The following is a 288,358-nucleotide window of genomic DNA, read 5'->3' as shown; positions in this document are numbered from 1 at the left end:
GAGAAGAAGGGATGTGCTAGGAAGGCATAACACTGTGTTAAATGTATATTTATCTGTCTTCTCTTCTTGGGGGCATCATAGGAGGGGAGAGTGGTGGCTCAGCGAACTGGAGTAAGAGGGGAGCAGCATAGGGAGCAGCCTGGAAAAACTAGGCAATTTGGCTTATTGGGACGGCAGGAGGGAATTAGTCATTCTTTATATTACAGTAGCTCCTGCAGGTCTCAACTAGAACAAAGTTGCATTGTGCCAGTCGTTGCACAGATGCATGATGACGAAGGCCGTCCCTGCCTCGAAGGGTTTATAGTCTAAATAGGCAGTATGCAGCAGGGGGAGGTAACAAGTTTGTGTGTGTGTGATGTTCCTTAAATCATCTTCCCTTATGTGTGTGGCAGTAGTGCCTCCAAGCTGCAGTCATAAACCAGAACCCCATTGTGCTAGGTGCTGTACAAAAACAGAACAAAAGCACAGTCCCTTCCTTAAAGAATTTACCTCACCACCTGAATGTGTATGTGTCTCGCTCTTCCTCTCCTTCCCCTCCTTGCTTTTAAAAAACAGAGAAATGAAGGAGCTGGTCACAGAGGCTTCTCTGAACCAGGCTGATGAAGGAGCTGGAGTTCTGTGCCCCTCCTAGACAGGCTGTAAAACGCTTGGATTTATGGTGTGTGTTGGCTTTGCAGCCACCTGTCTGAAGTGGTTGGGTCTTAGTCCAGTGGGGGGTAGACAGGTGTCCGCTTCGGACACTGCCGCTGGCGCTGCCTGGCTCCTGTGTTGACAGTCCCAGAACTAAATTGACCGTGGGGACTGAATGCCACAAAACCAGAGTAGTACAAGCAGCTCGTTGGTAATGGGGCGGGACAATGGGAAGAGATGGCAGAACTTATAGCTGCCCTGCAAATAGTTGATTTACCTCACCTTAGTAAAAGGTGCAGATTGGGGTCCCCATCTGCCTTTAGATGGTCACCTACCATCTGTAGACCTGGCTCATGGGGTTATAGTGCCACCCCCTCAAAATCTGGCCTATCTGGAATCCCGTCGTAATGATAGCTGGGCTAAACGTGAGTGATGCTGGGAACCTAGCCCCGTGGGAGCAGGGAGGTGAGCCCAGCCAGCCCTGTGGGACAGGAGCTGCTGTGCGACCCTCTGACAATTCTGGCAACTCAATTTTCGGTCCTGACCCATGGGTTGAGAAACCCTGCTTTAGAGAGATCCGTGCTCCCCTTGTCCTGTCCCAGAGTCAGAGTTGGGGCAGGTGCCACAGGTTCCCAGTGATGAGCTCCTCTCTTACTGGGACAGTGGAACCCAAGCCTGCTGGCCATCTGGGGATACTGCCAGAGTTGTCTGCTTGCATTGGGTTGTGCCAGAGAGCCTGGGCGCTAGAACTCATTAGCGCTAGTTTGAGTCCCATGATATAAACTGGTGAAGCTAGTGAGGTGTCCCGTTATGTAGTGCTTTATTTGTGCACATGCAGTTGACTGTTGTGAATGCACCTGTGCTCATTTTGGTTTCTTCAAATAAGGAACAGAAATGAAACGGATGGGACCAAACTCCAAAGTGGTGTACTGTGCCTCTCTCAGCATGTGAACCTGTGCTGTCTCTACTTTACTTCCCTTGAATTACAGTGCATTGATCGCTACTCTAAAGCTTTGAGCCTGGGCTCACCTTCTGAACATTGTGACGAACGAAGTCTTATGGAAGGAACCTGGAATGTGGTGGTGGGACAGCTGTGGCTATTGGGTAATGGCTGCGTTCTAATGGGAAAGATGTTTTCCATTCAAAATAGCAGTAAGCAAATGTAAACCCTTCTGTGACTAGGGTTGTACTTTTGTCATGGGAGTCAGAGATGAATTTGTCTTTGTGCTCCATGAGTTCTGATGTTGGGCTTCTTGGGTGTTGCTAGGTACATGTGACGGTAATAGCTGAACTAATTTTGCTGAGAACATTGGGAGCTGTCAGAAAAAGTCACACCCTCCAGAGGGATGCTCATAAAGTTAATGCTCGTGATTTCACGCTTTCACCGAGGAATGAGGATCGTGGGTACTGTGACATTTGGGGTGGGAGTGGAGTTCTGGAGCTGACGAGCTGGTTTAGCAGGCATCTGTGCTGCACTGCTCTGTTTGCACTATTTGAAGAGGAGGCAGCAATGGCTCTTTCCTGCACATCTTCCTGTTGTGCTGCAGGATCAGACCAGAAGACATTGGAAATTGGTTTAAAATGGCTTAATGGTATTAAATATTAAATGGCTTTAAGCAGTTTTATTGCAGAAAGAGAGGCTAGTTTGATTAAAATAATGTCCACTCTGACTTCTGGCGTTTTGTTTTGTACAATAAATTGGTAAATATTCTCTTGTCTCTAGGATCAGACTGTGGACTCATATAATTTATCATGACAAGCTCCTAGCCCTAACCACAGTGATGGTGCTTGTTCTGTAAAGGGCTGTGTGTCACAATTATGGGCAGCTGCACCTGTAGTCCTCCATGGTCCTTCAAGAGCACCCGCCTTTGGCTCCTCAGCCATCACCTCGCTTAGGTAGAGACTCTCATCTCTCTCACTTCTGACCGGGGGGTTTCCAGGCTGTAATAGTTATTTCTTCTGGCAGTCACCTACAGTTTTCCATGACTAGTTGGTGGTTTTGTAGCTCTGTAACTGCAGTTTTCTGAGTCTGAAAAACAATTAAATGTATTTAAAAATAACCTTATTGCTTTGCTGCTCCAGAGGCAAACAGCTATCCAACTCCTGTTACTTTTCTAGGTGTGTATCTTACATGCTGAATTTTCAGTGCTTTAAGTTGAGCCAGTCTAAGAAAAATAACCACCAATTAGATAAATCCTTATTAGATAGAACCAGGCATGATTTTAAGGTAGGTGATGAGCGCCTCCCTGTATGATCCACAGCAAATAGCCTTGCTATTTCATTCCTGAACAGAGGCTGCCATAGAAACGTTCATTAATAATTGTCAAACTGTGATTTCTGTGATAAGAACAAATGTCTACTAGAGACTGGCCTGAGAGTCAAATTCATTCACTTGGGATTTCACCTAAGTTGGGTCTCCTGTAGGAAGAGTCTAAATGCATCCAACTAGTTCTTCTGTGGTATTTCAGGGTGAACACTGCTGTCTTTTAATTCAGCTCATCATGTCTGTATACAACTCACTTTGAGAAATACGTCATCTATCTTTCCTCTAAAACATTTTGGTTACACTTTGAATTGACTTAGATGACCACAATATCCTTGTTTCTGGAACCTCTCTACTTTGGGTGACTTCCAAATGGCTGTTTTATCATGTGCATAATTTTGAACTGGCTCAGAAGGGAAGAGACACAGCTACTTGGATGTCATGGTAGTGGGCATTAAATACAAGCTGGAATAGAATAGAAAATGCAGTTTCTGACTCCTCAACCTTTTTTTCCCTTACAAGCACTTGGCGAAGGGATATTTTATCCCCATTGTTAGTAGCATGAACTCACTTTAGGTTTTACCAGCAAGGTCAGGTCTCCCATTGATCAAACCTGTGTTTGTGTGGGTGTGAACCGCCTCCTTTTCTCATTTGTTATTGGTCAGATTTAACACCTGTTAAAACCTAGACAGTTTAACAAGGGCAGCTCATTTAATTGCTCTTTCAGCTTTTAGCAGTTTTCCTCTCTTAAGAAGTTTTGCAGATACTGCAGAGGCTCTGTTGTAGTCTGGAAAATGTATCTTTGCAAATCAGATTTTAATGGGCTGAGATTAAGCTAAACATTTGATTGCATTCTTTCGGTAGGTCCTGTCTCTCTCAACCCCTGGTGTAGAACTCAATGCACTTTTGCTGTAGCTGCTTCTACTCTGGCTCTGTGCTGCTAAGAGTACGTGGAAATGCAGGACTCATAATAGTCCTTGCAGTGCTGTGAATTCATAACTTTCCAGGAGTCCTTGCACATGGCCTTGGCAGAGTCTGTCATCCTGTAATGCTAGCGGGTTTAATGAATTGTATTTACTCCATCTAGATATAGGAGGTTACCAGGGGAATTCTGCTCGCTTTGCTGCATCTAGTTTCACAGAGGGCTGTTGGCATTTGGTTGAGTCTTGAGGATTCTCCAGCTCTTGGTGACTTCACACCCTGTAACTCTCAAGGCTTCTATATTGCCAGCAGCATCCTCCAACCCTACAAACTGTCAGTATGGCTTCTTACTCTTCTGTAAGTGATTGTTGGATACCCAGGGTGCTCCCTTTCCCCGGACAGGGTCGGCTGCCTCTGAAAACCCTGGGTATGCAGAGACTGTGTAATCAGGGTTTTTATTTATCTGCCAGATTGTATGCTTCTCTCTGAGGCTTGTGGTTTGGAACTTCCCAACAGCATCCACTGTCTGCCATAGCAGAGGATAAAACACTGTGGATCCTGCTTTAGATGGCCATTACTGGCTTCTTTGAGGTGGCTGAGGGCGAGTTCAGTGTGTGACATTTTATGGCCTGTCTTATGCAGGAGGTCAGACTAGATCAGGGGTCGGCAACCTTTCAGAGGTGGTGTGCCGAGTCTTGCGTTATCACTCTAATGTAAGGTTTCATATGCCAGTAATACATTTTAACGTTTTTACAAGGTCTCTTTCTATAAGTCTATAATATATAACTAAACCCTTGTTGTATGTAAAGTAAATAAGGTTTTTTAAATGTTTATGAAGCTTCATTTAAAATTAAAATGCAGAGCCCCCCGGACCAGTGGGCAGGACCTGGCAGGTGGGCAGGACCTGGGCAGTGTGAGTGCCACGGAAAATCAGCTCACACGTGCCATAGGTTGCCTCCCCCTGGACTAGATGGTCATAACTTTCCTTCAACCCTTAAAAATGTCTGAATCTAGAGTAATATGATGTATTTAAAACAAAATAGACACAATCTGGGTGCCATCCCTCACTACAGCAATTTTAAGATAGGACAAGTTTTGGGTTTATACTTCTATATTAGTGTCACTCTCATTGTATTGGCCTTTGCTTTAGATGGCCGTCTTTATAGCTGTATGGAAAAGGTATTATAATAAGTCTTACGTGTGAAAAAATGAGGATTGAAACCATTATTTCTTTTAGATGCTTTTCAAATAACGAAGATCTTACTTGTCTGATTAGGCGTCTGAACGTCGTTCAGAAACAAAGCTAGTACTGATTTGCTGAGCTGTTCTGGAAAAAGATGCAATGGTTGAAAGCTTCCATCTGTTGAAAAGCAGTCTCCTTACGACGCCTTGACTTTGTATGCACTTTGCCAAAACAAAACAAAACTGGCAAATTACAGTTAGGGTGACCAGACAGCAAGTGTGAAAAATCGGGATTGGGGAGTGGGGTAATAGGAGCCTATATAAGAGAGAGATCCAAAGATCAGGACTGTCCCTATAAAATCGGGACATCTGGTCACCCTAATTACAGTAGAAGCAATAATTGCTGATCCCCTACCATCCTGGGAAAGGGAGTCCAGGGGCTCCGAATGGTGATGGTCAAAGGGACAAAGTATTAAAAGTGAACTGAAATGCTTTTAAAATATACAGAACTGTCAAAGACCTTAAATTGCTCACAGCAAAAGGACCTGATTGTGTGAACTCAGAGTACTGCTGTAGTGCTTACTACTGATAACAATGATCCCCTACCTGTCATAAGAAGGGTTTGCTAGGTCAGGCTTTAAATGTGTGGCCTTAATTACACAGAGACCTATTTTTTAAAAAAAAAACCTGAAAGGTTACGAACTGTAAATGTTGGAATTGGGACCGGATGCCTCCTCCTATATCAGGTATTTGTAGAGTCAGCAGCTATGGCAGGAGAAACCCAGAATCTTGAATTCAGATCCTGGGAGTGAGAGAGGACATGATCCTTACATCATTAGGAATTCTGTTTGATGCATGTTTCCCATGTTGCTTGTTACTGATTTAGACTCGCAAAGATATTTTACTATTTTATTTGAAAAGCATTTCCTCAAAACGGGAAGAGCATATGAAACCCTGGACTCCTGACTGAGATGCCCAGTACAGGTGCATAAGTAATTTGCCCTAGGGAGAATGGAGATCACATGGCATCATCCTGCTCTCTCTACCCCTGGCTTTGCAAAGTTGCTTGGTTCCCCTGTTTTTCTGCAGCATTCTAGCTGTGCTGGGTCCTGTGCTTCCTGAGATTAAATCCGGAGCATGGTACAGCTTGCTAACAGTGAGGTGTGTAATATGTTGTGTCCTGGGACAGGCCTTTCAAACACAGGAGCTTAATGGATGTTTCAACACCTACCTGATACTCAAAATTGTCATGACAGTTCCCTTTGAGGTCTGAAAATAGGATTCACAACCAGAACTCAGCTAAATGAAGGGCAGTTGTTGGGCTGCTACTTTGACTCCCATAAGTCTGCAACTAACTCTGAGCATTGATTCATTATGAGAGTTTGTGTGGCTGTCTTGATTATATGTTAGAGGTGATGGGTCAGCCCTGTGGCTAGTGCTTTTATGAGAGTGAGAGTCGGGCGTGGGGGGTGGGGAGGGGAAAAGTTGCCTTTTATTGCTGCTTTTTAAAAAATTATTATTTTAAAGTAGAGTCTGTTCCAAACTGAACTGGAAAAGTCTAGTTAATGTACTGAAAGGTTGGACTGGGGAGGGATCATGCTCCAGAGTTTAGAGTGTGGGATTAGCACTAAGGAGTAATTGGCTTTTTCCCAGTTTTACCTCTGACTCACAGTGCAACCTTGGGGAAGTTATTTAACTCTGTTTTTTCCCGTATATAAAGGCAGGATTACACTTATCTCAGGGGGTTGAGGCTTAATATTTGTAAAGTGCTCTGAGATTGTCTGATGCATATTGATGGGAATTATCAGAGTCAGGGACGTTCCCAGTTCACCTGACTCTCTAAAATGGGTTGCCTCCCCTCTTAGTAAAATCCTCGGTCAACCTTTTGTTGTGCATACCACAGATTTCATTCTGAAGCAGTGCTACTTCAAAACACACCACCCTCTCCACAAAAGAGTGTATTTGTGGTGGTGTGACAGCATGGTTACATGCATTATTTTGGATGATATGCAGAATCTGCAGAACCTGTACATATATAAAGCAACATTCAATCAACCACATTTGTGCTTGGAATAAAATATCAGAGCTGAGCTGTACATTTCTTGCCCTCGCGTGAAGGCTAGTTAATGTTTCAAGTTACATTCAAAATATAAGTGATTTCACAGGCGGTGGATGTTGGGTCCCTCCTGCCCCTCCCTGCACCATTCAACCTGGAAAAGACATTCTCCTGCTGTATGGCTATAGAGCACTGGGTAATGCTGTCTCCTTACCAGCAGATGGAGAAGTAGTTTCCCAGCTGCTCTCATCAGTGTGTAAGCTCTGTTGTTCTGTGGGACGTTTTGTTTCAATTTATTGTTCATCAGTGTTAAAAAATATTATTCTATTCTAGACTGTTGGGCTACAGAGACAGCCCTGGGAAGGCTAGGAGGAATGCTAATTTCTTCCACAGATGGACTGTTTGTGTCACCTGCCTGCTCTGCTAGTCAAGTTTTTCTTGAATCTCTGACCCCGTCCTTGTGGTTTTACATTCCTATCCTTCCCTAGAGTTAGAAACTCCCCCACTACTACTCTCAGAAATTAACCAGGCTTTGTGGATTAATATAGCTGTGCAGTGAGTGCTGGCAGGAGAGATGTGCAGCTCTTTCTATGGAGACAATAAATGATGCACCTTTTCCCTCCCCGTAAAGCTCCCCAGATTTCTATTTCCCCCACTTGCCTTGGGTTCTGATGGAGAGATTCCAAGAAGAGGAAACCCAGCCAGTGTTTAAACTTAGTTCTCAACACACAGCTACCTGGAATTGTTGCATTTGCATTAAGCCATATGTTAATGGCATGGTCTTTGTCGTTTTGTAGGCTAATAGGACATGATATGGCTAGAATTACAGCAGACAACCCCCATCTCCTAATTTGCAGCCTTTAGAAAACGTAAAACAGTAACATCTGAGTGCCTGTAAAAAGCATTATTTCGAATTCACTGGTAGTCTTGGGTGTATGGGAATGTGAAAGCCTCTGGTATCTTGCAGATCCTCTGCTTTCAGGGACTATAACTTACCTGAGAACTTCTCTGTCTGGATCCAGGTATCTTAGTATATCCCAAATGGATATTTTTTTTTGCTTTCAAGAAAATAATGCCCCATATTCAACATCATACTCTGATGATAAATGTTAAATATTTTTGTTTACTGTTTAAAGGGGCAATGCCAGATTTAAAAAAGCCTAATTCCTTACCTCGGTTAAAAGAAATAACATGGAGCAATGGAACAGCATATTAAAAATCAAATCCACTTACCCGTTCATGCTGTTCCTTTCCTTTTTTGTATTTTCCTCAGTGAAGTGAAACTGGTCAGTTTCACTTTCTGGTTCTTATACACTAATGCCACTGCTGCCCTGTTTGGGTTGCAAATGCTTCAGGGGAAAGCTCCTAACTAAAAACTGTTCATTGAATTCTTTTTTAAAAGGAAATGATTAAAAAACTGTAAAAATGTTTACATTGCTTTTTCATTTCCTTTAGTGTATTTTCTCAATGCAAATCCATGGAGATATAACTTTAAAGAAAAATAGTGTTCAGTTAGGTGTTGAACGTCTTGCTGCCCATTTTTAGATATGCAGTTTAAAGGGCAGGGCTTAACAGATGCCATTGTGGGAAGGCCCAATCCTGACTTGCCATAGTGCTGTACAGATGAGAAGGAAGGTCTCTAGAAAAGCTAGAGTACAGTGAAAGCTGGCATCCTTTCAGAGCACAAGGCAACCTGCAGTGTCCATCTCAGGGGGAGACAAGAAACAATAGCAAATGTTGTTCCTGGAGTGTGTTCTTGTTTTCTTAATCTCTGCAGATGCATTGCTGCTCACTAACACACGAGTTTCTATTTTAGTAATTATTCTTATTTTAGTGTCGATGGAAGGGGCTAGACTGACAGCATTGGCGAATGACATCTTACCACACAATGAGGCACAGCTTAGCCCGTAAAGCATGCGTGTCCCTGTGCAGGTGCACCCTGGGTAGACCACTTCTAGGGGCTGGGGAGTTGTTCAATGTCCATGTCCCATTCAGTTTTTGCCCCCTCTGCTTAGCTTGCCAATTGTGGGGATGGTTTTGTGACCTGGGCATTGGCTTATATAGGCTGCTGAACAGATGGCACCAACTTTAAGTTGACCGAAGTTTCTGATGGAGAGGAAAACGCTCCATATCCTGTTGCCAGCCACTAACACACAAAAGCATGCCCTCAACCACAAAAAAAGCTTTTTATTTAAAAAAAAAAAAAAAAAAGTAGTGGTTTCAGGTGTTGCACCTGCCCTCTGAGTCATCCTGCTACTGTTTTGTGGCTTTACAATCACATTTTCCTATTTTTTTTAAAAAGGGTTCTCTGTCCTGTGTTGCTGTAGGTGAGCCCTGTGTTACCAGGGCAAATGGTTCAACCGATTAGACACTAAGTGGTGTTAAGTGTCCAGAGTAAACTGATTTTAATCCAATCTTTAATAATAATCTCAGATTGTATGTGTAACAATAGTAGGTAAAAAAAAAATTGCGATTTTCCTTGTGAATTGATGGTGTCCTTTTAATTTGTTGCTGAGAAACTTTTTTAACAATACTGTTAGTGCACTTTGCATGTGTAACATCACACTGCTCCTCTGATATGGTGAAATGTATAACAGCTTGCTAGTGTACACCTGTGTTCCCGGAGTTGGGCATAATCTTGATAACCTCCATAAAGGCATGAATGGAAAAAAAGCAAAATTATTTTGCATCTATGGGCAAGGATGACACAATAGGGATAAGCTCCTCTACTTGTGTGCAATTTAGAGAGAGTCAAAGCTGAGAAGGAGCTGTCACCAGCAACTTGAGATGTTACGGAGGCTCAGTGGCAGTTTGACAGTGGTCAAAAGTCCAAAAACAAGAGGGCATAATTAGAAATGCATGAGGAAAATAATTAGATTGGACATAATTTTTCTTGAGTGCAAGGCCAATTCAACAATAGAAAGATCTGCTAAAGAAGATATGGAGTCTGTGATTAGCAAAAATGAACTGGTAATACAAACTATGGACGTCTGTGTATTTTTAAAAAATAGTATATAGCAAGATTTTTTTTTCTCAGCTGCTTTTATACTCTGTAAAAATAGCTTTTTGGGGTTCATTGTCTTCTCCCAAGAAGTTCCTTCTAAAATTGGCTCAATTTCCAACTATAACAATGTTCTCTCTGCCTTGCAACCTCAGCCTGTGGTCTAAAAGCCAAGAATCACCATCAGTAATAGATCCTGCAAAAGGAACTTGGTTAACAGTTTGGCTCCTTTTCCCATAGCTCTGCTGGGCTAATGGGGTAGAGAGGTAATGGCTCAGTTTTGATCACTGCAGGTGTGCGTCAGCACACTCAGGTTAGATCTGTTGAGGCAAGAAGATGTTGGTCTTCCTTTATCAATTTAATATATTTTAAAAATATTGTCAAGGGCATTCAGAGAACTGGGAGGGCAGAGACCCTCTTTTACTGGAGCTTGTAAACATCTGACCATAACCACATTTTAACATGATTTCTTAATCACAAGTGCTGAAGACACCCCTGACAAATGTTTAGTGGCTAATGTAGTTTGACTGACCTTTCTTCAGCTGTGTTCTGAAGTGCTGGCCAGCTGTAGCTTTTCACTTTCACAGAGGACATCATGGCTGCTCTTCATATGAAAATATGCAAGTAAATTAAATCAAAAACTTTTTCTTGGGTTAGCTCATGTGTATGTAACACGATCAATAGTCTACTGACAACACAACTTAATCGGGGTCGTGGGGGATGGGGACGACACTTCCACTGAAGCATCCGGGCAGAGACACTATGCTGGACTAGATCGGCTCCTGGCCTGGCCCAGCCTCGGAATTCTGATATTCCTATAATACAATCTTAATGTTCCAGCTATTGTCGCAGACTAGGAGCACAGTGGTACTGGAAGATGCTGTATTTTTAGAAACAGTGGTATGTTAACTAACACCCCTTTTTTCTTTTTTTCTGGAATGGTTTATTAGAATCAACTTTGTGTCTGCCTATTAGAAGAGGTGTGTTAATTACACTACAGGTGCACTTCTAATTGGAAAACTTGTTCTCCCCTGTGACTTAATGCTGTGTCTTTTGAGGGCCATCAGCAAGTTGGGAAGGTGCTCCGCAGTGTAGTGAGTTAGAACCACTCAAAGCAGTTCATTGACAGCCTTGCTGATTACTGTCAATATCAGAGCAATTATCTTGGGTAACAACATGCATTTGCCAACAGGCAACATTCTGCTCTTCCGTTCTCATGAGACCGTCAGGTACCAGCTGCAGCACTATGGAAATACAGGAGGTTTTCCTCTTCTGCCGCAGGCCTGAGATGGTAGCTTAAGCAGTGTGTAGTGTTCAGTTTCAGATACTTCAGCTATAGTGTTATCTGACAAAGCGCTGAGCTCTAAATGTGCTGGGAAACAGTCTCAAAAATAAGACAAGGCTGGAGATTGGTAGTGGCAAGAAATGAAGTAAAGAAGAGGGCTGGATTTGGGAGGGGTAGGGAAAGGGATGGAAAATAAAGGCTAGGGAATGCAGTAACACATGGGAGAAGAATGGAAGATAATTTTGAAAGAGGAGAATACAGTGCCCCACTCTTCCATTGTTGCAGTTATTTGTGCATTTACACTCATTTAGCTGACTGACCCTTCTAGTGGATAGTTTACAGTTGGAAGGATCCTAGCATGTTGCTTCCTTGGGCAGCTGCCTCTGGGAAGTGTTTTGACAAATGAAATGCACTGGGCTTATCAGCGTGTCTTCATTGACTGGCCCCTAGGTTTTAGAGGATGGTTCTAATTGCAGTGGAATATCAATCTCAGACGTGTTAGAAGCAGACTTATCCCGGCTGGATGGCCATAAAGAGCTCTCTCTGGAAATGTTGCAGTGATGTGAGTGATGTTATTTCAAACAGCAGCCTGTCAGATTCAGGCTATGCAAATACCTATTCCAGGATTGGCACATGTCCTTGACTATAGATGTATTTGTGGGAAGAGTCCCTCAGTACTCCTTACGATTTAAAAAGGGGTCCAGAAAGCATGGCTTCATAGTTTCTGGTTTTTGTTTGTTTTTAGGGGTCTCTTGGAAGAACACTGGCCAGGCCTTTGAAAGGTGATCATGATTTTGGGTGCCTAAAAAGGGATTCTGTCTTTGAGGAAGTGCTGAAAATCGCCTCTTTGAGGTCTTGGGCACCCAAAATTGCTAGTCTCTTCTGAAAATCCTGCCTGCCTTTTTGCAGCAATTCTTGGTATACCCAGTTCTGGAATAGCATAGCCTCGGTTAATCTGCTCTTCAGTCTGGTGTAAGGCACTGCTAAGAGGTGAAGATCACAAAGCAAATTCCATTCAATGCCATTTGTCTTTAGCAATAATTTAGTAATCACGCAGAGGGGTAATATCTTTATGCTCCAGTGCAGTAGGGAGAGACTGACTTTGACACTAAATTACTCCAGGCTCTTCCTAAATGACAGAGTTGTACAGATGCATCCAGACAACTTGAACAAGGCAGCAGAAGGAAGGGAAAAGCAATAATAAGGGTCTGATTCTGAAAGTTAATGCATAATCAGCGTGTTTCAACTTGCATTCAAGCTGTCTAGGCATATATTTCATCCTAGCAAATGGAATTGCAACACTCTCCTCTAACCGTTACACGCTAGATAGAACTCCATCCAGGGTGCCTTACTATCCAATTCGAGACTGAGACGCATGCCTCTGTAGCACTGATTCCAGGACCTGCTGATGCAAAGATTCAGTTTTTCCACTGAGCTGGGGTTTAAGTTCTTGACAGAGTATCCGAGAGATATTCTACAATAGTGGTTCTCAACCAGGGGTACTTGTACCCCTGGAGGTACTCGGAGGTCTTCCAGGGGGTACATCAACTCATCTAGATATTTGCCTAGTTTACAACAGGCTACGTAAAAAGCACAAGTGAAGTCAGTACAAACTACGATTTCATACAGACAGTGACTTGATTATACTGCTCTATATACTATACTATACACTGACATGTAAGTAAAATATTTATATTCCAATCGATTTATTTTATAATTATGTGCTAAAATGAGAAAGTCAGCAATTTGTCAGTAATAGTGTGCTGTGGACTTTTGTATTTTTGTCTGATTTTTGTAAGCAAGTAGTTTTTAAGTGAAGTGAAACTTGGGGTATGCAAGACAAATCAAACTCCTGAAAGGAGTGCAGTCATCTGGAAAGGTTGAGAGCCACTAATCTACAACGCAGGAAAAGGTTAAAGTACATCTTGAAGCTGTTAGAGGGTAGCAAAAATGAATTGTATTTAATGGTTAAAATTGCAGGTGGTTTATCTAGTTTTCCCATTTGATCAGATCTCTCTGTCTAGATTCCTACACTGTGGGGTCTGAGTCTGGATGGCATTTTCTCAGAATCCACTCCTTGCCTTCGGCATGACGATGTATTTGATGGGTTGTGCAATGAGCCGCAAAACCAAAATTCTCCCTGGATTGTCTGCTACAGCTAATGGAAGTGTGGCAGCAAAGGGTTTAGACTGAGATTTCCCAAACTGCTTTAGGAATTTGAGCACAAACGAATGGGAACTGGGCATCTAGGTTCCCTAAGTAGCTTTGAAAATCACAGCTTTAGTTACTAATTTTCTCAGTGTTTAGAAAAGCTCCTGAAATACTTCAGAGAGGGAAAAAGCCAAGGGCTCACCCAGGCTCTGCTGTGACCCAGCCAACAGGCAGGGTGAGGAGGTGGTGTCCCACACACGTGGGATCTCAAGTTGCTTATAGTCCTGCTGGCTGGTTATGCCATTGCTCATGAGTCCTTTATTTTTAAGCAGCTTACTGTAGTGGTGGCAGCCTCATCAGAGAGCCCAAAGAAACCAGCGCTGAACACAGTGACTGCAATGGCCGCAGGGCTGGATCAAGGCAGAGGTCCTTGCTGAGGGCTCAGCTCCTGGAGTCATGGGGTGATTTCCAATTGAGCGTTCATCATTACACTGCATTTCTCTCCCTCTTGGGCGCAGAAGTGTTGTGCGAGCCTAACCAATGCTGTGCCTGAGCCTGCAGGCAGCCTCCTGCAGAGTAAGAAGCAGCTGTTAGAGCTGGGGAGAACCCCAAACCCATCACCAGACTGAATGGCTCACCTTCTGTTGAGGGTGGTGGAGACCCCCTCACAGAATCCTCCCTGTTCCTGCATAGACCCAGCCTGCCTGGAGTGTGGGGATGGCAGTCCCTCTTCCCCTGATGAAGTGCAACTCTGGGGTGAAGGGCAGTAATAGTAATGCTCTTGTCCGTGCTGTGATGCTAAACACATTTATTTATACAAATCAGAATTAAATATATTAAAAAGCACCTATCCCAGGTTATCTGTAGCTATGCTAACAGTTGTTAAGAATTGCAGTCTGTGCTAAGAACACGCTCTGTGTTTTGTGGGGAATCCCTTGTGACGAGGCTGTAAATGAGATTTTAGTCAAAAGGTTTTTCTCTCGCTTAACTGAATTAATGATATGTAGGGGATTAATAGCACTGCGTGGTTGTAAACTAGAGCAGGCTAAATAACATCACGTTCATGTAGCACTTTACATCCTCGAACGCACTTTGCACACGTTCAGCTCACCCCTGTTAGCATCGTTTCTTTCTTTCAAATGGGGAAACGGCCATAGAGGCTTTGTCTAGACTAGAGAAGTTCACCATGCTACCTACCTAGCCTGAGAGCAAGACATACAGGAGTTACAGGCAGGGCTGGCTCCAGGCACCAGCTCAGCAAGCAGATGCTTGGGGTGGCCAATGGGAAGGGGCGGCATGTCGGGCAATTCGGCGGCAGGTCCTTCCCTCCGAGAGGGACCTAGGGACCTGTTGCCGAAGAAGAAAGCGGCGCGGTGGAGCTACCGCCGATTGCGATCGCTTCCCCCACCGCCGCTTGGGGTGGCAAAAACCTGGAGCCAGCCCTGGTTACAGGTGTGCTCAGAGGCCTTTAGGCAGTAGCAACTTCAGAATAAATTTATCGGGGGTGGGGGAGGACTTAATCTCCCTCCCCCTAGGTCCTCATCCTGGATTTTACTATCCCTAATGCCTGTTATTCCTCAAATTAAGCTAATCCACCCCACTCCCCAAGCGAGTTCAGCAGCACACCCAACAGTACATTCTGTCATATTGAGTCTGGTCTCGTTTTAAATGCCCCAAATATTGGGGCATCTGTCTCTGGACACTGTTCCACAACCAAAGTCCTCCCTGAGGTGTGTGCCACAATATTAGTATCCTTAATTCTTTGTGCCACCCTTGATTTTCTCCTTCTTTAATCTTCACTTCCAGTCCCTGGGCTGTGGTTATCCTGTTCCTTCAACCCCCTGAGCTATTATCGCCAAGCTCTCGATAAAATTTTCCCTCAAAGCCTCCATCCAGGTCCTTTGAAAATTGGTGTTTTTCTTCTTCAGTGAACTCCCTTCAGCTTGTCGGTCGTTTTCTGGTATTTAGGCAGACACAGACATACAGTTCTGCAACAATAACAATGCCTAGCTCATATAGGGTGCTTAGGGAGGGCACTAGTCTCTCCTTGCTATGTGATGTGATGTTTTGGACTGTGCTGTACTCACAAACGGAAGTGGTTTTTTATTTATTTTATTTATTTATTTTTACCATGTTTCACTGCAAACTCACAATATTTTGCACTCACATAGCAACTTTCATTTGAGTATCTTGAGGCTTTGTACATACAGGTGAGCAAATATTATTGCCCTTTTACATATAGGGAAATGGAGACATTGATTAACTTGTCCAAGATTACACATACAGCAGGAAATAGAACCTAGGCCTTTGCTACAACCGCCACATGCAGCTGCCATCTCCAGTTGGTCCACTCTCATCTTGGAGATCTTTTCTGGGCATTATTGTTTTCTGGGTTTCTTCCTCATTTAGGTACCTTCTCAGATTATTTCCCCGGATGTATCAGTGCATTTTCCTGTGATGAACAAACTTTTTCTTATTTCTAATGTTGCTGAGCTCCCTTTATATTTCTCTTTCCTCTGGAGTTGGCAACTTTCTAATTTCTGAAAATTCCCCCTCCCCGTCTCTCTTCCCCCTCCTCTTTCCTCATTGCATGATCCTCTCCCCCCAGTAGGGCTCTGTGGCTAGGTTCCCCCCTCCCCCCAGGTAATCAGCCTTTTGTTGTCCAGTCAGTACATATATGGAGAGATACCTATCTCATAGAGCTGGAAGGGACCCCAAGAGGTCATCGAGTCCAGCCCCCTGCCTTCACTAGCAGGACCAACTACTGATTTTGCCCCAGATTGAACTCACAACCCTGGGTTTAGCAGGCCAGTGCTCAAACCACTGAGCTATCCCTTCCCCCTTATGTAACCAGCCAATGCCAGGTCCCCTTTTCGACCAGACTTTGAAGTTGAAAACCAGACACCTGGCAACCCTACCCTCCTTGTTGTTATCTCTCAGTTTAGTAATGTCATGAATGCACTTGGTATCCCCCACACTCTTTTCCCCATCACCCAGAGCAGTGAAAATAAATTGGGAACATGTTTGTGTGTAAAACATCTTTATCCTGGTACACCTCTACCTTGATATAATGTCCTCGGGAGCCAAAAAATCTTACCACGTTATAGGTAAAACCGCGTTATATTGAACTTTCTTTGCTCCGCTAGAGTGCGCGGGACCCCCCCCTCCCCCGGAGCGCTGCTTTACTGCATTATATCGGGTGGCGTTATGACAGGGTAGAGGTATGTATAGAGTCTGCATTTAGCCCTTCTGTGCCTTTTGTAAGTTGCATTCAATTCCAGTATCTATGCGTAAGTTAAGAGTGTGAGAGTCTACCCCTGGTCTCCTTCAGGGCCACGCAGATAACAGTTGTGTGAATAGTTCCATGATTCATCCCTACATTTTAACAGGCCCCTTTGTTAACTGAAGCCTTGTTTGCCCAAAGCCAAAAACATGAGGAATTTATGGTACACATGTCACTTTTGCCAGTCTTAGAGCCAACAATACCTGCAGGACTGAGGGCATACAGTAAGAGGATCTGCAAGATTGTTTGTGTTCCATGTTCCCAACCAGAAGGCTTCACAAGGCTTAAACAAGCTTTTAATATCCTAGTGTTCTTAGCAAGATGTTCTTTGATAAAATCACTAATTAAACAGGAGGGAAGCAGCTGCCTCTACTTGCATTCAGTAGCCCTGTTGGAACAGAACACAAGTGGGTCCAGTGGCAGGTGTGTACTATGAATTAAGAATGTAGTAGGACTCTGTACAGTTTTTGCAGAATCTAGTGGCCTGCTTCAGGTTCTTTGACAAATGGCCACAGCGTTCTTAGCTCCCCTTTTAATCTTATCCCTTTGTTTAAAAAAATGCACAAAACCACTGAGGCAGGGAGACCGACATGCTAGAAAATGCATGTAAGTGAAGGCTCATTAATGTTTAAACCGCCTGAAAGGCAAAGTAACCAGTGTGGATTTGCAATATTAAAAATGCCAACTTCAAATATTGTCTGCAGGGCCAGCAGGAAGGTAATTTAGAGGCGAAACAGCTGCTTAGATTTCGGTTTCTAAGATTAAATGATGGCTTGAAAAAATAATAAACCGTGGTCTTGTAATTCAAACTTTTTCACATATGCAAATGTACATTGGTAACTGAAAGCAAGGTTTAACTTTTCTTTATTTGGGAGCAGCACAGAAGAACTGAGATCCCAAATCTGGCTTAATCAGAGTATTTACATTTTATTATTCATAGCAGAGTGTGTGCTAGCACGAGCCATAAAGAGCACTGCAATATGCCACATGTGTGCTGTTTGCTGCTTTCCTGCTGCACCTCATTGACCTCTGGTGCCCTTAGTATTAGTGGCTGGAGCAGTCAGTGCCAGGTCATAGGCAGCACTTCAGTTAAATATCCTTCCCTTCCCTTTGCTTTTCAGGGGGCCATAACTTGAAGCTACTGGATTTTGTGTACAGACATGGTTTATTTTTATGGTACGGTTGGGCAGTCTTTCCCCTCCTCTCAAGGATTGGGTGTTTTCTTTTAGGGCAATTTTATGTCTTGTTTACACCTGAAAGATTTAATCTACATTTATTTTAAATGCAGTAGATCAGGTGGAACGATTAAAGTGAGACCTAGAGCATGGAGGACAACTGGTAAAGTTAATTAAACAGTTTTATTTTGATGCTGAAGAACTTGACGAGTGTGTTTTAGGGGTTAATGTAATAGGAAGCGTGCATGGCATGTTGAACTAAATACATTTCAGGAATTTGGTGAATAAAACACAATTGCATTATGCCTCAGGGTCGTAATAGACGTAAGTTCAGTGGAGTGCCCAAAACAAAGGGGGCCTGATCCCAAGCCTATTAGAATTAGTGGGAATCTATTGACTTCAGTGGCGTTTGGAGCAGGCCCATATCTCTTAAATAAAGAAAACCACCTCTGATTTGTCTGGCGTTTTCTCTTCTACTTCCTGCTCACTCCCCACCCCTCTTCTCGGGATTTGGCCTGAGTTTGGTTAACACCTGCCCATCCGTAGAGCTGCTGCATCCAGGTGAGTACAGCCACCTTTCTGTGTTAGGTCTGGGTGTGAGGCTGTTGCAGAAACTGTTCAGCAGTTTTGCAGCCTTGTTAATGGAAGGGCAGTTGCATTCCATTCTGTGCTAAATATATGGCTGGTGGTAGTTGTAAATATCTTGGATCAGCTGCGTTTTTATTGCATCAGAATCGCCACACCCAGCTCACACCACTGGTCTTTCTAGTCTCTGTCAGGGTCATTACTCGATGCTTTGGAGGAAGGGGCCAGAGAATCCTGCAGTGGATCTTCATGAAATAACCTGACCATTGGGGAACTTCCCCCAACCACTGACCGTTACAAGTTGGCTTAGGCCCCTAAAGCCTGAGGAATTGTATCCCGTATACAAATAAATAAATCAGTCCTGTCTAATGGAAGTGTGGATGGTCTCAATAGCCATAGAAAAGTGTAATCTTACTGAGTACTTGGCCTCAACGATTGTTTGTGACAATGAGTTCCACATGTTAATTGTTACCCGAGGAGCCTGTAATCTAAGAGCTGAATTTTGATAGTCACTTTGTCTGTGGGCTAATTTTTTTAGGCATTGGGGTGGTGGGGATGGTGTTAAAGTAGGTTTGATGTTAGCACCTGGCATGCCCTCCCTTTGTAAGGGTTTAATCTCTCTCACACATACTCTCCTCCATTAGACATTGACCAGTTTTTGATTGTTGAGCAGACTTAAAAGCTATATGTAGTTTGTTTGATTCTTTCAGAGATGTCCATATTCTGATTTAGCTTGGAGCATATTGGTACCTTTTGATTTAGTTGCAAATACAGTTGTATGCCTAATGTACAATAATAAAGAAAAAATTGTCTTTGAAATTTTGCATGTGACTGAAAAAGCCACATCCCTAGTAATCCAAAAAGAATTTTGGAATTAAATTGAAAAATTCGGGTTTTTGGCAACATATTTCTGCTGTATTTTCATGTTGCAGCCTTATAAAATTTTGCCCAATAGGTTGATAAGTGTGAAAACTATAAATAAAAGCAGGTCTTGCTCCTGTAGCATCATCACATGTATTACAGCTCTATTTCCAAAGCCATTTAGGTACAATATAATGCTTCTAGTGAATAATCTTCTGCAGTAAATGATGTAGTCTAACAAGCCTGTGGATCTCAGAACAGTTCATTTTGGATGTTAGTGGTTTCATAATTAATACCTCACTTCCTGGGGCCACAGATAGATGTGTGTTCTGAAATTACTCCAGGTTTTCTTAGTACACGTTGTATAGAAGAGCAGGATGTTGGAAGCTAGAAGTTGCTTTTAAATTCTTGGTGAATATATTCATAGTTTGATAATGAGTTTTCTACTTAAACCGTAAGTGAATAATATCCTTTGTTACTAATTATTTATGTAGTGCCCAATGTGTGCATTAGAGACCATAATAAGACAAGCCCCTGCCCAAAAGTGTTTTACGTCACTTACACTGTTCTGCTTTCTGTTGTGTTTAGTTAGCCCTATAGAGAGTTCTCTTTCATGGGCCTGTAAAGACTTGAAGGAGGCAGCCTTGCACACTGAGCTCCTTGTATTTATCCACTTGTCACTTAAGAGTCAGTAGCAAGTTTTTAATTCCTTCACCCTGCTTGGTCTGTCTTCAGTCTCAACCCCAGGCATCCTCCCTTAAACCTGAACGGATTTTCATGGCGGTTTCACAGCGAGTCTCAGTGTTAGTTGTCACTGATGTGTTGGGTTGTATGTAGTGCGGGTGCTGAGATACCATGGTGATGAGTCTAAGAATCTAGCTAAGCTGGTATTTGGAATGCCTTTAAGACTGAGCTGGGACCATTCCATTTCTTGTTCTGAAGACCAGAGGCAGTAGTCTGTTAAACTTTCTGTTTTCAGGGGCAGGAGGAAGCTAAGATTTTGATAAAGCTGGTAATGTAAACTGGTTAATTTCATTCATTAATCACATACTCTGAGTAATTTATTGTAACCTTAGTCCTGAGTCCTCTTGAATTGCAGTGTTTGTGGTAGGTGTAAGGTTTGCCATAACAAGCATCACAGTGCTATGGTAATTACGTTTCTGCTAGTATTTATAATAAACTTAAGTTTCTTCAGATTTGATCTCCAACCAGATGCAATTTGCAACAGCTAAAGTCCAGGCTGTAAGAGTTGATGGTTGTGTGGCCAAAACACAGCATTGGGGTTTTGAGATAGGCAAAGATTTTTCAAAACCACCCAGTGATTTTTTGGGTGTTTGTTTTTCAGGGCCCAAATTGAGTGTCCCTAAAGAGCCCTGATTTTCAGAAAGTGCTAAATTCCCACCCACTGAAAGTCAGGCTCCTTAAAGATGCGCCAAGAGGGAGCCCAAAATTGGAGGTACCCAGACTCACTAGTCGCTTTTGAAAACCATGACCATGACCATGACTTCTGTGCCTCAAATATTCCAGTTTACAAAATGAGGCACAGAAATCATGGTTATGATTTTAAAAGGTGACTAGTGAATCTGAGTACCTCCTTAAAGGAACCTAATGCTGGCGGTGTTAAGGAAGCCTAAATAGTTATTTGTAAAGTGTTTTGAGATCCATAGGCGCTACAGCTGGCTGAAAATTTCTGAATTTTGAGTTTTCTGTGAAAAATAATTAGATTTTCAATTAAAACCTCTGCCCTGAACATTTTCCAGATTTTCAACCAGCTTTAGTAAGAACATAGGCTTGGCAGAGTGGATCAGAGCTATAGTCCATCTAGTCCAGTAGCCTGTCTGACAGTGGCGAGGACTAGGTACTTCAGATGAAGTGCAAGAAACCCCCCTTAATGGGCATAGTCCACCCTTTGGGAAATCTCCTAACCCATAATAGAGATCGGGTTAAATCTCAAAGCAGGAGGATATATATCTCTTCCAAAAAAAAAAAGTTTAGTATGTACTGTTATAATTCTAGATATTCAGGTTATGCCTGCAAATAGCCAGTCTGTCATTGTTGGAAGGGGCAGTGTGAGCGGAAAACATGTTTGTGTGTATGTATATTGTTGCTCTGCTTGTTGCCACAGAGCAGCAGCCATCGCTCCTGTATTTCCACGTTGTCTTCATTTTCATCTCGCTTCCTCCTGCCCCTTCCGTATCAGAACGTTGTTACGCTTTGTTGCCCTGCAGGAGAGGCGATGAGCCTCAACCGCTTTATGCATCGGGAATGGGCAATAAAAGGCAGTGACGCCGGTGTCCAGGCTGTAGAGGGAGAATGTAATCATTGCCTCGGCAGCGTTCGCTGCTTCTCTAGGAGTCTTTTGTGCTGGCTGTGACACCTAGGTGGCTTGGTAACAGCCAACCTTTGGTCCCTTACATAACAGTGAGGAGTATTTACTGCAGCGTACACTGCCAAATGTGCACCTCTATTTCATTGTAACTTTGGAAGAGGAAAGCGTTATTTGCGAGTGTATAGGGGAATGTTGGTCTTGCCTGGAGGTTGGGTACCTTAAACCTGATTTAGCTCTTGCTTCTCCCTCTTTGGGAAAGTCCCATAGGGGAAGGGTGGTCCAGTGGCTTCGGGTGTTAGCCTGGGACTCAATTTTCTATTCTCTGCTCTGCCACGGCCTCCTTGTATGACCTTGGGCAAGTCACTTAGTCTCTCTGTCTCAGTTTCCCACCAGCACAGTGGGGATAATAGCACTGCCCGAATTCACTTCAGTGTTATTGAGGATAAATATATTAGACTGAGGCACTTGGATACTGTGGTAACAGGGGCCAGATAAGTGTCTAACATAGTCTGTAGAAAGATTACTTTCTCATACATTTGTTTTTAAAGGTCTCCTATAGAATTTGATAGACAATTTTCTTCCATAGATTTCTTTAGGATGCTTAGAAACCTATAGAAAGGATATTGCTGTTGTTAAATTCTGATGGACTTTAGAGTAATTTCTGTAGAAATCCTATTACATTTCTATAGAAATCTATTTATTTCAGCCCTGTTAAAATCTATAATGCTTTTCCTATTGGTACAATATACACTTACACATAGGGTGGATTTGGCTTTTCTGTATGTTCCTGATTATTGAGAGAACCTGTATTGTCAAATTGGGACCAGCTCATCCCTGAGTTGGGTTATAGATGCAAAGTAGCTAACCTGTGGATGATGTGCAAACCTTAACTTTGAATTTCCTCACATTTATGTTAAAATCTCAACTTTAAAGTTGTTTTAAAATAAAAAGTGATACATGAAATTTTGTGAGCATTGAGGCAGTGTTCTTAGTCTTCAGAAGTGAAAGGTGAGATCCAGAGAGTCAATTAAATGCACTGCTTTTGTGTTTGAACATATGACCATTGGTGTAAATGCGCTGATGCACTGTGCATCATTCCAAGTACTGTGTATGACCTGCACTTTCGTATGTTAAAAAGTTATTTGGAACTTGTGTACTGAGCATGTTCTGTGAAGCTTCAGAAGTCTCCAACTTCAGATTTTCTTCAAGCGGATACAAGGCACAGTCTGCACTGGGGGTTTGGAGGTCAGAAAGAAACAATTTTTTGTTTATCAGAGTCTGCTCACACAAATGGGGGTGGGGGCTGCGGGGGGGAGAGAAATGGAATTTAACCACTATTCCCCCCCCCCCCCCAAAAATCTCCTTTGGGTGGGAAGCGAGCAAGAGAAATTGCATCCTTGGAAAATAAACTTGCATTACTTTTTACTAACTTAGTTGACTCTGGGCATATTATTGGGAGCAGCAGGAGTTTTACCAGTCAGTGGTGCATCCCAGTGCTACAATTGCATTCCCTTTCAGGATGCTCATGTGTCAGAGGGCGTATCCACATTGTAATTAACAGAGGCGGCTATAGGTTTTTGCTGCCCCAAGCGTGGCAGGGAGGCTGCCTTCGGTGGCTTGCCTGCGGGAGGTCCCCGGTCCCACGGATTCGGTGGAAGCCTGCGGGAGGTCCGCCGAAGCTGCGGGACCAGCGGACCCTCCGCAGGCATGCGGCCAAAGACAACCTGCTTGCCACCCTCACGGCGACCGGCAGAGCGCCTCTCGCGGCTTGCCGCCCCAGGCACGCGCTTGGCGTGCTGGTGTCTGGAGCCGCCCCTGGTAATTAAAAACCCACAGCTGACCTGTGCCAGCTGATTCAGGATTGCAGAGGTCTGGCTAAGGGGCAGTTTAACTGTGGTGTATAGGGCTTGGGCAGCTAAGAACATAATGGCCATATTGGGTCAGACCAAAGGTCCATCTAGCTCAGTATCCTGTCTTCTGACAGTGGCTAATGCCAGGAGTTTCAGAGGGAATGCACAGAGCAGGTAATCATCAAGTGATCCATCCCCTGTTGCCCATTCCCAGCTCTGGGACCCTCCCACTTTGCAGGGTCCTCCAACCCAGACTCCAGCCCAAGCTGCAATTAAACAGCCCTTTAGCACAAGCCCGAGTCAGCTGGCATGGGCCAGCCACAGGTTTTTAATTGCAGTGCAGACATACCCAGGGTGGGAGGGATTTCTGCTTTTGCATGCTGTTGTCGAAGGAAGAAACCAGAGTTTCTGTGCCGTTCTTTTAGGAATTAGGACTTAAACATCCACAGAAGAGAAGGGTCAGAACTAGTCTGAACATTTTCCCATGCTGAAACCTCCTGAATTGTTGTTGTTCCCCTCGGCATGTTGATGCTTTTAAAACCAGGAGAAACTATTTTGCTGTTTCTCTGTCAGTTATTTTGACACTAATCAGTGCTGCGGATCTTGTTTTGATTGGTGTCTTGATGCATCATAAAAAGAGTTGCTGAAAGAGTTCAATTATAATATCAGCAATTCTGCCAAATGTATTGAGCTGTTCTGAAAAGCAACTTGTCTTTCCTGACCCAGATACACAGTTTCCCACTGTGGTAGATGCTGCCAGAAAGACTATTGGCAGAAGGCCAGAAATAAAATTATACTGCAGAATTATACTCCTTTCCTGATCCAAGCAGCATTGTGTGTGTTGTGATGAAAAATCACCTGCCTTTTGCATGCAGAGCAGAAATTAAAACTAACTAGCAATTAAAACTCCAGGACTCTTATTTTGATATTAACCATCCTCCTTAATTTCACTGAACATAACTTTTTTTCTTGTATGCTGCATAAACTGCAGCATATTTTTGCTGCTGGGTCTGATCCTACCCTGCGAACCCCAACCTACTTTGGGACCATTCCTTCCTACTCTCCTCAGCATTAGTTCTCTCTCCAGTACCCGTGCTCTCAACTCTGTTGAGGCCAACTCAGATGTCTCAGGATTATTTGTGTTGCCCTTCAACCTGCTGTTTATGCTACAGTGCCTCACGTGCTGATGCTGGAGTGAAGGAAAGATTAGAAGGGCAGAGGGTGCTTTAGTGCCTCAGAAAAGCATTGCTGGCTTGTTCAGTCTTGCTGTAGCATTGAAGTAGTTGTCATGGACCCTGGACTCTTCCGACAGCCTGGCCAGATGCCCGAGCAGCAGAGAAGTGGGGATTTAGATGACTAAAGAGTTCAATGTCCTGTGATCCTGTTTCCGTTCCCCAGTTATTCCAGCAGCATTTCTCTGTGCAAGGCGCTGCTCTGTGCTGCTGGGTTGGTAACAGGTATCCAAGGCTCCCTTTTCTAAGGGGGAAATGGAGTCTCAGCTGCCTTGTTAATTTCAGCCCATGTGGAGTTTGCAGACCCGTTGCTCCTGTCTGCCACCTTGCCAATCAGAAGTATCTAAAGACAGCTAAAGGGCTGCATGTTGGTATGTCCAAAACTATTTAAATGAGCATCTTCAAGTCCAAGAAGCACCACTGACAGCTGCAGGAATAAACCCCGTTATTAAGGCCACATATCAATCTCTTTCCTTCACTCATATCATGCCCATGCCAGAAGTTCCTTGTGAAAGATGGGGTGTTTAATGGAAACATTTCTGGACCCTCTGTGGCCATGCTGCTGGGCGTGGAGGCCCAGGCATGCTGCAGCCACTGCTAAATTGGTTATATTAGGATTAAGATGAGCCTCAAGAGCCCGTTTCCTGATGTGTGTTTCTTCTGTTGAGAGACGGTGTGTTTTTAAACGTTGGTGTTCTGGTTATTCCCAGACCTGCTGTGGAGACAGTTTAGAGAGAGCATGAGTTACCTCATTTAGTGCTGGTGTGTAATAACACTTCACATTGCTATAGTGCCTGCTGTCTGAGGATTAAAAAATCACATCAATCCTCCTCACCTGGCCCTGGTGAGGTGAGGTGGTATTATGCCCATTTTATAGGTGGGGAGTGAGGCACAGAGACGGTAAGGTCACTCATGGCTTTGTTTATCCTAGAGGCTTTTCCTGGAAAATTCATTGGAAGCTGTGGTGGTGCTAGCTGTGTTGTAGCCCAGGCACAAGCGGCTTTTACCATCGTGGCCTTTAGGCCACCCCTTAGCAACGCCAACTGTCCTCTCTCAGCTAGTGCTGCTGCCATGGGTGGCCTCTGTCACTTAGTGCTGCAGCCATGGATGGAGCTGTCCTAGCATAGATGCTCTGTAGTGAGTTAGTGGCAGAACAAAGCTGCTGGATTAGAAGGATTGCAGTCCGTTTCTCTGAATCCCTTCTGATGGGCACAGGCCTTAGCGCTCAATCCAGATGGCTGGGGCTGCTTGGCTTCTGTTTATTTTCCACTCTGTGCCTTGTTCTTAAAGTAGCGTCTGAATTTTTAGAAAGCAGGCTCCATTCTGTTTAGTGGTTTTATTAAACGTTCTCTCCCGGGCCTGAACTGCGTTAAGGTCGGGTTTTGTTGTTGTTTGTTTTGTTTGTTTTTGTTTTTTTGTGTTGACACTTCTGAGAAGTATTGTTGGGCAATTAATAATTTGAAAGAACACTTCAGAATAGCTCCAGCTAGAATTGTGTGGTGATTTTTCTTCTTCTTCCTGAATAATATTGATGAAGGTGCTGTCATCTGTAACGCTTTCCCTAATCAGGGCACGGTGCTGCCATGTCCCCAGACCTCAATCGCTCACTTTTGGGGAAAAGGGCAGGTAGAATTGGATTAATGGTGACTCTTGCCTGACTTGTTTTGCTTGTTAATGAAACCGGGAGCCTCTCTGAAAAGCTGCATTGTTCTGCCCCTCTCAAGGATAGCGTTGAAAGGTGTTGATGCTGCATAACACGTCCACTGTGCAGCAGAGAGAAATTAGCCCCGGTCGCAGCTGTAAACATTTGCTTTCAAGCTATTTCAGGTTTTCAAAGTATACAGAAAAGAGCTCAGTGCCTGCGGAATTGCACCCTGAGGTACATTTGTTCTCGGAGCTCAAGAGGTGGATTGCAGGCTTGGCTTGTAGATAGTTGCACCGTCTGCCCAGCAATTTAGTGAAGCATCAGTATTTGCTCAGTCAGCCATTTCCATCCATCTGCTTTCAGTGTGGTGTCACCTATAACCTGCAGCTTATAGCAGTCCTGGACGGGAGTCCAGGCTGGAGCATAGCTTGGTGTCTAAAGACTGTGGTGATGAGCACATTTGCTAAATCCAGATAGAGGCCTTCCACCTCTTGATCCGAGAGAGAATTTCCACCTGGTGCTTGTAGGAGGAAGGAAGGCTGGAAAATACAAAAGGCAGAAATGAGGATAAAAAGTAGCATGAAAACGGGTCGTGGTTTGAAGGGAGAGCTTGTCCTGGATGGATTGGTGGGCTGGGACCATGAATAACAGGCAGAGGAAAAGCTTGAGAGACGTATTGGAAACCAGCCAGCACTCCTGCGAGGTGGGGACATATTACCCCTGCTTTGCAGCTAGGGGCCACTCGGGCACAGAGCCGGACTTGACCAAATGAAAACCAGTGTCAGAGCTGTGACTAGAGCCAGGAGTCCAGACTCCCTGTCCTGTGTTTTTAAGCCAGTCGGCTGCTCTGGTGAAGAATGTTTGACGCACTGTAGCTGTGCTGAGCAGTGGCAGGCCGCAGACTGGGCCCTGGCTGACAGGGTTGGGTGGAGAGTGTGGCGCTCATGTGTTTCCTGTTAGCCCAAGGGTGAGGGAGCAGTGTTTGGGGGGCTGAACAAGGTGGTGTGGAAAGGGCAGAAATGGGGGTTATTTTAAAGGACAGTTTGGATTTTGCAGTTTGGCTACAATGGGCTCTGTTTCCAGACCCAGGACACTGTCCTGGGGCCTCAGCAGCTGTCCTCTGGGCGGGAGGAGGTGCACGAATGCCTGGAAGATCAAGTCCAAGGCTTGCTGCCCTGGGCCCCAATCTGCAGTCACTTAAATGTGTGTCACTCTGCTCACGCGAGGTGACCATTGATGTCAGTGAGGCTGCACCAGTGAGTAGTTCTCTGCGTATAGGAGCGTTTGCAAGGATTGGGTCTGCGCAGAGTAAGTCTGAGACTTCAAAAGCTGCCCCATTGTCTGGACCCCAATTCCCGTTGGGATTTTAATGGCAGCTTTGGCATCTCAGCCTGCAGTGGGAGGGCAGGACTGGACCTTTCTGAGGCTGGAGAGCTCAGCAGGTCGTGGGTGTGTGCTATGAGGAGGCTGCATCGGTGGAGAGGGAGTCTTAGCCTGGTGGTGCAGTGCTCCTTGTTGGCCCCGCCATGGAAATAGGGCACTCTAGTTTGGTTCTAAAGGCAAATATACCTGTGCTTATTGGCCAAGCTCTGTCCCTGTTTGGGCTTTCAGGGCCCTTTGTTGGCAGAGGCCTTGGCTTCTGTGAGCCTCTCCAGGGGGATTTGTGCACTTGGCAGCACTAATAGTTTAGGGCAGCCATCGTCACATGTTAGGGTAGCAGCCAAAGCAGCCTTTCTGGTGGGACTTGAGGAACTAGGTCCCTCAAGGTTCATCTCAATCCACCTCTCGCCCTATGAACCTGTTCCCCCCCCTCCCCCCCAAAAAACGGTTTACTGTAACCACATCTGACCCCTTCATTATTTATATGTTCATTCAACCCATCCCCATATTTAACCAGAAAGGTGGGGGCTGTACCAGACTCTTTCACTGGCTGGTTGGTTGGTTGTTACACTGTACTGTATCCCAGGCGCGTAGTCTGGAGTTTGGAGGGACGTCTTTATAGACAACAAATTGCTCTCAAAGCTATTAGTCCTGTAAATCTGCTTCACTTCTTAAATAGGGGCACAGTGAAGTGGCCTGTATTTCTCCCTCTCTAGCTGTGTTCGAATCTGTACAGGGCACAACATTTTAATAGTTTTGTCACACCTCTGTAGTTAAAGCACCTACTCTGCTTTCAAGTCACTTCTCCGGTCCCTATGCTGTTGGCAAAAGCAGGTTTAACCTTTAACAATGTCAGGATTGTTTGATAGACAATATGCAACATATTGTTTGATGTGCAGGATCGAAAGACACACGAAAAAAAGAGCACATGTCAGCCGGCAGGATTTTACCAACTGGCTTTCAACCCACTGCAACTGACTCTGAAAAGTTCCTGTGGTGGTATATGGAATGAGAGGGAAGCGGGAGTTCTTTGCAAGGACTGGGATTCCGTAGTGCGCCCTGTGCTCGGACACGCTCCTTTCTGTCACATGGTACTTACTCCATCACTGTGTCCTCCTTCTCGCCGAGCATTTATTTGCAGTTGCATCGTGGTGGCCCTCCAATAATGGTGCCTGTAGCTCCAGGATAGGGGAAGGAGCTTTGCGCTCTTATTTCAATGTTTCTTTTTAGCTTTGCCAATATGCCTAGAACAGAAAATGAGCCAGACTGCAGGTGTCGATGATGAAGGTTCCGCATAGTGCTCTGCACTCGGCGTGCACAGGCCCTAGCCTTCAAGTGTGTGGGAGTGGGAATGGCCTAGAACAGAGCCCAGCTTGGATTGTTGTGTGTTTCCCTTCCCTGAGCCTGCTGCAGTTTCCTGTCAGCTCCGAACACTGCACTTTTGGAGACTGATTTCTCCATTTACAATCCCCCCGCCAAAGAGAGAAACTCCCCTGGGCTTTTGGTCTTCCCTGACATGAGATACCACGTTCCACTACAAATAGCAGACACGAGCGAAGGCTTTTCTCATGTGCAGAGAGGGATACCCGTTCTGTTGTAACAGGGCTCAGAGGAGAAATGCCTGCTATTCCCCAGTTTTGCCAGGGCTTGCTGTCCATGGGCTCTCTTGCCTTTGAGGTGCTGTGGAAAGCAGCACAGAGATGCACAGTGTCAGCTGGGGGCTCAGAGGTCATGGGTGAGGTTTTCAGAGTGGCACCAGGTGATTTAGCCATGTGTTCTCCCGTGAATTTCCATTAGATTGGGACTAAATCCCCTGCCCTGCTTTGAAAACTTCAACCTGTAGTTATTTGTGGCAGGGACTCTTTCTTACTATATATTTGTACAGCACCTGGCACGCTTGGGGCCATCATGCTGATCGGGGTCGTTGGGCACTAATGAAGTACAAATAATAAATGGAAAAGTAATTCAGTGCCCAAAAATGTGATTTATGGATAAAAGTGGCACCAATTTTGTAGCTGGCTTCATATCAACTATACTAAACACCCTGGAATTCAGAACTGCCTGGTGTCAGAGCTTTTGAATGCCAGTTGCTTCTCGGCTGATGAACCCAGATGAGGATGGCATGGGAAAGCAGTAACATGTATGTGGGCATGTTTAACAAAAAAAAAAAGTTGCTTTCTATAGAGACATCTGCTTTTTGTTCAGCATTGATAATTTCCTCCCCCCTCCTTTTGAAGCCTGCTGCTTTAATCAGTGGCTTGGTTTAATGTGCTGCTTTGAAAAGCAATCAAAATTAGCATGTGGTTTCTTCTTCTCTTCAAGTTGTTTCTCTCTCTCTCTCTATTTGCAGGTGTTGTATTGCAGAAAGCGACTCCCCGAGCATCTCGCCTGTATGAACTCTTGAGCTGGCAAGGGATTGAGAGGCTTATGAGGAGGTTCTGTCAGGCAAAAACAGTGCCTAGCAAAGATACCGAGGAGGAGGGAAAAGGAGAAGGGGGAGGGGGAGCGGAGCTGAGACTCTAGCAAACCATGGTAGGTAACTGTCTTCATTAATATGGCTGCATTAAAATTATTCTCCACCCCTAGCCCGTTATGGAATCTGTTAAAACAAGAGTGGAAGGATTTTCTGACTCTGCTGCATTAAAGATGTCTCCACATGGTTTAAGCAAAGCAAATGGGCTTTGATTTATTGCTGGGGCTTTTTCTAACCGGAGAATGGAGCCTTGTGAGCCTGCAGCACATGAATTATTAAACACAAATGAAGGAGATGCTCATAAATAACCTTTTCTAATAAAACTGGCATTAGCAAGCTGTTGCAGAGTGTGGGTGACCTTGAACTGTGGATTGCATAACAAACTCTGACACTCCCCACCCACCCCTTCCCCACAAGATCAGATGTTGGCTCTCTATATATTTTAGTGTTAAAAATTAAAAGCCCGAGCTCTATGCACATCTATTAATAGCATAGATATGATACATATGTAAACCGTACCCATCGGGGCATATTTGATGACTAAGTGAGGAGTCACTTCCAATCTGCCTGCTTGTATCTGTTACAAATTGCAAGAGTCAGAGACGCATTGAATTTGCAAAGCTGTGCAAATGTGAAGGGCTTGGAATGGTTAGTTTTTCTAAAATGCATTCAAGGAAGGGGGAAAAACCCACCTAATTAACGAATTCCTGAGAGCCAGCTGTTGTGAGTAATTTCAGCCTATTGATTTTTTTAAGCCCTTTAAATGTTATTGCTGCAAGAGAGGGAGGAGCGAATAGGTGCAGCATTATATTTACAATAAAGTACTGTATTCAGATTTGCTAATGAAATCCATTAAACAATAACCCAGCCAAACACAAATCAAGATTTCATCCTCTGTGGTGAGAAGAATGCTCTGGGGGAAAAGGGACCTCAGGGCACAGATTGGACTTTAAATGGAAAGCTTGCTGGGTCCTATGAATTCTTGACCCAGATTCTCTTGCTTAGTACTTATTTTGCCATTGCCCGTTAGTGAGGTAACCATGTGTTTCTAATACACAAGTTACAGGCTTATCAGTTTACCACTGCTGGAGTATTTTCTATAATCCGTATTCACAAGCAGGGAGATTTGGGGAGGAGGGGACATACTTTGGGTGGAGGTGAATTAACAAATCCATGTCACTGATTGACTACCAAGCTGCAGCAGCCTTTACCTGTGTCTTTTCATGTTTTGTAACTGAGGTGAGCGACAGCAGGGACCTTTGGGAATGGCATTCTAGTGTGAGAGTCCTGGGAGGGGCGTAGGGGGAGCACTCCTTACCTGTGACCAATGCTCTTCTCCCTGAGCATGTACATTGCCTGTGGGATCGGAGAACTAAGTGCAGATTCAGCAATGAGACTGCTTGGATCCATTACAGGCCCTGCTGTCTCTGAGCTCAGGCATGATTACAAGCTGTGAAGTAGGGGGGGAAATTCCCCTTCACTGCAGGATAAATGCAGTTTATGGAAGTAAATGATTAGCAAGAGTGCACCAGTCAGCTGGGTGGCAGAGGAAGGCCCTGTGATCCATGTACTGGGAATATTTTTGATTCTCTCCTGTCCATAGGGCATGGAGTAAAAAGTTCCCTGACACTGCATCAGATTAGTCTCTGAGCACCAGGGTTACATGTGGCTGAAAGGGGAAACACCTGGTAGATAGTGGCTGCCCATGCTGGTTCACTAGCTTTTCAGATCATACATGTCTCTCCTGGATGGCATGGCAACTAGATGTCTCCAATCAGGTCACAGGTCTCTGTGCCACCTCACCCGATTGTGGAACTCCGGGAGCCCTCCCTACAAGCCCTTCTTCATTTGGGATCCTTTAACCCCTTGTTTTTTTCTATTTGATTATTTTAATCTTTCCTCACAAGCTAACCCTTCCCTTCCAGCCTCCTTCCTAGCCATTTTTCATGCTCTTTGCTGAATTCCCTCCTGTCTGTCAGGATTTTCCTAGTGATGTGTAGTTGCTCCAGACTCAGGTGCAATATCCCAGGCTTGGCAGCACCAAACTCGTAGAGCAAGAGGCTGCTGGGCTGCCATGCCGTGGTGGGCTGCCTCTGCACCCAGCCCAGCATGAGGGGAGAGCTGCTGGTCTTGGCATGTCTAGCCAGGCAGAGTTGTTCTCCCAGATTGTCAAAGCCCTGTACGCAGTGCAGCTTCTCTCAGCCTCCTCCCCAGGACACCTCTCTTCCAAATTACCTGCCCCAAAACAAGACAACTTCCTGGCACTTCCTTGATGTGCGTGGAGCCCTCGAATTTCCTCTTTGGAACCTGATCAGCTGACCCCTGGGAGCCATTCAGGGGCTGGGGGTCTGAACAAAGGGACAGAGTACCCCAGAATGCACTTCCTTCCTTCTTAATTACTATTTACTGTTTGTATCTCAGTGGTGACTAGAGGGGACCCCACCCAAGCTTAGGGCCTGTCTGTGCTAGGTGCTGCGTGGACACAGGCATGGGCACAGCCCTTGCCTAGAAAAACTTAGGGAGGAGAAACCGGGCACAGAGGGAAAGTGACTTTCCAAGGTTACACAGCAGGTCAGTGGCAGAGTCAGGAACAGAACCCAGGTTTCCTGCTGCTTCATTCATCCCCCTGCCTGCTAGACCTCCCTGGCTCTTTATGCTTCATCAGAACCATGGCTTTTTCCCCAAAGTGAAACTTTCTTGGCGAAGTTATGCAAGGCAAGCACCCAAAAATACCTTTATTAACCATTGCAGGTTGGATTAGTGAGGGCACTGCTCGACTGGTATTTATACCAGCCATTGCTGTGCATGGGCACTTCTCATGCAGATAAGAGACCGCATAGTCCCTGTCCTCAGGAGCTTACAGTTGCTGTTGGGTGAAACTGATAAACAATATGGGGAATAGCAGAAGAGAATGAAAAGGCTAGTTATGGAGATATCATTTGTAGAGTAAAGGAGATAAGAAACATTTCTCCTCCTTGCATTTTTCTAGCTCTGGACCTGAGTTTTTCTGCCTGTACTTTGGGAGCTGGTACAGAGAACATTACAACCTACATTCATGATGGCCAAGTCACAGGCATAACGTGCTGTTGCACTTTGCTACCAGTTTATGCCGGTTTGTTTTTTTTCAGTGCTTCGCATTGAATCGTCTGGGTCTGTCTACTTCAGGCAGAGAAGAGAGAGAAGTTCTGCCATGATTCTAGACCTTTGTTATCCTAAAATACTCCCACGTCTATACTGGGGAGGATTCGCTTGCAAATAACGCCTTTCTCTTGATAAGCCAATAACTCTTCTTTTTTTCCCTACTCTTTCCCGCCTCTGTAACAGAGATCTATCCGATCTTTTGCTAATGATGACCGCCATGTTATGGTGAAACATTCAACCATTTATCCATCTCCAGAGGAACTTGAAGCTGTCCAGAACATGGTGTCAACAGTCGAATGTGCCCTTAAACATGTCTCCGATTGGATGGATGAAATGAACAAGTCTGTGAAAATCGAGGAAGACGGGGAAGCAAAAGAGGAAGCTGCAGAAAGTAATGCCAAGTGAGTTAGTTAAGCCTCATAATGAGCTACTGTACTACTCTGAATGGATTTCTCTCCTGCTAAATAAGGGCCACAGTGTTCTTTGGCTTTGCTGGTTATGAATGTTCAGAGCAGGAAGTAGATGTGTCTGGACTCCTTCTGAGATGCGAGCACGCTGCGTGCGTGCTGGAAATGAGTAATGAATAGGAACCTGGTCAGGAGCTGTTCTCACTTTTAAGATGAAATGTTTTTAACTTGCAGTTAACAAATATAAGAAACAAACGCATCTGCCAAACTCTCAAATCTAAATCCACAAACGTGTGGCTGTTCGTTTAATGGGCAAAAAATGAATTTATAAATGTGTATTGTGTATTCAACAGGCTGACTGCTCCAAAGGAGCCATTACTGTACATCGTGTCATTCTGTACTGCATAAAACATCTGTCGCTGCACATCTCTCTCTATCCTTGACATGGTGCCAGATTTTGCTCTTCTAGTTTAACTCCAGCAGTTTAGAAAACAGCTGGAACAACTGGCCCCTTTTCAGGTTTTTATGGATAAAGATCTCTAACTCAGGCATTCTTGGCTCTCTAGTGCTGTATAGATAACTTAGCTTCACACTCTGAGCCAGGTAAGTATTACGGACAGTTTAGAAATGAGGGAACTGAGGCACAGAGAGGCTGATTTATCCAGAGCCACATAGCAAATCAGTGGCAGGACCCAGAGGACCTGACTTCCAGTCCTGTGCTCTCATCAGACCATACTTCCTCCAGTATAGTGACCTTCTTGGGACATGGTCTGAGAGCTGGCACCTGGATTTTACCTCTAACTTTCCTTGCTACAAGTGGTGGATTATTAATGTGGGTTGCTGCTGGGTGAGTTTTTTGCACAGCAAGTTCCGATCTGGTTTTAAGATTGGTGTGGAAAGGTCTCTGTGATCCATGCTGATCTGCTACATTATCTGAAATCTCTTATTGTAATGGAAGGTCTCTTCTGATTTTTGGAGTCACAGGTAAATATATTGGGGAGTGCCCACAGGGTCAAGTACTAGTACTTAACACTAGATAATATACTTTGATGTCCAAATTCTGCTACCTGCCCTTGTGGTGAATATCACTTTACTCTGTCAGTAATCTCATTAAAATCCAGGAGGACTAATTCTGGAGTAAGGTACTTCTCAGTATGAGGTGAAGGTGGCAGACATTCAGCTCCGTGTCAGCAAGACCATATCCTTAAGTGCTGCTGTATTCGTTTATCTGGGCTGAAGATTTCATTTACTGGTTCAGTGTGAAGGAAGCAGTGATTACCAATCTGTCATAAAAATTACCATAACGAACCCTGATGTCAGGGCCGGCACAACCCATTAGGTGACCTAGGCGGTCACTTAGGGCGCTAACATTTGGGAGGCGGTGACCGCGGTGGCTGGATCTTCGGCCGCCCCGGTCATCGTCGGTATTTCTGTGGCAGGACCTTCCACCGCCTAGGGCGCCAAAAAAGCTGGCGGCGCTCCTGCCTGATGGCATTGGCAAATCCTAAATCTGACCATTCCCTATCGTGCTGGTAACAGTAACATAGTCTTTAGTTATTGCCAGGTCTCAACTAAAGTGTCAGTATAAGAGTGAGGGAACTGGGAAACAAAGCTCTGTTTTTCCTACTAGCTGGACGTGCTCCAGTTTAGAAACAAGAAATGTTCCGTATCAGTTGAGGAAAGCTCTGTATGTGAGAGCTCCCATGATCTGCTTAAAAATCCCAACAAATATGTTGAAATGGTAGAAAGTCTCTCATGCACCAACATTGCTAGTCAAAAGTTTCTCCTTTGTCTGGATTTGCTTGATTCTGTCCTATGCATATTTCAAGGGCTTGGGGTCTCTGGGAAGAAATCTGCTTACTCAGAGTGAAGTTTCAGAGAAAAGCCCTGCTAATGGGCACCATATAAACAGACTACAGTGAGCACTCACCAGTAGCCAGGTCAGCACATAATGTTCTGGGCAAAGCAAACGCCCTACAAATGGGCCTGCAGTTTAGTTGTCTGTTTTCTCAGCACCCTCTTTTGACTAATAAATATTTCTCAGATCCCATTTCTGATCTTCTCAACATTCTTGTGCTTAGCCTGAGCAGCAAGGTGTCGCTTTTTAGTGTGAAATGTATGTGGAGAATAGAAATGGCAAAATATTTAAATTTCATGACTTTTACACAAATTAAGTGATAAATTGGTAAGGGAGTTGGTTTGTGTGGACTCCAGGGAATAATAGCAGCAGATTGACAGGCTACTTCCCTGGAGATGGGCAGTTAAGCTGTGTCATCTTCTGTGGAAGATAATTAACGTCAGTTTTCTGCTGAGCAGTGGACTTCCTTGATTTCTCTGACTCTTTAGGTGGGATGCAGTGCACGTTGTGTCAGTAATTTCCAAGTGTTGTTGGCAGCATTTTACTTTCCTTTCTGCCATGGATAAAATAAGTGCAGAGTGGTTTTTTTTGTTTGTTTGTTTTTTAATGGTTTTGGTGAAAGTCTTGGCTTGTATTAAGTGCTGTTGGCATAATCAAACAGCCTGACTTCACTTTCATGATTTTGTGTGCAGGATGTTTTATGTTCTTGCTGAGTTCTAAATTTAGAGTGCATTTTTATAAGTGCCCAGGTCTCCTCTCTAATAAATCTCCTGTCTACAGATGCTCTGACAAAAAGTCAGGAGGCTGGAGAATAGCGGGTGTCAGGTGTCAAAGCAGAGACGTGGAGGGGTTTGGGCTATTTCTCTTCCTTCCCCCTCTCTCCAGCTGGTTTTTATAAAGCAAAAAATCGAGAGCACTTTCTGTAGAATTTTGTATCAAAGCCAGCCTCTTAGACAGATCAGCAAGTGTTGCCTGCTGGCCTTAAAGGGATGGAGAATTTACATCCATCCCTGCTCCTGCAGAGGAGGGAACGTGGTGATTTAGAAGAATTCTTACAAGCAGCAAAGCAGGACAAAACTGTGGTGGAAACTAGGGCAAAGAATAATCCAGGCTGCTAGCTGCGTGAATCTCCCCTTCTAGCTGTGACTGGTGCCATTTCTTCTTCACACCGCCTGCCTCCAGCCAACTGACATGGTGACTAGCTGGCTGCCGGCACTAGCTCTGGGTGGGGGAAATGTGGGCCTGTCAGGACAGTTGGGCTTGCCTGGATGCCTTTCCTTTACAGTAAAGAAATCTCAGCTGCAGCAGGTCTCCTTTCCACCAGTCTGGGCACAAGAATCCAGGGGTAGCTCTGAAACCCACCCTTTAGCCAGGGTTTAACAAACTGTGACGTAACGCTGGCTCTGGGACTTCTTGGCCAAATTTAGCAGATTGCAGCGAGGAAAAGTTTACACTAAAACAAGCAACCTGATTATTATTCATTGTAAACATTTACAGGGCAGTTTGCTTCTTCAGCATGCTGTGCAAAACATTACCAAACGGTTCCTCCTGCTCCAGAGAGAAAGGCAGGTGTTTGCCCTGTCATCTTGGATTAAACGAGTGCTGTCCGGGCAGCTTAGGCTTTGTGAAAACAAACAGCCTAGCAGCATTAAAAATGTTTCTGTGAATTTTGAAACTCATCGGTGGAAATACTTTTTTTAGTATGTGGTGGATTATTTTAGAAATTCCCATGCAGGTTGACAAGGATAAAAGAAACAATTCAAGCTAAACCCATCACACCCTGCAAAATAGTAAGTTGGTCACTCACAAACCATTTTAAAAAGAATTATGCTTCCCTGCCAGATTAGCAGCCAAATGTTGCAGCATCTGGTTAATTTTCTAGAACCAGCAAGTGAAAGGGATTTACGACATCAGTGGCATGGTCTAATGACTGAGGCGCTGCAGTGGGAGTCAGGAGACCTGAGCTCTATCCCCAGCTCTGCCACTGACCACCTGGTGTGACCTTGAGAGTGTCACTTTCCTTTCTCTGCCTCCTTCCTTCCCACTCTTTGTGTCTCTGCTGTTTAGGTAATAGGAGACAGTCCTTGTCCATCCCTTTAAAGTATACCCAGTTGTGCCCATGTAGGTGAAGGTAGATGTATGAGAGAGGCTCAGGGTGCACTATATGATCATGGATCTCGGAGTGTGTCTGATCAGATCCTATCCCGGTGTGTGATGTTCAAGTGCCACTAACTGCACAGCTGCCTCTATAGCTGAGGCTGTTTTCACCACTCCAACGCTTACAGCCCTTCCTAGGGGGAGTAGAGCACAGTGATCTGCCGCTAGCTAGTGCTGCAGCGTCCAAGAGGCATCTCTCAGGAGTGCCTGCGTGTGAATGGTGGTAGGTGTGAGTGCTGCTCTTCTGTTTCCCATGGATTCCTGATGGTTTGTACACTCTTGGGCTGCTCAATTGCCTGTTGTCAGCACTTAAAGCTGAAGTGTCATTTACCTGCTTTGAAACCTGTGACATTTACTGTGGCTCTTGAGTCTCCAGAGAAAACCAGGAGAACATTTATGTCTGATTCCCCAGCCTCTGATTCTTCTGGCTTTCAGTGGTGAGAATTTTTGAAGGGCTCCTACAGGGAAGATTGTTTGAAATGGGGAGCCTTCCTAAAGAATCTAGCGTTTGCAGTGTTCACAAAGCTACAGAAATGGTTTGCACAATATTTTGAAGTTACAAGCTTCAAAAAATACATATAAAAGAATGTGTAGGCCCCCACTGTCGGGCGTGCCGGGGCCCCCACTGTCGGGCGTGCCGGGGCCCCCACTGTCGGGCGTGCCGGGGCCCTTAGGAGCATAAGTCTTGTTGAAAGACAATGGGGTTTAGGCTCGTAAGTGTCCAAGTCACTTTTGAAAATGGGTCTTAGGCTTCTAAGAGCTGTTCTGAAAACTTGACTCCAGGCTCGTGTGCGCTCCTTCTCCTGCAGTTAAGCAGTGAACTGCTTGGAGCTTCATTACTTATCCAAAGCTTTGATTCACAACTCTGCGACTACAGAAGCGTTCCATGCATGTTCACATTCGTTTCCATCATTTTCCTATTGGCTACTTGCAGAAAAGCAGTCAATGCTTTTCAGGAGCCTGTCACTGATGCGTTGCAGAAATGCTGGAATTGTTTCCATCTGTCTCTGTTGCCTTGCTACAATAGGGGGAGGGGTGGCGGCAGTGGGTTAAGTGTGGAAAATATCACTGTAATTATTCAGACATGTTTCATTTCCAGGGATCAAGGTGGTCGGACCTTATGTGGTGTGATGAGAATTGGTTTGGTTGCAAAGGGCTTGCTGATAAAGGATGACATGGATTTGGAGCTGGTTCTCATGTGCAAAGAAAAACCCACAAAGACCTTGTTATATACAGTCAAAGACAATCTCCCAATCCAAATTCAGGTAAGTGAATTCAGGTAGTCCTCCAGCTCTGATTGATAGCACTGCAAAACATAGTCAGCTAAAAGCTGCACTGGGTAAAAGCTGAAATTAATTTGATACCAAGAAAAATACAAGTGGTCAAGGTACAGAGAGCAAAGACTGTACTTAGAATCTAGGGCAGCGGCTAGTGCTTGTGAGACCTTAACCTGATGGGTAGAAAGGCTGTCCTCAAAGCCGCCTTCCCTAGTCCTTGTTCCTGACATCAGTCCTGCTATGCCCTCCAGCTAACCTTGCTATTGGAGAATTCACCCAGCTGGACTCTCCCTGCTCTCACTCCTAACACAGAAACTAAATGGGCTCTTAGATTTTCCTTCTCACTCTGCTCAGTGTGTGTTCAGTGTGTTGAACTTCCCCATTACAGAAGCTTTGTCCCTCAGCTCTGTGTTCAGTGTAAACTCCCCGGTGATTCTGAAGTGACAATAGGTAAGGTTAAGAGTTTGCCATGGTTATTTTTAGTAAAAGTCATCAACGGGTTGTGGGCAATAAACAAAAATTCACGGGAGCCTGTAACCTGTCTGTGACTTGACTAAAAATAACTTATGGGGCAGGGCTGATGGGGAAGGAATGACAGCGGGAGCCCCCCCACCACCACCACAGGGGGCGGGCATACAGTCCTGACTCCGACCCCAGCTGCAGCTACAGGGGCAATTGGAGAAAACGGGGGATGCACGAGGAACGCACTGCCCCAGCCACAGTCATGGGGGTGGGCAGCATGCAGCCCCAGCTTTGGTTCCAGCTGCAGGGAAGGGATGCACAGCTTTGGCTCCAGCCCCAGCTGCTGACAGCTGAAACCGAAGAAGTCACGGAGGTCTGGTAAAGTGATGGAATCCTAAATCATACCCTTAAGAAGAGACCATTCTGAGCGGTCAGTGGTCCTGGGTCATGATGAACCCTTGATATGTACTTGGTTTTAATTTGTACCTTTTTGTTTTGGTGTGTAAAAAAGCATCCTATGAACAGATGCAGATAGTACCACCTCTTATTAAGGGAGCCCAGGGTTATAGCTTCCTTTGACACACCCCTGGTCCTGAATAATTAGTCCAGCCTGAAGCTCGTGACATGCGCTATTCCCTAGAGACGGTGCCCCAACAAATACCCCTTGCAAGTAGCTCTTTCTAAACTAGGTGATGAAACTCATTCTCCCTCCTTCCTGGTTTGCCTCCTTGTCTCATGTTTATTTCCACATACAGCGTACACGTTTCGACCATTCTTGGAGCTATACTTCCCATTGTTCATTTGTTTGCCCACAAGTGTTCAGGTTATGTGGAGGACACAGCCATCTCCATTGGTGGGGACATGTAGGGTAGTGGAGAGGGTATGTTGCTTGCCTGTAACAGTTTTTTTTTCTGGAGGAAGTAAGTGCCCTAGATTTATCTCCCTATTTGTAAAGACGTGGTGATTAGAAAGGGTAACTCTTACATGCTCTCTGTGGTTACAGTTCTCTACGCTGGTCCATGTGGATCTCCTACAGAGTCCCATTGAAGCTAGTGGGGCTCCATGCAGGTGCCAAGGTCTTGTCCAGGCAGGTCGGCTGGTAGGACTGGAGCCATTTATTTGCTTGCATCTGCTGCTAATTGTCAGGATGGTGGTAGACTGCCAGGGGTTTTGCATTTAGAGGCAGCATTGCCGAGAGTTAGATCCTGTAAGAGCTACAATTGCTGGCAAGTAATTCACCCGTGGGCAGCTTTAAAAGATGACTGATCACTGTCTGCACAATGAGTTGGACATTGTAGTGCATTTATGCTGCCACCATTTAGCATTTTTCTGGTGAACAGCTGTTTATGTTGTTAAAAATTATTTACAACTTATCAACTCTTAGCTGAGGGTGGAGGGGCAGTGCCGGGCAGAACCTGTGTATTATAGCATTGCAAGTTCAGGGGTTATCTGCAAGGGGCAAATGTTTCTTTAGGAGATGCTTCCTTTACCATGGTTGATTGGGGATTTTTGAAAATGTTTTTTGATGCCTTTCAGAAACTTACAGAAGAGAAGTACCACGTGGAGCAATGTGTGAATGAGGCAGCTATTATTATTCGTAACACAAAGGAGCCCACCCTAACACTGAAGGTGATACTTACATCTCCTCTCATTCGTGAGGAAACTGAGAAGAAGGATGGAGGTATATAGAGAGAGTCGTTTTTCTGCTTCCCTCAGAATTTTCTCCGAAAGGCTTTCTGACCGTGTAGCACAGGGTTAGTTAGGGAGTGAGGTCTCATTTTTATTGTATACTGTGTGTCATTACTAGCTTGGCTCACCTCGATAGGTTACAATGATTGTTCTTTAAACAGTCAGCAACCATTTAATTTTCACATAAATATATGTAAAATTCCATTTGCCGTGCAGAGACAGCATTATTATAGCCTTGACTCAGACACCAATTAGATCTTGTCTGAAAGAAAGCAGAACTAGTTATTAGTTAATAATTAAGCGGTGCCTGCACAATCGTGTTTTTAAATTAAATCAGTCAAATTGGACTGGTTCATAAAATTATTCCTATTGTATGAAACTGCTCTCTTAAAATGCAGTTCCTACAAAGCTCTGTCTCTTCCTGGCACACACATTTTGCTCATTATTGATGTGTGTGTGTGTTTCTATCTTTAAGGTAAGAACTTCCTAACTAGGATACAGTTGACGTTAAAGCTAAAATACTGCACTGCACTTCTGAAGTTAATGTTGTACCTACTGTCCTGAATGTAAAAATATATTTGGAAAATTATGCATCCTAATTCCTCCCCATCCATTCTTCCCTCTCTACTGGGGACTTGCAACTTAGCCACAAGAAACTCTTAAGAAGCGCTGACCCTTAAGTTCTGCGAGATTGGAAAGAAACCAAGCGTAACACACCGAGCGAATGCAGCCGTGTTTTATTTTATTGTAATCTTCTTGTCAATAATTTCTGCTTCCGCTTCCCAAACCTATGCTTAGAAACTTTCCACTGGATGATGTCAGACCTTTGACCAACTGGCCACTCTCTGTCATGACAACTGAGGCAGCTGGGCCCACGTGGGCTAGGGAACTCCCTGTTGCTCTTTTCCCATTTCTAGACTTGCCACAAGTCCCTTTGCTTATTCCCCCTTCCCACATGAAATACCAATACACTGAGAAATGTTGGTCAGTTTCTCTTCGTTTTGTGGGGAGCGGGCAGGAAGGATTGATTTTTTTCAAGTGAAATACAGCACTTAGGCAGCAGTTGGAAGTGCAAGAATCTTGCAATAGAGATGCATAGCAAAGATTCATTAATAAAAATGTCCCAGAATTCCCAAATCACTAATGAGGCTCTTGTGCAAAAACACAGTTGTTTTTCTTTAAAACAAAAGCAAGATATTTGCAGGCTGCTGCACATTTTCTTCAACTTCCTGGCAAGTGCTGAGTTGAGGTTTGTTTCCACTGCAATAGATACACACTCGTGAGACTGAGCACAAAAATTTATGGGAAGGTATTTTTAACATCACAATGTGCATGCAGTTTTGCACAAATGTTTCTTCCTGTGTGATCCCTTTCAGGAGGGGATAGCACCTTCATCTGCTGGAATAGAAACTTGGACTTCATTAATTTGGGACTCGTCTGCTAAGCTGAATGAGGACATTCATTTTCATGCTTTCTTGTTTTAATATATTTGTTGTTTTGTTACTGATTTAGGATATTAAAATATTTTTCAAAACTTTGTTCCAAAACCTTGCAGTTCACCTCTTAATTACAAAGATCATCTCTGCAAATTTGTGATAGTGCTAGTAATAAGAGCTGTTGTTAGATCCACCCCACCATAAAACTGATGATTGTAAACTGGTTAACACACCTTGTTCTGAAGTCCAGATTCTTTTGTAGTTGGCTTCAGTTTCTGTGAAGTTCACTCCCTAGTTTATCTGAACAAAGAAAACTTGTAATATTCCCCTTCATAAGTTAATCAAACATTTTTTCTTACTGTATTAAGTAACCAGCTAGATGGGGAAAAGAGAAAATTTTCAACTGTCTACAACCACCTCTAGTCACTTTGAGCCATTTTAGATTTACTAAGTGACTAAAGTTTCAAATCTAATATCAAGGGGAAATATGTAGAAAAAAGATTCAGGAAAAATAATTGACTATAAAGGGAAAATATTGCAACCCTTCTTTTGATGCTCCTGGACAATGCCAGCCAAATACAGGTGTATTTCATATGTCATTTTAAAAACTATTCCTCGCTTTTCTTATTTACTTTTTTCTGATAGAAAAGCTTTTCAAGTTCTTCATTATTTGCTTTTCATCTTACTAGTAAGATGAGCCATTCTATTCCGGCTGCTGCTTTTCTCTGTTCCTTAGTTGGCAGCTGACTAGTAGTATGCTAAGAGGCTGGGGGAAAGGCTGGGTGAAACTGACCAAGATTTCCAGCTGTATGGTTTGATTACAGTCACTAATCTATCCTCTAACCAAATAAGCAAGGTTAGGTGCAATGGAATTCTTTCAGTGCTTCCATTCGTTCTGTAGGAATGTCGCGTGTACCTTCATGCCCTGATGTCAGAATGCAGAGAACAAACATTCCTGGGTTTCTTTAGTCTCCCCCCTCTTTTTTTTTTTTGAGAAGCGTTAATGCTTAAAATGTGGTGTTTGTTCTATTTGTTTTTGCTGTTCGGTAGTAAAAAACAAATACCAGACCAGTGTGTGTGCATTTCAATATTCCTTCCAAGTGATCCTCTTGGAGCCATTGTACCAGCTCTGTTTTCTCCTTGTTAAATGGAGAGGTCAAATGTTTGAATCTGGTGCATTCTGCGTCAGAATGAAATTTGTCCTCGTCAAGTTTAATATCACTCGTATCCACCAAAGAACAGGATCTCTGTGAACTAGGCTTTCTCAGTGCCACTCTGCAAATAGCTGCAGTTACTGAACATGTACATTCAAAATAAGAAGTAACTTCGGCCGCCCAAATAAGATGGTGCTGAAAATGACCGAGTTCAGTAACCGAGCAACTGCTTCGAAATCGGTCTGACACCCAGGACCTCGGTGGGCAGAGAGAATCATTGATGTTCTTGGTGTCCACAAGTGCCCTTGAAGGACCTGCAGAGCAAGCCACAGATTTGCCTCCTCTCCAGAAAGTAGCCCTGGTAGCTCTAAACTAACGATGTTGGCAGGGGAGATTATTGAAGGACTCGTTCTGTATGCGTTGCAGGCTCTGAATTAATGGCTGGGTTTTTTTTTTTTAACAAACTCATCAGTGCTGAGTGTCCTTTTTAGAACTAAAAAAGGAAAAGAAGAAAGCTCCTCATACGTATTTGAAAACTTTGATGGGGTCTCACTTTCCTGACTAGCAGAGCATGAAGAAACGTGCCATTCTAGTGAGGGTGTCCAAAGGGAGTCTGCTGCAAGTTGCTTACCCCTCTTCACTGCCTGTTCTCTCCATCTTTCTGTTTAACAGAATCTTGCACCCAAATGTTGACTGCCTGCAACATCTGCAAAAGCTGCCCTGGAAACTCAAGTGTTAATTTAATGAATGCACTATTTTTAAAGGCCTCAGTGACCCTGGCCTCTTTAACCTCTAATGAGCATCAACATGCCACTGCAAAAGAAGGCTGTTGTATTTATGCTGAGTTACAGTGAAGCCTATTTAGTCACCTGTACAATAATAGACAATACACACCAGGTTCTGGTTTAGAAGTTAGTGGTAAAATTAAGTTTGCTTCATCAACAGTTAACATACTCTAGCAAAATGTTGTACGATCTCAGTTAGAAATAGGACTTAATAGACTTGCAAATTCACCTTAATTGCTAAAATTGAACAATTTTGCAGTCAGTCAACCTTTGCCATTTCTAACATTTAAAGAAGATTCTAATCACTCATTGACAGTAGCTGTTTTAAGCTTTAAGCAGATGTTTATATTGTCCCCAGTAAAGGGTTTTGTTACAGAAACATTTAGAGATTTGTAACAAATGTTGCACTTTCGTAAGCATAAAACACAATTTTCTTCTTGTAAACAAAGAGGAAATTTGAAAGTAAAAGTCTTAAATTCCAAAGTGATGTGATGCAATGTGACCTTTTGTGCTTGTAAACAAATACCTGCTAATCCCATATAAGACTTTGCAGCTCTGATTGGGAGGACAGGAGTGGAGATGAATCTTAGCGATGCGATTATGTTGATGAGGGTAACAAGAAACAATGCAAATATCTGCTGCGAAGTTCATCAGGGTCAGAAAATAAGCATATAGCACTTCAGTCCTTCGCTGGGAGCAGAGCCAACAGATGAAAACTAAACCCGCAAGCTGTCAGACAAAATGTCTCTGTTTCTGTTGAGCTTTACACTCTGGTTTTTCATTACCTTTTATCCATCATGATGTAATGGCTACAGCTTTGCTAGAGCTGTCTCCCTAGCCAACAGCATGGGGAGTGAGGCTGTTTTAATATTAAAATAGCAATACCATGCAGCGTAACCTGTGAAAACAAATGGCAGCTGGGACATTAACTGGAAGGGTGTGGATGGGTGTGCGCATGCCCTTATACAGTGGTATAATTTTTTCTCCTGCTTCTCCTAAGTAAAATTAAATGTTTTGCTAGTTAACTGAATATTGCTTTACCTGGCAGGCATCTACAAGCTGGTTTGGATTCTGTATTTCAGTCAGCCCCACATAGCTGTCTCTGTACAAACCCATATGAATTAGCTGTTATGAATGATGAAAAACAGTATTTTTCTACGTTACTGCCAATTTCAAGAGGAGCACTAGAATAGATTCCTAAGAACAGTCAGTGTATTTATTCCAAGGGTTATTTTGAACTATGGGTTGGTTTAGTTCCCAGTATGTACTCTTGTCAGTTAAATGCTATTGACTAAGGAAGTTAGCCCTTAATCCTGCAGAGATACTTAGACATGTGTAATTCTACTCATGAGGTAGTATAATCACATGAATGAAGTTAGGCATGGGCTTTGTGGGTTTACGGAATCAGGGTTTTAATACTTTGTTCCTTTAAAAAAAGAGAAATAATTTCGTATGGAACGAGATGTGATTGCTAGAAGCACTTGGTAACATGCTGGATTAAAAAAAGCAGGGTGGGAGTGTAAAACTTAACAGAAGATTTCAGTCTTCTGCATCTCAACTCCGACTTTTGTTTGTTTAGACAACTTCTGTTGCTGTTGGGAAGAGAAGATTTTTATGAAAGAAAAAAAAATCTTGAAATTGTTAACAGGATCTAGAAGTCTTAAAACTTCTTTGCTGCTTTCATTTGTTACCTGGTTACACACCACGCTACAGTCAGAGTGAAAGAACTTGTTTCAAAATGTAAAGTGCACATTAACACAAGTTCTGTTTTTTCCAATTTGTTTATATTGGGTTAATATTGAAGAGAAATACACGTCTCCACTGTTAATTGCTGTGGCTTTGATAAGATAAATTGGAAGCATCTTCAAATTCCCAAAAGGCACCTCTAAATCATTCTTCAATGCTTCCTGCCTCTGAGGCAAACTTTCTCCTTCAAGAAAATCTTCCCCTTGTTGAGAAGGTTGCTGTCAGTTAGTAAACCTGGATAAAACCCCAAACAGGAGGGAGGAACGAAAGAAGGAAAAGTGCTACATAGCTATTTTCTGCCCTGAAATGTGTTCTACATTTTTAATAAGATCCCAGATTGTCTGTAGCAGTGGCCATCGATTTTGTATAAGGAGTGAATGCCTTTTGCTTCTGTTGCACATGTGCACATTTTCTACCTTTTTAATGGCTTGTTTGAATTAAATAACACAGTGCACTTAAAAAAAATTAATTTTTTTCTGGGAGTCTTATTAGCTCATTGAGATGCTGCCACTCTTTATGTACTGTGACAGAAACCCCTTGGTCAAATTGTATCTGTCTCTTTTTATCCCATTTTACCAGTAGATAATGTTGCGATGAAAGATCCTCCGGACTTATTGGACAGGCAGAAATGCCTGGAGGCCTTGGCCTCTCTGCGGCACGCCAAATGGTTTCAGGTTGGCTATTTGTTCTTATCTTATTGTTATTGTAGCCTTATGAGGTTTAATTTGAGACACTTTTAATTGTAATGCCTCTTTTAATTTCTGTCTAGCCCCTCTAGAGTGCAAGTCTAGAATTTCGAATTCCGAGTGCTGTTCTGTAAAAGCGAGGACGCTAGGTAGCTAGCCAACTGGTCTATAGTTGTCATGAGGCTACAAAAGCAATTTTAACATTATGCTTCTTTTTACTGTTAAGCCTGCCTTTCTATAAAACACAGTATTTTGCTTTTATGTAACTTTTTTTGTTTTGCATGAAACTATTTAAGTGCTAATTAGTAATCATATTAAAGAACCTATTCCAGGACTCTGTACATTTAAAAAGCAAAATTGAAGGCTGGATTTCAGCAGGTGTATTGGAACCATTTTGTTTGTTTTAGGCCAGGGCAAATGGACTAAAATCATGTGTAATTGTTCTACGTATTCTGCGTGATTTGTGCAACAGAGTCCCCACATGGGCACCGCTAAAAGGATGGGTAAGTGTGAAACAGGAGTCAGATGGCAACTAGGTTTGAAAAGTCAGACCTTCAGTGAATGGTCACGGTGTCTTGTGAGGGCTGTAGAATGGGCATGTGAAACTCAGCTCCCTGCTTCTCTTTCCCTCGTCACACCCTTTAAAACAATCTTTTGTTTAAAAAAATGCCTGGGGAGCTGAGGAGGGAGAGGGGCAGCTTGTGTCCATTTCAGTAACTCTGTATGGTGCCTGGAAGCCATGGCGAAGGGCACAGTGTCGGCAGGGCCTCGTGTGTTCTGCGGAATCCACCCCTTGCCATAGAGATTTGACACTTTTAAAAGCGCCTCACTGCCATGGCTGGTGCAGGTGTAACCTGGGAAACGTGAGCCCAGCGTAAGCTGACGCAGTGGAGTTGGTGGTAGCCTCCTGCTCAGAAAAGCTGCGCACTGTAGAAATCCACAGGTTAACAAACACCCCGGGGTCACTAGGAGCAGCGCCTCATCCCCATTTGAAATGACTTCTTGTGTTTAACTGCAGCCCCTCTCTGGCACCTGTACTAATTCTAATTTAATGTCTTTTAGCCACTAGAGCTTATATGTGAAAAATCTATAGGTACTTGTAATAGACCCTTGGGCGCTGGGGAGGCCTTAAGACGAGTGATGGAGTGTTTGGCGTCTGGAATTCTGCTTCCTGGTAAGGGCCCAGAATAAATTCAGACGCACCAAAGATTGATCATTCCTCTGTTTTGAAATGTTCATGTTTTCCATTCCTGCATGTTTTAAAATGCCTCTTCTCCAGAGGCTTAGCATGTGGATTGTTAGCAAGACATTGAGACGCTCCAGGGTTAACATAAAAATATATTGTCCCTATTAATAGTTGTAATGTCCCTATGTTGTGGTGCTAATGGTGTTACAGTGCCTGCTGTCTTATGTGTACAATGTTGACAACAACAATTTAAATGGCCCTGCTCGTTTAGGGGGTAAAACCTTAGGGTTAGCTTGTTCCTAAGGCTATTTCAGTCCTCACTGAGCTAGATGGGGGCTCTGCACTCATCAGAGAGTAGAATTTAGCTCTTGTGACTTCCACTTGACTCCCACAGTCTTTTGGTTGGTGTTTCTGACATGTTCTGAACTGTCTGTTTTCCCCCTTTGTAGGGGGCCCTGGCCTGCATGATCCCTGTGAGCGGGAGCCAACAGACGCGTTGTCCTATATGACAGTGCAGCAAAAAGAAGCCATTACACACAGTGCTCAGGTAGAAAACCTCTGCTTCCAGGAACCTAAGTGTCATTTCTGCTGAAGAACATCCGATTCACTGCATTCAGTTTACCCCTTTGCTCAGGCTGGCTTCGTTCTTACAGTAGAATCATGGCAGCGCTTCTCATGCCCTGCTCTGGAAGGATTAAATAAAGGTTTTGAGAATATAGGAGTTCTATTATGAATGAAATTTTCTCCTTCAGAGGGCCAGCCCAAAGCCTGTGCTTCATGTAGGTCCCGCTTTAAGCACCTGTGGCACATAGGTCCTGTGCTGGTGCTCTGAACAGGGGTGAATTTCACACAGTGTATCCCAGAAATAGCTGTTTGTTTCTGTTCATTCATTCTCTCTCTCTCTCTCTGTAATTAACCCTTTCCATAGAGATTTGAGTCCTTCCTCATAGGAGAGATGTTGATCCTGTGTCTAGAGTTTTAATCAGAAGTTCAGACACCTGGGCAGAACATTGCAGTGATGTGTGTCGTTTCTGTTCTTCCCTAGCACGCGCTCAGGCTATCAGCCTTTGGTCAGATCTATAAGGTGCTCGAAATGGATCCTCTCCCATCAAATAAATCCTTTCAAAAATATTCCTGGTCAGTTACTGACAAAGAAGGTGAGTGCAGACTGTCTCTTGGGGAAACGTCATTAAAAACACAAACAGGATGTAACCTGGGTGCTAAACTGGCTCTTTGGAATGTAGCTTGGTGAAATTCTGGGTTATGTGCTGTGTGTGTCAGAAGAATGTTTCTTTTTAAAAAATGATTATACTATGAGAGGAAAATCGATGAGCGGTCTCTAGTCACTAAATAATAGAACATACAAAAGAACGTGGAAAATATAAACACTGCAGTGTAGCATGTGGTTTTCTTCTGATGTATATCCTCCTTGGGGCATGGGGAGTAAAGTAATGCATGTCTCTTGTGCTAGGGGAGCAAGAGCCTTTAGACAAGCCAAAATGAGCAATATTAGGTCAGTGTCCCTGCTCAGATTCACTGCAAAGAATCCCTTAGAGAAGGTGGTAAAGTAAAATAAAATTGTCCTAAAAACCTCTCTCTAAGCACAGTATTGTTACAGTTTTTACCTTGGACTATATATTAAAAAAAATGAAGTAGATTTCCAGTGGTATTCCAAATACCCAAACAATACATCAGGCAATCCTGTTTTTCCTCCTAGCTCCATCTGTCTCACCCACTCTTAGACCCTGAAATGAATGTGAAGTATATTTTCTAACCAGAGTTAAAATGGCACAGGTCCTTAGTGCAGTGATATTCGGCCTCCCAGAAAACCTAATTGAATAAGGCATTGCCCAAGTCTTGGCGGGCCAGAGGGCTCTTTGTGTTTGCTCTCTAGTGAAAGCATGTCAGTTCTTTGCCTGGCTGGCAGGGATTAGCAGCCTGTGGCACATGTGCCGAAGGTGGCACGTTAGCTGATTTTTTTGAATGGGGCACAGAGTGCTAGTCCAATTAGCGGCGGTTTATTTTTCCTCTCTTTACAATCATGCCATGTACAGGTAAAGTCTGTTCATCCAAATTTCAGTTCACCAAAAATCCTGAGTCTCTGAATGAGTAGTGTTTCCCCAAGGGTGGGGAGAGGGGAGTAGCTGCTGAAGACAGGAGCCTCCTTAATACTGTTTGAGTGCAGGGAGCTGGGAAAAAGGGGGCAGCGGGGGAGCTGGGAGAAACCCGGGGAGCAGGGGGTGACCCCACCCCCTAGCCTGTCCCATCCCTTCCTCTTGCTTCCAGCTGGGGACCCTGCTGCAGGGATGACCCTACTACCTGGCTCCAGCTCTGACCAAGGATGGCCCTGATACTCTGCTCTGGCTCCTGTGCTCCCTACCTGGTCCCATGCTGACCTGCCCCTCCCCTGGGCTGGCACCTGTTGGTGTGGAGGACGCTGTGCAGCTCAAGAGGGAAAGGGACCTCCTGGCAGGGGAGCCCAGAGGCTGGAGCCCCTGGGATCCCAGGAGCCAGGTAGCGGGACTGCCCTTACAGCGGAGCCCCTAGCAGGGAGCAGGGCGGAGCAGCTGACGCCCAGCAGGCTAACCAGAAAGACCTTGTGGGCCAGATGTGGCCCACACGCCGCTAACTGAAGAACACTGCTGTGGAGGTTTAGATATCAGAGATTTTAGAACAGGCAGTTCAGATCATGGTGAGTGGAACAAGCCAAAGGACTTGCTCCAGGTCATAAAGCTGCTAAAGTCCACATTAAAGATTAATTCTAAAGCATTTTTAAAACTTATTTCCCTTTTCCACCCTCTTTGGCATTTCCCTTTCACTGGTTATGTGAGCATAGTTCCTTTAGTCAGATCTGATTAATGCATCCTTGTAGCCCATTTGCTCAATCCAGGCCATTTTATAATTCAGAGATCATGTCTTTGGAGTTGGAGCACTGTCACAGAAATAATAGTTTCTTGTCACTAGATAATAGTGAGGCCAGTCCTAGCCATTTATTTTTAAAGTGAGAACATTGATCCGGTGACACTGTCTATTACAGGGAATTTATTTCTATTATGGCAAATGATGGAAGTAGAGAGAGTTTTTCCCCATCTGATGGATGCCGAGCTCAGGAGAATTATTGACATACTGTATTCTGATAGGCCTGTTGTGTATTTCAGCTGGAGTTAGCTTATCAATAAAAACAATGAGATTGAATGAGGAAGACAGGTTTGTTTTGGTCATGCTACTGTTTATGTCTAAAATGTTAGCAGCCCTGCAGCCTGGTGGGCTGGCACACGTGAGATATAAAATAATGTAAATGAAATAGAGTACTAAAGAGACAGTCACTTCTGTGGCGCTGAGTGTTAAGAACCAAAGCTGCCTCCATTTACAGAAAACCTTGAAGTTTGCTGAAATACAAAGTCCGTGTTTGATTTTGTTTTTCGTGGATCTCCGATTTCAGCTCCCCTAAAGAATGTTAGCTTTTAAAATAAAACTTCAACTGTTGGACTTAAGAAATCTCTTGCAGAGATTTCCAGATATTGATGATGATGATGATTAGAATGCATGTAACAACATCTGTAGGCCTTACTATTGGTATTTGAGCTGGTAAGAAAGTGGAGGTTTGACTATGTGATCTGATTGGCTAATGTTGCCAAGTTCAATACTGTGGACCTCTGCAGGCAACAGTGGAAACTTAAGGACTCCCCGCATGACCCTCTGCTGCCAGTTACAAGCTAACGCTTTCTTCTATGTAGCAATATAAATTCTTATATACAAACCTTTACAGGTGATTGTTAATTATAAGGTTAACATCAAAGCAGAAAGTAATGGGACTAATCAGACAGGTGCTATGGGATTGTTGCCTTGTTTTCCACTATCTATTTAAATCCATATTACAAGGAGAACTACCTTTTAGGTGCAGGCTCCTCTGCTCTGAAAAGGCCATTTGAAGATGGATTAGGGGATGATAAAGATCCAAATAAAAAGATGAAGCGCAACTTGAGGAAAAGTAAGTGCAGCTTTTATCTGTTCTGGCTTCAAGGAGCCACTGTTGGTTATAGTAGGAGCTGACACCAAAACTTCTTGGTGGTGGTGTGGAATGGCATGTGAAAGAGCCGTGTGTGTGTGTGTTCTCAATCCCGCTGAGCTCAGAACTTCAAACTCCTCTGCTTAAAGGTGGGTTTCAATTTCTTTGCACACATTTGACTGGCTGACTGACTCACGTTACTGATCGTGTTACTCCAGCAGGTGATATTAAAACTTAGGTTGTCCAAAGAGTTCAGGTATTTTATTTGTAATGTCTGGCAGTTGTCTCTCAAACAGCCTCAGACCAAGACCTCACAATATGTAGAACTGATTGTTCAAATCCCACATTTGGGACAGGAGATAGGAGCTGATTCCATTGACAGATCACCTGTATTGTATATGCAAACCAGGAGTTTTTTCTGGATTATTGTGAACAAGTAGCTCCTGGTGCCTAGTTTCATATGGGATCTGGCTGCAGGTAGCACTCGCAGTACCGTATGACCTGTGAAATTTCATATCAAGTTGTAGCAGCCAGGAAGAACCTGACTGATTGGTACAGAGCTCTGAGCTCTAAAGGGATTGAGTAATGGTCATGAACCACTGGGGGAGTGGATGGCTGGCACTCATTCATGTTTATGTAGTGCACTTAAGTGCACAGATGGATGGTGCTTTAGAAATGCAAAATGTTTCACTTCGTTTCTTTTTTGTTAATCTTTTTTTCCCCTTCCCACCCTCTCCCATAATAGTCTTAGACAGTAAAGCAATCGATCTCATGAATGCTCTGATGAGACTGAACCAAATCAGGCCAGGGCTTCAGTATAAGCTTCTGTCGCAGTCGGGTCCAGTTCATGCCCCAGTCTTCACAATGTCTGTAGATGTTGACGGTACGACCTATGAAGCATCAGGACCTTCTAAGAAAACGGCCAAGCTCCATGTGGCTGTGAAGGTAAGGCTGAGGCGGAGATCTGAATATGAATTAAGTTGATAATTCCAGCCCTGGACCCTGGAAAAGCCAGAACGGATATGATCAGAACTATCAATGGGAAAACCCTCCAAAGAGAGGCATTGTGGATCAAACCTGCTATCTTGAGCCTTTTCAAAGTGCCTGGCACTTCCAGATCGCATGGTGAACAGGTAAGAGGGGAAAAGTGAACGGAGCTGTCCAAGCCACCAGAGGTCGATGAGTGAGTGTGGCTGGGTTCCGTGTTTTGTTGTTTGGTTCCCCTTGCTAGTTACTATATGATGGCTCATCCTTCTGTTGTTCCCATTCCCCTCACTCTGCCTGTCTGTTGCTCTCCTTGGGTTGTGAGCTCCTTGGAGCAGGGAACCATCCCATCTTGAGCGTTTGGAAATCACCTAGTACATCACGGGTGCTACAGTAAATAGAGGATGGTGAATCACAATTTGTTACCAGATGGTCCATCAGTATGAAGCAGCCTGAGCCATACCTCATTGTTCCCCTTTCCAGAGGCTCTGTGGGAGAAATCTGGAGTTGGTAGAACAGTGAGACTTGAGTTGGTGTCTAGTAAATAAAAATGGCCACCACAGTCATCCCCATGTAAATTCATAGATAGATCAGGCTCTGCTGTACCAGACCTTCCCTGTGTGTATTGCTGAGAAGGGAGAAAAAGTTGTCTGCAAAAACAAAATGAGAATCTAAGTGCGCAGAACTGCAATTGCAAGAACAAACCCATCTGTCATTATCTGTGCTTCCTTTCATGTATTTTGAGTGAACTTCCTTTTCAGAAGGTTCATCTGGCAACTTTCCATTTTCCTTTGATTTAGGAGTTTGAAAGTCCCATTGTCCCTTTTGCTTTCATGCTCAAAGCACCCAAAAGTATTTGATAGAATGTATCATTCTGCAGGCGATGTGGCTTTGTATGTGTCCTCCCATCCCGTCCTCCTCACACCTACATTTTGCCCCAATAATTATTGTCTTTTTTAATATCATTAAGAATTCTGCCCTCCTCCCGCAGGGCCCCTCTGTGGCTCCCGTTCCTGGCCGGAGCCTCCCACAGCCCCATTTTCCCCAGGGAAATGAATCAGTTGGGAGTCTTTCTGAGCTGCAGCTTGTCTGCTCTGCAAAACCCCAGGACATTGCCTGTTGTTTGAAACACCCCCGCTCTGCCCTTCCCCCCCCCCCCCCCCCCCGAACAGAGAAGAAAGAGGCTCAAAAAAGAGGTCCTTTCTGGGAAGACCCAGGCATACGGTAACCCCTGCATTTGCTGCCACCTGGGAACCTGAACCGTTGATATCTGGGCTTGATGCTACATGTGTAGCATCCCACATTGCAGATGACATAGGGGAACCCCCAAGGCACCAGGAGATGCCTTGTCCTTGCTCTGCAGACTTGTATATGCTGAGCTGAAAGGAACTTAAGATGCAAAACAGAATGTCTTGGTCACGCTGTCCAGTAGTGTTACATAGTGGGTGTGGTCTGACTGGAATTGTGAATCGTGTTTACTTTGCATATAGATTCTGTATTTTATAGGTTGAATTTTAATCCCATATTATACATGGGAGCCTCAGTTTGGAAAATGGTAATTATGAACTGCTGGTACATTTGACACTGGAAACTCTCAATTATATTTTGCAGCTTAGGAAGGCTGGGGCCCTTTTTCCCATTAGTACTTGATTTTTCACTGTATTTAACTTGTTGAAAAATGAACTTCAAAGTGAGTTACCTCCTGAAGTGTGTGTGTGTGGCCTTTTTACTGCTGTATGATCAGCCTTGCATTCGCTTCCAAACCCCAAACTGGTTTTACATCTCATTTAATGTCGTTTGGTGTAGGTATTACAAGCAATGGGCTACCCAACTGGCTTTGATGCAGATATTGAGTGCATGAGCTCTGATGAAAAATCAGATACCGAAGGCAAAAACGAGACTGTCTCTTCAAACTCAAGCAATAATACTGGAAATTCTACAATTGACACCTCCTCTACCTTAGAGGTGGGTATTCACTGGAAAACACACAGAGACAGAGAGCTTTCCATGAGAACAATGGCCTGGTGTAGTTAAGGCACTGGATTGGGAATCAAGAGATCTGGTTTCAATTCCCATCTCTGCCACAGACTGCCAGTGAGACCGTGGGCAAATCCCTTCCATCTCGCTGTGCCTCTGTTCCTGAGCTGTAAAGTGAGGATCATTCTCTCTCTCTCTCGTGTCATATTTAGACTGTAAGCTCTTCAGGGTAAGACAGTCTTCCTGTGCACCTAGCACGCTGAGACCTCAATCTCGGCACACTTGTAAGACAAATAAGTAACAAGTGTAATGTTTTTCTATTTTAGAACATAATTCATTGTTTAGAGCTGTCTTTATATTAAAAGTACCTATAGATTGATAGAAGTACAGAAAAGTAGCACAATGAATAGGGATGTATTTAAATAATGTGAAAGGTATTATCATGCCTTTAAATGTGTATTTATGAATGGACTAGAAAAATGCTATAGTCTAAAGTTACGCTAGCTTAATTTTGAGACTTGGAGTTTAACTAAGGAACACTAAAGAGCAAATTCTGCTTCTGTTTTCCCACTGAATTTGTGGAAAATGTAGTATTCCCTGAAGGACCAAATGCCTTAACTTGACCAGTCTATGCTGAATGTTTCCAAGAGTCCAGTTGCAAGGGGTCTGCAGTATGTTATTAATTAAATATTTTCTTAAACCATTTCCAATATTTACATAGTTGTCATGAGCTAACAAACCAAGCAATTCGGAGTTCTCTCTGAGGGTGTGTCTGTACTGCAATTAAACACCTGTGGGCACAGAGTCTGAGTCCGGGGTCAGTTGACTCAGGCTTGTGGGGCTGCAGCATAGATATTTGGGCTCAGGCTGGAGCCCAGGCTCTGAGACCCGATGAGCCCAGGCCCAAGTGTCTACACTGCAGTTTTATAGCCCCACAAACTGAGTCCACTGTCCCTGGCCAGCCGCAGCCATGCGACGGGTCTAGACATAGTCTCTATCCTCTTCACCCTCCCCATCTCCATTTGTACCACCATTCATCATCATCATCCCCAGGAATTCTAGACAAGTGTTTGTGTTAAGCATGGAAGCGAGAGCTTTAATTTGAATTTTCATTGCTGTGGCTGATATCTTTGTAATGCACTCAGGAGGTTGTGCAGATAAATAGATCTAGATTCTTGCCTTATTTTTAGATATAATGCTCCTTTCAGATGTAAGTACTTTTTTGGTAGAAATATAAATTTAAGTAATCTGCCTGCTCTATTGACACTTTTCAGTACATTGAAATGTGGATTTCTTCATAACTTAACCCATTTAGATAATGTGACTTCAAACTTAGAGCCAGACAATGTATAATCACTAAGGCTGAGATTTTTGTCACAGACCCGACGTGTGCAATAAACAATAAGTCGCAGAAGCCCGAGCCCTGTGGTGTGGAGCTGGAGCCGGGGCTCCTATTGGGAGGCCCCACCCTCCCGCCGGTGCTGCAGTCATGGAGGACATGTAAAATCACGGAATCCCAGACTTCTGTGACCAACTTATAACCTTAATAATCATTGTGACCCGAGGTGCCTAGTGTAGCCCTCACTGGAAATGCCACGGTCAGGGCAGGCTCTGAAAAGGAGAGCGGATACTTCCAAGTCTGTTGGGTAACACTGAAGTTATACTCTCCAACCAGTCAAACTGTGCTTCTGATCCCCACCCTGGTTACCAAGAAGCCCCCCACAGCCCCACCCAAAAAAAGCACACAGCCCTCTTATTGCATTCCATTCCACTTTCAGACTCCCAATCGGCACCTAGGTGCAGTAAGGTGAGAAGTTATTTTAAAAATTCTGCTCACTCTACAAAATGTTCTGACCCCCAAGGGGCCAGCCACATTGCCAGGTCAGTATTAGGTTGGATCTTACCCAGAATCCCACGCTGCCAGCCAGTCCTTTAGCATCTAAAACTAAACGTTTATTATAAAGAAATAAGAAAGGACAAGAAGAGTTGTTAAATGGTAAAGCAATTACATAAATACAAAGACTTCAGAGTCCATATATCAGGTTCTTAGGAGTGTTGGTGAGTTTTCTGGCTTGAAAGTCCCTCTGGAACATCCACAGCTTGGATGGGTCATTCAGTCTTTTGTTCAGAGCTTCAGTTTGTAGAAAAGTTACTCCAGCCGTAAGAAGCAGGAATGAAGACAAAATGGAGAAGATGCAGCTGCCTTCTATAGTCTTTTGCCATGCAGCCTGTATTTCTTTTGTTTCAAACACAAGCCGCCCAGCACATGGCCTGCAGTGCCTTAGGGTTCTGTCTATAGGCATGCCTTGCTGAGTCATAAGATGTAGCCCCTGACCCTTTCAATGAGTTCAGTGTACAGCTGACGCCCCTGGATGAGCCATCAAGCATGCTGGGCAGTGCTGATGCCAATCTGTCTAGGGGTGTCACCCAGATGCACAGCACAAGTTTGGAAATACAGATATACCTTACATATCTATAACTTACAATACAAAGGTGATACAAACATATAAACAAGATTACCGTATCTAGTGAATTAAAACTTTTCCAGTGATACCTTATGTGGTATACCTAATAAGATTCATTGCACTTTTATAATATTGGTACCAACAATATTATAAAGTAGCTCCCATATTCCATACAGCATCACAATCATATTAGCCTTTTTAACCCAGTTTTAAAAAGAACTAGAATTATTTAGATAATTTTTAACTAAAGGCAAATCGTAACTGTTTTTCATGTAAAAAGTCAAATGTTTACAAGGGCCAAGGTTTTCAAAAGTGACTCAAGATTTTGGGTGCCTAAATTGAGATGCCTTAAAGGGACCTTATTTTCAGAGGGCAGGTGCCCTCGAGTTATTTCTTGGCCTGGCTCTCCTAATTTTCTGTGTTCTTCTTTGGTGTCTCCAGCACAGCAGACTATAATGAAGTCTTGCTATACTGGTGTACTGGCTCTTTGTCTCTGCATTGCTAACCCAGGAGAACAGCTATATCTACTGTCATGTCTGACCTACACTCTGCGGCTTCCCCACTCAGAGATTGGAGTGCCATGGGGATGGTTAGATGAGGCAATAGAGATGTGCAGGGCTGGGAAAGCCAGTCCCCTTCTGTTTAGTAGCAGAAAGCTGCTTTCAAGAAACTTGACACCTTGATGGTCTGTCCTTCAGCCAGCTGCATGATGCTCCATGCTGTGCTGTGAAGGTCATCACCACTCGTCATGGAGACACCCACTGCCTGGCTAGCTGCCTGCTGTGCCGGAAATGAGCGGGTGGCAATATTTTATTTTATTTTTTAAATGGTTCATCCCTCAGCTTTCCTTGGGGGCAGGGGCTTCCTATCTGCTGTTCTGGTGCAGCAGGTTGTACTGAAGCTTTGACAATGCTGTGTCTCTGTTGCCGGTCCGTCCCTAGAGAGCCTGCTAAGGCGGATGTATCAGGAAGAACTGGCTGTTGCAGAGAAACACAAGGAAGATGATTAATACTGGCGTTTTTCAGGTGGGCAGCCAGACTGTCCAGGTTGGGCAGCTGTTATAGGCAGACATGCTGTAGATGTGTGTCTGCCATTCACAGCTGTTACGGTTATAATGTATCTTGTCTCTGTAGGTAAGAACTCAGGGCCCTATCCTCACAGCAAGTGGCAAAAACCCAGTGATGGAGCTAAATGAAAAAAGAAGAGGTCTTAAGTATGAGCTCATCTCTGAGACAGGTGGGAGCCATGATAAGCGCTTTGTAATGGAGGTGAGTGCAGCAGTGCTCGGAAAGCTGCAGGTGGTTTTGCTAACAGTGCTTCAGTCCTCTTGGTAGCTTTCTGTTGCCATTTAATGTTATTCCAGAGCCTTACCGTTCATTCTCTTCCACAAGAGGGACGGTAACCTTTTCAGGTTCCTGTATCTCCCAGTGCCAAGGAGATTGTGGAGATGGCAGGGGAATGTCCTCCTTGCCCTGGATAATTCAGCGAGGAGGAGGATTTGGTTATGAAAGTCCCTAAACACGTCACATCCCTGACATGACGTGGGGAGAGGGCAGCTGAGTAACCAAAACCACTATCCAGTGTGTGTCGTGGACGGGTCCTGGCAACCCTGCATGAGTGCCCTGATTTGATCCTCTTGTTGCCCGTCTAGCAGGAGTTAGGAATGATGCAGCAGAGGGAGCCGATTCAGTCTCTGGCTCATTTTACTCTGCAGCAGCAGGTTCTTGGGCTGACACAGAATCAGCATTGATGGGCTCTAAAGAGAGTAGAAGGCAGCTTTCTTTAGCCAAAGGGTAGCCATAATGCAGGTTCTTGAAGATAATGGGGGTGCAAAGCTGATTGATTAGGGCTGTAGGTGCCCCTAAAATGTTGTGGGGTTTGAGGATCATTTAAAAGTATAGTTTTTGGGTGAGATATAAAGCTAAGATCCTGCCTACCAAAGACTTCATGGCAACCTTCCCAGTTAATTCCTGCCAAATTGCATCCCAAGTATATGTATTTGACCTCTTTAAGTTCCCCCTTCAGTTTCAAGTTGATATGGGATTCCTAACTTCTGTCCTGTTAATCAACTTAAGAATCATAGAATATCAGGGTTGGAAGGGACCTCAGGAGGTCATCTAGTCCGACCCCCTGCTCAAAGCAGGACCAATCCCCAGACAGATTTTTGCCCCAGATCCCTAAATGGCCCCCTGAAGGATTGAACTCACAACCCTGGGTTTAGCAGGCTAATGCTCAAACTACCGAGCTATCCCTCCCCACCATTTCTGTAGGGTTCAAGTGATCACTGTCTATCACAGGGAGCTATTGGGTTTAATTACTTCTTGATTGTGGAGTGCTTTGAACTCACTGGAGGAAATACAAGTTAATTTCACCCATAACTGGACTTAGTTGTTGAAGTTTTTTATAAATGGCTCATGATTCCAGCTGGGATCTGTTTGTAAATATGAGTTGTCGTTCCCACCAGGAAAAGTACTGGCTCTAAATTAACCTCTTGGCTTCAGGTAGAAGTAGATGGGCAGAAGTTCAGAGGCGCAGGTCCAAATAAGAAGGTGGCAAAAGCGAGCGCTGCTTTAGCAGCACTTGAGAAACTGTTTTCTGGGCCTAATGCAGCCAACAATAAGAAAAAGAAGATTCTCCCTCAGGTAAGAATCCTTAGTTGCCTTTTGTAGTTAGTGCCATTCTCTGTCAGCACCGCCCTGGGGTAGCATTGGATGATGGCGGCTGCAGAGGGAGGGACCACATGACTTCAGTCTGTTGTTTTCCAGCAGGTCTGTCCTTTGTTTTTATTACTCTGTTGTTGTTAGTAATTTGTTAATCGCACCGAGAGGCCTGAGCTGAGGGCTGTACAAAAACACAGAACAGTCTATGCCCCAAAGTGCTTACTGTCTTACAGAGAGAGGGGAAGTGACTTTGCCCAAGGTCACACAGCCGGTCAGTGCCGGAGTCAGTTACAGAACCCAGGTCTCCTGAGTTCAACTCCAGTGCAATACCCACTAGACTGCACTGCCTCTCTGATAGTAACAGAGGTAGACTTAAAGAATACCTTGTTTATAGTCTGGTGATAGACACAACATCAAGCTTCGAGATGAAGTTGAATTTTGAGCCTAAACTGTTTGAGGGGTATCCCTTTTCAAATGCAACATTTCATTGGATGAGGAGGATTTGTTTAATAAAAACTTCACTCCAGACTTCTTTTTACATTACAGTCTAATAATCCAAATCATTAAAATGGTTCCTGAGAGCCACACTGATCTCTCCATTCTATACGATTAACACTGAACACAACTGAAGCTGATTATCCGTGTAGTTCTTCCAGAAAGTCACATGCAGGAAAAGTCCTGACACTTACAGCTTTGATCTGCGTTGTGCAGATTAACTAGAATTAGGATTTCTTTTCCAGTCTTTGCAAAAATGAATTTTGTTCCATCCTGCTACAGCATAAAATATATTCAGAGAAATTACAAGCCAGTTGTATTTGTTAAGTTCTGTACCTAACAATTATGTTTATAGCAATTCTCCCTGGCGCCCTGAGACCTCCAGTTCCTGCATCATGGAAGTTCTTCAGCTTCCATTATTATTTTAAAATCCAATTCCTGAAGAATGTTGTTCCAGACAAAAATGGCAGTTAAGATCCGAGAATGATCTGAGATCCAGGCACTCTGATTTTTAGTCATATTCTGCTCTCCTTTCTTTGCAATAAGCCATGTCAATAGGACTCTTCTAAAGCTGCATGAGGTTGCCAGTTAGCTTGCAGCTGCTGACTATGCTTGGGAAACGATGCGGTTTGATGCACACATGCAGACCTCTCCCTTTGTTTAAAAAGAAAAATCAGAGTTTCTAAAGGAGGTTTGGCCAGCGCAGTCTATGGTTAGACCAACAGAGCTGTCTACACAACAGTAGCTATTGTGCGCTTTGAGAAGAAAAAATTAAGAAATGGCATTTACTGAGTAGGATAAGCAGACGGAACCAGAAGGTAATTAAGGACTAAGATTATAACAAAATGAAAAGAGAGAAGGCAAGGGATTTATTCAAACATGTAAGAGGGAAATAGATCTTACGGTGGGCCAGAAAATAAAAATGAACTACAAAGGATTTATTCTTAACACTAGAGACACTCAGCATTTAAAACGGATAGGATCCTAATAGCCAGGCATGAAAATGGCCCATTACTTCAAGTACATAAAAGGTTGTTACAAGGTGGATGGAGAAAAATTATTCTCCTTAACCTCTGAGGATATGACAAGAAGCACTGGGCTTCAATTGCAGCACGGGCGGTTTAGGTTGGACATTAGGAACAATGTTCTGTCAGGGTAGTAAAGCAATTAATTCCAGTGTTTAGGGAGGTTGTGGAATCTCCATCACTGGAGATTTGTAAGAGCAGGTTAGACAAACACCTGGCAGGGATGAGGGCAGGGTACTGGAGCAGATGACCTCTCGAGGTCACTTCCAGGTCCTGTGATTCTATGGAAATCTGTCTCCATGTGAGGACATAGAAGATCTATCAGATTGAATGGATACTGCACATACTAGCCCAAAGGAAGGGTAACTGTGTTTCAGGTAACTGTGTTATTCCTGCCTAACAAAGCAGCCAAGATTCCTAAAAAATAGGAGTCAAAAGCAGTGGCCAAACTTTGAAATGTGCTAGTCATCTGACAGCTGCCAACCCAACCTACAGGAGCTGAGTGGCCAATACTTCTGAAAATCTGGCAACCCAGTTTAATGATGCCTAAGGGCTCATCTACACACGGTTAGTGGCAAGCTGAGGTGGGAATCTGCCCTGGCCACAGACTAACTCTCTCACATTGTTAGCCTAGTCCTTTTTGAAATGGGACCAAATCAGCCTGTATTAGCTGTTTAATGTGCATCAACAGGGTCCACGCAGACACTTAGTGCATGGCAAGCTGGTGCGGGGTAGATTCACAGCCCAGCTTGCCGTGAATTAAACGTGGTGTAGACAAGCCCTAAGTGTGACTTTAGGCGCATAAAGATAGGTTTGTATTTTTGAAAATTCTTGTTCAGGCTTTCTTGCCTCATTTGGGGTAGAATCCTGGTCCTCAAGTCTGGGATTTCACCCTTGATATGTTACAGGGAAATATTACAATAAAAATGCCAATGCTTTTGGTTTCCTGCCCCAGCTCTTAGCTCAGCACTTCATGGGGCAGGGCAAAGCTGGGCTGCACAGCAGTTTAAACAGCCAGCAAGCCAGAGAAGAGAGGTGGGGAGAAATAGGGTCAATATCCTCCCCCTTTCGCCCGGGCACTTCACTCTCTCAAAAAGTGTCAAGGATTTCTGATGATGTAACAAATCCAGCTTTGCAGCAGTGACCCCACGTCCCTGCAGCTCCCCCCAGGCAAGCGAGATGGAGATCAGTAGCAGGGTGTAGTAGCACGTTGGTGCCCTATTAGTGATCAGAGTCACATCGCACACATGACAGAAAGATTGCTCATAGCTCAGTGTGGTGTTTGAATGAAACAAAGATGCCCGTTGGCACAGCTGCCAATGCTCCATTCATTCTGTCCAGGGAAGGGGATTCTATAAATTGAGAACTTGTGAGCTCACATATAGGTCTGTGCCACAGTCCCCAATTCTGCACAGCTATGTTTCAGAATGGAATGAGCGTGTGTGTATTGCCTTTAACAAGCCTAGTGGGTTGAATATAGCATTAGATGGAATTCATAGATCATCTAGCTGGTTTAACATGGATTGCCTAGTGTATCATGTTCTGAATCATACCCTTTTTTTATTCTGCACAGACTAAAGGAGTTGTAAATACAGCTGTGTCTGCAGCAGTCCAGGCTGCTCGAGGCAGAGGACGAGGCGCTTTAGCACGAGGGGCATTTGTTGGGGCAGCCGCTGCTACTGGATACATAGCACCAGGTACGTCATGGCGTTAATAGCTATGGATCTGTCCATCCCAACTGTCCATGGATGAACTATGGCTGCTGACGTTCACCTTTCTATGGGTCAGACTCAGCCATGCTGGTGACCTGTTTAGTTTTATAGCATTTGAGAAGAGCCATGGGGAAAACGCATGGGGGTTTAAATAAAGGGGAAAAGTCAGAGAGTCCGTAGAGCTGGAAACATATCTCGCTTGTGGTTTATTGTGCATAGAAGATGAGCAAATAGCTATCCAGCTCCCACTCTTTCCCTGGGGCTTTGTAATTCTGACACCTGCCTTTCTCATAACTCTCTCACCATGGCATGATTCCCACAACTCTGTGCCCAGTTGTGAAGTCTCCTGGAAGATGCCTGTTAGTATGATGCTTGGCTTTACCAAGAGTTTCTCATTCTAGGCAATGCTACAGGATTATCCTTAATAAGGGCAGAGGGGTATTGTTTGTGCATGCAAAATTAAAATACTGTCCTGGGCATGTTGCTTCCCGCGAGAAGTGCTTTGCCACCTGATGAGTCTCCTCTAGGAGCAGTGTGATTCACAGCAAGAGAGACCCTTCTTCAGTCCTCTTGGGGACAGGCTGTTGGGGTGGAACTCGCTGCTGTGCTGGAATGCGTTCCAGAGTAGTGAACTGTGGGGATTATGCTGGCAGATTTGGAAGCCATTGTGCTCTCGGGAGCACCCCACACAGTCTGGGGCTGTGAGCAGAGGTGCCTATTAACAGCTGTCATGTTGGGAGAAATGAAGGAAGGAAATTCACATTCATAGTCTGGCTGACGTTGCTCTGTAATGTTGGCCGCGTTGCTTTGAGCAGCAAAACTGCAAGTCCAAATTAAAAGGCTTTTTGGTTCCCATTTATACTTGGGGCCCCTTCATGTAGAATTCACATTCCCGGTCAGGCTGTTTTAGTGCTGATTCCCATTGGCAGGTTAGCAGCCACAATAAACAAAACTGTAGCTCCAGAGACAGGGAAGTGCATAGCAACTTCTGGGTTTCCTCTATATTTTGCTTCATCTAAAATAGTGCATCTCACCTGGTGGGTTACAACACCCAGGGAGTGGGTGGTCGTGAGGGGTTGAAAATTGTACTATCTAAAGCAAAGAAAATCTTGCTCCTCCATTCCCTGCATACTATTATCCTTCAAGGTCAGGGATTCTCTGTGAACTCCTCCAGCTACACAAACAAATTACATAGGCTTATCATTGTCTATTCATTTTATATGGTGTGGAATCAGGAAAATTTGTTTGAATAAGGAGTTTTCAATCTGAAGATGTTGAACCACACTGGTGTAGAAGATCATGTGAAGGAGTTGAGGGTGGGAGGAGAATCTCTGTATATTTTATTTTATTCTTTGGTCTCTCTGCCTCCAAAGTTCCATGGCCAATGCTCACTTAGCTTCCAAAGAGTAAAACCCTGATCATTAGTGCTCAAGGTTTTTTAGGATATAGCATAAACTCTAATTACACCCTTCATCAGTTCCCAAATGTTAATAGCGCAGCCCTGTAGTTGGATATATTTACCTCCTGGCGCAGTCAGCAATGTGGTACCCACATTGTTCCTGTATATTGATGTAATCATAAATATTAAAAACCAGTAATTCATTTTTAATGGACTTGAACATTGTTTCTGAAACTGCTTTTCAGCCTGAGGAGTTATTTCTTAGACATTGTAACCTGCTAGAGGCACAGTCCTTGCCAGCATGGAATTCTTCCAGAAATAGGTTTAATTTCCCAGCCATCATACTTGTTAAGCATTTATTTCTCTTGGCCTACGTACCTTTTTCCTCTTCAGCCTCCCACACCCCAACCTAACCCCCCTCAAAAAAAGCTTTCCCAGGCATGAATGGTACTAAGTCTTCATGAAACAGCAAGCAGGAATAACCAAGGACAATGCTGTCACCATTCCGTTTCATTCAGCAACTGAATGTATCCTCTAACTTTGCATGCCTCCCATCCCCAGGATGCTTTGGTTTACTTTTTTTAAGCTGCCATCAGTGCTAAGTCCTATCCCGCCATTCAGGTGCCTTCTGTGGAATATGCCTGGACTCTGCGGAAACCAAAGGGCAGTGTTCTTAGTCACCAAAAATATCTGCTTTGGGCCTTTACCCCAGGCCTCCAAGTCTCCCTTTTCCTAAGTGGGGGATTGAGGACAATGACTATTTTGTGCATTAAGTCATATCAGTATTTTATGAAGAGAGTCCGTAAACTGGGCCTTGCCAACTCTTGCAGGGTGACAGTATTGGCTGGAAAGTTTCAACCAAGAGAGAATATTAAGGAAAATAGAAAGAAAGGTGGAGCTTCACTCTTCTGTGCTGAAGCTTCCAAAAAAGGCGTAAGATGGCTTGTTTATTTTTGCAGCCAGAATCTGGAATGATTACAGCCAAATGCTGCTTAAGTATTTTAACTTAAATGGGAGCGGATTTTCTGTTTTGTGTATGGCCCCTGTGTTAGTAAGTTTGTGACCTTTGATACAATTCTTCATATGCTGGGGGGAATAAAGCCAAACGCTTGTTCTGTTTGTATTGTAGGCTATGGGGCACCTTATGGGTACAGCCCAGCTGCGCCAGCCTACGGTACGTATGACCTGTTAATTAACTGAACTAGAAATGGTATTGAAACTATCATGGCAGTCCAAAAATAGAGATTGCCCTAGAGTTTGCAAGTGATCCAAGAAAATCAGAGCTCACTTTAAATATGACGAGGACATTTAAATTGATGCCATAACCTTGTGGTTCTTGTTTTGGTTGGAGTAGCTTTTTGCCTATGCTTTGCCTGATTGTGGAAGGACTGCTTGTTCTAACTGCCTGTTCCCTTTCATAGTGAAATTGAATATTTTTAAGTAGTTCTCCTACTTTTTACAGCCAATGTTGTGCTCCATTCAAAGAATACCTAAGGGCCAAATCTAACATCCTTGAATATTACTCTAATGCCCCTTGGCTAAACATTGGTAAAATGATGGTCCGTAAGTTAGACTTGTGGGCGTTTCCTTTTACTGCAGTCAGCTGTTTGAAATGCCCACTGCCACCAACATCTCATAACCACTCCAGTCACATTTGATGTAGTTGCAGGATAAATACTGCTGTTTGGGTCAAGCTAACTGAGTTTTTGTAGGTTACTTAGAGATCAGGCTGCTAAGGCACCATAACTTGCCACTGCCTCTTCCTGCTAAGAAGCCCAGTGAAATCTAGGACGGCAGTGCAATATATTTCATATGGACTAAAATAAACTTAGGGCCTCTCTCATAGCTCTAGAGTACTTTCTCCTGCTTCCCCCTCCCCCCCGCCCCGTCTGCTTTTTTTAAATACTAGACTAATAAAGCCTGTTGATCTCTAACTGGCCTTTTGGTTACTTTGAATGAGGTTTATGTGGCAATGGGGGCAAAACAGTTTGGAGTCAGTGATATGTTCCGACACACCAGAGTAAAACAAGGCGCTGTCTCTCAGAACCAGTTCTGATCTTGTGTGTGTACAGAACCTGTCTTCTGTAACTGGGTAAGATTCTGTAGCTCTCAAATGGCAAAACCACATGAGTAAGCTCCAGCAGCCTTTTTGTAATTTTTCAAAGGGGAAACCTAATCCTCACTATACCAACCATTCCTGTGCCGGGTTATTTTCCTAATGCTTCCGGATCGAATCGGAATAAAATTGGTGGCTAACAGTAACTCCACCTGATAACACTACAAGTGTAGAAACCTTATCTGACCAGGGAAATATTACGGAACTGGGTCACTTGATTTCTACACCTTGCAAAAGAACCTGTTCCATTCTAAATGATGCACACTATAACTACAGCGATAGCCTCTTGTGCCGTACCCTGATGATGAAAATGCTACGGCTCTAGTATTGGTGGTGGCTAGGAGCACCTGCCATGAAGGACCAGCTGCTACCATTCTATGCTTTCTTCTGTGGAGCAGGGCAAGGGAGTTGGCCAATGAGGTGCCTTTACTCGGATAAGGAATTTCCTCTGATTTAAAGCAGCTTTTCTTATCTCAGTAGAAAGATATGAATTGGCCATCTGTTTTCACATTGCAGCAGGTGATACTGGCATTTCCTATAAAGCATATTCTCTCTTCTTGATTATCTTTCATGCACTATTATTGATAACAAAGGGAACCTCTACCCACTCACCCAGCAGGAAATCACATATTTAGTTTGGGACCTGTTTCATTAGTGGCTTATTTTAAACAATCCCTTTTGTAGCCCTCATCCTTGTATGAAACATTAAGAAGTGGGTATTGAATATGACCCTGAGATGGTCTAAGATGGCTGGTACTTGACTATCCGTATCTCTTATTGGCAGATAGGTTATATATAAGAATATGGGGTGAAGTCCTGGCCCCACTGAAGTAAGTGGTAAAACTCTCATTGACCTCAGTGGGGCTGGGAGTTTTACCTACAATCCTTCTTTCTCTTGGTTTGTTTTTTCCTTCCCCTCCATCTTCTCATGACATCTGTGTTGGAGCCTGAATTGTAATCGCTTAGATATTTACGTGTGGCATATCGCTGACTTCAAAGTCTTGTGAAATCTGCTGCCCCCATTTTTCGCATAAAGAGTTTTTCTGTTTTAATGTCTTATTGTGATGCAAAGTACTGAAATAATGCTTTTCTGGCTGTAAGGTAAATATGTCTCTTTGCCTTTGTAAGCTGTTGCATGTTGGGAAGTTTCACTTTGATCATCTGGTGCTCTGGAATACCTGCTGTTGCTGCTTTGTGATTTCTAAATGGATACGTAGGTTAAATATTAGAATTTAAATAGGAACCATTAAAAAAAAAGTATTTAAGTATGCAGAAGTTTGTGAGGCCACAAGAACGCTATAATAATCCTGAGATTAGGCAGATATTAATCTTTCCAGATTTGCCACTTCAGTACACTATGAATAAATGCAGAAAGTCTAAATGGATATGGAACTTGACTGAGTTATCAGTGCCTGGTTTTGACAGATCCAAAGGGAGGTTTGTCAAAACTGTCCTGTGCCCTTTTTTTAAGGACTTCTGTGTATGCACAGCAGCATTTCCTGTCTAAAATCTTTGCAGCTGTAGTTGGCCTGTTAAATTACTTCAGGACACTGAACAAAATAGATTATCCCCACTATCTTCATGAGACTCTAAATTAACTTTCCAAATCCAGTCTGGTTCAGTGTAACATGGTACTGACTACTTCTGGGACATATTGCTAATGCTAAATTAATAAACATCAGAATGATAATAAAATCTAATATGTTATATTAAAACTCCTGTTTAAAGTATTACAAAATGTTCTGCTTATGGGATTCAATGCCCTCAAAGCTCATTGACTGACTCATCTGGAAAGGGTTAATGAGAACACTACTGTAAGCTTTTACTTGACTTTATTGGATCATTGAACTTATTTGGAGTCCTCTCCGTTTCTTCTCTCTGTAGGTATACCCAAGAGAATGGTTCTGTTACCAGTTATGAAATTCCCAACATATCCTGTTCCCCACTACTCATTCTTTTAGCAAATGGCAGAAGCTAATTCCTATTGATTGAACAACACAGTACAGTACAGAATGTTAGAAGAGAAAAAAGCCTTTTTATCCTGTTTTCTTTGAACACATACTTGAGCAAAGTCATTTGTAAAGAAACATCTTTTCCTACTTTTTGATTTTAACAAAATGCAAATTTAGTTCTCTAAAACTTGAAGAAAAAAAATGTTCTGTGAAATGTTACCTCATTTTCAATAACTTATACCAGCCTTCTGTTATAGGGAAGAACTAGAAGCTTAAACCTTACGTTTTAAATGAAGTATCCGATTATGTAAAATTAAATTTGTGAAGGATGTATAGAATATAAAACACTGATCACAAATAAACGGTTTTGTCGTAACACAGAGTACTGCCTGTTTCCTAATGCAGTCGCACAGAATCTCAGTTAATGGCCTGTATGTGTTGTAGGGCTACTTAATTCAGAGTGTAGTTATTTAAAAAAACCAAACCAGTAATACAATAGAAACTTTTCAGTTAAATTTTAACTTTGAAAATATGAAGGTGAACAAAGCTAGTAAGATATGGGTTTAAGTATTGTCTTAGCTTATTATTTTTGATATATCTAAGCATCAGTACCTTGAAAGGATTCCCTTAGCATCTTTAAAACCAAGGAAATTAGCATATCATAAGGCTCAGTAACGTAGACCCTGTCTTCGTTTTCCGAGAAGCCTCTTCATTTGTATGCAAAATGCTGAAAAAGAAAACAAAGGGCATTATTAACACTAGCTGGTCTCTTTGTATTCAGTTATATTTTGTGAAACCTGTGTTAAACAAGGGAAATTTCCATGCAAAGACTTCTGTTACGCAATTGGAGGAATACATAGTTAAGTCTGTATTGCCCAGAGAAAGGACAATCAATGTTATGATTAAGTTTTTTAGTGTTCCAAAGATGTTTTTACAATGCCCCTCACTTCCCCCCAAAAAGAATAAATTGCACTTGTTCTTGTGGCCTTCTTCTCTCTGTAAGATTGTCTGTCCACCCTTGATTTTCCATGGAGCATTTTTAGTTATTTTAGTTGTTAGTGTCTAATTAAAAAAAGGGTTCTCCTTTTCCCCTTACAATTCTAAGAATCTAAAGCAGCAACAAGGTCCCCATGAAAACTTGCTATTTAATGGTCCCAGTTCTTGTTGAGTGCTGCTGTGAAAAGTGACACATTTCAGCCATAGGCCAGTATTCATTTTTTGATACGAGTTGGTGCCCAGAGTAAGGCAACATCTATAATATCAGGAGTGCATGTACCCCTCTGAAAGTATAGAGCAGAGGACATGCTCCATACTGTCGCCAGAATATTTCCAGGCTTGTGCATAAAGCTGTTGTGCTTTGGACTCTAATATGAAGGAATAAAGTACTTTTTATTAAGGTATCACCCCCACAAAATAAGCAGCACTGTTGGTTGCACTTCCCCATTCAGAGCTCACCAGTTCCTTTTCAGTAGGTTTGTTATATTTTGTGCTGTCTTGAAGATGCCTTTATACACTCTGCTCTCCTTCAGACTCTGTTCTTGGGGGAGGGTGTTTTGTTTTTTAAATGATGTGGTAAGAATGGGGCTTACCTCAATGTACGTTTCTCATAGCAGGGAGAGTAATCATAGAACAGCATGATAAGGGGGTGAAGTGTATAACAAGCTGCTTTCCTTGGAATTAACTACAGCAGCGGTTCTTAAATCAAGCATTTGTGCTTAGGAATGTGCTTAAATCTTTCATAAACGTTTCTCTTCCTGCTGTAGCTCTTGCTTTCATTTGGTGGTGGTGGTACTTTAATAAAGTATGTAGCCTTTATTGACAGTAGCAATGAGTCTGACATTATCATCCCTTGAATTAGCACAGAGAGAGAAACGGCAGGGTTGGGGGTGCCTTCAAATTGCGAAGTGTTGATAAATCATTGACATGTTTTGCTGGCCTATGGATGAAAGGGAGCCATCACGGAGCAGAAAAAGCATGGCTGATGAGAGCCCATTTTGGAGTAATATAATATTCATTAAAAGATCCCTGCCTCTTTTGGAGTTCTCTTAATTGGCAACTGCTGATGATAAAGTGGTTTTTTGTTTTTGTTTTTTAAATCCATGAATTTCTGAGACTTTAAATTTTAAACTACAATTTGTTCTGAAAATATTTACATATTGAAAATTTACTTGTCCAATAGCTTACTCCTCCCCAGCTCATTAAAAAGAGGGAGCTATGCTCTTTTCCAACATGATGGCCGTCATTTCAGATGATTTATATGAAGTCATTTTTTCATTTTTTGTCATTTGTTGGGAGTTACTAACCACATTGTAAACTTGCCCCGTTGCTGCATATTTTACATTTCTCTGCTTTACTGAAAATCTGAATGAGCTGTCAGTTCTTTGTTTAAAAAGTGACAACCTTGGAAGTATAGATGTTTTGATAGTTTTAAAAGTGCCCATTTGTGTCCCTTTTACAATGAAAATTCCACTTACAGCTGAAGGAGCAGAGAAATTTAAATGGAGCTTTAGCTTCAGCCAGTCCCTTTGAAATTAACATGAAGTTTTTGCTTCTCTGCTCTTTTCTCCACTGTAGGTGGTTTTTTCATTGACAGTCCCTATTGCCAGCCTCTCAGCATCGCACCTCTTATTGTTCACTTGGGCCCTCAAGATTTCTTCTCTGACTTCTAGAACCATCAGGTTGTGTGGCTCGAAATGGCTATTTGTAGATGTCTTAAAAGCAAGAACAAACGTGACTTGTTTTGAGGGGGTCTCAGCTTCAAATATGGAACTCTGAGCTTTTCCTTTTCCAAAAGATTTTTTCCCTGAACTCAGATCCTTTTTAATAAAAGCAATACTTATTTTCCAAGCCACAGTCCTTCCTTGGGATACATAGCAATAGATGTGCATACATGTCTCTTGGTTATTTCTTCACGCAGAAAGAGACCAATGTATAAAACTTGGCCTTCATTAAAAATTGGTGGGGCTCCAAATTTAATCAGTTAACTCTGCTTTAGCTTTCACCACTTAAATCAGAATTTTAACTGAACAATTGTGCTCAGGTCTTTAGTACCAAAGTTCACCTAGAAACTGCCACCAAGGCTTACAGTGGCTATTATTGAATCCAGAGCTGCTACATGCCAGAAGACATGAAAGGCAGCAAACATTCCACCTTTTCTCCCAAGTATAACTGAACTAATGTGTCTCAACCATGCCTCACAATAATATGGCGAAACGGTGGAAGGATTAGGTCACTTCACTTCTGAAATGGATTCCCCCCCCTTAAAATCCTCATAAAATAACCAACATTCTAGAATTTGGCAAATTTCAGAAAAAATTCGCTGTTCTAAGTTGATTTTTTTGTTCGTTTTTCGTTAAACTGTTTGGGATGCTGAATCAATTATCAGGATTATTAACTGAAGTCAGAGATTCCTCTGTATGAAAGTCTTTATTTAAATGGTGTTGGAACCTCTATATATTGCAGGATAAGACTTTTTAAAGCAGTTTTCAACAGGTTAATATTTTATTCTCATTCTCTCTGGACCTTCGTAGCCATATGCACTTTATAAAATAGGCTGAAATGTAATGACTGTAAGCAGAGATCATGGTATAAAAAGGTAAGAATTTTTATTCTTAGCTTGAAGAATATGTTAATTACTGTTTTTCAACTCCCATAGACATGTGATGAATCATATATATGGCATGAGCTTTTATTATGCCTTTATTTAATTTCAAAATCTAACTGTTTAAGGACAAAAATCAAGTGGTCTAATTTCCAATCTTGCGTTTTTTAAAAGGCCACTGAAATTATTTTAGTTTAAGATAAACTGTTGCTGTTAAAAGATATTAGTTTATAAGAAAAAGGAATCCATTAGTCTGATCAGTAAATCATTCTGCTCCAAACATCTCTTCTTGTGTAGTCTGAAAAGTTAATAATAATTGATACTCTTGAGTATGAGGTACTGCGTTCCTTCCTTTCTAGTGGAAAAACTCAGCTGTGTCCAAAGCCACAGTGTGTGCTAATTAGCATGGTTTGTATGGAAAGCCATAACATGGCTTTCTATAGGGGTACAGAATAGAAATGTACTGTTGACTATATCTAATTAATAAGAAAGTAGTAATCTTTTCCCAAAACTATTAACACTAATCTCCAAAGGAAGGAGGAAAAGCTTTGGTAATATTTAGAATATTGAAGTTAAAATCTACAGAGACCAAATAATATTAGGCCAAATTAATTCATAAGGAAGGGGTGTTTGTGTGGGGGGGAGAATGGTGATTAACTCAGCATGAATACATTGCTTGGTCATGGTTTTGTAAAACTAGGAATTAAAATAGAATCATTAATAAGTAATTCTGTATTTTAAGTTCACCTTACAAAAATTTCCTTGGATTAAAATGATTCTGGATTGAGGCCTAAGTGTATGTGATATGTATAATTTTTTTTAAAATAGTCATTTTAAAATTTGTTTTACATACTATTGCATATTCTGGCAATGTACTGTCATTGTAATATCAAGTTGCTGAGAACTCTCTTCATATAAAAATTGTACTTAGAATGTGGCTTTTAAATGCAGAATAATATTAGCTCTATAGTCGCTCCTAATACACAGATGTGAAAGGTACAAAAGACCTGATTCACCACTGTTCTTCTGCTGTAAAACGGGTAAGCACATTGAATAATGGAGTGGTAAACCAGGCTCGGAGTATACTATTTTTTTGTAGTAAGCAGGTAAGTCACCACACTATGTAAATTAAATGCATTTGATTTAACAACTGAAAAAATCATATTTTCAGAAAATGTAATCGTAGGTATAGATTACCTTTAATAACTCAGTCCAGCAAAGATCTGGATAGAATTAATAGTCTCTTACTGGACAAATTCCTAACTATAAACTCCACCAACATCAATGGGAGAGCCTGATTTGACAAGTGGCATCTAAATTTGCACCTGGAAAAAACTTCAGACTCAATTTTGCAAGCAAGTTGTCCATTATAGCACTTGAACATCCAGCTACATTGTGGGTGCAATCAGTGAGCTGTTGAAATGCTCTCACAGTTATTACGTGGTGCAGATTTGGATCTACAGTTATCTTGAGGCACAAATTTGGGACTCTGCCCCAGAGGCCCTTTTAAAATCAAGGTCTGAATCTTTCACTAGCAGAGGATTGCTGAGGCTTGTATTGAGAATGGGCAGCAATCGCAGGCTGCTCCATTAAGCTTTGGAGGAGGAATGTTTTATACATTTCATATGAGAGAGAAGGTAGATTATAATTAACTGCTCTTCAGGTTTCCTCTGAATAGCTCAGGTGATGACAGTCTGATAAGCACTGTCCAGATCAGGCACTAATTAATAAAATGCCTGACTGCTTCTCATTCATTGAGAGAGTTGGATTGTTAAATGGCCTTCATTTGGCACTTTTGTTGACTGCTCTACAGCAAAACAGTTAAGCCTGAATTTCCTTATTTGTCCATGGTTACCCCAGTTAATTGCTCCAATCCCATATTCTGTTCCACTGATGCCCTTCTGGAATGTTCACCACTTAAGAGCCTACTGCTCACTGAAAGTCAGCGGAACTTAAAGTAAACTTTCAAAAGTGCCTAAGTCACCAAGGGTCCTAAGTCCCACTGATTTTCATTGAGATGTAGGCTCCTATGTTACTTTTGAAAATGGGACTTAGGAGCCAAAGTCACATAGGCACTTCTGAAAATTTTCTTTTAGGACTGTCTCATTCATAGTTCTTAAACTGGTTGGAATGTTAGGTCACTCTTGACCACTAGCGTGGGTTGCATCTACCTGACGTGCAGTTGGGACAGGCAATAGTCTGCAAGGGAAGGTAGAAAGTGCTCTCTTCTACAGCAGTAGCTGCACGGTGTTTAAATCACAGGTAAGTCAGCAGAGGAGAGGGGAATACATTGCCTTTTTCCTATAGCCTGCGATTCTAATGTTGTCGAGTTTCATGGCTTGGAATGCAATTTAACATTGGAATGCAATTATATGCAAAGCTGACTCCATAAGCTTTACTGTGTAGCTGCTATGTCTGTTCTGTTGTATCTTTAAGAACAAGGGACAAAGTCTTGTTTTGTAGCTTGGACTTCTGGCTCAGAGTTCGGAGGAAGTCCCTTTCCATTAGCGACAGACAAGCAGATGCACAGTCTGGTGTGTTCCCTTCCTGCAGTAATCCTTGGAGCTAGTTGATTTGATTCTGTGTGCTTTAGAAATTACTCCTAGCACCAAGAGGTTCAGATACCAAATCTCCCAGATAATTGACTGGCCCATTAGTTTGAAGGGCAGTTATTGTCTGTCAGTCATCTTATATTAATGCTATTGTACGTGCTGGGGGTATATAATTTTTTTAAAAGCTGCCTGTGCCTTTTGAGATGTAGGTCCCACCCCATCACTGTGCTAAACTGCTTGTGTCCAGTAGCAGTATAAATAGTTGTAAAGGGCCATTCTCTTAGCTAACAGAAAAGTTGTGCATCCTGCCATTACATTATCTGTGTTCTAACTACTGAATGCATGTTAAAAGAAGAACAGGGCAACCTTATTCCTGGGCACTGTGCCGTTCAGATGGAGAGTTTCTCCTGTGTACGTGTAGCTTCTATTGCCCAACTGATTCCTGTCGGATGAGTACACAATCCAGCCTGCACCAAAAAAAGGCAATTTAGTGCCTGTGTAGGTGGCTTCTAATTTGCTGTCATGCAGCCAGCAGGAGTTAATTACATGATTCCAGCATCATCATGGCTCTCATTTAATGTTCTGTCAGTCCTGCTGCCAAGAGTTGCACTGGAGTTAAATACCATTTGCTTTTATGAGATTCTCTGTCAAGGAGCTTGGGGGGCGCAAGCTATTCCAGCATCCCAGTACATAACTGAATGGGTTTTTTTAAGCTATGGAATCTTTACAGCAGGAGGTTTGCAGGCACTTTCTGGCACCACATTCTAATGGCCTTGAATTAACCTTTTGAAAAGCTTTAAGAAAATGGTGAATTTTGATGGAGAACTTTATCATTCAGGCAGCGGGGACTATTGCTCCCATTGCTGGCAGATACCCAGCTCAGCTGTCTGCACGCTGTGGAGAGGAAAGGGATCCTCTCTCTTGCGGCACTTGCCTTCTAGCAGAAGGGTGATCTGTAAAGTGTCTTACTCATAAAAAGGTTATTCTCTAACCACAGGAGGATCTTAATTAGGTAAAGGCCTATAACACACGAAAAACCACTCTGAGTCTGCGGTTTTCCCAACAACCACTGAGTGAAAAATTCCTTGACCACAATTCCCCTCTTGGGCAGGACAGAAGAACGGGGCACCAGCACAAAGATTTCCAAAGGGGCTGGGAGAAACCTTTCCCTATGGGCTGGCTGTTCCATAATGGTGCGTTCATTTCTTGTGCCTTCTGAAGTATGTGGCACTAGCCACTACCTGAGACTAGATGGAGTACTGATCTGGTCCAGTCTCACAATTTCCTATGGACAAGGAAAACCACATATGGGACCAAGTCCTGCAGCCGTCATTGTACTTTCTCATCCACAAGTCTCCTGATGTGGAGGGAGGGTGAGCATATGCTCCCCTCACCTACTTGTATCTCTCATGGAGCGCTGAGGTCTGGAGGAACTTCTCCAGAATGTCTGTTACTTCACTTCAGGCAGTGACATTTTGAATTAGTTTTCCAGACCTGAAGAAGAGGTATGTGTAAGCTCGAAAGCTTGTCTCTTTCACCAACAGAAATTGGTCAAATAAAAGATATTATTTCACCCACTTTGTCTCTAACTTCAGGCACTGATGGAATATGTCACAGGATTCAGACTGTCCTCAAGTGGTATCTGGAGTCCTTGGTGACCACTCTAGCAAAAGTGATCTTTCCTCTGGGGAATTGGCTTTGTCTCCATGTACCCATAACGGAAGGCTGGGATTGTTTTTGTGGCAGCTCCTGCCTTGTATACTACTTGGAATTCTGCTAGATAGCAGTCTGCACGAAATTCAGATTAATCAGGCTTCTTCTGTTGAGGAAAGAAACCCTAACATTTCAGACTGGTTCCAATGAGGTCTCAGAGGCAGCTCATGTAGAGAAATCCAATATATGTGGCTGAGCTAAACAGCTCAAGGGCAGTGTCACTTAAAAGCAAAGAACACCGACTTTCTTGGATACGTGATGATGTGCAAACACAAGGTAAGTGTTGGTGTTTCCAGGCAGGAGAGGACCTGTTTCTCTGACATCAGGAGATTGAAAACTACCCACCTTCAGGACTCAAATGAAGACTCAATATGTGCAGTCCTTTTGCCTTAAAAATCCAGTAGCTGCAGCTTTACTATTCAGAGGGCACCTATTCTTCTTTAATCTCATTGAATAAATCTCTTGGAAAAACATGTTTACCATCTCTAATGGGTGCAGACGGCTTGTCTGTTAACTGCCCAGTGATTTCATTTTTCTACTCTTTTAGCAAATCTAGTTCATTGTGAAACTGATCTCTATAATAAAGTGGAAATTTTATTATAGCCATTTCAGAGCAATTCTCAGGAGAAACTCTTGCTGTCTGCCACACGGAAGTCCACGCCCAAAGATTGTGGCATCTGTTTTCATCCTTAGTTTCTTGACAGATCACATTTTGGAGGGTAACCATGAAGTCTGGTAAGTTAATTGACACTGTGTGTTGGCATACAACAGAAATCTGATCAGGAATGTTCTCTGCCATTGTTCTGTTATTTATCCACACCTGTTAATGCTTCATACCTTGGTATATCTCAGCTCAGTGCACAGTTTCATTAATGACCATGAAACCCCTCCTTTCTCCCCCCCCTCCCTCCCCCAAGCACTGGAACAGGAGCACTTCAGCATACAGGTAAGTGGTTCTCTTTGTAACTGATTCTTAGTGGAAAGCAAAAGCAGCTGTGAAGGTCGAGAATGTCCATCCCTATGATCGGGGTTTTTTTGCTAAGAGTGGGTGCTGTCTGTGACTGTGTGACACTGTGCAGTGTTTTGCAAAAATGTAGCTGCATCAGCTCTAAGAGGCTAGCTCATCTCAGTAGATGTTTAAATTCAGTGACTGTGTGATCTAGTCAGATAAAATCTTTCTTGGAGATTCCTATTCTAGTCAGACTCCCATGCCCCAAATCTATTTTGGATTGTTTTATCCTGTTGTATTTGGTGTCCTACTCTTTACATTTTAGTACCATATATTGTGAGGCATAGGGAGGGTAATTTAATAGTTATTTAAGTATATTTAAAAAAATTAAAATGAACAGTCCAAAAGGAGTCTGCAGAAAAATTGGCAAAGTCTGAAGGCCTTTTCTCAGCCATGGAATTCTGAGCCACCTTATTATGAATGGCCCAACTATCAACAAGATTTGTAAGAAACAAAGCATCTGAAATATGTAACTGCAGAGCCACACACTAATCACATCACATCACATCACTGGCAGTTTGACTGTTAAAGGTGCAATCCTCTGTCTGTTGTGGTGAAGGTTAAGAACATTCAGGTGTTTCATGATTGGGCTAGAAGCATAAGCACTGACTCTGTGGGTGCTCTGGGGCTGGAGCACCCATGGGGAAAAATTGGTGGGTGCTCTGCACCCACTGGCAGCTCCCAGCTCACCTCTGCTGAGTCCTGCTTCTCCCCCCCCTCCCTCCCAGCACCTGCACTGTGAAACAGCTGTGGGAGTGAGGGGGGAGGAGGAATGCAGCAGGGCCAGGGGCAGCATGCGCACCCACTGGTGCCAAGGAAAGTTGGTGCCTGTGGCTAGACGTGGGGGTGAGGTAGTGAAAACAGCTGGGCTGATGTCTCTGCAGGAAGATGCAAACCCAGCCACTTCTAAAAGGAACTCAGCAGCTGCAAGCTGGCTGAAATGAGTCAGACTTTTTTTTTTTTTTTAAATACTGTGTGGACATGGGAGAAAAGGGCCCCAGTCCCTGCCTGTCTAGCATGGTTCTGTTACTTCTGAGTTCTTACCACTTCTGATGGATGCAGCTTCTAGCTGCATGTTCAGCCACTTACAGAAAGCACCAGGTTCCCTGTTCAGCATTAGAATGTGAGGGCAGGAAGAGGCCAGGTGCAGAAATGGACACTGAGCCTCCCTTCTCCACCCTTGAGGGGTGAGGCATATTAGCAGGAAGTTGGAGGGAGGCCTGCACTGCCTCTGCTATAAATGTTGTAAAAACAGGGATTCAACCTCCATGGCTGCAAATCTGGTATCTTTCACCAGAACCATTTCTCCACCCCCTGCCCGTATAATGTATCAGTATTTGTCAGCGCCTCAACTCAAGACTTTAAAGTAGCCAGGGTAGTGAGGCTAAAGACTTCTGGGTACATCATTGCAGCAGATTAGATTACAGAGCTGGAAGCATGCTTTATGGCTGAACACACAGGGCCAGAATGGAAAGATTTCAGAAGTCAGCGTGTGAGATCCAATGAGAAGATGAAATTCCCCACTGCGTTCTATGCACTGTTACCGTGAAGCTGAATTTTGATATGGAAAGTACAGTAGAACCCTGTTAATCTAGAGAGTGCTCAAGCGTGGGGCACTGGGCTGATACTCTGAACTCTTGCCTTAGAACCTGCCTGTAAAGCAGGGGGGCTACTGCTGTAACAAACTACAATTGCACGGTGTGAGGCACACGAACAAATAGTGACAAACCACAGTAGCTTCTGCTGATCAGTACTGAATGGAATGTCACAATATTCCTGGCTAATTCTCTAAGACAACAAGGAAGTTAGAGATAAAGCACAAGCTGATTTTCAGCTTCACTCCTCAGAATCGCCATGAATTAGTTGGTTAAACAATGCAGGGAAATTTCCTATGAGCACTGTGTCTGGTTAGTGCTGACTTTTCTGTTCTCAAAAGCACAAGCTTGTGTAAGCAATACAGAATTACTCAGGGCCACACAGTGTCAGCTTTGCAGTGGACAACAACTGCATCTTAAGATAACAGGCACAATTAGGAGGAACAGAGCACTGATGAAACCTGCAACACTGTATTACTGAATGAAGGGCTGCAGAGTGGACAGAGGTAGCCAGCCTAGCACTTTTAATCTAATGCTGTTTGCATGTGCAAAATTTCATCTTGAAAAAACCTATATTCTCAATAGTTAATCTTGCATCTTGATAGGGTATTCTATAAACTGACCTCAAAAAAGTAGAATTTAACCAACATATGTTGCTTATTCAATATTTCTTGCATGCAACACAAAGCAAACGAACGCAGGGGCTATTCAGAGCTGTGCTGCTTTTAAAAAGTGGGAGTTCACAGTGAGTATGAACACTTTGTTACAACTCTTTCTAGTGATTGTTTCTGTGCATCAGAGCACCATGATAAAGGTTGGTGTAGATTTCTAATGACATCTATTGTCTAGGAAAAACACTTTTACCAATTTAAAGGCAGGAGATATAGCACATACAGAGCACACTCTGGGCAATGCATGTTTAAGGTGGTAAATTTGCCCTCAAAGCAATTCAGAACAGCTGCAGAAAAAACTCGGAAGTTTTGTCCAGTTATCTGCCCTGTTGGGGACAGAGATATCCTTAAACACCTGGTTAGAAAACTAAATAGTGGAAAACATGAAAGTCCTTAAGGACAAATAGTTTAAACTATTGCCCTGTTGAAAAGGAAAGGGGAAGCTGCCTCAGTGTTATCTGCTTCCAAAAGTACAGTGTCAGATTTGTGATCCTCTACCAAAACAATATTTAACCAAACAAATTCTCCTACTGCATGAAGATGATGTATTCCAGCAAACCTAGGCAGAGACCAAACTCTGGTCCCTTAACCCTTTAGCAAGAGAGAAATATTTGATTTCCACCTAGACCAGAATTTTTAGGATGCCCAGGAACATTCACATTCTAAATGGGAATTCTGATCCTGGCAGTGGGTTGAATTTTCAAAAGCACCCAAGTAACTGACAAGTATGGGTGTACCATGGCCTTTTAACTTAGTAGACTAGTTATGGAAGAAGGAGATCAAGATTTTAAAAAGTGGCCAATGTTTCAGGTGCCCAACTTTAGACCTGCTGTCTCAAGGTGAGCAATCAAAATCGCTAGTACCTTTCAGCAATCTTGGCTACACTGTCCAAAGCATGGCATGAACTGTCAGCTACAATTCTAGCTGCACGATCTTTGACTGGTGAAGATTTAGGAGGCAGAAACCCAGCTAGAGTTGTTACACTCAGCAAATTCAGGATTTGTAAGTCAGAAAAATTCTGGAAGTGCAATTGTGATTTTAGTCCAACATATGATGACTCCACTTACAGGATGTAAGAGAGAAGGAGAAGAAGCTTTAAACCAGCATTTCATGCTCAGGCAGGCCCCACTTTCTCTCCATTTTAGTTTGGAAACCTCTTTGATTTAGCTGCATGTCAGAGGAATCTGACAACTCTGTATTGATTGCTTTTTCCTTTAAATTCATTTGCTAAACTCACTGCTCCTGTCTCCTAAGGAGTGAGTTGCACTGGAGAATCCATGGCTTAGAGAGGCACAGAAGCCAGTTCAGAATAACAAAACCTAGTCACTGACTCAGTTTGGTCATGCTCATGTTCAGAACAGAACTAAATGAAAATATGCTTTGTGGGGGGAGGAGAAGAGCTGTCTGGAGGTGGTGCCACTGTGGCCCCACCCTACTGTGGCAGTCTCCAGTAACTGGGGGTTTGTACAGGATTATTTTGCCTCAAGGTGGGAGCTAGTCTCTAGTGCTTATAGGGAGGTTCCAGTTCTCTTCCTTTAGCCTTCGTGTAAACAATCTGCACACATACCGGAGATAGAGAATGTAACCCTGTAAATCACTTGTTGTGTACTTGTCTTTCTAGACTTCAATGACTTTGTTTTTCTTTGCGGATCAGGATGGTAAACAAAAGATCTATTCTCTAACTCTCCTTTTCAGCCACAGAGAGCTGACCTTTGGCTGACAGATGCACTTATTCATGCACTGAGGCTAGAGCATTTATTTTTACACTAAGATTAGATCTAACATTGATTATAAAGATCTAAACTTGTGCTATTCAGTCCCCGAACACTTCCCGTAACATACACAATAGGTAACACTGGACAAATCCATCTTTTTCAGTAACTTGCTCTATTAAAAAATTGCTGAGAGATACCTGAGGCTTAATTATAGAATGCATTACAGAATAAAAGATTTCTCCTAGTTCATGTAAAGAACACTCTGATGTTGAAACTTTTCCTGAATATTACATTGTAAATAGTGTAATTTGAAGTAGGAAGTAACTTGGCAATAACCTTAGTTGTGTATATTGTAAAAAGTGTAATGTGAATACTCCAAATGGTGTTTTCATTTGGGGGCAGAGTTAAGTGCACACTGAATTTTAAAATAGGGTCAGTTTACTGGCAGCATCTATAAAGCACCCTGCAAAGGCAAAGTAAATAGAATGCTCTTTGTATGTTCAGTTGCCTCATTACCTGTGATGCTGTATCTATATTACTTGATTTCAGCTGGCTTCTCTGTGTTGTGGTTTGTATGCCAGCTGCTGTTAACTGCAGAGAGCAGTGATATTTGCACTGTAACCTTGGTTCACCTGCCACTGAATGTAACCTGGCACTGCTGCATTCTTGGTATGTAAAGCCCTCACATGTTTCATTTGCTCCCAACGAAGTACAATAAAAAGCTTCTCTCTGCAAACAGGATCTGTGTTGCTGTGACTGATTGGTGTGTCCAACTCCGCTAGTAAACCTTGCTGGACTGCAGTGTAGGTCTAATTTCAAATGGGAAACTATTTTTGCTTTTTAGAGCATGAAGTGTGGGAGCCTAAACCAAGGAAGAGGCCAGTGTCTGGGCAGACACGTGGGACACAGCTTTTCAGAGGCTGCTGGCAGCCTCCTTGCCTTGGGGGTGGGAGCACATGCCTGGTACAAAATGTGTGGATTGTAATGCTTTTGCACAGGAAACACTCTGCATGCGTGTGACTGAATCCAACACAAACTAGCCACAGGGGCTCTCTGAAGATCATCACAAATTATGTGTAAAAAACCTGTTCCTGGAAGGGAAGTGGGCATCTTTCATGGCCTATGAATTAGGAATGGCCACACTAAGCATAGGGCACGTCCACACTACCCGCCAGATCAGCAGGTAGCAATCGATCTATCACGTCTCATCTAGACATGATAAATCAATCCCCGAACGCGCTCCTGTCGACTCAGGAGCTCCACCAGGGTGAGAGGCGGAAGCGGAGTCAAGGGGGAGCCACAGCCGTCGATCTCATGCCTTGAGGACGGGAAGTAAGTCTATCTAAGATATGTCAACTTCAGCGACACTATTCTCGTAGCTGAAGTTGCGTATCTTAGCTCATTCTAAGGCCCCCCAGTGTACACCAGGCCTCAGTAAAGCCAAACGCAGAGGGGGTTCTTTGGAGCTGTGATGGGATCCTAAACCCCAAGCTGGAATTTCCTGCTACACTGTTGCCTATTTAGATTTATTTGAAGGTCTAAGGTGAGGTGCTCTGCTCAACACCACACTCCTCAGTAGAAGAGGAGCAAGCACTTCCAGTTCCTGTGGGTGGCAGCACTAACTGTAGTTAGTTTCACATTAAATGCCCAACCTCCTCCTCCTCTTTCTTGTAACAGATTTTTTTCTGTTTAATATCAGACCAGAGATAAATGGGTTTTATTTGAAAGGTTAAGCCAAAATTGCTGCTCTGTTTTGAATTGAGGGTGTAGCTGCACATGTACTCTGACAGGTGAACAGTATTGATCACCTTGAACATTTCAGTGTGTGCAAGAAGGAGAGGACAGAGTGGAATCTCTTCTATTTTTAGATGTGAGGGTAATAACACAAATGGCTACAGGTTGAATGTTCAAATAGGTATGCACTGAAGTTGTTTCTCACAGTAACTCCCCTCCATTTTACAGAGCCTTGTGAATGCCTAGTCACTAGATGGGCCAATACCTGTCCTCTGAGACCATGCAGCTGACTGCAGGGTCCAGAGAAATCTAAGACAAAACTATGCCTTGTGATTATGGTTGCTCTGAGAACTTTTGTATTTTTTCATGTGTTTAAGGTTGCAACTTTAAAACTTATTCTAGTGCAATATATTAATAGCATGAGCCCCAGAAAGGAACTGTCTCAAGTTATGCTAGAGAGATTCCTGTGCTAGGTGGTTATGCTGGAAAGTCGCTGCCCTCCATGCCCCCCTGCTAAGTTAACAAGAACAACCTTACCTTTTCTTCAAAGTGCTTTTCTGAGCCTGCTGTTCAGCCGTTTCATTTCAGGAGGCTTGAGTGGTGAGCTTGCTGATCAAATTCAGAGGCTACCAACCTGAAAGAGGATTCAAATGCAGCATAAGCTGATTGCATTTGAGTTAAATAAAATTATCTCCCTAATAACAGTACCGCAGGGACCGAGGGCTCAGCATGTGAGACAAACTGACAGACTCCATGTGACACTGTTGCCAAAAATCAAAAGCCACGTATGCTACACTGGGGTGAATTAACTAGAAAGAGGGGGGCCGTTTGGTCAGGTTCCAATGCCCCACTTCTAGTTAAAAAGCACAGGGCAGCTTTAGAGAAAAAGGGAGAGCAAATAAGACTAATGAAGACCCATGACCTCCCTAAACTTGGTCTTAACCCTCAGAGGGGTCACAGGACCCCAGGGTGAGAAACCCTGCTCTAAGCAAACGGGGGTACAGACAGTCAGGTGCCATGTGACTGACGAGCAGGCTCTGACAAACAGCTTTCCCTGTGGCAGATAGAATAACTTACCATGGATGTTTTAACTCAGCAACACTTTAAAAATGAAGAAGCCTGAAAATTCTCCCCACCCCACCTTACCTTTTTGCCCTTCTGTGTTCTATCTTATTAACCTTTCTGAACCCTGTAAAGCTGCTTTTAAAATAAACATGGACGAATGATTGTCAGCTGGGCCTGTGTAGGAGCAAATAGGGGATATGTGGTGATCACTAGGATCTGCAGTGAGCCCAGCTTTTTACACACTGGTCACCAACCAGTTGTCTGGCTGTGATCTTTGTATTTAATCAGTGTGCAAACACCTCCTTTGAAGTAGGAGAGCTTTCCTCTGCCACTATCAGTGCTGCTACCTCTCCCACATCCTGCAGTTAATTCTTTTTTTCAGCCTGCAACATCCTGTATTCTTTGTCCACTTCCACTGTATGAGATGCTCACTCTGCATCACTTTATTGGCTTCCCTGTAAATGAATAACTTCATTGACCCCAGCTGCTATCAATGCTGATACACAAAGGACTGTTAAAACAGGGCCCTTGGCTAAAGCTCCTGCTCACAGATGTCAGCATCAAGGTGAATAATCCTTTCAGAATGCTTCAGTTCAGCCACCACTGACCATGTGTAGCATCTTCACCCCCCTGCTCCTGTGAATTCCAGTCTTGCAATGTTTGAGAATAAAACCTATTTCCGTGCAGTGGTCAGGTGCAATGCAGGCAGGCTGCTGTGGTGCCTTGAGAACTCTTGGCCCTTACAACTGCAGTTCCCTAACTGGCTCCCAGCTGAAACTGGGTGAACAGAGAGCTGCTTGGTTACTGGACGCCTGCTCCTATACTAAGGCAGCTGCTTCCTCTCACACTCCATGAGGAACAGCATTTGGAATGGTGGGCTCATTGCCCCAACGCAGCACAGCCTACACCTGGGGGAACGGTTGCTCGCTTGGTTAGATTGTAGGGCAAGTATGGTGGTGAAAACGTGCACACCCCTTGCTCTGGCATAGATTTCTTTACCCTACGGCATTCCTATGAGAGGGGAATTCTATCCCTGCTCAGGCAGGTATTAATTAGGAAAGCTTGTATAACTAATCTAAACTTTCCCTGCAGTCTTATTTCTAAAGGGACACAGTCCTTCCTGCCGAGCCCTTGTGAGGGACAGTGATAAATGTGAGACATGCTCTAGCAATAACTAGTTACTGTTAGGCATGTGCTCCTGCTGTACATTTACACTGATAACACCTAAACTTACATATAGTTCTGTCCAGCTATTGCACTTTTCTCACTGATGAGCTAATTTATTTTTGAGTGATCAAAGCCAATCAGGCTGTCAGCCCTGGGCAGCTTCAGCCCCGGGCAGCTTCAGCCCCCTACCTTTTCAAGTCTCATGCGGGAGGGAGGTGTCACAAGCACAAACAGGTTGAGAAACACTAGCTTAGAGCACGAGAAGCAGCCATTTATAGACCCTTTGCAACATAAGACGGCATAGAAAAGAAATTAAAATGTTCTCCCTTAGTCCCTTCTCTGGCTCCTGTTCAATCCCTCTCCAGGCACTTGCATTGCCTCTCCCTGCAGTACCCGAGTGCCCTGACTCACACTTCTATGCCTGGTCAAACCTTGAAATCAAAAGATGTGTGAGGAGCTGTACAAAGAACTGACACTCCTATCATTCACCCTCCCCCGCCCCAATTGGACATGTGACTGTTATGGCCACATCACTTACTGACGCTGCTATTAAAACAACCAAAAGATTCAGGCTGACGCATCAGGGTTCCATGCTGTCTGCTCTGGAAAGCAGGGAGCCAAGCTTTCTCCCATTACAAGTGCCAACACCTTGAGAAGTGTGCACTTGATTACAGAGAAATCAATGTGTTAGCTGTGTGCACCTCAGTCAATAACACCCCCACCCCTTCATTTCCACAAGTAAGGGAGCAACACATCTACAAGTCAGGCTGAGACTCTAGAGAGCTGACCTGCAGCCAAAACTGGACACAGTATCCAGATGAGGCCTCACCAATGTCGAATAGAGGGGAACGATGCCGTCCCTCGATCTGCTGGCAATGCCCCTACTTATACAGCCCAAAATGCCGTTAGCCTTCTTGGCAACAAAGGCACCTTAGACTCATATCCAGCTTCTCTTCCACTGTAACCCCTAGGTCCTTTCCTGCGGAACTGCTGCCTAGCCACTCGGTCCCTAGTCTGTAACAGTGAATGGGATTCTTCCCTCCTAAGTGCAGGACTCTGCACTTGTCCTTGTTGAACCTCATCAGGTTTCTTTTGGCACAATCCTCTAATTTGTCTAGGTCCCTCTGTATCCTATCCCTACCCTCCAGCGTATCTACCACTCCTCCCAGTTTAGTGTCATCTGCAACTTGCTGAGGGTGCAGTCCACACCATCCTCCAGCTCGTTATTGACAAGGAAGCACAACGGCGCAATAAATGCATAGGGACCTGTACAGCTATTTTCTTTGTAATTGTCGCACCTAAGAGCAAACTCTTGTGTCAGGTGTAATCCACCTAAGTAGCCAACAGGCTGAAGGAAGCTTTTCAACATTACAGCAGGCACTGCCTATGCTCACCATTCAAGGCAACTCCAAGAGGGGGTTTCCCCATGCTGTGGGAGGGTTAGCAGAGATCCCTACAGGCAGCACTTCACCCCTCAGTCAGTTGCTGGGTATGAAATGCTGACTTTAGTCCTTCGCTGTAGGCCTAAGTGTGAGCAAGTCAGCTAGAGAGAGAGCAAGTTCATCCCCTGAGCTGTAAATCATCCCGTTCTCTTTGTCACCAAGATCCTCCCTGTGTGCAACAGCAAGAAATTCAAGCTCCTGACACCTTCAGGGCATTGGATGAGCTTTCACTCTGTCTGACACCTCTGTTTATTTATAACACTGTTTAAAGGCAGCCTCTGTTTCCCTTTCAATGACATTGAAGGCTCCTCCACACCCCAGGCAGAGGAAGCAGGTGGACGGGGCAGAGAACAGGAAGCTTTGCAAGCTGTTAGAGGGGATTCCCTTTAGAGATCTTGGGAAAAGGACACCTACCCTCCTTCCTAACCCAGAGCCAGTGCTGCTTGCTCAGCTCCCTCTGTGCATACAGGGGAGAGCGGTTACCCACTCAGAGAAAGGGAAGAATCCATCTATGTTTACGATTAATTAATTAGACAGACTTTTGCTTGGAGAGGAGGGTAGATATGGGGTGAGTAGAGGGGCAATCCTGAACTGAACTGGAACGCTGATCCAATACATACTCCTGCAGTAGTGACACTGCAGGCTGGGGGCAATTATTGAATTTTCATAGAGGGTGTAAAAGGAGCACATCGGGAGTGGGGGGGAGGATTACCCCAGGACAGTTATGTTGGTGTGAAGAGTCTGGTCCACATCATGGAGAAAGATGCACAACGTCCTGCATCTGTCTAAACCAAGGGGTGTGACGGGATCCTGCTCACCAAGATGGGGCTCAGGGTGGGCCATGAATAATTATAAACTTAGCAGGTGAGGAGAGAGACCGGATCCCTGTGACTGGGGTTGGTGTGAGAGAGGTCTTTCTCCTACAGCCTTTATAAATATAACTGCTCCAAAATCCTCCTGCCTGGCTTAGACAAAAGGCCTCAAAAACCCAGAAAATAAAGCCAGCTGCAGGAAGCTCTGATCCCAGCTGTACTTTGAGGATTCTATTTCCAGACAGTGTCTCAGCAGAAAGCTGCTTCTGCAGAGACCCCCAGGAGCTCAGCCTGCCAGCCCCTGCTACAATGCCTGATCTTATTCAAGAGCATTTCATTTCAACTTGACAAAAGCCTTGGCTTCTGAATTCAGAGGGATGCACTGCACCCCTGTTAAAAGAGAGAGATTGTTCCTACAGAGCAGTGTTTGGAGATGGAAAGCACACAGATCAGTCAGCCCTTCCCTGCTGCCCATGATTAAAATTGGATCTGTACCTTGCAGCTCTCTCTAGCTGACCTGTAGGGAGGAGGGCAGATCACAGCTCCTTTGCTATTATACCATCACTTGCTCAAAAACACGTGTTCTATATGCAGGTGAAAAAACCAGAGCTACTCAGCAAAAAAAAACCCAAAGCAATTCACAGGCATCCGGCTTGCAAAGGAAACACAGTAGAATTAATCCAGGACCCCATGTCAAAGCAGCTACTTCTAGGTATTTTATACACATTAAATAATCTCTCCCCTTGCCTGCAATGAACAAGGGGCTAGAATCGGTTCTTTCTTAGTATATTACATGGGGATGATGAGGACAATGGACTGGCTGCTTTATTAACCTGAACAAAGAGAAAATAAATCCACACCACATTTAAAACACAAACGAGGCTAGAAATCTGCTCACCCAGGTAGGAAAGTCCAGAAGCTTGTTCAGAAGGAAAGGAGCCCAGTGAGAAATACCCCAATTCTGGTGGGGGAGAAGGGAGGGAGGCTCATACTGGAAGTGATAACGGTTGGAAGCTTTTGCAGACTTACAGCTGAAACAGTTATTACTGGCCACCTCTTTCCATGCTGTCTAATCACCGATATGAGCAACATCTGCAGTCTTCAGACACATTAAGAACATGAGGCCAGGCTACAGAGCAGCCAGTGGTTTCTCAAAGAAACATTTTAGTATCATAACCATCAAAGGTGCCTAGGAGCAGCACAGTTTGTGCTGTACATGTCTGCGCTGGAAGCAGAAAGCTCATCCATAATTCAGAGGAGCTCAGCACAGGCTTCCACCGTGCCCCTCACACACACCAGGGCTTTCACCACATCACGCAGAGTGCCTCCAGGATGTGCCTGACACCATCCCTTTCAAACACCATCGAAAGCATCTGGGCAGAGTCCTTTCAGCTGGGCATGCTGTGCTCCCAACAGGACTCTCGGGGGGGCAGAATTATGGGTGGCTCTTGATCACCCCACGATTTGCCTTTTAAAGCTCAAAGGAACAGTACTTTATAAGTAGCCCCCCTTCATCTTCTTCCCTTTGGACAGGAGAGGAGAGTTATTAAATACCAATATTTCCACTTCCTCCTTTAAAGGTTATTGGGCTCCACCTCACCCTGTTTCCACACCCGCAGTCTAGGTTCCCAGGCCTGCACCAGCAGTATTCCTGACAGAAACGCTTGCAGAGGACCCTTTCCCCAGTCCTGAACGCTGCCACAGGCACAGCGCTCTCTGTCCCCACCTCTCTCCCTCCCTCTTATGGACACAAGTTGGGAGGAATCTGCATTGCTGCCTTCCTCGCTCTGTCTCATGCTTGCCAGAGAGTAGATTTGTCTCTTCGCTCTGAGACACCCTTTCCAGCTACACGTGAAGGTCACAAGTTGTTCTAATTTATAGTCCTCCGATAAAGGTCATATCAGATATTAATCTGATAAGAACAGATACTCTAGTTTCACCTTCTGAAGTCACCTGTGCAAGAGACTTGGAGCTTATTCTTCGCCTTGGATCACACACACAGCAGTAGGAGATTTAACACTCATGCCATGTGCTCATTGCAAACCTTGCACAGCAAGGGCTTCTGCTTCGTAACTAGCAGGCTGCAATTCTCACCAGCTTTCCACTTGTTACTATGCTGCCATTTCTTACCTTTACTGGGACTCAGAGGTTCTCTGTCCCTGGGCAAGCTCAGCACAGGCCCTTTCATGCCAGCATTGCTCCAGCTCCTCTCATCACAGAGTGCTCTATAAATACCTCAGGCAGATAGTTTAATGGGGCTGTGATCACACTAGTTATTTTGTCAAGGTTCCTACTGTTTCTGCCATCAGTGCAGCTCCACCTCTGGCAGGAATGGTGGGGGAAAATTCTAGCGTAGACATAGGTTGGGAGGTAAGTATTCTGCTTGAAGATCACACTCCAGCCACACACACCACAACATAGTAATAACCTCCAAAGCAAGCCTGGACCACAGCACAGGTATAGAAGAGCACCACAGGCCCAGAACTGGAGATCTAAGGTCTTTTATAACCCACAGCATCTGGTCACAATCAAGCGCCAGGGCCCCGGAGAAACCGTCAGACCTACACTCTCGCCCTTAAAAGTTAAAGCCTCTCCCTGGAAGAGCTGAGACTGTATGGTACAGGAGAGTGGGGGTCAGAATGGTGGTACATTGGCCGACTGTGTGCAGGGCACTGGAACTGCAGTGGATATAGCAGGTCAGGACTGAGACGCATTGCAAGAGCTGGGACAGAGGCTCAGGACTGGTATAACAGGAGCTGCTCATGGTCAGGAGTGAGGTGCACCAGCCAGTGTGTAGGGCAAAGTACAGCCCCTGCTCAGGACACATCATGGTGCCTATTGTTGGAAAAGTTTTGCACACGCAAGAAATGGCCCTTGCCTCTTTTGGATTAACATACTGGGAAGCCTGGCATTCAGACTGCAGGCTGGATCCCCTCCTCTCTTCGGGGTATCACTGAATGTCTGAAGGGGCAGCTGACAGCATCCCTCACTCCCGATAGCTGTATAAGTTTGGCTCTCTCTAGATGTGACATTGTATGACTCTGCCAATCCCTCTCCAGCAGCTTTTTACAGCTGACTGCGTGGACTGTCATCTTCTTTAACTGTCTCTCCTTAACTGATTTTCATGCAGAGTGAATACATTGGCAGCTGCCTACTAAGCCTTCGCCTCACCCGGAAAACCTCCCTCTGCTCCCAGCAGCTGGAGCCTGGTGCAAACACTTGGGAATAACTCTGCGCTTTAAATGGTGATTCACTCTTAGGCTTGACAAACTCTCTGGCTGTATTCATCAATTAAAGAGAAGCACAGCTACTTCTCCCTGGTGAACCAATGAAAAATGCATAATTCTAGCAGTCCTGGAGCTCAGACTGGCAGCATTTCTATGCTGGGCGGTTTAGGATCTTGCTTATTAGAAACCCCATCCCTGACACCCAGGCTGTTGACTCAGAAGGGGTTGGCAATTGTACGAATAGGACACCGCCACAGCCCCTTCCGTGAAAAGATCTCAGCTCCTTTGCAAAGACCTCTCAGCCCCCGGGAGATGGTATTTTCACCCCCATTTTGCAGACTGGGGGTGGGGGAGAGGGAGAGTGAGGCACAGATTTAAAGTTATTTGCCCAAGGCCATGTAGGGAGTCTGTGGTAAGGGCTCTTCCATCTTCTAATTTTTGCTCTATCCACTAGACAACACTCCCCCTCCCATTTGGGTTTAGAAACATGGGTATTTATAATATTTTCCTTGCCACAGCAATTTCTACCCTGTTCTCATAAAACACTTTCCCAACATTCAGTGAAGCCTGGCCGCCCTCCTCCCCACTTGTGAAACAGGCATGTGCCATAGCAATCACTTTGCAGGCGGGTACAATTCAGCACAGCCAGGTTATGTGACTAGAGAGAGGCAGTATTGTCAAGTGGCCTAAGTACTGGACCAGGAGCCCCAAGCTGTAGCTCAGGCCACTAGAGTGGATCAAAAAAAGCAACATCTTTCCTCCAGTGCTTGTGTGGACAGGACGCTAATCGGGGGTCACAGCTGAGTTCACTTTGCAGTAAACACAAGCCTTTCGGGCAGTCTAGTGGGCCACCACAGATGGGTCCAAACTATGTGTTTAAAAAATGGCTGGGCCCCAGCAACACTGTTTAGGAAACCATGTTTAACCCAAAGCAGTTTCAGGTAACCCAGCTTCAAAACAAAACAAACCCATGCAGCTGGCTCATACTCAGCACAGCTTAGGGCTGGCTCTGACCAGCTCATCGGTCTCCTTTGCCTCTTCTGGCCACTATTTTAGTAGGTGAAAGTGCAGCATAAAGGGACAGATTTTCATGAGATCTCAGCTTCTACATAAGTCATGATATTTTCAAAAGATTTCAGCATGGTGAGGGCTGAGCTGTTTTGAAAATCTGCCCACAATGCCACCATGGGAGCTGCTGGATACAGTTTGAAAATCTGGCCCTTATTTATGTGCCTAGGTAGGAGCTGAAAATCTGGTTCAGTTTGTGAGTGACGAGCACTTCAAAATCTGACTCTACTTGTCCCCCACTGATGCTAGCAGGCAAACAAAGAGGAAAACCCACAGAATTAGGAACTGCAGGATGCTTGTGTGTTCAGCTGAACCTTCTGCAGTCTTCAGACGCAGGGACCACCAATCACATTCTCTTTCGCATACTGGGAATGGGAATCAAAGCAGCTTTCACACCACAAGATGAAATATACAATATGCACACGTGTGTGTGTGTGTGTATATATATATATATGTCTGTGTGTGTGTGTGATTAGTTATACTGTACACGTACATACACGGGTTTGAGCCCAGAAATCCTCCTGCACCTATATGCGAGCATTATACAAATGAGTCTCTTTGCTACCACACTGACAAGAGTGGAAGTTTTCTCTTGTGCCAAGCCCTATTCACCCTTAGCATCAGGGCACTGGCAATGTTCAAAAAAGCCTGTGAGAGGCAGAAGAAAGCCAGCGACTGCCTTAACCTTTTAAGCAGTTTGGTTTCTTGTTGCACTGGGCCTCTGACAGGGAGAATGGGACCAGGCAGCCACTCATCTAATTACAGAATATCAAAAAGGTCAAATGAGTTGTGCATTATTACTTCTCTATTTTCCTATTACAGCTTTTAACTTCAGGAGGCCTCGCTGCCCCTCAGCAAAGGAGGAGCAGAGTAACAAGCCAGTCCTGTGACAAGAGTGGAAGATGGTACAAGCTGGGCCCCTCAGAAGGAATGGTGGGGGCATTAAGTAGAAATTCTCTAGAAACTAAATTGTCATTCAGGGCAAAATTCACCCCACGCAGAGGGCCTGCTCGAGGCCAAGGCATGATTTGAGCCCCAGTGATCTCAGGGGTGAATTTTGCCTTATCCCCTGCCAAAGTAAAGCACTGCCAGGTGCCAGCTATTGAAAAGCACAATTCCTCCTCCATTATTAACACCCACCAGACATTATTAACACAAACCATTTTTGTTTTAGATCCCAGAATTTCCTTTTCCCAGTTGGCCCTGTCCGAGCGCTTTTGCTCACCTTGGAGATTGAGAGCAGAGCAGTTCACCAGTCTGGGTCCCCGGGCGGCTCTGTAGGACAAGAACAAGAACGTTAGGTCACACGGACCTCACCAGCGGACAAGCATGAACCCAGCCAAACCCCTGTTCTCTTTAACACACGCCCCCCGGATGCTGAGCAGGGCTGGTGAACAGACCCTAATGCTGATGCTACCTTGGCTTGCCCCAAGGACACCCAGCGAAGAAACTATCACCAAGGTCCCCTGGACCCATCCCCACTGCCCTCCCATTTCCGGCTCCACTCCAGCCCCCCCAAGGTGCCCCATCCCAGTCTTTCCACCCTGCTGTCCCTAGCCCCCCCCAAAGGTTCACATCCTCATTCCCCAACCCCCCCAGCCCATCCTCCCACCCCCCTCAGTCCCTGTCCCCCTCTGTGCACCTGACCCATCCTCCTGCCGGAGCTCCCAACCCCAGATAACCCCCTCTGTCCCCACCCTCACTTCACCTCCAGGTGCCCCCGGCGCCCCAGCCCCCCAAGGTATCCCCCCTCACCTGGGCGTGGGGAGCAGTTGTTGCGGCCCTGCCTCCCTCAGCCAGGCCCCAGCAAGCTGAGCGGAGCTGCCCGCCAGCACTGGCGGGGGGACGGAGCAGCGCCTAGCGGCAGGACGCCGCAGTGCAGCTGGCTCAGCTCACCCCTGCGTGTGCATGGCCTGGGCCCATCTCCCCACTCCAGCCCAGCCCAGCCACCCTGGGCTCTCCAGCACAGACTGTGGGGCCTGGGCTCCCTGAGAGCTCAGCTTCTGAGGAGACAAACGGCAGGGCCTTGTCAGAGCTCCCCGGGCCTGTGTCAGACCCCAGGGCCATGGCCCCTGAGCCAGGCCCCGCCACACTACTCCTGGGCATCAGCAGGGGCAGCCGCCAGGTTCCCTGCAGGGATCAGGCACCTCGGGGAGCAGCCCAACTAGCTGCCTGTTACCAGGCTGAACTGAAACCAGATCTCAGCCCAGTGCCCCAAAAGTGATTTCTTTGGCTTGAACCTTAGACCGACTCTGGTCCTGTTCACCGAGTCTTCAAGCTGTGCCCGGAACTGGGGTTCACACAGCCCATGGCCATACACCGATAGACGACTTGTGCACAGCGACTCAGTCGAGTTAGCCCCAGGGCTGTCGCGCTAGGTGTAGATGTAGAACTTCCTTTTATGGAGGTGCTCACGCAAACGTCTCTGGTGGGTAGTATTCGGTTGGTTCAATGGACTAAAATGGAACCAGGATTTGCGTCGTTCAGAACCATGTCCAGAGCCAGTTCAATTTGGAAATCAGGCTGAACCAGTTTAGGATACACACGTTAATTATACAAGAGATGAAAAAAACGAATGAGCTGGATTTAGAGGTTTCTCATACACTACTCATGTGTCTTGCTATCCAAATCACAGTAGCAGAGAAAAAATGAGCTAAAAATACAGTGTACACTTGCAGGTTTATTTGGTGGCTCTGTTCTCCTTGCAGCCAGTCGGCCAGATGAACTTGCTGGTGTCTGAAATTGCAAAGTCTGAAGTTCACTTACACTAGGGAAAGAAAAGTGTTATACAAGAGTGTGTGGTGTTGCATTAGAATACCTGTGACTGTCAAAGTCAGCACTGGGCAACCAATGGAGATTCAAACTCACTCTCTCTAGTCCACAATACAGTTGTGCACAAACAGCGCATACTTCCTCACCATTGACCTAGCCACACCACCCTCTTCAAAGGGTACAGGAAATTGAGCCCTGGCATTTCACAGGCCAAAGATATGAAAACCTCTACAGTGGGCATGGAATATAGGGTACAATGATTTAGGGCTTCAAGCTGGACTTTAACGCTGATGCCAGAACCAAAAATAGTCAATCTAATAATTAACTCAATTCTTGTAGTCAAAGATCTCAGTCACTGGCATCCAAGGCTCTAGTTCCAAACTGGTCCAAAATGATGCTCCAAAGACTTGCTGGCGGGTTTGCAGAGAGGTGGCTGGTCACATGGACACTAAATTAAAGTTTGTAATGTTAGTTTTCCATGTAAGCAATAGCTGTAGTTGTCACAGGGATGTCATGCGATTGCCAAGAGGGGAGGCAGCACATGAGATTCTCTCTCAAGCCATGGAGATGACACTGCTCCCAGGTGTAAAGTGAGCACAGCTGATCAATATTGTTTAAAAATTCACTAACATCTAGGTGGAGCTGGAGCTTTACAGTCTGCACAGTTTTACTGCACCTACAATGTTTTCTGATAGCAAGTGTGAATCTAATTTAAGAATATGAGCAATGAAGGCAATTTACATTGCCTGCAGAATAAAAGCAGCAACCCCTGAATCACCTCAACACCGCAGTCTGAAGTTTGATTTTGTAGAAGATTAAGAACAGGTTAGCTGTGAAATCTACCCCCGCTGTCCTTCAAAAGCTGATGTGATGGTGTCATGGAAACTGCAACTGTACTCCAACTTCTTTCCTCATTGTGACAGGTACCTGCCAGCCCCTAGACGCTGGAGCAAAATAGGAACTTGCAGTTAAGGGAGTGAAGCCACCTTAATTAATGCAAATTGGAACTTTTACTAGGATTATAATTTTATTATGAGATCATTGAGACTTTGCACCTTCACTGAGAGGACCAAAGTACTTCACAAACATTAGGCCTTGATGCACATGTGAATTTTATTGCCTTGTTACAGACAAAAACTGAGCCAATGGAATTGTTACTTCCCTAAGGACACATTTCAGAATCCAAGTGTTCTGACCCTAGCTACTAGACCGCATTTCCTCTGGTTTTCTGCCAGGATGAAGGAGGAGATGCAAGATGTAGGGGGAAAACCCAGAGGAGAGGTGGCAGAACTGTTTGGGTTTTTTTCCCCTGATCTCTCCTCCTTTCTTCCTAGAGATATGTTCTAAATTCCATCTATTAATTTTTCAAAGGGGAAAAAAAAAATCAGACAATTCTTAACAAGCCAGGCATTTATACAGCACTGATCACAATAGTATCAGTGTATTCCCCCTACTAACCTAGGATAATGCTTTCAACAGGAGTATGACCCTATCACTAGAAAAGATTGAATTATTTCAGATTTGACTAATGTCAAAAAACCACCAGCTCAGGCAGAAGTGAATCCTCATTCCATGTACTCAGCACAAATCTGTTACAAATTCTGTGTGTCTGTAAAATCCCAGATTTCTCAGGGCACTAGACAAAGGAAGGCACTGAGCACCAAGTGACACACGGTACAATTTAGAATTAAAAGCAAGAGTGAGGGTGTGTCAAATTTTGAATGAGTTTTTATATATTTTTGAGAAGACAAGCTGAACAGATGGAGTGAAATCTTCCTCCAAATGGCAAGAACTTTACATCAGCAAACCAGATGGGAGAGCGGTCAAAAATCTTTGAGAGACGGATTAAAAAAAAAATCCGTTTTTTTCAGGAGGAGGCCTGGAAGATATACTTGAAGAGATGGGCAACTTATGGGTGAACCTCTGGAATGTTCATTTAAGATTAAGGCATCTGAAGACACTGAATAGCTAAGCAGTTAAAGTCAAAGTCATATGATTTGGCGTTATCATGCTGCAAAGAACAGAAATGAAAAATTGCAGGCCATAGAACCTGTCCGTCATATAGACAGTGGCAAGCACTAAGAGGCTCATATATGGAGTACATGAGATTCTTACATAAGAAGCAGAAGAGTTGAACTTATTTTGCATTTAATGCACAAAACTAGCTGAGAGACTGAGGGAGAGGGGATTCCCCACTCAGCTGGTAATTAACAGCTCATTAAAGCCACAAAAATTACTATGTTCACTGCTTTTGCTACTGCAGGTCTGTAAAGTTCTTTTCATTGCAGAAGCTCCGGCGAATGAAGATTAAAGTGTTTCTTCTTTGGTTCACTTGTTCCCATCACCCTGTAGGCATGTGTATCCAGCTTCCCTAAGTCCTAAAAACAATCTGCTTTCTTGTCATATTTTATATTTAACCTAGCCCCAGAAAATTTGGATCTCAGCATGGGACACAAGTTTTTGAAAGGCTGTGGATATTTTGCATGAGAGTGGATTCAGGACTGGCCTGGGAATTGGGTAATATTCCACTCCCACATTAAAATTTTAAAAGATTATAGTGTGATTAGAAAATCTGCATTTCCCACAAAACGTGTCGTGGGAAATGTGTGAGGAGCTTAGTGTACCCATTGTGCAGGTTTTCCTGTGTCCATACAAAACCAAGTAGTATCTGTTTCATGCAATCCCTGATGCAATAAATACCTGGAGCAATAAAGCAAAGTTTTTTCCTGAATAGTCAGTTATTTTTTAACCTTTTACTGAAGGGACGGGAGAAGTTACATTATTTTCCTCTCACTTTGGGAAGGTGGGTGTATGAGAGGAAATGTTTACTGGTTACCTTCAAACCTTATCCAAATTACACTGATAATTATTGATAAATTGCAGATCTGAATTCATTCAAGAAGGCATCTCTCTGAAACAGAAAGCAGCAAAGTCTGCACATGTTTAAGACCCTCACGATGCTACTCCCTGAAAGCACAGCTACTGTTAGAAAAATTGCTATGTAATACCTTTCTAGAGTAGGTGTGCGTTCAGAGTTTGCCTTTACTCACCTCGGTGACAAAAATAGGTTTACTTCTGCTATTTCCACAGAACTAACAGCTGTGGGAGCCTGAGATGTACTGTGATCTAGTTCATACAGTCATCCAGTTGCACAGTTAAATTTTGTCTTCAGTTATGAGTAGGCTTCCCCTAGTGAAAATAGCATGAGTAGAATTTTGCCCAAGAATTCTTGTTACTGGTGACGATGCACAAACCAGAGAAGTCTGTTTCTCAGATACAAGTGGAATTTGAAGGGGTGACAGAAAAAACATTTTACTTGTAAACTGAGCACATCTGATATGAAAAATATTCAGTCCCAAGCACAGAGCCCCAGGAAACCATTTTGATAGTCACTTTTCAGAGCAGAGCCATACCTTTACAATATTGATGGGCCATCTGCCATACCAGGAAGATCCAGCTTCTTTTACATGTCCTTTGTGTATTAATGATTTTGACCTTGGGGAGTTTGCAGATGCTAAAACTGTGTTTTAAGAAGAGAACTGGTTTTGTATTGCAAAATATTTAATTCACTGTTAAAATGAAATGAAACAACAAAATAGTAATACAATTTTACTAAGTTATATTTCAATTCATGAAGTATACACACTAGCAACTATCCTACCACCATGTCCACACATCTAATATTGATGGATGTTACAGCATTTTTTGGTATTAAACAATAAAGATAATGTTTGCAGTTAACGAAAAAGGCTTAAGCATAGCATGTTATACCCCATAGTCGCAGATTACATCAGCTAGCATTAGTACAGTAAACAAGAAGGTAGAAATACAAAATAAACCAAATATCTTTATATACAAACCAGTGCCTCTTATTGTAACCAGCTTATACTCACACTGCACACAAAATTTATCCACTGATGCAATAGATACTTCAGCATAACACAAACCATTATAAATTAAAAAAATTACAAGGTGCAAAACCTCCATTCTACAGCTTTCTGGTGAGAACTTCAGGACAATTCAGAGGAGGAGAAATCCAAGCACGTTTAGCACCTATTAGTGCAACTGCACTGAGCGTGGAAAAATGACCTACAGAACCTCTGAATGTGTTACCAGGAAAGACAGTTAGGACACACAGCAATAGATGCTCGCTGCTACACTCACGCAGTGATTTTTGCCTCTTAAATATCTCAGTTTATTGTTTCTTTGTCTCATTCATACCTATGTGCAAAACTAACTCCTGGAAGCTCTCACAGAACTTCACAGAAGACTACAGCCGGATAAAAAACAAACAAAGACTTAAATGTCAAACATTCACATAATTAGTACACGTTAGCAGTCCTGGTGTGGGGATTGTTGATGTGTGGGGCTCAAAAAATATGACACAGAAGTAAAACAGAATTTGCCAAGAATTCTGATTATTCTTATCCAGCTCTCCAACAAGCCTCCTAACCTCAGGTTGTGAATTCATTTGGCAGCCCATGCTAAAAAACCCAGAGTTGCATAGAATTGATTAGTAACACGGAAAGAAATGCCGAACACAGAGAGATGGATAGGGTATGTATTAAAACAAAATGGGGTTGCTCCAACCAGAACTCTGAAACCATCCCCCTTCACAAAGCAAAGCCTGCCGCCTCCTTCTCTCCAAATCCTACCTTTGGGGACTGCTTTCTGGCACTGACGTAGTTTTGCTAAGAGTCATTTTCTTCTTTGTTAGTGACACTTTCTTTTCAAATAAAATATTAAAAAATATTCTAACTGTAAAAAAAATCTATCGTATGTAAACTTAACAATTAGGATTTGGTAAGTTCTCGTACCTAGTCTGTGAAAAGCCTCCAGCCAGACCGCAGAATGGAGTGTTTCTCTGAAGAGCGTCAATCTAGCTACATCACCTGTTAAATATCAGTAGTATGAAGATCCCATGTCTAGCAATAAAGCCTCTTTTTGTGTTTCCATCCACTTTATCACTGACCTATTGAAATCCTGACATGCTGTGTTTCTATTTTATGTACATTCTGGTCCTCTCACATGTCACAGATTTAAACATCTGGCCACGGAAGGCAACAAAAGGTATTGTGTTTAAGAAAACTGTGTTCGACAGAGTTTTGCTTTTCAACAAGTCTCTTTCCCTTGGACACCAGTCACTGTTTTTATAGAACTTATTGTTCTGTTGAACCAAGTCTTCTTTGCTGCTTGTACCTCGTTCAGCGCCAGGCCCAAATGGTGCTCCAGATCCTGCAAAGAGAAGCGTCAACACCTGTGATCTGCTGTCTAGTACAAAATGGTTTCTATAAGGCTCAGGGGAACCAGGAATTCTCTAGTCTGTTGGCCACTTTTGCTTCTGAAGAGCTTTTCTATGTATAAAACCGTCAGTACAGCATGCAGATTTCCTATCTGAATACACTTTTTTAGAGAGCATAGTGATTCTAGTGTCATTGCCATGCAGACTCCTCCAGAATTCTTATTAATGCATTCACACTCTAATTCAGCACAGACAATGAATGAGCAAGGAATTCTCCCTCTAGGAACTGGATTTTTCCTTACTAACGTTTGGCAAAAAGTGCTCTGAAATCACTAGATTAAAAATAACCTAAAATCCAATAATTGCCCCAAACATACCCCTAGCCCCCTAGTTTTGATCAATTCTATGTGCACTCTGAAAAAGAAAAGTTAGTATAAACTCATATGCCTAGATTTGCTGAGCTAAGAATGAGGGACATGTATTGGAAGAGATTACACGTATTGGTAGGGCCCTACCAAATTCACAGCCATGAAAAATGCGTCACGGACTGTGAAATCTAGTCTCCCCCTGTGAAATCTGGTCTTGTGTGTGCTTTTACCCTATCCTATACAGATTTCATGGGGCAAACCAGCATTTCTCAAATTGGGGGTCCTGACCCAAAAAGGAGTTGGCAGGGGAGTCACCAAGTTAATTGGGGGGGGTGTGGTGTGTCACAGTATTGCCATCCTCACTTCTGCACTGAATTCAGAGCTGGGTGGCTGGAGAGTGACTGTTGGCCTGGTGCCCACCTCTGAGGGCCAACAGCAGCACAGAGTAAGGGCAGCAATACTGCAACCCCTGCACCACACACAATCACCTTGCGACCCCCACCCCCCTTTTTGGGGGTCAGGACCCCTGCAATTACAACATTGTGACATTTCAGATTTAAACAGCTGAAATTGTGAAATTTACATTTTAAAAATCCTATGACCATGAAATTGACCAAAATGGACCGTGAATTTGGTAGGGCCCTACGTATTGGAAATGCATAAACGCAAAGGAGGGAAAGGAATTTTGGTTGGTTCATGGGCAGAAAAATGAGCAAAATAAAATTTAGGCTAAACATCAGGAAGACTTTCCTCACCGTTAAGCCATGGAACAGATTCTCAAGGGAAGCAGTGGGAGCCTTCTTGCTTGGAACATTTGAAAACAGACTGGACAAAGAACTGGAGAATACATGGAGGGAAACAATCATCCCCACTGAGCCAGTGCCGGGTCTAAAGGAATCTTGTATTTCTAAGGGCTAAAAATCCATGATAATCAAGAATGAAGAGCAAGGCAGCTAAAAGTCTAAGCCACATTCTTTGGTAATCGCAGCTTCTATAAAACCACTTCTATTTACGGTTATATTAATAGGGTATTAATTTTTTCCTACGTGCTTTCATTTTGATCCCTTCAGATTTAAATCAAATGGCCATTGAACATCATCCCTCTGGCAACTAAAGCATCCATTGTGATAGTATCTGAAAGCCTTCCAGTAGTGTGTTAAACAATGTGACCACCATCTGTCATATGGTATCTGTTCTATCAGCATCTACGGTATTGTACAGTAAAGAAAGTGATGAATCATATATTCTTCATCAGAGTTAAAATGGGGAGCAGGGGGTTTACTTTTCCCATCCAGGCAGTCACATCAGATCAGCCTGAAAGTGCTAAGAAGCAACTGAGCAGATGTCTGGATTTTGTGACAGCAGGTAAAAAGGGGCTCACATGATTTCAATTATTTTATCTGCATCAGCTGAGTTTTCCAAACTAAATGTTTGGTTAGATCTCCCGTACAAGGAATAGCAGGTTACAGGTTCAGCTCTAGTTGCCCCATTCAAAACACATTTTTCTACAAATATTTGGCAGCTCTGCTGAGTAACAAATAACCCCCAAGTAGTACCTGGATTTTACACTCTGCTTCGACTAACTGCAGTTTGGTTTGGGCCAGCTCAAGCTCCATCTCCCTCAGCTGGTTTTTCAGACTCTCCTTTTCCTCATCTGTGTCCTCATCAGAAGCCTCCTTGGCAGAGCTGGCGACCTTCACGCGTCCTTCTTTATTGAAGAACTCTCGGCAGTGTTCACAGTCATCCACTTTTTGCTAAAATCAAAAACATCTGACTGCATTTCTGTTAAAGATGCTGGTAAACTTACCAGAGACATTTCTGCCCCTGCACTGGAGCAGTGTGAGGGGGGTGGGTGGAGAGTTAATAACCCACACACATTTAGGCAACTCCCTTTATTCACCTGTGTGGGTAGACAAAATAGCACAGGCAAAGCACTCAAATAAGAGCTTGTGTCACCCATACATCCCCATTCCTGCTGTGGTTTGTGGAGTTTGTAACACTCACATCACTTTTAAAGCAGCAGTAATGGGAGAGAGCGAGCAGGTGGCATCCAACCACACTGCAAAGGTCTCTGTGGTATAACCCTTCCCACCAACAGAACCGTCACATTCGGGATAAGAAGCAAGATGCAATGGTTTGAGGAAGCACTAGGAACCAGATCTACTCCCAGCTCTGCCACTGACGTACTGTGTGGTCCTGAACAAATCACACAGCTGGTCTGTGCCTCAACTTCAGAGGCCCAGTCTACAAACGGGGGATTGATACTTGTCTTACCCAAGGGAATTCTGCACCAAAAAATATATACAACATTCTGTGTACAATATTTTAAAATTCTGCAAATTTTGTCAATAAATAAATGTGAAGGCTCCAGCATGGCAGTGGGGTGCACAGGCCACTGGCTGCACGGGAGATGGGAGATCACCCTTCAGCCCCCCGCACCCTCACCCAGGGCCACAAACTCAGCGGAGTCTGACACTACCCCAGAAACAGCCTAGGTCCCTGCCACTCTGTGCTAGGTGCACCAGGTATGGGCAGGATCCAGTGTGGAGGGGCTTAATGTTGGGGGATCCAGGAGTGGGGTGAAAGGGTTCTGTGTGGGGCAGCTCAATGGCGGGTCCAGGTATGATCTGGATGCACAGGGGCTCCTTGGAGAGTTTCTGGATGCAGGGGCAAAGGGACTCTGCAGGGGGTCCAGGTGAAGTTGGTTGGAGCTCAGCAGGGAGGTCTGGGTGTGTGTGGGGGAGGAGATGGGGCTCGTCTGGGAGGTCTGGGTGTGGGGGGATTCACCAGGGTGTCCAGGTGCTGGGGGCTCAGCAGGGGAACTGGGTGCTGAGGGAGTGGGGCAGGGGTCCAGGTGCAGCTGCTTGGAGCTCAGTGGGGTGGGGGCCAGGTGCGGGGGCTCGTTACGGTGGTCCAGATGCATAGGGGATGGGGCTTATCGGGTGGGGGTTCGCATGTGGGGGGCTCATCGGCTGTGGTCTGGGTGCAGGGGTGTGGGGTCTGGATGTAGGGGGGGCGGGGCTTGACAGCGGGTCGGGGGGGCATTGGATGCTTCGCTGTCAAAAAATCATTTTTCTGCAGGGAAGCAAAGAAATCTGCAGGAAACATGAATTCTTTGCCCGTGCAGTGGCATAGAATTCCCCCAGTAGTATTATCTACATAACAGAAATGTTATGAAGCTTAAAATGTCCAAAGTGCTTTGAGATCCTCAGGTGACAGCATTATGGACGTCCAAATTATTGTTCACATTGCAGTAGCAGGTAATATGCAGTGTCCAGGGCTAAATAGATATTTCAAGAGATTTCACAAAGAGCCATGAATCTGGAAGAAAAATGATTGCACCTTCTGTGCTGAAATACAATCAGCTTTATCAAGGGGGAAAATTTTCTGTGGAAACTCCCTATGGATTAGATTTGACAGACACGAGGCAAACAACACTACAACTAACTGGCAAGGCAGACCAAACATGCACTGAATAGTCTGATGACCACAGGACCACAAGTCCATTGGCTGCAAAGGGTGATTGTACTAAGCACAGAGTCCAAGGGACAGTTTGTTGTTGGTAAAACTCTCTTCTTGGGATAATTATTTCTGCATTCCTTCAATGATCAGTTATTGAACAGTAACAGCATGTTACAGGATGGTATGGTAGGGGGAGCGGGAAACTAACTGCCCCTTCCTGAAACCATACGGGAGCCAAAGAATGCTGTAGATGCCATTTATTTCATCTGTACTTGTGCCAACAGCGAAACACGGAAGGTGCTGGGTGCAACACATCATTCTAGCTAATTCTTTAAAGAATTTTTTTAAAAGATCGTAAGTGCACTGATTCATTGGGCCGATAAGGTTTAAGCAGTGAAGATCCTGGTAACATGCATCTCCTTACCCTTATTTTCTCAATTTCAGCTTTATTTGCTGTTTGTTGCTTCTCCAGTCGCTCGCTCAGCTGGGAGCAAATCTAACAAAGCAAAATTCTGTTACCACACAGCAGTTCCTCAATAAATATTAAAACCAAACTCCTGTGCTACAGCAGCAGTAAAGTGGAGATTTTAAGGGCCACAGAAGAGTCAGGAAATTCAGAGTCAAGGTTTCTAAAGCAACCTGGATCCTGCTGCGGGCACACAGGCATTGCAGCAGGGTATTTCACTGCAGTCACACAACATACATGCAGTAATGCACGGAGTTACATATGTACCTCTAAGGCTGTAGCCAAAGGTGCAATTTAAGCAAATAAGTTTATAGTTCAGCCTCTCTGGGGGAGTCGAGACAAATTGAGAGGAAGCATAGTTCCTTCCATTGCCTTGGGAATCAAGTAAACAACCATGACAGTGGGTGTGGCTAGCCACACCTACCCCTTGAGGTTTGTTTGATGCAGCCTAAAGATATCTTGAGGCTAAATTCCTAGTAAATAGAGCTATGGATGGGATACCATGCACTGCAGGAGTGCGAATCCAAACTTAACATTCTGAAACAGTATCACAGGGCTGAATCAAGCTAACGGGCTTCTTTATCATCGCCATCTGGTGGGAGAAGGGACTATGGGGGAGAAAAAATTTGGAGTGAAGTGAGCAGCAAAGCCTTAAAATTGCAAGACCATAGCCTGTTCAAATAACTTTATGCTCTTCATAATGGATACGGTGGGTAATTGGCACGTGGCACCCTATAAAGATTTAAGTCAGAAATAAATAGAACATCGTGATCTCAGCCAAAAAAAGCATAAAAACCACCACAGCTGCTCCACTTAAATATCTCAGAAATCCCAGCAAATATTGTACTTTATATGGGGATGTCTGGAAAATAAATCCTAAATGCCAGAGAATTCCCTGGCATGTGAGAGCAGTATGCCCCATCCCTAGCCAAGCTGCACTTACCTGCTTATAGTCACCAATAATAGAGCTGTTCTTTTTAATCTCCGATTCTGCCTTGTCTAGTTCCCTACGACACATTTCCTTCAGCTGCAGTAAAATAAAGAGGAAGATGACATATTTACAATACCTTACAAAATAATCTGACAGTGTCTGCAGAAGACAACCCACCTTCACTCCCCTAACTCGTAACCCTTCAGAGATGACAAGCCCTTCTACCTCTGAGAAGCAATGGGCTAGTCCAGCCCCACTGCAATCTAGGGTGCAGCTATGAAGCTAGTTTGAGACACTGATGGGCAGGCATATGAGGAAAATTGGGTTGGTTTGTGGTAGGATATGTACGAGGAATTCACTGGGGTAAATGGTGACAGTTTGAATCCTATGTTGCTTCCATCTGTAGTAACACTGTCTGCGTGCATCCACGCTTCCAAGTTAGTTAAATATTCAATTACAGTAAGCAGCAGCTTTCAAAGGGACCCAGAACTCTGTTTCTCTATGCTCTACTCTGAACGACAGGCAGGAGGATAACTTGGAACAATAAGCACTTCCTATGTAGGTCTTGTTTTCTTAACTTCCCTGCTGTACAGAAACGTGAAAGCAACAGAAACGCCCATAACCTGAGCAGACTCCTCTTCAAGTCGCCTTTTTTCTTCTTCTGCATCAATTAACTTCTGTTTGGTCATTAGCAATTCCTTATTCAGCGCATCCGCCTTTTCCTCTGCCTGAAACACACACCATAGAACAGATCAGCAAGCACGGGATTTCCCATCACTCAAGAATTGTATGCGCCATTGTGCCTATGCCTCTTGGCATCCAACGGCACACCAGACCCAGGGGACTCTGCCAAGGCAACAGCCTCATTCTACACTCTTCGTTTTCATTACAAGTACCATCGAAGGAGATAAAGGGACCATTTCTGATATCAGATCATCACGAGAACAAACTTCTTATCTGTCATTTTTGGTGCTTCCTACAGCTTCAATATGAAAATAGTTCTCCTGGAGACTGCATGCCTGCTGCACAATTATCCTTATTCCCATCAGGCGGACCTGAGTAGCACTCCTCACCCTGCCCAATCTCACAGGAGACCCTGTTCCCCACTTCTCAACCATCATTTAACAGACGAAACACCACAAAACCTTATTATAAAGACTCTGTGGCTGTTCCTAGTATATTCTGAGAGTCCATGTAAACTATGCAGGTGAAAATTAAAACGACTACCTTTGCTAAAATACATGAGCAAAATACATCGGGAGACTTCTTTTTATTTGCATCTATTCGCTTGGTAACCAACAGAAGTCAGTAAACCACAGCTGGTCTCCTAATGTGAGTGAATGGCCAAGTCCTGTAGTCTTATTCTTATGAAGGTGGAAATAGCACCTGACAGATGCTTAATCACATCAATATAAAGACAGAAATTAATCATTTCTGAGGGGTGGGAGAGTGAGAAGGAGAAAGTCCTTAATGATTTGGCTTTCTGGGCCACATAACATGTCTTCTTTCATGTCCTATGTACTGCCAGGCACACTGTACATGCTTCACAAATAGCTAATGGTGGTTAGCCTAGAAGACTGGGAGTCAGTGTGGCATCTCTGTTCTGCTTAGCTAACCCTCCCTCCAAAAGCTCTTCTTTAAATTTCAGTGACTGGCCTCAGCAAAGTCAGCATCTGAATGATTGCTCCTAGGAAGAAATCCAATTAGAGAAATAATTACTCCCTTTTCACTTGGGCCTGAGACCAGAATAGTAAACTAAAGGACAATGGAAAACAGAGAACAGATAACTATTTGAAAGATGATCTATAATAAAATACTTTAACAATCCAAATCTCGTGTTCACTTTGCAAATGTCCAAGCTGTGGTGAGCATACATTCATTGAGAAAGCCCCAGGAGAGCTTCACCAAATCAAAACAGACATGACACCTGCCCATGAAGGCAGTTACTCCCCTTGTTTCTTAAGCCATCCAGAAGAGTTTGCATTAAAAACAGCATCTAACACAAGCAAATGAGAACAGTCCAATAACAATCTGCTCCATTAAGTACTCAATACCCAGGCAGAAAATGTGTGCATTGAACAGAAAATTGAAATGATCTTGGAGTACAGTACTCCTTGCTCCCATGAAGAAGGTACTGAGTTCCCTTCTATCTGAGCCCAAGGGACCAGTGCAGTACTATGCCAAACCACTTCACCACAGCTGTATATTAACTCATCTTTCTGATCAGGTAAGACAGAACACATTTCTTCACTTTCCTTCCGAGATCTACTAGGATGATGAGTCTGACCTTGATAAATACCTTTTGGGGATATAAAAATACAAAGGATAAATTAAACTGGAAAAGACCAGAACTGACAACAGCCTTGAAAAGCTCATTAGGTTGATGGGGGGGGAGGGGGGGAGAAAATCACATAAGATAAGTCACTCAAAACCATTACTGCAAAGGTATGCGTCTCTTCCAGCATTGCTGTTTAAATACAATAACTCAGCCTCACAGATAGATGTATTGATTATAGATATATATATGATCAATAACTCAAAAGGTTTAAAGACTTCAGAAAGCAACTGTCTCAACCCCTTTCAAAGGAAGAAAATCAGAATGAACTTTAGTCCACTAAAGTTCTGATGATCCTTAAAAATAGGGGCACAATCCTAAGGGGCTGACTTGTCAATATCCGTTGGCTCCAAATTGTTTTGAAGTTGAAGAAAGCTGGACACCTGACTCCAACAAAAGACGATGACTGAAGCTTAATTTCTGGGCTAGTATACAGGAAATGAAGGAAGCTGCTTAATTTCCATTCTTTGCTTTGATCTATCTAGGCTATGAGATTGCAAATGTGCCTTTAAGGTATCAAAAGGGCGTATTACACAATGTCTTTTAGTACTTTTCTTCCAGGACAGCTGACTAGTTGAAATGGAACATGATCTCAGGGCCCAATTAGAAGAATTAATCCAGAGTCCTAGAGTTTAGGATCAAATCATGTAAATCCTCTCAAGGGCAATTCTGTCAACTTCATTTAGCCATCTTTGGAGGATGGACAGACTATAACCAAATCCAATGGGCTACCTCAGAGGTTTGGCTTAATTCTGCTTTGTATAAGCAAGTCAACATTAGAGCACAACTAAGTCCCATATGGGTTCAAGTGGTCACAACTGAGTTACTAGTGAATATCAAATGCAACAAAAGATGATCCCTTCAGTGCGTTTTATGTTGGGGCCCATCCTTTGAGCACAACTGCTCAGCTGTCCTCATATTCCTCTATTGTGTCTTTGCTGAAATGGAAAAGGAGGTGTAACAAGGTGAACATGCTGGTATTTTGTGACGTTCCTACCCAGAACAAAAGGATAATGGAATTTATTACTCATATTTATAGCAGGTTTTCATAACACTACAGAGCATTCATCCACTGGTATCAATTCTCACTATGAAACAGTAAGAACTTCCAATATTTTTCCTGAAGAAACTTTCCCAGTAAAGAGTGGGAATCCCTCCTTCACTTAGGTTGGTGGTCTGAAACACTTTAAAGTCTGTCAAATCCTGGCTTATACGATTTCTAAAAGCCAGATTCCGCTGGGATTTCACAAATGCATGTATCTTCACACAGAATGAGAATGGTATGACACAAGCACTTTCTTTCTTTCCCATGTATTTCCAGGCGGATTGGTAATATCTATATAAGTTCAGAGGCAGCAGCAGAAATGCCAGCTCATTTTGCCCTACCAGGTGTGCTGTCTAAGGCAGTGTTTCAGTCCTTCTGTGTCTCTGCAAAAGTATATCCTGGCAAAACATCCCCAATGTGATTATCTAAATATGACACGAAGGGAAGAGACAGCAAAGAAAAATCCAAGTAACACAATTGGAATCCAAGCACCAGTGCAAAATGAACATGGAACAAGAAGACGACTGAGTTTTATAAGAATCTTTGAAGATGTTAATTTTTAGCATCAAGGATATTCTCTCATCTTAACACACCTGTAAATCTTGATCAGTACAAGAATGTACCCTCCAGTGCATTTGCCTTTAGAAAACTATTGATATGTGACATGACCAATGTGACTGCAAATACGTTGGAGGGTGTAGGGGGGGAAAGAGTCAATAATTTCAATCCCTACTGGCAGACTTCAGCAAGCCAAAACACACAGGATGAAATTTTGAAAAGCACCTAAGAGATTTAAGAGTCTAAGTCCCACTGAAAGTCAAAGGGACTTGGAGGTTCTTAAGTGCTTTGCTGACAGTGAAACGATATACACAGACTAAACGGCTGCCAGGAAGTCGGAATACAGAAGCCACCATAATGTCACTAAGGGTCAGAAAATGGGCTTTCTAGACTCCAGCTACATACTGTCTCTTATCCAACATAGTAGCAAAAACAATCAAGAGTGAGAAGCACCTGCATCCTGCAAGACCAAGATGGGTTTTACAGTCTATACATGTAGCAACTGCTCAGCCACCTCTGTGGCAAACACAGAAGCCATCTTGCACCGATTACACTACACAACATGAGAGGAAGAACAACATTGCCGATTTACACTCTAGGGTATATCAGGGAGGTCAGAATGCAACTTTCCAAGTAGGAATTTGGCTGCATGAAGGAGCCAATACCTCTTCTCTCCCTCAAATTACCTTGGGCTCTTTTCATGACCAGGGGGGTGAGAGCCTCAGTTTTAGGTATTCTGCAGAGGGGACCTTCAGCAGCATAGTGCAGCCTAGTGCCATGCTGGGATAATCTTTCCAAGTCAGTACTAGACGAGTTGTGCTTCCATCAAGCAACACCACCACTTGTTGAATGTCCCTTAAAGGTCAATTCAATAAATGGCCAAACCTGCCCCTGCATAACTCGTGAGACCTGAGAGGATCCTGGCCACGGTAGTAGGCTTTCCATTATAAATATACACGCAACCCATAGGCCTGAAGGCAAAAGATAAAAGGAAAAACATCCCAAGGTGAAGAAATAATGTGAGATTCATCAGTCTCATAAATGGAAAATGCAGGTTTACAAAGTAATTGTAAGAGCATGATACATCTATGGATACCCGCAATGAGAGGAGTAAATAGAAATGAAGTTTTGCGTTATCTGCACCCAAGAGCACAGGAAAATGTTTTGCCTTACATTATCTAAATCCTTTCGCAGTGCAATCTTGCTGGTGACCAGTTCATGTGCAAGATCATCATTTTCTTGTTCAAGCCTCATATTTGCTTCTTGCAGTCGCCGGTTCTCTCGCTATTGGAAACAAAAAGCCTGAGTTTAAAAAAAAAGCTCTCAAGGAGTTTGTTTACCAGAAACCGTTTTGAGTGCCTCTCGGCTCACACATTCACCATATAAGACCAGCCTGGAAACCCAATTCTGGCTGCAAGTATTTTAGTGACAACAAATAATGAACTATTTTATATTCATAATATGGTTAGCTAAGCAAAAAATGACCTTTGAGAAGCAGCTATTTATTAGTAACTCTGCTTAGCCATTACTGGGAAGCTCACTGAGCCATAGCAAAGCTTTGGGCAGTGGAGAGGTGGGGGTGAGAGTCCACTGCCAATGTTCCCACAAACGTTTCCCTCCGAGCCTTGTGATATATTTTGTGTGCTGTGAAAGGAGGGGTGTGGGGGCATGGTGGGGGCGCAAAGAACAGGGTGGGGGGAGTATGTGGAGACTGCTCAGCTGTTTTCTCGCTTAAAAAAAACTGCTCTGCCACAACCATAATCGAGGAGGGAGGCTACAGCTCCTGGCAAACACATGGATAGAAGTGCATTTCACTTGAAATGTTTATACCCTGAAAAATTGACTCAGTATTTCACAGCATACAATATGTGTCACTGGGGTGGGGAGGGGAATGGGGGAGGAGAGTGAAGACTTTATGGCGGTGAGCCGGCTTATACCCACCAGAATTTTTTTTGTTTTGTTTTGTTTGTTTAAATATCTGGCACTTGGTGCAATCAGCACATTACACAAATGGACTCTTCTGAGGCAGTTTTATGAACCCAAGTGCAAAAATATAAAACTGCACTATCCCGCCCTTCAATTTAATGGAAACATTTTACGAAGGGGCTTGCCCTGGAACGTCCCTGCTGATCACCACAAATAGGCAGTTCTTTAATTGTCATTTGGCAGAATTAACCTGACCTATCAAAATCTCTGCATGCTGGCAAATAAAGAGAAACAACTGAAAGAAACAGAATTTGAAGCAGGATTTTCCTGAGAGGCCTCAAACTGACCTAGATGTGCAGTGTGTTACCTCAAATCTTTCTATAGGATCCTCTTGTTGTGCTTGTTGCTCTCTCATGGTCTGATATTCCTTTTCATATTTCTTCAACTTCTTCTGACCAATCTAAATGAAACACAACATATTAGTTCCTGGCCAGTTCCATTCGTCTCTCGTGGAAAAGAACACACATTTTACAAAGTGTCAGTGGTGCAAACCTCAGGCAACACCTGCCTGCTACAAAATATGATTAAAATGTTTCCCATCTATTCTGAGAGTGAAGTAATTAGAACTGGCCAAAGAATTTTGACCTATTCAATGTAATCAAATAAATATTCTCTCTCTTCCTGCCTTCTTTGGAGCACAGGTGTTTACTTGATGAGGTTGAGGTTTTAAGGCTGCCTCTTCAGCTTTAATTTTTAACACCATGCGTACATGTTTTCTTTGCTTTTTATGAAACTACTAAAACAGGAAGGGCCTGAGCAAGGTTCATCACACAGCTCTGCTAGCTCATACCTGACTTAAAAAATCTCCAATCCCAGGGCTGCCTGTGCATCTCAGTCAAGCCACAACAGACTACATCAGCACCAAAGGGAGAGAAGGATAGAGAAAAATGATGGTCTGGTAACAAGCAGGTAAAGCACCATTCTGGAACTCAAGAGATCGGAGTTCTCCTCCCAGCTCTGTCAGAGATTCCCTCCCTTTGTGACCTTGAGCAAACGAGTCTCACTGCCCCAGTGTTCCCATCTGTAAAATGGAGATAAGAATCCTCCTCTTCCTCACAGAGGTGTTGATTAATTAATTAGTGCATCCATGGTGCTCAGACACTACCATTACAGAAGACAGAAAAATCTTTAAACAAAATCCACCCCACCAGAGCCTCTCCTTCTGTTGAGGCCCCAAGACATGGTATCATAGAATCTCAGGGTTGGAAGGGACCTCAGGAGATCATCTAGTCCAACCCCCTGCTCAAAGCAGGACCAATCCCCAGACAGATTTTTGATCCAGATCCCTAAATGGCCCCCTCAAGGATTGAACTCAGAACCCTGGGTTTAGCAGGCCAATGCTCAAACCACTGAGCTATCCCTCCCCCACAACCAAGTCTGCAAGATTAAGCCAGTAGACAGGTATGACAAACATGGAATGGTATGGCCTGTTTTCTTTAAAAATAAAAGTAATATTTAAAAACTTTATATATACTTTTTTTAAATTTGCAACTAACAATTAAACTGCAGTAATACCCAAAAAACCCTTCCCTATAAAATGATATGCTATTTCTAAAGATATTGATTTCCTTGAGGAAAACATGTCCAGGAGGACTGATTTTTCCTAAAGAGTTTTACCCTCAGTGAAAAACAATGTACCAATTAGTTTATTAAAAAAAAACATGTTTTTGTTCTCAAAAAAAATAACATCCATTGACTTTTCTATTAGCATATTAAAGTTCAATTTGCAGAAATATTTTTAAAATGGCAGTTACAAATATACTTACTAAAACACAGAAAACCATGCAGAGATGTATGTACATACATGTTCATAAAATACATATCCACTCATACAGCAACATACTATATTGAGCTCAATACTCAAAGCTGGTGTGGGGGCACAGGGCCTCCACCATGGTTCAACCTGAAAGTTTGGGGCAGTTCCCACTGGAGAGGCAAACTCCACCCATCAACATGATGTGTATGTGTGGGGTGGGGGATGACACTCCATTTGGGGATCGTAGCACAAATTTCTCCCAACATCCTTCCTTCCTTCCTGCAGGAAAGGATGCCCTGAGCTTAAGTAATTTTTCAACAGAAAAAACTAAAAATTCCTTATCAGCATGGGAGCTTTGCACATCTTAATGCATCAAAGCACACTGGCAGATTAGTGGTCTATTGACAGGTTAGTCATATGAGATGGCACATAGCACATGTATATTGTACTAGAAAATAGTACATAGTAAATGGGATACAACAAGTTACATAATCAGTCTGGTCCATGAACTTGTGATCTACAACATCTTAAATTATATCATTTTAAGGACCAGTACACAAATTTTAATTAGACACTGGACCAAACCCGATGCTAATTTACACTTTATGTATCTCACAGGGACTATATCAGGACAGACTACAGTTCACTATCTTTAAACCACAAGAAAGCTACGATTAAATAACATTAAGGGTTTGTCTATACTGGAAATGCTACAGCAGCACAGTGGTAGTGCTTCAGTATAGACACTACTATGCCACCAGGAGAGGCTTTTCCATTGACATAAGTAATCCACCTCTCGGAGAGGTGGTAGCTAGGTTAATGGACGAATTCTTCCATCCTTCCATTCTTCCAGCCCTGTCTACACCAGGGGTTACGTTGGCTTAATTACACCATTCAAGGGTGTTGATTTTTCACACTCCTGAGTGACAGCTGGGTCCACCTAACTTTTTAGTGATGACCAAGTCAAAGGGTTTGAATTAAATCCATATCAGCAAGAAAATTCAGAAGGTAGGCTTAAAATCCATTCCTAATCTACCATGTTGGGCATAGGTATTGAATGGGTTTCAGAAGTCAAGGGGACTGCTCATGTAAGACAGGTGGGCAGAATTTAGCCCTTCTGTGCTGCAATACCTAAGAAAAACAATGTGGAATGGTTTAGGTATAATAAGCCTGAATTTCTCTCAGTGATTCAACTCAGTCCCTTTGACACAGATCTATGTGATTTCTTGACATCATTGTTTATGGCAGTTTAAAAAAAGACAAAATGCAGAAATGAGAAGAGATGTGCCAATGATTCATTCAACTCATTATTTTTTAGTTTCACATCAACAATGGCTAACTCTTCAAATGCCCAAATGTCTTAGACCATACAACTCAACAGTATATGATATCAATACATGTCAAAATATTACATCTATATGGGACTGATCCAAAATCTACAAAAGCTAAAGGGTCTTTCAGTTGACTTCAGTGCATTTTGGATCTGGCCTTATATGCATTTGTACATTCCAAATATCAAAAGTCTAGTAAGCATTCTTCAGACATTACTGCACACACAGAGCAAATGTTTTTAAAGCCCATATTGTATTTTTGAAACTAGCCTATAAAGTTGACCAAGACTTTTCAGTAACGCCTTACAAAATGTTGTTGTAAAAAAAATTAAAAAAAAAATGGAGCAGTTTTAAAGCTAGTGCACAGGGTTAGCTTAGAGATTTTAAGGGCTTCTGTACTTCAAAAACAACCATGTTCGTATTTATTTTAGTCTGTTCAAAACTACACATGGGAAAGCACTTTTATGCTAAATCAGCTGAGGTTATAACTTGTTATGTGAATTGATCTACACATGCCAAGTGCTGTAGAGGCTTAGTAATACAGCCTATGCTGAGACCACCAGGCTCACTTCACTTGTGGACTAGCACGGATTTACACTGGGTCTCCAATGATTAAAGGCTGCTAGGCCTTACTATTAGCTCAGTAAGCTAGCTACATGATAAACGGGGATGGCTAATTTTTTTCAAGTACTTGTTTGACAAGATTTTAATGTTTAATAAACAAATATTTTGCAAAAGAATAAGACAGACATATGAAAATCAGTTTATGGTTATTTCCTACTTTATCATTAACAGTCTTGCCCAAGATGAACAAACTGCAGAAAACTGAGAGCTAGGCTCCCTCTACTGAGATTCATACAGAAATGTTTTAAACCAGATTTTGACTGAAATATTTCAATCTCCTTAGCTGGAGTCTCTGTGCAGTACAATTACCATTATAAGAGTTAATCAGGAAAAATACAGAGTAAACACTTAATAAACACTCACAAGGGATCTTTAGGAACTAGCTTAATTCTCAGGAAAGGGTTAAAATCTTAATAAGTAGTTTGTTTCACTACAGAAGGACTTACTGAAACATGTCCTGGCTTTTACATGCAATCTCACATTAGTGAGAACGTTGAACATTGAGAAGGAAGGAAATAAGCACACACCAATGTATTCAACTCAGCACACTTCTGAGTGTATCAGAACCAATCTTAGCTCTAGATATGAGTTACAGGGTGATCACAAAGATCTTTGTGTGATGATCAATATATTTCATAACAGCCCCAGTGGGAACGGCGCAAGTGGAACGGCAGCAGAAATCTTGGAATTTACATTGTAAGACACAGAGGAGGCAGGAATCCCAAATTCTAGTTTTTCTGGGGCAAGGAAGGTAGCAGTGGCTCTTTTTACATTTCACTGTAACAATGAAGTGTGACCTTAAGAATCTAGCATTACTTCACGCTCATCATTTGCTGACCTCCTTTTCAGCAGAATGCTGTTGTAATCACAATGCCTCAGCCAGGCTACTTTTCCCTTCCCATAAATGATTCAGCTTGACATCAGGGCCTTTTCTGTTCAAAGGCATTTTCAGGTAAAAAGCAAGAGATTTTTTTTTTTTTTTTTTTTTTTTACAGCAATGGGCTTGTATTTTAAGTCGAACCAATTACATGCAGCATTAATTTTTTTTAAAAGTGTGTGTGTGTGGGGGGGGTGAGCTGCAAGCATTGGGCTTTTGCTCAGATCCCAGTGTTGCAACCTGCATTCTCTCCAGCAGCCTTCCATATTCTATTAACCCTTTCAATGCAAATTACATCTGGCTTCCCTATATAGTACATTATATATGCTGTGCCGTTAGTTCATGGTGCACTTGAAGCAAAGGGAGCCTGGGCAGCAGTGGGAAGGGGAAAAGAACGAAGTTCCTGCTGTGAAAAGTGAAAGGTGAAATGTGTGAATGCACTCTTGGCAATGCAAGTGTTGCACACGATATTAGCCAGATGCATATTTAATGTCAATGCTGTCTGTAATCAGCCAAGACTGGGTCATCTTCATCCTGCTTATTTCCCTTTTCTTACACAGGTTTTGGATCAAAACTGAGTACAAACCCGTTAACTGCCATTTTGAGGTCTATGTAGAGACCCTGCAGTGGAGCGGGCAAATGCGGAGCGAAGAGCTCTGGAAAACCCAAATGCCCAGGAATGTTTACATACTATTAAAGCTATGCTTAGACTCTAGCTGCAACCGAGCTCCTTTAGCCATGCTGTAAGTATAAAGAAGTTTTGTGCCAACACCAGTGGTTTTGCCCAAGAACTTGGCATATATAGTTAAATTATAAATATAAAATATATATCTAAAACTGTCATAAGAAGTTAGAAAGTTTCCTTTAAAAACATAAGATAGCTCTATTTCAGAATAGAATGATCACAGCTATAAAGGAGACATGACAGAAGGGGTTTTTGGGAATCTAGTTTAAAGGTCTCTTTTAAAGTGGTGGTTTAAAGGTTTAGTTACAATATTCACAGTTTGATTTGATTAAAGAGAAGCTGTTGACTTTCACTGTAAATTAATGCCGTGTTCATTACCAGTAACTGCCAGGATATCCTTATTCCCAATGTCAAAGGCTACATCTATTTTACATAATTACATTTAAGTAATAGGGTCTGGTGGACAATCTCTATCTGAGAAATTTTTGTGCACCTCAAGCTATAGAACTGGATGAAATATCTCCTAGAGAAGCACTTTGTCATACAGCTATTATTAAATAGGAATTATTAATTAATACAAAGGATACATTAATAGCAAGGCAATTACATTTGTAGAACAGAGCCTCCTTTGTAATGACAGAGTTGGAAGCAATTTGCAGCACAATATTTGATCCCCTGGCAAATCCTGGTGATGCTATGGTTAACTAAATGGGAGTGTGATGGACCTCAGCTTGGTTCAGTGGCAGAGACCAATTCTAAGTTCTGGATTTCAGAGTTTAGTATCTTTGCTATTTTTAACCAGACAGTTGTTTTGATTGGAAGGACCTTCCCTAATGAATCACATAGTTCCCTTTTTGCTTTGTGGCAGTACAAATTTCATTACCCACAAATCATCCCTGATAACTGGTGTCTACCCAGGTTTGAATCAAATTTTGGCTGGTTGCTTTTTAAAACTAATTTCCTTCCAACTCTTTTCTGGAATTTAAAAGCAAAGGTGAAATTCTCAAGGTTTTAGCTGCGCCTTTTATACTAAGTTAAACTGGCTTTGTCTTAAATTACTGAGTTACCAAAAAAAAGGCAGAGTTGTTTATTAAATTGTGCCACTTAGCTGAAACTTAGCAATGTTAAATGTTAGTCTCCAGTATATTCAGAAAGTGCACGTCTAGGTCAGCATTGCGTGTTTTTAATAATGATGCAAGCTCCTTGTTACTGGAAGGGAAAGCCGGGTTTCAGTTCTCTGTCAATGTAAGCCAGCAGTTTTTAAAAAGCTATAAAATAGTGTCTACGTTAATCCTCATGGCTCTTAAACACACAAAACCTTTCACTTGGGCTCCATACTCTTCTATCAGGGAGCTCAATATTAGGTGGCTATTACATACCATTCAAGCTTCAGAGTCTAGGTCTATGTGGCTAGAATTGTGTTGCACAGAACCTCCTTGGTTGTGTTTGATCCAGTATTTGGGTGTTCCATCTTAATGAGACAAGGTGGGTGAGGGAATATCTTTTATTGGATCAACTTCTGTTGGTGAGAGACAAAAGCTTTCGAGAGAGGTAGCTTGTCTCTCTCACCAACAGAAGTTGGTCCAATAAAAGATTATTACTCACCCACCTTCTCTCTCTAATTGGGACCAACATGGCTTCAACTGCGTTCCATCCTCATGTTATTCTAACCCCTACAACCCTTTGCATAGTTCAGCTCAGCCTACTTCATGTTAAATGATTTCCCATTAGTGCTTTCACAACTAACCATAAGTGCAAGTATCAAATCTGGCCACCCTCAGTATTTCCCAAACTTTTGATAACATTGACTGTACGACAAGCGTAATCTTATTAGCTTAAGCAGCAACTCTGGGGAGAAGACAAACAACAACTACACTCGTGGTAAGAGAAACCTCAGGTTAGATGGTTACTCCACGGAGCACAGCACTCTTTTGAAACTATACGGCACTTTTGAAAGAATCAGAAATATCCGCACACGAAACACGTGCGGTACATGCCAGAGCGCTCGTTTCAAACAGCATGTCTTACGCATTCAGTTAACAGTCCCCAAATGAAGAGCCAAAAGGAAGAGTGATACTGTGAACCTCCCACTTGGGCTGCTCATGGAAAAACAAAGCTTTCTACATTATTAAAGAGTTTCAAACTAGCTGCAGTGCAGGTGCAGCAGTTTCTGCAGACAGCTCCACACACTGTTCTGCTTAGGTTAATTTCACTATAGAAGAGACCTTCTTCAGAGTACAAAAGAGCATAACTCAATGCTTAGAGCGTAAAACTGCCCTCCCATTAACCTGCTACAGCCCACTGTAGAGTCTCAGGTTTAAAACAGTCTCAAGTACTCAACTTACGGAGGATTGTTAACAGAAGCTAAAAAAATTAACATTAGGAACATATAAGCTTCAGGATCAATTGCCAACCTTGATTAATTTGGGAAATTTTAAATGCAAGGTCATCTTCCATTTGCCTCCCAAGTAGATATACAGACAGAATTTATAGTACCTATCAATGCATTTTTAATGAGCTTCTTGCTGTAGTATACAATTAAATATAGCTCTGTTCCGTTCAAAAGGACCATATTTTCTGCCTCTGCACTGTTTACTTTGTTTCAAGTGTGTTATTCTCAGTTGTCTTCAGGAGAGATGCTGCTGGCCATTTAGCAGAAATCACTGGAGAAAGACTTGCGCAAATAAATGCTTTTCTGCATATGCAATGTGTGTAGTTTTATGCAGATTTTAAATGTTGTTGGAGTGTTTTTAGTCACTTAAGCTCTATTTGTTTCATTGCAAAACATCTAGAATATTTGCATCTAGGGGTAGATAAATCGCAAAGTTATGTGAACCCCTCTGCCAATATATACGAGATAGACAAATGCTGAGAACAACTTGCTGGCCTCACATGTTTACCTTCATATTGCAAGCTAACTCCATCAGCTTTTTTGCATTTTCCTCTGACCGATATCTCTTGGGCAACTGTACACGGAAGAACTTTAAAGCCCCTTCAAAGTCTGTCAATAACAGGTCATCCTTGGTAGTCTAGAAACATACAGAAAGGAAACAATATTTGCAAAGCGGATTTTGAAAAATAGCCTCAATAACAGATGCTAATAAATGAAACACATATTTTGTTCAGCTCACAAGAAAGTATCTTTTAACCTTCTTAAAATAGCAACATGTGTTTCCACTTGCACAATAGGACATTTTCCACACATGGCACAGCCGCAGAGGCAGCGCATGCCAGACAGCAACAAGAACAATACAGGAAGATTTTTGATTATAGTATTTTTGTAACACAGCCAGTACATGGTGATGTACTAAATGAAACAATGTTAAACTTGGATACTCACTTTTAATAATCCCAATGCAACATTAAAAATAACACTTATTCCCTAAAGAGAGAAAGGAAAGAAAAATAGGAATAAGTCAATGTTTTCAATATTTACAAGCCTGGGTATTACTTTGTTCCCACACCTTAAAGCTACATATTTTTACTTGTTCCTATGAAAATGGGAATGTAGCATAAAAATATAAGCAGTAGCTTCACCAGATCAAAGCCCCGGAGAGTAAACTCACAAGCAATAAGGCAAAAATCCCCTGTGCATGGCACTTTGCAGATAGCAAAAGGAACTGCCTCAAACACACACTCCAGCCTCTCCTCATTAAGCTTCCCTTTGCCTGATGGAGAAAAGAATTCTTCCAAACTTCCTTTGTCTTTATGTCCAGTCTCATAATAAAAGATCTTTTTAGGAAAACTACATAGTCCAGTGGATTGTGGGGAGATCAGGGCAGTGCTCCAAACACAATTCATGCATTTAGCAACATAAAATAGTAACCAACAACAAAGCTACAGGTCCCACCAAAAGCTGCTGTAAATTAATAGCCAGTAAGAAGCTATCTTCATATAATGTGGAGTTGTGTCTCTTAGTACATTCAGTTCTGCAGGTGGCAGAGCCACTGGCTAAAGCGGCCCCAAACCACACAAGAAACACAATGTCTTTCACTTGTCTAAAACTCAGTCAGGAAAACATTCCTCCTGTTACACACTCCCGTTCATCTCAAAGGATATAGAGAGAGGGGAGGACGGGCAGACACTATTATGTGGTAACTGGGGTACAAGCTTGGAGTTCTGCGATCTCTGAGGGACGGAAGGACTCCCTATGACCCAGGAACTTCTTTGTGCCAACTGGCAGAGGGCACAGAGTTTTCCAGGGATCCCTTGAGTCAAGTATGTGCACAAGTTCACCAAAGGGTGGCATGTAAGGTCTCTACCGAGAGCCAGTAGCCCACTGGTCAGCCTAAGCACAGCAAAATGTAAGTACACAAGAACGGCCGTACTGGATCGGACTTATGGTCCATCTAGCCCAGTATCCTGTCTTCCGACAGTCACCAATGCCAGGTGCCCCAGAGGGAATGGACAGAACAGGGCAATCATCAAGTGATCCATCCCCCATCATCCACTCCCAGCTTCTGGCAGCTAGGGAGATCCAGAGCATGGAGCTCCATCCCTGATGATCTTGGCTAATAGCGATTGATGGACCTATCCTTCATGAAGGTATCTAATTATTTTCTGAACCCTGTTATAGTTTTGCCCTTCTCAGCATCCCCTGGCAACAAGTTCTGTAGGTTGACTGTGTGTTGTGTGAAGAAGTACTCCCTTTTGTTTGTTTTAAATCTGCTGCCTATTCATTTCATTAACTCACCCCTGCTTTTTATAGTCCTCTATCATATCCCCATTAGACGTCTTTTTGAGCTGAAAAGTCCCAGTCTTTTTAATCTCTCAGTGTGTGGATGCTGTTCCATCCCCCTAATCATTTTTGTTGCCCTTCTCTGTACCTTTTCCAATTCTAATATATCTGTTTTTGAGATTGGTTGACCAGAACTGCAAGCAGTACACAAGGAGTGGGTGTACCATGGATTTATAGTGTGGCATTATGATATTTTCTGTCTTATTATCTCTTTCTTAATGGTTCCTAAAACTGTTAGCTTTTTTGACTGCTACTTTACATTGAGAGGATCTTTTCAGAGAACTATCCACAATGACTCCAAGATCTCTTTCTTGAGTGCTAACAGCTAATTCAGACCCCATCACTTTGCAGGTATAGTTGGGATTACGTTTTACTTTGTTAAATAAACTCTTGCTTGTTTTCATTATGAACATATCTAAGTGCCGTGTGTTAAACTGAGCAGTGATCTGACGTGAAGCTGGTAAACTGGAGCCCACTGCTTCTTTGGAAACAGTGAATCTGTGAATGCTATGTATCCAGTGGGGCAGGGGCTAGACACTCCAGGGAGTCGCTTGGAGGACTCAGGGGTTGGAGTGCACCTATTCCTAACTTGCACAGGGACAGCGGAGCCTGCGTAGGCTATGGGGGGGGAAGGGTGCTTGTGTTATCTGTGGCCAGTGGAGTCAGGAAGCTGATCCCCAGCAGGCACAGACAAGGCTTCCTCTCAAGGGCAGGTGATAGCGAGGTGCCTCACAACCCCGGGTACCATTGGGAAGCATAAGACTCCCCCTGTGTATTTTGTAATGTCCTCAGTCTATGGACACATCTGTAAGGCAGTTTCTTTCCATCAGGTGGGTTTGGGAGCCAGTTCTCTTTAAAGAGTAAGCATCTCTCCACCCCGACCTGGTACACATTTATATTCTCCTATTTGCTTGTGTTTTGGAAAAGTAATTTTTCTGCTGTACAGCTTCCCCTAGCAAAATACTTGTTCTGTTGTATCTGATTGTACAGTGTCCCAACACACCACCCCTGTTCCAGCACGCGCACACTGCAGCGGCTGTTCTCTTGTTGTCAGCTCTGCTCTAAAGTCTCTGAAGGGGAGTTAGTTTAGACAGAAACATCCAACATTTTACAGTAATTTTGTGCTAATGAGAGTCGCTATATTGATAGTCCCAGCGAGCTTTTCCTACACACCACCCAGGCAACATGACTCTCTAGCCTCATTTGGAGGGATCACCTCTATGGCTACTCAATCTCTGGTCTCTTAGGTGACAGTACCATCAAGGGGGGCAATTGGTGCCACCTGCTGTCGTGAGACCTCCGACACACTTGATACTGGACATACGGATGGCAATCGTTTACGGTCAGGGCCTAGTTGTTTAGAAGTGGACTCCACAGCTTCTGAACCAAAGAACTGTGCTCTAGACTCTAAGCTTTGACATAAGAATTAAATCTCTAGCTCGTACAATGGCAAAGACAACCTTCAAACTTTGAAAAACCAAATGTAAGTCGATGTGATGTTGCCTTCCTGAGTCTGCAGATAACACTGCAAGGCTATTGTTTGAGGCTAACTCCAATATATAAAGATGACAGCTTAAATAGCAACATAGTCAAGCAGTTCACTGGTGATAATTTTAGCAGAAACAGCCAGCTAGAGTGCTTATATCCCACAGCCCCACGCCACCTCCTCAGCCCTCCTTGGGTGCCAAAAGCCATAACTGCTCTCTACTCAGGTGCCAAAAATTCCAACTTTCCCCAGGCAATTTCTAGAAGGCCCACAGTTAGCACAAAAATCTGCAGCCTCCTGGAAAATTAGAATGTGAGGATAATGTATTGAATTCAATAGTTTTTTTTTTTTTTAATTTAGATGAGGCTGGTGGTGTGACACCAGAGTGCCCAAGAAACCAGGAGAGCTTGCAGTGGAATTAAAGCTCGAAAACCCTGCCTTGAGTATAGGACTGTATTTTATTTTATTTTTAAGAATGTATTGGGCTACCTGCCACAAAAGGGTGCTCTCCAATCAGTACTAGGTACTGTAGCAAATTTTATAGTCTGCTACAACCCAAGTATCAAATGATCAAGATAAAAAAAGTGTTCAGTATGTATCATCAGCTCTTCTTATCTGCTATCAGTCGCACCAGATTTTATTATAGTTGGTTGATTGGATGCTTTCCCTTCTTGTGCCCTCTCTCAAACAGAAATCTATAATCACTCTATACAGTACACCAAAGTGCTTTTTAGCTCCAGGAGAGATGCTCAGGTTGGAAGATGCACAGTTTTTGTCTTCAATGGGAGGTGTTCTAGGAGGGTTCCTATACTAGCTGGGTCTTGCCCTTATTGTTCAAAGAAAAAAACCTTGATACATATCTCTACACTAGAAATTTCAGAATGGCAAAAATCAGCATTATTCTGATGCATTTTAATTTTTATTTCCTACCTGGGCAATTCAAGGCTGTTTAACATCTCAATATAGTAACCTCCCAAAAGCATCAGATTCAAATATAGCAACCTAATAGTCCTTTGGCCAATGTAATATGCTTGTTTTCTACCTAAACAGGAATTACCCACTCTGCTGATCTGTTTGTAAAACATCTTATTTATATGTGTAGAAAAAAAAAACCCTGCTAACATCCTTTAATAAACCCTAAAGGCAAGCTGCCTCTCTCCCCTCTGAAAAAAATCAATGAACTTTTAAGGTCAGGTACTACAGATGAGGTGGCATTCTGGATAGTTAATACGTCCTCTGTGTCAATACTCCCTTTGCCATAATGAATAGTATACAAAGAAATATAAAGTTGAATCCTTTTTCCCTTTTGTTAACACTTTATCTACTTTATCCTAAGGGGCAAGGGACTTTTTTTTCTTAGACCATTTTCTGATATTGAAAAAATTTTATAATTACTCAGGTGGTTCAGGAAGGTAAAGATGTGATGACTGAGAAAGTCAGTCCCCATACACTTCTCTTCCACCCCTGCAAAAATAGCTACAGCATAAAAAAAGATTACAGATACTGAAGACTGGAAAATGAAAATATCAGTTATGCACGGGGGCATGCAATATTCTGGCCAACAGTTTAAGCATGTGTGGATGATTTCAATTTGTCCTTCCCACCTCATTATTCAATCCCACATCTTTTATGGATCCTCTTATTCCAGATTATATAAAAGGGGGAATTTACTCTCAGCTCAATACTAGAGGATCTGGCAGCTCCCCCTCCCATATTCTAGACTTTTATTGACATTACCGGTTAAGGGCTTGGTTTTCTCTCCATCCTTTGTGTCTTTTGAGTTTGATTTTAACAGCAACAAATCAAGACTAAACTTGCTTCTATCACTTCTATTAGCAGTAGAGCAGTAGAGCTAGCGCTGTGTTACAGTGGTGCTCTGGATTCAACATCTGATTAACTCGCTCACTTTCAAAAGTCTGGGAAATTCTTGCTATGGAGAAAAAATGACTAGCTCTTGAAGGCGGCCCTATGCTAATTATTCGGCTACTCATTAATTGAACTGAAATATTAAAATAACTGATTAATTATTTAAGTGTCCCTTATATTCAGTAGTAGAATTTACTTCTGCTTTACAGGATATCTTAGCTCCACATGCAGAGACCACTTTTCTGCCATCTGTTGCTTTTTATTATACTAGCATCTAGGCAAAGGAAGCAGCAGGTTCCAGAGAAACATAGCTACACAGGGCGCAAAACACTGACCAGGAGATTTATTAATGCAGCAATCTTTAAACGAAAGAAACAGAGCAGAACTTTACTATTTCACACTAATGACTAGGAGATCCACTGAGAAATCATACATTTTAGTAGTTAGCAAGTAAGCAAACAAATGATTAAAAAACCCCAAGGGCACTGCATTGCAAAATGTGCTGTATTTATTCATGTTTCCAAGGGTAGTTTAGATTTAATTTAAATTACTTCCTAACATACTGCTAACTATACTGTTATAAAAAACAACTAAGTCTTCTCAATACATGATTTCACTACAAAGAATTTTGCTATTAAATATATGCTGAGAAATTGAATGAGACCTCAGTTTCTTTGGAGAGAGAGTTATCAGGCCTATGAGATTACCAAAGTGAAAATTAGCAGAGTCAGGCTGTAAATGAAGAGTACTTCAGTACTCTAGAGATGCCCTAATATTGTCTATCATTACATGGTATTTACACATAAAAGTAGCAACAAAAAACAAACAAACAAAAAAGTTACTTGTTAGATCTAAAAAACTAGAAACAAAAAATTATTTCCTCCATAATACTGTGTTCTTTTTATATAGGGTTTACAACTGTTAAGAGATTACATGCATAAAATTAACCTCTTTAGCCTGTAACTAATATATAGAATGACAAAAGACATAATGATTCTCTAAGAAATAGGAGACTTCAATCTAAAACTAAAAAATGCCATCAACTTTAATTCTATGATATAACATCCAAAAAATGCTGAAAAAACACATCCATTGCTGCATAACAGTTTTTATGTAACAATTTAAATTTTGATATGGGAAATTGTACTTCAAACCTCAGTTGTCCAGCACTCAAAAAACAGACATGAACAAAGAATGCAATCAAGCTAGACTTGATAGGAAGAGTCCATCAGGAGTTGCTGCAGATACAAAAGTTGTATAATTGTATGTGTAGTACATACCTCACATAATAGCAAGTCAATAATATGGAAGACCATGTAGAGGGGGAATTTTGCAGTGAACAGGGTTAGAAACCACTGGGAGGCATACATGTGGGCTTCAAGGCTGATGTCCAGAAAGTGGTTGTAGAGGTCAGGAATGCACTCCTAAATAAATAAATAAATAAATAAAAGCACACTCATTAGTTCTGGCTTAAAAGCAGCTCTTTATATCACGCTTATAATTCTCAAATCTACAAGAGAATGGTACAGTAGAAGAAATATTTAATGCTGTCCTAAGGCATTTTACAAGTATCAACTGGAATAATTATGCTAAAGGAAGTTCTTTGGAACAATATTGGGGCACAGCTGTCCTCTATCTCAATCAAGGGTATAATAAGAATGTGCAAAAACTATTCACTTGTGATAAAATGCTGCTCTCAAGCAACTAAATCTTGGGTTTTGCAAGCCCTGACCTGTTCTCTTCAAAGCAATCTGGACGCTTACCTGCATGAGGCGCTCCAACTGATAAAACTTGCAGTGCAAATCTTCAAAGTTTTGTTTGAAAAGTTCTCTGAGTCCATAGTCAAACATGATTTTGACCAGAACACTGAACGCCTGCTCTTCAGGCATCTGTCAAAGAGAACAAACCTTGCTGACATTTTTATATTTTTCTATTTCCTTCCTTCATCTTGCTCTTACCAGCAAGATACCAACCGTTTTTCATAACAGATAAGGATAATTGCACACATCATAACAACTAGATGTAGAAACGGTATTTTACACTTGCTAGGTGTGCCAAATTCCCTCTTAGTTCCCCAATTTAGAAACACACCATTCAACCTTAAAGATCCCCAAGGGTTCTATTTCATGCAGTAGCTGTCCCAAATCTGGTCAATGACTTCAGAATCAAATTATACTCCTACAGATTGCGAGCCCAACCCATCCAGTTCCTCAGTGTAGTCAGCTAACACAGTTAAGATATAACCAGTACTTTTACAGTATTACTACAAGATGCTAAACGCACAGTAGCATTTTTTATTTCTACTTTTTAAAAATGCTATTACTTCATTTGATGGTCTTTTATTCAAACTGATTAAAAGGGGAGAGAGTCGGTTATTACTACCTAAAGTTCAGATTTGGCAGTTCTCTACACTGTTTTGGGACACTTCGCTCTCCCCCTTCTGCCAGCAGTTGGAGACAGAAACATCATTACTTGTCAGTATTTATACATCCTTCCTTGGCATCATAAAGCAGTTCTGTTCTTTCCACAGCAGTAAAGACTGACTCTTCAGGTCAATTACTTGTTCCTGTAAAGGTCAAAATATCTAACTCAAGTGCTCTATTATTCATCCACAGATGCAGTCAGTGAACTCTGAAAACTTTTCAGAGATGTTCCCATACTGGCAGTGAGGGACTTGCAGAAACTACATTTCCCTTTATTGCTCAGGGACTGCAGGGTGTACGCAGCAGTTCCTTCTCCAATAAGACAAGGTAACATGAATTCCATCACAGCCCCTAATAATCACACTCCCAAGACTACCTTTCAGGAGGCTCAAAAAGTGAGAGAGAAACAAAAACAGAGATTTTTAAGTTGCAGCCTTCAGTGGGGGGAGGGATAGCTCAGTGGTTTGAGCATTAGCCTGCTAAACCCAGGGTTGTGAGTTCAATCCTTGAGGAGGCCACTTAGGGATCTGGGGCAAAAATTGGTCCTGCTAGTGAAGGCAGGGGGCTGGACTCAATGACCTTTCAAGGTCCCTTCCAGTTCTAGGAGATTGGTATATCTCCCATTATTATTATTATTATTAGTTTACCAGAGCTCATTCTAAGAAGCAACAACTAACATTAAAGAATGAGCTCTAAGAAAATGTATGAATAGTCTGTTCTTGTCTCTATGAGTCTCCTTAATCCAATGGGTGCCAAAAAGGTAGGCAGATAGCATTTTGGCAGCTAAAAGAAAGTATATCTATTGGTGAGCAGAGTTCGGTCCCCTTACTAGCAGCAAGAATAAAACCTTTATTGCTGGTTGGGTTCAGAAGAGTGCTGAAGAATGAATTTCTCCATCAGTTAAGAGTTTTATTATACAGGTTACAGAGAATCAAAGCATTACAGTTAGATACTATCAGTCCATCTGACTTCTGTTTATAAAGAATGTAGTTTATAATATATTTCTGTATCATCCTAAACTTCATAGAATTATGGAAAAATATTACTCTAAAAACCACACATCCTGTCAGTTGGAGAGACAGACACAAAAATCTTTATATTTAGTTCTGCATGGTAGCAGCAATCACTCAAAATTGGCTGTGGGGGACAGGGGGAGAATATCACAAAATCTTATGGGGCTTAGGAACTGCAGTTTCAAATATGGACTTATGACAAAAAGCAGACAGTCTTCAAAAATATTGATGTAAAATTTCTGCAGCTATATGCTATTTTTAGATTTTTTCACATAAGATAAGATGTTTCACACAAACATGAGTAAGTCTCAAAACTTTCTACTCAGATGTACTTTAAGTGTAAAACAGATAGCAGCAGCCTTTGTAAGTTCAGACCACTCAATGCCTAGATAGATAAGGGATCACTACACTAAGCACAAATTTACCCAATGCTAATAATTGAAAAATAATACATTGGAGACTCAATCTGTTTTCATCTTGGGTCACTGACTAACATCTAAACCACAAAAAACAAGGCCCAGAATAAACACATAGCAATGTTCAAACCACTAAGAGTTAATAAACTCACACACTACTAACATGCTGCAGAATATGTTCCTGTTTAATCCAAAAGCCATGGCAACCCTGGTTTGTCCTTATGATCAATACCAATAAAAGCTCTTCTATAAGCTTACACTGAATCAGAGATGCCCTTCCCCTGCCCATGGGTACCTTTACAAGGAGTTCATAGGTGGCCTAAACCCCAATGTCATTTCTATCCAGACAGCCTACTTTGCATAAACAAAGCAAGAGAGTCTGATCTGACCCTGAGACAGCTTGGAGTGGAAAGACAGCTAGAACCAGAAGCAAAATGAAGTGAACACTGACGACAAACTCATTATGGATGCTGCAGTGAACTTTAAATGGAACATGCTCCTCTTTCCCCCTAAAGTCATAATTATGGACAAACAAGCATTTGAGTAAATAAGCAGGGGACTTGCTATGGCACTAATAGGAGTGGATTTGAAATGAGTTCTTCTGGATAAACTTGAGCATTGTTTAGTCTGAGGCTTACAATAAATGAGAGTGTGGGGACTTACATGCAGAAGCAGCACAGCGGCAAGAAATGACTGGCCTTGGCAATAGCCAATCTCTTCATCATAGACGGAATAGGCCTGAAAAGAGAATCAATATTTTAAGATGTACACTCTCCCTAGAGCAGAACTGCATGAGGAAAAAGTTAAGTACGGAAGTGTATACCTTCAGTCATGACTGGACTGTGATTCCAGGATATGGTTTAGCTGCTGTGTTACTGCACAATGATTAATCCAAAGAAAAAACTGTTGGGTGCAGAGCAATTGTTGATGGCCAGCAGCGACCTGGTTGGTCGCATGGTGCGGGACCATTTTCAGCTGCTAACTCACACTGAAGGCTGCTTAAAGTACATGAAATCACTTTCCTAAGATTACTTTTACAGAGCAACAATTGCTGTAGTTGCAATCAGGATGTCAGGAGATTATGAATCACATGAACACAAATGAGAAAGAAGTAAGACTACTTCTCTATTAAAAGGCATCCTGTACTATGAAAAAGTTTGAAAACCTTTGGATTAGCCTAAAATTTCTTCAGTAGCCTCACGGAGTACACACAAAAAATGACCCATTAATTTTCATTATGGGCCCTATGCAAGAAAAAATGGCAAGCAAGCAAATGGGATTTCATATGGTACAGGAATGCCATGGAAACATTCTGTATGCAGTGTAGTTGTTGCCATACCAGTCCCAGGATATCAGAGACATGGTGGGTGAGGTAATATCTTTTACTGGACCAACTTCTGTTGGTGAGACAAGCTTTCGAGGCACACACAGCTCATCTTCAAGTCATTTTAAAATGGAAACATTTTAGTCTGTAACAAATCTTAAATGCGTGGAATTCCCTCTACCATTAGTGTGCTGGAGACAATGTAAACTCATCAGCAGACAGTAATTCTAAAATATTTTAGATCAACACAGTACATAGTGCCATCCCACCTTTGGATCCAGTAAAACGGTCACCTCAAATGGGGATGTGTGAAGGAGTGGCTTTTATGGACAAATCAAGGTCCTGTTTGGGGATTCTCTTCTTTAAATTATTCTCAGACTGCCACAGGTCCTTTCACAATGTATGCATTATAATCCTGTTTTGCCTTTGTTGCAGCATAAGATGCTTAAGTTCTAAAATGACAGCATGACAGTGGCAGGAACTCCTCTTGCACATGATACCAGGTCAACATCCTCGGCAGTCACATATACAAAGGAGTTGCCAATGGACAAGGGCACATCTGAAATCCCAATTGAAAAAGGAGAGCTGCTGAAACAGCTGCCAATATTCTGTACACAATCCAGCTGGACCTAACGTGGATAAAATTAATGTCATAAAACAGACTTGCTGCTGAGAAGAAAGATATTGAAAGGTAGAAGACTAAAGAGAGTGTTTGGGTGAGGATCATTCTGAGCACCTTAGTCTGCTTCCAAAATAAAGATCATATGGAAAACTATCACCACCAAGGAACAGGAGAACAATTTCACAATGACTCTGAAGTCATGGAAAGGGTGCAATAGGTGTCATCCAGTTCCTATGCTAGCCTAAGAGCGATCTCACCGGTATGTTACTGTTGCAAAATATACTGGATAAACCATCAAGATCAAACAGATGTAACCAAAGAATAATGTTTCCAAAGCATTTGTTACAGCAAAATTTGAGATTTTGGGGTGTTATTTCAAACTACTGGGTTTATGCAGGATATCATGATACAGAAAAATCTTAACTGCTTACCAAGTGTTTGATTTTAGTATTACTGAATTATACGCAAGAAATGCACAAGCATTTCCTTCTGCCCAGGACAGTCCCCTGTGCAAAGCTCATTATCTTTAAATTATATCCTAAATGAAAAACTATGTGCCAGGAATTTAAGCTTCAAAATGCAGAAATGTCTCCTGAGGGATAGAACACATGAAGAATTTCTAAATGCAGAATCAGAGTGCTGAAAGCTTGAGATACTCTGGTCAAACAAGGTAATTGGATCAAACAGAAAACAGTCATTTTTACCTGATAATTATCTTCTGCATTTTAATGAGCACTTAAATGTGTGCCTGCTGGTTTATAATGCTAACGAGAGATGCATAATTATTTTCAGCTTTACAGATACCTAGATCTTCTGCAAGATCTTTGCTCTCTATTAGACTCATGTAGCTCTTATGAAAGTTCCACAAGATCATTTCTTGTATTCTGAGGACATATTTTAAAGAAACACTTTAATGTAGCATTGTTTAGGGTTTTATCTCAATCTGTAGATGTGATGGACAGAAATGAGGCCATCTCCGTTTGCGCAGTGTTCTGATATCAATAGAAATAAAATATCAGAACTGTGCAGAAATATTTACATAATTTCACAGATCAAGGATTTCTAAAGGTTTTGTGAGGAATAAAAACTAGATGTCCCTCTAAAAACTGTGAGCTCTTTATTCTTCACACTTTGCCGCACCTCCCCCTGTTTAGTGTGTTGCCCAGTGATCCTATAAAAACCTAGTGTCTAATAGCACTGGCCACAGACAAGCACATGCAGGTCAAGCTTCCCACCATGCAGCTCTATCCCCACACAATATCCCCGATCAGCAGCCTCCCTGCTATTCCAGAGCTAGGTCCCGCTAGACTATTCTGCTGATGCACTTTAACCTTCACCTGCAGCTCCAACCCCTTCCTTTTTATTCCTTTCTTCAGCAGAGACTACAATTTCTAACAACTCAATTGCACTTTGGTTTAGGTTTTTTGTATCCCACCAAAACTAAAGCTCCAAACATTTTAGCACAAAACAGACAGACAAGATGAAAAAGGTTCCAACCCAGTGAGCTCATTTATGAGATTCTTGGTCGTCGTTTCTCTCTGAAGTGTGGGCACCTGGCCACATAAAGCATCATGTCTCTCAGCACGAGCAGAGCAAGAAACTACACAGAAATAAAGGGACAATCGATCTCTCAGCTTAGTTTGCTCATGTTGTGCTGCCTCCACTTCAGTTTCAAAACTAGCCATGAAAAATTTGTAGAAAAGTTGAACCAATGAAGAAGTTGCCATTTATTTCTGTTTGCATAATTCCCTATAAACATTCAGTTTTCACAGTTTACAATGACAACATGATTCACAGGGGCAGATCTAAATCAGACATGGAGACCTCTCCTTTGAAGAGGACACTACAACAAGATCTGCACTAGGTTCACTCCTGCATAATTTGAGAGTGAGAGAGAGAGAGAGTGTGTGTGTGAGTGTGTGTGTGAGAGAGAGAGAGAGAGAGACACACACACACACACACAGTCTATGTGTGTGACATATGCTTCCCACATGACCCATCCAACATGCCCTGGGTTTTAAGTTTCTATCCCCATTCAGTGCTGGCCTCACTGCTGAGATGGCCATCAAGGATGCTAATACCCGTAGTATATGAGGATGGTTGTAGTGTTGTGGACCCCAGTCCCACTAGGAACTGGATTAAACTGAAGTTATTTTGTATGAGCTAAAACAATCTTTGCACTCTGGCAACTTTTCAATTCAACTGAGCTTACAGAAAAAATAAGCAAAGGGGAAACATGACCAATTTAACTCCAAAATGACACGAGGTTATAAAATACCTTGCATATTTTGTACAAGGAGTCCTGTCCATCTCCCCCGGTATCCTTAAAGTAATCATGAGCTGGGAACGTGCGATTGATGTCCCGAGTGATTGCGCTGTCCTGGGGAGACTCCTGTTAAAACAAGAACATGAGAGAAAAATATGTACGTTAAAAGGGATGTCGTTTAAAAATCAGCATAAATTACAATGTGCTATCAGTGTATGCTGTGCACGTCACTCAATACAGACTGGGGTAGACAGCCTGCAGCCCAACCACCTCAGGTCACAATCTGGTAACCTAAGCAGGTCTGGGCATGGTCAGCACTTAGCTAGGAGACTGCCAAGGAAAATACAATGAAGTGCTACAGGATGTGGTGGTGAGTCAGTAGACAAAAAAATCTACCCTTTCAGTCTGTATGGAACCCAACTGCCACTACACAAATTCTACTTCCTCTAAGGTAAACTGAGGGTGCCAGTCAAACAATCTTTGGTCATTGTAGTCTGCCACGCTAAAATTCACCCCCAGTTTAGACTGGAGAAGTCATTTTTCACTTCCCCCCCAAATGCCAAGACACAATAAGGGTGAAAACAGACAGGAAACAGGACCCAAGCCTGAGCAGGACATGACTTCACAAAAAAGAAAAGCCCTACTCTACTGGCTGCATACAAGAAGCATCACATCATGGCTCAGGGAGGTGGCAGTGCTGTGTGTATATGGCTCTGGTACAACCACCTTTATAACACTGTGTGCAGGAGATAGAGCAAGGCTACAAACTGCAGGAGTAGCTGGAAGTGAAGAAATCCAGTCTGAGAAAGGAACTGATCCTACTTGAGACGGCCCTGAACAAAACCACCCTGGAAAAGGAGGTGCCTGAGATCGAGAAGGTGGAGGTGGCAGAGGCTCTTTCCAAGATCTGTGTTTGCACCAAGAAGAGCATTAAAGGCTCTTGGGGTAGGGAAAGAAGGGCCAGGTAGTACAATGGGGTCAGAAAGGGCTATTGAACTTGCTGATATCAGTATGACACAGGGTGACACTTGCCTTGTAAGAGGAACCGGGGCCAGTGCACCTGCATCCCATCAACTAACCCAGGTTAGGCTTCAAAAAGAGGGCACCTGAGGGGATGGGAAGCAGGAGGCCCAGTGAGTCAGAGGTCGGAAGCTGCAGGAAGCAGTCAGAGCCTAAAATGTAAAGGGTGAGCTGAGGAGCTGTTTTAAGTTTGGACCACAAAAAAAAAAAAAATCTGCCTAAGAGAGACTGACGGTGCGCCAGCAAATCAACAGGAAGTGGGGAGAAGCCGTGGAAACGCTATGCTAACACCACTCATTTTTCCATCTCATGTGTACAGATCTACTTCAAACTCACCCCCCTCAGGAGACCTAGACTCAGAAAGCTGTCCCCTCTAGCCTCTCATCTGAGGGGGCTGTAGTAGCTGGCAAACAAAACTAAGCTTCACAACTGCTTCATCAGGCAGCAGATGCTGTACCCTTTGTCCAGCAATTAAAGCACAAGGGCAGAAGGCAGGATTCCTGCATTCTGCTGCCTCTCATATTGACACTATTGTCTTATTATTTCCTTGTGCTGCTCCTGTCTGTCAGCCTGTATCCACCTTGTGTCTCTTGTTTTACACTTAATAATACGCGCTTTGGGAGCAAGGGCCATCTCTTTGTTCTGTGTTTGCACAGTGTCTAGCACAATGGAGTCCTGGTCCATGACTAGGGCTCCTAGGCCCTACAGAAATACAAACAACAATTGTGGGCATTTCAATACCAGAAAAATATCAACAACTTGGATGGAATTCAGGAAGAGCAACAAACATGACAAAAGGACTCTCCGAATTGATCTGAGGAAGTACACAGGGAATATGTATAGCCTGGCTAAACGTCAAGCAAGCGAGTATGTGACCACTGGGGGGTACACGGAATCAGTATTTGAAGAGTGTCACCAGCTAGAAAGAGAAGGAATTTGACAAAGTGTAAGACTAGGAGTAATGGGCTAAAACTAAAGGGAAAACTTGATGAACATCAGGAAGTTTTTTTCCTAGTAGCGTAATCTATTAAACTGTAACTATTCCTGTAAAAGACTGGCAGTGACTGCCTGAAACACTCCACTCTGTTACCAAGTGTTGATCTTGCTGGTAAAGAGTTAGGAGGATTTTGCTCACCCCCAGAGGCTGGTGACTTGTTACCTCACCTGAGTTTAAGGGAGGTGGAGGGGATGTCTGGGGAGAGAGGATTTAGGATGTGCACTGAACAGGCCTGAGGGAGGAATCATAGGAGCAGCCAAGCCTGGGAGAAGGTGTGATCTGACCTGTGTAAATGTATTATTTATTAATAAAGCCTAGCACCAGAAAGGGGTGACTGTATTCTACATACTGGTTCAGCATTCCTTATAGAACAGATTGGGAGTGGCACCTGCACATACTCCCTAACTGTAGCTGTCAGTGTTCCCAAGGGCAGACAGCTGAATTTCTTGAGTTGTTTTGCTCGCTTTCTCTGCCACCTCATTCTGCAAACCATTCCTACTGTAAAAGCTCAATACAGAGCAAAGAGCACTGAAAAGAAAGCTGAATATGCTTGGCAAACAGGGAAGCCATACAAAAATATACTTTGGTTTTTATGGATTGGTAAATAGGGTACTTTATTGAAGGAGTCATTAGAAATGGCTCAACTTACATATGCCTTGCTTTGTACAGAAAGTGGCAGTAAAACATTTTTTTAAAAGAAACATGCATGGAAGATAAGAGGGCAGGTGGAGAATGAGGTTGGAAGCACAGTGGGTTGAAGATAATTCTTGGCTCCCTCAGATCAGAAAAATGGGAAGCTTTTCTTGCAATAGACACCAATGCCTTTTAAGGCCAATTAGTTAGTGCTTTGTGGATGGACTAAACAGTAAAACCAACGAGGAGTCCTTGTGGCACTGTAGAGACTAACAAATTTATTTGGGCATAAGCTTTCATGGGATATAACCACTTCATCAGATGTGAAGTGGGCTATATCCCATGAAAGCTTATGATGTGAAGTGGGTTATATTCCACGAAAGCTTATGCCCAAATAAATTTGTTAGTCTCGAACATGCCACAAGGACTCCTCATTGTTTTTACTGATACAGACTAACACAGCTACCCCTCTGAAACCTGTAAACAGTAGTAGTACCCAGAAGCTGAATGCATTCTCTCAGCAGAACCATGTGAGCCTACACCGCTATTAGACAATGAGACACTCACTTGAGCTCGCCTCAAAATGCTTTACATTGCATAATAGCTAACAGCAGTTTTATTCCCTCTTTTGAATCTGTACTTGTGATTCTCTCACTGATTTGTGATGTTTCCTAAAGGGAATTCCAAAATCTTTGTTTGATCTGAACTTTGGTTTAAATGTAGGAAGGTTGCTAATTCTGCCCAGTTTGTCTCTTTCTGAGTAGATATGCTATATTTTGTGAGTTTCTCTTACTGATATTATTAGTTCAATCAGATAAAGGATCAAAATCTTTTAAATATGTACCAGTTTTTAAAAATATAACAGCTTACATCAGTAGTCACATTTGTTCACCCTCAGTCTTGTATACTACTTTATTGCTCTGTAATCCCATTGAAACAAGAAGGATGCCATGAAGTCCACTGAGCTCAGTGCAGCACACAGTAGTAAAGATCAGCAGTGCAATTGTTAAAGGAAGTTAGATACAAACCAGTGGTTCTCAGATTTTTATACTGGTGACCCCTTTCACATAGCAAGCCTCTGAGTGCCACCTCCCTTATCAATTAAACACTTTTAAAATATATTTAACCCCATTATAAATACTGGAGGCAAAGCAGGGTTTGGGGTGGAGGCTGACAGCTCGCAACCCCCCCATGTAATAACCTCATGACTCCCCGTTTGAGAACCCGATGTAGACAAACGGACCAACAGGTTCATTCAATCTCACATGATAACTAGCATGTCATAAGCCTGTAGACACCCTCTCCAAAATAGAAACAAGTGTGCTAAAAATGTCACAGTAAGAGTCTGAATTGCAATCAGAGGCAAAGGGGTTAGGCTAATGGTGCCATATGTAAGTCTTCTCCAGAGGAGAGCACATTCTCCATTCCCAGGTTTTTATATGGGCCTTCATCACATGGTATCTTAGCACCTGTTGGAGATAGTCATGTCCTAGCATTTATTTAGCTGAATATCATGATTAGTATCATCACCAAAATGCATGAGAATAAACATGTTCTTATTCTTAGCTGATTTCCATTTGACTATATAAATTGTTTCATTTCAGTAATGGAACAAGGGCTTTCCTAGGTGGCTAATGAGATCAGATTTCCTCACTGGTAGATGAATTCAAATGCCTCTTTTCAGATGATCATTAGGCAGCTTGTGCTACTGAAAGCATCACATGCTACTGTGTCAATGACGGAGGTGCAATTAAAAGGTTATGTCCCCTTTACATCCAAGTTATTGACGTTTGCTCCACGTCAAGGCTGCAGCATGAGGGCAAGTTGTAGCGTGGAACCACAAGGGAAGAGAGCTTGTTTCCAAACAGGGTATTTTTAAAATAAATCACCTTTTTTGCTAGACACAAAAACAAACAAACAAACAAACAACCCAACAACAGGAGGCTCTTCTAAACACGTGAAACCTCAAGCGCTCTACAAAAGTGACAACACTTATACATGAGGCCGTGCTGCCAGCCCTGCCTAGAATACATTAATGTATACTTTCACTTGATCTTTTGCTCTGGAAAATCCCCTTGATAACAAATGGGGACAAAAATTCTCATTCCATATTTAATCCTCGCTTGTGATTTTAATCCAAGTTTAACACACTTCTCTGTGGCTTGTCACAACCACTTCATTATAAAGGCAATTAAACTATTATTAGTATCAAGTTTTTGGATTGTCTTGCAAATGATCTGCGTACCATACATCGCTGCAATTCTGTAATAATTTAATGTGTCTAAAGAGTCTATCACATCATTAGGAAAACAGAAGCAATCATAATGCAACACTAAAGAATTTTGGCATACAAATAAGCCTTTTAAGTTAATGAAGGCAACTAAGGAGGGTATTTATTGCCTTTAATTAGTAGATGAGGTAACCAGAGAAATGTATTGCTTACATTTAAGCACATGAGTAACTTTATTCATGCAAGTAATCCCATCAACTTGACTCATGTGCTTACCTGTTTGCATCGCTGAGATATAATAGAGTAGCCTGCTTTTTAAGGGAAAAAAAGAAGCAAATTACATTAAAAAAAATTATCTATTCTGGTATCAAAGAGGTCACAGAGGTCCTAAGTATTAAGTACCTTGTCCTGTTGCAGAGACAGAGCAGTGAGGTAGTGAAAGTAAGGCTAAATTCAAAAGGAACAAATCTCCCATTTAAGCCACACATTTAATAGTAATTGCAAAGGCACCTATTTAGAAATCATAAATACATCTTTCAGGCAATCATTTCCACCCCTGTCAAAAAAGTGGGATTGGACATTGAGTAGGTCTCTTCCTGGCTTTGCATGACTCTTCATCCCTCAGCTCCTTATGTTTTGGTGCAATTCTTCAAGTATCACTAAAGCTGATTCCTGCTGCTAGAACAGATTGGGGAGAGAAAAATATACGGAAGTGATAAAGCTTTAAAAATGTTTTTCAAAACACAGCTTTGAAAACTAACCCTTAGTACAAACTGTTGCAACTCGAGCATTGTGTAACCTTTCCTTTACTACTATTTTTATACCTTGCTGTGAGAATTGGCTCACTGGGCAATTTCTCATGCTTTCAGGGGACTGGGAACTGAAGGAAGCCCTTCTGAGTACACACCCTTCACAAACCGGGATTGAAAAAATAGAAAGCTAAGAATGACAGGAAGAAAAAGAAAGTAATAGAGTGGAAAACTGCCATGAGAACTGGAGCAAGTATTGTAAAGATTAGAATTCCCATACCAGCTCATTGCACTGACTAACAAGGAGGAAAGTTTGGAAGTTGGAACAAATCAGTCTCTTTTTTAAACAGTTTTTTAGAATTTTTTCCCCCTGAACAGATAGTGAAATACCACCAGTATGGATGATTTGTCAGTTTTTTAAAAAAAGCAAAATAATAAACAATGAAAACCAGTTTTCAAGCTAGTAAATTCAAAATTATCTATTGCAGATAAATATAACATGCTGGCTCCAGCATTAACTGGACTGTACATAATGTCTTACATCCTTGTGTGACATTTTCCCCCAAATGTAACATATCTGCCAAAATGTTCATCGGGCTGGGCATGTCCTGCATTTGCACAGCCATCTTTGTGCAGTTACGGTCCTGACCAGTGTTCCAGAGACTGAGGCAGGTGCAACCTGAAACACTTTTGCTACAATGCAAGACTTCGGGCTGCCATGCAGAGAATGCAGGACACTGACAGGTTGTCTCTCTCCTCATGTTGCTGATCTTGCATAACTCAGTAGGCCCAATGTACCCGTCCCAACCTTGATACAGGGACTTAAGGAACATAAAAGGAGAGAGGCAGAGAATTAATGCAAGGAGAAGGAAGGTGATGCCAAAGGATGAAATGGACACCCCTCACAAGGGTAGAGAAAGTCAGGGAGAAGGTGGCCAGTAGGACTTGAAAGAAGCCTGTGGCCAAACCCTGAACCCAGGGAGCCACTGTGCGCCACTCCAAGGCGGCAATTACAAGAACAAAGGTGGGAGGGAAAACTGGAAAAGGCCCTTTAAGGGAAAATGGGATCTTTGGGTGTCATGGAAGCGCTATGTCCAGCACCAAAATTCTGGAGGCTTCTCTGAACTCTAAACATTTTGAGGTTCTCTCAGGGCTGCTTCAAAGGCATTTGAAAGACATGACAAATTTTGTGTGTGTTTGTTTTTTGAGGCAGGGCAGTCATTAAGAGTCACATTAAAAATAAACTTCATCAGAATGTGCACAAAGCCCTCTGGTGGCCCCCTACGCCTCCAACTTATTTGGAAAAATATCCATCCCTGGAGAACTTTCTGAGACAGATTGGGGGGGCGGAGGGGGGGGGGGAGAAGAGAAGAGATGGGTACGGACAACTTTTGACATCACAAGAAGGTTGAAGGAGAAACAAAGGTAGGTACAAAATAAACAATAAATAGCATCCAGAAGCAAACAGGCTTTAAAGACGACAATGCATCCTTTTAACAGACTGGTGAGACCCAAACAATGCAAACATTTTTCATTTGCTAGTAAAGAAACTTATATATATATGATAGTTTTCAGATTACAAGAATGCAAACTACAGAACCTCTTTTTTTTTTTTTTTGGCTTTTAACTTTATTTCAGATCCTGAAAGCTCATTCACTTGTAAATTATCTTACATACTCATTACACCAGGGATTCAATTTGCAGAATAATCTGAAAGTTTTACCAAAGCAAAAAACACTTCAGAGGCTAAAGCACAAAAAGCTCATAAATGCCAAACGAGGTAAGCATAGGGTAGAGACTGTAATCTACATTAATTTTTGCACATTTTAAAATGTACTTTTTATATCTGTAATTCCAGATACTATGTTTAAGATTATTTTTCTTAAGAGTTTAATAAAAAGCTGTCTCTATGGCTAGTATTAAAGCGCTAGAGGAGTCTGCAGCCTACTTGCACATCATTGGCTGCTCTTTCTGCTACTTGGTGAAAATGTTTATTTAAATTATTTTTGTCCTGGGAACTGCTTTTTGAAAAAGGTCTGATCCTAAGAGCACCACTTATGACTGGGCAAGACAAACAGTCAAGGAGGTAGTACAAACAGTCAACACACAGACAGTGCAGGTGGTCAGAGCTTAAGTAAAAGGGTGCAAGAGGTGTCAGCAGCACACAGAACTGTTTTATTAGCACAGAAGTATCAGTGATGTCAGCAACTGAGCAACTTGACAGCGCATAGATCCCTGCTCAAATAAACGTGGCAACAAATATACTGAATACTCCCACGATCTACAATACTACCCCCAGAAAGGCATGATGAGCAAAGTGAACGCACAGGATAAATTGGAAGTGTCAGGAGGAAGCGCCTATCATATTGTAACCATTTGCAAAGGTTAGATATTTTTGTTTACATCAGGCAAAACATGAAGTTCTTATATGCCTGCCCAGAACAGTACACTTATTCCTATCAAGAGACTCCTCCATCAGCTCTGTGAGAACTTTATGTACCTTAAGGACCAACAAGCACCTGTTCTCTCTTAAATTTGTAATGCTTTGGTCCAAAAATTGTGAACAATAGCTGTCCCATCATTTCATGATGTCTTGGAATACTTCAGGTTTAATTTATAAAGTGATAAAGGGAAGGACTTCAAATGATTTTCAATATAATAAAGCTCAGACAACTTTCTGGTTTTGTAAAATCTGGAATTTTCTGCTAATATAGATCTCCAGATATCCAACTCTGCACCGCATGGAAAGTTTTCATAGCTCGTTTTTCTTCAGAAAAACATTTAAACTAAAGGTAAAATAAAATTTGTTTCAAAGCTGTAAGTGTAACAATTCAATATGCAGCACATATCCAAAATAATTTACTTAATCTTAGAGTGAATATTAAAACGGTAATTGTAGTATATTGTTGAATATTTTGTATGTTGCACATTCTGGGTATCCCATCTTCTGTTCACCTCGTTTGTATTTACATTTAATTAAACACAATCACTCGATGGAAAAGGATGCAGCATTAGAAATAGTGTCATTTCACATATCATGGGATTTGTCCCAGAAAAGTGTTGGGAAGGGAGAGAATATTGAGACTATTTTAAAATTACATTTTTATATTGTGCAAACAGTTTATCAAAACATCTTTAAAAGAAAAAGGTGTTCTACAATATTAGCCTCAGCTATAATTTAAATGCAGCTGGCAAGTGCAAAAACATCACAGAATTTTGTGGAAACCTAATGTTCGTGATAGGTTATCTTGTTTTTCATTCATTCCCTTAAGTTCCATTCATATTTGCATACAAAAAAAAAAGGTTAGGTGCTATTTACATTAGAAATTCCTTTTTATTTCTGTGTCAAAACTATCAAGTCCATCAGAGCCTGAGTTTACCTCTGGAAGTGACTGTCCAAAGTCAGGCTAAGAACTTCTGGCTACTTACCAGTTGCTACGAATTACAAGAAGTTATTTTTCTTAAACAAGAATTCTATATGGACTATATATATGGATTCCCTTGGTTCTCATTGCCATCATAACAAAGCCATACCTTGCACTATTACTTCCCACAGAGGTGCAACTGCTTTTACAAAGATTTTGTAACACAATTCATGAAAAAGATTATGATGGAAGTATGAGGGTGTAAAGCAAAGATCCAAAGCAATCAATGGGATTTTAATATGGTAGTCAGACTCTGCACTGAACATGTGGCATGTAGTTGGAATGCACATGCAATATGTAAGAAAGAAGTCACTTTCATACCAAGTTCCAGCCTTTTAAAAATGAGTGAAATAGAGTTACTAGCAGAAACACTGGTAGACTAGTGACTTCAATACTATGATGTGCCACTGGTAAGGTAAGCTATTTTGGAGAGACCTACACATTTTAAACATGCCAGCATACTAAACATTTCTGTGTTAATATAAAATAGTTGTTCATTGTTAGCAGGATGCCCTGTTAAACTACTGCCAGATTTATCCTGTAGTGCCCAAATTCAGTGACACTCCCAGGATTCTTTTCTATACATTAAATTCTAACTTTTCATTGTCTTTGATGGTAAGCATGTGTCTTGGACCAAACCCTACATTTTTAGTAAGAAAAATTACACCTGTTGTTGACAGCTTAGTGACTAGTATAAATCTCAGCTTTCACAGCTAATATTTGCTAATGAGAAATATTATGTTCAGACACAGCATACAAGGGTTATTTGGTACTATCATTTGCTAAACACATTTGCAGAACAAATATTCTTTTTCACACATTTTACTGACTACTTACTATAAGCTGATTGAGACTAATTAAGAATGGGTGGCCAGCTGCAATTTGATACAATAATTCAGTGATATTACATATTTTCCACCCAAATATGGCAATATAGTAGTACAATTCTAAAAATAAAAGTGAATCCCTTGTGGTAGCCAGCCCTTTTGCAGTGTTCATTTCCTTTTAGGGCTCAAGTTTCCCACAGGAAAATTATAAAGAGGAGTTTGGCAAAAATGTCATACATCACGAGTGGATAAAGTATAAACACAAATTGCTTGGTCAAGGTTTTCTTGCCTTGGTCAAGTACACACAAACTAGTCTCTCTGTGAGGCATTAAAGACAGGAGGAAAAACATCCACCAGGCAAGAGAAGAGAAACACACATACCAGCACAGAGTCACACATAAAGTCACCCGAGACAAAAGTGAAACCATGTGAAGTGTAATTTATTTTTTAAATTTATTTTATGAGCTATTCAGACCTTTGAAATAAAGTGTGCAAGTGCATTTAAGAATAAAAACTACACTCTTAACAAGGCTCTGTTAAAGAGATCAAGAAATTCTGAAGCAAAAAACCTTCCTGTAAAACCATACATACAACTTCTGGCTAAAACATCTGATTGACAAACAGGCTATTGAGTTCTGAATGTCCTTTTGGAAGAGAAGGAATACCTTGTCACAATACCTCCTTTAAAACTACCTTGTACATGTGATTATATTTTGCACCAAACCTAGGATCTCTTCAAAGAACAGTATTATACAAGTTAGATTTCAGGTAAACAGTAAGGTTATTTCATATTGTTAATACATGATCTGTATATTTAGAGGGCAATCCTAGGCTGCCATGTCAGTAGTTTGAAATGTTTCAATAGCCCTTAAATTGTAATATGCATCAAGATTACATTAATCAAAAACAAACAGCAAACAAAAATGTAATCCAGTGGAACAATGATTGAAATGTCTGCAGTTTTCTCAGGAAGGAAAATGTTGGTAATGGATCCTCCAAGTGTTCTGAGAATTCTCTAAAAACAATATCAACATACTTAAAATTACATGTCCTACTACAGCTCCACACTTTATATTAGCGCTTTGGTTTCCTTCTGTGTTATGTTTCTTTCTTAAAAAAACAAACCCACAGCAAACATGCACTGATAAAAAAGGTTAACAGGCTAAGAGATGCTTTACAGTGCTGCCGCACAGAGCATCTCAAAGGGAAAGATATGTTTGTTTCTGAGTTCTCTCAGTAGCAGATAACAAAATTCACTTTTGGAAATAAATAAGGAATTAGGAGCAAGTATTTTACATGCTTCAGTTTATTCTATTCCCATTTAATATTTGAAAATATCTATACTATTTTAAAATCAGTAATATTTGTAGCTTTGCCTAAAATCTTAAGATTTCCAATTATTAGCCTTAGTTGAAAAGTCAGCTACAGAAATCCTGACTGAAATAATAGGTTAAAGTACTCTTAGTATTTTTTTTAAGTAGTTTCAACTTGGCACAAAAATCTATATCTATATTTTTAGAATCACAACAACAGATCTTCAGCTGTCTCCTTAGATACCGTTTCGGCACACAAAATTGGACAAATCCAGGGACAGATTAAGAATCATAGAATCTCAGGGTTGGAAGGGACCTCAGGAGGTCATCTAGTCCAACCCCCTGCTCAAAGCAGGACCAAACCCAACTAAATCATCCCAGCCAGGGCTTTGTCAAGCCTGACCTTAAAAACCTCTAAGGAAGGAGATTCCACCACCTCCCTAGGTAACCCATTCCAGTTCTAAAATGAATGAAAGAGACAGGGTTGAAACTAAGGCTATGTCTACACTAAAGAGCTTGCAGCTGCGCCGCTGTAAGATCGCTCATATAGGCGTTCTATGCCGATGGGGGAGAGCTCTCTCATCGACATCATAAAACCACCTCAACGAGCGGTGGTAGCTCTCCCGCCGACATTGTGCTGTGCACACCACCACTTATGCTGGCAAAATGTATGTTGCTCAGGATGGTGTTTTTTTCACACCCCTCAGTGGAATAAGCTTTACCAGCATTAAGTGGTAGTGTAGACATGGCCTAATATCTTTACACTGCATCACAATCAAAACACTGCACCTTAGAAAAGTCTCAAACACAGGGATTGGACTGATCCCAAAATCCACCTTTGTGTTTTCCCCCTCAATGTCTAAACTGCATTGGGTTTTGGTTTTTTTCACATCAGGGCTCTCTTTTCCCCCCTCCCTCGTATGTTAAATATTTTCCAGCACCTAAAAAAGTATGCAAAACGCTTTACAAACACGTTTAATCTATTCTTGGCTTCGCTCTTGACACTTCAAAAAAAAAAAAGTGGCAATTGTGACAGCTTTTGTGAGGTGAACACCCGTCCACTGGGAACCGGATTCGGACCCAAAGGAAATTCCACATGAAGCCACTAAGCAGATACCAGATGGCAATCCTCCACAGAATATATTAAAGTTGCCTTGCCTACTACTATCCTGAAGGAAGGAGATAGGTAAACCAAGAGGCCTTTAAAATAATGCTTTATCTACTGTATTTTGCTCAGCAAAGCAACCTGAATGGGCATACATGAGAAGTCATTCATGCTTGTGGTTTAACAGTATATGAAAAATCCATGTTTAAGTTACTTTTAAAATTTCTGAACTCATGCAGCAAGAAAACATCACTGATATTAAGACCTGGAGGGAAGCCCAAGATCAGAAACTGCAAACTGTTTTCCATCCTGCTGCATTCACCGAGAATAAGAAGGATGAATACTCAATGTTTACCCATAGAGTTAAGATGGAAGCTGAATTTCAAAGGTAATACATGAAGAGCAACTTATCAGCCCAGCAACTTGCAGAATGCTGTGTTGTACAGCATTCCTTTTCAATATGGAATTCTGGAAGGACAATATACATATACGCTGCAAATCTTTCCAGGTAGACCAAAATTGAGGCTGAAGACAACACTGCTTCCTGTTATCTGAAAGGACCAACTGTGCCATTACTTTCAGTGAGCCCGCCTAAAATTCTTAAGTGGTGCAGCATTTTATCTTCAAGGAATACAATATCCCAGCAAATGGGCAAGATCAGGAAAATAAATGTTTCTTAGATGCCTAGCTTGCTCAGAATATGAATCTATGTATTTTTTCTTTCCCTGTGCATTAGACAATTTTTTTCTTGACAATTGCTATGGAAAACATTGTAACGTGTGTTTTAACAAAATACTTTTAATAGTGTGCAATGAAAATATCTATTAATTTTTCACATTGTAGTACTTTCACAACCTTATGAAATTAGCAATTTTAAAGTCAGCTAAAGATCAAAGACTTCCATTATATTCAAACAAAAGATTTCACAAAGAAAAATCACTAGCACTATATACTAAAGCCACTCTAGCAGAATGTTTATTTATACTTCTCCTGATGAATCTCTTTATATTCTTGCCAACATTTTAAAGATTTGGTCTTCCATTAATCTAATTACTTATTTTCATGGATCCATTAAAAAGCTGAAAACCCCAAAGAAAACTTTTGTTTTCCATTCTGGTAAAAGTAGTGACTTATTTTGATTAAGCATATGTTTTCTTTTTGTATCATGTGAAACTTGCAATATTTAAGAATAACTAGTATGTCTATGCATATATCTGTACATATTCATCTCATCTTTACATGGGCTTTACATTATATGCACTTATCTAGCCCATTCCATCTAAGTATATCAAATATTCATTGAATTGCCTCCATTTCCTTCTGAATCTCACAAATGGGTAAAAAAACCACCACCCAGAAGTGAAAGAACCCAGGAGTTCAGATTCCCTTCCCCAACTTTAACCACTGAACCACACTGCCACATCATACCAAATAGGCACCTTAATGAAAATGAAAGAATGAGATGCACTATAACACAGTTAATGATCAGTATATTCAAATATTCTGTTGAATCAAAATCTAGGATTTTAAGTTTGATATGACGAGATGCATCTCTTTGGAATTTCAAAAAGTTATTTAAAAGAGCAAAAACTATCAATTTTTTTTAAGCGTTGACCAGCATGAATACTAGAAATTGAAAATTGAATAAAGCTAATAGGTCAGATCAGTGCAAGACAGTTTCCTATCAATGTCCCTTTGCAAGTCACAGATCCCTCTTGCAGCTTCCTAGACCTGCTAAGTTTGTCATCTGTTTAGTACTCCTGACATTGCTCTTCAAAATTCTCAAACCAAGACAGTGAAACTCTAACAAAGCATCTGGTCTAAATTGATTCTCTAGATATTTAGTCACTTAAATTAGCAAACAGATTAATAAAGTGCCCCAGGCTGAGGCACCAAGTTAGATCTGGTTGCAAGTACACAACTGATTATAATTTTAATGTTTTCATTCAATTTTAAAGCTCAAGAGGTTTAATATTTGATTAAATATTGATTATATGGCCAAATTAACAGATACCTTGAATGTGCATCTGCAAAAATGTTTCTATTGGCCACTATCATTGAACAAACAATAATGCAGATGTGGGCCACAACTTAATTTATGTTTAAGTAACACTTTACCCTCAACCAATACAGACTAAGTCCCCTAGGGGTTGGGGGGGGGGCGAGAAAGGAGGGGGAAGCATTTATTTCCTTATATCAAAAGAATTCAAAACTGAACTGGGAATTTGTCAAGTCAAAAGGAACAAGCAACGTTCTATAAGAGAGATGGCCTCAAATCATATAGATGAAGAAGTAAGAGAAGAAGTGAAAAAAAATCACCAATATGAGCCAAGTCCTGGTATAAGCTACCTCCCATGCCGTTAGCTGACAAAGGTTTGCTCATCACAGAAAACGTAACAGATTAGCTGAGAACAGAAGTGCTAGCTCTATCTAGGGTCTTATATAACCCCCCCTTTGCCCCAATGAGCATAGTAACTGAACACTTCACAATCATGAATTAATTACCTCCCTTTTATTGGGGCACGGACAGGTCACCCAGTACCAGGAAATTAACATAGATCTCCTGAGCTCCTTTCCAGTGTCTTAACTACAAGTCCATCTTTCCAAGTCACACCAGAGGGGTTTCACAGTTCAGAATTTTACATAGGAAGCGCATAGACACTAAAACACACATATAAGCAAAGTGCAAACTAACAGAGGAGACGGATGTTCCAAACTGCATGGGAAGGGATGGCATTTAGGGAGTGGAGTACAGAGGGGTGGAATAGGAAACTGGCTTGCTATTTAGGATTTGACTGTGGCTGGATTTGTTCAGAAGTGAGCTGACTGGGGTCTGCAAACTGCATGCGTGCAGGACACCCACAGCTTCTGGATGGGCATCTTTGTAATGTCATAAATCCAAAATGAAAAGGATTTTCATTCAAGCTTACAAGAATAACCGTATGGTATACAAGACAAATTCTACAGCGGAAAGAACTTTCCTGTTATTCTCCCCACTCCAAATGAACTATTTCGTGGCACTGATGTAACTGCGTATTTTATATCCATTCTGGCACAATATACCTTTCCAGTAATTACTTAATTGTAACACATTTTATTTTGATAGCTGGTCATGTCTTTTAGTTTCTTTAAGTCTTTCTGCATACATGTGTATAGAAAGCTGTCTGAATTTAAAACCTATTGTCAACGCACAAAACAATCATGCAGACATAATTTCAGCACCATCCTTCATTTGCCCACCTGCTGACACGGAGGTCTCTCCAAAATGGTCACTGTGAAGTGCTAGCACAGACCAGGTACACAGAGCACAAACACGGGGGCACCGTAATTTATGCATCTGTGGTGTTACTGAAGCTCATGCTTAAAAAGGGGATTATGTGAGCATTAATATTTTTACCTATGAAGGCTAAGCTAAGGGAAACTGGATCTCATGCAATAGGAGGATAGTATGCAAGAGTCAGGAAACACTCCCTCTCTACACTTATAAAGTTTGCGGAGGGGTTGCAAGTGCTTTGGAGGATAGAATTAAAATTCAAAATGATCTGGGTAAACTGGAGAAATGGTCAGAAGATAATAGGATGAAAATTCAATAAGGGCAAATGCAAAGTACTCCACTTAGGAAGGAACAAACAGTTACACACATACAAAATGAGAAATGACTGCCTAGGAAGGAATACTGTGGAAGGGATCTGGAGGTCATAGTGGATCACAAGCTAAATATGAGTCAACAGTGTAACGCTGTTACCAAAAAAGCAAACATCCTTCTGGGATGTATTAGCAGGAGTATTGTAAGCAGGACACAAGAATTCTTCCGCTCTACTCCACGCTGCTTAGGCCTGAACTGCAGTAGGTGTGTCCAGTTCTGGGTGCCACATTTCAGGAAAGATGTGGACAACTTGGATAAAGTCCAGAGAAGAGCAACAAAAACGATTAAAGGTCTAGAAAAACATGAGGGAAGATAGAAAAAAATTGGGTTTGTTTAGTCTGGAGAAGACATGGCAGAGGGGACACGGTAACAGTTTTCAAGTACATAAAAAGTTGTTACAAGAAGGAGGGAAAAAAGTTATTCTCCTTAACCTCTGAGGATAGGACAAGAAGCAATGGTCTTAAATTGCAGCAACAGCAGTTTAGGTTGGACATTAGGAAAAACTTCCTAATTATCAGGATGGTTATGCACTGGAATAAATTGCCTAGGGAGGTTGTGGAATCTCCATCAACAGAGATTTTTAAGAGCATGTTAGACAAACACCTGTCAGGGATGGTCTAGATAATACTTAGTCCTGCCATGAGTGCAGGGGTCTGGACTAGGTGACCTCTCAAGATCCCTTCCAGTCGTATGATTCTATGTACAGCACTGCACAACTGGTTAGGCGCACTATGGGGGATTTTCACTTTCCTCTAAAGGACAAAGTATTGTTCTTATTGGAGGCAGCCTATGAAACTTGATGATACAGCGATCTGATCAGCTATAACTAAGGCTGAGGAGCTATAACCTGTGCTCAGTCAAACCTAATTTAAATCACCTAACACTGATACAAAGAACTGGAGAATCTCTGAAGCGAATACCAGACCGTAGCACACGATTGGCTTGTCTGAGGTCATTTATGAGAAACAGTAGAGCCTGGAACCTATATCCAACCATGTGAAGATTGTTCCCTAGAGACCTGCTGGATTTCTGGAGACACACTGTTCATTGATGTGTATGGAAAGGTAGTGCAGTGTAGAGGTTGGGATCCACAGACATACCGAGCGAGTGGGAGCAGGCATTAATTCTATACTAAAAACACAAAGGTAGAGTTTCTGCTCTTCTCTAGTATGCACATTGCTCTGCCTCTAAACTGCAGTTTACTGGGGAAAGGGTTTGCAGAAGATCTTAGTTTCACAAAGTTGCCTAAGAAAGGAAGATTCCTACTCATCTCCCGGTTTCTAATATTACAAACAGTGATGGCCTTTACAATCTCTTGTACTTCAGCAGAAGTGGGGTTCATAATTTTTCATATGGCACAGGGTTTAGCTATTTAAATCAAGCCAATTTGATTTTTTTTTTAAATTTACAATCAGGTTGAGGTTTTGTAAAACTAATTTGAAAATGTGTTATTGCCATTTTAGATCAAAATTTATATTTAACTAAATTATAAGTGCTGTTTTTTATTTTAAAGGCCACTACTGTAGTGTAGTTTACTGAATTTTGGAAAACCGTTTAGTGTGAAAAACAAAATACTGAAAATTAAGCCCTGAACCTGCAAACACCTAACCTGGTACGTAATTTTACTCACATAAACAGCCCCATGGATCTCAATGCAATCTATGCACATGCATATATGTTTTCAGCATCAGGGTCTAAAAGTTTAATAAAAACTTCTTGGTGACAAAGTCTTTGTAATTCCAAAACAAAATGGCTTTGGGGTTAACAATAATTAATTCAGACTTTCAATACATTAAACAAAACTATTAACTTTTAGAGACACTGGCCAAATTTTTCAAAAATGAAAGCTTAAAGCTTATCTCAAACCCAAACAGTTTCCTGAGGGCTGAATTCTCAAAAGCACTTTAGTAACTTTGGAGCACCAGTCCCACTGACTTCAAACTGCAAACTCTGATGGTGGAGTACTGCTTGGTTGAAGCACTTCAGCTTTTCTTGACTTGTGGAAGTTCAATGTATCGGATAGTGTGGCTGTCTGCAAATACAGCAAGGGATATTTGCTTATCAATGTTGGGTACTGAGTTGGTGGTGTTCTCACAGGAAGGATGTTAGTCGGGGCCCTGTATTTGTCATTTTCTGAGTAGATGAACATCTTACCTGTGAAACTCTTTACTATTTAAAAAAAAAAAGGAAGGGAGGGAGAGAAGAAAAAAATGATAATGCCATGGTTAGGGTCTGGGAGTTGGGAGACCCAGGTTCAATTCTTTGCTCCTCCAGTTTGACGTTAGGTGGGTGGATCACTTATTTTCTCTATGTCTCAATTCTCCATCTGTAAAATGGATAATTTCCCTTTCTCACAAAGGTGGTGTGAGGATATTAAAGATTGTGAGGTGCTCAGATACTACACTAATGGAAGCCAAGTACCCAAGGAAGGTATAAGTCTGAAATTCTACTAACAATTAGGACCCTAAAGTACAAAACATGCACTAGTAAATTAAGACTATAAAATGGGGCATGAAGAAATACCAATGTGTAAATGCAGAATTTGATAGCACAAAGCTATCATCCTCTTTTTACCTCACCTAGAAAGGAACTCCATGTTAACAAAATTGTCACTGGATTTGAATTAGAAAATTAACAATTTGCGCATTTGCTCCCTTTAAAACTATTTTAAAATAGCAATACACTACAACCTCAACCGCCAATCATTTTTAAGTCTTTTCTTTTTCAGTATGAGAATATTGGATGAGTTACATAAATTATGTCACTTTCTGAAAAGCTATGCATGTGAAAATCCTTCCCCCTGGGACTCAAAGATGCCAAGTGAGTTCCATCCAGTAATTAAACAAGTTATAAACCTTCACCCAGATGGATCTGAAAACAAGTTGGTTAACCTAATAAAAAATAGAATTTATAGTCCCGGATACAAATTTGAAATTAAAGTCAATTCATTTAACCACTTAAGCTCATGGAAGTTTCATAGCAGACTTAGCATTTTCGTAAAAATACAAATAATTTTTACATCTATGCTCCCTTCATCACAACATTTTTTCGTGCAATGGTCCTAGTCAGCATTTACTATTTTTTAAAGTATTATGGGAAATCAAACAAGTTTAGCCAACCACAAGGACTAATTTTCAAATGTAGCTATGAAAACGATCTGACTATAAAGTTTGCTCTGTAACACTTCATAGCATCAATAGTGTTGACAGTCCCTGAAAACAAGCACTGTGCTTCATGTCAACTATATACCAAATAAAGTTAAGTGAACTCCTGACAAAACAAGGTAATAGAGTGTAAAATTATTTCTCTCTCACTTGGTCCCAAGCACACTGGGACAGATTCAGCCCTGATGTAACTTAGCTGAAGTTAATAGGTTGTGTGTGATATGAATTTGGTGCAACAGCTTTTAAACTACATACAAATCTCCCATTGTGTCAAATGAAAGGAGTATATGAAAGATATTTAAAAACAAAAAATTTAAATACTAGATGTAATTGAGACAAGACCGGCTTAATGCTAACTGTATAGTCAGAGACAGCTTCACCTTTCAGAAGCATCTGTGAAAGATGTTGCATAGGAAACATCTACTATTTGTTCTGATTTTTAATTCCCTAGAAGCCCAGGTTTTGCTTCCTGTGTCTCATGAAAAGCAACTTAACTGATGAAGATTTTGAGATAAAATGAAACTGACAGCAGATTTGAATACGGCAATTGAGAGAGAGCAGAAGCCTAGTTTTTAATAAACACTTTGTAAGTGAATCTCACAGCTGTAAGTCACAGCTGCACTACCTTCCTTCTAGCCATCAGAGTAATGCTGACTTGGTCAGCTGTTCCCAAGTTAAGTTTTAAAAATATCTGCAGCTGTAAACTGTTGTATTTTAAATAGAGCTCTGGGCCAGTTGGGTAAAGCTGGCATCTGCTCCAGCACAAGTTAAATACTAATGTCAGGATTTAGTCTCCTCACTTGCTAAATTCACGTATTCCCAAATATACTGTACACTAACATTCAACTGCTCCTTCCTGGTGCACAAACTGAAAGATGCAGCAATATTTGCCTTCAGACCTCCACTTACACCTAAAACCCTACTGTGATGGATTTTAGGACCCAGTGGATAAATCTGACATAAATCATCTTGATGTTAAATGCTATTTTACCGCTTAGATTATATCTGCTCAAACACTTGAAACTTTAAGTACAGTTCAGAACCATGGAAAAGCAGGGGTATTTTGCATGAGGGGGTATTTCAATAATACTGAGCATAAATGCTAAATATTAGTGACTTAAAGCTTTAAATCTCTCCTTAAAAAACCACCTATGCTATAATGCTTACAAAACACTTGAGAATGATTAGCCAGCTGGTGCGACCCTTGCTTACTACATCTTTCCTAACTGTCTCACTGTTACCCTCAGCTCCCCACTGCTGTCAGTCATATCCACCTGTTGTCTTTAGCCTTAAATTTAGATAGCATGCTCTTTAGAGATAGGGACAGTCTCTTTGTTTTATATTTGCACAGTGCCAAGCAAAAGGGGCCCTGCTTTCTAGGTGCGCCACAATATAAATAATGATTAATAAAGTGGCCATGAAAGCATCAGGATTACAACAGCCTTTGTTCTTACATTTTGGAGGATCTATAGGAGGAAGTTATCTTTGTAAGCTTTCATCATGGATGACATACTATGGTAGAAAACCAAGATCTGATTTAAATATATTTTATAACACAAACTGTGATTTTTCCCTTGAGCTAGAGAGACTTCTCCAGGTCTTAGAAGTCTTGTAACCCATTTCTCATAGGTTTCCTTCAGTCCCTCTGTGCACTGAGAGCACACACTGACTGCAACTCCTACACACGTGGAGAGCTCAAAGAATTCCCCAGAACCCACTCCTACTGCACACAGAGATTGGATGTATGCTGAAAAAAGTGAGCTGTAGATCGGTTGTGGTATGTATTATGCGAAGGGAGAAAAAAACAAAACAAAAACACACATACCTGTATTGAGGACACTGAGATAGAAAAATATAATCCATTACTGTTAAGAATTTATACTTTGCAGACACTTTAGCTACTAAAATAGCACTCCATGAATCAATAAAGAGTTAATGGCATTTTAAAAGAGAATGAATTTAGTTGAGGGCCACAGTGCATTCCTGATGACATTACAGCACACAAAAAGCCTCCATTCTAAACCAGCCCTAAAAAGTTGTAGTCACTGAAAACTTGGTTTCTCAGATAGTGTACTTTGTTTGACCAGTTTATGACAGATGCTTGCCAAAAGGAATTAGCTCCTGCTATATTCGAACCTTCTTTAGGCTTCCTGGGATTAAAGATAAATGCCTGATTTAGCTGTGTGTTCAGTTATCCATAACTCAAATGCTGTAGTTAAATTTATAACATAGCTCCCTTGGCTGGTTAAACTACAATTTTCTTTCTTTTTCCTCTTAAGTTCCAGTATGTAAAATATCAGAAGAATTTAGATTAAAAAAAACAGGTTTTTTTTTAGTTGTTCTTGAGTAATTTCCAAACAGAAGTAGCTGTTCTCCAGTGTTTTGAGAATAATTTTCACAACTAGGCATCATCCTCAAATCACTGCCACAATTCTAATGTCATAAAACAGCAACTATTTTTTCTTAGCTTATAAAAGATGTTTTATTAAAATGCTAACTTTGGTCTGATCCAAGTTGCTCAAAAAGAAAAATGCAAATAATGTACTCCAATCACATACAAGTATTCTACTGGTAAAATGGGGCACAGAGACCAGATCAGTTTTCAAAAGTGTCTCACTGTTTTGATCACATTGCTGCATTCATGGCTCATTACAAGTTTAAGTTAATGTTAAAGTGTTCACATTATTCACTATATTCTAGAGCTCTGTCTAGACAGAGCTGAAAGACAAACCATTTGGCCCCCTAGATTTCGGTGTAAGAACACACAGAGTCAATATGCTTTGGCATACACAAAAAAAGTCCCTGCAATACACCATTATACTATAACACTTCCACTTCAGAGAAATCATTTCTATGTGACGCATAAATCTTGAAACAGCCTCATAAAGCTGTAAAAAAAAATAAATTGCTGAAGCTCACACACACCCACTACATTCAGTCATGCCAGAAAAAGTGTCAGGATACAGCTTTATTCTTAAAATGAATATGGAGGTCACACACCACATACCCTAACACCACAATGAAATTTTAAAGTGAAAACAATAATACACGCTCCTGATTTTTGTGTCAGCAGCATTTCTCAGAAACCTTTTTGCTAACCTGGACATCTTAAAACTGTTTCTAACTTATTTTGCAATGTACATGACTGCCTGCATTTCCCAGTCACAGCAATCTGCTCCTTAGACATGGCATCCATTGGAAGGTCTTTTGCTCCTAGAGGTTGAAGAGTCCTTAACTACCCTCTGTCTTGCGCAAGAGGTGCAAACAACTCCCGAGAGGCGCTTGAGCCCCTTCTGAAAAACACTGTTGGAGAGACTGTAAATGACACAGTTGCAGAAACTGTTGCTAATGGCAAGCCAAGTGGTCAAAAAGGATGCAGTGTGGTTTCTATAGACAGCAGAGCTCTCCAGCAAAAAATAGATGATGTAGGGCAACCAGAGGATGTAGAAGACACTGGTGATGCGGAACAGAACCATGGCATAGCGCTTATCGGGGCAGTGCTGTGCCTCCCCAGCCTCCCCATCCTGGGAGCTGAAGCGCACTCGCCTTTCATTGATTTCCTTGGTGTGCTGCTGGCAGATGCGGAAGATATTGAAGTATGTGAAGCAGACGATGAAAGCCGCAGGGGCATAGAGCATCATCACAATGAAGAGAGTGAAATAGCGATCAGTGTACCAGGAGTCGGCGCACCACTGAAACACATCCCCATGATATCCAGGCTTTCCCCAGTGAAAGAAGGCAGGTAAGAAGACTACACAGGAGTACAGCCAAATGATCAGGATGCAGATGCGAAGTCTCCACGGGGTGACTAGACTATTATAGGTCAGTGGTTTGGTGATGGCAATGTATCTATCAATGCTAATGCAAGCCAGAGAGGCCATGGAGACACTTTTGAGCACAGATACCACATAACCAAAGACCTGGCAGACCAAGGACTCTCTCAAAACAATGGGATAGTGGAGTAAGGACAAAGAAGGCACCAGACAGCTCACACCCACCAGGAGGTCAGCATATGCCATCGTCTGGATGAAGTAGCTGGTGGTGTGGTGGTTCAGTAAAGGTGCACAGTGAAAGACAAATATCACTATAATATTGCCTGAAATGATCAGCACAGTGAGAAACACTATTATAATCACTTCCAGGAGGCAAAAATTGACGGTCTCCAAGTAGCTAATGGCCAGGAGGCAGAATGGCCGCCCACTCTGGTTACCAACCAAGGTGGAGTTCATCTTGAGCACTGCAGTGATCCGTTCACTTCATGCTCCCGCCTGCTGCCCGCAGCCACTCCAGGCAGCTGCTGTCATTGTGCCTGGCTATGTGTGTAGCAATGTGTAGCTGGGTCCCCAGGGCTGCTCCAGATGCTGCTGCTGAGCATTGTCTGCAGCACAATTCCCCTTTAAATCCGGCTCAATCGACAGCCTCTTCCCTGTTGCTGCTGCCCTGGGTCCCAGCAGCAGCCCTGCCAGCAAGTTCACACAGAGGCACCAGAGAGGCTGACACTAACACCCCGGCTGGCTGAACATCTGGGTAGAGGATGCGGCGCGGGGGAAGAGGGAGAAGCTTCGGCAGGAGTCTGAACTCGAGCTGACAGAAGAAAAGGGGAAAGTGTTTTGCAGCATCTCTCCGGCCACTGTGCTCCCTGCCAGGCACCCCATGCCACCAACTCCATCCCTCCTTCGTTCCCCACCCCTGAGTGCAGCCTGCCTCTCTCACAGCACAGCCCCCCCCCACCTTATTCCCCTTTCCACACCCCACCATCCGGGGTCTCTGGACATCTCTTCGGGCAGAGCTGGGCGCTCAGCAGCAGGAGGGGAGATTTAGATGCATTTCATGGGCTTCCCAAGCAATTCTGCCTGCAGGTCCCTGGGGGCAGGGGATATTGGGGGGAGAGGGGGTGTTTCCAGCCCTTCCCCTGGCTCCATTTTGCAGGATGCTTTGTTCATTATTTCACTTTAACTGCACCGATCCAGCGGTCCGGGTGCTTGCCCCCCCCCCCAGCTCCCCTTACACAAGAGGGGAGCGACTGACCCAGCCCCGGCTAACGCCCCCACCCCCTCACCCCACCCCCACTCACCTGCCCCTGTGCCTGGCGCAATAGGAACAAAAGCCCGAGCGCATCCTCAGCCCCGAGAGCCTGCAAAGCCGGCGTGTGCCTCAGCCCCGACTGCTGCAGAACTGCGAGGGGGAGGGGAAGCAGGAGCCGGGGGAGGGGGAGGGAGATGGGGAGGGGAGGGGAGGAAGGGGGGCGGAGAAGGCAAAGCAGCGCAGGGGCAGCTGCAGCACCACAGCCGGGGCTCCGGGGACTAGGGGGCCCCAGCTCCGAGCCTGCAATGGGGGCGCGCCCCCTCCCTGCTAGCCCACTCCAATTCCAGCAGCCGCCCGGGGGACCTGCTCTCTCCAGATGTTCAGCAGCAGCAGCAGCAGCACATTATTTCGGGGGAGGGGCCCCGGGTCAGACAGCACTAGCAGGAGCTGCAGGGAAACACGTGGCCGGCGGTCTGGCTGTGTGATGAACAGCTCTGAGCGCCCCGCAGCATCCTTCCCCTGGGGCAAAATGCAGCAGGCAGCTCCCACCAACCAGTAACCGAGCCCCGCGAAGGAAAGGAATGCGAAGGGCAGCAGTACAACAGGTTCTGGGGAGGATGCTGGAAGTTGGTGGCTGTTCACCGTGCTGCTGTGCCAGGTTTCTCACTTCCTCCCCCTGGGAGCCCTATTATAACGCAAGCATCATGACTCCACATTACCACACACAGACCTGCTCAAAGCAGGGTCCTTCTCTTCCAAAGGGTTAGACAATCAGTGCAGAAATGAGAAATGTAAGAGGCTTCCCTACAGCCGAATGCTGGTGTGTACTTAGCTCAGTTTAGTTTAAAGATACAGTACAAAACACTTGGTTAGAGAGATTCCAGCACAAGGCCCTTCTGACAACTCAACTGGAAAGCAAATCAGGGTCTGAAAACACTAGACTCCCCCCTATACTATTACAGTTTGTTTGCACGTGAAACTTAATCTGGAATAATGTAGGGTGCATATTTAAAACAGATTAACTATTCCTGATTAACTCCCAGTCTTGATGCTCTTACACCGGAATAAGAGTGGCTTATTATGAATTAGTTCTCTATGTATTTAGCGTGATAAACACTGCTTTTTAGCAACCCTACCCCCGGTAGCCTCAGAAATGTAGATCTGTATTAAAAACATTGATTTGAAACGTATTTCACCGTTTGCACATGACAAGAAGTGCTTCTCCTCAGATGAACTTCCTGAACACCTTGTAAAACAGATTGGCTCCCTCAGACTGTTACACAAAGCTTTCTGTCCATATCCAGTATGTGATCTCACTCAGCAAGCAGAAATACACACACTTTCGCACGCTAAACATAAGAACATAAGAACATAAGAAAGGCATCTAACAGGCAATGATCAAATGATCTCTCTCCTGCCATCCATCTCCATCCTCTACACCATTCTTACCCATCCTGGCTAATAGCCATTTATGGACTTAGCCACCATGAATTTATCCAGTCCCCTTTAAACATTGTTATAGTCCTATTTGTTTTAAACCTGCTGCCTATTAATTTCATTTGGTGACCCTAGTTCTTGTATTATGTGAATAAGTAAATAACTTTTCCTTATCCACTTTCTCAACATCACTCATGATTTTATATACCTCTATCATGTCCCCCCTTAGTCTTCTCTTTTCCAAACTGAAGAGTCCTAGCCTCTTTAATCTTTCCTCATCTGGGACTTCTCTAAACCCCTAATCATTTTAGTTGCTCTTTTCTGAACCTTTTCTAGTGCTAGAATATCTTTTTGAGGTAGGAGACCACATCTAATATATTCTCAGTCTTATTCTCTATCCCTTTTTAATGATTCCTAACATCCTGTTTGCTTTTATCATGTTGTATGTATAGTTGGGGTTATTTTTTCCAATGTGCATTACTTTACATTTATCCACATTAAATTTCATTTGCCATTTTGTTGCCCAATCACTTAGTTTTGTGAGATCTTTTTGAAGTTCTTCACAATCTGCTTTGGTCTTAACTATCTTGAGTAGTTTAGTATCATCTGCAATTTATCCAGTCCCCTTTTAACTACATGGGGAAGTTACAGTAGTATAAATCAGGGTGTGAATTTAAAGCGCTACAGTTATACTAGTATAACTGCCCATATTCTGGTACAAGAGAGAGCCTTTTTCCAGTTTAGTTTACGTCCCTCTGGAAGTGGTTTAAGCTGAACTGAAGAAAAACAAAAACATTCTTATCCCTGAATAAGAGTGTCCACATGGGGGAGTTATACCAGTATAACTAGAGTGGTTTAATTAAACTGGGACAGCCAGAAATATCTCCCATGTAGACAAGCCCGAAAATGTCATACCAGAACTCAAGCACACCTCTGGTTATGGGATTTAGGAATGAAAAAGTGCTTTTCCCCTCTTTTCCTCACTCAGCCACACTGAATATCTACACATTTGAAATCCCAACAGCCCATTTCATAACTCGAGGTATCAGGCTCCTGTTCCAAAACAACAACTTGACATGAGATTTGCCAGCTACCAAAGAACAGTCTTTACATTGATATAGTTATGCCAATGTAAAAGGCTTTTTGGCTATTTTTATTTGATATAAGAATGGCATATTTCAATTTAGTTATACCTGCTCTTAACTGACTTAAGCTAACCCAAAATAAAGTATTCTTTACCAAAATAAGAGTGTCCAAACAACCGTTTGAACTGGTTTAACTATATGGATTTAAATTCACCTTTAAGTTAAATCAATGCAGCTTTCTTGGACAGGCAAGTCCTTAAACAACAGAAACTAAAATGTTATGCCAAACTCAGGTGTATTTAATGAAATGTGAATCACAGCTGGAAAGCATACAGCCCAAAGCAGTCATAGTGAAATGATTACAATTTATACTGACCGTGAAAAAAAGCTGTTTAACTTATTACATTTATATGGGTTGAATTTGGTTAAAATTCCAAGATGAATGTTTGCCATAATTTAAAACCTTCTGGCTCATGCTGACTTATAATCCTGAAAAACACAAACTTGATTTTTTTTCTATTTTCTTCTAGGAAGATTGATTTAATATTATTATTAGTTTGTACAATAACTGATGGAATTTCTACTTGAGTAGAGAAGAATACTAAAACTGTAGCTAAGAAATGTTATAAATCTTCACATTAAAGTTAGGCACTCACACAAACATATCACAAGTTACACAGAAAATAGGCTAACGTCAAATTACAATGGGGAACTGATCCCAGCAAACTGTTAAGTTCTTTTGATTGCTAAGGGAAAACAATGTTAGTGGTATCACACTACCACCCGATTAATAAAATACATGATGCCTGACAATTGACAATATTAACAAATTTCAAAGATAAAGGCAATAAAATAAATACAAAAGCTTTCAAGGATATTTTCAGCTCAGTTCAACACTCCTTCCCTCACTGCTTATGCATAATTGATGTATATACTTCCTAAGACCCAACTTTCAGAAACATTGCTACACAATGATCAGAGAAACACCTGTGTGGTTCACTCTTGTATGCCAGTGTTAACCTTGATTGAGAAAGGTACAATCATCAAAATATTTTCCTTAAAAAAAAATGTATAATGCTTTTCATTAACATGCATTTTAATTTACCATCAAATACCAATGCTTTTACTAAGTCAGTTTCAGTTAAAAAAACCCCAGCCTGAAATCATAAAGGTTTTCAACTCTCTTCAAAAACGTTTGAGCTGGGGGGGTTTATTGTATAGTCAAACAAAGGCCTGTGGCAATGACACTCAAAGAACTTGACAGGATTTTAGCAGACTGCCACTTGGCAGATTTTATGTTTTCATCACACTAAAATCAACCGTTTCTTATCACTCAGGAACCTTGCTTCCAAAAAGTGAGCTAGAATTTTTGAGTGTTGAATAAAATGCATTTCATAGAAAGGGGAAAAATCTCCACTCACTTTGTAAATCAGTTTGCAAAATGCCATGGATCATCCTAGATGCAGAGTGCTATGTACGTAAGTGGCCACCTTTTGTCCAGACATTTGGATCTGTAATTCTACCTTCAGATAAATACCCAGACATGAAGTGCAGAGATAAGAATATTTAGGAAAACAACCCCAAAACAGTATTTGTGGTATAAATTTACTTCTTTTTCTGAGGCAGAGCAGAATTCAGTTACCAAGAGTCAGGTGGTGTTTGTAGATCCCGAGGGAATATTTACTACTGTGCCTATTCAGTCCTAAGAAAAACAACATACATCAAACTTTTAATATTTCAGATATTTAAAAACAAGGTAGGTTCTCTCAGGATTTCTAATACTAGGCCTCAATAACAACTGGTTAATAAAATGTCAGGACAGAGCAAATAACTGCAGCCAAAATCAGAAACCTCAGAACATACAGATTTTTAATAGAAATACAAAAAACTGAACTCCAGCAAAGACAGAGAGATTCCACTATAATAACGGAAGAGAAGCCAATTCTACCCCCTTAATTTTCTAATTTCTATTCTATTTTTTTTCTTGAGTTAATGAATTGTGAACAGAATTACTGCTCATGGATTTGAGATTACACAATCTCTGTCAATGCACTTCAGTCCCATTTTTCAGCATCCTCCACTCCCCCAGCTCTCCCAATGCATCTTAGTCCAAAACAGCAGCAACCCATGCTATCAGTGTCCTAAGCCCCTTTTCATCAGAAACCATCGATCATGCCAACCTCCAGAACAGTTCTGTGATGTGCACAAACTGGGATCAAACTGATATTCCGACAGGATTTAAACTAGTTTTCCCACAGGTGAAAGGCCAGTGCACTAATCAAAATGTTGGTTTACAATGATTAATAAAAAATTCTAAATTTCTGCCCTTCCAATAAGAGTAGTATATTCCTGTAGACAGTACCAATAAATGATTCACTTGCTAATTTTTTGAATTTTATATAAATGTATATACTAGTATAATTGCATAGAAAATCTGAGCACACAGACACAAATATGAAGATCACAGCCTCACAGGCCTCAATACCACTGCCATACTTATTACAATCAGATTTGCAGATGCATATCTAAATTAAGATTTACATGCCTAATTTTCAGGAATGCTGAGAATCCACAATTCATAACTAACTACATGAAAAACCAGAATGAAGACTTATATACAGATGGAGGACAAGGAAACACCCAGAATGCAGAGGAACAGGGGTTCCAGCTCCAGCCAGGCAGCAGTAAGAGTGAACTGGAGGAGCATCAACCCACCCAGGCTATTATAATCTCGTCTGGGAGCATGAAGAGACACATGCTGCACGTCTGAATCAATGGACACAGCTACAAAAATCTTCTGGATCCAACACATGGCCCGTATGCGCACCCCCACCTCTGGAATACATATGGTGGCCATCACTCGAAGATCCCACAATTCCAGATGAAGTCATTGAGTTGTAGTGTTCAGCACTCTTGAAAATTAGACACATACACCTAGTTTAGATGCGTGTATGCAAATCTAATTGTCATGTATATAGAGAGGGAAAACAAATGAGGCCCATACCAGGTTTTGCTACTGTACAAGTGAGTCTTCCTGCCTCAGAAGTACTGTTATATTTACGAGACAAACACATTTATTCAGTCAAATCTTACTGAAAACGTTTTCATCTAGCTTTTTAGTGAAATTATTATAACATTTGCACATGCTATTCTGAAATGGAATCCTTCCTGCACTGTCAGATGTCACTCAGGGCACAAAAAACCCTCCACTATCCCTGTCTTCTGATGAGAGGTTGTTGGCCCATCACTCAATCACCACCCTGGAGGGGTGGACTCCTTTTCATGTGGTTCCTACCCTCTGACCTGTTCGGCTTGGGTGGCCTTACCAGGAATTAAAGCTTCCACCAGCCTAACTCCCAGGATCATTGGAACACACAAGCCTTCCCACCATGTCAAGGTGTAGTGCACACTATTAAGTTCTACATTTGACAAAGCCCTTTATTGACAAAGTTATTGCTCTCATGGGGAGAAACACAAGCTTTACAGCAGTGGTGGGCAACCTGCAGCCCATCAGGGTAATCCACTGGCGGGCTGCAAGACAATTTGTTTACATCGACTGTCCGCAGGCATGGCCATCCGCAGCTCCCATTGGCCGGGAACGGCGAACTGTGGCCACTGGGAGCTGCAAGCGGCTGTGCCTGCAGACAGTGGATGTAAACAAATTGCCTTGCGGCCCGCCAGTGGGTTACCCTGATGAGCCACATGCAGCCCAAGGAGTCCACCACTGCTTTATAGGGAAAAGAGAAAGTAACTAGAGAGAAGCCTGCATTTAAAGATTTCTAGAAATAGTTGATACTGATATATTTGTTTAAATTGGCAGTTGCCTTAAGGAATAATGAACGTAGGATTACTCTTGTAGAACATACAAGGGGCACCTGTGCAGCTACTGGATTTTTCTGATGTGCCCCCAAGATATCCCTGTTGTGCCAAATATATTTTTCTGATAATGCAATTATCTGGTGCACACTAATGCTACAAGCCACCTCCCACACATAGTCCTGCATAAACCAACCTCTCCCCTTCCTAATCCTCTACTTTCCCTTCAACATTATAAATGCTTGATTCTTAATCTTTTGTTTTATGATCCACTAAAACACAAGCCACAGCCTGAGACCTACTGACTGGTGTTATATATTAGTCCTTTAGAAAAGCTTAATTGGGAAGTGCCAATTATGTGTTTTCAAGAAGTTATATTAAAAACAGTTCTTCTCCTTCACCGGCAAAAATGTTTGTATGTTACTTTTTAGAAGCATCTCAGCTAAGAGAGTGCTACAGCAATAGAAATAAATGTACATAAATACAAAATTGTTCCACAGCCTGATATGAAGGTTAGCTGTGATCTCAGAAGGCTTCAAAAAGACGGGGGTCTGCATTAGGCAATTCTCAGCCATTAAAACAATGTAAAATCATCTCTCTGCTCGCTGAATGGGAAATGAGGTGGGGTCCCATACGGCATAGTTTTGCAACATAAAAGCTGCACTGATCAGAGCTATTTCTATTCCACACCACCAGTGTTCAGGAATATCTGAGAACCTATGATCATGCAAAATGCACCCTCATGGAGGTTCAACAAGAAACGTACAACTCCCATTATTGCTTCATTAATCTAAAAACAGAAGCACTTTACCTGTAAGGTAGTGCAGCTCCCACTGAGTTCAATTGGAATTCTGGGTACTCAGCACCTCTGAAATTCACAGCTCTGTTAGAGGGGCATTTCTATGAAGTCTAAACAAAAAGGCTCTGTGAAAAGTATTTTCACCTGTCCACAGAAAGCATGAATCATTTTTACCCCAGGAGAAAAAGCTAATCTTATATTATCTTAAAACTAATCAATGTCTTGATTTAAGAAGATCCTAAAGTCAGGATTAATTGTTTTCCAACTGTTCATTATTTATTGAGTAGAATCAGTGTTCTCAGCAGAGTATAAAAATAAAGGAACAATTCTAAAAGCAAGATAGAAAATTGCCTATTTTGTACTACTTGCTAGTTTCCTATGTGACATCTGATTATGATCTTGCTCCTTGTAAATGGACTATACAGACACAGGAGACGTCCAGACATCATCAAATATAATGGACAGCCTTTAATTTCCTATGCACTGAGCACTTGTTCTATTGGGACCAATGCAGATGGCTTATAAACAAAGGCAAAAATTTTGTATCTGCTCATCCATTGCTTAGCAATAACAAAGAATACTTGCTCCCTGCCACTCACTACCAGATGCAATGGAAACTATTGCTTTTTTTCCATTCAACTCCTCAGAATCTAACTTTATTGCTGAAGGCATTTCACAGTTATTAAAATAACTTACGGAATGCTTGATGTGAAATCAATGCTATCTAGGACACTACAAATGTAATGTACCAATAGTTTCAGTTAGCCACTATATTTTGCAAATTACTATTTGTAATCTATCCACAACTCCCAGGAAGAAAACAAACTTTCCAGTTTTGACTGTTTAGCACCCAAAGAGGTCACAGCCAGCTTCTTCCCCTAATTGAACTTATGAAATAATTTATCACAGGAACCTGGGCTAATGGAACATTCTCTTTGATTGTTTTAAAGCCAGTATGATAAACAAAGTTTTGTTGGCACAACAATAATATCAGTCAGGGGTGCCAAAACTCTACAGCCACTACTCAACAGAGCTATGCCAACAAAAACCCCAGCATAGATGCAGCTTTGCTGACAGAAGAGTGCTTCTGTTGGCGTAGCTAATGTCATTTGAGGCAGTGGTGTTACTATGCCGACAGAAAAACTTCTGTTGTCATAAACCAAGTCTACCCTGTGACCTTTGCTGGGGTAGCTATACCGGCAAAGCATTTGTAGTGTAGACAAAACCTCAGAGTGGGAGACACAGTACAACCAAGTCCTAGACTTCTTTCTCTAACAGTTCAGCAGGCAGTGATAAGGCTGCGTTTGCAAACAAAAGTTCACTGAAGTCAATAGGAGTCTTTCTGGTTATATCCATGGGCTTTGGATCATGCACAAAAAATGTTAACTACAATAATCACCATTAAAGAATATTTTACTGTGTTGTCAACTCCAGCGATTTTATCTCTAATCTTGCAGGAACAGTAGTTTTCTTAAAGGCCCAGTTGCTGAAATTGTGGGAATACCTGAAAATCGCAGTATTCATTAAAACAAACTTCTATCTCTAACCACTACACAGAAAAGCTTGTACCCTAAAGGTTGAAAACAAGAATAAAAAGAATCTCCTGATTTTTTTTATTTCTTGATTTTTAAGCCAATCATGTTTTTTTAGTAAGCGACTCATGATTTTTTAAACCTTTGGGGCTGCCAATATTCTATTCACCAACGCTTCCATACCACAGTATTTCTCTGTCCAAAGGTGACTCCCAAAAGTGTTGAGTATTGTTTCTTCAGGTACCCAATAGTGTCTTCTCCCTTAGATTTCAGAATGCTGCTGAAAACAGACTAATTTCATGTGGGTGCATTTGTCTTATCTTCTCTACAGGGCTCCAGCCCCTGGAGGGTATCAGCCACTGCTACCACTGCCAAAGTGACAGAGATTTCTCTTTATCCCAAAGACCAGGACTACCACATTTGAAGCAAGGAGTCCCTCTTTTGAAGTTTCAGGATAAACAGATGCTTCTCATAGGGATTGTCTGGATCTTTTGATCTGTAGCTCCATTTCTGTCCCCAAGAGTGATATGACCTTAATTCTTCTGGCTGGCTGTCTTCCATATACCCCCATGAGCGTAACAATCTGGGATTGCTAATAGCTTTGGAGATTCATGCAGATGGTACACAAATTCCCGGTCAAAAGTAATTTGGAGAAGTGGGTAAAATCTAGATATTACTCACATAATGAAAACAGGGTATACAATGCTGGCCAATAGTTACCAAAGGCAATAAACCAAAGGGTGTACACCTCAGGGCATGGTTTTCAAGTATCTCCTATGTCACAACATAGATTCAAGAAAAAGAAAAAAAAAAGGTTTCCATTTAGAAAACAGTGGAGGACATTTTTATTTCACTGTTCAGTCGCCACATGGAATCAGGCACATAGACACAACAAGCCAGGGGCTGCTCTTACAGAGACTGTTAACAAGCAGAAGAAAGCAAAACACAGCTTCTGAAACCACCAAGAGTCTGAAGCCCATTGGGAAGTAAACTGGAATATCAAAGACTACTGATGCAGCCCATGTCCACAACTCTGCTCACAAGAAACAATCCACTGAAAGAGGCCAGAGACTTCCAACGCAGCTGTCAACACAGATACGTATTAACGGAGTGCCTCGCTGCCATCTGGGGTCACGAAAAGACTGACGGAAATCAAATGCTGCTACTGAAACAAAGAGGTCAACATCAAGACAGAAGAGGGGACACAGACTTACTATGAATACTTAAACAGGCCTATCGCATTACCAGCTTTGCACTGGAGAGCTGGGGGATTGCATTAACTCCTTTTGCTGTTCTGCTATAACGAGATTACTCACTCCTGGAGACATCACCTTCAGAAAACTGCAGTGCCGCTGATTTGGCATTTCCATTAACAGCACTCCTAGCAATAGTCTTGCAAAAGCAGTACTTCTAGGAATGGCTTGTAAAACATGGCACAGCATTATCAGGAAGGTAAAACCATGGCAGTCAGAGTGCAAGGCCTCCCAGATGATTAGCAGACACTTCTGTATTGGGAAGTATGACTGCTTGGGGAATCTAGCTGTGCAATTGATGAATTCTCTGTGAGATTATGAACTCGCTCTATGTATCTTTACCAAGCTGAAAACTCTATTTTGAAAGAGAAAGCGCAGGGCTGCACAGTTGTCCTCTTTACCTCCAAGTTGGACTGAAATTCCAAAGGGTAAGATGCAGGGCTGACAATAGAAAGTTATTATATCGGGATGATCATCTATTAAAACACAGAAATTCTAGGCAATAGGCTAGCTCCCACCCAGAACAACTGGTTTGTCAGAGGAGAAAGTAATAGAACCTGGTAGAGGTCTGTGATCAGCTGAGGAGCCAGATCCTGAAGTCACCTGAGAAGAACTGGAAGGTTATAAAAGGGCAGAAGTTGACCTATTTGGGGTCTTTGGCCTTTTTCACCAGCTCGAGCACAGGGGAGCTGATATAGGAGTCTGAAGAGGCCAAGGGAACCCTGCCTACCTGAATAGAGAGGGCCCCCCAGGGAAGAATGAGTGAGAGGGAGGGGCACTGCATGCAAAATGTTTCTTATTCTCTAAATTATCTGTCTTCTCTCATGCTATTAAGTAAAAAGCAGTTGGTGTTTTAGAATCCTGTGCAAAGTGAGACTGTTACGTGTTAGGCCGATCAAGTTGCCTTGAAGAGTAAAGCTGAGGAAGACCCAGACAGCTAGAGTTGCGGGAGAGGATATGTTGTTTAAGTAACAGGGGAGGGACTCGTACTCATCCCAGGATCTGGGCAGTTGGACTGAGATCTATGCTCTCCAGGTGGGTTGTTAGATAGAGGATCTGCACCCTAACAACGTGCCTAGACACCCCCAGTTTGGGGCAGTGTCTGGTCTCTTTTCAGCCTATGGAGGCTTAACACACATGGGACCACAGCAGTCTTGTGAGCACTAAGGAGGTGGAGCTCAACTAAGTTTGTGAAGATCTGAATTCCTTCTGTCACACTACAGTATTCTGGCTAAGACAACTGACCAGTTCTCTTCAGAACAGTTAAAACAGCTCATGTCAGAACTCCATGTATAATTGTCTGAGTTAATCAGGAATAATGAAAACCAAACACTGAGACCAAAACACAGTCCACCACTATTATAAATCTACTCACTCATGCCCTTCCACTTAGCAAGCATATGATGGAATTGCAGATATCTTGCTGGGTCAGTGGAGCAATTACTCATGTGGAAGGAGAAGCAGAAGTGCCAGCTGCTATTTGTGTGTGCTGCACTGAACACTCTCCAAATGTTATTTTTTAAAGGTGTCAGAATGAAAGAAGTTGATCTAATCACTTAACCAAAGCAGTTGATTGAAATCTCAGTGAGAAACCTACCTTTTTTCACTGCCCTGAAGCAAAAGACAAGGCCAAAAGACTACAGTCTCCAATGCAGTCTGATGCAGCGACTAGAAATGATAGTTCATTACTCACAGCTCTCTGGCAGAGAGGAGCATACCTGAAAGGCTGCAGTATTTTTGATCACGAGGAAAGCATTTCAGTCATTCTTTGGTCTTAAAATAATTTTTGGTAGAAGGCTGAACACCAGTCACTAGCACATCCTCTCTGTTTTTCATTTTTTTGCTCACACTAAGCAGAACTGACATATCTGCAGATGCACATCTACCACATGAGATGAAGTTATCTGAAGTATCACAGGTTGCTTTGCAGAGAAGACAGGGCTTGATGCCAGCCAGCACAGCACTTGGTTTTCTATACTGCTCTGTCAGGAAGCAGGTACATCAGTACTATGAGTTGATTTGAGCAGCAACACTGCACCATTTTCAAAGATATTGGTAACTGCTGCAAAGGCCAAAGTGGTGAACTTGCTGCCTTAGGGTGATGAAGTTCTCAAATAAGAAGCCTGCTGATTAAAGCAAACTGCATGTAAACCTGAGAATTTCCTCAACCTGTTACCATTTTTTCCTTTTCCAAAACAAGTCCGATGTTTATATGCCAGCAGCCAGCTGAGCTCCCTGTAGGGTGGACTGTGCCTGAAAGATTAAGCAAGTTACTATAAGTGTCCTTCAGAGCAGCCCTCCCCAACCACAGAAGAACAACAATGCTGTGTCTGCACTCTACCAGAAGGGGCCAACAAACTTGGTTAGAGATGCTTAAAAGATTCTGCCAGCTTTGGCTATCTGAAAGGATGGTCATAGCAGAGCCCCTGCTCCCGTCCCGCAAAACCCGCTTCCATTCTCACCAGTTCCAGCATTGTTTCTTGCATTTTTATCCCACTCCCACCCACAAGACTCCCCCATGCTACTTATATATATATATATATATATATATATATATATATATATATATATATATATAAAACACTCAGTCGGTTAACATTTTTTATATATATGTATAAAAACAGAATTCAGACAATTTTTACCACTAAAAGACAACAACAAATCCTACTTAAACCATGTAAAAAATACTTTAACTTCTGTTATAATAGACATCAAATTTTTTTCCATCCCTCGTTTAAATTTAAGTACACCTCTACCCCGATATAACGCGGTCCTCGGGAGCCAAAAAAATCTTACCGCATTATAGGTGAAACCGCGTTATATCGAACTTGCTTTGATCCACCGGAGGGTGCAGTCCCGCCCTCATGGAGCGCTGCTTTACCGCGTTATATCCGAATTCATGTTATATTGGGTCCCGTTATATCGGGGTAGTGGTGTATTAAAACCTTTATTTTATTTTTTTTAAAGAAATACCTGCTCATCAGTTTGTCATAAACAGAATTTCAGCAACGTAAAGCAATTTAGTGTTTTCCCACAAATTACCGCAATCTGGGTTTTGCCCACCCAATCCTGCCCCTGCAACAAAATACATTTTACCCACTATTATGGCAGAGGATCCTTCAGGTCCCACAAGATCCCAGGCTCACTGCAGGAGTCTAGGTCACAACCCTCTCTTCAATAAGTGTCCTTTGCTCCTCACCTCACTCCCTTTAAATCCATCCAAATTTCTACCAAAAACCACACTAACACAAACAAAACCCATAATTCTCTCCTTCGCTGACCAGGTCACTTCCCTCTTTTAATCTTCTTTCCTTCCACTTCAAGGTCCTTGCCCTTCTTTACAGCTGCACACAATTCTGTCCCTGCTGACATCTTCTCTCTCATCTCTTCCTCCTAAAGGACCCTTGAATTGATCTCATCTCTGGACCTCTGCCTATGCAGCTCCTTATCCCTTTTTCTAGGTCTTCCACCATTCCTCACTCTCTGCAGACTATAGAAAATTCAGTATACAAGTTGAATAGATATTTTTTCCCTCCAGACCATCAACCTTTTTCTACTAATACTATAAAAACACTCCTGTCCCATTTTCATTTAATTGACTTTTGGTCACTACAACCAGCACCACAGCAATTCCCAAATATGGCATTTATATTAGAAAGTAGACTTCACTTTCATTTGCCTAAGCCAATTACTCTATGAGATCATATGCCAAAGAGGCTCATTCAATGCTAATTTTCTTCAAGAGGTTAATTTTGCAGTATTGTCTGAGTGGCCAGTCCCTATATCACAATGCTGAATCAGTCAACTCTCCCTGCCTGGGACTCCAGGGAAACTTTCAGTGCATCACAGCCAGGTTATTTCCTCTGCTTCCACCAAGAGGTGAAAGAGTGGAAGGATTTCACAGATTTAAGAAGGAAAATGAAAAACCCTAGTGCATTTACTCACCTCACTCACAGACAGGAGTGTGCGTCACGCACTATACTATACAACACACAGCTCATTCCTTCATTCCAGTACCCAAATATTGGAATGGGGACACAAGTGACATGGTCTGCTCCTCACCTAGCAGTTGAAACAATACAACAGAAGCACCCAGGAGATTTTGCTTGACAGATAATACTACCTTCTTCTTAACTTGTGTGATTATGCAACATAAATCAAAGCTTTATTTCCCACTGGGTCTTATTTCAGATGCCCTTCTCCCATCAGAATAATGTTTGTAATTATTCCTGGCAAATCAGAGTGAGGCTATGTGTAATCAGATCATGGATATCCAAAGGCTGACTCAAACTAATTTTGCTAATTATCTTTTGGACAATGAATTTACACTCAGATGACTTTTGTAGTGAACTCTCACCACCAGTCATTTCTTACACAGTCCTTAAGAACTTTATCATTTGATGAACACAGTAAAATAGGATTGTTTGTGCATAGAACGATCATATCCAAACTCACAATACTGATTGTGGAGAAAAGATATTTCATTCTTATTTCTTGAACAACTGTTATATTTTGAATTTTGAGAAGCATGGTTGCATGATGTTTGAGCATATAACGTCTTTTCTTTTTCTTTATTATTGTTGTCAACATTAATGTCAGAAACTTCTACACGCTACTGTTGTTCTTAAGAACCAAGATCTGCAAAATTAAACAGCTGGATCAAAAAAACCCAAATATGCCCTTTAAAAAAAACCAAACAAATGTTAACAGATCACATTGACTTGTTTCTTAGTAGCGTAACCAAAGTTAAATTTCAACATTTAGGTCTGGATTCTCATTTTAGCTGCAAACAGATTTTAGGGGCAATATAACAGACATTACCTTTCCAACAGGAAATCTGAGCAAGCCAAAGAATTTAACCAAATAAATCTCTAACGATGACATAAAAAGCAAACAGCTGAATATTCCTAAGAGGCAAACTAAAACAGGTCACAGCTTTATAAAATATTAGTGGAAATATTAAAGGGAAATATGCTCTATGTGGAGGTAACGCCACAATAAATACTCCAGATCCTAGGGTGTTTTGTTATGTTTTTCTTCCATTATATTGATTTTTTCAGCTTCCGTATTCAGTTATACTCAATAACCTTTATGCAATACAGGGTTCTTGTAACTATCCACCTTTCTACCAATAAGACATTAAAAAAATAAAATGCATCACTTTACCTTTGTGATGAGAATTCGGTACTTTTCCACTAGGTGGTCATTGTTATGACATCCTGCTAGCAGCTGCCACACCTCTCCTCTCAGTGCCTCGGGAACACCACTTCTCACCAACGCTGACAAAGGCTTTGGCCTCACACTCAAATTGAGATGCCTGGGTGAAGGGAGGGCAAGAGGGAAGTTATTCTCCATCACTGTGGCCCAAGTACAAGTGTATGAAAACAGATGGGTAACAACCAAAATGCAATGCAGAATGTGAGACGCAATGGAGAAAACTTTAAGACAGTCTGTGTGTTGCTGGAGTATCTTTCTAGTCCATAGGAGGCTGTAATATAAATGACAGTGTGGGAACATTCAGGAGCCATGAAAGAAACAAAATTAATGGGACACATTTCCAATCTACTTCCATAAACCCTATTAAATCTAGTTTGAAGACAAACATGTCCTGGACCTGCTGTAAGAGACTCAACAGCACAATATACCAAAGCAGAAAAGCCTTAAACACAAGTACAGAAATACACCACATTCTGTATGATCTCTAGAATATGTATATATGCTGGTTTCCTTTCCTGCTCCTCTCCAATCTACAGTAGGATGATTCCATTACAATCATCTGGCCACAAAAAGTTAGTGTGTCAGTCATTTAAAACCGCAATTATTCCACAGGACCCTTGTACTATAATCTGTTCTTTCACCCTCTATGTAAATTCAGTTCTCCTGAATTTATCATCTTGCTAGAAAGCTTTTTAAATACCAGGATTTCCCCCATTACACCAGAAATACAACAGAGCTTGATAACAGGGAGCACTAATCAATTATAATCTATAAAGGAAATAAAATCTGTTCTCAGAACCAAGCTTGGGAGTTAGAACATCTACAACAAATACAAACCCTCTGAAGAGACTATGAACTGCCTTACCTTAATTTATGACCAGAATTAGTATATATAGTAGGTTTAATAAAACAGAGTCACACAATATAACCTGTGTACTTGATGGGTAACAGGCTACCAGATATTCCCAACTACTGGATTTTGGAGTGTGAAGAGCATGTGACTCATTTGTACTAAAATACAAACCATACATGGTAAAAAAAAAAAGTTAAAAGAATACCAACAAATCGCTAATTGCTATTAAAAAAAATCTGAATAGGAGATCATAAAACCATGGCATCTAACCACCTGAACTCTCCTTTTTAGGATTTTCAATCTTCTATTATGCTAAAAGCTCAAGGATCATTACCTGCAATATTTTTTTAAGTTAAGAGGGAAACTTTAACACCACACTAAAGTTGTTACTGCCAGCATTAACACAGAAGCACTCCACATCCTTAGAGCTGCCAAAACATTTTCAGTGAGAGTGTCAGGTGGCTTAATTACCTTTCAGCCTTGGAAGAGTTACAGAACTGAAGTATATGAGAAACATCCTTGCTGAGAGAGGATTTGTAGAGCTCATCTGATCAAACTGCTTGTAAGGGGGTGGGGGAAGAGAGGACATCATTTTGTTGCAGTCTTTCCACTCTTTTGTTATATAAAAGTGACAATTTCATGTCAAGCACTCCTATCAAATTAGCATAATGTATTTGTATTAAAAAATTGGAAATAAAAACCCTATCAAATTTGAAATGATGGCATTAAAGATCAATAGAGAACCACTCCCCTTACTAGGCTATGAGTAGCTTGATAGCAAGAAAATCTTTGCTAAAATTCATTATATTAGTAAATTTCCTACCACTTAAATGTGGATTTAATCTGATCTCTACTGTACTGTAGCTTTGCTTTTCTCCTTCTCAGATGTAATATTTCATTTCCCCTCAGCTTTCTGGATGTTTCTTGCTCTGCTTTTCAATGGTGTTAGGAAGAACAGGCAGAGAACCAATACTAGATGGAGACCAAGGGCAAGTTTGAAATGCTCCATCTGGTATTGTGTTTGTGTGATCTCTTTGTGCAATTCTGGCAGAGTTTTGCAAAGATCCCAGTACCAACCTCTTTGAGGGAGGCTCATCTTAGTATGCAAAGCTGGCTAGTTGTTCGCCCAGGAAGGGAGGGTATGGGTTGCACCAGAATCTCTACTATTTAGAAATTCTGTGCTAGATAAATCAGCACTTCCTAGAAAAGCAGAATGACTCATACACTCCCCTGATGGACCCAGAGCCTATCTTCCTTTAATGAGGTGGACATCCTCATAATCCAACGTAGATCCTGCTGTATTTTTAAGAGTCAAAGGCTAAGGATACTCAGAGGGGGTAAGTGGCCCAGCTCTAATCGACCTTGGACCTGGAAGGAGGGAACCTACCTGGGAAATGATCTCTGGGGAGCCAAAGTGGAGGGAAAGCTGCAGCTTTCTTCTTCTTCTTCTTTTGATAGTTAGATTTTTTTTATTAGCAAATGTAGAGCAAAGTAATACTAGGCTTTCCAGAACACCTGTGGCTGCAGTAACCCCAAGAAACTAACATGTTCATTCAATGATTTTAAAGAACACTCAGACATATAAAAAAGTAGAAGTACAAAAGATATCAGACAAAACCTGAAATCAGATAAGAAAATAAGGGGCATTCTCAATAACAGAGGTTTTAATTCACTCTAATTTTGAGAAACAATGGCCACTCTGCGAAGAAAGAGCACACTTAGCTGGCACTTAGCTGGCAACCTATCATGTCTGAGAAGACTCAGAAGTACCATTTTCAGAATGCATATTCTTGCTTCTTACCATTTGGACAGAAGATCTCCCCACGTTTCAAGAATTTTTTCAGCACACTCTTTGGAAACATCTCCAGAACCACTCAAGAGAGGCTCATCATTATCTATAATGAATGAGAAGAGAGGAGAAAATGTAAGAACAGGGGGAACTATCCTACCAGGAGATTAGCATTCAACTCTCTACAATGTGAATCAGTTCTTGGTGTATCTGTGCAAATTTTAACAAGGAGGAATACAGCATTTGTAGACTCAATCCTTATATAATCATTACCAGGCACCTCACAATTCAGTCCAGAACAAGTCAGAATGCAAAGCAGGCGTTAACCTAATTGCTACCAATGCAATCATATTTCAGATGTTATCTTGAAAGAAATGTATGGTATTGCTATCAGTGAAATGCTGCACCTCTAGCACTGCTAAAGCAAGTATTTTAAAGCAGCAAGTACCTGACAAACAACTGAAATACTGCCAGTGATAGATAATGTAACATCCTCAACTCTTGATCTTTCAAATGAAAGATTAAGGGATCTTGTTTCCTTTATGAAATATGAGGCCATTATAATGTCATTGCATTCATTGCAACCTGAACTGCTTTGCACTTTTCCTTTGAATGCTGTTACTTTTTTGATAGCCCCCAAAGCTTGAATTATGTAGCTTTTAGAATGCTGCACATTCCATCGCTAAAATGAAAGAGTAGATAAGCACAAGCACAATAAGCAGCCCTTGGTTAAAACCAATCTCATAGCTGATATATTCAGTCACAGATATTTTGAAATGCTCATTACAAGTAATGTAGATAAAAGCTCTGCTGCCATTCAGTATTTCTCTGACAGTGGTCTGACAGTGTTGTTCCATTAAATTATTTATACAAAAATACATTCCTTTTGAATGGACCTTATTTATTTTGGTTCATGTGTGAAAAATCTAGAACAGCACAAGAAGATATCTGAAGTGGTAGATGCTATAATTCAAGCATACTGATTACTTTTCTAACAGTTACTCAGAAACAGTTCAAAAGTCTATTCAAAAAATGAAATGGCAACACAGCCAGCTGAAAACACACCAGGTCTCAGAATGAACAGCATCACCAAAACAGTAAAATAGCTCCTGGTGTGACATTATGCACTACAGAAGCCTATGCTCACTTTTTATTGCAAACATGCCACTTATAAAAAGAATAGGAGTACTTGTGGCACCTTAGAGACTAACAAATTTATCCTGTTCTTTTTGCGGACACAGACTAACATGGCTGCTACTCTGAAACATGCCACTTACAGAAAACTCAAACTAAAGCCAACTCCACATTTCTCACGGCTGCAGCTGTTTACATTTGTTTAAAGGAGAGAAACTCCATCTCAAGTGCTACTTCAGGTCAGATGCTTCTAAGCAGCCTATCAGCATTTTTAACTTTGTCACAGTGTTTCAAACTCTTCACAGTGTGTCTCCATGCAAATTCAAATGAACCAAGGAAAAGCATTTAGCTGGTTCATAGAAGTGCCCAAGAAAAATGGAGTGGCGGCTGCAGGAACTGTTTGAATGTTAGTTATCAGACACTCATAGCTTTAAAGTGTGAAACAAGATCCCATTCAAAAGGTAACTTGTTCTAAACAGTTTTGTTAGTTACCTAGGCTGGTTTCCATTTCCTTCAAAACATGTAAATAAAACAAAGGTTACAGGACCCACTTCATACCTTCCTCTTCGTCATCCTCTGGAGGGGAAGGAATCATTGAGCCCTGGGACCCAGACTGCGGCAATCGAATAGAGGGGCTTGCTGTAGTTTTTCTTCTCTCCCTTTCTGATTCACTTTCTAGACACACAACTTCATATAACGTATCTGTGTTGTTCTTCCTGTCCTTTTGTTTTATCTGGATTAGAAAATATACTTGTGAGTCAGGCGTTACACAGGAATATGTCCTTCACAAGGTTCTTTCTACATCCTCTCCTTGGGGTAGGGGAGATGGAGAAGAGGAACTATTTTCACCACCATCCACACAGGAAAAAGTGAAGAACTGAAATTTGTATTACAGTCCTTTCAGTGCCCCAATGCAACTTCCAGGGCAGTGAATGCTTCTGGTGTTAGGTGTCTGCCCCTATTTCATGGGAATGCATAGCAAACATAATCCAAAAGGCATCACTCAGAATTGTATAGCTCCTACAAGTAAGATGTACTCCCCACCTTGGGACAAATGAGTATATTTCAGGTCCAGAACTCATAAGCAGGCTCATCTTTTTCCACAGGAGTGGACTGGAGACACAGGTAGCATGTATTTCAACAGTATATGATAGGTTTGCTCTGGGGAAGTTCTAGGAGAGGAAGTTCGGTGAATTCTTGACTACCTGACAACCTTTTCATTAAGGGGGAAAATACTACGAATGACAAAAACCTAGAACTATAGCTAACTTCTCACCGACTAATAGTGCAGTGTACGACAATTTTTTCTGTAATCTTTTAGTGATAAGATTGTTTGTTCTTGTTTAGTGTCCCAGCATGGCTACTGATTGTCTATTTGCTGCTTCAAAAGTAAGATGTACATGTATTCTTGTTGAGAACACAGGTAGCCAACTTTATGGGCTCCAAGGTCCATTGTGTGGCCTTATTTCCTCTATTAATTTTCAATGCTTCTGTTCTGTTACAGGGAAGTTAAAGCAAAGACTTTCTAGGTAAACACTTCACAAAATTCTAACTTAATTCAAGACTATTAAAGAAGCTTTACTTCCACCCAGTCAAAATCAAAGATATGGAAAGAAAGAAAGAAAGAGCTACTTTTACAGAATTCCACTGTAAAAAATTCCCAAAGTTCAATTTAATCATTTTAGTATTTTAAATTTATGGAAATTCTTCCAGACTAAAGATCATTAAGTCAATGAATGTTATCTGGGAAAATAAAATCCCTCTGCTTCCACCATTTCCGAAACAAGAAACATTGGCAAACTAAGATAAGCTAATTCTACATAGTTGTATCTTTTAAAGACTAATCACCTCTCTGTAGAAACAAGTTTCCCTTCCATGCTTATCAGGCATGACTCTCTATATCGGTCACTTCAACTATGAATTGTGCTAACTCCTCCATTAGTAAACACTGGAAGTTGGATAACCTGTCAGTGCCTGTGAACAAGGCAGAATTACGTGAGATAAAGGTCACAATGCATGCAGAGTTTGGTAAGACAAAAGATACAAAATTAGCTAAGTAAGATAAGCTTCCTTACATTACCAGGCAGAAAAGCAGCCTGTATTCTAAGATTAGTGAAATATTTATAGCTAACTGCATTAATTGTTCAACATCTCCACAATCCACCTCAAAAAGATCAATCCAAATAGGGAGAGGATAAGACTAATCTCCTACATGGAGGGGTTTTTTCCAGCCTGTATTTTGAAGGAAGGTTTCCATAACATCTCTTCATATCAGGTGCTTCTGGAATGAGCTGTTCAGCAACGTAACAGGTTACACATGGAATTAACTTTAAATAAAAAAGATAAATGCAGCAAAGACGCCTCAGAGAAACCATGCCACTATTTGCTATTACTTAAAAAACAACAACAACAAAACCCCAAAACCAACAAGTGCAAAAGAGAACACTAGGGAGAAAGCTGCTCGTTTCAACTGAGCTCTTAAAGAAGTGACTCAATATAATTCATGAATAAGAGATCAGCGAGCCCCTTCCCTCACTATTCCTGACTCCACTCAGTGCTATTGAACTGTGTGAATCCACCAACGGGATGGTTTGTTTTCATACGCTCTCCATTTCCTCTAAAGAGTGGTTTTGTTTCAGGGTGACCGTTTCATAAGCAAGTTAGGAATAGCTTTTCCCCCCCACACCACATACTAACTCTTAGGTGGTTTTCATCATCCATTTTCAAGCCTTTGATTGTTTCTTGCATGAGGTATTGCCATATATTATTCAAGTGTATGTCTTAGACGACTTTACCCTTTTCTTTCCAGCAGGTGGAGTCAAAAAGCTAAGATGTTAGCCTTTTTGACATTGCTTCCCAGTTCCGTTTTTCAACAGGAAAAGCTGGGATATTTGGTTTGTTGAAACCTCTGCTCTAACCATGTAACACGGGAGAAAGGGAGCAGTGCAGTGACACTTCTCCAATTCTTAGACCGTAACAGCATAATTGAAGAAAAATAGCCTTTCTAGGTCAACTGTCAAATTTTTCTGGGACCTGCACATTTAAATCCTGTTTGAAGTTCTGTTTATCTTTGCAAAAAGTAACCTACCTTTTCTATGTTTATACTATGGCATGTCAAGTAAAAGAAAAGCAGGACTTGTACATTAAGGAAATTTTGTAACATCCCAAATACCAGGTTTGAAAGTACAGAAGTTAATTACACATGACAACCTGCAGCCCGATCCTGCAGCCCTTATACACGATTCATTCCACTGGCTTCAATAGGACAACACATGTATCAGGGCTTCAGGACTGGGCCTTTAAACTGCAGTGAGTTTATTCTTGTCCCTAATATGTTGACATTTAACTTGTAAAGCATCCTAAATCTACCTCTGAAGTCTCAAAAGAATTTAATTATAGGGTAGTTATGGTCAGTTAAGCCTGCCAAGCCCCAAATGTAACTGTAGATAAAAAGACAGTGTTACCTGTTTTAGTTTTAGGAAAAAGTTTTCGGTGGAGCTACGTTTGCTAAAGGGCCAGAACAATCTCTCATTAGGTGAGCAAACTCGGACTTTGGTCTCCAGAAGGAATCGGACAGGTTCCTGAACCTCAGTTATCACCAAATCAACAGCTGTAGTCATGAATAGCACTTTATCTACAGAGAAAAAAAATCAGATCAATAGTACAATCACCTGCTGACAAATCTCAGTGGAAATGCTCTCTAAACTGTTTACCTTGTAGTAATGTTACTGTAAAAGCTAATTCTGCAGAAAAGTCTCTTTTAGTTAACCTAACATCCCAAGTCAGAGGCTACCAGAGCAAAGGTTTCAGTGACTGGCACAGGACAATAAGATGAGCTATTTGCTAGAGAGAGAAGATGCCCTATCAGAATCTTCTTTTAGCAAAGGATGCCCCATTACGGCGGATAAAAATCCTTTGTCAGATTTTTTGAATCCCTATTGAAAACTAGCAAATATGTTCCTTAAAACAATTACAAATATTTAATTAAGGGTTTGCTTTGCATGGTGACCTCTGCTTTGCAAGTACAGTATAGTCCCACCAGTTTTTTTTTTTTTTTTAATGAGTTATTTGGATGATGGATAAATCCTACCACGTTAAAGAGATTCTGAAACATGTTTTCAAGACCACCAAGCTGTGAGAAATTCTCTCCTTGATAGAGTAGAGCCACCGATAGCAGCAGGACTCTTCACAAAATGGGAAAGAGACTAGGCCAGACAATTTTAGGACCACTAACATTCCTGACCTTCAGGCAATTCACATTCAATTCCACAATTTGCACACTCAACTATAATTGTGAAAATCACCTACAATATTTGGAAATTTTATCCTTCAAGTTCCATTGTTAGGCTTAAGAATCAAGAGTCATCCCCCAAAACTGAAGTGGAGCCCCACAAATCTGCCAGTTTATTGGATTTTTCTCTGTCACATGTAAAATTTTCTTAGAGTGGCTTTCCCCCAATAATCTTTGTGCAACACCTGTTGGATTTACAGTAGGGATTAAGCACATACAAAAGGGAAATCCTATAGTAAATGATCTGGTGCAATTCATAATGAGAGTCTGCAGAAGCTAAAGGAATGAAGTACTAGACCTCCTCCTCATCTCCCACATCTTGTACCACCATTCCTTTCCCTATTAGGATGTCTGAGTACCCTTACGGTATGCTAATACTAGGGAATGGACTAGTCTTCTGTTCTATTTAGATTTACACATCCCACGTGAACCAAATTCAGAGACCACAACACTAGTTTTACTATATTATGTTACTAAGAGAAAAAGTAAAGGATGCCACTCTGATCTCTCTCAGCAAGAGCCCTTTTAAATTAATAAAAAGAAATCCAATGCCTGTGAAGTCAGTCACACATTCCTGCTGATAATAAAGTTAAGTTTGGTAAAGTTGGTACCTTTAGGAGTTTCTTCATTTACAATCTGGAAATGTGGAGATTTTGGATTCCAACTCCCAGTGATGACATACGATTTCCCATCAGAGCTTTTCCCCATGGACTCCTAGAAACAAATGGAAGACCAAACATTACTATTAACATTAAAATAATGAAAAAAAATTAAAGTGAACTGTGCGCTCGTGAAAGGTGTTAGGAGTCCCAGCCCTAGAGAGACACCTGATGTTTATCCACAAAACAACTACTGCCTGGGCATCAGCACTGCCAACTCCCCAAGTCCACATTACTCAGCTCTAACCAGGAGAGAGTCTCTGGGATGAGAGGAGAGCTCAATTCTGATGGCCCATGAGACCTTTGACCTCCCAGCTGAGTCTGCCACAAAGAGGCCAGTCACTACTAACTGCAATGATTTTTTATGAAGTGAACACTGTTCAATAGGAACTGTAGAAAGAACAGTAGTTCATTTCAGGGAGGCCAAAGAGCCAACTGCACTCCAGTGACTTTCAGGCCACTACTAATCTGGGTCAGATTGAAACCCATTGTCTACAGGGGAAGGGCTCCATATTGCAAAACCATATAAGCTCCCCTCAGATTTCTTCTTTAACATGGCCCTAGAAGATTCAAGGCAATTCAGTTATTCTGGCCTCATTTCATACTATGCAGTCTCTAAATGACAGCTGCTTGAATGGTACATTCACTCCACTAAAGTATGTGACTAAATTGTTTGCTTTAGGGATGCATTTCATTGTCTCTACTATATTGAAACAAATTAAATCAGAATACTTACAAACTGCTAATCCTAAAAAGCTTTCCAGCTGTTTCACATTAATGTATCTTGATACATTGCAGTGTTGTTATAAACAGCATCTGACATTGTGAGATTGTACTATCCTAAATGTCCTTGATATCTAAAGGACATTAGAGTGCGGACTCTTTTATACTGGTCTTTTTCTAAAATATATACATAGTACTCACAAGCACAACATTCAAAGTTAGGAAATGCCAGAAGTTTAAGGTTTCACAGGTAACCTTAATTAATCCCCCTTGTCAGCATGCTTGATAATACAATCTTTACATACAGGATCCCATACTATTCTTTCCACAGGACCCTTGCCCCATTCAGTGCACAGAATGGACAGTACCCACGTAACAACCAGTTAATGCAATATTTTGTTTTAGCCTCATTGTTCAGCATATGGCCTCTACTCTGAAACCAAAGTTATTCATTTACTAATGGGATTTCCCTATGGTGCTTACCACGACAGAATCTGGGTGCTTCACAAACATTAACAAATGCATCTTCAGAACACCTTTCCTGAGGTCAGGAGGTGGTGGTATCCCCATTCACGGATAGGGAACTAAGGCAGAGATGAAGGTCAGAAGTCTTCACTATTTTGCTGCCCAATTTGAGGCACCTCAGTCCTCAAGTGCATTTTATAGCCCTTTATATGTTCAAAAGGACAGCTCCCCTTTGACTTGTGTATATCAGACCCCACGTCTCATGTTAGGCATCCAGAAAATGAGAACACTACTACTGGCCAGCTGTATAAAGCTAGCAAAAAGACTGGAAGCTGTACATTACAGATGATTGAGGAAGATACTACATATTTCATGGAAAGATAATATAAAAAATGTGAAGAGTAAGGGAGCTGACAGAGCAGGACATGTTTAAAACAAAAGGAAGAACTTCTTCACACAACACACAGTCAACCTGTGGAACTCACTGCCAGAGAATGCTGTGAAGGCCAAAACTATAACAGATTTCAAAAAAATAATTAGGTAAGTTTATGGAGCATACGTCCATCAGCGGCTATTAGTAAGGCTGCGAGTCTGTCACAGAGATCACGGATTCTGTGATTTTATGGGACCTCCGTGACTTCTCCAGCAGCAAGTGCGGCTGGCCTAAACGTCGCCCAAGCAGCTTGGGTAGCCCCTGGGCCAGCCGCACCAGGTGTTGCTGGGGCAGTCTCAGGCTGCAGCGGCCCCTTCCCCTGCTGCCCCCCCGGCAACAGCGGGGGGTCCTGGGCCTGCCCCAGAGCCCCCACAGGGTGACCTGTCCCAGAAGCCACTGCCCCCTGCCCCAGTGCCCCCGTGGCATCCTCCAAGCCACCCCCTGCCCTAGAGTCCCTGTGGGCCCCCCTCAGCCGCCGCCCCCTGCCCCAGAGCTCCCATGGCACCCTCCAAGCCACCCCCTGCCCCAGATGATTTAGTCAGGGGTATATAGTAACAGTCATGGACAGGTCATGGGCCATTAATTTTTGTTTACTGCCCATAATCTGTCCATCACTTTTACTAAAAATAACTGCGACTAAAACGTAGCCTTAGCTATTAGCCAAGATGGGCAGCAACCCCATGCTCTGGATCTCTCTAAGCCTCTGACTGCCAGATGCTGGGAATGGAAAACAGAGGATGAATCATTTAATGACTGCCTTGATCTGTTCATTCCCTGAAGCATCTGGCATTGGCCCCTGTCACAGGATACTGGGCTAGATGGACCACTGGTCTGACTCAATATGGCCGTTCTTATGTTCTTCCAGCTTCTGCAACAAATGAGGCAAGGGTCTGACAGAAAGCCTCCAGGTCTGGTTCTTGTCCCCTCTGTATTTGAGGAAAGCTGTTCTTCCTTCCCCTTGCTTGGGTGCAGGCAGACGGAACACTGAGCGTACAAGAGTCTCCTCTCACAGTTCCAGTACCCAGTACCAAAGTAGCCCATAGCAGCTGGAAGCAACAACTGAAGGGAAAGTCCTGCTCAGCCCTTATGGCCCTGGACTGAAACCTGCCCAATACAGACAATATTTGCTACAATCATGCTGCTAAATCGCCAAATCTCTGCTGAGTATGTGCACACTGGGCTTTTTCAGAGGCCTATAACTTGGCCAAATTCAGAAACAGCAAAAGGCAAATTGCTGACACAAAGGCAACCTTCCACCCAATTCCAAGATCCTGCTCCAAATCTTGCATGTGCTATAGCTTCTCAAGAAAACACCTGTACATTTTTTTAATATGAACAGGAAATATTTTCCCCACTCTATTTTTGCTGAACTATTTTTGTCAAAGCTTTCCAAAAAACCTTCAGATTTAGGAAGACACCAAACACAGAAAATTTCAGCCTGAATGGTCAAAGTTTGGCAAAGTTATAAACAACTGAAATCAGGGTCTTATCATGGGAAATGTCAGCTAACTTTAACTCTTATGTGGCACTTCCAAGCTCCATTATAATAAAGAAAGAATGACATCACTTTAAATAGATAATTGACTATAAATGGCAATGCTATTTGTACAGTGCAATGCAATGCAATGAAACACTGTGGAACTTTCATTCTGCTTCCCTTTAAAAAGTTATCCTAAGTCCAAGTTCTCTCTGTGGTCTCTAACTGGGACTATCTCGGAGAGAATATTAACCACAATCCAAGACATTTCAGATGCATGCAAAATGTAATGATAGGCCTTAGCAGAGCACAGAGGAAGCAAAAAAATTCTCTGCTAAAAAGACACTAGCATGTCTGCGAATGGATACACAGGAGATAGCTAATGAACGTGTACTGACACTGTTCAAATGTGAGTAATAGCGGTGTACTTTTAAGAGGGTGTATGACTGCATTCTGAAGCAATTCAGGAATTGATTTACATGTGCATAAAGCACATTGGCAAGAGAGAGGTTTTGAAATACTCTGTTCTAAATCCCTATTTTATTTTAAAATTTAATGTGTACTTTAGAGTCCAGTTACTTTATGCTACCCTTTCAATATGAATTAAAATACAGGCTAACACGGCTGCTTCTCTGAAACCTAAAATAGAGAAGTTACTCTTATACAGATGTTCACAGAATACTAATAAAACATGGTTCAGGAAAAAAAAACCCACCACAAACTATGTCTGTGATACCTACCGCCTTAGCAATTACTACATCATTACTTTCCAGATATCAGATAAAAAATGCAATAAGCCACTTGTGAAACACCAATATGCCAATTAATACTGAAACTTTGTCTTTGTGCTGAAATGATTATCCAGGTTCCCTATAAAACTTCCCACTATGTTCTGGCTGTAGAGGATAATGAAACATTTAAGGCAAATTGGGCTGCTCATCTGAAACACCAACATGGATTAAACCCTTTAAAAATCTAAGTCATAAAACACTTTCCTTTTGCGGTAAAACTCCATCTTTCAGATTAAAACAACATTACACTCCAGCTGAATCCATCTTAAAACCTGGTGCCAGACAGGTGAGAGGAACTGTGGTCTATTCTGGTGTGCAGAGCACATGCTGAAGAACTGGATGTGGGTGACGACACAGCCAGACCTTTCCAGCCTGTTCCCTGAGATCAAACACCAGTGCTGCTAAGAAATACTCTTGTTCTTTATTTGTTAATAAAAATCCATTTTACCAAATCTAAAAGGTGCATGTCACCGCTCCGAACATCCTTCCCAGGGCTCAGGAGGAGGCCAAAACATCTGCAAAAACACAAATAATTAATCCATAAAAAATTAGTATTACATTTCAGGGACAAGCTGCTAACACCTCCTGCAAAACACCCCATTTATGTACATCTCTGCCTGTGTATCACACTGGGCCTTTGGACACTACAACAGAGCCTGATTGGATACCAACACAGAGCTTGTAGAGCACAGGTCTGTGAACTGGTTTAAAAACATGGTTCTCTTCTATTTACAGGGGCCCAGGAAGTTATTTAAGAATCTTCCCTGAAGGAACAGCACAAACGTAGCTGTGACTAACAAGGTGAGCTGATTGACCAAGGCCTTGTTGAGTGGCTTCCTCTATCTCATTTTCTATTACAAGGGATATTTGCATAAGGAACTTTCTATATCCTTCCATGACAGACAACGACCACAAAATCCAAAATTAAGTGCAAGTGTATTTTACGCCTTTATTTCACAGTAACGATATTTAGGGCTGGAGTACCAGACTTGGCTTTATCTTCTTTCTGTTTGCATCACAACCTCAATTTGTTGCATTTCATTTCAGACTGCAAATTCCATGGGGCAGAAACCCTGCCCTACTCTTAAGTATGAACAGTGCTGAGTAGACTGTCAGTGCTTAGATAAAGAATAGATCTCCTTCTGGTCAATGGAAGGTGTAAGATTTCCTTCCCCGCCCCCTCCTCCACTTTACATTCTAGACCACGGGCAGGCAAATGTTTTGGCCTGAGGGCCACATCGGGTTTCTGAAATTGTATGGATGGCCAGTTAGGGGAGGCTGTGCCTGGCCCCTGCCCCTATCCGACCCAACCGCTTATCACCCTGATGGCCCCCCTGGGACTTCTGCCCCATCCAACCCCCCCCCCCCGTTCCCTGTCCCCTGACAGCCCCACTGCCCCCTCCACCCCTCCCTGTCCCCTGACTGCCCCCTGCAATCCCCCTCCTTCCTGACTGGCCCCCAGGGACCCCTGCCCCCATTCAACCCTCCTGTTCCCTGTCCTCTGACTACCCCAACCCCTATCCACACCCCCGCCCACCACCCTGAACTCCCCTGCCCTCTATCCAACCTCTGTGCTCCCTGCCCCCTTACCGCGCTGCCTGGAGCACTGGTGGCTGGCGGCACTACAGCCGCGCCGCCCAGAGCACCAGGACAGGCAGCCCTGCTGCCCAGCTGGAGCCAGCCATGCTGGGCCACTGGCGGTACAGTGAGCTGAGGCTGCCGGGGAGGGGCCGGGGGCTAGCCTCCTGGGCCAGGAGATCAGGGGCCGGGCAGGAGGGCCCTCAGCCCATAGTTTGCCCACCTCTGTTCTGGCAGATTCAGGATATACGTAGTGCAGTATATAAGGTGCTCAGACACTACAGGGATGGGTAAATACTGAAGTTATGCAACCACTGATGTTAGTATAAATCCAGATTTACATATTTTTAAATAACCCTAAAATGGACCACCATGCACACTCAGAGTCCAGGATCTCTCCATCCATGACCTGAATAGGCTCGTTATTTATGAAGGACGAGAACAGAGACTATAGAATGGTCTACATAACAGGCAACAGGCTCCAAAATTATGTTTTTTCAAAACAATTTTTTTTTCTGGTTCCCTTGAAATTCAAGTAGCATTTAACATTCCCCACATGCAAAAAATAATATTTAAACACAGAATCAGGCAACTTAAAATAGGAGAAATACTTTACGTGCAATTTTTTTTTAAATAACTCATATCCAAAGGGTGTTCACCAGAGATGTGGGCCCCAGTCTTACAACTGGATTTGTGTGGGTGGATCACTGAGACTGTGTCCACCCACATAGATCCGATTGCAAGATCGGGGCCTTGGTCAGATGCAGCCCAGAAGACGTTTGCATACTCAAATTACAAGCCCATAAAAACATGTGTTGATAGAGAGATTACTCATCTGCTGCCTTGGAACTAGGAACAGTGTAACTAAATAGGACATGGTTAAAGAATTAAAAACACAGGGTTACCTCTCAATGGCAAGTTCTTTATTAGTTGTCTGTTGGACGTAAATCACAATCTTCTTATCAATTCCTTGGCGGAGCTTAAAGCATTGTCTGTCCTTGTCTTTGGGAACTGCACTGTTATTTACCAAGAAGGGGGGAAAACTCAGATCGTTATTTATCTGTATTCCTCCTTTCAATAAATCAAAACAGCATCAGACATTTGGTGAAGTCAGCTTCGTATAACAAATGCACCCAGACCTTTCTTCCTTGCCCACTACAGTCCGTAACAGAACAGAGATGGCAATATAATCAGGAGACAGTACTCTCTTGGGCTTTGAAATTAACTAACATAACTCTTTGTATTATGTAGCTTGTTCTTGGACACTTTCAGCGGCATTTAGACAAGGGGTTTTAAAATATTGAGGTTTAAAGCAATTTCATTATATATTAGAAACTGGTTTTGACTCGCCCGTGTGCACAATGTGACAGTAAGGTAATAAGCACCTGAGCAAAGAAAATGTACACTTAAAGCCCTTAGCAGTCTACCTTGGATTTGTATTTTTCTAGCCAGTTTTATTTCAGCTAGATACTGAGAAGGGCTTCTTCTCCTAAACGCTTACCAGAGCACTGGCCAGCCTGCTGATGTGGGAGCAGGCAGCACTGCGCTAAATGGCCAACCTGGATATCGAAGTGATATAACTGGGGCTGCTTGTTGAACAGTGAAGTGCAGCTGCAACAGTTGTTGGAGGGAACTGATGAACCGTTGGTTTCCACCATACACAAGTCCATGTTCCTTTGAGAGTAGCATTAATTCCTTGCCTCCTTTTATTTTATTTCAGTCTTTAGATTGAAGACTGAGAAGAGAGACAGGCTACATAAACACAAAACGAGTACAGCTCAGCGTTTATCTGAGTGGTCTTATAAGGAACAGTGTGGAGCGGCTAATGCCAAGTGCTTAAAACTTAACAGGGACTTGCACAGCCACGTGTGCATGCACATAACATACAAAGGAGTCAAATGCCCTGTGCTTTGAAGCTTTCAGATCTTGCAAGCTAAATAAGGTTGAGGTTGGACAATGTCTGAGTGGGAGACCACCAAGGAATACCCATTAGGTGGCGATTAAACAACAGACACGACCCTCTGAGCCCAACTGCTCTGGCATGATAATTCTGGTGATGCTCTCTTTCACTTGAGACGTAAAACTGACATTCTAATCACACATGGTCATTACAGAGCTCACTGACTCTCTTTAAGCAAAAGACTAGTATTATTAATCCAAGTGCCCAGACTGGGCTAATTACAGTCTGCTCCCTCCAGACCACTCCCAAACATCTGAGTTGGGTAAGATGTCCTCTTTCACTTCCTTTTCCTAAAATAAGGTTGCTATGCGGTGTTAAAATAGCTGCTGTATTCCACCCCAGGGGAAGCTGCATTTCTGTAGCTGAAAAGATCCTTGCATTGGGCCCGATCCTGAGAGGGGTTCAGGCCCTGAATTTGTATATCAGTTTGTTACATTTGAGCAGTGCTTTGGATGTTCCCGGAGGGAAGATGCCATAATAAAAAGAAGAGGAAAGGGAATTTGTTTTTAAATAACACTTCCACTGGACATAAATCCAAGAGAAACATCTCTATGCCTATGGCCAGCAGCCAAACTGCTCTACAACTCCAAGAGCATATGGCAGTCGTGCTACTCTGAGATAAAGGCAACTCAACAATTATAAAATACTATAAATGGCTACATAAAACATTTGAGGACACTGTGTATGGACTAACCAGAAACTGAAAAAGGCCTTTGAGGAATCAAGATTATCCAGTGTCATACACAGTGGCACTCTTTAGAACTGCTACATTGTCTGTGGATATAGGAACACACACAAAATCGAGTAGCACTTGGATTAGAAGACAGAACAAATTAGCTGTCTTTGAGAACCAGAACACAGAGGACAAGCATTTAGGAATAGATGCAAGCTCCATTTACAAGGTTATAATTAAATATTTGCAGCTGGTAGAGAAATTTAGCTGCATAAATCAAAAGCAGAGATTTGAATTTCAATTAAATGGATCACATGACAGGGACGAGTTGTTAACACTTGAGCCCTTTGACAATGAATTTGAATTCAGCCTCCTTCCCTCCTGCTCCCCCATAAAAATGCTGGGACCAATCCTGAGGAAGTCCCTGAGAAGCCAACAAGAGCATAGGAACTCTACCCGTCTCTTGTGTAGACTTTTGGGCTCAGGCTGGAGCCCAAGCTTTGAGACCACGCAAGCAGGAAGGGTCCCAGAGCCCGGGCTCCAGCCCAGTATCTACACAGCAATTTTTAGCCTCACAGCCCTAGCCCCACGAGCCGAAGTCAGCTGACCTGGGCCAACTGTGGCTGTGACACAGATCTTTTGTTCAGTGTAGGTGTACCCTTAGATGCAAGAGGAAGGCAGCAATTACAGCTACTGGTATACAAGGCATGGCGAGGGATGGAGCACGATCTCGAGATTCCTGCTCAGACTACACAACTTTGTAGTCGCTGAATCTTTACCAAAAAGCTCCAATCTTGCAGCGAAAGCATCTCTCACATTGTACTTGGCACAATGCTTCCCAGGAGAGAGATTTTTGCTGGAAAAATTCTGACGTGTTTAAGCACAGTCCCATTTCATTTACCATGTTCAAAGAGCAAGAGCAAAATGATGACAAGTTAGAAGCAGGAAACAAGCTTCCAAATACACTTCTAGACGGGCCAAAAGTTCAACTCTCCAGGAACATACTAACTCTTTTTAACATGCAAAATCATCCCTGGCTTTTGAAAAGTTACTCAATTTAAAAGTATTTTCACATTAAAATCTAAAGTCCTATTGAATAAGAATCTGTATAGAAATATATTCACTGTTGGGTGGCTGATTTTTGACACCAGGTGGTGCTGCAGTGCTAGCTCTTCAGAGATGAAGTAGTGAATGGGGCATACATTACCAGATGGGAATGGGGGCAAGGAACACATTTTTGTGCCATGTTGATATAGTAGTTTGGGCAGGGGCTTGTGGTCTTGGTCACCAGGCTGCTGAAGCAGTAATGACACCCTAACTATTCTCCACATGGTACAGTTTCTTTGTGACAGGAAACTTTGTCAGGATAATCTCAGCATCACATGGAGAGTAATTTCCATCTTTTCAGTTCAGTTGCATGCTTTTGAAAATTCTGTTCTGTTTTCTGGGTTAGCAGATAAATGTGTTGGTGCACTAAAAAAAATACTGAAAACCTGCAACCAAGCAGACGGGATACCTGAGTATCAGAGAATAAGTCTTCTAAATACTGCCATCCTCACCTCTGGTCTCTGATGAATTTTGAGCATGAAAGCCCTTGTTTGCCTCAAGCCCTCTCTGATGTATCTTGCAAAGTTTTACGTCCAGCTACTTTTCTGATTTACCCAGACCCAAGGTTTCATGTCAAGTGGCCAGAGTGGGTTTAAAACTTTAGTAAAGCACACTGACGGCAGTTGATGTGTCATGTCCTCTCCATCTTTTTTGAGGGGAGCTTTATGCGAAGTGTATCGCCGGATTTTCAAAAGGTGTTTAATATCTGCTGCTCCCACTGACTCTAGCAGGATCCATGGTGCTTAGCACCTATGAAAATCTGACCAATAACATTTGATACTAGAATTTAAGTGTTACGTGTTTAGTCTCAGCGATGACATTGCTGAATGCAATTAGCTATTCTGCACACAGCATTTTAAAGTCAAAAGAGGTATATAAAAATACAGAAAACACCTGGCAGATGGCCTCAGACTCAATGCAATGCAAACTATAACAACAACAAAAAGAAGAGTCCAACAGGAGGGTCCTGAGCAAAGTAAGAAAATCCAGAAATAAATCACTGCTTTATTTAGCAAAAATGCCTACACCCGGGACTGGTTTACTCTACAGTATAAACTCTTCAAAAGGAGAATTTAGGAGTAAGCCTTCATCACGTTTTTCCCCTCCAGTTACCCTCCAACACTAGACCCAGCTGATGGATAAGTAGAAATCAGGAAGCAATACCTGAAATAACCTTTCCCATCATCTTCCTTGATTTCCAGGGATACAGAGAATGTGAAAATATCGCTGTCTGGAGTCTGTGGTGCTTCAGTGGCTGAGAGCAGGGGCTGTTTGGCAGAACGGCGGAAGGCAGTGGCAAAACTGTACAGTATTCGACTCACCTGCATTCATACAGAACCAGAGAGATTAGGAAAGGTTCAAGTAGGATTGCTACCTGTGTTTTCATTAACCAGTGGGATGAAAAAATATTGTGCAAGAATATGCAGATATATTCTGGTTCTACTTAAGATACTAAGATAAAATAGTAAATGTGCACGCTGTCACCTCATGGTTGCAATTTCTATGCATTTACCAACGTCTGAGTTATGAAGAGACCATTTCTTCATAACATTTCACAGTGCCTTGAGTGATTATTTCACAAGTTATGGAAATAATCACACACTGATTCTCTAGTGCATAAGTAGTAATTTATCTATTTAAAGGCTCTGAAAGGTTTCTAAAAATAGCATTGTGGGGCTAGTTAGATGTTTATCATCTCAAAGATTCTGTACCAAATTTGCTCATTTTTTATGGCAAGATTATTTTTTCCTAAGGATCTGCCTCCATAAACAAGTTGCACAGATTTAACTAAAGGTGTGCACTGATTTAGTCAAACTGGTAGTACTTTTTAAGCATATACTCTTGCATCAGTTTAACAAAAGGTGTGATATTGCACCTTCTTGCACCGGTTTAAACCTGGTTTACATCAATTTAGCCTGCTCCTGTTATGCAAACCGTTCGGGCAAGCTAACCTGATGTAAGTCAGGTTCAAACTGATGCAAAAATACACAAACAATGTAGCACCAGTTTAACTAAGAAAGTGCAATATCACACCTTTAGTTAAACTGATGCAACTGGGTATGTAAACAAGGTCTAACTGCCAGCTCCACAAATTCTCTGTGTTCTTTCTGGCCTGCACTTCAACAACAGAGATTCTGCAACTGAAATTTGATTAGTGTGTTTGCTACTGTTCAAGCCCAGAGTAGACTGTCTCACTCTCCCAGAGCTGTGTTGGCTCTGCAGGGTTAAAAGGAAAAAGCAGGTTTCAGAAGATCCTCCAGGAGCTCGACAAATCTGCAAGACCATATTTATGAGGTTCCTTTTTCAACTATAACCACAGTGCCCTGCACGCTGCAGCAAGCTTCACCTAAAGTCTGTATCTCCCTGGTGGAAATTCTAGGGTAGCTTCAGATATAGTATTAATTTTAATATTATTAAATTTTACTTTTAATTCAATGAAACCTATGCATTAGCCTTTGCTGTTTTTTTTATATTAAATTGAGGTTGTTTTGCATTATCTCCACATTTTCAGTTTTTTATATGGTGTAAATTTTTATAATGATAGTGAGTATCTACAGCCTAGCAGCTGTCAAGGGGCAGGTAAAGGTTAGCAGCTGGGAAAGTGAGACACATGTGGGTTTGTGGAATATACACAAGATATTTCTGCTAAAATGATCAGCAGTGAAGCAGTTAATGCTGACATTGAAACTATTCTCTTTTGCTTTCACCCTACTGGATAATTCACACTCTTTAGAGATATTGTTTCAGGCTGTCTGCAAACTCAGGCAGATGTCACTGCCTCAGACTGCAATTCATTCAGATTGAGTTTTCTTTGTAATCATAAATGCTGAAAAATTTTAAATTAAAGTTTAGATTTTGGAGCACAATTATTCAGCCAAGGGTGAATTACACAGCTGTAGAATTATAGAAAACATGGAATCATAGCAATGTAGGTCCTTGGAAGGGACCTTGAGAAGTCATCAAGTCCAGTCCTCTGCACTGAGGCAGGACCACATAAACCTAGATGACCTCTGACGGATGTTTGTCAAACCGGTTTTTAAAAATGTCCAGTGACTGGGATTCCCCTTTTAGAAGCCTGTTCCAGAGCTTATCTACCCTTATCATTAGAAAGCTTTCCTAATATCTAACCTAATTCTCCCTGTGACCCGAACAGCACACCAATGCCAGTTGGTATACATTTGTCACAATATTTACATAAAAGATGGCATATAAATATATAATTGGAATACTAATAATTCACTGATCATTAATATTCTGGTGTGATGTATGTACAGTAAACCCACAAAGGACTTCATAGATGTGCTGGAAATATGTGACTAAAATGTGTTTAAAACCAGGCATATCTGGGGAAGTTGATAAACAAGTTTTCTCCGGACAAAGGAAAGAGGCTAATACCTCAAAGCAGGTGTGGCCAAATTCAATAGGCTATTATTTTGTACAGGTATCAGAGGTTGCAGGAAGAGAACATTTGCATTGTAAAAAGCAGGGGAGGAACCAGCAGGGAGACAGAGTCTACACCAGACAGCATGGCATCTGTACCTTGCAGGGAAAAAACTAACTTTATCAGGGGATACTCTTCACTCAGAAGAATGTCTTTCAAAGGTTTACTGGACCATAAAGAGCAGGGAGAGATTCCTTAAGTTATCCTTCATCTGATAAAACAAAGATACCCAGCACTCTGAGCTCTGTGAAGGGTCTTGCCAGAGAGTCTGGTCAGCTGTGCTGGAAAAAACACTTGGCAAGAAACACTTCCTCAAAAAGAGACTCTCGTTTGTTAAATCAGGTTTTAGTCTTAGAAGCATATTTTCACTTTTGTTGGCTCATAACCTTTTCTATCTTTATTCCTTATACGTGGTACCACTTAAACCTATGTATTTTTGTTTAATCAACTTGTTTTACTATAAACCATTTCAGTGCTTTGATTAAAATAGAGTGTTTGTTAACCCCAGCTGAGGTAATAAGCTGCTGGGTACTGTCTCTTTAAGGGAGGCACAAGCAAACTCTTAACATTCAGTGACAGGGCTGTGCATAGCAGATAGATTTGGGAGTTGGAGTTCACGGACTGTTACCTGCTAGGCAAGATTTGGGCTGGCAGAGCCCTGAAGTTTGCTTATAAGGCGAACAAGCTGATGTGTCAGTGAGCTGTCTCACAGCTTAGCAGCAGCCCTCACTTGAGACTGAGAGGGGTAAGAGTGATTTACAGTTTTAGGAACCCTGCAGATTAAGGCACTCCCTTGCTGCAGATTAAGCCCATTACTTCTTGTCTTACTTTCAGTGGACATGGAGAACAACTGATCACCGTTTTCTTCATAATTTGAAGACTTATCAGGTGCCCCCTCAGTCTTCTTTTCTCAAGACTAAATATGACCAGGTTTTTTTAATTTTTCCTCACAGGTCAGGATTTCTAAATTTCCAGTCACCTTTGTTGCTCTCCTCTGGACTCTGCAATTTATTCACATCTTTTCTGAAGTGTGGTACCCAGAACTGCACTCTGTATTCCAGCTAAAGCCTCACTAGTGCTGGCTAGAGCAGGACAATTACCTTCTGTATCTTACATACAACACTTATGTTAACACACTCCATAATGACATTAACCTTTTTTGCAACTCCATCACACTGTTGACTCATTCAGTTTGTGATCCACTATAACCCCTATGTGATCCCTATAAATGAGACCTTGAGTACACGAGACACTTTAATAAGACTTAAAAGCAACATAAACAAATTTAAATTGAAGAATAAGGTTCATTTGTTGCTGTTAGGACCAAATTCTTAAATCAGATATTCAATCTCACTGATGTTAGCGAGAGTTATGAGTTCTGGGAAAGTAGCTGGTCCAAAAGAGATTTACGAAGTGTTGCTGGGATATGCTCTTAACGCCAGTAAGGTCAAGAAAGAATTCAACTTACAGCTTCTTGGATTTCACATCGGAAGACATGAATCCTGAACAGTTCTGCATTGTAGTGGCTTTCAGTGAAAGCAAAGCAGTCACTCTCGGGGGTCCCATCATGCCCTCGCACACAGAAGAGAATTTTATAGATTGGATAATTTGCTATTTCTGTGTGTGTTTGAGGATCTAAGAGCCTGTTTAAAAAAAAAAAGTAAAGTAAAGTTTGGGGCTTTACAAGGATTACTTTGGCCAACCATTTATTTGTGAGATTGAAGGAGTCCACTGATATTTAGAGAAAGCACAATACATAGACCCTATCCCCAATTGTCATTTATCTCAAGGCACAAATTAGATGTGAAATACTGATCCATGCCCAACCTCTGTGTAAATGCCCCTCTCCCCCAATAGAGTGCAATCAGTCAACATTAAAATGGAATCCTATTAAATGGGCCAGGTATTTCCATCTTGACTGAACCACTTTACTCTGAGGTGACAGGACGGGGAAGAAAAGCAGTGCTGGATCTGCATGTAAGTTATTTGTTTGACTTTTTTTTCCCCCTTATGCCTAAGGAAAAAAGTGCAGGTGCCTGAAGTGCAAGACACTTATGTCTATAATTTCCATATAAAGCTCAGACCTTCCCATTCAGAAAGCTGACCTAACCTACAGCAGTTCACACATTTCAGGTCACACAATTCTCCCATTCTCACAATAGCCCTTGCCTGCCCTTCTGTGGCATTCTTTGGGGAGGACGACTATGGCCTGCTCCCCGCCTGAGACTCTGCACACGAACAGTCTTACAGTCCTGGCTCTGCCTCACCTTGGATTAGAATTTAGTTTCTGTTTGTAAGGCACCAGTAAGTAACCAGTAAGCTACGATTTCCAAGACAATTCAGATATTAAAGAAGATTCTGTGCTGCCCCTTGTACATGAGAAGTTCTTTGCAAACTGATCTGTAAGGCCACTTGACCTTCTCTCCTTTAAAATCCCTCAAGACCCACTTCTGCCACATTTAAAAGAAATCCCAGCTTGCTCATATCTCCTCCTAATTGTGATTAGTAGCTCGCTCTCCTTTGACAGATGGAACTGATCAGACTGACTGCAACAGACTCCAGAGTGTCCCTGAATGAGCTTCATACCTCACGGTTCCTTCAGACACATTAGGCACTGACAGGGTCACATCTAAAGAAATCTGGCACTGGCTTCGTAAGATAGACATCATTCTCAGGGCTTCCACTTCGCTCCTGGGGGCGTTCACTGAGGCACAGCCCAGGTAGGTAAGCTTGCTGAACACCACACTCTCCTCATCGGCCACTGGTGTAAAAGGGCTCGACTCCTCACAATCTGCAATAAGGCACAAAGTGACAAATGAAGAGGCAGGCCAGCTGGTATATGTTAGTAAGCTTCAAGACAGGCCTCCCAATAACCAGGGGTCTGAAACCATGCAACAGCATTCATAGAATCATAGGGAAGGAAGGGGCCTTGAGAAGTAATCAAGTGCAGCCCCCTGTGCTGTGGCAGGGCCAAGTGAACCTAGACCATGCCAGACAGGTGTTTGTCCAGGCTGTTTTTAAAACTTCCAATGAGGGGGAGTCTACAACCTTCCTTGGAAGCCTATTCCAGAGCTTAACTACCCTAATAATTAGCAAGTTTTTCCGAATACCTAAGCTAAATCTCCCTTGGTTCAGATTAATTCCATTACTTCTTGTCTTACCTTCAGTAGTCATGGAGAACAATTGATCACCATCCTTTTTATAACAGCCCTTAACATATTTGACTATTGTTATCGCCTCCCCCCTTCTTTTCTTAAGACTAAACATGCCCATTTTTTTTTAAATCTTTCCTCATAGGTCAGGCTGTCTAAACCTTTTATCATGTTTGTTGCTCTCCTCTGGACTCTTCCCAATTTGTCCACATCCTTCCTATGGTGTGGTACTCAGAATCGGACACAGCCCTTCAGCTGAGGCCTCGCCAGTGCTGAGTAGAGCGGGACAATTACCTCCCGTGTCTTACATAGGACACTCTTGTTAATACACTCTAGCGTGATGTTAGCCTTTTTGCAGCTGCATCACATTGCTGACTTACATTCAATTTGAGATCCACTATAACCCCCCAACTCTTTTTAGCAGTACTACTGCCTAGCTATTATCCTTCATTTTGTAGTTGTGCATTTGATTTTTCCTTTCTAAGTACTTTATACTTCTCTTTACTGAATTTCATCTTGTTGAATTCAGACCAATTTTTTTATTTGTCATGGTCCTTTCAAATTCTAATCCTGTTCTCCGAAGTGCTTGCAACTCTTCCCAGGTTGGTCTCACTTGTAAATTTTATAAGCATAGTCTCCACTTCACTAGCCAAGATATTAATGAAAATATTAACAGTACCAGATCCAGGACTGACACTTGTGGGACTCCACTAGATAAGCCCTCCCAGTCTGACAGCAAGCCATTGATAACTATTTTTTGAGTATGGTCTTTCAACCAGTTGTGCACCGCCTTACAGTAATTTCATCTAGACATTACAAAAAGCCAGGACAGACTAAAAGGAATATGGAAAGCCCGTGATTAGAAATGGAAAGAGCCACAGGGCTATCCAAGCTCTTAAGATTGGCTCTCTCCATGGGGGTACCCTCTAGCATACTGTCCGAATGCATTCATTTTCACCAGGGCAGTAAAAGTCACAGGCATTCTAATTGGACCAATTTAACAGACAGCACGCGTTTAAAGCACTCATCGTGGTCACACTGTGAACTAACCACCATTTTCCTTCAGGACAGGGGTTTCCAAACTTTATCCATAGTTTGAACCATATCTTAAATAATCTCATGGGCTACCTCCCCTCCTAATGGGAATCATATGACATCCCTCTGGCAACTACAACATTGCTCAGACAGAAAAGTGATATCAGAAGTGTACTTTTAAATTCTTTTAATGCTATTTAGCAGCTAAAAATAAGAATAAGGAAGCTTGATTTTATTGGGGATCATTTAAAAGAGAAACAGAGAGAGAGTGAGAGCATGCTAGCTCTTAGAACTATTTGCTGAATTCACAAATTTTGTGCAAACACATTTTATAAGCCTAAACCTTAGGAATGAATGCCCATGAGATGGAGCATCTTCACTCTTTATTCTCTGTAGACAAATAAGTTGAGCATCAGACACTTTTCAACATGCATGTACGTTTTTCAGGCGAGACCGTAAAAACAAGATCCTGGCTAAAAAAATTTAAAAGCATCCAAATCACCTAAGCATTTTTTAAAAATTCGCCTCATCTGCTCTGCCATACAAAATTGTCATGGGGTCTTAAAAGGTAAGAACAGGGGCTTTAATCAAGTATCTTTAGACAAAGTTCCCTTTCCTCTCACTGTGCCCCAACTGTCTCTTGCCCTCCACCCCAGAAGCAGCTGCATTTCAGTGGTAACATACATATGATGGTGAAGTACTTTGGGATCCCTCTGGGTGAAAGCAGCCAGAAGAATGCAATACATTCACCCTGTTCATCTGCATTACAGCACATTGTTTTGAGTAGCTAACTTACTTCTGAAGTAGTAAATTTGACTATACTATTGATACCATCCTACTATATGAGCAGATGACATGACAAGTGCTTCATACATTGTGCATCATACGCAGAGAAACCCAGAACTTCTGATGGCCGCTAGTAGGTACTCCCCAGATTTTCTAACCTCCTTGTGTCGGTTTCACTGGCAGGCTCATCTCAGGTTTCTGGAGTCCTGTCATCGACACCGGGTTAATGGTAGAGGATGCTGACGCCTCAAGAAAGATGGGATCTTCCCCTTCTCCATCAGTCCTGCTTTCTTCTCCATGTTCCCGGTCACTGGACAGGTCTTCCATGGGTGGATCCATCAATATATCTTCAAGTTCCTTCTGCAGCTGCTGCTCACTCCCATTCCCTACAATCTAAGAGTCAAACACAATCAGGAAGGAAAAAGGATTGTTCAGTTGAAGAAAAACTCACATATAAAGAATTAAAAAATAACTAGCATAAATTCAGATTTGCCATCAGCCACAACTGCACAATCTAAACACACACAACTTAAATGAAAGCCAGACATGCAGCAACTGATTTCCCTAGATTTAGTATAGGAGTGCTCTTCTTCAGAAACAAAGCTGGCCTTGTTTAATACTTCAATATATCTTAAAAAGAGAGATCTGAGAGCAGGAATTACTTGGACATGGTAAAATAGAGTGAGGGGATTGTTCTCCAAAACTAGTCAGACAGCATATAAAGTATATGCAAATGAAAGTATTAACGGAAGTTAGTACTATTATGGCTTCTATGGAGGCCTTCAGGGCCAACAGCAAGTGCCTAATATTCGATAAATACACTATGCTGTTCATAAGGAGGAAAAGACCTCTGTCTACTGATAAAATAATGAGATTACATAGGAAGAGGGCTCAGGAGAGGGGAGTCAGAAATAGATTTATACCCTCGGCATCAGAAACAGAAGCCATTTAGGCAAAGTATTAAATGCACATAGTTGTGTTGCTTGCTGACACTGCACCCACTGAGGCCAATGGCAAAGCTTCCATCAACTTAAATGGTGCAACATCAGAGCCTTAGGTGGTAAGAGGATGGAGCCAGCATTTAGTACTCTGCAGTGGCTAAAACAGACTGAAAATCTAGCCAAGGAAGAGGAACACTGCTGGCTCTGATGTCTATAGGGATACAGAGGAGCTCTATGGAATGAGGGAATAGAACAGAGGCGCATTATGAGGCACAAGGTGTAAGTGTTGGTGTCCTATACAGCTGTGCTTCCAAAATGTCTAAAACTTCACACTTCAGGAACTCATTACGTAATTTACCCAACAATACCCCTACCTGCCACAATGGTATTTAGATATCGAAGTGGTAAGTGTATCTCAAATACCGTAGAACAGACAAAGGAGATGCAGAAAGCATCTTGAAAGCATTTTGCCAAGTGGAAGCCAACGAAATTTACTAATGTTCTATCACTTAATTTGTTGGTAGCCATCCTTATCCTGCTGGCGTTGTACCCCATTTCTCTATCACATCCATCTTTTTTTAAGATACTGATGTAAGACACTGCACATAAGCTAGAGGGTCCTGGCTAGTTCAGTTATATCAGATCCCTAGCACCTTTTATTAGTCCTTTTTTGTTAGAATTTTTTAAAAAAATCTTATCCAGAAAAAAGAATCTGGAATTAGTTCCTGTTCTACTCCTCTCCTTTTTGCTTGGACACTAGACAGTAAAGCATGGAGAAAGACTCAATGCACACAGAAGTCTGCCCAGAACACCACTTACATAAGGAAGTATATAATTCTATCTGCACCATAACCAATGTATCTTAGAGGAAAATCAATTTATGCTGAAAGCTTTTGAAGCAATGGCCTAGGTCCTCAGATTCAAACAGTAACTAAGTCAACCTACAGTCCAGGTAAGACTGTTAAAATAATACACTGAATCAGGTACCAGGAGAGCTTCACATATTACAATTAGAGCCTTGAAATTAAATCTACTATGAGAGCAAGAAAAAATATGAACTGACAATACCTTGTTACGTGGATGTTCATATGAGTCTACATGGTACATGCCCTCTAAAGAAAATTACAATAAAATTCCCAGCAGGAGATATTCACCTTGTTACTGGCTCTCTCATATCACTCAAAGTTATTCCCCGTTGAGCTGTAATTCTGACACAGCAGCTGCAGGCTTTCAAGGATCAATCCTCACCCCCAACCCATCTCCAAATTTCAAACACTTAAATTCAATAGAGAAAAGTGGAGAAATCTCAACCATGTCTAATACCTTCCCCAGACTTTCCACACCTTCACCCTATGATCCCCACAAAACACAAAAATAAATATTACATCTATGTCTGAAAACCTCAACTTGTATAGTGACCAGCTGCTTAGGGTTTAAACAGTTTCTTGATTTCTTAGCCATTTGTCACACATGGAAAACAAAAATGAAAATCAACTGCTCTTCCCCCTCTACATTATTTAAAGTGAATTTGGTTCTGATCAAAGGCATCTCTTTGACAACGCTGTACTGAAGTTCTCTATCTACAGCGCAGGTGAAACACATGCAGTGGCAGGCTAAGCTTTCCACACACTGTGCCTTATGCCTGAACGGCTCATTCAATCCTTGACCTCAATGCTGAGCCTGCCAAAGGGGCCTAACTAGTGCCAACTGTGGTGGCGTTGGCCTCATTTGTGACCTGACTACCTGTTCACTGGTCACTGACCCGAGACGTACACAGCATTTTACATACGCCACTGAATACCCTTCCAATGATAAATTTCCATTGTTAGTGACCTGGGCCGCAGCCAAACCAGTGACCTAAGAGGGCGAAAGCTCCAGCTTTCCATAGCACGGTGGTTTTCATCCTTTTCTCATGTGCAGACCCCTAATATTTCATGTGGAGGTGCAGACCTCTTTGGAAATTCAACCTGTGGTCTGCGGACCTCCTTTTCTGGAATCTGAAACTTTATTTTCATAGTCACCTTTCGCAGACCCCTTTGACCAGAGGTCAACTTATTTACCACTGTGGGCGGTATATGCAGCTCTCTGTGTGTGGAGTTGGCCCACAACACAATATATATATTACCTGTATGGCCCAAAGAATATCACATGGGCCGAAGCTGTGCGCTGATTGGGCTGCAAGAGGCCTGGAACCACTGCCTTAGACATAGTCTGTGGACCCCCAGGAGTCCCCGGACCACAGGCTGAAAACCACTGCCCCAGCAGATGGTACACGAGGAGTGAAACAAATCAGCAATAAAAGCAACGCAGAGCACATGAAACTGAAAGCAGGAAGAATCTAATGAGTGTTATTGTAAAGTCCAGGCCAGGAGAAAACCCCCCTGGCGTGCCCACAGTCAGGTTGCCGATGCTGTGGAATCACTCACAGAGAGGAGGAGATTTTCAGTACGGTTTCAAGGTTTCTTGCATTTTATCCTGCTCATTTTCCTGCAGCAAAGGAAAGAAACCACCTCACAGAGACGTATGGCCTTAGAAACCTCAGTAACTTGTGGCTGGCTATGAACGGTCACAGAAGGTAAAGCAAACAAAAGCCAAGGAGATACCTGTGCTCCTCATTCCAGACTACGATTTAAAAAATGGAACAAGAAACATCAATACACTTGAAACCTGGACACAGGGTGGGACTCTCACAGCTGCATTCAAAAACCCCTATGTGGTAAATACAACAAACATGCTGTCCAGGGGCCAAGAGGAAAAACAACAACACTGCCTTAGAGGCAAATGGGAGCCAAGGACAGGAAGACAGTCATTCAATGATGCTACTAGTGAGCCATGTTCTAGGAACAGTGGGGGTCATTTAAGATGTAACAGTTCTGTAAGTTTGCTGGGAACACACAAATGATCAGTAAGAGGCAGCCTCTGAACCCTGACAGAAGTGGGGGTGCAGAAGGGAAAGGTAAAGAGATTAATGATCTGGTAAATGTCTGTCTGTCTGTTCAGGACAGATGCTTTCTCTCATTTTAACAAAAACTGGAGCCCAGCATGATCCCAAAATCGTTAACTATAAGATGTTGCAGCACCACAAAACCGATTTATGTGGGCTACCATTACCTATACCCAAAACAATCCAAGAGTAATTTTTATATTTTATCTACCCCCTGCATATGCACACACCCCACCAGCCTTCTCTGCTCTCTGAGAGCTCATGTACTGTGCTATTACAAGATACCCATTCTACAGAGTGTGTGCCAGGAATGGGATTTTTGTAAATTCAATTCCTGCCAACTGCCAGCTCACACAAGCAAAGTGACAAGGGGGAAAGTGTTGACAGCAGAAACAGCTGTTGGGTGGCATTTTTGGCATACACTCAGTGAAAGCACCCCTTTAAATTGTGTGAACCATGTACGTCAGCACATATAAAAAGCAAAAAAAGTTAATAGTTATGAACAGCTACAGAAAATGACAACATTTTCAGGAGCAAATGTATCTTGCTGGATTTTATACAAATTTTTACAAAGAAACAAAAATGGCTATTAGCTCAGACAGAAGTCTATATCAAAGGAACACAAGATGAAGAGCGCCTCAGGCTCAGTATGTATCTTATGCAGTTCACCAAACAGAGCGCGCAAACAAGCTTAAAATTCAGCAGGATGCATGTGAGGAAGCAAGGGAAATAAGATCCACGAACTGCAGTTCTAGAATTACAGAGCTAGAACAACAATCTCAAACTCAATGCCATTCAGATTTTTTTTTGATCAATTCAAGTTTTTGCCTCCTTTGGTGGCAACATGATGGCAGCTGAACTTAGAGCAGATACAAACAAATTAGATTAGTCATACATCCTTAAACAGTTCTTTATCCCTGAGAAAAGTCTTCTCCCCATTTCTGCCTCTGACACATACAATCTGGGCAATCCCTACTTGGGATCTTTTTTTTTTTTTTTTTAAAGTCAATTTCCATGTGCTGCTGCCATGCATCTAGATAAGATATATATAAAGTGCCCAACACAGTGTTAACTGCCTCCTCCTGAACCTAGATTTCAAGTTCCACAGATAAACAGCCAACTAACACAGTGGAACTGGCTCCTGGAAAGCAAAGTCCATTTTATGGAGGCAGTGGACAGGACTGTTCCCCATCAAGACACTGGAGTTATCCTTCTAGTTTTCATTTCTCTTTAGTCCACTGACAACAAGCAATTGATTTCCATTTCTAAAGGCAGCTACAATACCTTCCATTTCCAGTGACAGTTTGTTGTCTCCTTATGCAGAAAGGAGGGGGTTAACTAAAGAAATTCCTGCAGGAATGACTTTGAACTGGGCACCTACTTGCATTAACTAAGGTATAATGTTTCCATTAATCATTCAGATTGCAGTTATAAAGAAACAGCATGCTCTCTCAAAAGACAGAATACAAAAGGAAAGGTTCAAGGTGATTCATTTTGTTCAACAACTGTACCCAGCCTTCACCTGGGAATTCATGCTGAAGTTTACTCATGAAACCCAACAAAACTATTGTAATGTTTAGTTCCAGATCAGGAAACAGCATAATTTTGTTTGATAATACAAGCCCAAATGTTACTAAACTAAAGATACATGTGCGTCCTGAAAGTCCAAAAGTATTGAACACCCATAGCTGGGTAATCATTACAACTGCATTAGGAATCCAACCATCTCAACCTTGAAGTGACACTTGCTTCAGAATGAGCCATTTCACATCTCCAAATGTTATTTGGCACTAACAGAGTGGAATGGACTCTCATAGTCTTCTCTCTTCTGTAGACTCAGATAACCCTCAATAGTTTAGGAAACTGATCAGCTGCCTCTCACATTACTATTCTTAAGACAAGGACATCTTCTGCGCGGTGTGCTGAAATTCTAAGACTCAGTAGTTACTCAGACAAGTGAGGCTACTATTCCTCTTTTGGAGTTAAATTTCTGGACAGAACCCTGTGGATCATTCAAGGAAGTCTCACTTGTTTATATTATTTTGCAGACTATTCCTTTGCAAGGGGAATTGTTGCTGAATCTTCTGCAGTTGCAATACAATTACATAAATCAAATTTTTCACCAGATGAAAAAGTTCTTAAGAAAAAAGAACTGTTCTTCCACTGAAGGCTGTCTGTTGTGTCATCTATAATCATGCATCCATTAAATGACTAGTACATAGAGATCAGAAAGGAATTCAAGAAAGCCAAGTAGAGCAGCTGGAGATATAAGAAAGCTGTGGAAAGGCATCAGGAAATCTGCAGTGAAGTCTTTGTTCAACCTTCCAGCTTCTAGCAGCAAAGAAGAAAACAGTCCCACGGAGGGAATACAAGATTTCTCTCCCCATTTGAAATTTGGATTGGACATTCTTTGCATGACAGATCTAACTGACCTGAGGTCTCAAGGTCTCTTACACAGGCAAGATAATTTTTCCTTCAACTTCCATACAGAACATTCTAACTTAGATCAGCCCTGGAAAAGATCCACTTTATAATATACCTCTACCCCGCTATAACGCTGTCCTTGGGAGCCAAAAAAATCTTACCGCATTATAGGTGAAACCACGTTATATCGAACTTGCTTTGATCCACCGGAGCGTGCAGCCCTGCCCCACCCCGGAGCGCTGCTTTGCCATGTTCTATCCGAATTCATGTTATATCGGGTTGTGTTATATCAGGGTAGAGGTGTATATGAAAATACAGCTACAGGTGCAAGAGTTTAGAATTCCCATCATATTTCTATCACCACGTTTTAAGGCCAGTGAAAGGCTGTCTAGCATAAAGGAAACCTAAGTGCATAACACGGGGAAACAACCTCCAAAAATCCCTGAGGGTCTTTTTCCAGGATAGCAATCCCAGAAGTGAAACAATGAGGTCAATGCCCACAGAGTTCACATAACTTGCTCCTAGGCCTGTGTTCTGAGGTCCATGTTACATGTCATGGGTGTTAGGTTTCAGGCTACTTCCAAATTTCTTAAAGAGAACGTTTCACATTGAGAAACTTCAGTACATAGTAGAACCAATGGGCAAACTGATGACATATGTGCATTAACAAGGGCTTTCTCCCCTGAAAGCTGCAGTGAAGTTGTAATTCTAACTGTCTGAAAATCATAATTTACGATTGTTTCATCCCAAACACTGGGTGACAACTCCAGTGAAGGATTCGGCAAAATGAAAAACCAAGTAGTGATGGTGACAGCACTTATTCTAAACATAAATATCATCTACAATGACAGCAGATGTAATTCAAAAAATATCAGCAAAGGACATTGATTCTTGAATAAGTTCTCTCTTCTTTCAAGTTTTCAATAACACAAGTCCCTCTTTAAGCTCTTTTATGGTTAATTTGGGTTAGAAGAAAGAATGAACTCAGGTTATGGATTCTTACCTTCAGTCCTGTTTTTTCATCATCACTACCATTATTTGTAGATGGAGTTTCATCCCCTTGCCTGGAAACCAAGACAAAATCTTCACTGTTAAGAGTGGATACTGAGTCTGAAGACACACTGATTTTTCCAACAGAGACTTTGTCATCCATGACTTAAAAAGGAAGTTCGACTCATGAATGAGATTAAATTTTATATACTCCTGAAAAACAAAAATCATAAAAATACTTATATAGAAGTTTGTGCTTGAAGCTCAAATGTTTCTTTTCAGAAACTCGATGACTATTAAAGATCAACACATCTGACTGCATAGCTAAGTAACAGATCTCAGTACATCAATGTGCACTCACGGTCCTGGCTTTTCAATTTGCTGTGGAACTCTTTACTCTGAAAGTGCTGCACTGGTTTCTATAGATCACAAAACAGTTATATTTTGAAGTGTTTCACAATCACTTTTCCCAGTGAAGGCCCATCTACAGTACAAGCAGATTCACATCTGAGGACCTGGATATAACACTTTCATTGTGCAGTGTAGATGGGGCCTAAAATCATACTCCCAAGCAGTGCTTAAGTTCATCTTTTTAAGGAACATGGTTAAGATCTTGTCTACACTGCCAAATGAGAGTTGTAACTAAATCCCAGACACAGTACTGTCTGTAGTGTAAAACAGGCTCATGGAGTATGTGCTATACCTGGTGATGAAAAACATTATTTTAGGGCCAGCATACTTCCAACTATAAACCTAGTCATAGATAACCTGGCCTTCCCTTCACCTATGTTCATGCAAATATCACGCTAGGGTTTTGTAAATATCAGGACACGCCAATCATGAAATTCGACTCACGAATAATCTCAACATTATATGATTTAACTCGATATGCTGTACTTGAGACACAATGGACCCCTGAGCTCAGCAATATTTTATGCATCTGTACTGACATTTTTGTATTATAAGAATCAGCTCTGGACACCCTACCAAGAAACAGGAAGAACAGCATAGGTTGGTTCAGTGCTGCAAGTCAGAGCCAACAGATAGGTTAAAAAAAGTCACAAGAACTGGCATTGAGATATACTTTAGATAAAGGGAACACAAGGTGGAGTTCAACTACACATCTCCAACATCAAAGGTTCTTAGAACCCCTGGCTAAAAATAGAATGCCAGGGCCAAATTCCTTAGTAAGTCCCGATTACATGCTCATCACAAGAGTCCTGGTCTTTACTGACTCCAAAGGATGACCAAACCTGATTTTTTTTTCCCATTTGAATTGTGCCCTTTGTCCTGTAGGTAACTGACCTCACTTGGCTGCCAAAATAGCAGCCAAACAATGAGACAGTTTGGCCCAGATACATTTTTTGAAGTGCACAGAGTGGGTACACAAAGGATACACAACCACCTGAGAGGATTGCTTTTTGGCTTGGTGCCCTACAAAGTCCATAAGCCATGCACTGGAGGTACTTTGGAATTAATGTTGGATGGATTTTCAGCATCATTTTAGGCATGAATTTTTAACAGTGAGGGTAATTAACAATTGGAACAATTTACCAAGGGTCATGGTGGATTCTCCATCAAAGGCAATTTTAAATCAAGATTGGATTTAAGAAGTGTGTTAGTTCAAAAGGAATTATTTTGGGCAAGTTCTATAGTCTGTCTTATAGAGAAGGTCACACTAAATGATTAAAATGATCCCTTCTGGCCTTGGAATCTATGAATCATCCTGCCTGATGAATGGGAATTGTATTGCAGGCAACAGTCCTAGCCCACTCCACCAATGGGCTGGCTGCACACTAGGACTCAATACAGCCAGATGACTACTCCTTACTCGGAGACTGATTTTCTCCTCCAGTGCAAGGAACATCTGAGATTAGAGTAATATAACTTCACCATAAACTTTTACTGCCCCAACTCGTGCAAATATATTGCCTTCTATTTTTTCACAAATGGACTATACAATTGCTCTTAACCTCTTATGAAACCTTCTCTCTGAGTGCAAAGCAGACATGCAGACAGAAACTGAGTCGTGAAAGTGACTGAAGGAAGGAGCATTGTGTGATTCTCCTTTGAGAAGCAAGAAATTCTTTAAAAATGCAACATCCTACACTTGTCATATTCAGACAATTTCATACTAACGTATAAAAAGGCTGCATATAGCAGCCTAGAAGACAGTTGCCGTTTTTTCAGTACATGGCAAAGGCCTTGCGTTTTCCCACAAAGGCTTCTGGGTTTGATTTTTCTTAAACCAAGTTAGAATTTATTGAACTCTACCCAACCTACTACTGCCAAGTAATTAATAAAACTGCCACTTATGACTCTGCCTTGTCACTGAACTGAGGGTACAGTGTAAATTTAAGGAAGATTGTAACAGTAAGACATGAAAGATCAATTGGAATATCACATCCATCACCATGTCTAGGAAGGCTTGAGGATGTAGTATATCAGAGTGACCCTTGTTCTTAGAAGCCACACTTTACACAAAGGACACTACTTCTGGACAAAACCATAAAAGTTTATTCCTCTCTTCTGGCCCACATTGGCCCTACTATCCCCCCTAATTTTATCTGCTCATGTGCAATGTTTTCCTGCTGCTCTACACAATAGTAGGTTTGGAGCAAGTACTTGAAAATACTCTCAAGCCCAGATGATCTCCAAAATTTGCCCAACTAAGGGGCTCCACTGATCCCGTCAGAAGCCCAAGGAGTGTGCTTTATTTACATAAAGTGGACAGCAACCACCTGTCTTTAAGACAGGTTGTGGCCCACAGAGATAATCGGTCCCAGTTTACAATCTTCCACCATGATCTAAGCAGTCTCGCTCCAGACTGAGACTTGCAGACTTTTCAAACAGCATCTTAAAAATGAAGCTGAGGGCAGTGCAGATGACCATGCTCTAACAGCAGTAGATATAACAGGGAGAGCTGAGCAGCACAGAGATGCAGATCTGAGGAAAGCACTTTATGAGTGACAAGCAAACAGAGAGAAGCAATGAACGGAGTAAAAGTCTCATTTCAGCTGTATTATCTCAGGATGCCAGCAAATACCAAAGGATTACTGCCACGGGCTTTCTGATAAACCATCTCAATACTATTCTCACCTATGCCCAGGAAGGATGACATCAAATTTAGCATCACCTGATGAAAAGATTCCTTTATTACCTTTAAAGCCTTTCCGCCTCTATCTGAGCAATACAATTTGCCTTATTTCTGAGTTTCCTCTGCTGTGTTTGTATCACTGGCCACAAGGTTAAAAAGCCTGTCTTTGCTTTTTGTTTCTGACATCAAAATTCCAGGGTCAGCTTCAAGCTGAGTCCATCAGTTTAAAAAGTTGAAAGTCCAACATTCTTTCATTTTATACCCAACAAGGAATACAGGGTATGAAACCAGTAATAAATAGTAAATGGTTATTAGTAATCATTTCTGAATTCCAAGTACAAATCTATTATGAGACTCATTTCTACACCACCTACAAAATTGGCAGCTCATCCGAAAATAACTAAATTATTAACAAAATGCAAAATAAAAATAAGCCCTCAAAACCTTCTTTTAAAATATTTTACCAATACTTTGCAAATGAAAGTGTGAATGAATATCTACACTTCTGAAGGCAACAGGAGTAGAAGAGCTGGCTTTATTAGCAGCCATTAAGATAAGGTAAGGAGCAGTTTAGCAATTTATTTTGGTACAGTATGTCTAGCTTGAAGTGCTAAATTTAATCTATTTTCAAAGTCTGACAATCTGGCACCTTTCATGAGCACTAAATTCACTTTAAAAAAAGAAAGTATGCTGTGATTTCACATGCTCTCTACTCTTCAAACAGGCATCACACACAATAATCAGGGAATGTGTGTGATTGGCTAAATTTATCCGCTACAGGAATGTCTCAATACCACACTTACAGTGCAACAATAAGAGATCCAAATGAGTCTGATTTTCCCACCCATACACTGAGTGATACCTTGCTCTGCAAGCAGTCTCAATGGGACCAAGTTTGAGAAAGTTACTACTCTGCACAAGAAAGGGTAGCAGGATCTGGCCCAAAGCAAGAGGCTTTAATGTGCAATATTAATGTAAATTATTGGCCTCTCACAAATAACTTGACAAGCAAAAATCTGTGTTCTACATATAGAAAAGATCAGATTTTCAATTCAGAGAAATTCCTTGAAGGAATTTTATCAATTGTTAAAAAGTGTTAGAATTTTTATCTGACCATCGATGCTGAGAAAAGAAAGAAGCATAGCTGCCATAATTGAATGAGAAAGAGCAATAATGATCAAGATCAAGAGTTACTTTAGATCAGAAGGCTCCCTGTAGAGCATCCACTGGACACTTTACCTGAACCAGAGGACTCTGGATGGCTGCGGAATAGGAAGTCTATGAGCTCACTAAAATAGGTGCCAGTCTAAAAGAACTCACATCAAAAATGTGCAATACAATTAGAGGCGGCAGGCAGCACCATGAATCTCTCAGAATCAGAGAGCAAGAAAACACAGCAGTAGGGACAACACTCTAGCTATGATGCTTGCAGCTTGTCTAAGAAACTCAGGACATGTATACCCTGCATCTGGGAGTGAGCCTCTCAAGCCCAGGTCCCCAGACTGGTGGTAGCAGAGCTCGCACCAATGCTCTAAAAGTAGCTGTGTGGACATTGTTTTGATGTCATGGCTTGGGCTGGAGCTCAATCTCTCAAACCCACATCATACACCTGGCTTCAGAGCCCAAGCCGCAACACCTACGCATCTATTTTTAGAACACTAGCACAAGACCTGCTAGCATGAGTCTGAAGATCCAGGCTGGAGGCTCACTCTCAGATGCAGTGTAGCCATTATGGTTTCCAGTCTCACTGTTGAGAGGTTTAGGAGAGAAGGTCCCCACCTAGCACAAATCTCAGATTATGTGCCACATCACAGCTCGGAGCCCTCCCCGTGACAACTCTGAATACCGACAGTGTCCCTAAGCTTGTTATTATGGGGTTAATTTCAACACCAATAAAAAGTAAATTTTCAAAAACAGAATGGGTAACTCCTAAGACACCAGAAATTGCCCCACAGAATCTGGATCTTCAGGTCACAGGTTCTCCAGTAAAGGAGGGAGAATGTCTAGGAGAATCACATCCCACAAGGCTCCTTTATAATTGATGGGTCCTTTTTTGTTTGCTTTTGATTTTTACTTTTCATTCTGCTCTACTCTGTGCTGGTTAGGACTCAGCTGGAGTATTGTGTCCAGTTCTGGGTGCCACATTTCAGGAAAGATGTGGACAAATCGGAGAAAGTCCAGAGAAGAGCAACAAAAATGATTAAAGGTCTAGAAAACATGACCATCGTGAGGGAAGATTGAAAAAATTGGGTTTGTTTAGTCTGGAAAAGAGAAGACTGAGAACTGACATGATAACCATTTCCAAGTACATAAAAGGTCGTTACAAGGAGGAGGGAGAAGAATTGTTCTTCTTAACCTCTGAAGATCGGACAAGCATCAATGGGATTAAATTGCAGCAAGGGAGGTTTCGGTTGGACATTACGAAAACCTTCCTAATTGTCAGGGTGGTTAACCACTGGAATAAATTGCCTAGGGAGGTTGTGGAATCTCCATCATTGGAGATTTTTAAGAGCAGGTTAGACAAACACCTGTCAAGAATGGTCTAGATCAGTGGTCCCCAATCTTTGGACCGTGGCGGCAGTCGAGCATCCGTCAAAATTTGGCAGCATTTTGGCAAATGCTCGACCACTGGCCAGGACGCGGGTGCATTTAGATGCCCCAGCGGGCGCCATGGCGCTCGTGGGCACTGCGTTGGGGACCCCTGGTCTAGATAATACTTAGTCCTGCCATGAGTGCAGGGGACTGGACTAGATGATCTCTCAAGGTCCCTTCCAGTCCTATGATTCTATATGGAAATGAAGCAACTAAACCCCTCTTGCTTCAAGGAAACAAAGAATAATTGTACTCCTAATTTTTTAGCTCCTTGTAAAGGATTGTTCTCAAAGGAGTATCATGGCCATAAAATGGTGTAGTTTTCCCATTGGGCCCCTCCTCTAGGTCAATCTGACTTCAAGGGCCAAATGAAAACAGGATATTCATTTTAAGATTAAGTTTCTTCAAATTCCCCTACCCCTGTGATTTTCATGAAAGAGAGAAGCATGACAAGCAGAGATCTCAGGAAGGTGATTGAATCACCCACAAAGCCAGGTATCAGAAAAAACATAAAAGAGTTCAAGCTAACACAACCTTAATACCTGTTAAGGATTATCAATATAAACCTGTTAAGGATTATCAATATAGCTGATTCCATAGGGATTTTATTTTTAATCTAGAAAATGTGCTCGGGACAAAATGCTTATGTCAGGCTCCAGCACAAAGCAATTTCTCCAACCACGGAGACAGACTGTAGGCCCAGGGAAACAGTGGTTTATAAAAGAAACGCTGACACTGCCTTATCCAGAGCAGCAAAAGAATGTCACTGAAATGAGTTCACTGCAAAGAGTCTAGTCTCACGAACCTGAATGACATTCCAATACCATTGTGCACATCTACAGGTCACCCTTTACAGGCAGACATAGGACATAGATCCGTAAGTACAGAGAAGCAGTTAGCATGGAAGATAAAGTACTCCAGCCACAGGTTAGAGTGACCCTTATAAGGGTGCAGTGTGTATTTATACAGCTTACATAATTCACTGGGGATTCAAACAGAAATGTATAGTTACATTTATTGGTCCAGCATGGCTCTTTGAAAATATAATCTGAAACCTTCAAGCAGCAGCAACGACCTTAACAGTTTCATATGATACATGCTACTAAAAACTGTCTGCAGCTGGACTTGGAAAGCAGAAGGAAATTCTCATGCCTAACTGTCAGCTAATCTGTTCACTGTATATCTATACAAGTCTGGTCAGGGCCTTGACCTTCTAATGTTAAGCAGGAACATAAGGATCATTGTGGATGTTACCATGTTTTCCATAAAATTTAAACAGTTCCGCAGAATTCCATGAAATGAGGCATTCTGCAACAGTGTAGCCCAGAAGTCTTACAGAATTCCTGAGTCCAAACAATTGTATAATTTTGTCTATAAAATCCCTACAGATGAAACAAATTTGGGAATACAGACCAGCCTATGTATTTTTGCAGCAAGATACCTAGACAGAATGTGATCTCCAGCTTTGTATTTCTGCACCATGAGCCAAGGTCACTTGCTGGCTTAAACTAGTGTAAATGGTGTATTCTCTGTAACTTTAAATCATGATTTGAGGACTTCAAGTAACTCAGCCAGTGGCTACTGGCGTATTACAGGATTCAGTGGGTGAGGTTTGTGGCCTGCAATGTGCAGGAGGTCAGACTAGATGATCATGATGGGTCTTTCTGGCCTTAAAGTCTATGAGAAAGTCATAGTTGTTGCCCCTCGCACCACCTGCATTTTAATTTTTCACCTTTTAATGCTACCTTAATTTACAACATGCAAAACTGCAAATGTGAATACTGTAAAATCTACAGCTACCAAAGTCCAATTTCATTTGAAACTTTACCAGATTTTTCAAACATATAAGGTAGTATAGTGCTTGTTTATTGATATTTGTTTTCAATCTCTACACTAGGATCACCAGTGCTTGGAACCTACCTATTCCAAACCATAAAAGTCTAAAACAGTATGTGCACTTACAAACGGGGTAACAAATGGGATAAGGAAAGGAGGAAGATTGAGACTGGAATGTAAATCAAATGAAGGGGAAGTAATAAAGTGCCAGATTCTAGCATCAATGTGATATCGGACAAGCAATGATCGATACAGTCCCAGAGCATGAAGATTTGAAAATGGAATTTGGTTATTTTGTTGACAGAACTCAGTACTCATGAAGATAAGCTCAGCACTGTCTGGCAACAGAGATTTAGAAAGAATGGACTTATGGTTAAGGGAACAATATCAATTTGACATCTAGTCACTTTCAACTGAACTGCAATTGCATCTGAGTCTCCTGGCAATTTTTTTAATTTTACAAATGCATTCTCTTTAAAAATATATTTCCTTCTCTTGTTGTTTGGGTGACTATTACACAAGGGGAAATTAACAAAAGTCCCTAAAATATATAGCATGTGAGTAACTTTACTCATGTGAGTAGTGCCACTGAACGCAATAGTATTATTCATGTGCAAAAAGTTACATGCATACCTGTTTGGACAGTTGGAGTATAACCAACAAAATGGGAAAGAGTGAAAGACTATCACTTTGGTTTCTAAGCACTATTATCTCAGCAGTTAACTAGGCTCAACTAGTTACTATCAGAAACTTTTAAAATGCTGCCTGAAATATGCAGAGGAGGACAGAATACTATTATTAGAAACTACATTTTTTAGCAAGTGCCATCTTATGCCTCCAATCCCCACACCCGTTAACATGTATGGGCAACAATTGTCCCATGCATGCTGGATTCCTCGGCATATAGTGACACTATCTATTTATATGTCCATGTCACCCATCACAATATTCAGCACACAAGCCATGTGTGAAGCATCTCAGGTGCAGCCACCTCATATCTGAAGGGACAGGTGGGTCTCTACCCACTTCTAGATCATATTGCCTCACTGCTGTTCTCCCACCGCTTTGCATGCACCGCTGTCCCTATGCAGAACATGCAATAAGGGTATCAATAGCTTGAAAGCTAGTGACAGCTATAATTAACACTGCACGTGTTTCTATTACAAACACCAACTTTCAGCCCTTCCAGATTTTGCAGGCTGTATATCCACCCAAGAGTTTTTGTAAAGTTCAAGCAAAAGTGGTCCAGAGGCTTGAGTGTGACAAACAGTGAGAAAAATACACTGTCCTATCAATCAAACCAATCCTGTGACTAAGAACAAAACAGATCCAGCACGAAAACAGCCAGGGGTAGCCAGGAAGAGGACATCTGGCCAGAAAATAGATGGGACTGAGAACTGTATGCACGCATTCCAGTGAAAACCGTCTGGCATTTAGCCACGTGATTAGAGACTGAATAACACACTTTCTACACATGCAGTACACTCAGTATGATGGTAAGGCACTATTACCAATATTGTGCACGTGCCCCGTGATGAGTTAGGGGTGCAGAGATCAAGCCAGGGCCCCACAGAAATCTAGTCTCATGCACAACACAGAACGGTGCTCAGAGATCTCAGGTGCTAAAAAAATGTGCAAGAGAGCAGCCTAAAGCGGAACTCTGCAGAGAGGGGGAAGCGGGAGCTAGAGTGGGGATGCGGCAGACTGCACAGGGGACCTCATTAAGGGGCTTCACAGGGCAGGCACCTTGCGCGGGATGGCATGTGCCGGGCTGCCAAGCCCAATACTTCCAGGCTCTGCCGTTTCCTCCCTCCCCCTTTTGAAACTCCCAGCAACAAAGCCACCCCCTGTGCGGGTCCTGACAGCACGGCGGGGGCTCGGCCCTCGGGCCCCGTGCAGGTGAGGGGACCCGTGTACCGGGGCTACGCGGCCTGGGCCCACCCCCGGCAGAACCAGGCCTGGGCAGCGGCTGCCCGCAAGGCGAGGCTGAGGCCCGGGGGGGGGGCGGCCGTTCGGCACGGGGCCGCTGGCTCTGGAGGGCTCGGGGCGCCTCAGGGGCCGGAGACCCCCAGATGCGGAAGAGACGCGCGGGTCTGACCTGGCCCCTCCCACCACACAACCCCGGGGGCGACACGAACCGGACCTACCCGAGCCACCGCCGCTGCCTCCTCCGGCCGGGCCTCGGCCGCCGCCGCCGCCCCCACCACGTGACCCAGGCCGGAGGGGAGGGGGCGGGACAGGGAGAGTCTTCCGGGTCAGAGGAAGATGCACTTCCGGGGCCCCGGCGGCGGCTGCTCCGGCAGCGGCCGCGGCGGCTCGCGGTGGGTTCGTGAAGAAACCGGGCAGGGGCAGGAGCCCCGGAAGAAGATTTTTGGAGGGTACTTCCGGTTCCGGTGTCCTCCGGCCAACGCCTCCGCCCGGGGCCGGATCCGGAGAGTGGCCCCTTCCCAACCTTGCGGGGAGGGGACACCGTGGGGGCGGCTAGGGAGAGAAGGAGGCAGGCGGGGGTAGCGTGAGGAGTAAGGAGGTGAGTGGGGAGCCTGGGGGGAGTGTAGCACTTCACCCCTCTTGTTAAGGGTGGATTTTTAGACCATTTTTCCTCAGGGTCATGGACCAACCCCTGAGCCAAGGGGGTCGAGGAAGTGACTTTCTATGTGAGTGAATAATCCCATAACTGTCATCTATGGGGCTTTTCGCTTTTCCCTCTAGCAGCTGATAGTGTGAGTGTCAGACCCAGGACGCTGGTCTAGATGGCCACTGGGCTGGTCAGGTTTCTTCCTTTTATGTTGTGGAATTACATAAAGTAAAAACGAGGAAAGCTCTAATAGCTCATCAGCTGAAATTACTTGTAAGAGCAAGGTGCAGCCACCCAAGAGAGGATGAGAAGGGGAATAAAATGATGTTACCTTTGTTACTGGTTTCAAAGCCACAAAGGATGGAGCCAAATGCAGGTAGGCAGGTGTTTTTGGCCCTTTGAAGGCCTAGTATTTTATAAATTGGAGAGGAATTCTGACTAACCCCCAGTAGTCTTCCAACACTGTTCTTCCTCAGAATTGGAAAAATATTTAAAAAACACACGTATAGTAGTGTGGACCTGTAAACAGTTAATTACTTTCAAATAATTCTTCTTTCTTTAAAGACATTTTAAAGTTGTAAGGCAAATAAGCCTTTGACTAACCATGGCTTTTCTTCTCTTTCCTTAGGTAATTCATCCAGAATCTTTTAAACTGGTAACATATTGAGCAATTTGCAGAAACCTTCTCTGTGATGCTTGAACAAGAAAACTAAGGTACCATATGTAGTTAATTTTGAAATGTCTCTGTTGAACTAAACTGGAGAAGTACGACTCCTCTGTTAGACCTAACCTGTTTTGAATAGGAGTCAGTCTGCCTGTCAGCTGGAAGGATGATGGCTGTGATGCATGATATTGAGTGGAAATAACATGTAGGACTCAGAAAGATGCAGAGAGCTTTCTCCCTCCCGTCTCAGGCTAGCCAAGAATACAAAACTGGAGGATACCCAGATCTGGAATTTACATTTACAGTCTGAACATCTACTTGTGTAGGTCAAATTACTTGAAGGGTATGATGGAAATCTTTGTGGGGTATTGTTTCTGGAATATCATTTTTCTAACAATGAGGAATTTTCCCTTCAAGCATTAATAGACACCTAAAAGTAATTACAGTTTAGGAAGCAGTGTGTTTCCTGTGAGAAAGTGTTCTCTGGTGCAACTGCTTATTAGGTGGTGAATGGGAGAGAACAGGGCTATCTAGCAGTTTGACTTTATTTCTCACCCTTAAAAGCCCTCAAAATAAAAATACTTGCTTCAGTGCTCGATAATGGACATTGGACAAATGCATAAAGATGAATGAGATCCCAATCACTTCCATTGTGACTATATCTGGTCTAAAAAATGAAGTTCAGTACTAGAATTCTGCGCATTTCAGATGTGTAACAGGCTGTATTTTATTTAGAAATACCACCAGGCGAGCAGGAGGTGTTGAGGGTGGAAGAATTTTAACTATTTTTCTTAGTTTGATTCATAGACCATATTTCTCCTATTAAGTACATGAATGTTAAGAAGCTTGGTTTAATATTACACTGTTCTCTCTGACAGGTGCTTCAGTGTAACATGCTTTAAAGCAAAACAATTGCTAAAAAACTAAAGGGACATCGAAGGGTCAAAAACTTAGTTTTTGTTAATACGAAAGCAAGCTTTTACAAAAGTTTAAACCAGTAGAAATATTTATATGGTTTTATTTTAAATTCCAAAGAAATAGTGTATCTATATAACTATAATATTTTAAATAAACATTCTTCTGTAGTGTTGGGGACATTGCAACATTATACTACTGCATGTGGATTAGAATATGAAATAGACTAGAAATTGATTAGGTTGCTTTCACTGTCCAAGTTGAGTGAAATGTGAAAAAGTAAACATCATTAAGATATTCAAAGTAAAGTTAACTTTTAAAATTCTTTCATTTTTAATAGTCTTGGGTGTTTTTATTAACATAAGAAAATATTTTGTAAAATATGTATGTTTAACCTGCACCATTGGCCCCTTTTTAATTTGCATGATTACATCCATTAGTTTCCTCGTATACTGTTTCTTTATTTTTGTTTGCTTTTGTTCTTTAGATTTGCCAAAATGTCCGAAAGATCAGATATCCTTCACTTCAAGTTTGACAATTATGGAGATTCAATGTTACAAAAAATGAACAAACTGAGGGAAGAAAATAAGTTTTGTGATGTCGTAGTTCACATTGACAATGTTGAGGTCCATGGGCATAAAATTGTGTTTGCTGCAGGCTCCCCCTTTTTAAGAGATCAGTTTTTGTTGAATGACTCCAGAGAGGTTAAAATCTCCATTCTGCAGAGTTCAGAAGTGGGGAGGCAGTTGCTTTTGTCCTGCTACAGTGGCATTCTGGAGTTTCCTGAGATGGAGCTGGTAAATTACTTGACTGCTGCAAGCTTTCTTCAGATGAGCCACATTGTGGAACGATGTACACAGGCTCTCTGGAAGTTTATAAAACCTAAGAAGCCATTGGAGAGCAAGGAGGATTGTGAACAGCAAAGCGATTCTTCTGAGTTGAAAGAACACCAAGGAGATGAGGACTCTCTGCAACAGGATTCACTATGTATTCAAACCTCAGAAGACAGTATGGACATGGAAGATAGTGACATTCAGATTGTCAAGGTGGAGTCTATTGGGGAGGTGTCTGAGGTTAGAAATAAAAAAGATCAAACCCAGTTTATTTCTTCTGAACAAACTGCTTTACATTCATCAGAGCCTCAGCACTTTTTAATCAATTCCACTGTGGAAAACAGAACGAGTGAAATAGAACAAAATCATCTCCACAACTATGCCCTTTCTTATGCTGGCAGTGACAATTTCATCATGGCCTCTAAAGACATGTTTGGTCCTAACAACAGAGGTATAGACAAAGGTCTCCAATGGCACCACCAGTGTCCCAAGTGTACCAGAGTATTCCGGCACCTGGAAAACTATGCTAATCATTTAAAAATGCATAAACTGTTCATGTGTCTGCTGTGTGGTAAGACGTTCACTCAGAAAGGCAATCTCCACCGACACATGAGAGTGCATGCAGGGATCAAACCTTTTCAGTGTAAGATCTGTGGGAAAACTTTCTCTCAGAAATGTTCTTTACAGGACCATCTCAATCTGCACAGTGGAGACAAGCCTCATAAATGTAACTATTGTGACATGGTCTTTGCACATAAACCTGTTCTGAGGAAACACCTTAAACAGTTACATGGAAAAAATAGTTTTGACAATGCCAATGAAAGAAATGTTCAAGATATAACAGTGGACTTTGATTCTTTCAGCTGTAGCACTGCTACAGACAGTAAGGTCTGTCAACAAGCTGATGCAAGCCAGATACTGGATGCAGGGAAATTGGCTCAGGCTGTGCTCAATTTAAGGAGCGATAGCACCTGTGTCAATTAAGCATTCCAAGCAGCCCTTTGTAGGCATCATGAAGAAAGGAACAAAAGGTTGGATTTGGGCCTTCACCAAAGCAGATGGTATGACCTGAAAGGTTGTGTATAGAATGAATTACAAAACCTAGCAAGTTGTCAGCCTTCATTCTAGTCTTGTCATTTTCTATGACTAATAATCCTCATACACGGTTTCTGTCTGTCCCTACGGGTGAGCATGGGGTTAAATTTTGGATGTGTTACATTTCGGATCATTTAATCTGATTTGGAGACATGGGACTGTCACCTTTTGAAGAACTCTTGCTGTGGGCAGTCATCAATTTAAACTATGTGCTGTACAGTTAAGGACCTGTGTATGTCTGGGCAGATAGAAGAAACAACAGAGAAGATGAGTCTATGAGATAAAACCTGACTTTTTCAAAAAGCACTGGATGACTGAGAGTTATGTAGTTCAACTGCTAATTTATCTGTTAAAACTTCAGTTATTTGCCTTCCAATCTTACCCAAATCCCTAAAGTTAAAATTAAATACTTTTTTCCATGTGTCACTTTTTTGTCCCTTTTAAACTATGTAATTGAATTTTCTCTGCTAATCAGCCCTACCCCAACCAATACCAACTTTCAGGATTATTAACATGGATGTATGTTTATAAAGAGCTAAAGCCCTGAATGATCTAGGTGGCTCAGGTAGATTACATGGTACTGTTTGTAAAGAAAATAAATTTTTAGAATATGAGGCTGATTTCCTAGGGTCAGGGTATGACTTATTTGTTGATGTAGGGCTACTGAGGGTGTGCTTTCACAGCATAATTAACTCAGATAATAACTAATGCTACCCCTAGCTCAATTCCCATCCACACACACAATTCTCTAGCTCAAGTTAAGTGGTGCTTTAAATTCTAGCTAGCTAGTTGGGAGGGAGGGAGTTTGAAAGTTAAGTGATGTTGATGCTAAAGCTAGTAACTCTCTGGGGATGCAACAACTTGAGTTACAACAAGCATGTAGAGGACAATAAGAGAATAAATAATACCCAGTGAGGACTTCTCAAAAATCTATGTCATGCCAAACCAAACTAATTTCCTTAATTGACAGGGTTACTGTCCTAGGGGGTAGAGGGAAAGCAGTAGATGTATTCCCCACCCCCAGCATCTTGATTTTCAGTAAGGCTTTTGACTTAGACTCTCATGATTTTTTTCATAAGAAAACTAAGGAAACATGGTCTAGACGAAGTTACTGTAAGGTGGGTGCATAACTGGTGGAAAGACTGTATTCAAAGAATAGTTATCAATAGTAGCTGTCAACTGGGAGGCATTATCTAGTGGGGTCCTGCAAGAGTCTGTCTTGCATCCAGTACTACTCAATATTTTCATTAATGACTTGGATAATATAGTGTAGAATGTGCTTTTTAAATGTGAGGATTACCACCAAACTGGCAGGGATTGTTAGCACTTTGGAGGATCAAATCAGAATTCAAAATGATCTTGCCGAATTGGTCTGAAATCAACAAGATGAAATCGAGTAAAGTCAAGTGTAAACTTAGGAATAAAAAATCAAAAGTACAAATATAAAACTGGGAATAACTGGCTGTGAGTTTATACTATTGAAAATGATCCAGTAGTTGTAGTGGATCACAAATGTAACGAATCAACAATGTGATGCAGTTATGAAAAAGGTAAATATTCTGCGGTGTATTAACAGGAGTCCCGTATGTAACACACAGGAGGTAATTGTCCCACTTTACTCAGCAGTGATGAGGCCTCTGTTGGAGTACTATGTTCAGTTCTGAGCATCTCACTTTAGGAAAGATGAGGAGAACAGGAGAGCAACAAATTTATAGAAGGTTTAGAAAACCTGACCTAAAAAGGGCATGTTTAGTCTTTTTAGAAAAGAAGACTGATGGGGGGATGTGATCATAGTTCTTAAATGTGTTGAGAGATGTTATGGAGAACAATGTCCACTCGAAGGTAGAACAAAAATTAATCAGCTTAATCTGCAGCAAGGGAGATCTAGGTTAGATATTGGGGAAATTTTCTAAATATAAGCTGTAATGAAACAGGCTTCCAAGGAAGGTTGTGGAATTCCCATCATTGGAAGTTTTAAGAACAGGTTAGACAAACATCTGTCACAAATGTTCTAGGAGGTTTACTTGGTCTTGTCTCAGTACGGAGGACTGGACTAAATGATCTTTTGAGGTCCCTTTATGCCCTACAGTTCTATTATTCTAACTCAACAGCAACTAATCAAATCAGGCTGTAAAACTCCAGTATTGCTTTGAAGTGTGGTTGCTCTCACTCAAGCTAGGCTAGCTTGAATGCAGTAACTAAAGCACACTAACTTGTAGTGAAGACAAGCACTAAAGGACCACCTACCACTGTATGTACTAAGACATAGTAAAGACTTCAAAATAAAATTATTGTTCTGTCTCCTATAAATATTGCTTCACATAAACCACAGCAATTGTGACCTTCATATTTGGTTTTAAAGTACAGCTGGAGTGGGGAATATTGCTTTATTTATGACATTGTGAAAAGAATCTCTTTCAGCAGCTGAAATGTGTAATTCCATGCTCTTTTTTAAACTTCCTAGAGCTCTACTAGGAGCCATGTATGTCAGTTAACTGCGGGGGGGGGGGAACTACCCTATTGATGTAGACCCTATATAAAGTTAGATCATAGTCTCTGTTGGATCCTAAAAGTATGCCCTTCATCTTGAAAAGTAGACTAGAATTTAGCTACCACCCTACATAGTTCATGAATCCTAGAGCTTTACAAGGTAAGAGTTTAGAGTAAGATACAGGTGTCATTGGCTGTAGATTAATCCATCAGTTATTGATTGTGCTCAGCAATAGCTCTTCTACACATCTTTGAACCTCAGACCTAAAGGGAATTGAATGTTAACGGGGGGTTGAGATTATGTTGTACTTATTTTGAAAAGTGTCATGGAAGTTTTAATCTAGATGGCTGCCATCCTAGTTGGAGTGAAAGGACCATGCTTTAATATCTCATCTGAAGAATACCATTTACAGAAGAGCAGCACTCTTACTGAACTGAAATGCAGTGTGGTCTAATAATCTACTGCTTGACCCTTGTAAAGAATGTGTAAAGAACCGCTTTTCACATTTGGATCAAGGATTACTTCTAATGCAGCTGTTTAAGTCTAGTACTGTTACAATGCTAAACTAAAATATGACCAAAGCATTTTATTGCAGAAAATAATGTATATTTCATTATCAAAAGACAGCTTGGGCCTTGAGAAAAGGGGCATACAAAAGTCAGAAGTTCCCAAAACAAGCATTACAGTGAATGAAGTGCTAATGTTGCAAAATGTTATGAAAGGACACAATCACCTTTTCAGGTAAAAAGTTTTAAATGGCTATATTTGCCTGTTTTGTGTACAGTTTTGGAATAAGTAATGGGCAGGGGGAAACAAATATCATAGCAGATTAATTTAATTCTGAAATGTAACTATTTTAGGAAAGTATTTCTTTCAGAATCTTGGTTCAGTGACACCTTGCATGGAGAGAGAAATTAATTGTTTAAAAGAAAAAAAGAAAAAACCTGCTTACAGAATCATCTTGAGCTGTTACCCCATGATTATTATGTCTGAAATATTGCATGTGGATCTGATGTCAGGCAGAATCTTCTATATTCAAACATTTTGATACTATAATATTCATTTTATGAAAAATGGGTTATCATAGATCTAATGTGGACTAGAGACAAAGAAAATCTTGTCAATGCTTTTTTCCCTGAATTAAGAATTAAAATGGAGCCTGGCACTATTGTTATAAAATCTATTTATACAGACTATCCAAAGGCAGCTTTGTTATAGAATAAAATGAACTTAATATGTAGTCAATCATGTATGTATAACTTTATTCTAAATCACTTTTTATTGCAAAGTTCTAACTAGCCTAGATCCACTTGAAGTTGATAGTGCTGTTGCTTAGTCAGATAAATTCTATGGCAATTGTCATAATCTGTCTACCATAAGTCTACCATTATAAAAATATTTGAAAGACACTTTGGCCACATTTGTAAGGATTATTTTTGCTTTTAGAACCTATTTACTTGATGAGCATATGGGTAAGAGAACTACTGTAGGTTTGTCTTATCTTTTTATAGAAGAATTTTACAAGTTAGTGACTCTGTCATACCTGAAGTATCAGGGTTTTTGTGGGTTCTTCCCCATCCTCTGTGGCAAAACTTATAAATCTATACAGTCTGTCACACCAGTAGTCTTATTTGACCTGAACATAGAGCACATTGAATGCAAAAGTACAGAACATGAGAGGGCTGATGGTGAATACTGGAGTCATTTTGAGAAGGGATGGAGAGCAGGGAGAGAGAGAGTTTAATTAAAAATGTGATACAAAGCAAAACTGCATTAAAAATATTACTGGTACTCTGCAGTCCTGTGTTTTTTCTTTCCTTTTTGTTTTTAATTATAAAAACAATACTAGCGCAGACGAAATGAGCAAATGTACAGAACTGTGGTTCACTATAGTGACCTGATATCAGAGAGACAGTTAGATTCTCCATGGAGAAGGGATATACTGAACATATATTTCCTTTATCCTAGTTTATGCTCCACAGAATAATTAATTACCTCTTCAATGACTAGGAGGAAGTTGAATACAAATGTTTATTACCAAAGCTGGTACCTCCATGGCTTTTTAAACTCTTTTTAGGCACCTTTCTGCCTACTCTTTCTCTGAGATGTGAGTACTGTTTAAGGGATAAGCTAACTTTTGTATCACTACTGCTAGCTTTTTTGAGGGTATGTTCTGTACAGATCACAAGGATTTATAATGACTATTACTCACTGTGATGTAAAAGGAAAACCAAAGTCATCTTAAATATCCCGTGTAGGGTTTCTGAATTTTTTGCCCCAAACAGCAATAATTCTATGAGTGGTAGTGTGGGTGGAGAAGTAACTATTTTTCCCCCTACAACTACTGAGCCTAATTCTGCCTTCTACTAGAATGCCTGAATTATGAGCAGACCCTTAATTATTTCTAAATCTGGAATTCCTTACTGATGGACAATCTTGGAAGATATCTCTGAGGGACTTAAGTAAATGTCATTAAGAGCGTACCATATCCAACATGAGTTACTCTTTATTAGCACAACTGCCTCTGTCCTAAAGGAATCTAAATGGCTAGTTTTGTGGTTAAAGGATAAAAGGCATTGACTAACTTAAGCTGACCTTCTGGATCTGGCATGCTCTGTGGCTTTGGCTAATTAATTGATCGTCTTTCTGTGTCATTTTCATCTGGTGCCTTGCTCCCTGGAGCCTGTATTCCACGACTAAATCTGTTAGTACAATGCGGTGAGAGCCTTAGCTGGGAGGCACTGTAGCAATGCCAATACTTATTCTAAACTTCCTCCGAAGCCCCTTGCCTCTATGTGGTTTTCAGCCATAAGGAAAATGGCTCATTTATAAACAAATTTCATCTGAAGGGGCCTGAGGCTCGGCTGGCTGCAGGAATGTAGTATACCACCGTAGCCCGCAGGCCCACCCGGGGCAGGGCTGCCATTCCTGGAGACGCAGCCGTCACCCTCAAGTTGTGGGTGCCCCTAGATCATTTCACGATCAGCTGTGATGCTTGGCTTTTGCTTGGTGGAGCCAGCGCACCTGAGCTGGGCAAGTGATGGGGTTGTGGTATGTGCGAGGATCCCTGCCGGGGTTCGTAAGCCCTCCAGCTGCGCTAGTCCCCGGCAAGGGAGCGGGACTCACCCCCTCCCCCTACACACACTTCTCCCGCTGTGGGGGGAGGGTTCGTCCCCTGCTCCCCTCCCGGCGCCGTCGCGGGGGATGATGGGGCCCGATGACTCCGCCCCGGGGCTTGTGTCTCCCCATCAGTCCGTGCGTCCAGGAGGGGGGCAGGCACGGCGGAGTCCGAAAGGAAACACATCCGCCTCCTGCCTGAACCACTTCCGGGCTCCCGGAAGCCGCAGCCCTGCTGCCGCCTCGTCCTATTGGGCAGGGCAGGCCGAGAGCCGGGGTCAGGGGAGTGACAGAGCGCTCCACAAAGGTCTCTTCGGGGGGAGGGGGCGGGACTTGGGAATGTGCTTCCGGCTCATCTGTTGTGTGGCTCGCGCTTGCTCTCAGGGCTGCCGCAGCCGGTTCGGGGCCGAGGAACGTGGAAGGAGAAGGTGGTAATCCCGGAAGGGGGGAGGTTCCGGTTCCGGTGTCTCCAGCCGCCTTCACTTGGGCCTAGAGCCGCAGCAGCTCGGGAGGGCGGGGGCTCCTGCGGGTTCGGGCAGAGAGGAAGCTCAGCAAGGTCTGGCGGGTGGGGTGGGGTGGGGTGGGGTGGGGGGCGTCGTGCACCTGGGAGGGTGGCACTGCGACGTAGGGCGAATAGCCGTTTTAAGTAGTTTTCAGACCTAGCTGTGGCCAAGCCTGGCTAATGCTACTTGTATCTACGGGCTGTTGTAGGCACCGTGCTGAGAGTAAGGGTTAGATATGAGGGGTGGTTCCTGCTGATAGTGTTTTATGGGGGAGGCCCTGGCTAGACTGGAACACAGAACCAGGCCAGTTGCAAGGACCCAAGTCAGCTTTCAAGCCATGCTCTCCAGAAACACTATTCAGCACCGGTATATGTAGTGGCTCGGTGGGTAGCTTTAAAGTGCTGATCAAATTGTATTCAGTAAATATCAGATCGGAAGCTTGAGACAGCGAAAGCTGCATCCAGAATGATATACTTGAATTGTAATGTTTCTATTGTGCATTTTCCAATAGGTTGTTAACATGGCTACTGACTCAGATGTGCTGCATTTCCAGTTTGAACAGCAAGGGGATGCTGTGTTGCAAAAGATGAACCTCTTGAGACAGCAGAATTTATTTTGTGATGTATCAATATATATCAATGACACTGAGTTTCATGGACACAAGGTGATTTTTGCTGCCTGCTCCACATTTATGAGGGATCAGTTTTTGCTCAATCAGTCGAAACAGATGCGAATCACCATATTGCAGAGTGCTGAGGTTGGCAGAAAGTTACTGTTGTCTTGTTATACTGGTGCTCTTGAAGTTAAAAAGAAGGAGCTTTTGAAATATCTCATTGCTGCAAGTTATCTTCAGATGGTCCACATTGTAGAGAAATGTACCGAAGCATTGTCTAAATATCTGGAAATTGATGCTTCTATGGAGAACAGTAATCAGAACACAGAGAAATGTCATTCCTCAGACACTGAGCTGAGAAATAAAGATGACAGTTTGGATAAAGACTGTGAAATAATTGAAATTTCTGAAGATAGCCCTGTTAATGTAGAATATAATGTAAAACGGGAGAAAGGGGATGTCTTACAACCTGCAATGCAAAGCTTAATATCGGAAAGAAAGGACATGAAAACTCCAGAGATTTCCACAGTTGAAATAGGATATAAAGATGATGAAATCTGTATCTTCAGAATGGATTCCATGAGCACAGCCAATGTGGAAAATGATCATTTTCCACAGCCTTGCACTTCTTCTAAAACAAGTTTATATTTTCCAGAAACACAACATTCACTGATAAATTCTACTGTTGAGAGTAGAATTACAGAAGTGCCTGGGAGTCATTTTCAGGGCTTTGTCAGTGACAATACAGAAGGAACCTCAAGTGTAGTGAGTGGGTTTCAAAGTCTGGAGGATTCTGGTTATTCATGGCGGCACCAATGTCCTAAATGTCCCCGAGGATTTGTCCACCTTGAAAACTATCTGAGACACCTAAAAATGCACAAACTCTTCTTATGCTTACAGTGTGGGAAAACATTTACACAAAAGAAGAATCTCAATAGGCATATCCGAGGGCACATGGGCATCCGCCCATTCCAATGCATGGTTTGTCTGAAGACGTTTACTGCTAAAAGCACGCTTCAGGACCACTTGAATATTCACAGTGGGGACAGACCTTACAAATGCCATTGTTGTGACATGGACTTTAAACACAAATCTGCCCTAAAAAAGCACTTGACTTCAGTTCACGGAAGGAATGGCGGTGACAAACCAAACCTTGACACAATTACAGAGATTAAAATAGACTATGATTAGTAGATCTCTGGATGGATGTAAAGACGTGCTCTATTTAAAACCCTGTTGTGGTGAAATGCCAGGTGTTCACCAAATCTTTATGTAACGGAGACAAGTGCAAATAAATATCTAATTCTGCTTACTGTGCTGAAACCTAGTATTGGTGCAATTGTTTGGATCGTGTTTGCTAGTTGAAGGTAAATGGCAAAGTACCGGAACAAAATTTGTGCTCCTTTACAGGTACTCATGGTACGGATAAAAGACCGTTCTGCAAATCTTCTTCTTCTAAAGAGAACTTTGTGCTTGTCTTTCACACTTCCGCCTCCCATTAGAGGACAATACTAATATTTGAAGGACCCTTCATATCTCAACGAGCTGAAACCTGAACTGTTTCTTTCCCAACCTTTAATAGAATGGGGAAGGGGATGTCCATACCTATTCAGGCAGTCAGTCATTCCCACTCAATTGAGCCTTCTAAGTTCTTGTTTCAGTCTATGGTGAGGTCACCTTCCCGGTTCAACAAATTGTTGGCTCTTTTAGTAGAAAGAAGTCAGGGCCTATTCTATTCTATGTAGATTTTTCTACCACACTCATCATATCTGATTCTCAAGTGTGTAGTTTTAAAAAATTAAAAACAGGAAAACTCTCTAATGAAGCTTTAAAATTGTCTTTATAAATAGAGGAGCAGTAAAAGGCACAAACACACTATTCAGTTCACTTTTAACTTAATAGGGTCTCATTTTATTCATGTTCTAAAGTTTTCTAACAACCTGTTTCTGACAGCTTTGTTCTCACTGATACAAATTGTTTGGTTGTACACTTGTTTTAGTAATCAAACCCTAAATTAATTCTTTGTCTTATTGTATTTTATGTTTGTCTTAGTTTTGTAAATCTGATGTGTACTGCGCCTCTGTGAAAATCTGAGCTACAAGTTGTCACATATTAGGAATCTATATCTATTTGAAAGACGTTCTTTCTGTATAAGGAGCAGTTTGGACACTGAGGACTCTTCAGTCTCTAATTGTATGATATTGTAAAACACTATTGTATGTCTGGGTAGATGTGTTACACTTCATGGTTTTACCTGCAGGCATCAAAATGCCCTATAACTCAAACTCTTTATCTTTTGCCTGTCCTTGAGTGGCATATATGTTTCTTCCATTTAATGTGGTATAAATAAAGACTATATATAGTTATTGGAGTGGAATAATGCCATTTATTCTAGATCCTCTTGAATTGGAAAAAACAGCAGTGCTCTTTCTTGTGTATTTATACCGTGTAAGGATATATTTCCACATTGATCTTATGTCAGTTGCAAAGGGATATCTTTAGTTAACCTCCTGTATATCTTGTAATACAAAAGTCATTCTCTTTTTTCGGGTTTCACTCACCAGCCAATTAGGTGTTGTTTGTGTGCACAATATATACTGTGTAACTTACTATTATTCATCTATAATAGCAATGTTCAACTGTACTGGTATGATGACAGCTCTCTACTGGAAACCCAGTTTTGGCAGGCTTAATACTTTAGTCATTTTACCTTTGTTTCAGGATAAATTTGTAATAGGTTCTTTACTCGATTGTTTGAATCACGCTTTGAATAACTGATTTACCAGTCACTTACTATAATGCCTAGAGGTCTCAGCTGAGTTCAGGATCCCATTATGCTAGGCACTGCACATGAACATCAGAGATAATTCCTACCTCAAAGGGTTTGCCCTCTAAATAGACAAGCTAGAAGGTGATAGGAAGTACTGCTATCTCTATTTTACAGATTTTTACAGGACCCTCGGGTACTGAGGCACAGAGAGACTAATGAAGAACATGCTTCAGTTCATTTTACCTAGTGTGAAGTAGTCCTATTGAAGTGAATTGGCAGACTAGTCAGTGTGTAAAGTTAAGCATTTATATAAGTCTCTGTAGGAATGAGGCCCAAATAATATGCCCAAGGAAGGCATAACTGGCCAACTGAAACAATATCCTGAGTCCCAGTCTAGTGCTTTAAGCATAAGACATCTTTCATCTCTGTGCTCTTATCCAATATACATAATTTGGACAACATTGTTCTGGCATTCTTAACTATAACAATTATTTGCCAAACTAAGGGGTTGGGTTTTGTTTCCTTATTTGCTGGACACTGAGGCATAATGAATTTTGTGAGTTTTAAGTTTGAAACATGGCTGTTTTACAATTGTGATTAATTGCTTTTTATGGCATTTTGTTAGTTTTGGTTTGTATTTGTTGACTAATCTGTGTTTGCAGTCTTGTTGACCTTGCATTTAGTGGTGGGTGTGCGGGTCCCTCACATAATAACAAATGCAAAGGATTCAGTTTTGGCTTTGTAAATGTCTTATTTTGTTAATGGTAACATTAACAGCTCAGCTGACTTCCAAAACCAAACTCTTACTCTGTATTCTTGGTTACTGTATTAACACATGTTAACATGGGTGTATGTACAGGTTTATATCCAACTGTTCATTTGTGCCTGCAGATTTGCACACTTTTTAAAATCAGTTCCTTACATGTTAGGAGATGTCAGAAAACATTGGAGAACTGTATTAAACTAACAAATTAAGGAAAACTTGATGTTCCTTTTAAATTGGACCCTTTATAATATTGTAGTATAGAAGTTAAATGTATTGTGCTGTTTTGGGGCAGATAAAGCCTTGGTTTGGCTGTCTTTGGGTTTGTTGAACTAAAATGCCTTTCTGGCAAGTGCATGAGTCTCAGCAATATGAATTCAAACAATCATTGCCTGATCTAGGTGTGTATTACTCATGATGTTTCCCTAACTGATAAAGGGGAAATAGAGGCTACGATCTTGATATGCACCTTCTGTGTGAGGATTGGTAACTTTTGTTCAGCTGTTGTAGTGCATGTACATCTGAGAGGAAGCTGTGTGTACCTCTTCAGTGGCTAGAATTTCTTACTTGATGAATTTTGTTATAAGAGAACTGGACTCAGGCATATGTATGCATATAAGTCCCCTTGTACCATTTTTTTTAATGTAACCATTTGCTCTATTTATAACAAATAAAATGGAATGGAAATAAGAGGCGTTGTTTGTATATATACACAACTTTTGAGGAAAGTCATGATTCTGAAACTGCCTTAAAGTATTGAATATTATGTTAAACTATCCATTTATTTCAGAAATTATTTCTGACTTGATATTCTAAGCACACTCTCAAGGGCTAGTCAGGTTGGGAACCGCAGTACCTTTTATATATGTATGTTACAATCACCTTTTGTGGTAGTCTGTAAGATAAATGATTTAACTGAGCAAAGGATGCAGAATTTATACTGCCTCAACCTTTATTATAGCTCTTTAAAGCTGGAAATGGCCTACTTAATTATCAGGGGCTTCTGGAAACAGAAATGCAAGAATGTAGCAAAAAATTGAGGTTGTTGCAGATTTTTTCTGAGGTGTCCCTGATTGAAGTTTCAACTTAGAGTAACTGCCCCTTAAAGCTCTTCAGTGTTACACAGTGCAAAAGGCCTACCTTTTTTTGAGAGAGAGAGAGAGAAAGCAGGCCTGGCTTCTTTATTTCCAGTAACACTGCTTTCACTTTTGGTTTCTGTACCAGGTTATTACTGAGGAGGAAAAGAAGTCCCTAGCTCAGTAAACAAACATGGTACAGATACTGCAAGCTGCCCAAAAGCCTTCATGATTCCTGAGCTGTATTAATACAAGAAAGGCTTTAAGCAGAGGCAGGGCTCCAGCCTGCATGCAAGGACTATAGTCCTTCTCTGAAGGCCAAGGAATGGGATAAACTCGATTCTTTCTCCCGTTCCCTGCCAGTGGAGTCTCGGGCGGTCAGTGCTGAGGGGGAGAACTCATCGCACTAGGCTGCTGCAGGAGTGGGCCTGGGCCTGGGCCTGGCTGCGAGATCGAGGCTGGGACGCTCTCGCGGGGGCGGGGGAAAGGGTACCTTTCCCATTGAGCCTCTCTATGGCCCTCCATCCGGCAGGGGAGAGCTGGGGCTTGTCTGCTCCATCGCTCATGTCTATGGTTCCCCAGTCCCGCCCCTCCAGCTCGCCTCCCACAGGCCACTAGGGCTGCCGCTCACCCAACCGGCGTGGGACTCGCTGTCCTGTGGTGCGCGTGAGGGGGCGGTGCCAGGCGAGGCTCCCCTCTCACGTGATCCTGGCAGCTCTCGCGATAGTAGCGGGGCGGAGGGGCTGGGCTCCCGTCTGTCACCGCGATGAGGAGGCGCCGCCGAGGCCCCCGCTGCTGCCACCGCCGGGCCGCTCCGGGCTGCCCGCCCCATGGAGTGTGAGAGGCCGGTGCCGCCTCCTGCTCCCGGCCCGGCCGCGCCTCGCCTCGCAGGTAGGGAGAGCCGGGGGCCGGGCCTGGCTCGGGGGGGAGGGAAGGGGCCGTGCTCTCGGCGGGTGGCCCGGAGGAGACGCTCCCTCGGGGGAGAGCCAGGGCGCTCCTGCAGCAGCCCCACCCCTCCCTTCCCCCGGGTGCCCTCCCAGGCCGGGCCCCTCGCTCGGAGCAGCGGGCCCGTCAGCTCCTTCCCCGCCCCCTCGCTGGCAGGGGCGCGCTCAGGGCCCCGGCCCCGGCGGCGGGAGCGCTCGGCAGCCCCGTTGCCGGGTGGGGGTTGATCCGTGTGTGGTGCGGCTGGCGGCCGCGGGGCTTTCACCGGCTTGGGTCTGGGTCTGGGTCTGGCTCCGCTCCTGGCCAGGCTGCTGGAGAATCCCAGCTGCCATCTGATGGCTCCTGTGCGGTGAGCTTGGGGACCGTTCCTGAGGGCCGGGGGTCTGCATTGCAACGCCACCGCCACGACTGCCGCTGCTGGGCTGCACGCAGAGGCCACTGGCTCCAGTGGGGCATGGACGGGGCTACGCTCCCACCCGAGGCGGTGTCTAAACTGGCATTATTCTCTCCTGCTTGTCTGCTGCTGCTGCACCGCCACCAGTGGGACCGCTGACATATACAGGCCACTGCCAACTAACCCCGCTCTCGGAGGGCTCGCCATCATGCGCTCTAGTGTGGAGGGGAGCCGGTCTGACTGCAGGAGCAGTTCCCCTCTTACTTCCTCTTGTGGAGCTGCACCTGTGGGGAAACTTGAAGAAAAACAGTAGTGTAGACAAGGCCCTGGAGGTGGTTCCATCTGGCCATGCTTGATGCAGGGTGCTTAGTAGGCACACTCACCTTGCCTCTTCTCTTCCTGTAGAAAAACTGAAGACTTTTAAGTACAAAAGTCAGGAGGAAGTTTAGAGACGAACAGCAATATGACTGGTTGGTAGGTGTATTGATTTAGTAGAAAGGATTAAAGGAGTTAAAGGGGGAGATGCTTATGCCTAGAAATAAGCTAAAATTAAGACAAAGTCAGGTGTATTGATTTAGTAGAAAGGATTAAAGGAGTTAAAGGGGGAGATGCTTATGCCTAGAAATAAGCTAAAATTAAGACAAAGTCCACACAATATCAATATCAGATTCTGGTAGCAAGATCTTCTAGATGTCTTTTCTGTGCCATATGTGTTCTTTAGATGAAGAAGTTGGGTCTCACCATAATTTGGCTATTTTTGTAGCCCAATTTATCCTCTTCATATTGGTTAGAAAAATAAACCTACATTCTTGTAATTATCATTAAGAGGAAAAACAGATATAGAATGTTAAATGAGAACATACTAGTGAAATTATAAGTAATCATTTGACCCAGATAGATCTCTATTTGACCTTCAGTCTTTTTTTTTGTTTGTTTAAAAGACATCACTGGACATTTCAGAGTTTAAAACATATACTGCTGGCGTGCTGTACTGTTCCATTAAATATCAAATTCTTATCCTTAGATCTATATGCCTTTCTTGTCTAATGTGAACAATATTCTTCAATATTAACAAGTTTTTTCAACAAGTAGTAGTAGTAATTAGCATTTCCATCTTGTATAGAATAATATATCTCCATACAAAAAATAAAATTCTGTCAATTTAATGACAGTACTAGAGATTGCTTAAAGTGTAATTCTGTTTGGTCTTGAGTATTGATCTTTTCTGACTTGGCTGACTTATGGCAGAGGATGCAAATATTTATATCTAACATGCTTTCTGGAAAATCAGCTTTTAGATATAAATGAAATGTAGCTTGCTGCATAAAATCTTATAATTATTAATGACCTGAACATGAATAGTACCTCCGTCTTTGCTTTTCTTATTGGATGGAGGATCCCACTGAACATAACTTGTCTCCTTGTACAAGGGAGGTTTAGATTGGACATTAGGAAAAAATTCCTAACTGTCAGGGTGGTTAAACACTGGAATAAATTGGGCAGGGGACTGGACTCGATGACCTCTCAAGGTCCCTTCCAGTCCTAGAATCTATGAATCCTTGTACAAGTTTTACTGTTCTAAAAAGTGTCTTCATGCTACTCCCAGAATCCCTCTACTTTCATGAAAATCAGTCTTTAGGGAATTACTAACTCTTGCTCGAAAAGTCATTTGTGAAATGTGTTAGTGTGTGGGCTGTTCACTTGTAAAAGTGTCGGCAGGAGAGGGTAGCCGTGTTAGTCTAAAGCTTAGCAACAAAAGCTGTGACCCTGGCAGAGAACAGATTACAGATCAAGTTATGAGCATGTGAACTACTTCTTCTTCACTCTGAAAGAAGGAAGTATTCACCCACCCAAAGTCATGCTGCTGCAACGCCTGTAGTCTAATCTATGCCACAGGATTCTTTGTTGCTTTTGTAAAAGTGGTGGTTTTAAGACACAACTGGGGTGCATGGGAGAAGATTCAGGATAAACACAAAGAATTGCCCCACATGATCCTTGGATCTCTGTTCAGCCGTGTATATAACAGAAAAATAGTACCCTTTAAGTGCAGATCTTCTCTGAAAAGTAACTATAAAAATAGCACCTTCATAATCAACAAACATACTTTTTTTGGTATTCAAAATAAGCTTCACTGATTTTAGTGACAAATATTTTTGCCGTTTTGATCTCCTGTTAGTTCTGAGATCACAGCTATGGGAGATGAATTTTCATCAGGCTTGTGGGAAGGTCAAGTTCGGCTCTCAGTTACACCCCTGAAACCCTTCAGAAAACAGATGTATAACTCAGGGAACATCTTAACATGCAGAATCCTTATTACTGGTGGTTATGCTTGAACAGGAAATAGTGCATCTTGACTGACCTCCTGGGATGACTAGAGCTCTGGCATTTGCCAAAAAAAAACTTGTATATGTGAACAGTAATGTTTATCTAGAAGTCAGAGTCATTTTTATATTATATTATACTAGTGCATCACATAGTATAGCCATGTTTCAACAAATAGTCTTAGAAAAAGTGGATTTTTTTAAAGTCTTTTTAGGTACTGGGAAAATAGTAACAATGTTACAGTTTCCAGATCTTCCAATGGGTGCTTGGCAAAGGCTAAAGTCTAAGTAGACAATTTTATAATAAGTTATGATAGTGATGATCACCGTAGAAACACACAGAAATAAATCTAGGAAAAGGGTTAGAGCGGAATAGAAGACTAAGCCAGGTTTTTAAAAATTATTAGCTCAAGTCCATAATATGAGGAGCCATGAAAAAAGTAGCTTCTTGTTTTGGTCTGTTTCAAGTTGCAGTAGGTTGATGTGATGTTTCTTAAATAAAACAAACGTTCCTTCCTACAGTATGATTCTTCTGCTTTCCCCAGAGATAAATGCGGGTTTCCAATCAAAAGTCAGATCAGAACAGTATCTTGGAATATTGTCCTGTAGTGGTCATTGAACAACTCCCTTTACGTTTAGGCTGTTTCTCAGAAGATTTAAATGTGATGGACGTTATGCGATATGCAGAAACAAACAACTCTGTTCTATCTAAAGAGAATTTATTTTCACTTCGAGTCACCAGAGATAAAAGATGCAAAGCTATTATTGGGACTTCCACTTCCTGGGCCTTTAATATGAACCCAGTTTCTTAGATCTGAAGACTAAAGTCCTTTTAGGTAGTAATATAATACTAATCATTTGATAACATGGACAATAAATTACTGAGCTAGATGAGATGCTTTCAACTTTAAGTAACTTCAGAAGGAAGGCTTGATGAACCTACTCATTATAGTCCAAACAAGTGATTGATCTGCTTGCACAGATGGAAAATTGCAATGGATACCTTGAAATTTGCCCATTTTAAAATCCCATGTTGTCTGCAACTAGCTACTATGTAAAGAACACCTCAGTCTCAGTAGCGTGGTTAAAATTATAAGATTGTTTAATATTAGAACTAAATCCATGTTGTAATTTGTAATGCCTAATGCACTCAATCCTTAATAGTTCAAAGTGCTTAATAGTAGAATTAAAAATTGGGCTGGATCGAAAATTCACTGAAGTTAATTGACTTCAATGGGTTTTGAATCAAGCCCATAAGGAAGGTTACAGGATCCAGTAAGCATACCAGAAGTGGTTTAAAATATGAGCCCCATATACCATATCATTCCATTGTGAATCCGCTTCACAGATTATAAAGTTTAAAAAAAAAAATGTTTGAAGGAAAGTCAAGTTCACTAATTGTGGCTGATAGGAAAATTTAAACATTCCCTTGCAGGGTTGTGAACTCAAACTCAACAGCATTTTGCTCCTGCAGCAGAAGCAGAAAGTGAAACTTGATTATCTGAACTAGTCTGTCCTAAATGCAATAGTTACATAATAAATAGCAAACAGTTATTTAGACTTCTAAAATCTTCAGGTTTAGTAATCTAGGATGCTGCTCTTAATAAGATGATAGCTGAAAAATCATTTTTCTGAATATTTTTACCTACTGTTAAAAATAAAAAAAAAACTCGTTTGTTTACTTTCTGTATTTGACAGCACTTTGTGCTTAGTCATTTTCTATATCGTGTTTGTGGGTTTTTCACACAGAAAGATTAGGACAACTCCAGGGTAACGGTAGCACCTGAAAATACTTTCAGTTCATCTCTTTAAAAAAGACTAGATTTTTAAGTTGACAATTCTTGTCAGAATGATTTTTGGTAGGGCACTTTTTTTTATGTTAAATTTTTAGATGTTTTTCAACAGGACATCCCTAAATATGTTCCTTGGCAGAAAAAACAGGGGTCTGTACAAAAATTTCTTTACACTTTTTTTTAAGAAACTGACTTGATAATTAGGAGACTTGAGTTAGAATCCTTTTTGAAGATAGTGGAGAGCAAAAATATCAGAATAGTTGGCATGCGTGAAACAGAGTACTGCAGTCTGCAGGCCTCCTCTGAATATGGCTGCTTGAAGTTTTTGGAGTTGAGAACTTTCCCCAGCTCTTGCTGATTTAATTAGATTCTTCCCTGACAAGAAATCTGAAGGTCAACACGCTCTCAATAGGATCCTCATCATTTTTGATAATTAAATATTCAAAATAAGGTCTTAAAAGCTGCTGGCATACTCTTTGAGGAATTAATGTTTTGTTTACATTATGTTCCAGCACAGATCAGGAAAATGACTCTTAGCCCCAGGAATAAAGAGCTATCTCCATTCCTCTGTTGTTCAGCCTCTGCACATCAGTTTGCACTCTACTGCTCTTGCCTCAGGTGACCCGCCAAATTGTGTGTCTGTTGTCTGTCTGTGAAGTTTTTTTTTTTTCAAAAAAACAATTGGCTTTGAAAAAAAACTTTATTATTATTATAGCAGATAAAAGAAGACTTTAGCCTAAAAGAAAGAGGCACTGCAAATCATATTATTATTATGGATAATAGAATAACAGTGTAAGCAATCCCTCCCTATCTTCCTGTCTGGGAACCTGCCTGCTGCCTGCATCTTCCTCAACCTGCCACTGTTCCGAAGATGCATGCATCTCATGCAGGCACCAGGCCAGCCTGTGAAAAATGAAATGATGAACATGCAATGTCCCTAGAGAAGAGAGAACCATAGAACCCCATATATACGACGACGTGCGATGGTGGCCAGGGGGCCAGAATAGAGAAATATCCCATCTATCGCCCTCCACACCCTCCACAACCCATTTGTCCAAAGTCCCCATCCTGTCCTCCTCCCCCCCCGCTCCCCAAGTCTAGTCTTTCTAGGAGGATTTTGCTGCTTGCCTTGCAAAATCAATTCCCCCACCACCGACTTTCCCACAAAAAAACTGGTCGACCGACCCCGGTGCTGTCTGATTTGCCATCTTCCAGATTGTTGTGCTGGTGACACTCATCACAGAGTCCTCAGCAGATTAGCTTGTACACACTATCATTTACTTTGGTATAACTTAAATCGCTCAGGAGTGTGGCAAAGCCACTCCCTGAGCAATGTAAGTTACACCAACCTAAGTGCCAGTGTGGACAGCGCTACGTTGGCAGGAGAGCTTGGGGAGGTAGAGTAATTATGCCAACAGGAAAGCTCTCTCCCATCGGTGTAGAGGGTCTGCACTAGCAGCACTACAGCGGTGCAGCTGTAGTGATTCTAGTGTGACTAGCCCTTATTTAAAAGCCTGGAAAATGAGCTGCTACTGTTACCTGCAAGTTTCTGAACTAATTGTGGAAGCTAAGCATCTGTATGCTCTCTAAATAAAGATTACTGCCATTTGAATCTGTTAATGAGGGATGTGGGAATGGAGACTCGTGTCATGCTAATACCTATGTTGTATGTGTACTAGACTTCTTAAAATTTTCCCACTTGCTAGTCAGGACAGCAGTGGTGGAGATTTAGAATATGTGACCTGTGTTGTCTAACCTGACAGAGATGAAAATGCTATTGGTCACCAGCAACGAGTCTTCACGGGCATTAGCAGTAGTATAGCAGAACCTGTGGTAGCAAGGGTGGGAAGTCTTAAGGAAAACATCTAACTAAAGTCTCCTAGATAGATAGATCCTTTCTCTACAATTACATTTTTGTTTGCCACCATTGGATACCCAAGGGTTGAGGGGGACTAAATGCCATTATACATTTAAATTCATAGAGAAATCAGGATGCTTTTAGAATTTTGTTCACTCTTGCTTATTGTACTTTTGAACATCCATGTCTGAAGATGTAACAATAATAACCTTTACAGGTATGCAGTGTTTTGCCTAAAAAAGTTGTCTGTGTCCCTCCCTAGTAAAATGTGTGCTTTATAGTAGGGTTAAAAACATACTTCACTGTGTGACTATGCTCACTTAGTATTGAAGATATTGGATCCACATTTAGTGTCAGTGGGATGAGTTCAAAGTTTAATTTCTGCATTGTCTTACATGTTATACAAAAATTAGAAGAAAGTAATTCCCAAATGACGTTGAAAATCTAATTGAAATAAGAACATCTTGTACAAGTATCCTGTTGCTTAAAGAGCATTAGATGCTCAGTGCTAAATAGATTTTCTAAACAGATGGTCATAATTAAAATAAAATAAAATACATCTACTTTTCAAGTCTTATGCAGTGTTCTAATAAGTATTTTAGTGGTCCAACATATACTAACATCACTAACTGAACTGTAGAACAGCTAACAATTGAATCAAAATGAAAAGTTGTTGAATTCAGATGGGACGGGGGAACTGTTGGCTTCCTCAAAACAATAACATTACCTTATTTTCATTTTTGGAAAAGAAAATGTAGTATTGAGCCTTTAATGCTTTATAAATATAGCAGTGTAGGGAGTAATGTGAGTTCATCTGTATTTTTAAAAGGAAAAGTGCTAATTGGACAGGTTAATTAATAGCACTTACACAAACCATCTCGTTTCTAGGTTTTTGGTAACATCAAAGCCACCAGGTAAATTATTGCATAGTAGTTATGGGTGTGGCTGTTTAGTTTAAACCTTTACAAGCACCTACCAGTTTCATACTGTCAGTGTTGCAGGCTTGAATTTAAATAGTTTAGCTGAAGTTCTTAGCTGGAGTAGTCTTTAAATATTTAGGCCTGTTTTCTTTTTATTAATTTTAGATTGTCAGATGGGATGTGTCTTTCAGAATATATGAGTAAATTTTCCCTTTTCCCTTCAAACATATTTCTACATAGGATTTACATGGAACCTCTGCACAAAGTGAGCTATTTCAAAGGAAAGACCTGCTTATAATAAACTGAAGTTGTTGCTTGTTGGATCTATATGGCGTTTTGGTGACCTTTTCCATATTGTAATTTGGTCTCCATATTTTACCTTTCCTTGTTGTGGAACCCGCTACAGTGCTATGCTCTGCAAACAATTGTGTGACAAAGTATCAGCTGTGTCATTGCCCCCAAATACCTGGATTTCCAGTACAGCAGAGATCTTTCTGCCACAGACTTACGTACGTGGAGTTTCACTGTTATGAATATGAGGTAGCGAATGTGTAAAATGCAAATAGAGAGATGTATGTTCCCGGGAGCAGTCCTCTGATGGGCTGTTATAAGGGAGGTGATATGAGCACAGAATTACTCTCCCATTCCAGCAATAAATATTTTTTACTACTTTTAAAAACAAAAAATTTAAGTGTATAATGGATTGTATTTCTATAAAGCGATGTTTATCCTGACACCTGTTTAAATTTGAACAAGATCGGTAGGATGAAACATCTGTGATCATGTTGCACTCCACTTTATATGATAGTAAAACAAATATAATATTTCTTTGACTTCCCACCGCCCTTCCATTATTAGGGAGTGGTGTTAGTTTTTGAAAATTGTGACCTTGATTTGTATCTGAGGTTCTGCCTTTAACCTTTCATGTGCCACCCAATGTTTTTCCCTAAAGTGTTTTAATTCCATGAGTATACAAGAAACACTGATGACATTTACTGAAGATAAGCTCACAACTTGGATTAGTGTACACTAGCTAGGAGAATGTGATGGGATTATTGAACTGTTGCTATAGATTGAGATGACTGGGCGGGGGGTGGGGGGTTGGAGTCATTATATACATACGTTTTTTGGTTTTATTTCATAAAATGTTAAAATCTTCCTTTTTAAATTAAAAACTAATTGTAAATGACTGTAAAATGTTGTGTAGAAACTACCGTACATCCTCTGTTCATTCACTTTACAGCTGCCAAAATACGGGACAGTGAAATAATGGTCTTCTAGTCTGCTAAACAAGCGTCCAGTTTCCACAATGCCTGTGCAGGCAGCTCAGTGGACGGAGTTTCTGTCCTGTCCAATCTGCTACAATGAGTTTGATGAGAATGTGCACAAGCCCATCAGCTTAGGTTGCTCACACACTGTCTGTAAGACCTGCCTGAACAAGCTTCATCGCAAAGCATGTCCTTTCGACCAGACTGCCATCAACACAGACATCGATGTGCTTCCAGTAAACTTTGCACTTCTCCAGTTAGTTGGAGCCCAGGTATGACTTAAGGAGCAATTTACTTTTTCCCAACATTACCATTTACATTTTACCCTTGCAGCAGGAATACATCCTAACTGTTCCAATCTAGGAAAAGAAAAGGTCTGATCTTTATAGCATCTGAAGGCCTGTGTACGCTACAAAGACAATCACAACAAGGGACCAAGTTACCAGACAGCTGTCCCTTGTCACAACTAAAACAATATTTTGTCATCTTGTGTAGACCGGACTCTGTTATAACAGTGATCCTGTAATGTGCCACAGTTCTTGACAGAATATGTCTGTAAAATGATTTTAAGAGCGTCTTCCAATATGGTTGGGTGCACAGCTGTGAGAGCATGTAGATAAATGCCTCCTGGACCTAGAGGACAATCAGAAGTGTCATTAGAAAAATTAATCTGCAGATTACACTAATTCATCCTTCTCATTGGGAGCTAGTTGAGTCAAAACCTCGTGTTACTTCTTAGATTGAAAAGAATCTGACCTCTGAACCCAGGTTCAGACATCCATTCTTTTGAAACACCCATGATGAGGGCGTTTAGGTTGCACTTGAGAGTGTCTCATCAACTAATTGAATTAGACATTTTTCCTTCCCGTGCCTCTTAGTGGTGGCACAGGCATGTTGATAAAGTCAGCATCGCACTCAAGGACACTTGTAAGTAAATAATCTATTTCTCTTGTGCCCTTTCGCATGTGTTTTCAAAGAGTTTTATCTTTTTCAAGTTAATAATTCTTTAAAAGAATTGGGATGCTACCTGCAGAGGATGCATTTTATTGTGAGCTGCTTAGTGTGTTGCTTATTTTAATTTGTCATCCAGACAGATGTGACAACAATGTGTATATTTTTTAAAAAATCATTGTGTTCGTTATGGAACATAGTGTCAAACACTAGTATGTTTTCCCTTCTCAACTTCATATATTTCTTTCATTCTCTATCGCTAATATAGTGTTTGTGATAGTCACCTTGTCTGCCTATTGCAATCTTCACTTCCTCTGACTGCCCCACTTCTCACAGTGCATCTTAGCTTGTTCAGTACATTGTAACTAAAATCCCCTTTGTTTTCTGCCACTCTAACCAGATCATGCCCATGGTGAGTCATGCACCAAGTTCAGACTCACCATTCTTCCCCTCAAGGACTGCAGAGCATGCTGTGTTTGGCTACATTTCTATATCTAATTTCTCCTTGCTCACCTTTTTGTATTCTGCTCTTGGCCAGTTAATTGCATCTGGTCACTTCCTTGATCTCCTACAAGCAACTCTGTACTTCTTCTCATGCTGCCTCTATGCATTGATCATCCTCCCAGGCCCTGTGTACCATGCACCTTACCTTTCAAATAACCCTTCAGAGGTTAGTTCTTTCAGCTGGTCTTCCATCAGTCCTCCCCTCCTGCCCTGGTTTCCTCCTTAATCTCCAAATTTTAATGTGTCAGCCCAAAAACACCACAAGAAATGTGCTGTAACAATATCATAATTTTTCATCACCATAACCATCATCCTCTATAATCCCTTTCTGTATTGTGATTATTACATTCCAAACACCTTGGGGTTGAACTGGTCTTTCATTTCTTTGTGAAGAGCAGTGTAGATCTATGTGTTATATAATTAGCAATAATGGTGCTCATAGCGTGATAAGGTGAGTAAGGCAGGTCCTGTGAAAGATTATGTACACTGGCTGCAACTGCCTTTTCTTTCCTTTGCAATTTTTGTAGGTACCAGATCATCAGACAATAAAGTTAAGTAACCTAGGAGAAAACAAACATTATGAGGTAGCAAAGAAATGTGTTGAGGATTTGGCACTCTACTTAAAGCCACTAAGTGGAGGAAAGGGTAAGTTGTCTTAAAACTCTGCAATTCTTGGTATATCAGACAAGCTTACTCTTAACAGAAGTATGTTCTCAGTGCTAACTGTTTTCAGGCTGTGAAGTGATAGAACAACTATCTTTCTGGTAACTTTTCCTTTATGTCTTTACTGGTTACTGTACATCTATGGCGCTTGGTAAATAACAGTCTAGTACAGGGGTAGCCAACCTATGGCACACGTGCCGAAGGCTGCATGCAAGCTGATTTTCAGTGGCACTTACACTGCCCGGGTCCTGGCCACCGGTCCGGGGGGCTTTGCATTTTAATTTAATTTTAAATGAAGCTTCTTAAACATTTTAAAAACCTTGTTTACTTTACATACAACAATAGTTTAGTTATATATTATAGACTTATAGAAAGATCTCTTCTAAAAAGGTTAAAATGTATTACTGGCAAACGAAACCTTAAATTGGAGTGAATAAATGAAGACGCAGCACACCACTTCTGAAAGGTTGCCGACCCCTGTTCTAGCAGATATATTGTTTTTGCTTTTGAGGGGAACTAATATTGCTTTTCATTTAATAATGTTCCCACCTAAGCATAGGAAAGGAACCCAAACTCTTTAAGCTAGACAGGGTGGTTTGGTTTGACATAGTTAGATGTAAGATTTTAATTTAAATTCCTTTATTAGTCAGCTATCCATGTATGATTGTAGTGACAAGGGATGGACTGAAACAGAGAAGTGCCAGAAAGCCTTTATGGTGATCTGCAGGGAACTGAGAAATGTTCTATAGTCCATGTTGAAAGCTGCCTGAAGTGTCATACACTCCAAAAGTGAGGAGGTGATCCTAGATAAAACCTAAAAATGGCATGGTGGTATCAAACAAACATGGCGCAGAAAAGGGGCATAGAGTGAAAATAGACCAATTTAGTACAGATCTTGATAAGCAGTGGGTGGGGGGGCTGAGTGGGAGATACTTCAACAGCAAGGATCAGTACTGTTGGAGCAATGTTGTGATGGTGAGGGGCCTCTTAGGTTAAAAGTGTTCATGGTGGGATATGGCATTGTTCTGTGACTTAAGCCTATACTAGAAATGGTTGTTTGCCTTTCACTTAGTTGATCAATCTGTCTTCTTATTAAGACTTAGTTGACCATTTACCTCTTTCTTTAAAGGAGTTGCTAGTTTGAATCAGAGTGCCCTGAGCCGTCCAATGCAAAGGAAACTGGTGACCTTGGTGAATTGTCAGCTGGTGGAGGAGGAGGGTCGTGTTAGAGCCCTGCGGGCAGCACGCTCACTTGGTGAAAGAACTGTAACAGAACTGATTTTACAGCACCAGAACCCTCAGCAACTGTCTGCCAATCTCTGGGCTGCTGTCAGGGCACGAGGATGCCAGTTTCTAGGGCCAGGTAGGACTCTTGCAGAATGGATCTGGCTGTTCCTTTTCTTACCAGGAAGAACATTTCTTGGGAGTCTTGTCATTGCAGTTTGGAGGTAGATGTGTTCTTGTTTTCCAGGTTTATGGGAAAGAACTAAGGGAGGGGGGAGAAGGTTGGGTATTCTAACCAGTATAACTCTTGGTTTTATTATGGTCTATCCCTAGATACTGCAGGGAAATGTTCCACAAATCTCACCCCATTATAAATAGATGTATTTTCCTTATTGTCTGTAGCCCAGTGTTATTCTGTAACATGCTGATAGTACTGAGCACTATGATTAGGGCATAGGCACAAGGTTTCTCATTCAGATATGTTTGTGCCTATATCTTAAGCCATAGAGTCCAAAACCACCAGTCCAGGTTGCATGGTAATACTGTGCTACAAGCAGTTAAGTTATAATTTATGGGGTTGGACTCTTTGATATAAACCAGCTGTTACCAATAAATTGATGCCAAATTGAGTGCAGGGTTCATCAGAAGATTCTGTTTAAGTTGGCAATGCAATGAACTTGTAATTCTGATGGGTAGTTCTAATATTCCTGTGCCATTCCTACCGCTAGATTTCATGCAGCTTCCTAGTATAAAATTGGCAAGCTATCTGAAATGGCAAAGGCTGAAAGTTGAGACTGTGCAATATAAAACCAAAAGTAAAAAAGTGCCAATATTATTGAAAACAGGGAGCCTTGAATCATTCTGTCTCCTTTTACCTGGAACCACTTACTGCATTTCAAGCATTTCTGCATACTGCTTTATATCTGGACTAGCAGATTTCTTAAAATGGGGCAAGTTTTCACTGACTGTGTTTTGCTATGGTTATTTTGTTGGACTAAAAATAGTTAAGATATACTGTGGACAAGAACTCTCAGACCAAATGTTCCTCTGTACACTGTTAATATGTGGTAGTCTTACTTTTCTTATGATGGATTTTTTTTTAATTTTTTTTTTACATCTGTTTAAAGCTATGCAAGAAGAGGCTTTGAAACTTGTGTTACTGGCACTTGAAGATGGCTCTGCGCTCTCGAGAAAAGTTTTGGTACTTTTTGTTGTGCAAAGACTAGAACCAAGATTTCCTCAGGCATCAAAAACAAGCATTGGTCATGTTGTGCAACTACTGTATCGCGCATCGTGCTTTAAGGTAAAAGATTGGATAATTTAAAATGAAAACTTGCTTTTTAATTTTTGCAACTTAATACCAGTTTTATTTTTTAAAAACTTTTTGATACATCAGCAATGTTTAGCATATAGTTCTGAGGAACAATATGGCATGAATATATTTCACCTGCAACATGCTACTCAAATTCAGATCTTACCCATTCTAAAGATACAAGAAGCATCAAGAAGTGATCTAAAACCAATTATCAGAGGGGGAGCCGTGTTAGTCTGGATCTGTAAAAGCAACAAAGAATCCTGTGGCACCTTATAGACTAACAGATGTATTGGAGCATGAGCTTTCGTGGGTGAATACGAATTGCATCTGAAGAAGTGGGTATTCACCCACGAAAGCTCATGCTGCAGAACGTCTGTTAGTCTATAAAACCAATTAATCATCTAATCCCACTAACTGTAGCCTCTGCATACACAGAGATGGTGAGATTGAAATATATGGAGAGAGAGAGTCCTAATGCATTCAGTACTGATGCATCCATTATAAAATGGACATGAAATGTTTAAACCTCTCATTTATTATACCATGCCTCTTTTCCACTGAATTCTCCCAACTCTTCGTCTCTGAAGAGTAAGAGATCAGGAGTAGGAAGTGAACTCTGCCTTCCTGTATGGTAATGTAGAGCACGATCATTAAGAAATTTATCGGCCCAGAAAGGCAATAAAATGTCAGTTGACAAAGACAGTAGTTTGTTCTGGACATCTTTTGATAGAACATCAATATTTGATACAAAAGTTCTTATGTTCGATGACATGGGAAGATGGTTAAATTTTTATTTCAACATATTCTGCTAGAAGACCTAGAGTATACTTAATATACACATAATGTAAACAGTAATTGGATTTGTGACCCATTAGCAACAACGTCTTTTCCCCCAAAATAAGATTTGTGGGATGTTTTTCTGGACAATCATAATAAAATGTGTATCACATCTTTACTTTTCTTTTTATAAAGATGCAGCGTTGCACATGAGTTAAAGGACTAGGAGCCAGAACTTGTGGGTTCTATTCTTGCCTGTGTCACTGATGCAATTAGTGACCTTTAGCCAAGATATTTTGCTTTACTGTGTCTCAGTTTACCCATCAATAAAATGGGATAATACTGACTATGCCAAAAGTGTATTTGAGATTTAATATGTATATAAAGTTAACTGTGATCCTCAGATGAAAGGTGTATGTAAGAGCCAGGTATTTTTGTTAATACTGTACTGGTACTAATTGTCTTTCTGTAAAGTATACTCTAAATTGTAGAGTGCGCTGAAACTTTTTGATCATCCTTCCCCCCCCCCCCCATTTACCAATTAAATTCTGAACTTTTCCTGTCTCTCTTTGAGTTGTCTTTTAACATTGGGTATATTGAAATGATAGTGGAACTGAAGGTCTAATCCTATAGCTGTATATCCTGCAAACCACATCATATCTTCAAAGACTTAAGCAAATCCAATTTCTGCCTTAGTTGAAGTGATTGGACTTGATGTCATGTCCTCATACTGACTGTCTATACAACACTGGATTATCTGGCTAGCCCGCAGTAATTCTAGCACCCTGCAGGGGGATGAATATTTGAAAGAACTAAATGTTGATTCTCTATACAAAGGGGGGTTCTCAACCTTTTTCTCTCTGAGACCCCCCCCAACATGCTATAAAATCTCCATGGCCCACCTGGACCACAGTAACTGCGGTGAGGCTTCGGCTTTCTGCCCTGGGCCACAGTGAGTCTAACGCTGACTGTGCTTGGAGGACCCCCTGAAACTGCTCATGGCCCCCTAGGGGGCCCCAGACCCCTGGTTGAGAACCACTGCTATATACCATAGCACACTTGTTTATACATCAGCTGGACTCTGATTGACTCTGCTGTAATTAAAGAAATATGAAGTGTTTAAGCATTGTTGAATTCTTGTTTTTAGGTCACGAAAAGGGATGAAGATTCTTCTCTGATGCAGCTTAAAGAGGAATTTCGGAGTTATGAGGCTTTGCGGAGGGAACATGATGCCCAAATTGTCCACATTGCCATGGAAGCAGGACTTCGAATATCACCAGAACAATGGTCTTCCCTCCTTTATGGTGACCTGGCACATAAGTCGCACATGCAATCCATTATTGACAAGGTTTGTCAATGGGATAGATTTAGTGTCCTTTTCTTGTTATATTTAACAGTTAAAGGGTATAATGCTGAAGCAGTTTTTAAGCTATTATAACCTCTAATTTTAACTAAGTTTTAAATGACTAGAGACTAGGATAGCTGTTTTTTCTTACGTAATCTTTATGTACAAAGCCCTTTCAGAATGTTTAGTGCTTACAAAGGTCACAGAGAAGCAGTGCAAAAAAAATCACTTATTCTAGTTTTGTGTCTTATGATGAAGCTTCATAGGGCAGATTCTGAGCTGAGAATTGTAATTTCTCACCACTGATAATTACTATATGCAATCTGAAGACACTACCTATCTCATTTTGGAGCCCATCTCTCATGAAAGAAAATGAGAATACTTTTTCTGTTAAAATGTCCAGTTTATAGAATGAAGAGCATTAATGTCACTTATTTTCAGCTCCAGTCTCCAGAATCATTTGCAAAAAGTGTACAGGAGTTGACAATTGTCTTGCAACGTACAGGTGATCCAGCAAACTTAAATAGACTTAGGCCTCATTTGGAGCTTCTGGCAAACATAGATCCTAATCCAGGTATGTGAATGGTGCTAGTAAATGTTAAAAAACCTTTTTTTTTTCTTTCCTTTTTATGAAAAATGTAACTATAATGGCAATAAATTCTGTTTCTGCTCTAAACAGTGTCCATCAGTTGATGTTTTTAAGCTCCTGTTCAAGATTGTTTCCTCTTAATCCTTGTATTGGGTGTTTCTGGTGTAATAAAAGTTCTCATTTAAGACGATGATATTGGAATTATTGTTAAAATGTGCTTTCAATTTATCAATTGTAGATGCAACTTCTCCAACATGGGAGCAGCTGGAAAATGCAATGGTGGCGGTGAAGACTGTGGTACATGGGCTAGTGGACTTTATTCAGAACTATAGTAGAAAAGGTCATGAAACACCACAGGTGACTATATTTAATTACCACCTGTATTTCTGAGTGATCTGTGATGCTTTAACAAAAGGTCTTAACTTATTTTGCAAAATTAATGTTGATTTAAAACATTTGTAGCCTAGTCAGGCTTTCCATTGCCATGAAATAAAGTAGGATTAATATCCCAGGCCCATGTTCCCTGAGCAGGGAGTATCTAATACCATTCACCAAGATCTCTTCTAGCCAATTAAAAATAGACATTGGATTGGATTCTGTATGGTATTAATCAATCTTCCTTTTGTAGGGAAAAATTATATCTATTTATTAATACACTACTTTAAGGATAGACTTGGGTAGAACCCTTAGGGTTCTAAAAAGACCTCTTCTGATTGACTGACTGGCATATTAAAACAAGCCAAACTTATGTGATGTTAGCTTAGAGTAGACTCCCTGCACACGATGTCTGTAGTCAGTAAAGTATACTCTCAAGGAACACTTGATTTAAATCTCTTAGTGAATTGTATCTGTTATGTGTAATATAAAGCTATACTGGGAGTATTTTAACCTTTCAGACCCCAGTGGTGCCATATTTAGTTAGCTCAATACTTGCTCACTGAGGTTTCTTGTCTTGCTTAATCAAGACAATTGTTCTGGTATCTTTTTAAACAAATGAAGAAAAAACATACAAGAAATATTAAAATTATAAGAACTCCATAGTCAAGGTGTGTCCACCATACACAGGTGATATAATTTACTTGTAAGGGGCTCATTATGCAATCTTTGTATAAAAACATCTTTTTAGCCCAATTGGGTGTGTTTGATCCATTTTTTATAGATAGATATAGATATATAAAATACCAAAACGTTGACGTTAATTGTTTAAACAGAGAAAAGCAAGAATAATTTTTAAAATTTTAGTTTAAGGGATAATATGTTACAAAAGAATCCTAGACCGTCAGCACATAGGACCATCGGCATGCAAATCCCCCTCTATACCTTCTGTGATCTTCTACAATCACACAAACCAAGCACGTAGCATCTTAAGTAATCGCCATCTATTCAAAACTCTCCCCTCCATATAAAACTATACTGTGAGCCAGGATCAAGGATTTCTGTATAACCCAATCATAAGAACCTATTTCAGGTAAATCACACAAAGGACCTTTGTATATAAGTAACACAAATAGCTGCCAAATCTTAACAAGGTAGACCATAAGTGCTGATCACGGCCTTTTTGCATTTCATCATTTTCTAACTTAAACTTTGCCATTCTTCCAGATTTACATGGTCTTTCCCACCCTGACATCTGGCAGTTATTCTGCTACGTCAAAAATGTGAATCGATTGTTTCTCAACCTCACTTAATGCAGAGTCCCTGGACAGATGGAAAAAAGAGGGAAAATAGTGCAGCTCATTTGACTAAAGAGCACAAGAAACTTTTCTCAGAACATTTTGCTTTCTGACACTAAGATAAATGTATCCATCGATTTCCTTTGTAGTGACGCTTCTAGCAGGTTTGGTCGGGACTCGCTGTGGGCATTGTGCTAGCTGCTTATTTCTCGGGGGGCTGTCTCAGTGTAACCTGTGAGAAAGCTGACATTAGGAGTCTTTTCTTTCCTTCTTTCTAATCACTGGTTCACAATCAATGCTGGAGAAATGTACTGGTCCACCAATGTGTTCTTCAGTATATTAAGATCTACAGATCTGACCATGGGTCTTTTGCCTGCTTTCAGGCTAGAGGTCAGAGCTGTGAATTGCTGGTTCAGGGATATGCCCCTCCTGGTGAAGAGCTGGCCAGTTTGTTGGACGGAAAGATTGACCTCACTGCTGTTGAGTTTAAGGATTGTTGGATCTAAAACTAAAATAAAACCTAATATTATCTGTTGCAATTGGACTTAAATTTGACTGGATCTGTCAAACTCTTGGGTTGGCTTTTAGGACTGAGCACTTAATTATTTGCTTGCCTTCATTCTTGAAGCTCTGAGCAGCACACTTCCTGGCATATCTTTTGCAGCTTTTCTTTGATCCCAGCATAACAGACATACATGCAGAGAAGCCTAATGCAAAATTCTGCTTCTCCTGCATCCAGGGCCAGCTCCAGACCCCAGCATGCCAAGAGTGAGTTTGGGGCGGCGTCCCTTGGGAGGGCGGCAGGCGGCTCCGGTGGACCTCCCGCAGACGTGCCTGCGGAGGGTCCGCTGGTCCCGCGGCTCCGGTGGACCTCCCGCAGACGTACCTGCGGGAGGTCCACCAGAGCCGCAGGACCGGCGACCGCCAGAGCGCCCCCCGCGGCGTGCCGCCCTGCTTGGGGCGGCGCAAATCCTAGAGCCGCCCTGCCTGCATCTCTCCCCAATCAGAGTGTATAGATAGTGAACTCTGCTAGCTTTGTGGCCCAAGTAACCCCCCAACATAGGAAAGGAGCTCCTAGGTCTTCCTCCTCTGGACCAGGAGAGAACCAGGGCTGCAGAATCGAGGCGGTGGCAAGTAATGCCCTCCTTCGCACAGAGCAGGAAATAAGAGAAGCAGGGTGGTTTCTCTGAGCCGAAAATCACTACTGCCAAACTTCTTGAGATGCCTTGTAAACTACTGCTCCATCTTCTCCCTCTCCCACTGCAAAGATGGGGCAGGAGGACTGAGACAAATGGCACAGCGGGAAGAGGTTTCTCCATCTGAGCCTGTCTTGGGATCCAGTGCTGGTGACAATGGTTCCAACAGTGGGTGCCCTCCATTTCAGTGGCCAGTGCGAGTCCACAGAAAGCAAACAAAAAAAATCTAGTTGACAAGATTACATTGAGCACTTAACTTTTTATGCCTTACTTACAGGCATTAGCCAGCCCCCTTTTTTCTATGGGGACCTCTCAGCTGGGTTTCCCTCATTCAACAAGTTCCTGGCATTCAGGGTATACAGAGGTTAGAAACTGGGATTCCCCACTGGCAACCATATGGCTGGCTGGTATGCGCATCCTCTCCTCCAAGACTTGTTTCTAACTGCACTAACAAGGGGACCAAAGGAACAAACCAAACGGAAAATCCTTCAAGGAAACCGACACCTCTGCCTCCCCAGGACATTACTTAGCCCTGCCTCAGATATCCTTATCTCGTATGGACAAAAACTGTAAAACTGAAACCAAAGAGGGATGTGATCTTCACTGCCTCCCCAAGAGGCTGCACACCCAGAATGAACCCTTTTATTTTAAGTTCAGAGTCAGAATCCTTCAGTGTCTTTTAGACTCTAGTTAAAGTTTCTGTAGGGTTCAGGCTCCCTGTCCAAAGCACTCGTCTAGAAAGAAAATGGCAAAGAAAAGCTATTATGAAAAGGGCTGAGTCAGTTCAGCTCTCCAGGTCAGAACTAATGAGACAAATAGGGAAATACAGGAAAGATTCTTCTTTTGGGGATACTTGAAGACCAAGCTAAGGAGAATAACTGCTGCCTGGGACCTTCCTACAGATGAGCCTTCTATTTTAAAAGAAGTGGAAAAAAGACATAGGCAACAAAATGAAAAGAATGAGAGGGCCCAAAAAAACCCAGGCTCTGTGGCACAGTGGATAGTGCTGTGGACTTCTAATAATAAGTGTTGTGGGTTTGTATCCAACTAGTTACCAACAGACAGGTAAGTGGATTCCTATCTAAGAAGGGCATTACAAAGCAGCTTCAGCAACACTATGGGCCTCCACAGCATCCATCCCCTCCACTTGAGTAATCCTACCATGGGTAGTCATGTCCAGCTTCCTCTGAGGGAAAGTCAAAAAGCCCCTGGCGCTACCAGTGAACTTTCAGAAGACATCCCTGATTCATTGTTTATCTTGGATGCCTCTTTCCGTGGTTTTCATTTCTCAGGTAGGGTCAGCAACACAGGCATGTTCTTGGAAAGCAGACACCCAAGCAAAGAAAATCCTGTCAACATCACTATATGCTAGAGAAAAACTTAAGGAGAGCTGATGGACAGAGGTAGTGGCTGAGACTGAGGGTGGGGAACAAAAGGAAATGCTTCCATCTGCAAGGCAATATAGAAGGGAATAAAAGTCCAACTTGTATGGTCGGTCCTTCCAAGGCCATTCTGTGAGCAGGTACAACTAAAAAAATCAATACAGTAAAGGAAGGTGTAAAAATAAATTTAAAAATCCCCAAATCTTTCCTGTTGCATGACCCCTGGCACATCCATTCAGAAACCATCTCTGATTGATTGATTGATTTGGCAGACTCTTCTCCTTTATACACAAATATCTATCTGTCACACTGGGCAAATAGGTGTTGGACACACACTCAGTACAACTAAGCAGAATATTAGGAACAGATTTGTTTTATCCCTGGTATTAAGTGTTGATATGTGCATTATAATTGATGTAAGGATAGGATTTTCAAAGCCAGCTAAGGGATTTGGATCCCAAAATCTCCACCTAAAATATGTATATGAGGGATAGGATTTAGTTCTTATCCCTATCTCCTTCAGTTTTGGGGTGATAAAGGCAGTTCTTAACTCACGGGAGGCATTCCTTTTCATCTGAGAATTGGTTGGAAGGATGCTAATAGAGTAGTTCTCTTGCTGCCCTCTGGATTGGAGAGTAACAGAAACCTACTATGTGATCAGCCCGCAGGAATTTTACCCTGGTATTATGGGGTAGACAATACAAGTCTGTCATAGTTTTGCTTTAAAACAACTGAACACAAATATGTTCCTTTAGAGCTTTCCTCTGTTCCGGTAGTTGCCAAACTGGGGGTTGCAACCCGGGGTGGGGGGGGAGAGCAGGAAGCAGAGGTGTTGTGAAAGCCTTGCTTGTATTGTATTAAAATTAAATTTAAAAATTAACATTTTTTATTTATAAGGGAGGGTTACACTCAGTCTTGCTGTGTGAAAGGGGTTACCAATACAAAAAGTTTGAGAGCCGCTGCTATATTCCTGTTGATTATGAGCCCTAAAATAAGAAGGGGTATTTTCTAGAAGAGAAACTTTCACAGGAAAAAAAAAAAAAGCACGCGCACTCCAAATTCGGATGTGTGATTCTTAGGATGTTGTGATTGAGGTGTTAGTCAGGATTATGAGGGCATAATGATCCTGAAAGACATGGCATCTTGTAATTAGTACCTGACAAATTCATGATTGTCAGCAAAACTTTCTGAATGCTGTACGCAGCACAGCTAGCCACGATGAGCTCAATGTGACAAAAGGGTATTTGTAATGTCAGTGAAAAACTTCCTTATCTAAAGGGGTGATTTGAGAATGAAAATTGTCAAAATTAGCATGGCTGTATTTATATATATTCTTTAAAACTACTTGTATTTAAACCTGTATTGGATTTTAAGTGGGATTTTTTTCTATTTTTAAGCCGCAACCAAATAGCAAATATAAAACGAGTATGTGCCGAGATCTGCGACAGCAAGGGGGATGTCCACGAGGAACTAACTGTACATTTGCTCACTCTCAGGAAGAGCTTGAAAAGTAAGTCTGGGGATGATGTCGTTCTTTCCATCAAATCAAGGCAGCTTTCATGAAATCCTGAAAGTAGCTTCCTTTGTGTGTGAATTCATTTCTAGGGATCCTTGAATTGCAAGAGAGCTGTTTGTGCAAGTTAGACCTCTTAACAACATCATTTATAAATACATTGCCAGAATTGCAGAATATAGCCGAAGCAAAGTTTTCCTGCACAAAATTGACTCTGGGCCTGGCACCTTAAGAGGTCTGCAGTGGCGCAAACTGAGGAATAGTACCCATTAGGTCTTAATCAGCAGTTCTTTATTCCTAACTCAATTTACCAAATATCTCATGTATAACTTCGTAAAGGTATTTCCACCCAGACCCATCTCCAAATTAACAACTCCGATGCCTCTCAGAGGATGAGTTGGTCTTTCACTGTAGAATGAAATGTCTGATGTTCTACTTGTTTCTCCAAACTAGTGCTCGTGGTTTAAGTTAAATTGTGAAGTGCTGTTAATGAGATCCCTCTCATCCCTTCTGTCATGTCAGTTTTACAAATGCATTAGACTGCACAACGTAAACTCCTTTATCAGCTTTGTCTTTGTAAATATAGGTATCGTTTGAGGAACAAAAAGATCAGCGCAACTGTGAGAACATTCCCTCTCCTAAATAAAGTTGGTGTCAACAGCACTGTCTCAACCACAGCAGGAAATGTAATCTCTGTCATAGGAAGCACTGAAACAACAGGAAAGATGGTGCCGAGTTCCAATGGGATTGCAAATCTGGAAAGTGGTGTTCCCCAATTGATTCCTCGCTGCGCTGAAACCTCCTTAAGAGTTCTGGAGAATGTCAAGAAGGGGGGAAAGTCTGGAGCCAGTGGTCAAAATGCTTCTGGGTCTCCTACAGAATCGCTATCTGAAAAGTATGTATTGCTGTGGGCTAAAAGAATTGGGATCAAATAATCTAATGTCCACATTTTGCATTTTTCGTATCCTTGCAAGCAGAAGAGAGGTGATAAAGGTCTGAATTATGTTCGAGTAGTTTCTGTTTCAGTCTTTGCTACTAAGTGAATCATAGATACTGAACTCTGGTTCTGTTTTATGTTCTCCACAAGTTGAAGGGCATATGTTTTTCTTTTCCTCCTGACTGTCGTAGCCAGTTGCCCTTTAAAGGGTAATATATAAGCCATGCATTTCAGAAAATCTGCTATGGCTCGTGTGCAAGCCTAATAGAAGACTTTCCAAAGGGCACAACAGTGCATTCTACCTATTGAAGGCCAGAGTTGAGCTTGAAGAGGGAATGGCCTCTTCTAAGTGAGGTATCTAATCTGTCATTGTTTTTTAAACTGAATAACTCCAATTTGCATCCATAATTTATTTCTTTATAGTAGAGTTGTGCAGAATAGTCACATTTCCAGTTATCAAAAATACTCTTTTGTACTCCTGGAGGTTTTCCAAGTATCACCTTTTTAAAATTGTTTGGCATTGTCCAAACAGCACTGGACCAGACCAGCTTTTCAATGCCTATCTGTTGTTTTCAGAACATGCTTTCAGTACTGGTATTTGAGCTCTAGGTACAAACTAAAAGGTTTAGATCAGCTTATGAGTGCATGATGTTCTCTTGAAGATAGTCTGCTTTTTAATAATAGCATCAATGTTGGATTTAAAAATATAATTGAAGTCTTCAGAAATTCCAGTGGAGATGATGAGGAATTTGGGCTATGTCATACTGGAGTGTTTTTTGTTTGAGTTAGAAATTACTAAAGACGAATACAAATAATAAGTACTAAATGCAAATACATTTGATTTCTTTGCAATTCTTTTCAGTAAAATTTGTTCTCCACCTAAGACTCCTGTAAGCCAGGCAGCCGCTACCTCAGCTGGTGGTCCTAATATTGGAACAGAGATGAATTCTCTGCCTCCAAAATCCAGCCCATTTGTAACCAGAGTACCTGTCTACCCTTCACATTCTGATAATGTTCAGTATTTTCAAGATCCCAGGACACATTTGTCCTATGAAGTTCCACAGTACCCACAGACAGGTGAGTGACGTGATTGCTGATACACACACAATCCTTCACTTTTGCCTGTATAAACTTGAATGTGTTTCAATGTTTGTGCTTTCTAAATTTCTTCAAATCCCAATGGCACCAAGTCATGCGGGGCTTATTTGCTGGGTCTCCTAGTTTCAGCAGAGCCTAATACCCAAGCTTTTTAACTCTGAATATTATGATTGAGTAAAGAGAGGGACGCAGAATGCAGGAGCATTGCTACACTCTTTGCATTATTTCCATATATAACTAGAGGTCTCCAAAATTCTTTAAAGGAAGTTTAGCAACATTTAAACCATGCCTGCTTATTGGAGAGGGGACAGATGTGTTGAAGATTTTTGTTGTGGAGAAAAGGTCTTTTTGCTTTCTTTGTGTGAAACATATGAGACTCCATCTTGCTTGCATCCTTCATGGAGCTGGCTTAGCAGTCTCCTTTTATAGTGTCTTACTGGAAACACCACCCTTCTTCACCAATCCATGTGGCCAGTTATTTACTGCCCGCCCGCAATGAGGGCCAGTCTCTGCACTCCAATATGTATGGGTCTGACTTCAGTCTGTGCGCATCCATGAGCGGAATTTAGTCCAGGTTATGCATTTCCCACTAGCATTTACAGACCTGAATAACTCAAGCTTTTTCCCAAATCTTTTCTAGCCATCTGTGTACACAGACAGTCCCAGTGTGTGTCTCATAGACTGCACAAATGTTCTTATGCCCTTGAGGAATGGTTTGTTTGAGTATTTATCTAGGCAGAGACCTGGGAGGGAGACACTCTAGGTACCAAGTACCTCTGTATACTGTGCTTGGTATTTTGGTAAGCTAACAAGCACCATGTTAGGTAGAATAAAGAGGTTTCTATTAAGTGCAGCCAAGTAAACTGCTGTATCATTTGTTCTAACTTCAGGCAGGTCCCGGCTGGTGGAGTAGGGTGTAGGAGGGGAACATAATCTATTCTGCAATGTAAACAATAAACCACATGCCAATTGATGGCTTAAAGACCCTCAGAATTCCTTAGACCCAAAATGTTGATACATAAACAGAGATAGACCTCTTTCTTTAAAAGTATCTATTATCTAACCATATAAAAATATATATATATATACTTTCTCTCTCTCTCTCTCTGTATGGAGAGGAAGTGCTAAATTGCCACCTGTTCTTGTAAAATAAATTTTAAAAGTGCTACCATATGGTGGAATACACCGCTCCTCTGCTACCCCTCCCAACCATGTCAGGTCCTGTGAATACACTGTACAGTGTTGGTACTGTCCCTGCAGACCATGTTCTCAAACATGCAGTGTACATCCACAGAGAAGTGATGGAATTAATAGGAGACCTGTAGAAACAAGATACTTTACTCTGAAGTCAGTATCAAGTGCTACTTAAAATTTTAGAACCGTTTTAAAATTCTGGATTATATTGAGACCAAATTAAACATGCTTTTTTTCCAATTTTCAAGGATACTACCCACCACCTCCAACAGTACCAGCTGGTGTGGCTCCCTGTGTTCCTCGCTTTGTGAGGTCCACTAATGTTCCAGAATCCTCCCTCCCACCTGCTTCCGTGCCATATGCTGATCATTACAGTACATTTCCCCCTCGAGATCGACTGAATTCTCCCTACCAACCTCCTCCTCCGCAGCCGTATGGACCAGTTCCTCCCGTCCCTTCTGGAATGTATGCTCCAGTGTATGACAGCAGGCGCATCTGGCGTCCACAGATCTACCCAAGAGATGACATTATTAGGAGCAATTCTTTACCTCCAATGGATGTGATGCACTCATCTGTCTATCAGACATCATTACGTGAAAGATATAATTCACTGGATGGGTATTACTCTATGGCTTGCCAACCTCCAAATGAGCAGAGGACTGTGCCTTTACCAAGGGTAGGTGAGAATGGAAAAGAAAAGATAAGATTTACTTTAAAAGTCATGCCAGAAATCATACTACCTAATTAACCCAGAGCTCTTTTCTTGCCTTGGATTTACACTTGTCAAGCAGCAACCCCAAAACAAGTTGTCGCTTAAACCATAATAGGCAGATCTTTGTCCTTTTGGGTAGGGCTATCTTAGACCCCTTTGCTCCTCTGCTTACAAGCACACATCAGCTAAATTAATTACACACATCCTGGATGTTGCCTACTCCTGTTTCCTTGATTCACATTATGATATGATTCTATGCATTGAGGAAGACACTTTTGGATCCAAGATGCATCTCCCTCTGCCTAGATCCTATATTGACAGCTAAAAATGGGACTCCAGTCCAAGACATCCTGACCCAGGGATGTCAAATGCATGTCCTGGGGGCCAGATCCAGCCTGCTAAATGTATTTATATAGCCCAGAGGATATAGTCAGGTTGTTCAGAATCTCCGCTGTCCTTTTTTAAAGTACATTTCTAGCTCTCCTGGTCGCAGAGAAAACCTTTCAAATGTAAACTGAATGTAATCAATACAGTAATGTTTGCTTACATGTGCAGATGGCTTCTGACAATAACTTGCGGGCGGGGGGGGGTGAACTCTCCTGCCCCTATTAATCTCATTGGAATGTCAGCCCCAGTGATGACACTTCAGTTGCAGCCTTAACTGTTTAATTGCAGAGCATTTTAGCATATGGACTGGGAAATAACAGGGAGTTAAGCCCAAGGGGAGATGGGAATTAGGAGTTGCTGCAGAGAAGGAAATCAAGAGGAAAGAACAAAGGGAGATGCAGAGAAAGGAGGATGGAAAAGGAATAAAACAAAGGGGAGAATTAGTGGTGGTGATACAGGGGAGCAGATTTTCACACTGAGTGATGCTGAATGTGACGATAATGTACTGAATAAAAAATATCTAAAAGTTGAGTTACTGTGTAATGGCCAGATTGTCCCCCGGCTCGCACTCTGAATCTCCCAGTGATATCAGTGGCAGATCACTGGGGGTGGGGTGGGGTGTGGGGGGAGCAGATGGCGCTTAAATTTATACCATGGCCTACAGACCATAATTAAACATGGAATGAATTTGACACCGTGCTGTACACATTCCTTATCTTGTCTTCATTGTTTTCTCTCCTGCATACAAATATATGCCTTGCGACTGGTATTTGGTAAGGTAGCTGTGACCGTTCCTTACTTATTCTTACATGTGTTGGCATCTATGAGAAACCTATAAATTATCTGCATGATCCTGCTGTGAGTATTCAGACATTGATGCTCTCCTCCCATTGTTTACTCTAGGAGCCTTGTGGTCACTTGAAGACCAGCTATGATGATCAGTTAAGACGGAAGCCAGAGCAATGGGCACAATACCACTCTCAAAAAACACCGCTTGTGTCCTCAACCCTTCCTATGGCAACACAATCTCCAACACCACCTTCTCCTCTCTTCAGTGTTGACTTCAGTACAGAGGTGAGAAACCAAAGAATTTAATGGTACTTTTTGCTTCCTCTTACTACGCTTACCAAGAGAGCTTTTCTGTCTCACTCTTCTGTGATTCTATTAGATCAAGTTCATCCCCCCGCAAGTACAGGATATAATCTCCCTAATAAAGAAAATATTGGATATTAAGCTGATGTTACACTTGATCACTGACAAAAGGCCAAAATTAAGTGAAGAATTGGCTTAACTTAAAGGCAGCTTAACTTTATAGCAGTATTAGCTTATTGTTAAGACTCTTATACCATAGTATGGGAAACTGGTGTAGAGTTTCACACAGATCTCCTATGCAGTTAGAGTAATAAATCATATCAACAGCATATCACGAATATCAGTTGTAATTAACTGTGATTAGAGCCTGTTATGAACCTTCAGATTTCTTTGTAAAGCACAGCGGATATATTTTTCCATTAGGAAGAACCCTCCCATTTTATTTTCTTGTTCTTAATGGTGCTATCACATTATGAGCAGGTGTGTATGTGCCTGTAGTCCCAAAGAATGCATAAATTGAAATGAAAAGTGACAAAGCCCTTGTAAAACATTTAGCTGTGTGGTATGACAGTAGCAAAATGAGATGTAGGAGGCAAGGCATAAGAACTGGCAGTGTGTCTTGGAGGAGAATCCCAATCTTGCATTCTCTCTTTCTATACACCTAAGAATTAAAATATTCAAAATAGGTCTTGGCTAAAAAGCCCCTTAGTTGGTGTTTATTCTGAGTTATCGCAAATAGTTATTTTAAGGGTTACGTATAGTCACAGTTCTCCCATCAAGTCCTGGTTAAAGCCTTACCCAGGCTGGGGGTTTCTGAGTTTTGTTCTATCAAGGTTTACTTGATGTAACTTTAGGAAAGGAAAAATGCTTTGCTTTCTCTTAAGTTTTCACTACCCTAGTGATATGCCCAAAATACAGCCATTAAAGTGCACTGGTGCCAACCCAAAGTGTCAGCAGGCAAAGCAACTATTTGTACAGGCGAAGCTTACTCCTGCTTGGAAGCAGTAAGCTTCACAGGTGCAAAATGTGGCTTAGAGTGGTTTGTGCTAAGGGTTGGTGCAGATTTACCAGTGGTTGGCCACTGATGGCTGAAATTGAGGCAAATCCCCAGCATGGACCCGGACTTAGACTATCTGCTTCATGTCTTGAAGTTCACAGTAAGCAGTTTTTCAGTATAAACACCTTAATAATAAATTCCCTTTGTTTTTGTACCTTTTTTTCCCTTCCTTTTCAATAGTTCTCGGAGAGTGTTGGTGACTTGAGTGGTACTAAATTTGAGGAAGACCATCTTTCACACTACTCACCCTGGTCCTGTGGCACTATTGGTTCCTGCATAAATGCCATCGACTCAGAGCCCAAGGATGTAATTGCCAATTCAAATGCTGTGTTAATGGTATGGCTGTTCTGTGCTCTGCCTGCTCACTCATGGGGTGGAAAGTGTTGCAAGTGTTTCCATTTGATTGCCAAACTTAATTTGATTGCCAGGCCTTTATTATAATCAATAGAAGTTTATTTACAAAACTAAAATACTAAGTCTTGAGGTTAAACTGGTTCAACTCATTTTTAAACTGTTTGGAACAAACTTTTGCCCAGCTATGCAAACAAACTACCCTCTTATCAATGGGGGGAAAATGCAGTGGTGTTTATAACATTCTTAGACTTAAGACAAACTACTTTACTTTAATACCAAATCAGTGTAAATAAAATTTACTGTTGGCCATAACATCTTCAGTAAATAATTTATAATTCAGGACTCTTATTCCTCAGACCTTTTTGTTACACTGAAGGGATGAGTGGATGGACAACTATGAGGCTGTATAATAAGGATTTCCTCTTCTGGTCAGGTTGCTTGCAAAACTGTGCACCTTCGGCTGTTTCTTCCTCCTCTAGTGGATAGCGCTTCCCATTTAAGAGATGTCTACAATAGTGTAATAGTGTCAGGACAATCCTGTGTGGTAGATTTGACAGACTAGCATGGGCCAATGTGTCAGGGTTAGGCAGATGTCTCCATTGGATTAATAGGGTTCCAGCTAGTTTTAAGTGAGATACTCAGAACTGCTTGACCTTGATGAGCAAATTATTTTTTTTCCCTGTGGGTATCTGACCAGATTTTCTGTTCCATCTTTGTCACTGTTTCAGATAACCTTTATTTTGAAGGGAGTGCCTTCAGTAGGGTGACCCGATATTTGGAGCTTTTTCTTATATAGGTTCCTATTACCCCCCACCTCCGGTCCCGATTTTTCACACTTGCTGTCTGGTCACCCTAGCCTTCAGCAATGTTAGCTCTACAGAGAAGACATGAAAAAGCTAAAACTTGCACTACACACCATAGACCAGAGTATTCTGCATGAACTTTAATCATGGCTGCAGGGTACGCACAGATCATTTTATATAAAATTAAAATGTCATTTCATTTTTGTAATTTCCCTTAAACAGAGATCTCACTCCGCTAAAAGGCTTTGGAATGGACGTATCCTCCTACAGTTTAAAAAAAAAACAAAAAAAACAACCAACCTTGAAATATATGGAAATATAATTGAATGAAAATACAGCATAACCTTGTTTTATTGGATTGAAATTGGGTACACAAAATGAATTGAGGTTTGAATAAACTGGAGAATAAAACCTATTTAATACACATCCAAATGACCTCATTTTGGATAAGTAAGGTCTCGTATGCATGTTGGGGATTTCTGTCCTATTCTGGTATGATCAAGCAGCTGCCGCTCATGCATCCTGCACCATAAGGGCAATCATGTATCAATTCTCTGATAGCTCTACCCCACCTTCTCCAGTATTAGCAAGGATGTTGCGGGTCATACTGTGGAAATGGTGTTTTATAGCAGCTGGGCTTTTTTTCTGAGAGGACACAGTAAAGCTTTAAAAAAACAGAAGTGTGTCCCGTTCCACTGTTAATCACTGTCTGGTGCCAGCTGGCCACTAAATCCCAATAGGTAAGAGTCATTATGTCCCCTTCCAGGCTGGTCAGGTTGGAGCTAATCACCTTGTGTAATAGTGGTTATTTAATGACCCCCTGGCCTTTTGAATGACCCAACCAGATGTGTTGAACTGCAAATCAGCCTCTTGTACCTTCTTGTCTCTTCTAAATGTATAGGATTTGGACAGTGGAGATGTTAAGAGGAGAGTTCATCTATTTGAAACTCAAAGAAGGGCAAAGGAAGAAGATCCTATAATTCCCTTTAGTGATGGACCGATCATCTCCAAGTGGGGTGCAATCTCCAGATCATCCCGCACAGGTTATCACACAACAGATCCTATTCAGGCCACTGCTTCCCAAGGAAGTGCTACTAAGCCCATCAGCGTATCAGGTACAGTAAATGCTTCCTATTGCCAGCACCGCATATGCCACACAGGCATTTAGATCACTGTTGTGGACAATTAATAACTCTGTGTATATGCATATTCTCTTATTGAAACTGGGAAGACATTGAATTGTACCTTAATTTGTTATAGATTATGTCCCTTACGTCAATGCTGTTGATTCAAGATGGAGTTCCTGTGGCTCAGATTCTACTTCATCAGCACGCTATATAGAACGGTATGAACTTTTCCCTAGTGGCTTTTGTTCAAACTGTTGTTCTGTAGTTTTACAGCTATTCTAAAAATCCCAGGCAGAAGGAAAAAATATCTAGAATATGAATTACCTAGTAATTTTAAACGTGGCAAGTGCTTTGGCTTTATGCAACATCAAGCATTGGAATTACGAATTCCAATAATTAAACTAGGGTAAATCTATCTAGCTATTGTTAGCATCAGTGTGCTGAAGTGGACCAGTCACAGAACTGGGAACCAGCGATTGTTGAGCTGTAATCCCAACCCAGATATTGATTGCCATGTGCAGCCTTCAGCAAGTCACTTAACTTCTCTGCCTCAGTTTCCCTCAAGGTGAATTTGATTTAAATCACTAGTCAGGAAGACTCGATTTAATCATGGACTTCTACATAAAAGTGCATTCTTGTTGGTGGTTATAACCTTAATACATATCCTTCACAACTCAGAGATAGATGTAAGTTTCATTTTTAGAAGGTGATTTATTTTGAAAACTTTTCAGATTAGTTTTATAGCTATATCAGAAAATGAATAATTGTTTGGTTATTTCATTTACCAAAGGTAATTGAACCAGATATTTATGAAGTCACTGGGAGGTGACTATCTCCAATTCAACAGGTTAATCATTAATATTTGGAAGATTTTCTTGCCATGCTGTATTAGGAGGAGGAGATTACCAGACAGACATTTAAATTGTTTTACTTAACTAAAACAACAACGTTATGTGTTCTGGATTTTTTTCTTCAACGGCAAACATATAATATTTTAATAAAACAAGCATATGAATTTTTGAATTTAGTTAAACATTCAAGTTTTTTAAAATCAGGTTTGTTTTTGTTTAAATTGTTTTTACTTAAAATAGTTAAGTGAAATACTTTAAAAAACAAAAAAACACAAAAATTAAAAAACTGTCAGCCAGGTCAACATGAGAAACTTAAAATATTGGCTTCTGCAGCTAACTCAGTTGTCTTCACCTTCACTTTCCTGTTTGTTCATAATCTGGAAAAGAAAAACAAGCTTTCCTGCTTTTTCAGGTCTCAAACAATTTCTCAATTTGGATGAATTAGTCCAAAGGAAGAAAATATTTTTTCTACACCAGCAGAAAAAGCTACTGCTGTTAAAAGTGAGATTATCACTTCAACAGTCTCTAAATCCAAGTGCTTAAGTGACTTCCACCAGTTCACTAGTGTGACTTTTCTTTAAAACATCATCAGCAAACATGTATTTCTTGAGTGGTTCACCCTTAGCTCTGAAGTTTATTATAGTTGGCACTATGGAGGGATGATTGCTGGATGTCCATGTCATAGCCAACTCCTCTTCTTCAGCAGTTAAGGTTTGACCCTGGTACCGAGTATTGAGAATTTTTGCAAGAAAATGAGCTTTAGATACTGCTTGTCCCATTCATTTTTTTTAATGCTTGTAATTTAACTCTGTCATTGCATATTTCTGTAAGATCTCACTCAGTTCCTTCCAAATTTCAACAGCATCAGCAATAAAACAGCTATTTCCCTGCATTTTGTTCAAGGCTACAGAAATAGGCTTCAGGGTACTCAGCATGTGTTGAACATTTCTCTTAAGCCCAATGTTGAGAACTTTGGCTGTGACAGTGCCATCTATTTTTTCACGATTTTGTTCACAAACTGTCATCAGATTAGGGCAGTTCTTGATATAGTGCTCAAAACAGTCCACTACTGAGTTCCATCGCATGTCTTGTGGGAGAGTTAGCTTGGTTCCTCTCACTTTTTTCAGAGCAGCTGCTGCAAAGTGGTTGTTACAGAAGTATTTTGCAATTTCAACAACATAGCCTTTATTTCTGGAACACTGATTTCTTTGGCTCGGAGGTGCATCAAATGAGCACTGCAACCGTATGTTGTTAGCTTGGGGCTCTCTTCACATTCTCCTAAATAATTTCTTCTCATCTTGGATACATTTGCAGCATTGTCTGTGACCAAGCTGCGTACTAGACATTTGAATTTTTTTCTACAATTTGTTATAGCTTTTACTGCTGCTACTTGTAAGTATTCTGCTGTGTGTGCATTTCCTGACGTATCATTTTTGTAAGGAAGACATTCCCTCCTTCTGTTGTCACACAAGCACATACAACAGGATCATTGTGGACATTGCTCCCCCCATCAAGACTCGGGTTAACAATTTCACCCACTAGATCTTTTGCACACTGGTCAATTTCTCTTTTATACACTTTATCCAGCAATTTGCCTGTGACATCTCTGTTGGGTGGACCGTATCCTGGTCTTAATGACTGAACCATGTTAATGAAGTGAGGGTTCTCAATCATACGGAAAGGAGAGTTTGTTGCATAAACAAAACAGGCAATTTTTTCATCAATTACCTCTTTTTGTAATCTGCTAGTTCTTACCACAAACTTATCTATGGTTGTTTCTAGATGATGGAGATTTTTTTTTTCTTTTTGCTACAGGTGATATATACTGTGGCTATGTGACATACATGATGTGACTGAAACACTATCATTGGCAGATAACTCTGAAACTATAGAAAATGGTGATCTTGAAGGTGGATAGTCTTCAGAATCCTAATAAGTCAATGCAGTTATTTCATGATTATTACCATATTTATCATTTAGTATTACTCATTGCATTCACTGACACTCAGTACTTCTTTAAAGGTGAAATTATAAAAAAAATGTATTTCAGCTATTTATTTTTTATCACAACTACATCTAAAATGAGAGTAACAACTATATTTTTTGCTCAAATGTGAGAATTCAAGAATAGTCCAGAAGGAAGACAGGCAGTCCTTAAGAAAGAAGTATGAAATAAAAAGCAACAAAGAGTCCTATGGCACCTTACAGACTAACAGATGTATTGGAGCATAAGCTTTCGTGGGTGAATACCCACTTCGTCAGACGCATGTAATGGAAATTTCCAGAGGCAGGTATAAATATGCAGGCCATAATCAGTCTGGAGATAACAAGGTTACCTCACGTTACTAACTTCGTTATCTCCAGACTAATTCTGGCCTGCATATTTATACCTGCCTCTGGAAATTTCCATTACATGCTTCTGACGAAGTGGGTATTCACCCACGAAAGCTTATGCTCCGATATATCTGTTAGTCTATAAGGTGCCACAGGACTCTGTTGCTTTTTACAAATCCAGACAAACATGGCTACCCCTCTGATACTTGAAATAAAAATTTCCCAACCTGAAGATCCTGCGTGTTCAGGCATGTTCCTTTCATTATCTTCAATGCAGCTTCCTCCTGAGAAGGAAGACTTTTCATGATGTTGTTTCTTTCGGGCAGCCAGGGCTTGCATTTCTTTGTTGCACTGTTTGCATTTTGCACTCATGCCTGTCTTACCCATAGGTAGAGGAACTTCATTAAAATATTCCCAAACTGCGTCTCTCTTACGGCCTGCTGCCAGTATAGGTTTTCCCTTCTAGTGAGAGAATGGCACGGTAGATCTCAAATCAATGAAGGCTACACTGAGAAAGACCTCAAGACTTCTGGAATATGCGGCTCAAACAGTTTCACTTTTATTTCTGCTGCCTGTCCCTCCCTTCTCACATTTATCTCCAGACTTCTTCTCCTGGTCCAGATCTATTCCGCCCCCAACTATCTTCTATTCATTGAACTTCTTGAAACTTTGCACTTGTAGAGAGAGGTAAGGGATTGACTCTGTGTACACAAATTTGCAGAGGGACAATAGGGTTGAGGTCTGTTATTTCTCACCCCTATTTATTTATTTATTTATTAATTAACCATGTTTAACAGCAAAAATGTTTATCTCTGGAGAGACAAATCCATAGTTTGAGAATTGCAAAACTAAGCATCTCTGATGGTATCTTCTAGACTGAGCACTGAGTGCCATTGCTTACATAGAAAGATTAACCTAAATAATCTATACAGAAGCCCCTGGAACCCCATAAGATTGGGTCCCTAATCCATAATAATAATATATGGAGATATACCCTCTCACAGAACTGGAAGCAACCTTGAAAGGTCATTGAGTCTAACCCTGGGATTAGCAGGCCAATGCTTAAACCACTGAGCTATCCCTCCCCCCCTTATATCTAACTATTGAAACTCATTTACAAAACCTTTTCTTAAACATTACATGAATATATTGTCTCATACTATAGAATTAGAATTTGTAATTCTTATTCCATAATGAGATATCTTTGAGCTAAAATGTATCTTAATTAAAACTATCTTTTCCTCCAAAAGCATTTTATCAAAAAAATCTGATTTTTTTTTTATTTTTTTTTTAAATCATTTATTTTTATCCACCCTGGTTTCCCCGTATGTAAAATGAAGGTATTTGCCTACTTCACAGGGGTGTTGTGAGGACTGACTAGGTAATGTTTGTAAAGTGCTAAGTATTATTTCATGCACACTACTTTTATCCAGATGCCTAAGCTGTTTAGAGCTAAATTGCAAAGCTTGAGGGGTCACTGAAAAAACGATTCATTCTTTTATCACTGTGTATGACAATAACAGCTGCTTTTCTCTTTAAAGGGAAAGATTCATAGTTACTGATTTATCTGCTCACAGAAAGCATTCTAGTACTGGAGATCTGCTGAGCATTGAACTACAACAAGTAAGATGATGTACCATGATTACAACTTTTATATAATATAGTGCTTTTCATATATCTCAAAATGCTTTGCAGAATTTAATTGTACAATTACCAAAGTGACTGATAGGAATGAGAGAGCTAGAGCCTAGTCCTATTAACACTTAACACCAGGCATGGTGCTTATTAACCTGAGCAGTTCCATTTATTTTACAGAAGCTTCCCGACTTACTCAAGCGTTCTGTTCCGGAACGCCTTGCGTAAGTTGAGTTTTGCGTAAGTCAAGAATGTATCTCTGACAATTACGCACCAAAAAAAAAAGCGCTTACAGAACTTTTTCCGTAAGCCCAGATTTCCATAAATCGGGTTTGCGCAACCCGGGGAGCGTCTGTAATAGGGTTGTCCATGGCAGAAATTGCCATGTCTGTTAAGTATTGGTATTTGCGGGATCCAGCCCTGGGATCGGGGAAGAAATTTTTTCCCTGATGTATATTTGTATGCAGTGTATTCTGAGAATACATAATTGCCTGTTTAGAGAGAGCTGTTCTTTGTGTGGGGAGGTTTGTTTTGCAGTCTAACAATACAAAGTTTAAATGTAGTTGAGTAACAATTATGTTTTTCCCCCCTCCCCACAGGCCAAAAGTAATTCATTGTTACTTCAGAGAGAGGCTAATGCACTAGCCATGCAACAGAAGTGGAATTCCCTAGATGAAGGCAGTCGCCTTACCTTAAATCTTTTAAGCAAGGAAATTGATTTGAGGAATGGTGAGGTAAAGAAAAAGATGATTGGGATGTATCAGATCACTGAGGTTTTTGGGTATATATTTGGAAGTGTGACATTTTAAAATACTTATAACCTGCTCTTTTGGGTTAGTTACTGATGCTGCACATGGTTCAGTGTCTGAGAGTGAGAAGATGCATTTGTTGTATTGCTTCTCAGTCAGGAGGTGGCTTGATCATGGAGGGACTCCTCATAAATAAGTTCTGTTTTATTACACCTTTGTGGATTGCTGGGCAGGGGAAGATATACATTATACAGTTGACTGGAAGTATACTTAAACATGGAAGATGGAAAGAGTCCACATCCATCAGTTCTCCCACCAGCTATTCACATTATGTGAAGAAAGCGATCCCTGTACTCTGTTCCAGTTGTAGGTGATATAAAGCTAAAACATCTGCTAGTGTACTCTGAAAAAAACGTTCCTTTCCAACACCCACATACTTTACACTACTCTGCAAGTAAGCAGGAAGTATCTAATCTTTTCTGTACCCAAAGACACCATTGGTATCCAAGTAGCTGTCCATTTCTTACTCCCCCCTCTAGCCCCTCAGAGCTCAGGAATGTGGATTATGATATTATTTTCCATTTTAACTTGAATCCTTGAAGATTGTATACAGAAAGTGAAAAGTCTCTTGTATTTGCAGACTGACTATATTGAAGACTGTGCCGACACAAAGCCAGATCGGGACATTGAATTAGAGCTTTCCGCCCTTGATACTGATGAACCTGATGGGCAGGGTGAACAAATAGAGGTATGTACAAGAACTGCCTGTTTGAAGAGGTCAAGGAATTCTTTGATTAGTTGTTCAGCTGTTTCTAGAAACTTTCTTGTAAAATCAATAATTATTCATGTTTATAGTAGAAAACCTTTTAAAATAAAAAGGTGGGTTTTATATCGATCTCTGAATCTTCTTTGGCACCATTTTAGTATAGAATTTGGGCTGCTTTTGTGCTAGTCCCAGTCATCTGAGGTTGTCAATGTTGCTCTAATTGCAAAAGTTTTTTAAACTTTTTTTTCTTTTTGTTAAATACAAGATAGCATTAGTAATTTTTCCCAATATACAAAATGGAAACCAAAAGTATTTTAATACATGTAAAGTCTATTACAATATAGTAACTTAAACAAAACTTTTAAATCACCCCATTTCTAATACTAAATTCATTACAAAATTGTCCTTGCTCTTTATATTCCTATTGTTGCCAGTGCCTCTGTCTTTTATATTTTGCTTCTATTAATAGGCTGCATTCAGTTCCTTAAACATTATTTCTTTCACCTTCATTGTGCAGTCATAAAATGTTCTGATCTTGTTTCATACCACACAAAAGGGATCATCACAGCCCTTCTCTAAAGCAGTCATGCATTCAAAAAGAATAGATATCTGTCATTAAGGCTTTGCATAATGCATACTGGTTCTCCTGGTTTCCATACCTCTTTTGTTGCTCCACTTGATAAATATAAACTGAGTTAAAAACTGGTTGAAAGACTGTATTCAAAGGGTAGTTATCAATGGTTTGCTGTCAAACTGGGGGTGGATGTATCTAATATAGTCCTGCAGAGTCCATCCTGGGTCTCGTACTATTCAGTATTTTAATTAATGATTTGGATAAGGGAGTGGAGAACCTTCCAAAAAGAGAAGAGATTCTAGGAGTAGCCTTTGACCTCCAGAATCATTACATAAAATAAATAGAAATTGGAAGGCTTACCAAAACAAGTAGCCACAATATTGATGGACAATTCTATCTTCTTCCTGTAGGAGATACTGGACATACAGCTAGGTATCAGTTCTCGGGATGATCAGCTGCTCAATGGAACAACTATAGAGAATGGACATTCACTCAAGAAACACCAAAAGGAACCTTTGGAGCAGAAGAGACAAAGTTTAGGTGAAGACCTTGTGATTCTGTGAGTGTTAGACAAAACAGCAGCATCAGAGTGGTTAAAACATGACTATTTAAAGAGGAACTGCTTAGCTTCTCACACTTGGATGAGACATCTGCACTGTGTATGCATGGTGAAGTGGGAAGAGACTGTTGAGAACTAGAATGGATTTGCTTGTGATTATAAAACCCACCAAATGTACCATTGGTGCACCAGTTTTTATGCATTTGAATTACCTATTTTTCAGTATATATTAGGTAACAATTGATATAAACCTATGTTTTATATATTCCCACACTGCACAGCAAATACAAAAGTATTTTTATAATTACCAGAATTCAGGGAAAATAATCTCTGCAAGGTCGGCATTAAACTTAATTTCCACTAACTACTTCTATGCCAAAAAAGTGCAGAATACTTTGTGCTGGAATCACCCATGCTACTGTATTTTAACCATTTAATGATCCCTTTGAAAATGAGGCAATCTGCATTTACTCTGTGAGCATACCCTTCTATAGTAAAATATTCTGCCTTTCCACTAACTACCATTTAATTGCAATATTTGCATCGTTTAATGCACAATTTATTTCTTGATATTTTGCATTAAGCTGAAGTTTAATATTTGTATGATTTATTTTTTCCCCTCAGGGAGGAGCAGAAAGCAGTCCTGCCCGTAACTTCTTGCTTCAGCCAGCCTATCACAGGATCCTTTAGCAATGCAAGCTGCCTGCCCATCAGCACATCAGTCACTGTTGGCAGCCTCATTTTGAAAAGTGCTCACAGTATGTCTGAGGATAAAAACGACTTTTTAAAGCCTGTTGCGAATGGCAAAATGGTTAACAGCTGAAAGGCATTCATCTTTCCAGCTTGTGACCACGCCGTGAAAGCATTTACACTAGCTTTTTATATATATAATATATATTATATAATGTATATTTTTTTTAAAAAAAATAATATTGGGGTCATCCATTTCCTGTGGACTCTTTGATACTTCAAGCCCCTCTTGCATTAGCATTCTGAAAAGATACATTTACTAGGGTAAGGCGTTCACTTTCCACAAATTAATGGAATTTGGACATTCTTTTACTTAAGCTTAAAGCAGCTTTTTATGAGTTTGTAGCAATCCGGTGCAGTAACTGAGCCATTCTTATTTAAAATGGCTTCTGTAGAAGATTAACAACTCAGTTATTTAAACTAGCAGGATCCTACAACGATACATCTAGTGAAAGTAAAACTAATTTATTTGTCTCTGTTCTGTTTCATGAGAAAGGAACTTGCATCTTGTTGCAGCTGCTTTTTCTTTAGTTGTGGAACTTTGCATGGAATATTGTTTCCTGTTTGAAGAGTGAGAGGTAGGGATTCGTACTTTAGACTTTATTACAGGGTTAACACACTTTAGCTTTGTACTACTGCATTATATGCAGGACTGTGGTGCAGTGCTTTGCTGTAGTTTTTTATTTCTTCTTTGTGTTTTTCTCATTTCTGCTTTAGTAATGTTGATAGTTATATACAGGCTACTTGTCCAAGTAAAGTTACAAAAAGTAACCCAAGTGCCTAAATCCTTCAGCTAATGTTCTTGGTATTGATTTCCCCAAGTTATATGCACATCCATTTTGATAAATTATGCACTAATGTAACAGTGGGGGGTGTTTTGGGGTTTTTTTGGTTTGTTTGTTTTTTTGGGTTTTTTTAATGCAGTTCTCCACCTGCATTTATAGAATCCAGATGACTTGGCAAAAGAATCAGGTGCTCTTGGCTTTCCCGTGAAAACCCTGTATGTAGTGTTTGCACTGACTAACAATATGGTATTGCTGATTATTGTTGTTTTTTAATTTAAACTAATTAGTGGGGTTTTTGGACACTCGTTACATTGTCTTGGTTAAATATTGTTAATCATAACTTTTTATTCAGATTTAATTTTGCTTGTTCACTATCTGTTGACTGAACCTACAGTAATGTAGCATTATCAGACCTATAGAGTTGTGCTGAAAATTGTATGAGTATGTGCCCTGCTACGATGTGACTGAAAAGTCGTATTAGATATGTCAACTGAAGATACAGTATACACACACACAAGCACTCTGGGCATAGGTTTCTTTAAAGTTTAAAAATTCAGTCACCATTTTGGAAAAGAAAGCAAGACCTTCCCTCCTGGTGATTACTATCTTATTGTTTGTCCTCTTCAGTTTCTTTGGTACATGTTTTACTTTTTTTTAATGTTTTTATTAACTTCTGTGAAGTTGTTTACTCTGAAAATTGTACTGGAATATTTTAAGCCAAGCTAATCTTTCACCAGGTGTACTGTATGTAAGGGCTTTTCCTGCTAGCAAAATGCTTTAAAAGGATCATGTTACTGGTCGTCTGAGTTATTTTACAAAATCACAGCTATGTGTCAGATAAGATTTTGATAACTGTTTTGTGCACATTTCTGAGGGGTGGGGGTTGGCATTTCCCTGAGGGTTACTGATTAGACCGAGAAAATATTGGTATTTGATATCTCTTAATGAACATGTCCATGAAATAATTATGTTGTAAATATATCTGAAAATCCAAGGGTTAGTTTTGCTATTCTGGTGTCAGTATGGAAGATCTTACACACTTATTTAATACTAAAATGTAAAGAAATATTTGTACAGTAACAGTAAAGTAGCCTTTTCTTGGATTCTTTGGCTATTTACTGTACCTTCCCTGATAGGCAGTGCCACCTCATCTCTGGAATAAGACTGGTATTTTGTTTCACTTTGCAGCCTGAAATGATTAGGAACAAGAATTAGACCACCTTGTCACCTTAACTCATTTCCTGTTGATGTTACAAATTAACATAGAATGCTAGCCGTGAATATGATTGTTGTATATTTTATATCAAGACCATTCTGTAAATATGAATTTATATTACTTTTGAAATGCTTCCGAAGTACTTTTATTTGCTGTATGTAATTCCAAACGGATATGCAAACCAGTATGTCTATTTCATGGATATTTAAACAGTGAGATCTTCCACGTTGAAGGTAATGTAATTTTTTTAAAAAGATTTTTAAATTTTAAATTGCTATTTTGTTACAAAAATAGAGAAAATATAAAGGTTTGAGAAGTCCTTATTCGCCCTCAGGGAAAGAGCCCTCTGTGCTCCAGAACTCCACAGAACATCTTCAGCATGATCTGAGGGTGAATATATACTACATAAATTGATCTTGTGTATTTACCTTAACTTTTTAATTTTAAAATTGCAATTTTAAAACTTGGTTGTGCTCTGCTGGAGGGGGATTGGGATAAGCTGCTTACACAAGTTCGTCTGTCTTGTCCAGTGAAAATACATCAGCCTAACATATTCCTGCCAACTTTACTGGCATGTCTAAGAACAAATGTATTTATATATGCTTGTCTGCAGCAGAAGATCCCATGATACAATAGCTTTCTAGAAAGACCACACGCTTCCGCTGAAAAGGAGTCAGTTCTGGGTTGAGGCTAATTTGTATTGAACCTTTAATATCTAGAATGACGACAGACACAAGAATTGAGGGGTTTTTAGTAGTGTGCCAACATTGTCTTAGTTTTTAACACTGATTATTATCTTGCCATGAAACTATGCCCTCTGGGTGCCCTAATAAGAGGAAGCTACAGATGGGACTATAGTTCTGGTTCATTTTTGGCAAAGTTTAATTACTTGACCTGATACAAACCAATATGTGTTTGTGTATCTAGTTGCAAATCAGGTGCCTTTTTGGGCAATGGAAGGGCTAACTTTCTGACATTAAAAGTTTTGTGACTAATCTTGTGTAGTAGTAGTAGTATAGAATCCCATTTAGGTTTTTGGCCCGATATGTTACGCTGTCAGAAAAAGGCCCATAGCAGATTAGGGAGAAGTGTGTGGTTCCTTTCCTTTGTGCAGATGAGCATATTTTTTTTCAGGAGAGGTACAGCAGGGATTTCACATGTCAGGGATACAGAAGTATCAATATCTGAGTTAAAATGTGTTGCCTCACAACTTGGATTAATTCCTCGTTCTGTCTCATTTCCTAGCTGGGTTTTAGGACTAGCATTAATCTCTAATTTGATATGTCATGCTCTCTAGTTTTTTATGACAAAGTTGTAATATGACATTCTTAAGATATAAATTATTGTAGTGACTGCCCTGCTACTGATACTTTGTTCCTGTAACAAGAAATGAATGAGTTACTGTTCATACAGATTGCGCATTGTAGAATGTATACTGGACCTTTCAAAGAATAGGTTAGACTCATTTTGCAAAGCAAATTGGCATTGGTTCTTGATAGACTAGTACAGAGTGATACTAAAGTGTGATACATCAGGACACCAGTTGTAAACATATAATTTGAAAAGTTTACTGCTTTGATAACACACTTGAAATTTTAGTTTTAAGTTCATGCTGATGAGCTGAATGCTGTTCTTGTGTGTTAGTGCTCCGGGCTGAGTGAGGTACAAAATCATACACAAAGAAAGGCCTGGGGAAAGAATGTTTTTAAAAAATTTTTTGTCAAAACCCAAAACAATTTGGTGTGTGGTTTTATTTATTTATTTTTTTATTTTATTTTTTTTTGGTTAAAGCACAATTTGTCAAGTATCTGCTGTTGTACATAAACTATTTGAGAGGTATCTGCTAGCAGCTCCTTTATCATATTTGTCAAGGTTTTTTTTTCCACCATTACTAACCTGTGTCTGAAGGAAAATGTGAAATTTTAGACCTTAATCAAATGAGAAGTTAATGAATCATCCATAGTACTTGGAGCGCATTACTTGTTATAGTTTTAATCCTTTTCTGTTAGGAAATCCCTCTAATGCAAGGGCCTCTCCTGCAAGCAGAAAACAGTAAATGTGCTCTTTAAATGACCAGTTCTTTCCAGTACAAATGCACAGCTAACTCCTTGGTACTAGTAGTCACAATGCACCTCTTTGCTGGCAAGGGAGTGCTCTGACAACTTAACTCTAAGTGTCAAGGGTAAAATAAAGACAGCAAAATTATCAAAATTCCCCACACTTAAGCAAAAACCTTTTATTCAAGGAAGACTGTTGCCGAAGCTCGCACTTGGCATTTCATGTTTAACAAAGTCTGAAATAAAACAGAGCCTGGCTGCATTTATAACTGTCAAAATTCAACATCATTTGCACATATCCCATCAATTTTATCCAGTGTAGGCCTCAGTTAATCCAAGGCATGAAAATGCATGCATTTTCTTCGCTGGGCAAACAAGTACATTATACTGTAGTTGTGATACAACACATGTGGCTTTTATTTGTACTGCACATACCCACTGTACAGCCACTCAGAGTATTGTGGTTAGCTTGCAGCATCTGCTGTCTGCATTATACCGTTTACTGCATATACTTTTCCCTGGAAGTTAAAGAATTTTTTTTCTTGTTGCATTGATTACGTTTTATAAAATTGCTTAGCTGGAAAGTTGGGAAAAGAGGCCTGTTTGTCAATTGTACAACCGATTGTGAAGCTCTAGTGTGAATATTTTTACGTCTGTATTAGACATTTTCTTTGCAAATCTATTGTTCGATTGAAATGTAAATGAAATAAAAGATGGTGTACATCCATCATGTATAAAGCAGGCACCATCGCTACGATGGATTTAATGCTCATTTTTATGGTGCATTCTCAGCTTCTATTTAAACCTATAATTTAAACTCTGTAAAATGAAATGGGGATATATAGGGGAATAAATTCTATTCCATTTATTTCAATTTTGAATTTCCAAATTGTAATGTTTCCCTTTGTGTTATAGGAATAGGATAAAATGGGAACGCTGGACCATATGGTCTGTATTTGGGGTGGGTTGGGGGAAAGATGGGGTGGGGTGGGCTTTGTGATAATACTGAATAGCAGAGTGAATTCTGTGTGTTTTTTGCTGTAGCACTGAAGTAAAGAGATATTAGCTTTGGCTGGTCACAGAATAGACCATCATGGTTTTCAGTGTTTTGAGAGAAAATTGATGGAAAAAGTTTGCAGTACTTGACATGTATTTGCATGCACAAAATAAAATGATTGTCCACCTTACGTGTGTGTTTGTAACGTGTGAGACCGAACCTGCCTCGTGCCCCCCCTCCCCCTCCCCTGCGCCCGCGCCCCGCCTCGGGACATTCCTCTAGCAGCGAGGGGGCGGGGTCAGGACGCCTGGGTTCCAGTCCCGGCTGAAGGGGGCAGTGGGTCAGAGCGGGGCCGGCCCGACTAGCGAGGAGAACACCCCTCCCCCCTTTGGGAGGTGGTTGCGCCCCCGTTCGCTCAAGGTGCATTGGCGCCAGGATGTACCATTGCCAGTAAGGGACCTTCTCCCCTCCCCCCCCCCGCGTTCGCTGAATGGAGCCGCCCTGCTTTCCCGGCCTCCTTTGCGCTGCTCGTCCTCGGGACTAAGGAAGCGCCGGAGCGGTGGGCCCGAGGTGGGCGGCGGGGGGCCGGCCGGGAGGTGACAGAGGAGCGCGGCTGGGGGGGCTCTGCGTGTTGGGGGGGGGGGGGGGCCTGGGGGCTGCACAGGAGGGCGGGGGCTCTGCAAGGGGGCTCTGGATAGCTGGGGCTGCACAGGAGGGGGCTCTGTAAGGGGGCTCTGGGCTCTGGTTAGCTGGGGCGGGGTCTGGGGCTGCACAGGAGGGTAGGGGCTCTGCAAGGGGGCTCTGGGCTCTGGATAGCTGGGGCAGGGGCTCTGCAAGGGGGCTCTGGGCTCTGGGTAGCTGGGGCGGGGGTTGGTGTTCTGGGGGCTGCACAGGAGGGCAGGGGGTCTGCATGGTGGATGGGCGGGGGGGGCTCAGGGGGCCAGGTTCCTTTTTGGAGCTGCTGTTCCTACAGCTCCGTAGCCGCAGCTGACACTTTCCAGAGCTGATGGGGTTGGAGAGTGAAGGTAAAACATGGTGAGAAATACCTGTTACACGGAGAGCTCTTCTCGGTCCCTTTGTGACATATGTGTTTGTACATCTGCATTTATAGTGAGAGAGACCAGCATTGGCCGAGAGGTGGCCCAGAGGTCAGCACTGCAAAGGAGCCAGGAACCGTGAGTCTCCGGATTTGTTTCTAGTTTATGGGCCCAGCCCTGTTTGTTTTGTTTTTGTTTTAAAAAATGTTTGTACAAAACAAGGAGGGAAAAATACTTTCCCCATCACTACTACTGTGACCAGCTACATGTGCATTTATTCCATTCAGGTTTTCTTGTAGATACAGGCTGTGTATACTGGTTTCCTGCACCTTTTGCTCAGGTAACATTAATAAATCCAGTAATGTAGGACATTCTTTCCTTTCCATGTCTGCTTTGAGAGCCACCTTTGTTCTTCCCTTGTACACATGACTACCCTCATTCTAATGCCCAGATGTAGGCCATATGTGGGGTAACAGCCAGAAGCAGAGACAGAAATAGTGCAGGCAGAAGCTTGGTTTGATTAGAGATTCATTTTTAATAAAATTAATCTGAGTTTAGTAATTCTGCATTCGCCACTTGAATAATTCAAAATGAATCCATTGCGTTTGAACAACACAGACCAGGAGACTCTGGCTTCATCTACATTCATATCTGCAAAGTGTCAAAACCATTGTATGGTTTCCTGCTCATGGCAAAAACTTTAGGTGTGCTAAAATATTCTGGCTTGAAATTAATTTTTAAACAAAAAAAGTAAGACAGAACAACAGGCCAGTTTCGGGTAGAGATACCAAATATAGAAGTTGAGCTCAAATTAGATCCCTGTGAAACATTATAGCTAAGTTTGGCAGAATTTTTTTTTTAATCGTTTTGCTAGATGATGTCAATATTTTTAAGCATTTTTTTTATCAGTTTAAATTTTCACTGTTGTGGAGAGTTATGGATATTTTTTTTCTTTCAATTTTCAGAGTTGCAGGAAGTTATGGGGAGGGTCAGACAGTAATTATTTAATATTAGACACGGATTCAAAAAGTTAAACATTATAACCATTAAAACATAAATTGTCAAAATATACCAAGTAAATATCCTTTACTAAAAGTTTTCAAGCAGTATTTTTCTTGCTTTGCCTATCCGTACATTTTTATTATTGATGGGAATATGTTTTTCAATTTGCGTTTGTACAGTGAAATCAACACTTGCCAGCATTTATTGATAAAAATGTAATCCTTCCTAGACTAATTATAGCTAATTAGTTGTAATGAATCTTGTCAAAAATAGAACGATGCAAATCATCTCCAATATTTAAGATCAAACACTAAGTTAACTATTAAATGTCTTACAGTAGCCCTGGAGTGATCTTCTAAAGCTTTCCCCTATGTACACAACAAAAGCACCATACTAGAGAAGGACTTGAAATGCTTTTGTGCTTTTTGTTATCAACCAAAGATAAATGAACCACCTACGGAATCACCAAAACGACTTTTTGCAGAACTAGGGTTGTACCGTGGTGGTCTTGCAACCGAGAACTGACCCAATCCAACCCTGTTTGGCTTGCAAGAACTGAGGTGATCAGTTTGAAGACATGTAGTTGCAGTCTTGCTTTATCATGTGTGCAACTACCTCTGAGTTAATTTGAAATAAGCAGAATATCTCTGTTTTGTACATAAATCTGCCTGATAGATGGTGCACTATAACTAGGAAATACCTATAAATTAATCATGTTAATTTGAGTTCCATTTGATACACTGGAAAGAATTGGAATTTTGTGTCAGGATACAGGCCTCAGGCATACATGGTACCCACTTTTTTTTTTTCTGGTTTCTTTTGCTCTACTTTTTCTCTGTATTGGAAAATAGTTTGCTTGGTGTGCGTGCAGAAGAGAAGGCAAAAAGAAATCGGAATTCTCCCACAACCAAGCCCTTAAGCAAAACTAATTATCTCTTGCAGAACAGGGAATCGCCTCCAATCCCAGGTCTCCTGAATGTAATCGAACACTTTAATTTCTTGAGCAGACATAATGCTAAGGATCTCTAAACACATTGCAGTAGTACACCTCTTCCTCAATATAATGCTGTCCTCAGGAGTCAAAAAATCTTACTGCGTTATATTGAACTTGCTTTGATCCACCGGAGTGCGCAGCCCCGCCCCCCCGGAGCACTGCTTTACCGCGTTATATCTGAATTTGTGTTATATCAGGTAGCGGTGTACATGGAAATAAAATAGAATACCTAAATTCAGCATGACAGAGCATCTCTCTGGCTCAATTTAAAGTTGGCAGGGGGTTTTAAGGGTATGAACTTCTTTAATTCCTTGATTTCCATTTTCCATGGGCCCTGTTTCAGATATGGATGAACACTTAGAAAAAATACAGCTGTCTTTTGACAGTGTGATGTGTTGTACTATTAGTCAAATACGACAATGTACCTTACCCCAAATGCTAGCTGGTTACCTCTGTTTCTCTAGGGTAGATACAGGCCATATCTTCTGTGTAATTTTTCTCTACTCTGAAAAATAATCTCAGTAATCCTGTTTCATCACCTTTTAGCCGGAACCATCTGGCTATCTACTCATTAATCTGCATAATCCTACTTTCAACAGTTCTCAAATAGTGCCAGTGGTTGGTAGAAAACCTAAAAACACCACTTTCTCCTTACAATATAGATTGTGCCCTTGTCATAGAAATACAGACTCTTAGGTCCACCTCATCAACATACGATATCGAGTCAATCTCACACACTCATACACCCCTCCTCTCCCCCCACCCCAAAAAAAAAATTGGAAATAGGTTTCTCAGTTTTATAGCAAGCTGTTCAGGATCGCAGTTCACACCAGTGAAGTTTGCTTTTATTCCATCAGCTCTGGAGAATTGTTGTGGAAGCTGTTAGCAGGGCTGTGGACTCTCTTTACGGCCTCAGGCAGTAATTCAGCTTGTGGTCTCTTATGTTTGACACTGTCTGTTCTTACACCCATTTGGTATGAGAGGCTGTATGTAAATTACTAATACCCCAGATAGCTTTTTCAGGGAATATCCTCTTACTGTTGTCATTGGCTAATCTCTAGCCAGCAGAAAAGTATTTAGATGGAGAAATGGTATAACTCAGGTCAATTGATGGATTTAAGGGCAATTGTGATTAGTACATATTGGCTTGGCAAATTCAATTTTTAACTTTTAAATTTTGATGATGATGATATTTTTAAGCATTTTTTTTTATATATTTATCTGTTTAAATTTTCACAGTTATGGGAAACTGCCAGAGGGTCAGACAATAATGGTTTAATGATATAAGTTAAAGCTTTATAACAGGGGTTCTCAAACTGGGGGTTGGGACCCTTCAGGGGGTCGCGAGATTATTACATGGGGGGTTGCGAGCTGTCAGCCTCCACCACAAACCCCACTTTGCTTCCAGCATTTATAATGGTGTTAAATATATGCAAAAGTGTTTTAATGTGGAAGGGGAGAGACTTGGTATGTGAAAGGGGTCACCAGTACAAAAGTCTGAGAACCCCTGCTTTATAACCATTAAAACACAAATTATCAACCTCATGTACAAAATAAATACCCTTAAATCAAACTAAGAAGTCCTCAAGCAGCATTTTTCTTATTTTGCCTATCTGTATGTTTTGATTATTATCAATGGAAATATTTTTTGCTGGTTAGTGTCTATGTAGCGAAATCAATATTTACCAGTAAAAATCTAATTATTCTAAGCCTTGTTGTATCACTTCTGTTAGTATCTGAGTTGCCAGCATTATCAAGTTGCGTAATATGCTACAATTGAGTTTTATTAAAGTGAAAATGAGCTTTGTGAAATGTTAACTGCTTGCGAGTCTTGCGTAGGCAGATTAGCAAAAACAACTTATTTGCCAAATATAATTATTTATTTGAACACTGGTACTATATAAATTACAAATATAATTACATTTTGTAAAAATTGCAGACTTGCAACTTCACTGACTAATGCCAAAAGCAGAGTTCCCCTCTTGCTACAGAGCTCATCCTTATTGTGAAATGACCTGTGAAACTGACAGTTAAGAGTACATAAAGCACCATTGGTTCAAATATATATCTTCCTTTTTCCACACTTGCAGTACATACATTTGAGAAAAGAGATTTGCGGGAGGTTTGCTGAGGTTCTGTTTGATTCTGGAAAGAGACCAGGTGCCAACTTTGAGCCTACATGGAATTTCTCATGTTTAGTGATAATCTCCAAGAGATGAGCTTCTAAAAGAAACCCTGAAAGATATTTCTTGAGATACACCTAGATACTGCACACTATCTCCTTTTCTTTGTAAAGGAGGGTGGGGGTAAGGAATAAGGGTTAGAATTTAACTTTTAACTGTATTGTAACATTCCTGGTTTTTTCTGAATTTTCACTGCAAGCTTTTAATTGCGTAAGCAGCTTTATACATTTGAGGTGATACTTGATACAAATTTGACACCATCAGCTCAGGATTAAACAAAGACTGTGAATGGCTTGCCAATTACATAACCAGTTTCTCCTCCCTTGGTTTTCACACCTCAACTGCTAGAACAGGGCCTCATCCTCCCGGATTGATCTAACCTCGTTATCTCTAGCTTGCTTCTTGCTTGCTTATATATACCTGCCCCTGGAAATTTCCACTACTTGCATCCGAAGAAGTGGGTATTCACCCACGAAAGCTCATGCTGCAAAACGTCTGTTAGTCTATAAGGTGCCACAGGATTCTTTGCTGCTTGATACTGTGTGTGCGCTTGTATACAGGAGAGAGAGATGCATTGATGTTGACCTACCTGTCTCTTTTTAGAATACAATGACTACTTTAGATGATAAACTGCTTGGTGAGAAGCTCCAGTACTACTACAGCAGCAGTGAAGATGAAGACAGTGAGAAAGAAGATAAAGTCGGAGAGAGCACCATTCCTGAGGCGGTTGATGGAGAGGTGGAGCTGAGTAGCGATGGCACTGCAGTTAACACAGGTACTGTGACATCAAATATTTTATCCTCCTGTGCATGCCTGTCCAGTACTGGAGGAGAGGAATCAGTAACCACCCAACTGGGACATACCTAAATAGGACATTCAGTAGTAGCACTTTTCATTAGGCCCCAGCAACAGGATACTAGTAAGGTGAAATTGATGAGCTGTCTGCACATCATGGAACACAACTTTTGTGCTGGGGCTTTTGCAAATTTATTTCACCATCAAGTGATTTCTCCTCTTCCTTCTCCCCTCCCCCCCGTCACGTCTATCGCTATGAAAAGGAAACATTTCCATACTAACTGCTGGAGGATACCTCTAAACCTGGATAGTGGTAATGTGTCAAAACTCTGTACAGATATTAATTTTCACAACATCCTTTTGAGGTTAATAGGAAAGTAATGTAGGTAGGTAAGCTTTATTTGTGTTATACAGATAAGAAAACAGACATAGAGAGGTTGAGTGACTTGTTCAAGGACATAGGAGTCAACTGCAGAAATGGGGAGTTACTTGCTACCATTCCTATGCTTGATTATAGCATATTGAGCAATATACAATAAGCCTAAAACATGGTCCGTCCTTTAACTGCTATTTGTAAAGGACTCGGAGATCCTGAATGGAAAGTGCAATAGACAGAGATTGTTTCTGTCTAAGCAAAATGCCTCCATGTTTTACCTTCAGGTCCAAAGGGTGTCATAAATGATTGGCGAAGATTCAAACAACTGGAGACGGAGCAGCGAGAGGAGCAGTGTAGAGAGATGGAACGACTTATAAAAACGTTATCCATGACCTGCAGATCTCACTTGGATGAAGAGGAGGATAAACAGAAGCAGAAAGAACTTCAGGAAAAAATCAGTGGAAAGGTAACCTGGGAGCACAGTGAGAGACGTCTGCTAATAAATTTTAGCAGTTTCCATTTTTCGGCTGCTTTGCAAAAAGTCATGAATCCTTGAATGGTAGTTATTTATTATTGCTTTTAACAGGTGCAAGGATTACCTACCTCACAGGAGTAGTGTCAAGATTATTTAATGTTGGTGCAGTGCTTTGAAGATGTTATACACTTAAGTGTTAAGTGACTGGCCCAAGACCTCTGACGGAATCTGTATCAGACACTGTGTATTTTCCTTATATGCATTCATCAAATTTATTTCCAAGTTTGTGAAACAGCTTAAAAAAAAAAAAAGGCAGTGCAGCAGCTCTGCCTGAAAAATAACTTCATCTTGTAAGTTAATGTGTTGTGTAAGACATCTCCTTTCCAGGAGGCCTAATTGATTATAATGTATGGTAAATTAATGTTAAGAGATCAGCTTAGTCTTCAAACTGATAGGAAAGCATTAGACATCAAAGATAGAAAATGTCAGAGGTGGTAAATTATTTAAAAACTAAGTGGGATGTTTTGGTCAATTGACTCATATTACCAGTTTCTATTAATCTAATTGAACAGGTTGCTAAAGTTGATACGTGCTGCTATTGACAATAAACCAGTATTATGGTCATGAGTTGGTGGTTACATTTGGTCACTCATGCCCAACAGTTTAGGATCATAAAGTGATAATGGGGGGAAATTGCTTGAATTTTAGGTATCTGTTTGTTTTTAATTTACATGAACTTTACATTTGCTAAGAGATTCTCTCTCTGCCTGAAATAATCACTGGTTTTCGCTGATTTTTTTCTGTGCTCCCCTGCTGACTGCAACAACAGTAAACCTCGAGCATGATGGCTAACATGGTTAATGAAGCAAGATGTTGAAAGATGATAGTCATAAAACCCAAGTTAATTCCAATTCCAGAGAAAACATGGGAACATTTATTTTTGCCAAAGAAATAAATCTGGAAATAAATGTTGTTTCTAATAGAGATTTACTCTATTTACTTAGGAAAAAAGATGAAAAAACAAACTAGGAATCTGACAGTATCCACTCAAATTAGAAACAGTGTCCGAGCTGCCCATCTAAGAGCAGTATTGGCATCTTACTTGGAGCATGTGGCCATAGCTAATTTGAATAAAATAGGAGCACATTATAGTCACTCACTTTTAATCTAGCCTATGAAGGCTAGAAGTCCCAATGTAGGAAGTTCCATCTTTATCAGATGTGCTTTCCGGATGGATCAAAATGGAGCATCTTATGGTGGGAACTCTAGCCTCCATGATCTGTACCTGGGTATTAAAGATGAGGAATGATGCAGGTCAAACTCTGTCCATCCTTGATTTAAATACTAAATGCATGTAACATGTATGGAGTTGTTGATTTCTCTCTGTGGTGTATTTATAACATTTCTTTGTGCATGTTATAGATTACTTTACAAGAATATAACATGATTCATGATGGCGAAGATGATGAAGAGTTTTTACAGCAATACAGGAAGCAGCGAATGGAGGAGATGAGGCAGCAGCTGCATAGTGGGGAGCAGTTTAAGCAGGTTTTTGAGATCATCAGTGGGGAAGGGTTTTTGGACACAGTTGATAAAGAACACAAGAACACATTGATCATGATCCACATCTATGAAGATGACATCCCTGGCGCTGAATCTGTGAATGGCTGTATGATCTGTCTTGCTGCTGAGTACCCAACAGTCAAATTTTGTCGAGTTAAGAGTTCCCTGATTGGTGCCAGCACTCGCTTTACTAATAACGCTCTACCTGCTTTGCTCATCTACAAGGGAGGAGAGTTAATTGGCAACTTTGTCCGAATCACCGACCAGCTTGGAGAAGATTTTTTTGCCGTGGACCTGGAGGCTTTTTTACAGGAGTGTGGTCTGCTCCCAGAGAAGGATCTGCTGATGATGACTTCCATATGTAACCCATCTGCATGTTATAGTGAAGACAGTGATTTGGAGATAGACTGAAAAAGTGAACGAAGGGTTCAGTAAGATGGGGTTGCCCTGTGGGGTCCTTTGTTGCTGTAGATTGTTCAGTTGTTCTTTTCTGTATTTTTTGTATATTTTTCCCCTCCCTCCCATGCACTTTGGCTTTTAGCCCATTAGTACTTTAAGAGTCTTTATTCTACGTAATGTAAAGAATTCTTAACATTTTGTTAAATTACTTCAATAAAATGTAAACTAAAACTGTCTTGCACTTAGTAAAGTGTTTTTGAAGTATATAAATGTGAAGCAAATCTTAAATTGATTGCCAGTGGTTATTCAGCAGCTCCTGTTACATAGTCAGTCCTGTTCTACATATCACTGGGACTGAGACACCTCATCCTTTGAATTATATAGATGGTTAATTGGTGCTGGTAGAAAGCCCTGGCTTGGTGGCCTGGGAACTGAAGTCTTCTGTTCAGGAAAGAGATATGTCACAGGAAGCATCATCTGAACCCTGACATCGGGGAATCTAATCCTCATTTGTTCATTCAATCAGGCTTTTGCTTGTTTGCTTAGAGAGTCGGCAGGGCTACCAATGGAGAAGGTGGGTTGTTGGTTTTGTTTTTAAGTGGACACTTACACCAAAGGAATAGGATTGAGACCATGAGCGCTCATGAGCTTCTAAGACAGTCAATTACAAGAACAGCTTTAATCTTTGCTAACCTGAAGCTGGATTCACACCAGTGAATCAAAAGCCCCATATCCATTCTGTCTCTTACATGTTCCACTCTTTAAAAGTCTTGTAGGTTTGACAATGTAGAGTATTTCCCCCCTCTCACTTGATAACTAGCACAATTCACCACTCCATCCTAAAAGTTATTCTTCAATGGAACAGGGGTCTTCATTATTTAACCCTATATTGGATCTAAATGTGAGACTCGTTCTTCATTCAGAACTCTCTAAATGATTCTCCCTATAGCCTTTTAAAATAGTGATCCATGAGTTTGCTAATGGTTACTTGAGCAGAGGGAAGCCAGCATTAAAAGCAATCCATCACATATAGCTAGAAGAGAGGGTGCTGTACGACATCCCAGTGACTATAGCTGACAAAATACAGGTTGAAGAGAGTTTTGCCATTAACTTTGATGAAGCCAGGGTTTCACTCACCATCTGTAAAATTCCCTCAGAAATTTATGTTAAATCAGTACTAAATTCTGTTCCCTTCCCATTTGGTTCATATTACACCTTTCAGCTAAGGGGTGCAAGGTGCGTTGGAATATTATGGTCGAGAAGTATCCCTGAATTTAAAGGACATACACGTAAATAGAGAGACAAAATGCTGAAGGTAATATCTTTTATTGGACCAACTTCTGTTGGTGAGAAAGAGAGAGAGCTCTCAGTACCTTTCCCAGACCTGAGGAAGAGCTCTGTGTAAGCTGGAAAGCTTGTCTCTTTCACCAACACAAGCTGGTCCAACAAAAGATACCTCCTGCACCATGTCTCTCTAATATCCTGGGACCAACATGGCTACAACAATGCTGCAAATATACACAAAGAGACTGGAAAGGAATCTTCTGCATCTGGATCTCAGTGTCCCAGTAGATGATGTCTCAGACTTGAGAGAAATAGAGAAGCAATTTCTGTGGCTTCCCAACTTTCTGCAAAGCCCTGATTCATGCTGCCCATGTGGGGGGCTAATGAGGCCTGGGTTAAAATTTCACACCATCCCCTGTTGGCTTTAACACTTGGACTCAGCTGAACTCAGTTGTCTATGACCTTAGTTCTTAGTAGATCAGTTCTGGCTGCTCACAGTTTCTTCTCAATAGAAGTCACATAAATTAAAAATGCTTCCTTTTACTGCCCTGGCTATGTCAGAACATTCTGTTACAAGGGCTTAGGATATAGAGACCACAGCAACTTGACTGTACAAGGAGACTGCAGGAAATGAGGAACCTTTGATGTGCATTATTTATTGAGCACAGTGTATGAAAGGGAGACTCAGTCTCTGCCCCACAAAACTTGCAATAGAACTTCACAAACAAACCCATTCTGTGCTGCATTTACACCCATTGTGATTCCATATAACCTAAAGGTGCAGGGGCCACACGTGGGAGAAGTTAGGGCCGAATTTGGCCCTACATATGACTGAATAGCTACGTTGTGGAAAATCTTCTTTAAGCCAATAAATAAACTAAACCCATTCACTTCATACAAATATGAATGTGGGCACCTTCCCACCAATTTGAAATGTATTGCCTAGTTTCTACACTGAAAGTTCAGGGAAAACAAAAGCTGCCTGCTTATGTCAGTCATTTCATTTTTACTCTTGTAGCAGCTGTTGGGAACCCATCTTTGTACTCAGCATCATTAGAATGCAATAAAGCAGTAAAATATATATATATATATATATGGGGATGACAAAAAGCCCTCCGTGCAGGCTTCACAATCATTTTTTCCATCTTTGTTAAAAATGACAAAAGCCTGTTAAAAAACATCCCTGCAGCTGCCTCAGTTGCCCAGCAACGTGGCCCTGAACGTTCCCATCATCCCTAAAAACCGCAGATCAGGTCCCACTTCATGCTACGGGGGAGAAACATTATTGTTACCGAATGCTGCTGCTTTATGTTATGGGAACTGGTTTACTGCCGCAGCAGCTTTTGGCTCTTGGGTTTCTTTTAAAGTGTGTTATGATGGTTTAATTTTTGCTGATGGATTTTTTTTGTTTTGTCTGTGCTGTGCTGAGCGTGCTTTATGAATTAGATTGCAGCATTATGATTTACAGAAAGCTATTCCCCCTCTCTCTTTCTCCCCTAAGGCCTTTGTGGCTGGTTCATGGTAGTAAGGTAGCCTGGCTTGACTAGTGTAGGGATACAAAGAATAGTACCAGTGAATTTAAAAGTCTTTACAATATTTCTAAAACAGTCTGTAAAATGTCATGTAAACCAGTTCATTTAAAAAAAAACACATGATGCAGAGTGATGCAAAGGTTTTATTGACATGATTTCAGCATGACTGCACTAATCACAAGTTATATAGCCAACCCAAATGGGTTATATAGGAGTGTGTACTTTCTTTATGTACTTAATGTTATAATTATTGAGTTAAATGTGCCCCTTATGTAATGAATCTTTTTACTACAACACTCTGCCATTTCCACATTCATTCACTCCCTGTCTTGTTTTTGATCTTTGGTTACCATTTGGTGGAAAAAGTGGATTAATTTGTAATGACACTCTGTAATTTGGATTATAAACACTTGATCTAGTGTAGTATATTTTAAGGTGGCTTGATTTGTACCATGTGTCTGTACAGCGACACTCACCCATCACCAGTGCCTTTTATATATTACTGTTATAGTAGTAATATGCTTGTGGACAGAAGAGAATTTAATATTTCTAATTGTTATGTTTAAAAGAGAGTTATAAACAGAAAAAGAAATGCAATTAAAATATTAACTTGCTTGAATTGCAGCTAACTTAAGGAAAATTAATAAGCACAAAAGAGGCATTTAAGAGCTCCAAGCTGAGATTTTCTCTATCTCAGAAATGCAAGCAGAGAACATGAACGTTATGCGACATGACACCATTGAGCATTAGTATCAGCATTTTTAAGAACAAAAATCAAAGTGACTATAATTTATATTCAGGCTGATATACTATGAAGTCTGCAATGCAGACAGCATGCACATTAGCATCATAATAAAACCTGGCTTCTGAGGGGATTGGCACAATTTGAATATCTTTGAAATTTTGTACATTCAGAAAGTGCTCTTTTCCCTATTGCAGTGAAATTGTAAAAGGATCAAAACAATCTCCTGCTGCCCCAGATGATGGAGGCCTGCAGAGTGATGACCTCTCAGTTATTAATGTACAGTCCTCAAGTGTGTGCTAGATGCTTTATGGTGCCAGTAGCAAGACAAGGTCCTAGCCTTGGAGAGCTTACGGTCCAATGTATCCTAATATGAAGAAGATAATACATAGTAGGCTGGGGATGGGGTGA

The 288,358-nt window shown here is 41.6% G+C and overlaps 7 protein-coding genes, 1 long non-coding RNA gene and 1 other non-coding gene across 25 annotated transcripts in view; 6 read left to right on the top strand and 3 right to left on the bottom strand.

Moving 5' to 3' along the window:
- Window positions 1–69,456, top strand: part of LOC120386761 (spermatid perinuclear RNA binding protein) — an 85,883-nt gene extending 16,427 nt beyond the window's left edge. For both annotated transcript variants that reach the window (XM_039506506.1, XM_039506505.1), the window contains exons 2-18: window positions 30,180–30,361; window positions 33,627–33,844; window positions 38,965–39,130; window positions 41,141–41,285; window positions 46,994–47,088; window positions 47,508–47,603; window positions 48,163–48,274; window positions 48,736–48,833; window positions 49,332–49,443; window positions 52,185–52,277; window positions 53,041–53,240; window positions 55,086–55,244; window positions 58,855–58,989; window positions 60,223–60,363; window positions 63,475–63,598; window positions 66,142–66,186; window positions 69,013–69,456. In XM_039506506.1, the coding sequence (XP_039362440.1) occupies window positions 30,359–30,361; window positions 33,627–33,844; window positions 38,965–39,130; window positions 41,141–41,285; window positions 46,994–47,088; window positions 47,508–47,603; window positions 48,163–48,274; window positions 48,736–48,833; window positions 49,332–49,443; window positions 52,185–52,277; window positions 53,041–53,240; window positions 55,086–55,244; window positions 58,855–58,989; window positions 60,223–60,363; window positions 63,475–63,598; window positions 66,142–66,186; window positions 69,013–69,089 (2,019 nt within the window). In that variant the 5' untranslated portion in view covers window positions 30,180–30,358 and the 3' untranslated portion in view covers window positions 69,090–69,456. The remainder of the gene's footprint in view (window positions 1–30,179; window positions 30,362–33,626; window positions 33,845–38,964; window positions 39,131–41,140; window positions 41,286–46,993; window positions 47,089–47,507; window positions 47,604–48,162; window positions 48,275–48,735; window positions 48,834–49,331; window positions 49,444–52,184; window positions 52,278–53,040; window positions 53,241–55,085; window positions 55,245–58,854; window positions 58,990–60,222; window positions 60,364–63,474; window positions 63,599–66,141; window positions 66,187–69,012) is intronic.
- Window positions 69,457–69,644: 188 nt separating this feature from the next.
- LOC120386762 lies at window positions 69,645–93,933 on the bottom strand. The gene is made up of 3 exons (XR_005589909.1): window positions 93,677–93,933; window positions 84,208–84,304; window positions 69,645–69,807 (listed from the first exon to the last, which is right to left on the bottom strand). It is a non-coding gene; the product is annotated as an uncharacterized LOC120386762 (long non-coding RNA).
- A 4,833-nt stretch (window positions 93,934–98,766) lies between these two features.
- On the bottom strand, window positions 98,767–215,782 carry RABGAP1 (RAB GTPase activating protein 1). 2 transcript variants are annotated; one of them, XM_039506161.1, is made up of 26 exons: window positions 215,636–215,782; window positions 205,977–206,176; window positions 198,823–199,057; window positions 196,278–196,482; window positions 195,160–195,334; window positions 191,414–191,571; window positions 187,415–187,525; window positions 185,380–185,446; window positions 180,995–181,097; window positions 179,557–179,726; window positions 176,651–176,825; window positions 174,971–175,064; window positions 172,266–172,416; window positions 133,056–133,169; window positions 129,495–129,569; window positions 126,743–126,868; window positions 126,260–126,403; window positions 120,230–120,271; window positions 119,790–119,918; window positions 111,924–112,016; window positions 110,804–110,914; window positions 106,316–106,420; window positions 105,705–105,788; window positions 104,720–104,791; window positions 102,390–102,587; window positions 98,767–100,458 (listed from the first exon to the last, which is right to left on the bottom strand). In XM_039506161.1, exons 2-26 carry the CDS (start codon window positions 206,124–206,126, stop codon window positions 100,336–100,338), a joined length of 3,210 nt encoding a protein of 1,069 aa, XP_039362095.1. In that variant the 5' UTR covers window positions 206,127–206,176; window positions 215,636–215,782; the 3' UTR covers window positions 98,767–100,335. The 2 variants fall into 2 exon arrangements, with proteins under 2 accessions (XP_039362095.1, XP_039362096.1); XM_039506162.1 differs by lacking the exons at window positions 129,495–129,569; window positions 133,056–133,169; window positions 172,266–172,416; ... (10 more) ...; window positions 205,977–206,176; window positions 215,636–215,782 and adding an exon at window positions 127,362–127,407.
- GPR21 (G protein-coupled receptor 21) lies at window positions 154,961–157,310 on the bottom strand. The gene is made up of 2 exons (XM_039506168.1): window positions 157,227–157,310; window positions 154,961–156,736 (listed from the first exon to the last, which is right to left on the bottom strand). The coding sequence occupies exon 2, from the start codon at window positions 156,379–156,381 to the stop codon at window positions 155,332–155,334; it is 1,050 nt and encodes a 349-aa protein (XP_039362102.1). The 5' UTR covers window positions 156,382–156,736; window positions 157,227–157,310; the 3' UTR covers window positions 154,961–155,331.
- On the top strand, window positions 215,771–219,996 carry ZBTB26 (zinc finger and BTB domain containing 26). 4 transcript variants are annotated; one of them, XM_039506163.1, is made up of 3 exons: window positions 215,771–216,015; window positions 216,692–216,777; window positions 218,130–219,996. In XM_039506163.1, the coding sequence occupies exon 3, from the start codon at window positions 218,140–218,142 to the stop codon at window positions 219,457–219,459; it is 1,320 nt and encodes a 439-aa protein (XP_039362097.1). In that variant the 5' UTR covers window positions 215,771–216,015; window positions 216,692–216,777; window positions 218,130–218,139; the 3' UTR covers window positions 219,460–219,996. The 4 variants fall into 4 exon arrangements, with proteins under 4 accessions (XP_039362097.1, XP_039362101.1, XP_039362098.1 ...); XM_039506164.1 differs by lacking the exon at window positions 215,771–216,015 and adding an exon at window positions 216,049–216,439; XM_039506167.1 differs by lacking the exons at window positions 215,771–216,015; window positions 216,692–216,777 and adding an exon at window positions 216,048–216,439.
- Window positions 219,997–225,492: 5,496 nt separating this feature from the next.
- Window positions 225,493–230,519, top strand: ZBTB6 (zinc finger and BTB domain containing 6). Of its 3 annotated transcripts, none has more exons than XM_039507071.1 (2): window positions 225,493–225,606; window positions 226,193–230,519. In XM_039507071.1, exon 2 carries the CDS (start codon window positions 226,202–226,204, stop codon window positions 227,483–227,485), a length of 1,284 nt encoding a protein of 427 aa, XP_039363005.1. In that variant the 5' UTR covers window positions 225,493–225,606; window positions 226,193–226,201; the 3' UTR covers window positions 227,486–230,519. The 3 variants fall into 3 exon arrangements, with proteins under 3 accessions (XP_039363005.1, XP_039363006.1, XP_039363007.1); XM_039507072.1 differs by lacking the exon at window positions 225,493–225,606 and adding an exon at window positions 225,643–225,734; XM_039507073.1 differs by lacking the exon at window positions 225,493–225,606 and adding an exon at window positions 225,793–226,064.
- A 1,131-nt stretch (window positions 230,520–231,650) lies between these two features.
- On the top strand, window positions 231,651–275,755 carry RC3H2 (ring finger and CCCH-type domains 2). Of its 6 annotated transcripts, XM_039506693.1 has the most exons (23): window positions 231,665–231,794; window positions 232,645–232,713; window positions 239,372–239,640; window positions 240,375–240,671; window positions 242,382–242,499; window positions 243,647–243,880; window positions 244,869–245,044; window positions 246,981–247,181; window positions 247,620–247,752; window positions 248,006–248,124; window positions 253,416–253,528; window positions 254,118–254,426; window positions 255,331–255,545; window positions 257,009–257,436; window positions 258,763–258,933; window positions 260,189–260,344; window positions 262,067–262,280; window positions 262,426–262,510; window positions 267,019–267,100; window positions 267,712–267,846; window positions 268,502–268,609; window positions 269,612–269,760; window positions 270,385–275,755. In XM_039506693.1, exons 4-23 carry the CDS (start codon window positions 240,441–240,443, stop codon window positions 270,581–270,583), a joined length of 3,576 nt encoding a protein of 1,191 aa, XP_039362627.1. In that variant the 5' UTR covers window positions 231,665–231,794; window positions 232,645–232,713; window positions 239,372–239,640; window positions 240,375–240,440; the 3' UTR covers window positions 270,584–275,755. The 6 variants fall into 6 exon arrangements, with proteins under 6 accessions (XP_039362626.1, XP_039362631.1, XP_039362630.1 ...); XM_039506692.1 differs by lacking the exon at window positions 232,645–232,713 and having other exon boundaries at window positions 231,651–231,794; XM_039506697.1 differs by lacking the exon at window positions 232,645–232,713 and having other exon boundaries at window positions 231,651–231,794; window positions 269,612–269,741; window positions 270,385–270,552.
- Window positions 247,406–247,521, top strand: LOC120387038. Its single transcript, XR_005590012.1, has one exon. It is a non-coding gene; the product is annotated as a small nucleolar RNA SNORD90 (small nucleolar RNA).
- A 120-nt stretch (window positions 275,756–275,875) lies between the features above and the next one.
- Window positions 275,876–284,623, top strand: PDCL (phosducin like). Of its 5 annotated transcripts, none has more exons than XM_039507168.1 (5): window positions 275,876–276,015; window positions 276,677–276,740; window positions 281,385–281,556; window positions 282,237–282,418; window positions 283,850–284,623. In XM_039507168.1, exons 1-5 carry the CDS (start codon window positions 276,002–276,004, stop codon window positions 284,399–284,401), a joined length of 984 nt encoding a protein of 327 aa, XP_039363102.1. In that variant the 5' UTR covers window positions 275,876–276,001; the 3' UTR covers window positions 284,402–284,623. The 5 variants fall into 5 exon arrangements, with proteins under 5 accessions (XP_039363102.1, XP_039363103.1, XP_039363105.1 ...); XM_039507169.1 differs by having other exon boundaries at window positions 275,994–276,135; XM_039507171.1 differs by lacking the exon at window positions 275,876–276,015 and adding an exon at window positions 276,102–276,161.
- The last annotated feature ends 3,735 nt before the right edge of the window (window positions 284,624–288,358 follow it).

This window comes from Mauremys reevesii, linkage group 19, assembly GCF_016161935.1.
Source record: "Mauremys reevesii isolate NIE-2019 linkage group 19, ASM1616193v1, whole genome shotgun sequence".
Classification (NCBI taxonomy): domain Eukaryota; kingdom Metazoa; phylum Chordata; order Testudines; family Geoemydidae; genus Mauremys; species Mauremys reevesii.
This window is presented reverse-complemented; position numbering and strand designations above follow the sequence as displayed.

Bases quoted from the DNA above. Each gene is read 5' to 3' on its own strand.
- ZBTB26 (XM_039506163.1), top strand. From the start codon at position 218,140: ATGTCCGAAAGATCAGATATCCTTCACTTCAAGTTTGACAATTATGGA.
- RC3H2 (XM_039506692.1), top strand. From the start codon at position 240,441: ATGCCTGTGCAGGCAGCTCAGTGGACGGAGTTTCTGTCCTGTCCAATC. The intron at 247,182-247,619 runs GTTTGTCAATGG...ACTTATTTTCAG, and splicing joins TGCAATCCATTATTGACAAG to CTCCAGTCTCCAGAATCATT. The intron at 247,753-248,005 runs GTATGTGAATGG...TATCAATTGTAG, and splicing joins AAACATAGATCCTAATCCAG to ATGCAACTTCTCCAACATGG.
- GPR21 (XM_039506168.1), bottom strand. From the start codon at position 156,381: ATGAACTCCACCTTGGTTGGTAACCAGAGTGGGCGGCCATTCTGCCTC.
- PDCL (XM_039507168.1), top strand. The intron at 276,741-281,384 runs GTGAGTCTCCGG...GTCTCTTTTTAG, and splicing joins CTGCAAAGGAGCCAGGAACC to AATACAATGACTACTTTAGA. The intron at 281,557-282,236 runs GTACTGTGACAT...TTTTACCTTCAG, and splicing joins TGGCACTGCAGTTAACACAG to GTCCAAAGGGTGTCATAAAT.
- RABGAP1 (XM_039506161.1), bottom strand. From the start codon at position 206,126: ATGGATGACAAAGTCTCTGTTGGAAAAATCAGTGTGTCTTCAGACTCA. The intron at 110,915-111,923 runs GTAACACACTGC...TGTTTCCAATAG, and splicing joins ATCCTATAGAAAGATTTGAG to CGAGAGAACCGGCGACTGCA. The intron at 100,459-102,389 runs GTACTACTTGGG...TTCTCTTTGCAG, and splicing joins AAGCAGAGTGTAAAATCCAG to GATCTGGAGCACCATTTGGG.
- ZBTB6 (XM_039507071.1), top strand. From the start codon at position 226,202: ATGGCTACTGACTCAGATGTGCTGCATTTCCAGTTTGAACAGCAAGGG.